The 250,969-nt window shown below is 53.0% G+C and overlaps 4 protein-coding genes across 19 annotated transcripts; 2 read left to right on the plus strand and 2 right to left on the minus strand.

Moving 5' to 3' along the window:
* Positions 1 to 8,868: 8,868 nt before the first annotated feature.
* On the minus strand, positions 8,869 to 29,353 carry PLIN3 (perilipin 3). 7 transcript variants are annotated; one of them, XM_006067129.4, is made up of 8 exons: positions 29,250 to 29,353; positions 26,053 to 26,134; positions 21,400 to 21,598; positions 21,158 to 21,240; positions 19,718 to 20,015; positions 14,946 to 15,145; positions 13,561 to 13,686; positions 8,869 to 9,676 (listed from the first exon to the last, which is right to left on the minus strand). In XM_006067129.4, exons 2-8 carry the CDS (start codon positions 26,116 to 26,118, stop codon positions 9,335 to 9,337), a joined length of 1,314 nt encoding a protein of 437 aa, XP_006067191.3. In that variant the 5' UTR covers positions 26,119 to 26,134; positions 29,250 to 29,353; the 3' UTR covers positions 8,869 to 9,334. The 7 variants fall into 7 exon arrangements, with proteins under 7 accessions (XP_006067191.3, XP_006067188.3, XP_006067190.3 ...); XM_006067126.4 differs by having other exon boundaries at positions 8,869 to 9,679; positions 29,250 to 29,343; XM_006067128.4 differs by lacking the exon at positions 29,250 to 29,353 and adding an exon at positions 28,512 to 28,670 and having other exon boundaries at positions 8,869 to 9,679.
* A 16,536-nt stretch (positions 29,354 to 45,889) lies between these two features.
* Positions 45,890 to 64,468, minus strand: ARRDC5 (arrestin domain containing 5). The gene is made up of 4 exons (XM_006067134.4): positions 64,335 to 64,468; positions 59,418 to 59,892; positions 57,619 to 57,827; positions 45,890 to 46,931 (listed from the first exon to the last, which is right to left on the minus strand). The coding sequence occupies exons 2-4, from the start codon at positions 59,743 to 59,745 to the stop codon at positions 46,395 to 46,397; spliced, it is 1,074 nt and encodes a 357-aa protein (XP_006067196.1). The 5' UTR covers positions 59,746 to 59,892; positions 64,335 to 64,468; the 3' UTR covers positions 45,890 to 46,394.
* UHRF1 (ubiquitin like with PHD and ring finger domains 1) lies at positions 62,982 to 96,808 on the plus strand. Of its 2 annotated transcripts, none has more exons than XM_044947971.2 (17): positions 62,982 to 63,132; positions 64,444 to 64,610; positions 73,102 to 73,374; positions 73,665 to 73,819; positions 76,689 to 76,904; positions 82,940 to 83,040; positions 83,380 to 83,566; positions 84,147 to 84,270; positions 84,363 to 84,470; positions 84,742 to 84,846; positions 85,686 to 85,792; positions 87,321 to 87,483; positions 87,573 to 87,710; positions 90,470 to 90,608; positions 90,695 to 90,840; positions 92,653 to 92,751; positions 95,247 to 96,808. In XM_044947971.2, the coding sequence occupies exons 2-17, from the start codon at positions 64,458 to 64,460 to the stop codon at positions 95,391 to 95,393; spliced, it is 2,361 nt and encodes a 786-aa protein (XP_044803906.1). In that variant the 5' UTR covers positions 62,982 to 63,132; positions 64,444 to 64,457; the 3' UTR covers positions 95,394 to 96,808. The 2 variants fall into 2 exon arrangements, with proteins under 2 accessions (XP_044803906.1, XP_044803905.1); XM_044947970.2 differs by lacking the exon at positions 62,982 to 63,132 and adding an exon at positions 63,626 to 63,784.
* A 7,362-nt stretch (positions 96,809 to 104,170) lies between these two features.
* KDM4B (lysine demethylase 4B) lies at positions 104,171 to 226,268 on the plus strand. 9 transcript variants are annotated; one of them, XM_044947972.2, is made up of 24 exons: positions 104,171 to 104,301; positions 138,187 to 138,291; positions 145,855 to 146,020; positions 149,193 to 149,368; positions 150,170 to 150,284; positions 154,049 to 154,242; positions 173,500 to 173,549; positions 177,280 to 177,383; positions 181,604 to 181,741; positions 199,573 to 199,769; positions 205,902 to 206,003; positions 206,366 to 206,565; positions 212,369 to 212,796; positions 213,046 to 213,166; positions 213,726 to 213,904; positions 215,991 to 216,213; positions 217,735 to 217,811; positions 218,077 to 218,132; positions 218,314 to 218,422; positions 222,011 to 222,196; positions 222,272 to 222,436; positions 222,725 to 222,844; positions 223,306 to 223,398; positions 224,382 to 226,268. In XM_044947972.2, exons 3-24 carry the CDS (start codon positions 145,880 to 145,882, stop codon positions 224,556 to 224,558), a joined length of 3,351 nt encoding a protein of 1,116 aa, XP_044803907.2. In that variant the 5' UTR covers positions 104,171 to 104,301; positions 138,187 to 138,291; positions 145,855 to 145,879; the 3' UTR covers positions 224,559 to 226,268. The 9 variants fall into 9 exon arrangements, 7 of the variants coding, with proteins under 7 accessions (XP_044803907.2, XP_044803908.2, XP_044803909.1 ...); XM_044947973.2 differs by lacking the exon at positions 205,902 to 206,003; XR_006553497.1 differs by lacking the exons at positions 177,280 to 177,383; positions 205,902 to 206,003; positions 213,046 to 213,166; ... (8 more) ...; positions 223,306 to 223,398; positions 224,382 to 226,268 and having other exon boundaries at positions 212,369 to 212,506.
* The last annotated feature ends 24,701 nt before the right edge of the window (positions 226,269 to 250,969 follow it).

Here is a 250,969-nt window from a genome sequence, read left to right on the forward strand (position 1 = left end):
AGCCTGTAACCAAAAACAAACAAACAAAAAAAGTAATAAAAAATACATATAAAATTAAATTCACAGGGGTCCTAACCTTTTGGAAGGTCCTAGACCCAGGGCTTACATATCTATCTGGCACAATTAAACCACAGTGCTCAGAGCCAATCGTGCTCAGAGGGACCCATGAAAATGTTTTAATTTCTTTTCAAATCAGAAAGGAAAAAAATGTATAATCTAGCTTAAATTACATGTGTCTTTAAACCAACACAGTTGTAAAATGTAATTTTTTTTTTTTTAATGGAGGAAGGTGCCTACAAAAGCCATAAATAATACCTTCTACTGGGCCCCTTTGTCACCTGGAATCTCTTACCAAAATACCATTTGTTATAAAAAACAAACTTCTGGTTACCCAAAGGAAAAGGAGTGTGGGTGGGGTTAATCAGGAATTTAGGATTAATAGGTTCATGAGTGCTAAGTTGCTTCAGTTGTGTCCGATTGTGTGACCCTATGGACTGCAGCCTGCCAACTATAGCCCACCAGGCTCTTCTGTCCATGGGATTCTCCAGGCAGAAATACTGGAGTGGGTTGCCTTGTCTTCCTCGAGGGGATCTTCCCAACCAGCTAATATGGTTCTACTGTAGAGCACAGGGAATTGTGTTCAATATCGTGTAATAACCTATAATGGAAGAGAATCTGAAAAATATATGTATGTTTTTCAATTTGCTATACACCTGAAGCTAACACAACATTGTAAATCAACTATACTTCAATTTGAGTCCCTTGGACTGCAAGGAGATCAAACCAAGTCAATCCTAAAGGAAATCAACTCTGAATACTCATTGGAAGGACTGATGCTAAAGCTGAAGCTCCAATACTTTGGCCACCTGATGCGAAGAGTCGACTCATTGGGAAAGACCCTGATGCTGGGAAAGACTGAGGGCAGGAAAAGGGGGCAGCAGAGGATGAAATGGTTAGATAATATCACCAACTCAATGGACATGAGTTTGAGCAAATTCCAGGAGATAGTGAAGGACAGGGAACCCTGGTGTGCCGCAATCCATGGGGTCTCAAAGAGTTAGACACAACTTAGCTACTGAGCAACAACACTTCGATTTTAAAAGTACCATTTGTTAGATTCATCAAACCCAATACAGGAGGTTACAACAAAGTCCATTATGTTGAAATATATATATTTTTAACTTTCTATTTTATATGGAGTATAGTCGATTAACAATGTTATGCTAGTTTCAGATGGACAGCAAAGGGACTCAGCCATGTATATGGAATATACTTATTAAAATACTTTTTAAAAAATACAGCTTAGTGATTCATCCTTAAATGAATGGATAAACGAAATGGAGTCTACCCACACAATGAGGTATTATTCAACCTTAAAAAGGAAGGAAATTCTGACACAGGCTACAACGATGTGAAACCTTAAAGATATTGTGCTCAGTGAGATCAACTAGAGAGGGAAGGACGAATGTTGTGTGATCCCATTCAGGGCCCCTAGGGGGGTCAGGTTCATAGAAACAGAAAGGAGGTGGTACGTGCCACCAGCAGGAAGAGGGGAAGTCGGTGTTTCGTGGGGACAGAGTTTCAGTATGGGAAGATGAGAAAGTCCAGGAGACGGATGGTGGGGATGGTTTCACAACAAAGTGAAGGTACTTAATGTCACTGAGCTTTGCACTTAAAAATGGTTAAAAGGTGATACTTCCCTGGTGGTCCAGTGGCTAAGACTCCTTGCTTCCACCGGAGGGGGTGTGGCTATGATCTCTGGTCTATGAACTAAGATCCCACATGTCACAGATCCCACATGTCACATGGTGCCGCCAAAACAAAAAAACCAAAGGGAAAAGAAAAAAGGCTAAAAGGTAAGTTTCATGTTTATATTTCACCACAATAAAGCATTGCTTTCAAACACTTGCAAGACAATAACTTCAAAAAGATTTCTGAAATAGAGCTATACCCAAGCAAACAGAACTTAGGGTTCCACCTCTGTGTGTATCACCACATTAACAAGACCTCATCCCTCCGGTGATTTCTCAATAGTAACAAGGGTCAACCATATTTTGAGCCACCTGAGGCAATGTGACCTGATATGAAAATGTCTGTGGCTTTCTACTTGAGACAAAGCCACAAGAACTTCATTCATAATTGAGGAAATGATAAATATCAGTTAGAGTCAGTGAAAATAAAGATATGAGGGTTTCCCCCTAATTGGTACATTGGACACCCCGAATTTTATCATTAGATCTCCCAAGCAGTGTATGGATTCCAGGCCAAAGTTCACTGAAAGGTTTTTGGGAGAGAGATGAAATGTAAATTATGTAGATGCTAAGTTCCACTCCGTCGGCCTGCCCGCACCACCACCCACCACAATGCTTCACTTATTCCTAGTCTCCTGAGAGGGAGAAATTTTATTGAACCCATATTCTGTGCTAGGCATGCCTAGGCCCTGGGGACACCTTGGGGTCGGGGTGAGGGAAGAAGTGGTCCATGCCCTTGGGGCCTCCAGAGCTGGACGGGGAGAAGGCATCCAACCCATCTTCCCACACCCGCACACCCACTTTTTGGAGCACCCGTTACGTGGCTGTTCCCACACCAAACACATCTTGGTGGTCATCTGACCCATGTCTTAAAACAACCGTTCCTGGTAGGTTTATTGTTGTTGTTCAGTCACTCAGTCATCTTCAGCTCACTTTGGTCTGGCTTTGCGGTTTATCCAAATTGGCCAGAAGTCAGCAAAGTTTTTCCTGTGAAGGACTAGAGAGTAAAATACTGTCCGTCTTACGGACCATAGTGTCTTTATTACAGCTACCTGATGCTGCCATTCCTTGTAACCCCAAAGCAGTCACAGGTGATACGTCAGTAAATGAGTGTGGCTGTGTGTCAATAAAACTTTATTTACAACTTTATTTAAACCAGGCAGTGGGATGGACAGTGATAGTAGTTTGCTGGCCCTGGACATCGATGGTGTCAATATTTAGCTTTATTCTGGGTGACTATGGGCTTCCCAGGTGGAGCTAGTTGAAAGAACCCACCTACCAAAGTAGGAGAGGCAGGAGACTTGGATTCGATTCCTGGGTCGGGAAGATCCCCTGGAGTAGGAAATGACAACCCACTCTGGTATTCTTGCCTGGAGAATCCACTGGACAGAGGAGCCTGGCAGGTTATGGTCCATAGGGTTGCAAAGAGTCAGACACGACTGAAGCAACTTAGCACACAGGCACTGGTAACTGTCTCCAGCATTTTTCTAAGCCAGTGTATGTAACCCAGACTTTTTTATTTTGACCAAACCATGCAGCTTGGGGAAACCTAGCTCCCTGACCAGGGGTCAAAACCATTCCCCGTCCAGTAGAAGCATGGAGACCTAACCACTGGACCACAAGGGAAGTCCCCAAACCCTGTTCTTTTAAAGTGTGTTGTGGTCTCATTAAGCATTGCTATATCACAGTTTGTTGAGTCCTCTGTCATTGTTCAGGGGCTTCCCAGGTGGCTAAGTGGTAAAGATTCTGCCTGCCAATGCAGGAAATGCGGGTTTCATCCTTGGGTAGGAAAGTTCCCTGGAGAAGGAAATGGCAACCCAGTATCTAGCCCAGTATCCTTGCCTGGAGAATCTCATGGACAGAGGAGCCTGGGGTCTCCAGTCCATGGAGTCACAAAGAGTCAGACATGACTGAGCACAGCAGCTGTTATTGGACAAGCTGGTTGCTGCCAGTGTTCCCCCTCAAACAGGCATGGACACCTTATACGTTAGTGGCTATGAACACAGAGCAGGGGAGGGGGAGGGGGAGTCTGAGTGAGTGCTGGGTTCAAATCCTTATTCTGATACTTACCAGCTATGAGATGGGGCCACGGGCGAGTCCTCTGAGCCATGCCTCAGTTTCCATCCCTTGTAACATAGCCACGGTAACAGCACCTGCTTCATGGGATTGATGAAAGGATCAGGTGATGGGGCTTCCCTGAGGGTCCAGTGGTTCCATGCTTCCACCACAAGGGGGCACAGGTTTGACCTCTGGTCAGGGCCAAAAGAGTTGAGCCATTTCAAATCCTAAAAGATGATGCTGTGAAAGTGCTGCACTCAATATGCCAGCAAATTTGGAAAACTCAGTAGTGGCCACAGGACTGGAAAAGGTCAGTTTTCATTCCAATCCCAAAGAAAGGCAATGCCAAAGAATGCTCAACCTACCGCACAATTGCACTCATCTCACATGCTAGTAAAGTAATGCTCAAAATTCTCCAATGCTTCAACAATACCGTGAAATTCCAGATGTTCAAGCTGGTTTTAGAAAAGGCAGAGGAACCAGAGATCAAATTGCCAGCATCCTCTGGATCATGGAAAAAGCAAGAGAGTTCCAGAAAAACATCTATTTCTGCTTTATTGACTATGCCAAAGCCTTTGACTGTGTGAATCACAATAAACTGTGGAAAATTCTTCAAGAGATAGGGATACCAGACCACCTGACATGCCTCTTGAGAAATCTGTATGCAGGTCAGGAAGCAACAGTTAGAACTGGACATGGAACAACAGACTGGTTCCAAATTGGTAAAGGAGTACGTCAAGGCTGTATATTGTCACCCTGCTTATTTAACTTATATGCAGAGTACATCATGAGAAATGCTGGGCTGGAGGAAGCACAAGCTGGAATCAAGATTGCTGGGAGAAATATCAGTAACCTCAGATATGCAGATGACACCACCCTTACAGCAGAAAGTGAAGAAGAACTAAAGAGCCTCTTGATGAAAGTGAAAGAGGAGAGTGAAAAAGTTGGCTTAAAGCTCAACATTCAGAGAATGAAGATCATGGCATCCGGTCCCATCACTTCATGGCAAATAGATGGGGAAACAGTGGAAACAATGGCTGACTTTATTTTTTGGGCTCCAAAATCACTGCAGATGGTGACTGCAGCCATGAAATTAAAAGATGCTTACTCCTTGGAAGAAAAGCTATGACCAACCTAGATGGCATATTCAAAAGTAGAGACATTACTTTGCCAACAAAGGTCCATCTAGTCAAGGCTATGGTTTTTCCAGTAGTCATGCATGGATGTGAGAGTTGGACTATAAAGAAAGCTGAGCACCAAAGAATTGATGCTTTTGAACTGTGGTGTTGGAGAAGACTCTTGAGAGTCCCTTGGACTGCAAGGAGATCCAACCAGTCGATCCTAAAGGAAATTAACCCTGAATATTCATTGGAAGGACTGATGTGGAAGCTGAAACTCCAATACTTTGGCCACCTGATGCGGAGAGCTGACTCATTTGAAAAGACCCTGATGCTGGGAAAGATTGAAGGCTGGAGGAGAAGGGGACGACAGAGGATGAGATGTTCGTATGGCATCACCAACTCAAAGGACATGAGTCTGGGTAAACTCCGGGAGTTGGTGATGGACAGGGAAGCCTGGCAGTGCTGCAGTCCATGGGGTCGCAAAGAGTCAGACACAACTGAGTGACTGAACTGAACTGAACTGGGGCCAAAAAAAAACAAAAAACAAAAACGACTAGATGACTTCATTGAAAGGGTTTCTAAGAGTTTCTAGGGTAGCTACAAAGAACAGGAACTTCTGGACCTTTTCAGACATGGAGAAGAAACACTCTCACTCTTACTAAACACTGCCAGAGATTTTTTTTTTGTCCAAAAGAGTATCCCTGTTTGTACTCCCCCCGGAAGTGAACAGAAGGGCTTACTTCCCACATCTCTACCACCATGCTACTTTCTCTTTCTTAATTTGTATTGACGTGTAATTCACAAGCACTAAAGTCTATAAACCTTAAAGGGACAGCTCAGTGGGTTTGGGGGCATGTTATATACTCTTTCCGACCCAGAGATCAAATCTGGGTCTTCTACATTTGCAGCCAGATTCTTTACCGTCTGAGCCACCAGGGAAGCTCTTCATATTTCACACACTCCCTGTAACCAACTTCCTTACTGAGCTATATTAGAGGTGATTCCAACCGCTACAAGTTTCCGAGGGCCCCTTCTTTGTCCCTACCCACAGGACAACAGCCCGCCTGGTTTCTCTCATCATAGCTTTAGTTTTGATTTTGAAAGTTCATCCAAAGAAAACCAGTGTGTGGGTGTATTTGCATCTGCCTTCTTTTCCTCAGCACCATGCCTGTGAGTTTCAACCACGTCCTTGTGAATATCAGTAATTCATCCTTGTTCCCATCTTTAGGTACTGGGAGAAACAGTTAAGTCTAAGCAGTAAGATGGAACAGGAAGAAGGCCAGTATGGTGGTCTCAAGCAGGTTGGCAAGCTATTACTGTAAAGGGTTAAATAGTAAGTCTTTTCAGCTTTACAGGATTCAGGAGGTCTCTGTTGTATAATTTTGCTTTAAAAATGTACAGATTCTTAGCTTGTGAGTCATGCCAACAGACAAATTCTTTGGATAGTATTGGCCCTTGGGCTGGTCTGCAGACTTTTACTCTAAATCATTTTACCATACTGCCTGACACACAGCAAGTATTCATTTCTAAGAGTCGACAGGCAAATTTTCCATGGCATCTAATTTTGAATTTACTTTTATGTGTTCCTTTTCTTACTACTACCCCAAAATGTTTAATCTTTTGTTTTTTATTTTTGAAAAATAATTGACGTACAATAGAGCATTAAACTTAGGCGTACAATATAACAGTTTGATGTATGTATATATTGGGCTTCCCTGGTGGCTCAGATGGTAGAGAATCTGCCTGCAATGCCAGAGACCCAGGTTTGATCCCTGGGTTGGGAAGATCCCCTGGAGAAGGAAATGGCAACCGACTCCAGTATTCTTGCCTGGAGAATTCCATGGATAGAGGATCCTGGTGGGCTACAGGTCCTGGGGTCACAAAGAGTTGGACACGACTGAGTGGCTAACACACACACAATATATTAACAATATATCTGTGAAAGGACCACAATATGTCTAGGTAACACCTATCACCTCACATAGTTAAACGTTTTTCTTTTCTTATGATGAGAACTTTAAGACCTACTCTCAGCAACTTTCAAATACACAATGCAATATTGTTTTATTAATGTAACTTTATTTTTGGCTGCACTGGATCTCCTTTGCTGCTCAGGCTTTTCTCTATTCGTGCTGAGCAGGGGCTACCCTCTAGTTGCAGCGCACGGGCTTCTCACTGCAGTAGCTTTTCTTGTTGCAGAGCATGGGCTCTAGGGTGTCTGGACTTCAGGAGGTGCAGCTCAAGGGCTCCAGAGCTCAGGCTCAGTAGTTGTGGCACGTGGACTTAGTTGCTCCCCGGCACAGATCTTCCTGGATCAGGGATCAAACCCATGTCTCCTGCGCTGGCAGGCAGATTCTTTACCACTGAGCCACCAGGGAAGCCCCTGATGTGAATCATTTTTAAGTCTTTATTGAATTTGTTACAACATTGCTTCTGTTTTATGTTTTGGTGTTTTTTTTGGCCACAAGGCATGTGGGATCTTAGCTCCTCAACCAGGGATGGAACCTGCACCTCCTGCATTGCAAGATGAAGGTCTTTAACATGGACCACCAGGGAGGTCCTGACCTTAGGATCTTTAAGTACAGCACTCCACAGAATCTTTGCACAGAACTGCACTGAGCTGGTTATCAATGAAACTGAGGGCTAGAGAGGCAAAAGACCCCACCCAGGGTCACACAGCAGGGACCAAGGAGCTGGCCAGTGGACCCACGTCCCATCACCAAGCTGGAGTCCAGCATGGCCAGGCCAGCACAGGACGCCGAGCCCTTGAGAGTGTGTCGTAAACAGAATGAGCACAGTCTTGCCATCACCAACATGGTTGACGGTAGGCGGACCCGTCCCCACTGTGTGCTCCATCTATAAAGCTCAATACCAAGGACTTCCCTGGCAGTCCAGTAGTCAAGATTTCACACTCCCAATGCAGGGTGCCTGAGTTCGACCCCCGGCAGGGGAACTAACACCCCATATGCCACAGGGCACAACCTAAAAAAATAAATGAAATAAAAAAGCACAAGACCAAAAAGGTTTGTACGTGAAGTGTACGGAATGGCCCCGGCCAAAGTGGGTGGAGAATTTGGTTGCTGTGTTTTCTCTGTAAGCAAATATTAGCACAGCAGTGGGAACATGGCCAGTCCCAGAAATGGATAGAAATTTTGGAAAGCCCAAACTGGCAACCTTGAATTCCTCAAAGCCAGGACAAGTTCCCTGAGTCTGCTGTAATAAATGGCCACAAACACAGCGGCTGGAAACCATACACGTTATCATCTGACAGTTCTAGAGGTCAGAAGTCTGGAGTCTTTTATATATATATAATTTATATGTATATATATGTGTGTGTGTGTGTGTGTTAGTTGCTCAGTCGTGTCTGACTCTTTACGACCCCAGGGACTGTAGTCTGCCAGGTTCCTCTGTCCATGAGATTCTTCAGGCAAGAACACTGGAGTGGGTTGCCATTCCGTTCTCCAGGGGATCTTCCAGACCTAGGGATCAAACCTGTGTCCCCTGCATTGGCAGGTGGATTCTTTACCACCTGAGCCACCAGGGAAGCCTGATAATAACGGTATCATTCTCTAAAAACATACTGATACGTCTCCAGTCAATAACGTTCAGGTGAAAAAAGACATATTAATATGTCTGGTAAGTAACGTGTTAATTGAATCCCATTTGTAAAGTCTCCTTTGCCATGTGAGAAATCAGGTCATCAGCATCTTTCGGGGGTCACACAGTTCCCTGACATGCCTGGGAAGGCCCAGTACAGGAAAAGCAGTGGGCTTTTCCCTTCCTTTGGCTGCCTGGGACGTGACAACGGGGGCAAGACTCTGGCAGGTGAGTGGGGGGGAGATGAAAGACCCCCACTGCCCAAGAAGGCCATACAGAGACTCCAGAGTTGTTCAGCTGCTGAAAAATAAAAAAACCACACACACACATATACACATATATATGAGGCCTGGACTTTGCAGCTAAAATTTATTAAGGCAACACTGAAGCCTCCCGCACCCAGGGCTCGCTGGGCAGGCCTGAGCCCCCTTGAGTGTCAGCTGCCCTTGCCCCACCTCACCCATAAGAGGCTCACCTCCCAGAGGTCCAAGTCCACTAGCTTCAGGCTGATATCCAGGGGCCTCAATGTAGAAAAAGGGTGTGGGATGTAAGAACTATATTGCTGGTTTTTAAGGAAGAAAAAAAATTTGGAACCCTCTAGAAAAAAAATTTTTTTTTCCCTAGAACTCTTATCCTAATGACGGATGTGATGCTCAGGACACACTTCCTCCAAGCATGGAGAGGATGAGGGACAGGTCAGATTTGATAACCTCAGCTTCCTGAGGTGCGTTCCCAGTGAGGGGGCCCCTGTCACTCGCCAGCCCCTTGGAGAAGGCCGGAGCCCTCTGAGCCCTCCTCCAGCTTCTCCTATTTCTTCTTTTCTGGGGCTTTCTCGACGATTCCGGGGGCGAAGGGGCCCACCAGCCACATGATGGGTGTGTTCTGGGCCACATACTCCACCAAGTGGTCCAGGGCCTCTCGGGCCCTGGCCACCTGCTCGCGGCTCTGTGTCAGGACGCTGCTGGAGAGATCCTGGAAGGAGTGGATGCCAGAGAAGGTGGCTTGGAGGTCCTCTACCTGCTGGCGAGCCTGTAGAGCCTGGTCCTTGATGTGGGCGGGCAGACCCTGGAGGCTGGAGCCCAGCGAGGCACAGGTGGTCTGGAGCTGCTGGGTGATGTCACGGAACATGGCGAGCGTCTGAGACTCGACCTGCTGAGAAGGGGCGGGTGGGGGCATGATATCACCCTTTGCTTTGGGGGTAATAGGACTCAAGGGGCTTCCCAGGTGGCTCAGCAGTAAGGATTCCACCTGTCAGTGCAGGAGATGTGGGTTTGATCCCTGGTTCGGGAAGATCCCCTGGGGAAGGAAATGGCAACCCACTACAGTATTCTTGCCTGAGAAAATCCCATGGACAGAGGAGCCTGGAAGGCTACAGTCCACAGGGTGACAAAGAGTCAGACACGACTTTTGACACGATTGAACCACAACAACAGGACCTAAAGACCAGGAAAGAGGAAATGGGGGTATTCCACCCAGCTTGGGGAAAGCCTATCCCCAGGGCATGGAGGCTCAGAATACCAGCGCTTCGAGTTTCAAACCGTGCCAGATAATTGCCGGTCAAATTGAAAAACAGGCACAGAGATATTTTCAAAGAAGATACGCAGAACAATATGCACATGAAAAGATGTTCAACCTCATCAGACTTTAGGGAAGTGTGGCTCAAACCCACGATGAGACACACCTCACCCACACTAGGATGATTTGGGTCAAAGACGGACATGGGGGCTTCCCTGGTGGTCCAGTGGTTAAGAATCTGCCTGCCAAAGCAGGGGACACAGGTTCGATCCCTGGTCTGGGAAGGTTCCCACATGCCTCAGGGCAACCAAGCCCATGCACCCCGGAGCCTGTGCTCTGCAGCAAAAGAAGCCACCGCAGAAAGAGCCCTGTGCACCAAGACAAAGAATAGCTCCCACTTGCTGCAACTAGGGAAAGTCCGTGCAACAACAAACACCCAGCACAGCCAAAAGACAAAAAAAAAACTGTTTAAAAAAAAGACATATATGGGACTTCCCTGGTGGTCCAGTGGTTAAGGCTCCATGCTCCCAATGCATGGGGTCCGTGTTCCATTCCTGGTCAGGGAACTAGATCCTGAATGTTGCAACTCAAGATCCTGAGTGCCACAACTAAGGCCTGGAACAGCCAAATAGATTTGAAAAAAAAAAAAGATCGAACAGGCGCTGGTGAGGATGGGAAGAAATTGGAACCCTCATATACTGGAGCGCAGCAGTCACTCTGGGAGACATTCTGACAGTTCCTCAAAATGGTAAACTGTAAGCCTAAGTGAGGACTTGACTCAGCAATTCCACCCCCTAGACTTCCGCCCGAGAGAAAAGAAAATGCATGTCTGTGCCAAGACTGGGTACACAAATGCTCAAAGGGGTGTTATTCACAGCCGCCGAAAGCGGAAACAACCCAAATGCCCATCTGCTGGCAAACGGGGACACAAAATGTTCATTCACACACCGCCACGTTCTTGCGCCATATAAAGGGGTGAAGCCCTGACACTTGCTGCCACGTGGATGGACCTTGAAGCCAGACACAGATGGCCACATGGTGTATGATTCTATTGATATGAAACATCCATAGGGACAAAGTACATTTGCAGTTTCCAGGGCATGGAGGAAGATAGAAATGGGCTCTTATGATACTGGGGAGACAGTCTCCTCTTGGGGTGATGGGAATGCTCTGAATTATTAACACAGGTGATAGTCACACAACCCATGAATATACTACAAACCAATAAATTATACACTTTAAATGGGTCAGTTGTACAGTATGCGAATTATATCTCAAAACTTCTTTAATTCTGGTCTCACCGTACAGTATGTGGGATCTTAGTTCCCTGAACCAGGGATTGAACCGGGGCCACCGCAGTGAAAGTCCTGAGTCCTTAACACACTGGACCACCAGGGATTTCCCTCAAAACTCTTTTAAAGTACAAGATACTGAATTTTACACCTCAATACATTTGTTTTTGAAAAAGTGTTGTTGTTTTTTTTTTAAATGAGAAGGTCTGGAAGAACTTTTGAGGCCGAAGCTGTAAGTAGTGGGGGAGACCATGGCTGAGATAAGAGTCCTTGAAAATTCCTGAGTCTGGGGAGGAAATCAAAGCAGGTAGGGACCCTAGACTGCCCTGAGCCTGGTCAGCTGAGGACTCTGGCTTTGAACCTGGCCAGGAGGTGCTGCCAGGATCAATATCTATTTTCCCTTCGGCAGCTGGGGGGTTGGGGAAGATGGTTTTAAGTGGTTAGGGTCTGAATGCGCAACAGTTTTACAGAGATACTCACAATATCTTTAGAAATATCATTTTTTAAACACTATGTGCCTTATGTGTCAATGTGTGTGTGTGTACGTAAAATAACTCTTATACCAGGAAACTCATGATTTTAAGTGAACAATTCAGTGATTTTTTTTTTTTATAGTACATTCACCAGGTAGTGCAACCAGCCCTTCTATCTAATTTCAGAACATTCCATCACCCCAAAAGAAACTCCAAAAAAAAGGGGGGATTCCTTAGCAGTCCAATGGTTAGGACTCTGAGCTCTCACTGCCAGAGGCACAGGTTTGATCCCTGGTCGACAGGTTTGATCCCTGGTCAGGGAACTAAGGTCTCATAAGCCTCCTGGCTTGACCAAAAAATAAAAAAAAAAAACAGAAAGAAAAACAAACTCTCTCCCTACTTACCCCTTTCCCAGCTCCCAACAACCACTCATCCACTCTCTGTGTCAACAGATCGGCCTGTTCTGGACGTTTCCCATCAATGAAGTCCCACCCTGTGTGTCCTTCTGTGTCTGCTTCTCTGAGCATCGTGTTCTCAGGGTCCACCCACATGGTAGTGAGTGTCAGGCTCCCCTCCTTTTCACAGCTGAGTGATGCTCCCGTGTGTGGAAGGACCACATTTTGTGATGCATCATCTGCTGGTGGACATCTGGCTGTTCCACTTTGTGGCTGTTGTGCCTCAAACACTGCTATAAACACGTATGTTCATTTCACCTTAATGACCCTGCAGATGGTCCTGCACCCCATTCACAGATGGGGAAACTGAGGCCCAGCAAGGTTAGGCTGAGAACCTACAGTGCTAGGATATTAAAAGAGTCCCTAACACAGAGAGGCTATGGTTCAGAATAAGGCACGAGGATTGTTTGAGGCAGCAACTCAGTGAAAGCCTGGATGCGTGACACCTGCTGCTGCTGGACCCCAGAGACGGCAGCCCCCCCACCAGGCTCCCCCACCCCTGGGATTCTCCAGGCAAGAACACTGGAGTGGGTTGCCATTGCCTTCTCCAATGCATGAAAGTGAAAGGTGAAAGTGAAGTTGCTCAGTCGTGTCCGACTCTTAGCGACCCCATGGACTGCAGCCCACCAGGCTCCTCCATCCACGGGATTTTCCAGGCAAGAGGACTGGAGTGGGGTGCCATCGCCTTCTCTGTGAGTGACAGCACAGGTGGCAAAGTCAGGGCTCGTTCAGGAGACCAGCACTTGCCACAGACTGGAGGGGCCAGAGCGTGTTAGTGAGGAGCTATCGTGAGGAGCCTGGCGGGTAAATATGAAGGATATCATGGGACACTGGGATGGGGGAGAGGAGTCAGTCACTCGGTCGTGTCTGACTCTGTGACCCTATGGACTGTAGTCGGCCAAGTGCCTCTGTTCATGGGATTTTCCAGGCAAAAACACTGGAGTGGATTGCCATTTCCTCCTCCCGGGGATCTTCCCAACCCAGGGATTGAACCGGTGTCTCCTGCACCTCCTGCATTGGCAGGTAGATTCTTCTATCACTGAATCACCTGGGAAGCCCGAGGAGTCAGGACTCAAGAAAATGGAGCATGGCTTAGAATTCAGCAGGCAGAGACCCATCCCAATCAAGTGCCCTGTGGTTCAGAAGCAATATGCGCACCCAAGAGTAGAAATCCAGGCAGGCATCCTGGAGGAGTTGTCATCAGGTCCTGAAGGCAGTTAATGGGAGGAGAGGCTGGGGAAAGCGTGTGGAGAGGGGAGCCAGGGCCCCAAGCACCCAGTGCCATCCCCAGTGGGTACCTCTGGCTTGGCTGCGTTCTCCTCTGGGCCCTGCAGCCGCTTCTGCTTCCAGCCAAGCCACATCTGGTGTAGTTTCTCCTGACCCTCCACCAGCTTCTGATCGACGCCCTGCTTGATGGTTTCCATCTGGGGCAGAGGGAGATAGATGGTGGCTGCCTCAGGGCTTGAATGAAGCTGGCAGAGCCCCTGAGGATCCACAGGAATGCTGGAAGAGGCAGGAATCCACAGGGAGCCCAGGGGGTTGGAGCCCTGAACCCTAGGACCTTAGGCTGTGACTTCATTTGAAGACAGGTCTTCAAAGAAGTGATTAAGCTAAAATGAGATCATTAGGGTGGACCTAAAAGATGCTTGCTCCTTGGAAGAAAGGCTATGACAAATCTAAAGAGCATATTAAAAAGCAGAGACATCACTTTGCCAACAAAGGTCTATATAGTCAAAGCTATGGTTTTTCCAGTAGTCATGTATAGATGTGAGAGTTGGACTATAAAAAAGGCTGAGTGCTGAAGAACTGATGCCTTCGAAATGTGTTGCAGAAGACTCTTGGAGATCAAACCAGTCAATCTTAAAAGAAATCAACCCTGAATATTCATTGGAAGGACTGATGCTGATGCTGAAGCTCCAATACTTTGGCCACCTGATGTGAAGAGCCAACTCAATGGAAAAGGCCCTGATGCTGGGAAAGGTTGAGGTCACAGAGGATGAGATGGTTGAATGGCATCATCGACTCAATGGACATGAATCTGAGCAAACACCAGGAGATAGTGAAGGACAGGGAAGCCTGGTGTGCTAGGGTCCATGGGGTTACAAAGAGTCAGACATGACTTAGTGACTGAACAACGTTTTTGTATGACTGGTGTCCTTAAATAAAAAGGGGCTGTTGGGTGGACTTCCCTGGTGGTGCAGCGATTAAGACTCTGAGGCTCCACTGCAGCGCGCACAGGTTCAATTGCTGGTCGGGGAGGGAACTAAGCTTCTGCATGACGCACAGCGTGGCCAAAAAGAAAATAAACGAATGAATTGTTTTTAAAAGGGGGATGTTAGGACACAGACACATGGCGGGATGACCAGGTGAGGACACCGGGAGAAAACAGCATCCACTCGCCAAGGAGCGAGGCCTCAGAAAGAACCAACGTGCTGACATCTGGATCTTGAACTCTCAGCCCCTAGAACTGTGAGGCAATGAATGTGTGTTGTTTAAGCTGCCCAGTTCAGAGTACTTGTTACAGCAGCCCCAGCAAACTCAACCAGGACTGCAACCGCATGAGCCGGCCCAAGCAGATATGCAGAATGGGGAGGAGTAAGCCAGCAGACTTGGGGCGGGCTCACTGATGCATATGCTGCTTGCCACTGCCCTCGCCACCGAACCCTCTCACCATGGACCTCACCAGGATAAGCGTCTGTGACAGCTGGTGCAGGGCCTCCTGTGCCCTCTGCCTGGTGTTCTGCAGTTTGCCCAGAGAGTGTTCGTAGGCCCGCTGGCGCAGCCTCTCCGACAGGGAGCCCAGACGCACGAAGTAGCTCTGCTCCTGGCGCTGCTGGGCCACCGAGGCGATGTCGAAGCCCTCAAGGGATGTGGCGAGGCGGGCTGGGGTGGGGAGGCAGGAAAAGTGTGGTGAAGGCAGAGTTTATGCCCTGGTCTGCAAGTATAAAAGGATCTCCCTGCCTTGGCTTTTTCCTCATCTGTGAAATGGGTAGGATGGGGGCCAAATATCCTGGGATTAAGAGGCCTTAGACTGTGAGGGTCTGAAAACTACGATCCTTGGACTGTATCTGTCCTGCCTCCAGTTTTATATGATCCAACCCGTGAATACAATTGTGCATGTTCATTATACGATGTCTACAGCAGCTTTCAAACTATAGTGGCAGAGTATGTGGCCTCTTAGCCTGCAGAGATTAAAATATTGTCTGGGAATTACTGGCTGGTCCAGTGGCTAAGACTCTGCGCCCAATGCAGGGGGCCTGGATTTGATCCCTGGTCAGGGAACTAGATCCAACATGTTTCAACCAAGAGTTTGCATGCCTCAACTAAAGATCTCGTGTGCTGCAACTAAGACCCCGTACAACCAAATAAATAAATATTTTAAAAAATATATTCATTATCTGATCCTTTACAAAAAGAGTTGGCCAATGCTGCCTGTACAGGTCCTAGCATATATTAATAGTGGTCAATCTTTTACAAGGTTCTAGGCACTCTGCATGCTTTCTGTTTTGTCTTTTTTTCCTGGCCATGCTGTGTGGCATTCGGGAATCTTAGTTCCCCGACCAGGAATCAAACCTGTGCCCCCTACACTGGGAGCCCGGATTATTAACTACTGGACCACCAGGCAAGTTCCTCACATGTATTCTTATTAAATCTTAACAGTTCTTAAAAAAAAAAAATCTTAACACTTCTAATAGGGAAGCGCTGTCATCCCATTTTTACAGGTGGGGAAACTGGGGCTCAGAGAGATTAATTGACTTGCCGAAGGTCACACAGCTGGGGCTCTACAAGTCAAGATCTGACGCCAGGCCCCATGTTCTTAACCACGATACTTGACTCTCCATGAGAAGTCTGAGCCACAAGAGAACCATCTTCACAGCAGTTAAGGAAAAGTTAGGACTGTCTAGTCCAGAAAATACTCGTAAAGTTACAAGGAAACAGGAATGGAAATCCATCTGTCTTGATAGTTTGATCCTATCTTATTCTGCTCCCTGTAGACTTTAATATAGTAGCTCTTAAAGTTTGAGTTTTGTAAGTAGCCTTATCTGGATTTGAAATGCCCTATAGCAGGGTCTGCAAATACAGCCCCTGGGCTGAATGCCACCTACTTTCGTCAACAAAATTTTATTGACATGTAGTCATACCCATTCATTTACCTACTGACTACACTTCTGTGCTACAATGGCAGAGTTGCATAGTTGGAACAGAGGCTGTATGGCCCAAAAAGGCCCAAATTATTTACCACCTGGCCTGTCAAGAAAATGTGGTCACCTGAAAAAAAGGTATACTAAAAAAAAAAAAAGGAACCCCCCTGGTGGTCCAGTGGTCCAGACTCCAAGCTCCCTGTGCAGGGAGCCCAGGTTCAATCCGTGGTCAGGGAACTGGATCCCACATACCACAACCGAGAGTTCACCCGCTGCAACTAAAGATCCTGCCTGCCACGACAAAAACTGAAGGTGTGTTCTGCATTCTGCAACTAAGACCCAGAGCAGCCAAATAAAATAAATAAACAAATCATTTTTTAAAAAGTAAATAAAAGTAAAAACTAAATGAGAAAGACAACTAACAAGGACCTACTCTATAGCAAAGGGAACTATACTCAATATCCTGTAATATATTCTTTTCCTCTAATGGAAAAGAATCTAAAAAAGAATATATTCATATACGTATGTAAAATGGAATTACTTTGCTGTATACTTGAAACTACCACAACATTGTAAATTTTTAAACTTCCCAAAAAAGGATTATACAATGTATAAAACAAATAGCTGAACAAAAATACTAGACACCCGGGACATTTAAAAGCAACAAAAACAAAAGTTGGCATCTTGGGAAAAACAAACCTGCCCCATTCTCCTGACCAAAGGCAAGTCTGCAAAGACTAAATCCAAACCAACAACATTCTGAACCCAGGCTACTGGTCACAACTTCTCCATGGCCCTCTGGGAACCTGCAGCTCTGCCCTCGCAAGTGAAAGCAGCTTTGTTATTTAGGCCAAGGTTGTCTGGCAACTGACTCATTGGAAAAGACCAATGAGAAATGACTCATTGGAAAAGACCTGATGTGGGGAAAGACTGAGGGCAGGCGAAGAAGACAACAGAGGATGAGATGGTTGGATGGTATCACCAACTTGATGGACATGAGTTTGAGCAAGCTCTGGGAGTTGGTGACAGACAGGGAAGCCTGGCGTGCTGCAGGCCACGGGGTCACAGAGGGTCAGACATGACTGAGCAACTGACCTGAACTGTCTGGCAGAGTCCAGGCATGTGGGAGCAAGCCGGCAGGGCCCCTGGAGGGGGCAGGTGCCTTTGGCAAAGGGGAGACCCAGGAGATGGGGGGAACAGGGCTGTTTTGGCAGGAGCCCATGAGTAGCGTCCCAGCTATAACATGGCACCTTAACTCACAGACCCCCCCAGCACCTGAAGCCCCTCTCAGCACAATGATTTCATCCTTAGTTGCTGTTGTTTATTCACTAAGTCGTGTCCAACTCCTTGTGATCCCCTGGACTGTAGCCCGCCAGGTTCCTTTGTCCATGGGATTCCCCAGGCCAGATTAGTGGAGCTGGTTGCCATTCCTTCCTCCAAGGGATCTTCCCCACCCATGGATCCAACCCACGTCTCCTGCACTGGCAGGCGAACTCTTTACCACTGAGCCACCAGGGAAGCTGTTCATCCTTAGCAGATGGACACAAAAGAAAGAAAATCAAAGCTGGTCAGATAGATCTGTTCTCTGAAGTGGCTCCCAGGCCTGGCTCACAACCTGCCTCCCTGCAAACTCGGCATCTTCCCCTGCCTTCTGCTGACCAAAATTCACAGCTGCATCTTACTCCGTCTGAGCACTAGGAGGGGCCAGCAGGCACTGAACTTGGTGTACAAGATGGAAGACATCAGCCGGATCCCTTCCTTCAAGAGATGCAGGGAAAAGTTTTGAAAACTCAAAGGCCAAGTGACATGAGATCCTCAACCCAGGAGCTGCAGGGCCTGAGATCATTGGCCCTGCTCCCCCTGGATGGAGCGTGGTGTCTGGGTACACGTGGCCCTCGGGGACCCTTGTTGCCATGGGCACTGGTGTGTGCAATACTGGTACGGCTGGAAGTTCCCATCACAGTGTGCAAAGGATGGCTGTGCCTCGAATGCAGGGCCAAGGCCAACTCCACGAGCCATAGGTATATGAAACCACGAGTAGGACTGGCCGCTTTGTCTCAACTCTTTCACCCCTGGTTTATTCCTGCCACCATCTGGTCCAGCCCCATCACAGCTCACCTAGACCAGGAGGGTCACCTGAACCTGTCTCCTTCGCTTCCCACCCCCGGTGTCTTTCCCATAGTAGCCACCAGAGGGCGCCTGTGAACACTGAGTCAGGCCCCGCCCCCTCTGCTCATAGTCTTCCAGGGTTCCCATCTCCCTAGGGGCAAAAGACCAAGTCCTCCCATGGCTCACAAGGCCCTTCACAATCTGCTCCCGTACCCTTGCTGCCCTTCCCTCTTCCCTCTCTCTCCCAGGCTCACTCTGCTCCAGCCACACATGCTGCCTCCCTGCTCCTCCCACACACATCAGGCACCACCCTGTCCCCTGGTCTCTCTGCTCAGACATCAGCACAGCTTCATATACCTCAGGGCAAGGTCACCTCCTCAGAAACATCTCCTTTAATCTAATTGCTGTACCCTTTAGGTTCCATGAGGACAGAACTTTGTTCACTGACATATCCCTAGAACCTGGAAGCAGGTTTGGCATATAACTGGTGCTCAGGGTTTGAACAAACAGATAGATGCCTGGGTATGGGTGGAATGACAGAGAAGAGTTTCAGTGATTTTATTCGGAGACTTGAGCACCTGCTGGGCACCAGACAAGGGACACAGCTTCTGCTTTGTGAAATTGATGACTAGAGAAAAATCAGAGCCAAGCCGGGGGAGGTTTCAGGACACAATATGAACAAGGAATGGTGTGATTTTAGAGGTCTTATGAGGGGTGTGGGGGGTGTGTGGCATGTGAGCACAAAGCTGGAGGTAGAAGGAAATGAGCCATCTAGATGTCATGCATGGGTTCCTGGTAGAAGAAAAGGCCAGTGCAAAGGTCCCGGTGTGGGAACATGGTCAAGGATGGGCAAGGAGGCCAGTGAGGCTAGAGCAGAATAAATGAGGGCAGGTGGGTAAGTACAAGGGAGCTTCCAGGAGGATTGAGGCTGTTACCCACAGGGAGATGGGAGCCCTGGAGGGCTGCCATGGGAGAGGAGGGGGCCTGACTTGAATGCTCACAGGCGCCCTCTGGAGGCTGCTTCAGGGAGGACAGATACCATGCACCAGGGCAGAGGAACCAAGCTGATTGAGGTGGGCTAAGACAGATGGAGAGATGGGGCAGGGACCAGATGACAGCCTGTGAGGGACAGACTCCAGGTGGCTAGGAGGGACGCATATCAGATGGTCTGGGGAGGGGCCCCAGAGTCAAGGCCTGCACTCACCGAGCTCAGCGTCTGTCATGGGCAGGTGGTTGTCCACCCACTCCTCCGACTTGCCCAGCACTGTGTCCACCCCGCTCAGCACCATCTGGCCCACACGGGAGCCCACAACTGAGTGGACGCCACTGGTCACCATGGACTTGGTCAAGTCTACGCCGCTCTGCACAGCACCCCGGGTGACATCCACTGCCTCGGTGACTCGGGAGGCCACAGTGTCCTTGGCACTGGACACTGTGCTGGACACAGCCTGTCGGGCCCCTGACACCTTGGACGACACAAGCTCCTTGGTGTCTGCCAGGACCTACAAGAAGGGCCAGCGTCAGCATCTCCATTCTCCCTTCGTACCTGGGTGCCCCGACCCCTGCACCCCAACCTCTAGAAGGGGTGGGCTGAAGGGAGGTGCTCCAGCTCCCGGGTGACCCTGAAGGGTGAGAGCAATTAAGATCACATGCTCTGGGGCTGGATGGGCCAATTAGAGTCCTTGGCTTGATATATCCTAGCTGTGTATCCTCAGGCAAATCACTCAACCTCTCTGGGCCTCCACTTCTTCTTCCCATGGTGTTATGGGCTAAAGGGTACTGAAGCCCCCAGGACTTCAGAATGTGACTGTATATAGTGATGAGAACTTTAAGGCAGCAATTAAGGTAAAATGAGGCCATTATAGTGGATCCTAATCCAGTCTGTCTACATGCCTTGGGGCCAGAAAACCAAATCATAAAATAGAAGCAATACTAACAAATTCAATAAAAACTTTAAAGACGGTCCACATCAAAAAATCCAGAGAAAGTAGATTAAATAAAATTTAAAATAATTAAAATTAGTAACTGAGTTCCTCAGTCATACTGGCCACCTTCTAAGGGCCCAACACTCACATCTGGTTGTTGGTTTCCATATTGGATGGTGCAGAGAAAGAACATGTGCAGAGAAAGTTCAGAGACCGGGCAGCCTGGTCCACAGAGAAGGAACGGCATGTGCAAAGGTCCTGAGGCAGCTCTGAGATGGGTGTGTTCACTGTCTCTGCTTTCCCTTGCCTCCCCAAGATGAAAGTTCCATGAAGGCAAGGGCTCTGTATTCATCACCCTGTCCCGTACATGTGGGCACTAATGTGACTGAACTGGAGGACGGAGGCCAGCACAGACTAAATGGAGCAACTGAGGTGGGCATAGAGGGTCAGGAGGCAGTGGAGCCAGATCAGATGGGACCACCAGAAACACTCTGGCTTTTGCTTGGGGCAAGGTGGAAGACCCTAGGGGGCTTTGCGCATACCTGGCTGGTGTTCAGAATGTTCCTCCAGCTGCCCAGTGGGGAGAGGGTGGGAGAATAAATGTGGTCACATTTGTCTGCTATGGGTTAAGCTGAGACCACAGACCCCCTACCCAGGTAGGCCCCCAGTCTTAGTGGAGCATCCTCCCTACCCCGCCCCTCATGGAGGCGGTTAGTCACCTTCTCCGGCGGCTGCTGCAGGATGGGCAGATTCTCCTCCAGTTTGTCCAGCCCTCTGTGGGCGTATTCACTGGCCGAGGTGACTGTGGGGGTGGGGGTGGGGTGAGGGCAATAGACAGCTGATGGTTACTGCGCATGTACATCCCTCAGGGGCTCTGGGAGGGTCCACAGACACTGCCCCGCCTCCCCCACCCGGAAATAGGCCGGAGTGGACGGTCCATGGGCTCCCATGCTTCACTCACGCTGGGGTTCCAGCTTGGACAGGATGGGCTGGGCCCCACTGACCGCAGCAGCCGTGAGGGTCTTCACCCCCTTCTCGGCCGCGTCGCAGACAGTCTTGACGTGGGGGTAGCTCTCCTTGGTGGACGTGTAGGCAGCAGACACCATGTTGCAGGTGGAGCTGATGAGGGGCATGCCAGCCACGCGGTCCACCACGCTGGGCTACGGGCAGGGAGACTCAGGCCGGGGACGTGGCTCGCCTCCCCCTCCCTCTGCACTCACTCGGTTGCACAAGCCAGGCACTCCCTGGTTCCGCCAAGCGCTTCCTCTATCTTGGCCCGGCACCCCACTTGTCTGAACATGACCTTGACACCCACGGTGTGCCAGGCAGTGACAAGACATGAGAACTCCACTGTCCTGGAGCTCAGGTCTAAAACTGACCTCAGTGAACTATGCCCCCCATCCCACCCCCAGGGCCAGCCCACTACCTGCTTTTCCTTTTGCCTGTTTTTTTCCTAACAGCATTATTGAAATCTGGTTCATACGTCATAGAATTTCACCATTTTGAAATGCACGATTCAGAGGGTTTTAGTGTGTTTGCTCGCAGGCTGTGTAACTCTCACTGTCTTAATTTCAGAACTTATTGATCGCTCTCAAAAGAAACTTGTTGTCATTGACTGTCACACCCTTGCCTACCAGCCCCTGGGAACCATAAATCCACTTTCTGTCTCTGTGGATTGCTGCCCGTTCAGGACACCTCACAAAAAAAATGGAATCACACGTGGCCTTTTGTGTCCGGCCTCTTACACTCAGTGTCATTGTCAAGGTTCCTCCATGTAGTAGCGCGTGCTGGTGCTTCACTCCTTTTTTTAAAAATTGTGGTCAAATACACATAAAATTTACCATTTAAATAATTAGGTGCACAGCTCAGTGGCATTAAGTATACGTACATTGTTGTGCAGCCGTTGCCAGCATCTGTCTCCAGATTCTCAGCTTCTTAAACTGAAACTCTGTCCCCTTTAAACACTGACTCCCCTCTCTTAGCCCCTGGCCCCACCGTCCACGTGTCTCTATAGATTTGACTCCTCTAAGGACCTCTTGTGAGTGGGATCAGACAGTATCTGTCCTTCTGTGCCTGGTTTCCCTCACTGAACATACCTTCAAGTTTCGTCCACACTGCACTGCATGTCAGTCCCTCATTGTTTCATGGTATGATAGTCCATGCTACCTGGTTTTTGTAAATAAAGTTTTATTGGCACATGGCTATTCCCGTTCATTTATGTATTGAATATAGCCATTCTTAACCTACAAGAGCAGAACTGAGTAGTCAGGCCTTGTGGGCCTCAGTTTCCTGACCCATAAAATGAGAACTCATTTCTGTCCTAAAGGAGTTGCAAAGGTGACCCATGTGAAGACGCATACAGAAGACTTAAGTCTCATAGGTGCTGCCTGTAGAATCTGTGTAATCGCCAGTCCCAGGAGGTTGGGAGTATTATTCCAACTTTACAGACAGGTAAACTGGGGCAAGAAGAAGCTAAGTAAGCCATCCAAGGCCACAAAATTAGCCAATGGCAAAGCTGGACCTTGGACTCAGGCAGTCCTCCTTCAGCGTTTGCCCAGGAGGTCTCTTCAGAAGTTAATCACAAAGTTACCACAAAATCCGGCAATGCTGCTCCTATGATTCTACCCTAGAGACAGGAAAACACATGTCCACATAAGATTTGTACATGAATATTCTCACCAGCACTATTCACAATGGCCAAGAAATGGAAAAAAATCCCAATGTCCATGAATTCGTGAATGGATAAAGAAAATGTGGTAGAAAGCATGTTTTTAAAAATTCATAGCCTCCAAGGACTTCCCTGGTGGCTCAGTGGTAAAGAATTCACCTGCCAATGCAAGAGGTACAGGTTCCATCCCTGGTCCGGGAAGATCCCACATGCCACAGAGCAACCAAGCCTGTGTACCACAACTGTATCGCCTGTGCTCGAGAGCCCGGGAGCCGAAACTATCGAGCCCTGCGTCCTAAAGCCCGTGCTCCACAACAAGAGAAGCCACGGCGATGAGAAGCCCCCACACTGCAATGAACAGTAGCCCCCGCTCGCCACAGCTAGACAAAAGCCTGCGCGCACGCGCGCACACACACACAGAGCCTTCGAAGGGCTAACAGGCACAAAAGACTCTCCACATCACAAGTCGTTAGGAAAATTCAAGTCAAAACTACAATGAGATACCACCTCATACCCCACACTCACTGTGATGGCTACTATCAAATGAACAGATATTAATAAGCGATGTGGGAATGTGGAGAAATTGAAGCCCTTGTGTGCTATCAGTGGGAAAGCAAAATGATGCTGCCCCTATGGACAACACTATGGTGATCCTCAAAAAACTAAAAATGGAATTGCCATATGACCCAGCAGTTCCACTTCTGGGTATATAGACAAAAGCACTGAAAACAGAATCTCAAAGAGACATCTGTATACCCATGGTCAAAAAAGCTTTATTCACAACAGCTAAAACGTGGAAGCAAGCCAAGTGTCCTGTGGTCTGTGCACTCAGTGGGATAGGATTCGGCCTTAAAAAGGAAATTCTGATGCAACATGGGTGAATCTTGAGGACATTATATTCGGTGAAATAAGCGAGACACAGAAGGACAAATACTATATGGTTCCACTTATGTGGTACCTAACGCAGAAGATTCTACTTCTTTTTCGGCTGTGCCTTGTGGCTTGTGAGATCTCAACTCCGTGACCAGGGATCCAATCCTCACCCTCTACACTGGAAGCACAAAGTCCTGAGACCACCAGGGAAATCCCAGAAGGTTCTACTTTTATAAACATGATTCTACTTATTTTACTTCTACAAGATGTCCACTTGGTAAATCCATCGGCAGGAAGCAGGTTAGTGGTTGTCAGGGGCTGGGGGAGAGGGGAACGGGCATGACCATTAGTGGGTGTGGGGTTTCGATTTGGGGTGAGGAAAGACTTCTGGAATAAGACAGTGATGACGGTTGTACACTGTGAATGTACTTAATGACACTGACCTGCACACTTCAAAACAGGTAAAATAGTATATTTTTATGTTATGTGCATTTTACCATAATTTTTAAAAAGGAATGAGAAAATTAATAAGGACCTACTATACAGCACATAGAATTCTACTCAATATTCTGTAATCACCTATGAAAATAGAATCTAAAAAACAGTAGATATACGTATAACTGACTCACCTTGCTGTATAGCAGAAATGAACATTGTATTAATAAATTATATTATTAATTGTATTAATATAAGTCAACTGATGCTGTTGTTTAGTCGCTAAGTCATGTCTGATTCTTTTGTGATCCCATGGACTGTAGCCCACCAGGCTCCTCTGTTCATAGGATTCTCCAGGCAAGAATACTGGAGTGGGTTGTCATTTCCTTCTTCAGGGGATCTTCCCAAACTAGAGATCGAACCCTCGTCTCTTGCATCCTGCATTGGCAGGAGGGTTCTTTACACAGAGCCACCAGGGAAGTCAAAATACTCCAATAAAAATTCATTTTTAAAAAAGTAAGGGGACAGAGCACCAACAGATGCTACCAATACAACACAGAGGGACCTCAAGCAGATAACGCTTAGTAAGAGAAGTGGGATACAAAAGGGTATTGTAGCGTGTGTCTCCATTTATATGAAATGTCCAAAACAGGCAAATCAGTAGAGACAGAACCTAGATAAGGGGTTCCCAGGAGAAAGAGAAATGAGGAGTGACTGCTGGTGGGTACAGGGTCTCTTTTGGGGTGAATGAAAAATGTCCAGTGTGGTGGTGACGGCTGCATATGGGTAGTTTACTAAAAATCATTGAGTAGTACTCTTCATAAGGGTAAACTTTTTAAAAATGCTTCATCATCTTTTTTTTTTTGGCCTTGTTATGGGGTATGTGGGATCTTAGTTCCCCCACCAGGCATTGAACCTACACCCCCTGCAGTGGGCATGCAGAGTCTTAACCACTGGACTGCCAGGGAAGTCCTCCTAAGGATGAATTTTATGGTATGTGTGTGTGTGCGGTGTGTTAGATGCTTAGTCATGGACTGTAGCCCATCAGGCTCCTCTCTGCATGGAATTCTCCAGGCAAGAACACCGAAGTGGGCTGCCATTTCCTTCTCCAATTATGGTATTTGAATGATACCTTATTTTTAAAATATCATTTAGGTATTTTTAAAAAGCTGTTTATTAAAAGGGGCTTTGGGGAACTCCCTGGCAGTTCAGTGGTTAAGACACCTAGCGTTCACTGCTGAGGGCTCGGGTTTGATCCCTGGTTGGAGAACTAAGATCCCAAGAGTCCTGGCACGGCCAAAAAAAAAAAATGTAGCAGGGGGAATTCTATTTAAACTGGGAAGAAGAAGTGGAAATAGAAACTGACTTTCTTAGAAGGAGGACTCTAAGAGAACCTGCAGAGACAGGAAAGATCTTCCTGGGGAAGCCAGGCAGTTCAAACAGAGCTGCACCCCTGTTCTCCCAAGAGCCCTTGGAACCCCAAGTTCTCCCGCCTTCGCTTGTTAATGGGGTACCTGCTAGGGTCTAGAACTCGACCCACTTGGAAGGGTGTCTCTCGACCCCACTGTGCTGCGAGCAGCCTCCTGCCAAGGCTCGTGTGTGGGAAGGCTCCTCCCACAGATCCCAGGCCTTCCTCACCTGCTGTACCGGTTCCTCTGCCGTCACCTGCGTGCTGGCAGGGGCTTCAGTCTCGTCAGCAGACATTTCTCAGAAGCACGCACTGTGAGCAGAAGGACTAGTCAGGGTACGGCCGGCTCCTCGCTTCCCTCCATGGGCAAGTCCGGGTTCACACCTGCCCTCAGGGCTCCCCCACCCCCCCATTTCCTAGAACTCTGCCTCTAGATCAATTCCATGCACTTGTGAGCCTGTTCAAAATGGTGCTGATTCATGAGGTCAGAAGTCTGCATTTCCAACAAGCTCCCAGCTGCTGCTCAAGCAGCTGGTCTTGGGGCCACAGCTTAAAGGGCGAGGTCTGCGCACAGCCCTCCAAGGGCTCACCTGTATCAGCTGTTTAGTCACTCAGCGGTGTCCGACTCTTTGTGACCCCATGGACTGTTGCCCACCAGGCTCCTCTGTTCGTGGGATTTCCCAGGCAAGAATACTGGAGTGGGTTGCCATTTCCTTCTCCAGGGGATCTTCCCCACCCAGGGATCAAGGCTCTAGCGCTGGCATATGGATTCTTTACTGCTGAGTCACCTGGGAAGCCCCACCTGTATCAATATTATGGTGCAAAACCCCTGGAGTTGGCAAGTTGTGAGTTACTACTGGGTTTCAAGACATCTTCCCTTTGACCCAGAAACCTCACTGCAGGGACAGTCTCATACTGGTACTGCCACGTGGACAGAGACGTGTGTACCTGTGTTGCTAAAAAGAAGGGCAATAAAGATAGATAACAATGGTAGCCCAGGGCAGTGGCTGAAGACTGTAAAACTTACACGTAATTGACACAGCCCATGTCTGGGAAGATGCCGTGGAAAAGGGAATGGCTACCCTCTCTAGTATTCTTGCCTGGGGAATCCATGGACAGAGGAGCCTGGCGGGCTACAGTCCTTGGGGTCGCAAAAGAGTCGGACACTACTGAGCGACTAACACAACAAGATATTGTTAAGAGACCAAAGGTGTGAGTGGGGCTAAAGTTTTTGCTTATAAATCTTTAAAGAGACACAGGAAGAAAGATCGTGTAGCTGGGGCAAGCCTCTAACTTGTAAGCCAAGTAGATAATATTATCTGTTAAAAAAAAAAATTAATGTTAAAAGAAAAAAGCTAGAGAGACCATGCCTGGCCCCAGTGCATGTCCATCACGTCAGTCTCAGGGATGTGGGGAAATCAAAAGAGAGGTTCCCTGGGTGACTCTAACGCACACATGTGCAGGCAAGACAGCAGCCACAGGTGCTCCACTTTCCTGGCCAGGTGGAAAAACTAGAGCCTCGTCAGATTACATTTCAGAAGTCCCAGCCCCACCTATGCTGGGCAAGTGGGCAAGGAGCTGATAACCTCGTAACCGATAACCTCATAACCTGATAACCTCAGTCCTCTTATCTGTAAAATGGGGCTAAACCTTCCTTAAGGCAGGTTCCCCAAGTGCTTCTTTTTTTTTTTTTGGTCATACCACACTGCATGTTCCCTGACCAGGGATCAAACCTGTGCCCCCCTGCAGTGGAAGCTCAGAGTCTTAACCATTGGACCACCAGAGAAGTCCCCCCACAATGAAGGACCCCCAAGGTCATTCTAGAAGCCTCTGGTGAACCCCTGACCTCGAGCCTGAGCATTTTCTTCCAGACATATGTTTGCCATTCCCTAAGTGGAACCCAGGCTTCCCAGAATCTGGGAAGTGGTAAAGACCCTGCCTGCCAAGGCAGGAGACATAAGAGAGGAGGGTTTGAACCCTGGTTTGGGAAGATCCCCTGGAGGAGGAAATGGCAACCCACTCCAGTATTCCTGCCTGGAGAATCCCATGGACAGAGGAGCCTGGCGGGCTACAGTCCATGGGGTCACGAAGAGCTGGACGTGACTGAAGTGACTTAGCGTGCACATGCAGACACACGAGTGGAACCCAGCAAACCAATGTTTTGAGAGCACCAGTTCTGGTGTCCAAACTTGGTTCTAATCCCGGCTCTGCAACTTGCCAGCTGTGGGAGCTTAGGAAGGCAACACCCCTTCTTGGAGCCTCATTTCCCACATCTATGAAATGGGGGTAACCATTCCTAGCACAGAGTCCCTGCGGATTGGAGGAGAGACTGCACGTGCTCACTTAGCTTGGGACCTGGCACGTAGCAGGCGCTCAGTAAACGGATCCATTTCACACCACTCTGTCTGCCACACAGAAACTGGTGAAACCAGCCAGGATTGAGCTTCTGCTTGGTACAAAGGTCCCCCACCCGGGAAGTGGGGCGAGGAGGCGCATCCACCCCTGGTGATCATCACCTGACTCCTGTTCTTCTCCTCCCCTTCCCCTGAGCCTGAGTTCACCTGGACAGCACACAGGTCCTCCTTCCCATCCGTTTTGTCCATCCAATCCCTCCGGAACTGGTTTAACCAAGAACGGCCATTGCAGATATCACACCCCCTCCCCCGTAAGAGGGAGGTCAGCAACCTGCCTGCAGCGGGCCTCAGCTGTGAGAGCAAGAACTGGCTGAGACTGGAGTCACGCAGCCGTCCAACTGCAGCCAGGATATGCTCAGATCCAACTTCCAGAATTCTCCAGAGAAGGAACCCAAGCCTCGGCTCCGGTTTTACAAACGTCCCAAGGACTCAGATAAGGGGTAGGCCTTCCCACCGCCACTTTATGCAATCCACTGGCCACACCCACCCAGGAAAAGCAGGCGGGATTGGCCCCAGACCCTCCCAGGGTCAGCTGGGGTGCCAGAAGGAGCGCAAGGGAGGGGCCAAGTCCCCAGGCGCCAAAACCATTTGGAGAGGAAGGGGCTTTGCTAGGCAGAGGGACTGCTCCCCTGGTGGGGGTTGGGGGGGAATTTCTACGCGGAATGGTCTGCGGCTTGTCTCCAAAGTGCGTCAGCAATGCAGGAGGATGTGGTTTGGGACGGGGGACTTAGCCCCCCGCCCCATGCTGCCACTTCTAGGGTGTTCTTTCGTGCGCCTCCCCCCCGCCAAAGTCCTAGATATTGAGAGAAGAAAGTCTGAAAGTCTAAGCCTGTTCCAGAAGTTGAATTTTTCTGGGGAGGGAAGAGTGCTCAGCCCAGGCTGGAGACCCCCTCCCCAGGCCGCGGAAACGAGCAGAGTCCCCAGGAAGGCCCTCCCTGTCCCTACCTCCCTTAGGGCACCCCAGGACTCAGCGGACCCCACCCCCACCTCAATCGGGGCCCCTCGCCTCTCACCGCGATCAGCGGGACGTCAGGGGCGCAGCTGCCACTACTTCAAAGCCAGCTCCAAAACCGTCCTGGGCCGGACGAAGTCCAGCGTTTATACTTGGGGGCGGGCTCCCGGGAGTGACGGGTCGGAGGACCAATCTGGTTGGGGGCCGCCTGCCGCCAGGCCACGCCCCTCGCCCGGCTTGGGACATTGGAGCCACAAGTTAAGTCCAGGAAAGGCTGGACTAGGGCGCCCTCCCGACTGCGCAGCCAGTTGGCGACACCCGTACGACCCCAGAGCCAGCCCAGGAGCGCTCTCTCCCCGTCTGGGACCCTGGGAACTCGGCGATGGGAGATGATCCTAGGGTCCCCTGTCCTTACCCAATCGAGGCTGTGAGAACTGAGAGATCATTGCGTGAGGCGCCACCACTCCATCCCGACCCCTCCGAACGAGGGTGATGGAGCCGGCCCCAACTAGCATTATGAACAACTTGCCCTGACCTGTATCGTGCCACTCAATCCTCACAACACTGTGTGCCCATCTATCACCTCATTTTACAGCTGAGTACGAAGATCATGGCATCCGGTCCCATGACTTCATGGGAAATAGATGGGGAAACAGTGGAAACAGTGTCAGACTTTATTTTTCTGGGCTCCAAAATCACTGCAGATGGTGACTGCAGCCATGAAATTAAAAGACGCTTACTCCTTGGAAGGAAAGTTATGACCAACCTAGATAGCATATTCAAAAGCAGAGACATTACTTTGCCAACAAAGGTCCCTCTAGTCAAGGCTATGGTTTTTCAGTGGTCATGTATGAATGTGAGAGTTGGACTGTGAAGAAAGCTGAGCGCCGAAGAATTGATGCTTTTGAACTGTAGTGTTGGAGAAGACTCTTGAGAGTCCCTTGGACTGCAAGGAGATCCAACCAGTCCATTCTGAAGGAGATCAGCCCTGGGATTTCTTTGGAAGGAATGATGCTAAAGCTGAAACTCCAGTACTTTGGCCACCTCATGCGAAGAGTTGACTCATTGGAAAAGACTCTGATGCTGGGAGGGATTGGGGGCAGGAGGAGAGGGGGATGACAGAGGATGAGATGGCTGGATGGCATCACTGACTCGATGGATGTGAGTCTAGTGAACTCCGGGAGTTGGTGATGAACAGGGAGGCCTGGCGTGCTGTGATTCATGGGGTCGCAAAGAGTCGGACACGACTGAGCGACTGAACTGAACTGAACTGAAGCCGAGGCTCAGAAAGCAGGAACCAGGGACAGTGCAGGGGCCAACCCTCTCTGACTCCTGGATCAACTCCCTCCTGAAGGTGCATCATTTGGATTCCCCCACCCCACCACCAGTCCCCCACATCCTTTATTTTCTTTGCCTATAAACCAAGTTCTCAAACTCAGATGGCCCCAGGGACCAGGCAGAAGGTAAGTGCTTCTGTTTAAAAAAAAAAAGGGACAGCATGCCTTTTCTCCAGGGAGCAGAATTTTAACCCCGAGGGAGACACTCTAAGGTATTCACAGATCCATGGGGATTCCAGACTTAGACAGTGTCCTTCCTCTTAAAAAATTTGACCAAATGAAAATCAATGGAGCTGTGTGATAGAGTTTTCAGAGATTTGGGGAATGTTCTCGAACTCTATGCCACCAACACCATGTGGCTATTGCACACCAAGAAACTGAGCATACATGTTGAAGTAACTACAAGCAACTTGTCAGATTTCTGAGTCTGAATCCCCAGGATGATTAAATCAGGTATATACAATTATCAAAGAAAAAAACTTCATATTTGTGACATGCTTTCCGCCCCCCTCCCATCCATTCATTTTCCTACTCATTCATTTGACAGTTCTTACTGAGCTGCTGTGCTGGGCGTGGGGAGCCCGGGAGCAAAAGGCAGCTCCCAGCCTTGTAATGCTCACCACCCAGTGGGGAATGGGCCATAAACAAGATAAGTGAGTGCGATGCACAATGGCTCAGGTGGTGGTAAATGCTACCAAGAAAAGCAAAGGACTGGGATTGAGAATGTGGGAGTTGCACTTTTTAATAAGGTAGACAAGGGTGGCCTTTTAGAGTGCCATTTGAGTACAGAAAGGACGGAGGAGAGGAGGGAGCCACAGAGAAATCTGGGGAGATCTCTGATGATAGAAACAGCCCATTGACCACGCCTAGTCAATTGGTGGTGGTTGTTCAGTCACTCAGTCATATCCGAATCTTTGCCACCCCATGGACTGCAGCATGCCAGGCTTCCCTGTCCTTCACTATCTCCCAGAGTTGGCTCAAACTCGTGTCCATTGAGTCAGTGATGCCATCCAACAATCTCATCCTCTGTGGCCCCCTCCTCCTCTTGTCTTCAGTCTTTCCCAGTGTCAGGGTCTTTTCCAATGAGTCAGCTCTTCACATCAGGTGGCCGAAGTATTGGAGTTTCAGCTTCAGCATCAGTCCTTCCAATGAGTACTTGGGGTTGATTTCTTTTAGGATTAACTGGTTTGATCTTCTTACTGTCCAGTGGACTCTCAAGAGTCTTCTCCAGTACCACAGTTCGAAAACATCAATTCTTCAGCGCTCAGCCAGCCTTCTTTACGGTCCAACTCTGACATCTGTAGTGAATACTGGAAAAACCATAGCTTTGACTAGACGAACCTTTGAATTGGAGATGCAGTTAAAACCTGATGGAGGGACTTCCCTGGTAGTCCAGTGGCTACAACTTTGTGCTCCCAAAGCAGGGGGCCTGGGTTTGATCCTTGGTCAGGGAACTAGATCCTACATGCCACAACTAAGACCCAGCACAGCCAAATAAATTAGTTAAATATTTTTAAAAATGATTTGACTGAGGCAAAATGAGGAGAGGGAGAGAGCTAGAGGAGAATGGGTCTGGAATGGGCAGAGCTCAGAGACGTGAAGTGATTTGTCCAAGGTCACACAGCTGGGAAGTCACCAGGATATATGTGTGACTGATAGCCTTCAGCTATCAGTGGCCTTCAGTGCTGGGATGTGGCCAAAATACCTCTGGTCAAGGGGATGTAACTCAATTCTGATTTGGAAAATAAGGTCTCGATGATTTTGTTCCACATCTTCAACCCTGGCATGGGGATCGTCTCCACCTCCAGTCTCTTGTGAGCACAGCCAAGAGCGCACGCGTGGGTGGGGGAATGGAAGGAAAGGTGGCCGCACCATGGGCTCTTAGCACCACTGCCTCTTCCTCCTGGAAGCCTTCCTGCCTGCCTCCCCAGGCTCGTCCAGGCTAAGGTTGCCACATAAAACACAGAATGGCCAATTAAATTTGAATTTCAGGTCAACAAAAATATACCTTTTGGGGGTTTAAGTGTATTCTGTGAAGTACTGAATCTATTTATACTAAAAAATTATTCAGTGTTGGTCTAAAATTCAAATCGAGCAGGGCATCCTATTTATTTTATTGTTTGACTGAACCTGACAACCCAGACCCAAACTCATGTCCATTTCTCTGCTCCAGCCTCGTGGTCCTGAAAACTCTGTCACTTCTCGGCCTTGGGTGGGGGGGGGCTCCCCTGAGGACAGCACCTGTTCCCAGGAGCCCTAGGGTGGCAGGTAAGAAATTGCTGCTGTTTTCTGAGCGATTTTGTTACATTATTCAGTGGCCTGATTTTGACTGTTCCCATTTTCTGGATGAGGAAACTGAAGATTTGAGAGGTGTTGTAATCAGCTCTGGGACACACAGCCACAAATGGATGGCTGCTGGGTTTGTATCTAAGGTCTTTGTTTCTGAGATCACTGCCTGCTTCCTCCTCCTTCTCTTTCTCCTTCTCCTCTTCTCAATTCCCTTCCAGTGGAAGGGTTTTGAAAACTCCCAGGACTTTCCCACTGAACAGGGAAAGGCAGGCCAGAATCATGCCACAAGGTGGCGCTGCTGCTCCCAGATTGGGACCGCGGTCAATCTGCCATCTGACCCTGTCTCCAGCCATCCATTTATCAAGCATCTCCTATGATGCACCAGGCAGGTCAGATCTGATTGTGAGGACCCAGCAACTCACTGGATAGTCACTCGTTCAACAAACAATTATTAAGTGCTTGCTGTGTGCCAGGACTGCCTGGCAGCCGTGGGGACCCAGTCTAGATCTCTGCCTTCATGGTACTTATAGTCCAGTGGGGAGACCCACATGGGGTCAGCAGGGCCCCCATTTAGACCTTGACAGGCCTGAGACCCTTGTTCTGTATCAGATGCCTCCCTTCAGGAAAAATGATCTCTTACAATTTCGTTGGTATTATTTTATTCATTTTTTCTTTTGATTTTAAGAGAAATTAAAATGAAACCATTCTGTGGGTCCCTGAAAGTGCTGTGGGCCCTGGGTCTCCTGTGACTGATGGATTACAAGTTTCCCCTGGTGACCAGATGGATGAAATAGAGTTGGTCAGGGCTGTGATGGGGGTGCTTGGGGATGGTGGGGTCCAGAGAAGGCACTGGACTTAGATGTGGGGAGTGGTCCTGGAAGCCTTCTAGGAGGAGGTGATGTCTAATCTGAGGCTTGAGAGATGGAACAGGGGTCAGGCAGGTGAAGGTACTAGAGAGCTGTTCCAGGCAGAGAGAATAGAGAGGGTGAAGGTGCAGAGTGAAGCTAGAGGGTAGACCATGGCCATGGGCTGGGGAGTGTCAGGGAGGGGAGACGGAGCTAGACAGGTCAGCAACAAGGGCCAGGCTGGCAGAATCCTGAGGGCACTGGGGAGCCACAGAAGTTTCTGGAGCAGGGGCAGCAGGGGCATGCTGGAGCATTTGAAGGATTTCTTAGGTCATCCTGTGGATGGAGGAAACCTGGAAGAGGAAAATGAGCCCATCTGCTTCAGGTAAGTCTTGAAAGGTGGAAGAGGGGGCACAGGAGGATATTCCAGAAACAGTGATGATTATTCATTCCAGACGTATTTATTAAGCGCCTCTTGTGTACCCTCCTCAGGACACAGCTGTGAGCCAGACAGAACCTCCTTGCCCTCATGGAGCTGACATCCTAAAGGGGGAGACAGAGCCCACACAACTCTCAGCACTTAGTGTATTCGAACATGGTAGGAGGTACAGAGAAAAATATAGCAGAAAAGGAGATGGGTAATAAGGTAGACCTGGGAAGCTTTACCATGGAGGTGACAGTTGAGCTGAGACCTGGAGGAAGGCAGGCTTTTGGAGGAACTATGGGCTTTCAGGAGGATGTGTGCTCCAGCTGGTAGTAACAGGTGTGCAAAGGCCCTGGCACAGGACTGTGCCTGGTGTGTTGGAGGAACAGCGAGGAAGCCTCCATGACTGGCGCATAGTGAGCAAGGGGGAGAGACGGAGGAGGAGAGGGCAGGGAGGGGATGGGCAGGTCGTGCAGGACCTTGTGAGCTGAGGGGAGGGCTTGGGCTTTTGCTCTAAGGAAGGTGGGAGCCATGGATGGCTGTGGGCAGAGGAGGGATGGGACCTGACTCAGGTTGGGGCGATGGGCCCTACCTGGGGGCCTGAGAGAACAGGAGACTTTGGGGAAACCACGGCTCCTTTGAGGAGAGAGGGACTGGGAGTTGGTAGTAGGGGTTGGTTGGAGCCCTGCTGGGGAAGGGGCTTCCTGTGTGGAGCAGAGGTTTGGGGCCTTAATTGTGGGAATAGTGGGTGCAACTTTGGATTCAGAGCAGAGGAGGGGCCCTGTTCAGATCTCTGGGGACACAAGGGTAGAAGCTTCGAAATTCAGGGAAGGGCAAATGGATATCTGAGGGGCAGGCAGGAACTCATGGGCCTGTCTGTTGGGGGTGGTGGGAAGTTGGGAGAGACACTTCTGGAGGGTGACAGGCCAAGGTTTAGAAAGTAAGGTGGACATGGATGTGTGGCTGGGAATCCAGCGGTGGGGCATACCGCGGGGTGACCCTGAGGCTGGGACTGGCAGTGGAGAAAGTCTGGGGGGACACTGGTAAGCAGTTTTGCCTGTCCTAGAACTCCTGGCCTATCATTGCAGATTTAGCATATAAACATCTAGGACCCCTGGTTAAATGTGAATTTCAGGTTACACAGTTAATATTTCTTTAGTATAAATATGTCCCAAGGATTGCAAGGGACACACTTACGTTGAGAAATAACTCGTTTACCTGCGGGACCTGTACTTTTTTCTGGTAACCCTACCCGGGCCAGCACAGACCTGCCCACCTTGTCTCCCCCACCCATGGCCAGTGGGTGGACAGCCTGATCGACTGTGGTCTGATGGCGGAAGGCAAGGTTTTGTCTCCACGGTCTGCTCACTGCGGGAAGCTGGGGGTCTTTTAACATGCAGGCCCTGGCCTGTCCCCGCCCCCCCGCCCGGGTGGCGCCAGCTGCCCGCTGCCCCCTGCGAGGCTTGGGGGAGGGGAGATGTTTCCTGGACCAGCCCCTCCCAGGCCAGCGCAGGGTGGGAGGGGGGGTCCACACTGGGCACCCCCAGGCCCAGAATGCAGGGCCAGGGGTCTGGGAAGCAGGAGGACCTCTACGAGGCCTTTGTCCCCTCCAACCTGGTGGCCAATCCAGCTCGGAGCCGGACATCGGAGGCCCCCTGGCCTTTCTGTGAAGTTCTGCAGCTCAGACTTCCTTGTCAGAAAGTACCGGAAGGACAGAGGCCTAGGGGCTGCTAACCAGGAACCAGATCCCTCGGGGCTGCAGCCACCTGCCCCCCACCGCCCCCACACTAAGTGGCCTTGTGTGGGGTGGCCAGGCCTGGAGGCTCTGGCCCGGCCCTGCGAGCGCCAGCTGCCAGGATGTGCCAGTCACGTTGGCGGCGAGAGAACGGGCAGTCCTTGGCTCTCTCGGCTGCCCCTTTGTTCCCCGGTGGAGGTGGGGTGCTGTTGTCCTGGCAACCGGCCCCTTCCCCCTCAAATGGTCCCTTGAGGTGAAGATTGGAGGCACCTTGGGTCCAGGGGTCTGGCCAGAGAGGGTCCCTTGTCACCCAGGGTGGCAGAGAAGTCCCCTCCCCCAAGCCAGTCCTGCCTGCTAGGATTTCTGTGTCTGGACCTTGGGGGAGGCCAGGTCACCCCCTTGGGATTGGAATGCCGGAGGTGGCAGCAGAGAGGGGGGTGGGGGGGACATTTCCAGCGAGACAGGCGCTGTGCCGGCAGCTGCTGGCCACCCCCCACCCCTGCGCCGCCTGTCATATGCCCCTAAGTTGAAGGCTGCAGCTGGTGCCGGGTGGCTTCAGTTCCGGGGGGGATGTTATTTTGGGGATGGGGGCAAAGGAGCATGATAGGTGCCCCCACCCGGGGCAGGAAGTGAGGCGGCCCCAGCTGCTTCTCCGGTTGGCACACCTGGCCCAGTAGGCCCTGGCGGCCACCGCACAGGAAGTGTTCCCAACGCCCGCCTGTGTGGTCCCCTGAATCTGAGGCCCGGCAGGGAGGCGGCCGGGAGGGAGGGTTCAGCCCACCCCCCACCCCAGGTGTGGGCCACAATTTTGCAGAAGACCCTCAGCTGGGGTCGCAATGGTGACGCCACCGCCACCGGAGTGAGCGCCTACTCAGGCCGATACTGTTTATAGATGTTAATCCCGAGACATCTGGAGGGAGAGGTGGTGGATGAATCTGAGTTCTATAGATGGGGAAACTGAGGCTCAGACATGGAAGCAACTCTGGCGAGGTCACACAGCATAGGAACCACAGAGCTGGGAATCTCAGTAGCTTTTAGGATTTTTTTGGCCACATCGCATGGCTTGCAGGCTCTGCTCCCCGACCAGGGAATGAACCCCAGCCATGGCAGGGAAAGTTCAGAATGTTAACCACTAAGCAACCAGGCGACTCCCTAATCTTCATTTTAAAGATGAAACTGAAGCCCAGAGAGCCTGTATTTTGGACTCCTGGGCTCCAGGTACCCGTTTCTCTGGTTCCTTAGCATCCTTTCAAGCTTCGCAGTAAGAAAAGCTGAAGTCCAGAGAGGAGATTAAAGTGGAGACTCGAGCCCGCAGCCCAGTGCAGGCCCCCTTGCTCATTTTCACAAAGAAAGCCTGCAATGGCTGTGTGGACTCAGACCCTCCAGGGTCTCTGTTCCAGCTCAGCCCCTCATTGATGCCCAGGGACTCTGGCTGGGAAAGTCAGCTGCCTCAGCACTGTGCCTCTGTGAACCAGGTCCTTAACTTTAAGCTGAAACAGTAATAATAACTGCCGAGGGCAGCATGCAGAGGGATTAGGGCATCTAATCTTGGCTACAAGCACTTGGGCAAATCACTGCTCCTCTCTGATCCTCAGTTGTCTCAACTGTAAAATGGGTTGAGGATTGTGATCCCTAACTCACAGATGATGGAGAGGATTAAATGAGGTAACAGGGAACCTAGCAGGGTGCCTGGGACATGGGAAGCACCATAGAAGGGTTGAGTACTTTTTACAAATTTTAAACCATGGTAAAATACACACAACATAAAATTCACCATTTAAACCATGTTAAAGGGCACAGCTAAGTGGCATTAAGTATTCACATTGTTGTGCAGCTACCCCCACCATCCGTCTCCAGAACTTTCTCACTTTCCCAAACTGAAACTCTGTGCCCATGAAACCCTGACTCCCCATCCCCCAGCCTCTGACCTCCATCATCCTACTTTCTGTCCCATGGTTCTGACTGCTCTAGGGACCTCCTGTGAGTGGAATCAGACAGTGTTTGTCCATCTGTGTCTGGCTTATTTCGCTGAGCATGATATTCTCAACGATTATCCTTTTTGTAGCAGGTGTCAAAATCTCCTTCCTTTTTAAAGCTGAATTATATTCCCATATCTGGAGAAGGCAATGGCACCCCACTCCAGTACTCTTGCTTGGAAAATCCCATGGATGGAGAAGCCTGGTGGGCTGCAGTCCATGGGGTCTCGAAGAGTCGGACACGACTGAGCGACTTCACTTTCACTTTTCACTTTCATGCATTGGAGAAGGAAATGGCAACCCACTCCAGTGTTCTTGCCTGGAGAATCCCAGGGACGGGGGAGCCTGGTGGGCTGCTGTCTATGGGGTCGCACAGAGTCGGACACGACTGAAGCGACTTAGCAGCAGCAGCAGCAGCATATTCCCATATAGATGGGCCACATTTGTGTGTTTATTCATCCTTTGATGGACACTTGGGTTGCTGAACCAGGATAGTGATAAGGGAAAGGGTAATTATCTAGAAGGATTTTTGAAAGTGGATTCAACAGAATTTGCCAAGGAATTGACTGGGAAATGTGATTTTTTAAAACTATGTCCACACATTTTGGACATTGCTTTAAAAAGGTGAAACCTGGGACTCCCCTGGTGGTCCAGTGCTTAGGACCCATTTCCACTGCAGGGCACATGTGTTTGATCCCTGGTGGGGGAATGAAGATCCTGCATGCCATGTAGAGTGGCCAAAATAAAAAATAGAAAGAATAATAATGCCGCATCAATGTAAAAAAAAAACTAAAAGATGGAGCTTAATTCTCTTCCCTATGACTATGGGCTGAATTTAGTGACTTATTTCTAACAAAATATGGCAGAACTGATTGTGTCTGATACTTACGAGGCTTCTGAAACCAGATCATAGAAGGCACCGTAGCCTTCCCCATCACCACTCTTGTCACTTGCTGCAGGGGAAGCCAGGTGCCATGTTGTGAGGAGGCCCAAGAAGCCCACTTAGCAAGGAACTGACGCCTCCCACCAATAGTCATGGGACCAGTCATAGCCCCAGCTGAGCCTATAATCACAACTACATTTTGCTTTGTCTGTTTGTTTTGTCCACCCGGCATGCTTGATCTTAATTCCCCCACCATGGATCAAACCTGTGCCCCTTGCACTGGAAGTGCAATCATAACCACTGAACCACTGGAGAAGTCCACAACTGCATTTTGAAAAGCTGTCTCTCTGACTGCTGTGTGGCAAATGGACTGTAGAGGGCAGGAGTGAGAGCAGAGCCCCCTGGGAAGTGGCTACTGCATCAGTCCAGGCAACCAAGCGTGGATGGAGATGGAGAGAATTAGATGGACGCATTTAATAGTTATTCAAGAATTGAGACAAACAGGACTTGGGAGAAGAAAATGTCAGTGATGACCCTAAGGTGGGCTCTTCACTGAAATGGAAAGCTGAGGGAGGAGTAGGTGGAGTTGGGGATGGGGGAGGATGACATGGTGAGTTTAGTTGCGGCCACATTGAGTCCCTGTTCCCAAAATATTCAAGGGTCTCCCTAAATGTATGTACTTGTATAATAAGAATAGACTGTATGGATGTGAGAGTACGACCATAAAGAAGGCTGAGTGCTGAAGAATTGATGCTTTTTAACTGTGACGTTGGGGCAGACTCTTGAGAGTCCGTTGGACTGCAAGGAGATCAAACCAGTCAATCCTAAAGGAAATCAACCCTGAATATTCACTGGAAGGACTGATACTGAAGCTCTGATACTTTGGCCACCTTATGCAAAGAGCCAACTCATTAGAAAATACCTTGATGTTGGGACAGATTGAAGGCAGGAGAAGAAAGGGACGACAGAGGATGAGATGGTTGGATGGCATCACCGACTCAACGGACATCAGTTTGAGCAAGCTCCAGGAGATGGTGAAGGACATGGAAGCCTGGCAGTGCTGCAGTCCATGGGGTTGCAAAGAGTTAGACATGACTGAACCAAAACAACAACAAAAAAAGGCTCTTTGTTGGGGGTGATTCAGCCTACCCAGGGACATTTGACAATGTTTGGGGAAATTTCTGTTGTCACAACTGTGGTGGGAGGGGCGCACAGGGGCAGGGGAGTGGGGTACTCCTAGCATCTAGTGGGTAAAAGCTGGAGATGCTGCTTAGCATCCTACAATTCACAGGACTATCACCTATAAAAAGATTTCATTTCAGTTCAGTTCAGTTCAAAGAGTCATGTCTGACTCTTTGCAACCCCATGAACCGCAGGACGCCAGACATCCCTGTCCATCACCAACTCCTGGAGTTTACCCAAACTCATGTCCATCGAGTCGGTGATGCCATCCAACCATCTCATCCTCTGCCATCCCCTTCTCCTCCCGCCTTCAATCTTTTCCAGCATCAGGGTCTTTTCCAATCAGTCAGCTCTTCGCATCAGGTGGCCAAAGTACTGGAGTTTCAGCTTCAACATTAGTCCTTCCAATGAACACCCAGGACTGATCACCTTTAAAGATTTATCTGACCCCAAATTTCAATGGTACCGAATTGGAGAAATTCTTGTGTAAACAAATGGCCAGAATAAGAAAATCCCAACTTCAGCGGAGGTCGGTTATTCAGTAAAGTTTTATTTCATTTTTTTTTTTTAAGTTTTATTTTCTGAATATGCAACAGTCAAGTACAGATCAAGTTTCCTGAGCAGCTCTCTTCCAAATAGCTATCCCCAAACAGCTAGCAAAAGATGAAAGCCTGAACAAGCCACAGGTGGGAAGTTTTTAAAGAATCAGGATGAAAGAGACTTAAGCCACCTCCTCTTATACCCTATTGGCCAGATTAGTCACATGGTCTTGCCTACGTGCAAGGGATGCTGGGAAATGTAGTCCAGCCATGTGCCTAGGCGGAAGAAGGAAACAGATGGAAAAGGAGCCACTTTGTGACACAGTATTATTATTGTCCTCATTATTTTTGTTATTATTCCTCTAGACCTAGCAGCTTCCTGCGGAGAAGACGATGGCACCCCATCCCAGTACTCTTGCCTGGAAAATCCCATGGATGGAGGAGCCTGGTGGGCTGCAGTCCGTGGGGTCGCTAAGAGTCGGACACGACTGAGTGACTTCACTTTCACTTTTCACTTTCATGCATTGGAGAAGGAAATGGCAACCCAGTCCAGTGTTCTCGCCCGGAGAATCCCAGGGACGGGGGAGCCTGGTGGGCTGCCGTCTGTGGGGTCGCACAGAGTCGGACACTACTGAAGGGACGTAGCAGCAGCAGCAGCAACAGCTTCCTGAATGTATTGCTACTCTTGCATTCTTTTTGAACTCTAGTCCATCCACAGGGTCAGTGGAGTGATTTTTTCAAATCTCCTCTCTCAAATCCTGGCTCTCTAGCCCCCTGTAAAAAAAGCGCTCCAATCAATTCTGCCTCAGCCAAAGAATCAAGTCCAATGCCTTTGGCCTAGTGTTCCAAAGTACAAAATGTTGACCAAGCAGTAGGATATGGATGCCTGCAGAAATGAACCCTAAAGGTCATCCATGTTTCAGGACCTGGTAGAGGAGGGTTGAGAGGCACTGGAAGGCTTCCTGGAAGAGGAGAAATGGATGCTATGACTTTGAAGAAAGCAGAAGCCCCAAATCCAAAATCCGAGAAGCTGGAGGAGGATGAGATGGGTGTGGAGTCAGGGAAGTCAAGGGGAGAGGATATATGAGTAAAGAGGAAATGATCAGCTACAAGAAATGCTGGCAAGAGATTAGAGAGATATCCAGGGTGAGAGAGTGAAATAGGATAAGTCTCTCTTTGCTACAGTTCAGGTAGCAAATACAGGAGTCTTTTAAAATAAATTTTATTTATTTATTTTTGGTTGCATTGGGTCTTCATTGCTGCGCACAGGCTTTCTCTAGTTGGGGCAAGAGGGGGCTACCCTCTAGTTGACATTCACTGGCTCCTCATTGTGGTGGCTTCTCCTGTTGCAGAGCACAGGCTCTAGAGCGCAGGCTCAGAAGTTCCGACTCATGGGTTTGGTTGCCCCAAGACACGTAGAATCCTCCCAGACCAGGGATCGAACCCATGTTCCCTACATTGGCAGGTGGATTCTCAACCACTGGACCACGAGGGAAATCCTACAGGAGTCATCGGGATGAGAAAAATTACCATTTTGCAATCACGAGTGTAGTAACTGATTCAAGCTGGGAGCATCCCCGGATATAAAAAACATTGGGTGAAAATTTATAAGAGGTAAGGATTATAATCTAGGATTATCTTTCACATAGAATGCTTGTCAGTTATAAAGGGAAAACGGCACCTTTCATGAGTATCACCAGAAGAAAGTGATCAAGGTTCACATCATCACCCATAAGGGGACGATAGATCGACATTAACGTGCTGCTCCATACCTTCTCTGCAATCTCACTGCTCAAAATGCACAACCTGAATAGTTCTTTTTGCTGTTTCTGTTGCTTTGGCTGTGATGGGTCTTAGTTGCAGCACACGGGATCTTCGTTGCAGAGTACAGGATATTTATCATGGCATGAGGGCTCTTAGTTGACCCATGTGGGATCTAGTTCCCTGACCAGGGATCAAACCTGAACCCCCTGTGTTGGAAGCACAGAGTTTTAGCCACTGGACCACCAAGGAAGTCGCAGAATTTTTCATAGTAGCCCAAAGATGGAAACAGATGCCCACCAATGGATTAATGGAGAAAAAAAAAAAAGTGAAATACATGGGCGATAGAATATTATTCAGCCTTTTTAAAAAAGAGGGCAATGGGGATGAAAGGAATGGGGAATTGATGGTTAATGGGGACAGACAGAGTTTTAGTTTGGGAAGGTGGCAAAACTCTGGATGGTGGGGATGGTTCTGCAATAACATGAATGTGCTTAGTGCCACTGAACTGTACATGTGAAAATGATGAGGGGACTTCCCTGGTGGTCCAGCAGCTAAAACTCCATGCTCCCAATTAAGGGGCCCAGGTTCCATATCTGGTCTGGGAACTAGATCCCACATGCCACAACCAAAAGCTCGAATACTGCAACTGAAGATCCCTCATGCCACAGTGAAGACTCGGCACAACCAAATAAATAAATACATTTTTTAAAAAAAGTAAAATAAAAATGGTGAAGGTTGGTAAAACTACAGGATGAAATGCAAAGTATAGTGACCCAGCACCGTGATGCTACAATTTACTGCAAAACAATCTGGGAAAGAGGAAACGAGCAAATATGGCCCAAATCAACACCTAGAGGCTCGAGGTGCATGATTCGTTGTATCATTCTTCCAAGCCTTTTCCATAGGAATTGGAATTTTTCCAAGTAAAAAGCCTAAGACAGTAAAAGGAGGACCAGGAAGTAAGGTGGCCATTAGTCCAATGACTTGGAGGTCACTGAGACCTGATTGGTGAGCTATTGGAGTTGGAGAAGACCATGGAAGGGAAATAAATCCTAAAACTCATAACTGACATCCAGCCAGCACTTGCTGTGTTCTAGAAATTCTCCTAAAGGGGCGCATGTACTGGCCCTTTTAATCTTCTCCAAACTCTAGGGGTGAACACTATTGTTCCTCCCATTTTACAGATGGGGAAACTGAGGCCGAGAGGAGAAGTCCCTTGTCCCAAATAGAATGAAGTAAGCATAGTGTGGGCTTCCCAGTTGGCACTAGTGGTAAGTAACCTGACTGCCAGTGCAAGAGACATGAGATATGGATTCGATCCTTGGGTTGGGAAGATCCCCTGGAGCAGGGAATGGCAACCGATTCCAGTATTCTTGCCTGGAGAATCCACATGGACAGCAGAGCCTGGTGGGCTACAGTCCATGGGGTCGCAAAGAGTTGGACCCAACTGAAGTGACTTAGCACACAAACATGCAAGGATATACAGTGAGATGGGAAAGGATCTGCGCCCCTGTCCCCCAGTTCACTGGCACCCTCCTCCAGTCTGATGAAACCCCAGCTGTGAAGGGCACTCACCAGCTATCTTATGATCCATCTCTGGCATTCTTAAAACGCTTCGTCCCACCATCCAGAATGAGTGGAGTCCCGAAGACTGTTATTATATATTAACAACCACTTGTTATATATTTAACAACCACTTGGGGATTGGCACAGTGCAGGGGGCCCTGAGGAGGACTCTGCTGTGGTACCCCCACCTTAATTTCCCCCGCACATGGGATGAAGCTGGGCAAAGGCCTTTGCAGTGGTCAGGACCAGATGGAGGAAGAGACTGCAATGGGGGAACCCAGTGGAGGGCAAGAGGCATGACTAGAAGGCTTCCTGGAGGAAGCATTGGCTCTGCAGCTTTGAAGAACACAGTCTTTCTGGACCTAGTTCTGGGGATGTGGGGATGGCCCAGACCTGGCCTTCAGAGCCTCAAGGATGCTCAGGTCAGGGCCAAGGACACGAAGGCAAGCAAGATCATCCCACTCATCCCTAAAATAAGCCTTTTTGAATTTGGGGGAAGCCAGCAGCTGGAGGATGCCACCCCAGACTTGGATCCCTTTATCCAATGCAAAGGGTAGATCACATACCCAAATCAGCAGGGTAGATCAGTAGATCACATCCCCATCCTGACCCAGCAGTGACCGCCCCCCACCAAGGGAGCCAGGAACGCCACTCAAGCTCTTTTGGAGACTGCTTTTACAGTGCCTCAAGGGACTTCCCTAGTAGTCCAGTGGCTAAGACTCCACGCTCCCAATGCAGGGGTTCCGGGTTCAGTCCCTAGTCGGGGAACTAGATCCTACACGCTGTAAATTAAGAGTTCACATGCTGCAACTGGGACCTGGAGCAGCCAAACAAGTAAATTTTTTTTTTAAAGTATATGAAAGTGAGAGCTCTCTCCCATGAAAAAAATTTGCAAAGACAAAATCAGAAAAGAACGAAATCTGTGCATTCTATCTGCACTGCCGCTCCTCAAAAGAGTTAGATCTAAAACAGCATCTCCGAATGAGTTGCCGCAGGCCAGCCATTCAAGTGTCTAAGCCTCCTGTCTGCTGACCGAGGGCCTGAGGCAAGGGTGGGGCAGGTGTGGATATTTCCTAGCCTGTGGGCACTCCGAGAGAAATATTTCAGAGTCCTTAGCCCAGAAGAAGCAGTCTGGCCCATTCCTTCATTCCTGACTGCGCGGGACCTGGCCTGTGCTTTGGGGACCTGACAGAGCAGTGCTTGTGCTCAGTCGCTAAGTCATCTCTGACTCTTTGCGAGCCCATGGACTGCAGCCCGGCAGGCTCCTCTGTCCATGGGATTTCCCAGGCAAGAATACTGGAGTGGGTGACCATTTTCTCCTCCAAGGGCATCTTCCTGACCCAGGGATCAAACCTGACTCTTACGTCTCTGGAGGGTTCTTTACCACTAGTGCCATCAGATGTTTAAAGATTTTCATGGCCTGATTTGTGTGCGGTGTCTTTTAGTGGCTTGGGGAATCCCATCCCAGATGAAATTCAGGATGCTCAGTTAAATTGGCATCTCAGATACACGATGAGTGATTCATGAATGATTTTTAAAAAGCATCAGGAGACCCCAAATATGGTGGGGAATATACTTATGCTAAAACAATTATTCTTCTGAAATCCAAGTTCAATTAACCCAGGTGTCCTGGATTTTTATTCTTGGGAAGAACAGAGTGTGAGGGACCAGGTTAGGAGTCTCGAGACCCAGGTGCAGGTGGCCCACGTGAAGGATGGGAGCCAGGTGGAGGCAGAGGGGAGAGAAATAGGGGGTCCCGGGGGCAGGTTGGAGAAGTGCCTCTGTGGTTTGGTGATGGATGCGATATGGGTGGATGAACCTAGAAGACGTGGGCTTTTACCCTGAGTGATGTGGGGGAGCCCCAGGGGAGCAGCTGCGAGGACAGAAGGGATGTGATATGGGTAAGAGGCACACAGACCCAACCTGCGGACTCAGCAACCATCTGTCCCCAGGCATGGCCCCAGCCCGGGTCTCTGTCCCTCGGCACTGCTGACGTTTCGAGCCGGGTCATACACTATGGGCTTCCGTGGTGGCTCAGATGGTAAAGAATCTGCCTGCAAACCTGGGGAGACCCAGGTTTGATCCCTGGGTTGGGAAGATCCTCTGGAGAAGGGAAAGGCAATCCATTCCAGTATTCTTACCTGGAAGATTCCATGGGCAGAGGAGCCTGGCGGGCTACAGTTCATGGGATTGCAAAGAGTTGGACACGACTGAGTGACTGCACACATCCTTCATGGGGGGCTGTCCTGGGCACTGTGGAGCAGCATCCCTGGCCCCCACCCAATGGATGCCAGGAGCACACGCTGCTCCTTCCTGTCGGGACAACCAATACAACCCGACTTTGCCAATATCCTCTGGAGGGCAGAGTCACTCCCAGTGGGGGATCCCTCATCTAGGTAGTGTAAGAGTAAGCAAGGAGGTGGGCCTGGGGTGCTAACCGGGGCAAGTCCTGGAAGGTTTTGTCAGGCTGGAAGGCTTTGGCCTCTCCTGTCATTTACAGATCTTTCTTGGGATGGGAGAAGCGGATGCCTGCACGGCTGGAGCTTGGTGAGGTTTGGGTCACATGCTGCCCACAGGCAGACTCATCCAAAGGCCATTTGTGCGAGGTGAAGGAAAGATCTACCTTAGAGTCTGATAAAACTTTTAATATTTAGACGTTTGGGCATTTAATTCTGTCGATCTGGGCTCACGGGTAATGCCGCCCTGGTCCGGCAGCCCTCAGTGGTCTGGTTTGAGTCCACGGGGTTGCTGGTGATAATGATGGGCACCTTGGCCTTGACGCTGGTCAGGGTCCAGGGCAGGTGGACGGTGCTGACCAGCTCGTACTGGGTGTTCATGATCTCGCTGTCCTGTGAGCCGCTACCGCTCACGGACAGCACGGGTGGGAGGTGGAAAGTGCTGACGATCTTGGTGGTGTTGAAGGCCGTGATGTGGGTGTTGGCCTCCTGCCTGAGCAGCTCACTGCTATCCACCCTGGAGCGGCGCTCCGCGTTTGGCGTGAAGCCCTCGTAGTGCACGTGGGCATAGAGGGCGAAGATGACCGTCTTAATGCACTTGCTGGTCTGGTTGTTGATTTCAGTGGTGAAAATGACCCTCTCCCCCGGCGTGAAGGTATTCTTTTCCATCTGGATCTGCAGGCAGATGGTGCCCTGGCTGCAGCAGTTGTAAGACACCTTCTTCTCAGCCTCCACGAACAGAGGGTTCTAGAAGTGGGAGCGGGGAGGGATAACTGTGAGGAATTGAGGCCACAAGGTCTGTTTGCTCACTTAACAGTCCACCTGGTCTTGAGTCTTTGGGACTCTCCAAAGCCCTTTGAACCCTCCTTCATTGATGGTGGAAATGTTAACTGGTGCAGCCACTATGGGAAAACAGTATGGAGGTTCCTCAGAAAACTAAAAATAGAATATGAACTAGCAATCCCACTCCTGGGACTATACCGGGACAAAACTCTAATTCAGAAAGATACATGTGCCTCTACGTTCATAGTAATACTGTTTACAACAGCCAAGACATGGAAACAACCTAAATGTCCATGGATGGATGAATGGACAAAGAAGATGTGGAACATATACACAGTGGAATATTACTCAGCCACAAAAAAGGATGAAATAAAGGCCATTTGCAGCGACAAGCATGCAATTAGAGATTACCATACTAGGTAAAGCAAGTCAGAAAGAGGAAGACAAATACCAAGTGATGTCACTTATATGTGGAGTCTAAAATACAGCACAAGTGAACCTATCTACAAAGCAGAAAGAGACTCATAGATTCAGAAAACAGACTGTGGCTGCCAAGCAGGAGGGGGAGGAGTGGATTGGGAGTTTGAGGTTGGTAGATAAAAGCTATTAAATTTAGAGTGGATAAACAACAAGGTCCTAATGAATAGAATGGGCAATATATTCAATATCCTGTGATAAACCATAATGGAAAAGAATATTTAAACAAAGAATGTATGTATGTGTATGGACTTCCCTGGTGGCTCAGTGGTAAAGAATTCCCCTGCCGATGGAGGAGATGGGGTTTTGATCCCTGGGTCAGGAAGGTCCCCTGGAGAAGGAAATGTCAACCCACTCCAGTATCATTGCCAGGGAAACAGTCCATGGGGTAGCAAAGAGATGGACACGACCTAATGACTAAACAACAACAGTATGTGTGTATAACTGAGTCACTTTGCTGTACAGCGGAAATTGGTACACAGTTGTAAATCAACTATACTATACTTCAATTTAGAAAAATAAACTATCAAAGCCCTTTTCCATTCTGAGTGTCAATGTCCTTGTCTGTAACATAAACCTAAGAAATTCATAAGACCTTGGTTTTATCTCTACATCCATAACTCACTTGCTGTGTGACCTTGAACCAGTGCCTTGACTTCTCTGAACCCTAGTTTTCTGGAAGACAGGGAATGTCTTATAGTCAATACCCAAGACCTAGGGCTTACTCAAGTAGTTCAGACTTAAGGAAAAAATATTATGGGCTCTGTATCATGAAAACTGTAGAACTGAAATTATGTAACATGTTTAAATAAAAACTTCAAAATGCTGTCTATATCAACTGGTTAGCTGCTGGATTGCAAATAAATTCATATATACATTATATTTAATGTGTGGCTTGAGTAACATTTTACTCTTTTTTAGGGCTTCCCTGGTGGCTCAGATGGTAAAGAATCCACCTACAAGAGACCCATGTTCAATCCTTGGGTTGGGAAGATCCCATGGAGGAGGAAACGGCAACTCACTCCAGTACTCTTGCCTGGAGAATTCTATGGACAGAGGAGCCTGGTGGGCTACAGTTCATGGGGTCGAAAAGAGTGGAACATGACTGAGCAGATGAACACTTGGGGTAACACTTTACTTTTTATGAGTGGATACTACTTAAAAAGATTTGAGGGAATTCCCTGGCAGTCCAATGGCTAGGACTCAGGACTTTTACTGCCAGGGCCCAGGTTCCATCCCTGGTCAGGGAACTAAGATCTTGCAAGCTTTGCAGTGTAACAAAAATTTTTTTTAATTAAAAATAAGTAAAATTAAAAAGATCTGATGCGATGTGGGGTGTGCTTACAATGAATTACTCTCCAGTTTTGCTGGCTTCCTGTGTCTTCTTCTAGACGAAATGGATACTTTTACAAATATGTGTGTATGCATGTGTGTTTGTGTGTCTGTGTGGCATTTGTTATTCTCATGCAGATGTTTGCATTGTTTAGAAATACATTTATTTGTGGTTGAATTATACAGTAGTGTTTTACATATTTGAATGCTTTGTATAAATTAATCCTCATATGTTTTCCAGCAACTTGCCTTCCTAGCCTAACATTCTGTGTTTTGAAAGGCATTCACGTTGGCGGCTGTCATTCTGATTCATTCATTTTCACAACGGCAATGAAGTATGTTGAAAAATAGCTTATTCACCCATCCCCCCTCCACGATGGACATTTATATTGTTGTTATGTCTTTGATATCATAAAAGAGCTAGAAGGAGCATGGTGAAGACACGTCTTGGGCTTACATACCAGGAAGAGTTGCTCTGTGCTGTGCTTAGTTGCTCACTCGTGTTCGACTCTTGGCAACCCCTTGGACTGCAGCCTGGAAGGCTCCTCTGTCCGTGGGATTCTCCAGGCAGGAATACTGGAGTGGGTCGCCATGCCCTCCTCAAGGGGATCTTCCAAAACCAGGGATCAAACTCAGATCTTCCACATTGCAGGTGGATTCTTTACCGTCTGAGCCACCAGGGAAGCCCAAGAATACTTGAGAAGGTAGCCTATCCCTTCTCCAGGGAATCTCCCTGGCCCAGGAGTTGAGATGATATACAGATGGCCAATAGGCACAGGAAAGAATGCTCAATGCTGCTGATCATCAGAGAAATGCAAATCACAGTCACAGTCAGATAGCACTTCACACCCGTCAGAATGGCCACCATCAAAAAGTCTACAAATAGCAGACATTGATGGGGATGTGGAGAAAAGGAGCCCTTGTACATTGTTGGTGGGAATGTAAATCGGTGCAGCCACTATAGAGAACAGTATGGAGGTTCCTCAAAAAACTAACAACAGAGCTACCAGATGATCCACTCCTGGGTATATATCCAGAGAAAACAAAAACTCCCCTGGTGGTACAACGGTTGAGATTCTATGCTTTCACTGCAGGGGATGTGGGTTCGATCCCTGGCCAGGGAACTACGGTCTCACACAGCGCATGGTGCAGCTGAAAAAAATGTTGATTGGACCCTCTGAATTGATTTTTTGTTATTTCTAGTCTACTTATGCTATGCTATCGTTTTGTTTTATATAAAACAAAAATGTTGTAAGCCATCAAATTAATTTTTTTCTGCTGCATTCTATCCTTTTTTACTTATTTAATACTATTATTTTCCGTCCCACACATTGATTTTATAAAAACAAAGTTTGTTGCAACCCAGCAAATTTTATATTTTCCTACCTCTTCTATTCTGTTCTTTCATTTTAAAAAATAAATGGCAGCCCAACAAATGGATTTTTTCTGATATTTTCTATTCTACTTATTTTATTCTCTGTATTGTTTTCTTTTTTAATTTTTTTTTAATTAGAGGACAACTGCTTTACAATATTGTGATGGTTTTTGCCATACATCAACATGAATCGGCATTAGCTGTACATATGTCCCCCTTCTCTTGAACTCTGGTTCCACCTCCTTCCCCCTCTCACCCCTCTGGGTTGTCACAGAGCCCTGACTTTGGGTTCCCTGCCTCATACATTAAACCTCACAATGGCTATCTATTTTCCATATGGTAATGTATTTTGGAAGAGGGTGTTTGCTATGACCAGTGCGTTCTCTTGGCAAAATCTATTAGCCTTTGCCCTGCGCAAGAGTCGGACACGACTGAGTGACTGAACTGAACTGAACTGAGCTGAATGTATTTTGTGAGTTGCAAACGTTGTTAATATAAAATAGGAAAATAGTATCCTTTAGTACTGTTTTCAGAAAACAACATTTGCAACCTACAAAGTTGATATTTTTTAAAAAACATTTTTTTATTTTGGGCTTGCCTGCATTTTCATTTTGTAGAAATATGCCTTGCAACTTGCTAAATGGATTTCATACCACACTAAAGGATCATGACTGAAGGACCGTGTTCTAGATCCAATACCCTTTGTCTCAGAGACCTCAGGCTGACCCCTGACCTCTTCAGCCTCACCTCCTGCCCTCTGCCTCTGGCCCCTGCCTATCTTCAGACTTCCCATGCTTTTTCTCCTCTTGGAAGGCTAATTGCAGGCCATTTCATTCTAAGCTCCTCCAGTCTTATTCGAAAATTCGTTGCATGCGTTAGGACCCTGCAGGTGTGAAAGGACTGGCTGCCCTAACTCAAGACCAAGCCAGCAGTTCTGTCCTGGTCCTGAAGGAGGTGCCAAGAGACATCAGTGGTGGCCAAGGGGAGACTCCCATGCCAGGCCAAGTGGGGTGGCCCAAGAGCCCAGAATTCCAAGAATGTTAGGTTACAAACTCAACATTGATTTTCCGTACCTGGGAGTTTTTCCCTATCTCCCTCTTTTTTTGGCATATGTGAAACTTTGGGAGGATTCTTTCATTCAAGCAGTATGATTTTATCAACTTGGTGCCAAGTTCAAGGAAAACCCACAGCAGTGAAGACCAGTCCAGTCCCTACTCTGATTGGAAAGATAGATATAAACATGGCACACTTTTTTTTTTAATGGTACATTTTTTAAGTTCTTTTTTTTTTTTTTTAATGTGGACCATTTTTAGAGGTTATTGAATTTGTTACAGTATCTCTTCTGTTTTATGTTTGTTTTTTTTTTTCCTGGCTGCAAGGCATGTGGGATTTTAGCTTCCCGACCAGGGATCGAACCTGCACCCCCTGCTTTGGAAGGCGAAGTCTCAACCGCCAGACCCCCAGGGAAGTCCTTTAACGGTAGGTTTCTGATTAAGATAAGTTATGAGGCTATGGCAAGGGGCTAAGGTAAAGGGAGACTCCCTCAGACTTGGTTAGGAGAGAGATGTCTTGGGGACAAGTGCTGTACTCAACGGGACTGCTTGTTGCAAGACAATGGGTCACGTCTTTCAAAATTCTAAAGGTACACAGGGTGTAGAAAAATTGAAACCCTTGTACATGGCTGGTGGGAATGTAAAATGAAGTGGCCACTGTGGAAAAGAGTCTGATTGCTCCTCAAAAGGTAAGATGTAGAATTACCATCTGCCCCAGCAATTCCACTCCTAGATGGCTACCTGAGAGAAATGAAAATACATCCACGTAAACATGTGGACACCTATGTTAGCAGCAGCATGGTCCCTAACAGCCAAGACATGGAAACAACCCAATGTCCATCAAGTGATGAAGAGATATATAAAAGGTGGTCCATCCATGCCACAGAAAGATGATTCACCCTTAAAAAGGAAGAAAGCACTGACACACACACTACAATGTGGATGAACTTTAAAAAGAAATTAAAAAAAAATTTTTTTTTCAGCTGTACCCCATGGCAGGTGGGACTTTAGTTCCCTGACCAGGGATTGAATCCCTACCCCCTGCATTGGAAGGTGGAATCCTAACCACTGGACCCCCAGGGAAGTCCCTGGATGAACCTTGAAAACACTATGTTCAAATAAGCCAGACACAAAAAGGCCACAGAGTGTCTGATTCCATTTATTAAAACAGGAAGTGTCCAGAACAGACAAATCCCCGGAGACAGAGAATGAATGTAGTGGTGGCTGAGGGAGGGGAAAGGGAGGTTTGAGGGGAACAGGTAAGGGATGCAAGACTTCTTTGGTTGTTGTTCAGTCCCTCAGTTGTGTCTGACTCTTTGCAACGCCATAGACTGCTGCACACCAGGCTTCCCTGTCCTTCACTATCTTCCAGATCTTGCTCAAACTCATGTCCATTGAGTCGGTGATGCCATCCAACCATCTCAGCCTCTATCGACCCCTTCTCCTCCTGCCTTCAATCTTTCCCAGCATCAGGGTCTTTTCCAAAGAGTCAGCTCTTCGCATCAGGTGGCCCAAGTATTGGAGCTTCAGCTTCAACATCAGTCCTTCCAATGAATATTCAGGGTTGGTTTCCTTTAGGATTGACTGGTTTGATCTCCTTGCTGTCCAAGAGACTCTCGAGTCTTCTGCAGCACCACAGTTTGAAAGCATCGGTTCTTCAGCGCTCAGCCTTCTTCTTTATGGCGGGGGAGGGGAGGCATTAAAGTGTTCTAACACGGACAGCGGTGATGGCTATACAATTCTGTGAATGCATGAAAAGCCATGGATTTGGACACTTTAAAGGGAAGAAAAATAAGGTATGTGAATTGTATCAAGATGTTAAAAAAAAAAAGTGGAAGGAGAAAAATTTTGCTTCCCTCCCCCCCTGCCCCCCCCCCCCCCCCCCCCCCCGTGGCCTCCCCTCCCAGGAGGCAGCCAGCAGCCGTCTGTTGCCAGTTTCTCTGGTCTCTGGAAAGAGACAGTTTGTTACACCTGCAAGGAAGTTCTGTGCATTTCTTATTTTTACCACCAACGGTGCAGGTTAGACACGCTGTTCTGAACTTTGCTTTATGTGTCCAGCCCAGTAAGGAGGAGGTGCTGATACCGAGAGCTGCCTCATTCTTTTGTCTCTGGCTGTGTCTTGCTCTCTCTCTCTCTCTGCTCTATCTATAGAGTTGACCTTTGACAGTGAACTGTTACTTTAATTCCCTTTGCAACAAACATTTAAGTGGTTACCAGTTGCTGGCCTCCCAGGCAACGCATGGAAAGGTCCTATCACACAAATGAAATGACACTGGTAGGAGAATTTTCTAGAAGGGAAATGAAATGGCTGGGGCAAAGTGCGTGTTCCTTTTCGTCTGGATAGATATGGCTAAATTGCCTTCTGTGGGGGTTGTGGCAGTTCGTCCGGCCATCATCGAAGCAGGTGACTGAAGATGTAGTTTCCGAGAAGGATCTAAAGGAGGAAGGGGAGGGGTTGGAAGGTCCTATCGCAGGGTTTGGGGCAGCGGGCACACAACATGCAAAGGACCTGGGGCAGGAAGGTGTTGGAGGAACAGCGAGGAGGCCCGCGTGGCTGGAGCAGAGTAAGAGGAGGAGAGAGGGAGGACGGGGAGGGCTGGGAGGGGACGGGGCAGGTCATGCAGGGCCTTGTGAGCCAGGGGGAGGTCATGGGCTCTTACTCCGAGGGAGGTGGGAGCCCTGGAAGACAGAGGAGGGTCATCACCTGATTCCTTTCAGCTGGTCTGAGAAGGACAGACTGTGGGGGTCAGGTCTCTGCCCCTGCTTGGACCAGAGTAGTAGTAGCCTCTGCCCTGGTCCACCAGCTCCTGCCCTCACCCTGCCCTCTCCAATCCAATTAAAACAGTAAGAAATGCAAAAAAAGCAAAATGGCTGTCTGGGAGAGGCCTTACAAATAGCTGTGAAAAGAAGAGAAGCGAAAAGCAAAGGAAAAAAGGAATGATATAAGCATCTGAATGCGGAGTTCCAAAGAATAGCAAGAAGAGATAAGAAAGCCTTCCTCAGCGATCAGTGCAAAGAAATAGAGGAAAACGACAGAATGGGAAAGACTAGAGATCTCTTCAAGAAAATTAGAGACACCAAGGGAACATTTCATGCAAAGATGGGCTCGATAAAGCACAGAAATGGTATGGACCTAACAGAGGGAGAAGATATTAAGAAGAGGTGGCAAGAATACACAGAAGAACTGTACAAAAAAGATCTTCATGACCAAGATAATCACGATGGTGTGATCACTGACCTAGAGCCAGACATCCTGGAATGTGAAGTCAAGTGGGCCTTAGAAAGCATCACTACGAACAAAGCTAGTGGAGGTGATGGAATTCCAGTGGAGCTATTCCAAATCCTGAAAGATGATGCTGTGAAAGTGCTGCACTCAATATGCCAGCAAATTTGGAAAACTCAGCAGTGGCCGCAGGACTGGAAAAGGTCAGTTTCCATTCCAATCCCAAAGAAAGGCAATGCCAAAGAATGCTCAAACTACCCCACAATTGCACTCATCTCACACGCTAGTAAAGTAATGCTCAAAATTCTCAAGCCAGTCTTCAGCAATACGTGAACTGCGAACTTCCAGATGTTCAAGCTGGTTTTAGAAAAGGCAGAGGAACCAGAGATCAAATTGCCAACATCCGCTGGATCATGAAAAAAGCAAGAGAGTTCCAGAAAAACATCTATTTCTGCTTTATTGACTATGCCAAAGCCTTTGACTGTGTGGATCACAATAAGCTGTGGAAAATTCTGAAAGAGATGGGAATACCAGACCACCTGACCTGCCTCTTGAGAAACCTATATGCAGGTCAGGAACCAACAGTTAGAACTGGACATGGAACAACAGGCTGGTTCCAAATAGGAAAAGGAGGACGTCAAGGCTGTATATTGTCACCCTGCTTATTTAACTTATATGCAGAGTACATCATGAGAAACGCTGGGCTGGAAGAAGCACAAGCTGGAATCAAGATTGCTGGAAGGAATATCAATAACCTCAGATATGCAGATGATACCACTCTTATGGCAGAAAGTGAAGAGGAACTAAAAAGCCTCTCAATGAAAGTGAAAGTGGAGAGTGAAAAAGTTGGCTCAAAGCTCAACATTCAGAAAACGAAGATCATGGCATCTGGTCCCATCACTTCATGGCAAATAGATGGGGAAACAGTGTCAGACTTTATTTTTGTGGGCTCCAAAATCACTGTAAATGGTGATTGCAGCCATGAAATTAAAAGACGCTTACTCCTTGGAAGGAAAGTTATGACCAACCTAGATAGCATATTAAAAGCAGAGACATTACTTTGCCAACAAAGGTCCATCATAGTCAAGGCTGTGGTTTTTCCAGTGGTCATGTATGGATGTGAGAGTTGGACTGTGAAGAAGGCTGAGCGCCAAAGAATTGATGCTTTTGAACTGTGGTGTTGGAGAAGACTCTTGAGAGTCCCTTGGACTGCAAGGAGATCCACCCAGTCCATTCTGAAGGAGATCAGCCCTGGGATTTCTTTGGAAGGAATGATGCTAAAGCTGAAACTCCAGTACTTTGGCCACCTCATGCGAAGAGTTGACTCATTGGAAAAGACCCTGATGCTGGGAGGGATTGGGGGCAGGAGGAGAAGGGGACGACAGAGAATGAGATGGCTGGATGGCATCACTGACTCGATGGACATGAGTTTGAGTGAACTCCGGGAGTTGGTGATGGACAGGGAGGCCTGGTGTGCTGCAATTCATGGGGTCACAAAGAGTCGGACACGACTGAGCGACTGAACTGAACTTAGTTGACAAAACACAATATTTTCATAGTCTCAAAATGTATCTGCAATAACTCCCTTTGTTGCTGTAGTAGCGATTTGAGCTCTTCCCACGCACCAGGAGTCCTCTATGTGTACTCATCGTGCTGGGTGCTTCATGACCCTCACGATCAAGGAAAGTGTTGTTTTCATTATACCCATCATACAGATCAGGATAATCGAGGTTCTAGGAGGTGCTGTTAATTGCCCAAGAGCATTTGCTAATGAAGCATCCAGCAGCAGAGACCTCAATCCAGTTCTGGCCCCACACCAGCATTTTGCTTCAATTTCTCTTTTGTGCACCCTGCACTCTAGATTAGCTCTCAAGGGAGGGCCAGAGTCTGGTCAAGGTCACCCAGAAAGCAGGTGGCCAAACTGGCCTTGAGCTCAGATCTGCTCACCTCTGATCCACCCCTCTAAGCATCTATCTGCCCTGGAATCCTCCTCCTCTGAGGTTGGCCAGGGTAGAGATGATTCCCTACTACACAGGTAAGCCTACACCTGGGACTTCTCTGGTGGGCCAGTGGTTAAGAATCTGTGCTTCCAATGCAGGGGGCTGGGGTTCAATCCCTGGTTGGGGAACTAAGATCCCACTAAGATACCTCAAGTTCAGAAAAAAACAAAACATAAAACAGAAACAATATTATAACAAATTCAATAAAGAATTTTTAAATGGTCTACATAAAAAAAAAAATCTTAAAAATAAAAGGACCGATGGGGCATAAATATTTTGAGGCTTCCCTGGACACCAGTGCCGAGCACCACTCCAGGCCCTGAAGCTGCAGGAAGTTCACTGACTGCTCCTCCTGAGACCTAGAGGACAGGCACCCTCTCTGTGTCCAAGTGACAGATGAGGAAATAGCACAGAGAGGCCACATCACTTGCAGAGGGTTACACAGCAGGTAGGTGGGGACACTGGGATTTTAACTTAGACCTTGAGAACTAAAATGCTGGCACTCTCAGCCATCATGCTCTGATGACAAAGGAGCCCCCAGGGAGGTGAAGTGACTTTGGCCAACGGAACTCCACCCTCCTTCACTTCTGCCTCTGCACCTGGCCTCCGGAAGCCATACAGAAAACTCCTCCACTCAGGTGACCGATGCTACCAGACCTTTCCTTCCCTGGTTGGAGGGCACCCCTTGCTGTGCTTCTTGGTGGGGAGAGGGTACCATCTTCATTATCCATTCCCAGAGAGTCACTGAGCACCTGGGACACTCAGTCAGGGGGTCAGAGCGGGGCATCTGCTCACTCTTGACCTACCTATCCTGGGGTCAAGGACATTCAGCGGCCAGGTCGTTCTCTGTGAGGGGCACTGTGGGGTGTTGAGCAGCTTCCCTGGTCCCCACCCCCTCGATGGCACTCATCCCCCTCCCCAGTTGCAATAACCACACATGTCATCAGACATCATTGCTCAGTGTCCCCTGCAGCAACAGAATCACCTTGGTTGAGAGCCACTGGCTTAGTTCCTGCCCTGGTTTCTGATTCCCCTTTCTGCAAAACTCCTGAGTTGGAGGAGTGGCCAACACCTTCCCTTCTTTTTCTGGGTTGGGGCCTTCCCTATCTCTTGGCCGCTCCTGCCCCATCCCCTATTTCTGGGGAACTTTGAGGCCAAGCCCTGCCCCTGCTCCCCCTTGCTCCCCTCTTACCTGCAATGATTTTTCTGTGTGGAAAATCGAGGAAGTGCCTTGAACCATCAAGTATATTTTCTTCTTGGCTAGAATGTGCTCCCGACCCATGCAGGAGGCCTGCACGAAGTAAAAGATGTTGCCGATTTTGCTGGTGAAGGTGGAAGGGAGCCTGGGAGGTAAGTTGAAATGGAAGTCAAAGGTGTGGCTGCCTGCACTTAACCAATTATCTGAAAGCAAAACACACCAATGCCATCAGAAGGTTCTAGAATCTCACCCCCCTTCTCTTTCTTTATTTTTTTGGCAGTTAGCTTTTTCTGGATCTGGCCCCTCTGTCCCTGAGCTAGCTCTTGAGTTTTAGGGACGAAAAAGCCAAGGCTCATAAATATTAGACCTCAGTTGGGCTGGAGATGGAAGCTCTGGGTGGGTGGTGGTCACCCCAAACTACCCACCGGGACTTGCTCACCCCTGCTCTGGGCCTGGGAAACTGGGGGTCTGGCCTGCAGGTTTGATCACACATTTATTCAACAAACACATCTTGGGGCCCGAGGCAGGCAAATGTCCCTGCCCTGGCAGAGGCTGGCCTTCACTACACAGCATACAGCAGATTGACTGAGTGATGATGGTGGACCAGGGAGGGACTCATACCGCCCTCTCATCTCTGTGACCTCCCTGGTTTATTTTTTCCTACATTTCCCCCAAACCCTCTTATGAGGGTGTCTTCCCAGTCTGACGGCAACCCCAGGGATGCCAGGGACCTTTTCTGTTTCCTTTGCTGCTGCATCCCTGGTACCTGGCATGGTTGTTGTGCACAGTAGGTGCTTAATACTTGTTTGTTTGTGGTGTAAATGAATTGAGGCTGATGCTCCTGAGGGGAAACGATGCTTCCCTTGGAAATGGAGAAGGGTGGTACCCGATGCTGTGGGGGTTGAGGAGCTGAAGAACTGTTTTGGTTGAAAGAAGTAACAGCTATTCAGCACTTACTATATAACCCCTGCTATTCTGAGCCTGAGACATGCCATTAAATCATCAAGTCCTCAAGACAATCTCAGGAGGCAGGACTTCTTTCTGTTCCCGTTTTCCAGGTGGGTTAACTGAGATAGAGAGAGGCGGCCTGATTGTTGAGTATTAAGGTCCAGTGGTATCTGGATGGGTTTCCCTGGTGGCTCAGATGGTAAAGAATCTGCCTGTAATGCGGGAGATCTGGTTTCGATCCCTGGGTCAGGAAGATCCCCTGGAGAAGGGAATGGCTACCCACTCCAGTATTCTTGCCTTGGAAATCCCATGGACAGAGGAGCCTAGTGGGCTAAAGTCCATGGGATCACAAAGAGTTGGACAAGACTGAGCAACTAATGCACAAACAATATCTGGGTATCTGCAAGTCAGGGACCCCTTCCATCACTAGATCTGAGCTCCATAGTCTTTTGGTGACCTTCCCCAGCTACCCTATCTAAAATTTTTTTTAAAAAATCTGAAATGAAACTTTGTTCAACCAAGCATTTGCCAAGCGTTCTGATTGACCATGGACTACCTGGAAACACTCATTTTGGAAAGGACCTATAGTTCCCTGGCAGCCCAGGCTCCCTGAAGTCTGTCCAGACTTTAGATCTGAATCTGGCAGAGCTGGGGGCTCATCAGTGCTTCCCTCGAGGATCTCTCCTAATCCTCTCCCTCCTTTCTCTTTTCCTGTGATCACAGGAGCCAGGCCTCTGCCCATTTCTCATATCTCTGGGGGTTTGTTGATTGACTGACAGATGTGTTTATCTTCCAGACCCTCGTTTCCTATTCTAGCTAACGTTGGCAGTCATACCGGTCCTTACCCTCCACTGGGAATGTCTTTGTCTTGTGCACGTAGTCAGCCTTGTTGTTGCAAATAACTTCTCGGCTATAATCGCGGGACGCCCCAGTTTCTTCATTCCACTCCACGTAACCTCTTCCCACGAGCTCCACCTTCACGATGGGGTCCACCAGGGTGCTGTTCAGAGTTAGGACCACCTGTCCTTCGATGATGCAGCCGGCCAGGTAGACTGCATCCTTGGGCAGCACTAATTCGATCGACTTCACCACAGACATGGGGGGTTGGGGTGACGGAGAAACATCCTTTCCCCTCCCCCATGTCACAGAGATCCTCGGCCGCAGTGAGGTCATCTGTCTGTGACATCAGCCAGCCAGGGTTCCGGGAAGGGGTTCCTAGTGGCCAGGATTGGTGGGGGCAAGGTTGTTGGGGGTGGGTGGCAGTTTGGGAATCCCAAATGCCTCACTGGTTGATGAAATGGTAGCTTGACTTCTTTTTTTCTAGGAAATAACAAACAAACAAGAAAACCACAAGATAGCAATATTCCTGGCAGACAGGGAGCACCTGTCATCTTGCCAGATGTCTGGGGCCTGGGTGGGAAGAATTCTCCCAGGCTCTCTGGTGAGACATGCATCATAAGCTTCATTTACAGATGGAGAGGAGATGAGCCCAGGGGTATCTTCTGCCCCATCGAATGGCCCCCAGATGTGGCTTGTGCACCCTCCTCAGGGTTCACACATGGATGCTGGGTCCTATGCAGATAATCATTTTCACTTTTTTTTTTTTTTGGCTACACCATGCAGCTTGTGGGATCTTAGTTACCTGACCAGGGATTGAACCTGTGACCTCAGCAGTGACAGTGTGGAGTCTTAACCACTGGACTGCCAGGAAAGTCCCAATCATTTTCTCTTTAATAGCTCTCTATTTCTATTAATGTGTATTAGAAGGAAGATGATAGCGACAGCTAGGACATGGGATTTGCTGTGTCTTGGAGATGCTCAGAACGCTGTGGGCTCCACGTGATCATGGATACCATCACAAAGCACCATCTCCCTGCACAACTGATGGCTGTCTTTCCTCCTGCTTCTCCACCGCACAAGAAGTCCCTATAGGGTGGGACTTGGTTTGCTGGACCCAGGGCCTGGTGCAGACAAGGGAGGGCAATTAAAGTCTGTTCAATGACTTAATGATTGTCAAGTGCATATCATTTTGCAAAAGGGAAACTGAAGCCATTTGCACCCTCACGGTGCCTGATCTGCACGTGGGCTGGTGCCTAAGTAGGAGGGACAGCAAAACAGAAGAAGTTTTAGGAAGTGTCTGTTCTCCAGGCTCTGGCAGGCCTCATGACTATGTCATATCTTGCTGTATTTGATGTGATGTCTTTTGCGGACATCAACATTTTGCTTTTCCAACTGGTTGGTAAGCTTCTTTTAAAGATGCTTGGCATAGTTTCTTGTTCATGGTTGTTAATTAACCCAAGCAACCCCTCTGACTTTCTTGAAATGAGTAGAGAGATTGGGTGGGGCCCCTCATCACCACTGCTCAAGGTCTTTTCTGCAGGGAAAACCAGACACCTCTTTCTGTGTTGCTTAACTTCAGATATCCAAGGAGGCTGGACTGTGTGCCCTGCACCAAATGTACACAAGGAATATAGGGTCTATTTCCTTTTCAGCCATGCTGAATTTTGACAATAGCAGGCACAAAGAGAGGCTATGCACTTGCCAGGAATGGGCTGGGTTCTGTCAGAGATGTTGTCAGTATGGAAGACCTCATCTGCCACACAAGGTTGGGGAGGCCTGGCTACCTGCTCACATCTGCAACATGGTTGCCACGTAGCTGAAGGCTTAGTTCCGATAAACGCGATCAGTTGTGTTGGTGAAGTCCTGAAGGTGAGGGAAAATTAATAGGAGCATCTCGACTTTGTGATTGGAGTGTATTCCTATGGCTGCTGTAACAAATGTCCACAAATTCCATGCTTTCAAACAAGACAACTGAGTTCTCTTACAGTTCTGGAGGTCCGAAGCGTGAAATGCAGCTAAAGTCAAGGTGTTGAATTCTAGGAAAGAATTTGTCCCTTGTCGTTTCCAGTTTCTAGAGGTTTCCCATATCCTGCGCCTTTTGCTTTCATCATTCCATCCTCTATTTCCATTCTCACTTCTCTGACTTGATCCTCTCGCCACTCTTTTTCATTTACTAGGACCCTCATGATGACACTAGGCCAGCCCAGATAATCTGGGATAATCTCCCCATCTGACAATCTTTAGTTTAATCCCATCTGCCAAGTCCCTTTTGCCACGGAAGATATGATATTCACAGACCCCAGGGATTAAGATGTGGACATCTTTGGGGGCCATTCATCTGTCTACCGCTGGGAGAAATAAAAGCAGAAACACCAGAGCCAAGATAGAAGGAACTCGATGTGTGGCCAGAGAAACCGTGTGAAGACACACATTGGAGCTCATCTGTTTCCAGCTCACAGCCCTCCCACTCTATCCACTGCTCTCCAGAGAAAGACCAAAGTCCTCCTGGTGGCCTGTGAGGTCTTACATGACACCCCTGTGACCTCATCCGCTCCCGCCCGCCCTCCCTTTCACTGCATCTGCCCGGCTCTCTGTCCATCTCTAAGCCTTTTCCGGCCTCTGCATTTGTTCTTTCCGCCTCCATCCCTCTGTCCTCGGTTTCTCATCTCAGATCTCAGCTCAAATGTCATCTGCCCAGAGAGGCCCACCTCTCCACCTCAACCAGAGTGCCTCCTCTCCCCGCCCTCCCACATGGCTGCTGGTCACTCTCCAGCTCTTGTCCTGTCTTCATGGCACGTGTGGTATCTGAAATGATTTGCTTTATTGATTCATTTCTTGCTGGTCTCCCCAGATAAGAATTTAACCTCTCGGAGACCACCAACAGGGTGGGCCTTGCCCACTTTTGGGCCTCCAGCTCTGAACACCCTGTTCAGGCATTTTGTAGGTGCCCAGAATGGGTCACTGTGTGCCCGCCAGGACTGGTCAGAGCAGAGCAGGCAGGGCGGAGGGGGGAGGGCAGCCCTGCCCGCCTGGACAGCCAGGAGAAGGCGGGAAAACGAGGCGGGAAAAACCAGCAAACAAGCCCTGCGGGTGGGTAGGGTGGGGAGCGCTGGAGGGCCGTGGCGCAAGGAAACCGAGCTGGGGCCATAAGGCCCGTCATCGGAGTGCAGGAGGTCTCCTGGGGGGATACCCCCAAATTCTCCTGCATAATTTAGACACTGATTCCGGTCTTCCTGCCCAATTGGTCAGTGAATGCCTGGTAAGAGGGGCTGAAGGAACGGACTTAGGAGGTCAGGGGTGTCTACCCTGGGGGTGATCCTTAGGTCTCATGGAGAGCACCCATGATGAGGGGGCCCAGGTCCCGCCACCGGCCCCGTTGCACGCTGGGCGAGCCCAGCAGAGCGCGCAGGGCTGGGCGGGGCCGTGGCCCGCTGGGCAGAGGTGGGGGGGTGGACAGAGGCGGGGGCGCCCCCCACCCCCTTTCTAGCTTCCCGCCACTGAGGCGGCCAATCACCAGGCAGGCGCCCGCCCCCGGCGCGGCCTCCTGTGGCCCCGCAACTCCCAAACGCCAAGTTTTCGCGGGAAAAAAATCAGAGCAGCTGGCAGCGCAGCGGGCAGTGGTGGCCGTCCGGGCGCTCGGGATCGCACGCACGTCTGCGCAGGGTCCTGGCCACACACGCGGCTCCTCTGCCATCCTCAGAAGGGCCAGCGCGCAAGCAGGCGAGTGGATCGTGAGCGGTCAGGCCGTTTGGGGTGCCAGCCCGGGCCAGGGCGCGGACGGGGGGAGGCTGGCCCGACTCGGCGCACCGGGCGCCTTGACTTTGCAAAACTTTCCGGGACGCTCTGCCAGCACGGGAGTACATTTCCCCCGCGCCAGGGCTACCCTACACGCGGTCTCCGACTTTGCCCCCCACCCTGCCGGCCCTTAGAAGTCGCCCCGGAAGCCCAGGCTCTGGCAGGGGCGAGCGGAACATCCCAGGCGCCCCGCGGGGGTCGCGCCGCCTCGGTGGGGGAGGGCCCGGTGAGCCGCGGGGGAGGATGTCAGGCTCCGCGCCTGCGCGCGGGGCGCCCCGCGATTCAATTGTCGCGCCCGAGCCCGATTTCGCGCGCCCTTAGTTCCCCGGGCGCGTCTGGGCCAATGAGGAGCGAGCGGGGCGGGGCGGCAGACCGCGGTGGAGCCAATCAGTGAGGCGGCTCAAGTGAAGGGGGCGGGACCTGGCGCGCGGGCCCTTTGGCTGTCCCGGCGGTGGGGGTGGGCGTGGGCTTGCTGGCGTGGCCCGCGCGGGCGAGCGAGAGAACAAGAGGGGCTACGGGGCCGTGCGTCTGGGTCCGGGAAACGCAGGCTGGAGCTCCGGGCGGCCGTGGGGCAGAAGTGAGTAGCGCTGCCCGCGCGGGGGTGGCCGGGACGGGGCGGCCGGTTGCCATGGCCACAGCGGGGCCCGCCGCGTCGCGCAAGCGCGCGCGCGCGGGGGTGGGGTGCGGTGGGGGTCCGCGGGCACCCGGAGTCCCGAGCTCCCCGGTCTCGAGTGGGTTCCTTCCCCTTCGGTCCTACTTAGTTGAGTTCCCTGGGACTTCGTAAGTTCCAACCCGAGCGGGACTTTTGGGTTTCCCTCTCGCGTCAGTGTTCATCCAGGGAATGAATGAATGAATGAATGAATGAATGAACAAACTCGGCCCGTTTGACTGTGTGCCCCTTTTCCTCTGAATCCTGGTGTTTTTTTTTCCCCCCTGTGAAAGGCAGGGTTCGTTGACTGAGTGAGTAGCCCAAGGTGCCTTTTACTCCCCCCTAATTTCCCGTCCCTCCTTAATCCTCCACCAGTGCGACTCATTAATGCATTATCTCTTAATTCAGGGCCTGGGGCCTGGGCCAGCTGTGGCACGCTATAGGGAGTAAGGGGCTGGGAGGGCATTCCAAGAGTTACCTGGTGTCCACAGTCTGGACAATAGCAAGGATGACCCGAACATGGCACGGCCATGGTGGTGGTATTGACGGCAGAACTGACCAGGGGTCTCGCTCCCTTATCCTCGCAGCACCAGCAGGCACCATGTGGATCCAGGTTCGCACCATGGATGGGAAGGTGGCCCACACGGTGGACTCCTTGTCCAGGCTGACCAAGGTGGAGGAGCTGAGAAAGAAGATCCAGGAGCTATTCCACGTGGAGCCAGGCCTGCAGAGGCTTTTCTACCGGGGCAAGCAGGTAAACTCGCTCTGCAGGCTGCCCGCCTGCCTGCCCACCACCTTTGTTCTTGCCTTATCCAGGCAGGGCACACACACTCTCTCCCCCCCCTCCCCCCCCCCCGCCCCCACCTCGTCCGGTCTGCTTCTCCACAGAAACCTCCAGTGCCTGAGCGAGGAACAAAGGCTCGACTCCTAGACTGACACTCCAGGCGGGCAGCCGGGCACTCGAATCTGTTGCGTTTGGAGGTCTTTTAAATTCCCAGCCCTCCCCTTTGTGGACGCTCCCTTCAAAATAATTTAGAAAAAAGAGGTTGGAGGTGGCCGTTGCAAGGAAGAGCCTAGAATCAATACTCAGACACCGGGAAGGAAGAGACCAGATTTTTCTTTGAAACACACACCAAAGGTCTACGGTCGGTCAGCACCTTACTATTTTCCGACCCCCATGGGGTTTTCTAGAAATTGGGATCAGCTTATTCAGAGTCAGAGACGGTGCTTGTTAATCAGGAATTTCCGCCACTCCTGGGCCTCCTCTCTGGCGGAGGCGGTGGGGCTGCCCCTGAACGGGGTTTGTGCTTTGCGCGGGCTCAGCTGGCCCTGTTTCCTTTCTTCGAGATTTCCCACCACAGCTCCTGTAGCCCTTGAAAATGCCCCCTACCCATTGGCTTTATCAGCTGCCCACTTTGGAGACGCTTTCTCCAGTGACACCCCTGGGAGTTTTCATTCTTGTTGGTGTCTTCAGAGGGGACAGTAGGCCAGGCTGTATTGGGGTGTCGCTGAGTGGGAGAAGATGGTCCCACGGTAAGTGTCCTTCCTGTCTGCTGGGGCCACCCTGGAAGGCGAGTGGCCTGTAGGGACCTCGGCGACCTCGGTATAGAGACTACCCAGGATTAAAAGTGTTCCTTTGGGCTCTGACTTTGTTGTTGTCAGGTCTTAAACTGGGTGCTGCCGCCATCTGCTGTCTAAATTGAAAAATAGATGCTGTCCGCCTGGCCAGGAGTTTTTTTTTTTTTTTTTTAGGGGCTGGGAGGATCCTGCCTGCCTCCTGGAAATGAGACCTGATGATTAATTTCTTGGGCTCAAGGCGCCCTCTGAGACCTCTCGCCTCCTTCCTGTGGGAGATATGAGGAATTGAATGTCTTAACAATCTGAGTTAACGCGCCCCGCCTGGGGAAGGGAAGCTGGGGAACTCACTCACTGTGGTCACGCGCGCTGTGCGGCTGGAGAAGAGGCAGGGCTGGGAGTGGCGCTCCCCTGGGATGCAGTCTGGGGAGCGGAGCCTCTTTCCTGCCTCCTCCAACAGAGGCTCATTTTGGGGGACGTCCATACTGATTTCAGTTTGCCCCCCAGTCTTTGTGTTCAGCAAAAGGTCCTTCTGAATTTCTGAAGACATCCCATGGGCACGGGCCATACAGTTCGTGGCATCACGCAAAGGCAGATTGGATTGAATCCTTACATTCAAGGCAGTGACTATTTCTGAATGCCTGCTGTGGGCTTGGGCGCCATGCACTTTAATTTTTACATTCAAAAACATGCAGAGAAGTCGAAAGAGCTATGAACGCCTGAACACCTACCCGTGGCTTTTGTCACCGACATCACGCAGCTGTCTCTGCCTTTATCCGTCCACCAGCCCATCTTATTTTGGGAGATGCATTGCAGAGAAAGTTCCAGTTCACGTCACCAGTAGACCCTCCAGCTGGCCAGTCCTTAACTAGAGTACAGTGTGTGTTTGTAGCTCCTGTTTCTTCTGAGAACATTTGCATACAGTGAGAAACACATCCCAAGCAGATGGTTTGGCCTGTTGACAAATGCGTACATTGGTGTAACCAAACCCCTCTCTTCCTGCATGCGCAACATGGCAGCTGATCCACATCAAAGTCTTGGTATTACCTGTGTGAGTTATAAAGGCTGATGATAAGCAGCGTGCCTTTAATCCTTAGGTTTGTCTGTCTGTCTTCTCACAGTGCAGGTTCTGAAGATCTCAGAGGGTTCCTTGTTCCTGAGTAACCTCCTCTAACCGCTGTTCATCCCCTTCCCCATGCTCAACTGGGCCAATGCGTAGTCAGTTCTGTCTTCCGGGTGAGGAAGCCAGGCCTCAGCGTGATGCAATTTCCCCAAGGTTGCGCGACCAGGAAGTGGCCCAGCCTCAGGGAGGTGTGGACAGTGCCAGGCGAGTGGGGCACCAAGGCACCTTGAAGCAAGTCAGGTCTGCAAACAGACCGGGCTAATCACCGTAGGAGGCCGTGCAGCCTCCAGCGGGTGCGAAAGAGCTGTTGTTTTTATAGAACGTTCTAGAGAGTGTTCGAGAGTCCTTCCCTCCCCCCCTTTTTTTAAAGAAACAGGGCATCGCATGCAGTCCCAGGTCTGCGGTAAGGTCACTCGAGCCAATAAAGCAGAACCAAGCAGAGTCTGTCTTCAGGATATGGGAGGGTCCCGTGGCGAGCTAGCTTAGGCTGAATAGGTTGGCGGTTATGTCGTTTGATTGGCGGAAATGCAGGGAGCTGGATGGGGGAAGGGACCCCGGGCGGCTGGCCCAGCCTGGGCAGGGGTGAGAGGCGTCTGGTGCTTCTTTCTTTGTCTTTTTTTTTGGCTGCCCAGAAAAATCACAATAGCTGTCATTCGTGGTGCTGGTAACGGTGCTCAGGCGCAATGCTTGGGCCTAATCGTCGCAAGTGCCCCGCCAGTTTTTCTGGCCGGGAACAGTCTGTGCTTTGCAGTCAGATGGGGCTAATTGTGGGCCCACCACGTGTACTTGGTGGGATTCAGTGAGGTCACGGATGTGCGGTGGGGGCTGAGCTTCCCTCCTGGTTCACATAAAGGGGCGATAAATCATTTAGTGCAGGGCCTCCCCTTGGGCACTGCATGTCAGGGCCTGATCATCCTCCTTGGGGGATTCATCCCCCAGCAGTATGGGGTGTGGAGCAGCATCTTGGTCCCGCTCACTTGATGCCAGGAGCACCCCCTTCCCCGCCCCAGTCATAAGGTCTATAGGGTCCCCAGACATTGCCAAGTGCCCCCTGGAGGCAAAGTTGCTCCCAGCTGAGAAGAGAACAAATTAATTAGTCAGTGATTTACGTAGGAGAGCTGTCCGAAGGATCAGGGGAAATGTCATCCTGGGAGTGGCCTTCCGAGGGTCACTCATGTCGCAGTGCCCCACCAGATGGCCTTGTCCTGCTGGGCCTTCTTTGAAGGTCTGCCCCTTTTCCCAAAGGACAGAGTCATGCTGTAAATTGGACAGCCCCTTGCTGAGACCTGTCCTTCTGGCTGCAGGAGGGAGGGTCCCTTCCTTCCTTCTCCCCCAAACACCCTCCCCACAGCTGGAGACACGCCCTTTAGGTCGGGGGTTAGCAAACTCTGTTAAGGACCCAGTGGAAACCATTTGTGGCTGGGCAGTCTGTCCACTCACCTCTGCCATTGAAAGCCAGGAATAGATCCAGAGCCCAAAGGCGTGGGCATGTCCTGATTTGAGGCCTGGTAGATTAGTGGGAACTGTCCTGCTGGCTGAAGTGTGGCAGTTACATGCAGGCTTCCTCCCGGGGTGGCAGATCTGGGTTGTACTGTGAGACGTGCTGGACTGAGTACCCAGGGCGCCGTGGGTGTTGCAGGTGTCCCTCCAGGGCACGGGTGTCACACTGTTTGGACTCAGCACCGCTTCCACCCCTCAAAGCGAAGGAGGACCCCAGAGAGCATTGTGGACGTGCATCACGTCTATCATTTTTTGCCCTATTAGAATTCGGAAGTGGAGAAAAATTTGTTGTTGTTCAGTTGCTCAGACATGTCCAACCCTGCGACCCCATGAAGCAAGAGAAAACACAGATGTATGTTTCTTTAGGCATTGGAATGGTGGCGTCAGCCCACACCACACAGGCTCCATGCCCCTGCAAGGTCATGGGGCTGGCCGGTGACATCACAGTGTCATGACAGGGTAGGTAGCCTGGGCCTCACAGACCCCCGAAGTGGAAATGCCACTCTAGGGCATGACCTGGGCTGTGGCCAGGGTGGTGGGGTCAGAGGGCAGAGTTCACTTGCCAGGACTGATTGGTGGACAGGCTGGGTCATGCCTGTACACCCACCTCTCCCCCCAGAGCGGGAAGCATGTCACTCTGCCACGGCCTGAATCATACCTTTTCTTCCTTCTCCCATCTCTGTCTGTCCATCTGTCTGTCTGGCCTGAACCCCACATTGCTGGGGAGACCTGGAGTCTTAGACGGGACTGTGGGGGCTGGGAGGGACTACAGCCGCAGGAAGGGTCTTTATAGAGGCTCCTGGCCTCTTCCTGCCGGAGGTCCCTCTTGACCAGAGGTTCACACGCCCTGGTCTGGTTTATGACCTCTCCACCTCTCCCTAATCCAGGAGAACCACCCCTTGCCAGACCCAGGGTCATTTATTTCCTGTGCTCTGAGCAGTACTCACACCTCAAAAGTGTCCCCCCAATGCCCCAGGGGGACAGAAAGTGGGCGGCTCTGAATCTAGGCTTCTGGGAGGAAGCTCCGTGGTCAGATGGTCTCTGTGTTTATTTCATTTACTGCCATGTGCATGCCCAGAATTCCCCAAGTCCAGGAAGCTTCTGGTTTAAAAGAGGGATGTGATCTAAACGCCGCCGGCATCTTGGCCTTTACACCTGAATGTGCCCCAAACCACGTGTCTTGTGTTTTACTAGGGGCAGTTTAAATCCCTGGTGGCTCAGTGGTAAAGAACCCACCTACAATGCAGGAGACCTGGGTTTGATCCCTGGGTCAGGAAGATCCCCTGGAGAAGGAAATAGCAACCCATTCCGCTGTTCTTACCTCGGAAATCCCGTGGACAGAGGAGCCTGGCGGGCTGCAGTCCATGGGGTTGCACACAGTTGGAGACAACTGAGCGACTACGCTACCACCCCAGGCAGCTTAAGGGATTTTCACCTGCAATTCTGGTTGTACAGGATTCTAACTGCATGTTTAATTTTTAACATAAGAATCTGCAACCTCAGATCCAGCTTGCCATTCAGTTTGAATAGCTTTCGTTTTTTGAATTTTCTAAAAAATTATTTTATTCCAGTATAGTTGATTTTCAGTGTCGTTACAACGTTGTGTTGAAATGTCAGTCATTCAGTCCTGTCCAACTCTTTGCGACCCCACGAACTGCAGCCCACCAGACTCCTCTGTCCATGGAATTTTTCCAGGAAAAAATAATCGGAGTGGGTGGCCATTTCCTTCAGGGGATTTTCCTAACCCAGGGATTAAACCTGAGCCTCCTGCATTGCAGGCAGAGTCTTGACCATCTGAGCCACCAGGGATTTAAACTGCATGTGTTAATTTCACCTTTTTTTTTTTTTCCACTTATTGCAGCATGGCATATGGGATCTTAGTTCCTCTACCAGGAACTGAACCCATGCTCTCTGCGTTGGAAGCTTGGTGTCTTAACCACAGGACAGGCAGGGAAGTCCCTTGTATGGCTTTTATCAATGCTGTTAGCCTCCGTTGGAGTTTTAGGATCTTAGAAGAAACCCCGGGCTTGGCATGTCCATATCCTCACTGGGTCCAGCCCCCCTCCCTGCTGTGTGCAACTTGAGGCTAGCAGGGTCGGGGAGGGGGGCATCCGACACACGCCCTTTCGTCATAGCAAGTGGTTGTGCAAGCTCCTTCCTGCCCACTGCGGGGCCCGTCTGGAACCTTCCAGAAGTGGTCCTCTGAAGCTGTCAGACCAGTCTGCATTCCATCCTGGAGGTGGAGCCCCAGGCTAGCATGGCCCAGCGTGCAGCCTCCTCAGTGCCCAGCCCTCCTGATTGCACCTTTGCCTGCTGCACTCTTGCACCAGGAGGGGCGTGTGTGTGTGTGTGTGTCTGTGTGTGTGTCTGTGTGTGTCTGCGTCTGTGTGTGCAGGCCCCTCCCGTCCATCTAGCTTCCTGACCCATCACAGATGGCCCCATCAATATTCCTCCTGCTGCCTTTAGCTACAGCCCTCAGCCAGGTCCTGATCTTCCCCCCTACCCGCTTGTCCTGCGCACCCCCAGCTGCCTTTCTGCTCCCGCTCCCAGCTCTGCCACCCTGGCTCCCCCTGGGCCTCCATCCTGGTGCTCCTGGTAAAACAGAAGTCCGACCACATGCCCCCTACTGGCCCTGAGTCTCCACTGCCTCTCCCCTATCCTGGTTCTTCAGTTTATTAGTTCTCATCCTCTGAAACCACCCTTGCTTCCCCTGATGTGTGTGGAAACGCCTCTACTCTCCTGCATTTAGCTGTCATGCACAGCTGTGTCCTGTGTCTTTGTAGGAATGAGCCGCTGCTTGGCTGCCCTGAGCATGGTAAGCACCAGGCTACCTGTCTCTAGCATAGTGGTTCTTCCTGGGGGCTGTTTGGCCCTGTTGGGGCTCTGGGCAGTGTCTGGAGACATCAGTTGTCACAACTGGGGGGTTCCTGACATCAAGCTGGGGCAGCAGGGATTCTGCTCCACCTCCCCACAAAGAGAATGATCAGGGTCGGGGTGCTTACTGTCCGCAGTGCTGAGGGGAGTCTGCCTAACTGTGCAGGTGCTGGGCACCAGGTGCCTGCCTCTTGTCGTCATCCTTTTTAATGACATTTTAATGACATTCTGCTGGTTTCCTTGTCATAATGGTGCTGGGGACACTTATTTCTCCACCATTTTTTTTTTAAACTGATAAACTTTAGTTTTTAGAGCAGTTTTAGGTTCATAGATTTAAGAGGAAGATACAGAAATTTCTCATATACCCTGTGCCCCCACCCCCCCACCTGTCTCCTGCCAGACAGTGCATTTGGTATAACTGAGAAACCTATGTTGACTTTCTCATTTTGGCCTTGCCATGTGGTTTGGGGACCTTAGTTCACCGACCAGGAATTGAACCTGTGCCCCCTGTAGTGAAAATGCAGAGTCTTAACCAGTGGACTGCCAGGGACATCCCTTCTCTCCTTTTTAGGGATGAGTAACATCCGAGCGTGAGGATGGCCTCAGTGTGGTGTTGGTCTGTCCGTCAGTGTGTGGACCCTGGGCTGTGACATCGCGTGTGTGTCTCTTCTCCCTGCTGTCGCCCCGTGTAGGAGGGCTGGCGCTGTCTCACTCTCTGATCCCCTGTGGCAGCCAGGCAGGGCAAGGCACATCGGAGGCTCTTGCTGGGCTTTGGGTGAGCAGGCAGCATGGGCCTGGCTATGCAGGGTGGGCTTTGGCGGGGGGGCCCCCTGGTGTCCTCTGCAGCAAGTGTGTTCACATGTGCCTTTCTGGGGGAGAGGGGTTCTCAGCCATTCTGTTCTCAGGTTTGTGATGAATAAGGATTAACAACCACTACCTGGAACGTGCCCTCCCCATGACCCCGGGTGCAGTTTGCATATTAATGGCAATCAGCCCTTTGAACCAGCAGCTTCCGGTTAAAAATTGGGAAGGAGGGAAAGTTGACTTTTGCGTGTTCTTCCTTTTCTTTGTTTTTTTAAAAATTTTATTTGTTTTGGCTGTGCTGGGTCTTCATGGCTGCAAGGCCTTTTCTCTAGTTGGGGTGAGCGGGAGCTACTCTCTAGATGCGGCGTTCTGGCTTCTCATTGCTGTGGCTTCTCCAGGAGCAGGGTTCTAGGAACGAGGGCTCAGTACTTGTGGCGCACGGGCTTAGTTGCTCTGAGGCACATGGGATCTTCCCAGACCAGGGACTGAACCCTGCGTTGGCAGATGGATTCTTTACCACTGAGCCACCAGGGAGGTCCTGTCCTTCCTTTCTTGAAGGCGCTGCTTCTGAACCAGGGGACACTGGGTGATGTTGGAGGCCCTCCATGGTTGGCACAACTGGGGTGCTCCCGGCGTCCAGAGGGTGGGGGCAGGGCTGCCGCTCCTGCGGTGTCCATGAGAGCCCCTGCCCACCGCCCCCCAGCCCCAGAGCTGTCAGAGCTCAGCAGAGTCTGCCGCAGGGTGTTCTGGATCCCGAGGGCTGAGGGTCCTTGTTGGGTGTTGGTGGGGTGCCCTGGGGCAGTTGCTCATGGAAAGGTAACGCCCAGCAAAAAGACTTTTGTGCTCTAGGGATGGGCTCCGAAGCCAAACCTCTTCACGTACCTGGTGAGTCACCCGGTGCCAATGGATCATGGGGCCCTGCTGGCTCCTAGCCTCCCCATCAGTGAGTGCCTAGTGTGGGTGGAAATAACAGAAAGGTGTTCTCTCTGGGGGCCATCCCAGGCATTCCCAGCACCCCTCACCTTGTCAAGACAACCAGAAATGTCCCTACAGCATTGTCCCGGGGGCAGGTCACTCTGCCTGAGAGCCAGGGTACAGGCAGTGCTTGTTTATTGTAATAAAAGTTCCAAAGTACATAAAGTATTAAAACCTCCCCCGACACCTGATGTGTGGCCACGGCTCAGCCGGGTTAGGCCACATGCTTCCGGGGACGCCCCCCTGTGGCAGCAGGCGTCCTCATTGGAGAGGGCTTCAGGTGATCTTGTCCCCAGGAGCTGGCAGGCCTTCGCCAGGATGGGTGTGGTCCATCACCCCCCCCCCCCCTCCAGTGAGCTCCCTTGCCTGGTGACCTTGGCCTGCGTCCCTGCAGATGGAGGACGGCCACACGCTGTTTGACTACGACGTCCGCCTGAACGACACCATCCAGCTCCTGGTCCGGCAGAGCCTTGTGCTGCCCGTCCCTGTTCCCAGCAGCAGCGGTGGCAGCAAGGAGAGGGACTCTGAGCTCTCGGACACAGACTCCGGCTGCGGGCTGGCCCAGAGCGAGTCGGACAAGTCCTCCAACAGCGGCGAGGCCGCCAACGAGCCAGAAGGGAAGGCAGACGAGGACGAGTGTGACGAGACGGAGCTGGGCCTCTACAAGGTGGGGCTCATGCATCGCTGTCCCCGTGCAGCCTCCAATCCCCGTGGCTGGACAGCCTCCTGTACCCCCCTGTCCTGCCCTATGTCCTCACAGTCCCTTGGTGGAAACATCAATGCTCAGGGGTTCCTTCTCCGCCCCTAAAGCAGAACCCTGTAACTGGACCTGCGGGTGTCTTCCCAGTGGTCCTTGCAGGGGCCGTCTTAAGTTCTGATCCGCTGCCCTCCTCCCCTTAAGACCATGACCCTTCTCAGATTTCCCCGGGGCCGAATGAGAGCTTCCTTCCCCGGCAGGTCGGCGAGTACGTGGACGCGAGGGACACGAATATGGGCGCGTGGTTTGAGGCCAAGGTCATCAGGGTGACAAGGAAGGCTCCGGCTCACGACCAGCCCAGCAGCTCCAGCTCAAAGCCAGAGGACGACATCATCTATCACGTGAAATACGATGAGTGAGTGTTCTTGGGGTGGGCCTGGGACAGCAGCAGGTGTTTGGACTTGCTTGGGTGGTGATGTCCCCTCCCTCCGTTGTAGGAATTCAGAGTGTTTATGGAGCACTTAGCATGTGGCAAGCCCTGTGATGGGCCCAGGGAGTTCCCGTCTGTGAACACAGAGGGGCTCTGAGTTGGCTTGGCGGCCATGACCACATGCTGCAGGCTGGGCGACTTCAGCATTAGGCATGTACCTTCTCACGGTCCTGGAGGCTGGAAGTCCGAGCTCAGTGTGCTGGCGGGGTCAGCTCCTGGTGAGGGCTCTCCTGGCTTAGACACAGCCATCTTCTCACTGCATCCTCACGTGGTCTTTCCTCTGAGTCTGGGGAGAGAGAGCAAGCTCTGGTGTCTTTTCTAATAAGGACACCAGTCCTATTAGATTAGAGCCCTGTCCTTATGAGCTCATTTAACTCTGATTACAGCCTTGGCTTCCCTGGTGGCTCAGATGGTAAAGAATCTGCCTGCAATGCAGAGACCCGGGTTTGATCCCTGGGTTGGGAAGATCTCCTGGAGAAGGGAATGGCAACCCAGTCCGGTATTCTTGCCTGGAGAATCCTGTGGACAGAGGAGCCTGGTGGGCTACAGTCCATGGGGGTCACAAAGAAATGGACACGACTTAGTGACTAAACAATAACAACCTCTAAGGGCCCTGTCTGCAGATACAGTCACAGTGGATGTTAGGGCTTCAGAATGTGTATGTGGGGGATGCAGTTCATAACAGGGCAAGCCTCCCTGCCTATAGGGAGCTCATGTTGTATGAGGGCACTAGGGCTTCATCTGTTTCCCTGCAGAGTCTCTTACTGCCCACACCAGTTTCTGGCACATTCTAAGCTTAGCTCTAAAAATTACTGGAGTAATGGGAGGAGTGAAAGGCAGTAGGTGCCAGATTCCCATCCTCTTGGTCAGGGTTCACAAGCTTCTACCCTCAAGCCAGACCTGGCCCACATCCTGTTTTTGACGATAAAGCTTTATTGAAACACACCAGTACCCATTGTTTACATCTTATCTGTGACTGCTCTTGTGATAATAGCTGAGTTGAGTGTTCACAGCAGACACCTTGCAGCTCACAAAGCTGTCAGCATTGACTATCTGGTCCTTGGCAACCCTTGCTGTGCATGCTAAGTTGCTTCAGTCATTTCCAGCCCTTTGCAACCCTATGGACTGCAGCTCTCCAGGCTCCTCTGTCCATGGGATTTCCCCAGACAAAAGTACTAGAGTGGGTTGCCATTTCCTTCTCCAGGGGATTTTCTCCACCCAGGGGTCAAACCCATGTCTCTTGCATTGGCAGGCAGGTTCCTTACCACTAGCACCACTTGGACAACCCTTGTTCTTGGCGCTTTATTAGCAAAAATAATGAACACCAGGCTAACCAGCTCATCACAGTAGAGTTGGGATTGTCCCCGCTCTAGGCTGAGGCTAAACTTTGTTACTAATCATATATGCTTTTTTTTTTTTAATTTAATTTATTTTAAAATAACTTTTACTAGAGTATAGTTGCTTTACAATGTTAGGTTTTCAAAAAATTTTTTACTTATGTATCTTTTGTTAATTTTTATTGATGTTTGGTTGCTTTACAATGTTGTGTTACTTAGAATATGCTACCTTTAGCCAATTGTCTTAGGCCTTTTTTGAGGTTACTTGGAATTCCTGTATATCCAGAATAATGACTTCCTGTCTTTTTTTTAATATAATGTCTATCCCTTTACAAAAGTCACCATCAACACACATGTATGAAAAAAAGTCCCCCCCCACCTCCCGCTCATTTCTTTCTGTCTTAGTTTCCTATGGCTGCTCTACAAAGTATTGCTGCTGTTGCTGGAATAGTCTATCCTCTCACGGTCCTGGAGGCCGTAAGCCCCAACCAAGATGATGACAAGGCTGAGACCCTCCTGAAACCTGGAGGGAGAATCCTTTGTGCCTCTTCCAGCGCGACTGGCTGTCCTGGCTCATGGCTGTGTCCCCCCTCCTGCCTCTGCCTCCTCTTCCTGCCTTGCTCTCCTCTGTCTGCCTCTTCATCAGTCACTAGGTTTAGGACCATTCTTCTTTATCAGGACCTGATCTTAACTCCTCCTGTCTGCAGCAATCCTATTTCCAGATTGAGCAGTGTCCCTAAATGAGCAGGGTGCGTGGCATGCTAAGCCACTTCAGTCGTGTCCGACTCGCTACGACCCTGTGGACTGCAGCCCACCAGGCTCCTCTGTCCATGGGATTCTCCAGGCAAGAATCCTTTAGTGGGTTTCCAGTTCCTTCTCCAGGGGATCTTCCTGACGCAGGGACTGAACCGCATCTCTTAAGTCTCCTGCGTTGGCAGGCGGGGGCCTTTACTGCTAGTGCCACCACCTTGGAAACCCCTATTTCCAGATTAGGTGCCAATAAGCACCGCTTGCCAGGCTGCCAGGGGTTAGGATCCCAGCGTAGCTTTTTAGAGCCAGGGTCCTCAAGCCCCTGGCTCTAATGCCTGATGAGCTGAGGTGGAGCTGCTTTAATAAGAGGAGAAATAAAGGGCACAGTAAATGTAATGCACTCGAATCATCCTGAAATCATCCCCAAACCATCTGCGCCTTCCTGGTCCATGAAAAAACTGTCTTCCAGGAAACTAGTCCCTGGTGCTGCAAAGGCTGGGGGCCGCTATGACACACTGGGACGTGTCACTGTGCCTGGGTGTTACTAACACCAACAGACGAGCTCTCGGGGAGGGGCCTTTCTGGACTGCTGTGACGAGCGTAACTCAAACCCGCACACCAGGCGGCCCTCTCCACCTGGCTCCTCTCTCCTGATGGAGTGAGGCCTGCTGGCGCCTGAGGTCTGAGCACAGGGCTCTCCCCTCCAGCTACCCAGAGAACGGAGTGGTCCAGATGACCTCACAGAATGTCCGGGCTCGAGCCCGACACACCATCAAGTGGGAGGACCTGCAGGTGGGCCAGGTGGTCATGGTCAACTACAACCCAGACCTCCCCAAGGACCGCGGCTTCTGGTACGACGCCGAGATCCTGCGGAAACGCGAGACCAGGACGGCGCGGGAGCTGCATGCCAACGTCAGGATTGGGTGAGTCTGCCTGGCCTCCACCTTCTCCCGGGCCTTCTACGCCCCACCTGCGAAACTGTCTCTGGGGCCCTGGCAGAGGTTTCAAGCTTCCTTGTTCTCGTGTGCTTGTCATTTTGAATTTGGCAAACAGGTGAAAAAACGTGGCCAAGTCCGGAAAGTACTGAAGGCCACACTTAATATTCTCCCTTCTCCTGTTCCCTGGTTACCCGGTTCTCCTGTCTGGAGACATGGCTGGTCCCAGCACCTTCTGGGGCCACGTGTGTGTGCACAGACAGGCACAGAACCACACACAGGCCACACACAGACAGGCCAGAACCACACACTCCTATACGGGGTACCCTTCACATCAGGGGTCAACAGGCTGTTGGCCACAGGCCAGAGCTGGCCCCCAGCTCTGCCAGGCAAATAAAGTTTTATTGGCACCGAGCCACGCCCATCTGTTCACTGCTTCACTGTGGCTGCTCTATGTTAGGAGGGCGCCCAGAAGAGAGCTGGGTGGCTGCCCACAAAGCTGAAAATATTTACTGCCAGGCCCTTTGGAGAACATATTTGCTGAACCCTGTCTACCAGGCTTTTCTCTGTGTGTGTAGAAAGCTTAACATCTTTACCATTTTAATATGTCTTTCTTTTTAAAAAAAAAAATATGTTGACTTATTTGGCCTCACTGGGTCTCTGTTGCTGCGTGTGGGCTTTCTCTGGTTGTGGCGAGTGGTGGGGGGTGGGGGGCGTGGCGTTGCGTGGGCTTCCCGTTGCAGTGGCCTCTCTTGCCGTGGAGCACAGGCTCTAGAGTGCGTGCTCCCACGAGTTGTGGCGCACAGACTTCGCTGTCCACAGCATGTGGGATCTGTCCCGACCAGGGATCAAACCCACGTCCCCTACATTGACAGGTAGATTCTTAACCACTGGACCACCAGGGAAGTACTTAGCACCTTAACCATTTTAAAGTGCACAGCTCAGTGGCATTAAGCATATTCATATTGTTGGGGAAACCATCCCCACCCCCACCAACATCCATCTCCAGAACTTTCTCATCTTCCCAAACTGAAACCCTATCTCCTTGAAACACTGAACTCCCCAGCCCCTCCCCTACCACTGGCCCCCACCACCTACTTTCAGTATCTGTGAATCTGACTCCTAGGGACCTCACGTAAGTGGAATCATACACTATGCGTCTTTCTGTGTCTGGCTTTTTTCGCAAGGTCCATACATGTTGCACAATGAACCTTTTTTGGTGGCTGAATAATACTCCACTGTATATGTTGTATACAAGACATGAGTATCCGGGCAAGTGTCTTGAGCACAGGCACAGCGAGCGCAGAGGCCCTGGGGCAGGACCATTCTTGGTGTCTTTCTGGCCCCTTGAGGAGGCCAGTGGGCTAGAGGGGAGAGAGGGAGGAGGAAGCGTTCAGGACATGGCTGGGAGGGGTGCAGAGCTGCTGTGTATTCTGTGTTGCTGGCAGCTCCTGGAGTAAGTGTTAAGTGTCAGTTGCTCAGTTGTGTCCGACCCTGCGACCCCATGGGCCATAAGCCGCCAGGCTCTTCTGTCCATGAAATTGTGCAGGCAGAAATAGTGGAGTGGCTTGCCATTCCCTTGTCCAGGGGATCTTCCCAACCCAGCAATCGAACCCAGGTCTCCTTCATTGCAGGCAAACTCTTTCCTGTCTGAGCCGCCACAGAAGAGCGTCGACGCCGCCTGTGATAGAGTCATCGCTCAGGCAGCCGAGCTGGGGATTGACTGCAGGGGGCAGCGTGGCGGCAGGGACACCAGGGAGGAGGCCGATGGGGGCCAGGTCCAGGCACCAGCCCTGGCGCACTGATGCGATTGTTCAGCAAACAAAACCTGCTTTTTGTTTCCTTGCTTAGAATGTTGTTTTCTTGTTTTCTGTTTCTTTGACTTCTGCTCTCATCTAAAAAAAAAAGTATATAGTTAGTTATGGCTGAGATAGGTGACATATTAGTTCCCTGACCAGGGATTGAACCTCTGCCCCCTGCAGTGGAAGCCTGAAGTCTCAACCCCTCCCAGGGAATTCCCTTTGTCATCTTTATCATTTTCTCCTTTTTCTGAGTTGATTTTGCTCTTCTTTTTCCAGTCTTTTTGAGGTAGCCACTTAGATTATTATAAGTCTAGTGTAAGCATTTTAGTGCTGCGAATTTCCCTCTCAGTGCTGCCTTGCCTGCTTTCCGCATATTTTGCTATGTTGTTTTTCTTTTTATTCAGTTACCTCTGTTTTTACAATTTCCTTTGACACTTCCCCTTTGTCTCCTGGCTTATTGAGAAATATGGAGTTGCATTGTCTTTCTCTTGTTGATTTCCAGTTTGACTTTGTTATGGTCAAGGAACACACATTGTATGATTCTAGTCCTTGTCGAGGTTTGTTTTATGGTTCAGAGTTGGGTCTGTCTTGGTGAATATTGCACAGTTATTAAAAAAAAAGTATATTCTGTTGTTGGGGCAGATGTTCTGTTTATATCAGTTAGACTGTGTCGGCTGATTGTGTTGTTCACGTCTTCTAATTCCTACTGATGTTCAGTCTAGTACGTCTGTTACGTGCTGAGGGGGCTGTCCCAGTGTTCACCTGTAACTGGATTTGTCTTTTTCTCCTGTCAGTTTCAGAATCATGAGGATCTGCTGTTTGATGTGGACATAGTCATGTGTGTTATGTCTTTCTGTTCCTTATGTAATGTCTCTCTTTGTCTCCAGTAATTTCCTTTGCTCTGAAGACTGCTTTATCTGAGATATGTGTATGTGAATTGACACACTAAAAAAAAAAGTAAATGAGTTCCCTGGGGGTCCAGTGGTTAAGACTCTTGTTTCTACTGCAGGGGGCCTGGGTTTGATCCCTGGTTAGGGAACCAGGATCCTACAAACCACACAGAATGGCCATAAGTGAATGAATGAATATGCCTGGTGTATCTTTACCACTATGGTTGAATTTGGAGTTTCTCATAAACAGTATATAGTTGGGTCATTCTCTTTTTTTTAATCCACTTCATCAAGTCTGCATTTTCCTTGGCATGTGTTATGTTTTCTGGCCATTATTTAAATATTTTTTTGTCTGCAACACACAGCATGTGGGATCTTAGTTCCCCAACTAGGGACTGAACTCATGCCCCCTGGAGTGGAAGTTTGGACTCATAACCACTGCACCCCCAGGAAAGTCCACCACTTGGCATACATTATTGAACCTTGAACAACTAGGGGGTTAGAGGCACCAACCTCTGTGCATTTGAGAATCCAAGCATAACTTACAGTCCATCCTCCCATTTCTGCGGTTCCATCGTATTTGTGGTTCCTCATCTGAGGAGTCAACCAGCTGGGGATTGTATGGTACTGTCGCATTTATTATTGGAAAAAATCCACCAATAACCGGATTCATGAAGTTCAAATTCGTGTTGGCCAAGGATCAACAGTGTCTTGCCCATTACACATTTAAGGTGATTATCGGTGTGTTAGGGCTTGTGTGCCTCTCTGTCGTGTCTGACTCCGTGGACTGTAGTCCGCCAGGCTCCTCTGTCCATGGGCTTTCCTAGGCAAGAACACTGCGGTGGGTTGCCATTTCTTTCTCCAGGCATCTTCCCCACCCAGGGATCTCAGTGTGTCCTGCACTGCAGGCGGATTCTTTACCACTGAGTCATCAGGGCTTGAGCCTGCCATTTTGTTGCTTGTTTTCTGTTTGTTTCCCCGTTTTCTTTTTCCTGTGTCTCTTATTCTGTCCTTCCTATGGGTTATGTAAGCATCTTTTAGGATTCTGTCTCGACCTATTGAAGGTCTTTTGGAATGTATTGCTTTGCAGTTTTCTTAGTGGTTTCTCTGGATTCTGTCATATACGCCTGTGACATACCAGTATCTCTTGTACCACTTTGAGGGAAGTGTGGCAATCTCTCGTGCATTTACATTCCTTTACACTCACTGTCTTGAGTGCCAGACGGTGTCTTGGTTTCTGTCATCATGTATGACTTGGAAAACGCATAAAGAACATAATCTACTGTACATACCCATGTTTCTGCCCTTTCTGTTGTCTGTCTGCCTTTTTCCTCCCAGATGCCTTCCTTTGTAATTTTCTATCTACTTGAACTTTCCTCCATTTTTCTATAAAGGAGTATCAGCTAGCAACATTCTTTTAATTTTCCTTCATCTGAGAATGTACCCACCCGGTTAGATTGAAGTAATTCCCAAGCATCGAATCATTGTGTCTGTTAATACTTTTGAATATATTTCTTTAAAATGACTCTTTTACAGAAACAGTTTTAATGCTATTATTACAACAGAAAACTTAATTTCTTAACATCTCTCCAGTCATTGTTTTGTCTGCCAGTTGGCTCACATTTAGAAAAAAATAATTTGTGTGTTTAAGCTCTAAGTAATGTCCACAGATTTCAGTTAAGTTGGTAGATCTGTTTCTTTTAAAAATATTTGTATTTACTTATTTCGTTGGCTGTGCCAGGCCATAGCTGTGGCATGTGAGCTCTTAGTTGCAGCACACGGGATCTTTAGTTGTGGCGTGTGGAATCTAGTTCCCTGCCCGGGGATGGAGTCTTAGCCACTGGACCACAGGGAAATCCGCAGTAGATCTTTCAGTCTCCGTTATCTTAGGGTTCCTGTCCTTTTGTTTTTTCCTCCTTTTCCTTGTTTGTTGGGGAGGCTGGGTTGTTGTCACATAAAATCTGCACAGTCTGGATTCCCCACGAGCATCCTCCTGGTGTCATTTCCTCCGTTCCTCTGTCCCCGCGTTCCCCGTGAACTGGTGGGTAGATCTGGACATGTGCCATCTAGCCTTGCAGTCATGAGTCACATGCTGCCAAGCGCTTGAAATGTGGCCAGGACACACTGAGATATGCTGTGAGTGTAAAATATACCCTGGATTTCAAAAACTTGGTGCTGAAAAAGAGTGTAAACTAGCGGTTGTTAATCATTCCTTAACATTCATTGCACGTTGAAATGGTATTTTGTATACATGGGGTACATTTGTTGTTCAGTTGCTAAGTCACGTCTGTCACCGCAGCATACCAGGCTCCTCTGTCCCTCGCTATCTCCTGGCGTTTGCTCAAACTCATGTCCATTGAGTTAGTGATGCTATCTAACCGTCTCTTCTTCTGCCCTCTTCTCCTTTTGCCTTTAGTCTTTCCCAGCATCAGGGTCTTTCCCATTGAGTCAGGTCTTTGCATCAGGTGTTCAAAGTATTGGCGCTTTAGCTTCAGCATCAGTCCTTCCAGTGAATATTCAGGGTTGATTTCCTTTAGGATTGATTGGTTTGATCTCCTTGCAGTTTAAGGGACTCTCAAGAGTCTTTTCCAGCACAGTTCAAAAGCATAAGTTCTTCAGTGCTCAGCCTTCTTTGTGGTCCATCTCTCACATTTGTACATGACTACTGGAAAAACCATCGCTGTGACTATATGGACCTCTGTCGGCAAAGTGATGTCTCTGCTTTTAAATACTATGTCTTGGTTTGTCATAGCTTTCCTTCCAAGGAGCACATTCAAACTGATGCCATCTACTTTTTACTATTTAAATGTGGTTCTCGGAAAGTGTGAAATTATACACAACTCACATTTGCTTTCCCTGGAAGGTTTTCGACGTAGTGGTGGGGTGATCTGATGGAGGTAGTCAGATGGTCTGATGGAAGCAGTGAGATGATCCCTGCGGTTGTTTTAACCTAGAGGAGTTTTTGTAATTTTTAAAAAATTTTCATATTTTGATCAGAACTTGCTTTATAGTTTTTGCCTATTGAGCCTTGTTTAGTGGGCCTTGCCTCTTAGTGGGCCTCACCTGCCAAAGGTTAAAAATAATTCTCTCAAATGCATCACATACTGAAATTCTGGCTTATTTGTTTTCACCTCATTCCTGATGTGGTAGGACTTGAATTTGCGAGGGTAGTAGCTAGGCGAGTTCATAGGGCCCTGCGAAAACCTCTTCTCCGATATAATTAGAATCAGAGCTGTTCGTGGGCACTGAGAACATGTCCAAGTGCCCGGGTCTTTGGGGTTGTTGGTGGGACCGGCCCGCTGGTTGTCCTAACAGTCCTGTTCTCTTGTAGGGGTGATTCTCTCAACGACTGTCGGATTGTCTTCGTGGACGAAGTTTTCAAGATCGAGCGTCCGGGCGAGGGGAACCCCATGGTGGAAAACCCGATGAGAAGTGAGTTCTGATCCAGCCCCTCTGTGCTGGGTTGAGGGTTGGTGCAGGGGTGGGGGTCATGCCTGAGCTGACACCCCACCCCACCCCACCTCCAGGGAAGAGCAGGCCCTCCTGCAAACACTGTAAAGCCCCTCCGTGCTGTGTGCGTGATGGGGTGTAGGGTGGGCGGGTGGGGCCCTGCCAGAGCTGATCCCATCCCCCGCTTCCCGGGGTGCAGGGAACAGCGGGCCCTCCTGCAAACACTGTAAAGCCCCTCCGTGCTGTGTGCGTGATGGGGTGTAGGGTGGGTGGGTGGGGCCCTGCCTGAGCTGATCCCATCCCCCGCTTCCTGGGATGCAGGGAAGAGCGGACCCTCCTGCAAGCACTGTAAGGACGATGAGCGGAAGCTGTGCCGCATGTGCGCCTGCCACGTGTGCGGGGGCAAGCAGGACCCTGACAAGCAGCTGATGTGCGACGAGTGCGACATGGCCTTCCACATCTACTGCCTGCGCCCACCGCTCAGCAGCGTGCCCCCTGAGGAGGAGTGGTGAGTGCACCCGGGTGGCTGAGGCGACGGAGACGTGGGGTCCTTCCCATGTGGCCCGGCCCTGGCTCACTGCAGGGAGGGAGACACTATGGGCCAGAGGCGGGAGCGGGTGTCTCAGGCCTGGAGTGGGAGAGTTGTGATGTGCAGCTCTGGTGTGAGAGCCTGGGAGTGCTAACAGAGATGGCTGTTGTTTGCCCCTCCCCTGCCCTTCTGGTGGAGACAGGGAACTGAGTCCTCGGCAGTGAGTAGGTGTTGTTGAATCGCCCTTCATGTTGGCCGCATGGGGGCTGGTCTTGGCTTCACCGTGGGGGGCACTGCTGTTCCCAGTGGGAGGGGTCAGCGTCTGCTGCCCACCAAGGGGGCCACTTGCCCCATATGGCCACCGAGCTCTTCCCATGTGGCCACTGAGCTCTTCCGATGTGGCCCATGGGACCAAGGGAATGGATTTCTTATGTTGAGTTCGTGAATTTAAGTTGAAGCCGTTCCCCACCTCCCCACTTCTGTGCAGTCTTGGCTATGCAGGAAGGCAGGGGGCTGGGCATGCGGCCTTGGGCAGGGGGTGACATCCCTATGGTCACAGGTACTGCCCCGACTGCCGGATCGACTCCAGTGAGGTGGTGCAGGCGGGTGAGAAGCTGAAGGAGAGTAAGAAGAAGGCGAAGATGGCATCGGCCACATCGTCCTCGCAGCGGGACTGGGGCAAGGTGAGGGGGCCCTGGGCTCCTGGAGGGCCCCGCTGCCCTCCGCCCTCCCGTGGCCACTCACACTGCTCTCCCCTCTGTTTCGCAATGGACAGGGCATGGCGTGCGTGGGCCGCACCAAGGAGTGCACCATTGTGCCGTCCAATCACTTTGGCCCCATCCCGGGCATCCCTGTGGGCACCATGTGGAGGTTCCGGGTCCAGGTATGTGCGGATGTCAGGGTCTGTGGCTCAGCCAGTGGGCGCTGCCCTTCCAGCAGCCCCTCTGCCACGGAGGCTAGGCTGGGATTCACACCAGATCCTTCCCTGGTGTGGCTTGGCCTCTGGCCTTCAGGGGCTGAGGGTTCTTTTAACAGGACTGATGCGTTTGGATCGAGGGGTCAGACTGTGGCTCTGAAGGCGGGAGTGAGGGCATTTGAGCTTATCTGTACTGTCTGGTCCACGGGGTACCACTTACCTCTCGGTTGATTCACAGGTCAGCGAGTCGGGGGTCCATCGACCTCACGTGGCGGGTATCCACGGCCGGAGCAATCACGGGGCCTACTCCTTGGTCCTGGCTGGAGGGTATGAGGACGATGTGGTGAGTGTGGGGAGCTGGTTTCATTTGTGTGTAACTGTGGCAAATACACGTTAACAGAAAACTTAACCATCGTAACTGTTTTTAAGTGCACCACTCAGTGGGATTAAGCATATTGATGCTGTCCTGTGACTATCACTACCATCCATCCACAGACACTTTTCCATCTTTCGAAACCAAGACTCTGTCTCCACTAAACACTCGAGTCCCCATCCCCTCCCCCAGCTTCAGACCTCTACCATCTGCTTTCTTTGTCTGTGGATCTGCCATATAAGTAGAATCATATATTTATCCTTCTGTGTCTGGCTTATCTCCCTGAGCATCTTGTTCTTAAGAGTTCATCCACACTGTAACAGGTGTCAGTATTTCCTTCCTTTTTTTAAGACTGGGTAATATTCTGATGTGTGGCTGGACCACATTTTGTTTATCCAGTCACTCATCCGTGGATGCCTGGGATGTCTCCACGTTCTAGCCACTATGAATAATGCTGCTATGAACCTGGGTCTGCACAGATCTCTTCATGTCCCTGTTTTCAGTTCTTTTGGGTATAAACTCAGAAATGGGATTGCTAGCCTTTGGTGATTCTGTTTTTAATTTGTGAGGAACGTCCATACCGTTTTCCACAGCGGCCATGCCAGTGTCCATCCTCACCAGCCACACACAGGGTTCAGTCTCTCCACATCCTCACCAGCTCTTGGTGTTATCTGTTTCTTTGGTTGCTGGTTCTGACGTCTTGGTTCTTTGGCAGCTGGCATCCTCATGGGCATGCCTGGCTTCGTTTTGAGGGTGTCTCCCCTTTCCCGTGCATGCAGGGTTTAGCCTGCCCCCTGTGTCGTTTTCAGGACCATGGGAACTCGTTCACGTACACAGGTAGCGGTGGACGAGACCTTTCCGGAAACAAGCGGACTGCGGAACAGTCTTGTGATCAGAAACTTACCAACACCAACAGGTTTGCAGAGCAGAGTGTTACTGTTTCTCAAGCGCACATCTGCCTCATCCTCAGCTGGCTACACAGGGGAGGGGCTGTGTTCTGTTTTGGAGGCATTACATGCAGGAAGTTAGATCCCCATTAAGAGTGTTAAGACAGTCCGGTGTTAAGACACTGCCCTCCCACTGCAGTGCACTCGAGTTTCATCCCTGGTCGGGGAACTAAGATCCCACATGCCACATATCATGGCCAGAAACCAGTGTAGTGGTACATAGGGTCCATCTCTTCCCTGCTCTGTCCAATTGTCAGTCAGGCAGTCACAGTGAAGCAAACTTCCCCACAGAAGGCCAGATAATAGACATATTTGGCTCTGCATGCTGCACAGTCTCTGTGACAGCCACTCAACTCTGCTCTTATAGCACATAAGCAGCCACAGAGCCCACGGAAGAAGGTATGCATGGCTCTGTTCCAATAAAACTTTATTTGTAACACCAGTAGGTGGGCAGGAGTTTCCTGAGCCCCAATTACAGGATGGGATAAAGCATAAACATAGAGCACAAAGGAAAAGATAGAGATCTGATGACCTTTAAATATTATAAATCGCACAAAAGCCATAAGTGTGCAGAAAAGGCAGGTGAGGGTTGTGGGATTGCGCCTAGAAGACTCAGGAGGTACCCACATCCTAAGACAATTCATTGTAAGAGTAAACCCATCAAAAGGGGGGAAAAGTCTGCCATAAACAGGATACCTAATGGTTATACTATTCTATGTAAAGAGCTGTTGCAAATCAATAAGAAAAACTAGCAGAATAAAGCAAAGGATGTGCAAATCATTCCACAATGTAATGAGATCCCCAGTGACCATGAAAATGTATTCATCTTTAGTGAGCAAAGAAATACACGTTGAAGCAATGATGAGTTCCTATTTATTTATCCTGTAAAGCTGCCCAGATTCTCCAGTGTTGAGAAAGGCCAAGGCATAGGCTAGCATTCCATTGTTAGTAGAAATCTAAATTGATATTTCTTGCTTTCCTGAAAACTCTTTGCCTAAATATCTTTGTTTAAGAAAGGAGGGCAGCTGAGCTGACCTCTCACCCCCCTGCTCCCAGGCCTCTGTGCCCTCCGTTGGAACATGCCTGTTGGCCTGGCCCACATTTGTGTTTTTTTTTTTTTTTTTTTCCAATTTGTCTGTGCTGGGTCTTTAGTTGTGGCATGGGAAATGCGTGTTTTATTGTCTGTCTGTTTTTAATTTGAGGCATGTGAACTGTTAGTTACGGCATGTGGGATCTAGTTCCCTGAATAGTTCAGTGAGAGTTCGGAGTCCTAACCACTGGACCACCAAGGAAGTCCCTCAGTTTCCCTTTCCTTACAAGGTCATTGGATTCAGGGCCTACCCTAGTCCTTTCTGACCGCTGCCAAACTTGACTCCATCTGCAAGCACCCTCTTTCAAAAGAAGGTTACGCATTCATGTGATTGGGGGCTTGGGACGCGATCAGCTCCCTCTCTCAGGGGGACACTGTCCAGAGCATGGGCCCGCCTTGCCCCGCAGGGCTCTGGCTCTCAACTGCTTTGCCCCCATCAACGACCTCAAAGGGGCCGAGGCCAAGGACTGGCGGTCGGGGAAGCCAGTCCGCGTGGTGCGGAACGTCAAGGGCCGCAAGCACAGCAAGTATGCGCCCATCGAGGGCAACCGGTACGACGGCATCTATAAGGTGAGCGGGGCCCCTGTGGCTGCACCTGCCTGTCCCCCCCTCCCATGCTAGCATGATCCCCTCTGACCCCTGCCCCACTCCCTCCATAGGTTGTCAGGTACTGGCCCGAGAAGGGCAAGTCCGGCTTCCTGGTGTGGCGCTTCCTCCTACGTCGAGATGACGTGGAGCCAGGACCCTGGACCAAGGAGGGCAAGGACCGAATCAAGAAGCTGGGGCTGACTATGCAGGTGCGTCCAGGCCAGCACTCGAGGCCAGACCAGAGCCAGCCGGGGGCCTGGGCAGGGAGCGTCTGGCCGGCAGGGCCATGCTCTCCAGGGTTTCTCTCATCCTGGATGATTTCCATGTTGTGAACAGCTGGTACCTCCCTGGCTTTCCCCTCCTTGTCCTTCAACCAGAGGATGTTGAGGGGATGGTGGCTCAGGTGTGCACGCAGCTTTGCCTTTTTTTTTTAATAATGTTTTTAAAGATTTATTTATTATCTTTTGCCCGTGCTGGGTCTTCGTTGCTGCACTCAGGCTTTCTCTAGTTGCAGCAAGTGGGGTCTACTCTTCTCTCTGATGCCTGGGCTTCTCACTGCAGTGGCTTCTCTTGTTGTGGAGCATGGGCTTTAGGGTGTTCGGACTTCAGTAGGTGCTGCTCCCAGAGTCTAGAGCACAGGCTTAATAGCTGTCGTGCATGGACTATTGCTCTGCAGCACATGGGATCTTCCTGGACCAGGGATTAAACTAGTGTCCCCTGTGTTGGCACCCGGATTCTTAACCACTGGACCAGCAGGGAAGCCCCAAGGCTTTGCTTTTGTGGTTAGAACTGAGAGCTGGGCTTCCTTATTGGTGCTATGTTAGAGGCGCTTATCCGAAATCAATCTGGAGTCTGATCTCTTCCCTTGGCCAGTCCCCTCCCCCCTCTCTTCTCCTCTTCTCTTCCATCTCTCTCTCTCTCTCTTTATTTTTTTGACTGCACCATGTGGCATGTGGGATCACCCTGCAGTGGAAGCAGAGTCCTAACCACCGGGCCGCCAGGGAAGTCCCCATCTCTCCTTCCTTTCTGTCTGTCACCCCTTCCTAACCCCAAAGCTGACAAACCAGCACAATTGGTCTAAATATATTAATATTAATAGGGAGTGCATGTGTGCTAAGTCACTGTAGTCGTGCCCGACTCTGCGACCCCATGGACTGTGGCCCCCCAGGCTCCTCTGTCCATGGGATTCTCCAGGCAAGAATACCGGAGTGAGTTGCCATGCCCTCCTCCAGGGGATCTTCCAACCCAGAGTCAAACCCAGGTCTCTTATGTCTCCTGTGTTGGCAGGCGGGTTCTTAACCACTAGCACCACCTGGGAAGCCCTAATAGATGGAGAGAAGTCTAAGTGTAAAGATAAGGTGGATCGTTCCCTTGGACCAATTGCTTACCTCTATGGCTGCAGAATCTTCCTTTCCCAAGAGTTTACCCAGTGCCTGGGGAACACTGCCTTTTTGCACTATAATTACGGTGTTTTCTGTTCCTCACGGTGAGCGGCTTTACAGCTGATATGTCGTGGTGGGGCTATTTCAGGAATCTTAATTGCTGTTGAGAGTCTGATAGCGCCTGCCCCCTGGGGGAGCCGCAGAGAGTTGTCTTTTGAAGCAGTGTTTATACCGCAGGGAATTCAGAAGCTGAGGAACTGAGGAGGCAGACAGCCGAGGGTCAGGAACTGTTTAGTGGGAGGAAGATTTTTATTTAGGACTTAAGTCTTCACTGTACATTCACGTTGCTGGAAAAGCTTGAGGGTTTGTTGATGGAACATTGGAGAATTGGACGTGATTGTAGGTGCCTTGCTGCTGCTAAGTCGCTTCAGTTGTGTCCGACTCTGTGCGACCCCATAGACGGCAGCCCACCAGGCTCCCCCGTCCCTGGGATTCTCCAGGCAAGAACACTGGAGTGCGTTGCCATTTCCTTCTCCAGTGCATGAAAGTGAAAAGTGAAAGTGAAGTCACTCAGTTGTGTCCGACTCCTAGCGACCCCATGGACTGCAGCCTACCAGGCTCCTCCGTCCATGGGATTTTCCAGGCAAGAGTACTGGAGTGGGGTGCCATTGCCTTCTCCCATAGGTGCCTTAGAGATGGGGTTTCTAGGAGCTTCCCTGGCGATCCAGAGGTTATGACTCTGAGCTTCCACTGCAAGGGGTGTGGGTTCAATCCTTGGTCAGGGAACGTAGATCCCACATGCCTCTCAGGCCAAACTGAAACAAAAAGGAAGTGGGGTTTTAATAAAGCCTTCTGGGGCTTGGAGGAACGTAAGACCCATCAGAATAGGGTCCTGGAGCTAAGGCCTGGGGCTGGTGGTTAGTAAATGAGATCATCTTGGGGGCCAGCCATGCCCATCATCCCCACGGGGGTTGGGCTGGCTCTTGGCAGCATAAAGCCTGAAATTCTTACTGCCTGGCTGGAAAAAGTTTGCCTACTTCTTCTCTTAGAAATGGAAAACTTAAGACCGTCTTGGGGGGAGTTCCCTGGCAGTCCAGTGGTTAACATTCCGAGCTCTCACTGCCAAGAGCCCTAGTTTAATCCGTGGTCTGGGAACTAAGATCCCACAAGCCTTGGGGTATGTGGCAAAATAAATAAATTAATAAAGGCTATCTTGGGAATCCCCTAGCAATTCAGTGGTTAGGACTCAGGGCTTTCGCTGCTGAGGCCTTGGGTTCAGTCCGTGGTTGGGAAACTTAAGATCCCCCATGCTGTGTGGGTTCACAGCCTAAACAACAGCAGCAGCAACACAAGACTGTCTTTTTTGCTGCCTCTAATGTGCGGGATCTCACTCTGCCCCCTCCCCCGCCACCCCTACCCCGAGGCGCAGGCTGTGTGTCTGTGTTTGCCCCCGTGAGTCTCTGTGCTCAGTCACTGCTCCAGAGTCGGGTCGGTGGAAACCTCTGGGTTGAGGCTGAGTGAGCACGGAGTCTGTCTCTGGGTCCGGACCGGGTAGGGGTGACCGGCCTGTCTTCTCCCACTTGCAGTATCCCGAGGGCTACCTGGAGGCCCTGGCCAGAAAGGAGAAGGAGAACAGCAAGCAGGCAGCCCTGGACAAGGAGGAGGAGGACAGGGAGGAGGGCTTCACATCCCCCAGGAAGGGCAAGCGGAAGAGCAAGTCGGCTGGTGGGTGTCTCTGCGGCCACCCTCGCACCCAGGGGCGGGGGCCCCCCTCCACTCTCCATCCTCAACCCGCCCCCGCTCTGCTCCAGGAGGTGATGGGTCCTCGCGAGGGACGCCCAAGAAGACCAAGGTGGAGCCCTACAGTCTCACCACCCAGCAGAGCAGCCTTATCAAGGAGGACAAGAGCAACATGAAGCTGTGGACTGAGATCCTGAAGTCGCTTAAGGACGGGCCGGTGAGCTCTCCTGCCTGGCCGGGGCCTCTCCTCTTCACTGTCATAAGATGGAGGTGATGTGAAATCAGCCATCTTCACTCTTTCCACTGCTCAGCTCAGTGGCATTGAGCACATTCACATTGTGGTGTGACTATTGCCACCATCATCTCCAGGACTTTCTCATCTCCCTAAAGCGAAACTGTCCCTGTGAAACGCTGACTCCCCATCCTCTCCCCCAGCCCATGGCCCCACCATCTACTTGTCTGTGCATCTGACTCCTCCAGGGACCTCCTGTGAGTGGGATCGGACAGTGTGTGTCCTTCTGGGTCTGGTTTCTCTCTCTGAGCATCACGTTCTCAAGGTCCATCCATGTGGAACCTCCTTCCTTTCTAAGGCTGAGTAGCATTCCACCACATGAATGGAATTTGCTTCCCCATTGTCTCTCATTAGATACTTGGGGTGTTTCCAGCTTTGGCTGCTGTGAACATGGGTGGGCAGGTGACTCTCGGACCCTGCCTTCAGCTCTGTTGGGTATAAACCTAGAAGTGGGATTGCCAGATCCTAGGATCATTCTGTTTTCAAATTTCCCAGAAACCGCCAAACCAGGACTATTTTTTTTTTTTTTTTGGTCCTCCTGCCTTAGTGGGTAGAGTGACATTGATGGGTCACTGCAGGTGAGTATCTTGGCCTTGGCGTCCTCTGTCCTTGCCTGGTGGGGGACCACTTCTCTTTGGCTCATGGTCAGGATCAAACCCAAACCCTCCTGAGCCCTGGGCCCACTGCCTGTTACTTCTGACATCCTCTGCTTCTGGTCTCTTCCTCCCTGTCATCCTGTCTCACAGCCTTCTCTCTCATGGGTTTCTCTGCCCAGAGTACCTTCCCTCACAGCCTTCCTGGCTCAACCTCTCTCTTGTGTGAAATCACTGTGGCTGCCCTAACAAATGAGCCTTTAGGGGTAAAACCCAGGCCTGGGGAAGTCTGGTCCCTCTGGAGGCTCCTGGGGAGTTTCGACTCCTGACTCTTCCAGCTTCTAGAGGCGCTGCATCCCTGGTTCATGGCCCCTCCCTCCATCCTCAAGCCAGCAGCTCAGCACCTCCTGTCTCTCTGCCTCTGACCCCCCCTTTCTTCTTATAAGGACCCTGTCATGACACTGGGCCTCCTGGGAATCCGGGGTCATCCGCATCTCAGGGGCCTTAACTTAATCCCTCTTGCCAAGTCCCCTCTGCTGTGCATGGTGGGTGACAGGTCCTCAGGTCCCAGGATTCAGATGTGAGGTCTCAGGAGGCCTGAGGCTCAGTCCTTCAGGTCTCTCTGTTGGCAGTTCAGCTTCTCCGTGGAGGGCTCTTGGTGCCCCCGCCCTGTCCTTCCGGGGCAGCCCCGCCTTGCTCCCTGCTGTATTTCTGTCTTCACCTGCCTATCCTCGGCCTTCCCCGCTGGGCCCCAGGCTCCAAGAAAGCAGGTGTTTCTCCATTTTGGCCCCTGCTGGACCTGGGTGCCTGAGCGGTGGGCAGGTGGCGCTGTGCTGGACCTGGGTGTCTGAGCGGCGGGCCGGTGGCGCTGCGTGTCGCAGGACTGGGCTCTGCACTGAGACAGGTGCTGCCGGAGTGTGGTCTTGGCCTCGAGCCTACATTCGCTCCGCCCGGCTCCAGACCCCCTGTCTTCTGGTCCTCAGACAGGGTCACAGCGACTCGTGTCCTCCCAGGGCAGGGGCAGGAAGATGAGATTTGGGACCCCAGGGCGAGGGCCGAGCAGGCATCTGGAGAGCTGTCATGCTCCTTCATTCTGGGGAACCGAGCCTTTGCCGGACTCACACACCTGCTCTCCCGCTTTCAGAAGTTTCTGAGCACAGTGGAGGAGACGTTCCAGTGCATTTGCTGCCAGGAGCTGGTGTTCCGCCCGATCACGACCGTGTGCCAGCACAACGTGTGCAAGGTGAGGGGCGGCCGCGGGCGGCGGGAGGCCCCGGAGGGCGCGCTGACCCCTGCCGGCACCCTGGGGCTGCTGGCTTCACTTGGACACCTGCCCCTTGCCCTTCCTGGCCCTCAGGGTCTGTTGCCCGGGCTGCCTGGGTTACAGTTGCTCTCCCCTCCCCCACCAGCCTTCATCACAGGTGCCCTTTGCCCTGCCACCACCCTGCGCCTCCAGCCACGCTGGCCCTCTGCTGGGCCCTCAGCAGGCTGGCGCATGCCTACCTTCGTGGGGGTCACACACTGGTCTTCTCCAGCATCTTCCCGCCTGGGGGTCCAGGGTGGGAGAGGATGGGCTGCTCTCCTGCTCCTGCCGTCTGGTCACACTAAATGATTTAAGTGGGCCTCAGGCAGGGCTAGAGAGGTGTGAGGCACTTATCACCTAGAGGAGCTGGGAGGAAGGCGTTCTGGAGGATGAGGTGGCACTAACCTGCCCCCTGAGAGGGGCCTCGGGGCAGCATCCCGGCACTTGGGAGTAGCCAGGGCCTGTCCCCACAATGAGGGCTGGTGAGTGGGGCTGGAGCCTCCAGCCAGCGGTCAGTTCTAGGAGGGAAGCGGTCTCCAGTCTGAAGCTTTTGAAAGAGAGGTTGGGAGAGGCTGAGATGGGTCCTGGACCAGGGTCTCTCCCCGCTTTGGGGCTGGATCGTTCTCTATCGTGGGGGTGTCCTGGGACCTGAGCAGCATCCCTGGCCCCACCTACTTGGTTCCAAGAGTCCCTGGAGTTGGGAAGCACTGGGATGCATGCACGGCATCTTTGCCACGCCTTCTGGCCAGAGTCAGTCTGTAGGAATTTACAGGCAGGCGGCTCAGAAGGGACTGTCCCTGCCACCTGCTCACTCTAGGTCGCCGAGCTGCGTCCAGGGCATTGGGTCAGTTGTCAGACCAGGGGAGGGACCCTGAGAACGTGGAGCACTCAGCCAGTGCTCACATCCCATGTGGCCTGATGGAGGCTGGGAAAGATACCCGCCGGTGCCCCAGGCCACGTGGGGCCCAAGTTCAGAGGCGTGGCGGAGTGGCATAGAGAGCACATCTTTGGGATCAGCTGCCTGGGTTTGACCTCCAACTCTCTCCTTTCTGGCTGTGGGACTTTAAAAGGCCCCATAGCCAGATCTTTCCCATCTTCTCAAACTGAAACCCTGTCCCCGTTAAACACTGACTCCCAGCCCCTGACCCCACCCTCTACTGATACTTACTGTCTCTGTGGATCTGACTCCTCCAAGGAACTCCTGTGAGTGGCATCAGGCAGTATGTGTCCTTCTGGGTCTGGCTCCTCTCCGGAAGCATCAGGGAACGCGTGTTGTTCCCTGGGTGAGAATCTCCTTCCGTGTGAAGGGTGGGTCACACTGCAGCATGCAGATGGACCACGTTGTGTTGATCCATCATCTGTGAGTGAGCTCTAGGTGTTTCCACCTCTTGGCCACTGTGAAGCTCGAAGCAGTCCAGCACCTGATTTTGAACCTGAGTCAGCACATTGAGCACAAAGTACTATCTCTTGGTCTGCGATCAGCTATAGACTTTATACTGGAAAACAATGCAGGGATTTTTAAATATAGGAAGCAAAAGCCACTGCCCTCCTCCAACGGCAGCAGGTTTTCACCTGCTTGGCATTGCCCCTCACCCAGCTGCCTTGTGCCATCCTTCAGGTGTGCATACCTGTGCAGGTGTCTGTGCCCCTGTGGGCATCATCTATGGCCTGTTCCTCTCATGGGGAGGTCAGCTGTCCAGGGCCCCCCAGGCTTGCAGCTCAGTCTCCACTGACTCTTCCTCCACACACTGCCCCCTGCATTGTTTGGTTGACAGCGGTTCGAACCCAGAAGTCTGGCTCAGAATCCAAACTCCATCCTTCCCCCCCTTTCCTCCTGTCCTCTCACTGACACGTCTTTATTGAGCCTGTGCTCTGTGCTGGGTCCTGTGCTTGGTGTGCGGAACATCAGGGAGATACAACCCCCGATCGTGGGGAGCGTCTGCTCTGTTAACACACAAGCACATCAGTCCATCAGACAGTTCCAGAAGGAGGAAGGTGCTGTTTTGAAAGCAGACAGGGTGTGGTGGTGCAGGACCATCCTGATGTTCCAGGGCACCTTGGGGAAGGGTCCTCTGTGCAGGGGACTCCAGCACCAGTGACGAGAGAGCCGGGGTAGATCCGTCAGGTGGTGTGACCTCCAGGTGCAGGAGCCTGGCAGCTAGGATGACCTGGGAGTCTCTTTTTTTTTTTGGCCACACTGATTGATCAGCTTGTAGGATCTTCGCTCCCTGACCAGAGATCGAACGTGGGCCCTTGGCAGTGAGAGCTCAGAGTCCTGACCACTGGACCGCTGGGAAGTTCCGACCTTGGTGTCTTTGATGAGCCTGGGGCAGCCAGGCTGGTCATGGGCTGCCAGGGGCCTCTGGGTGCCTGGTGGTGCCCCAGGGGACCATGGGTGGCCAGGATCACCTCTCACCCGCCCCATTCTCCCACAGGACTGCCTGGACAGGTCCTTCAAGGCCCAGGTGTTCAGCTGCCCGGCCTGTCGCTATGACCTGGGCCGGAGCTACGCCATGACCGTGAACCAGCCACTGCAGGCCGTCCTCAGCCAGCTCTTCCCCGGCTATGGCAGCGGGCGGTGATCTTCAAGCACTTCTCGCCGAGTATTTTAAAAAAAGAAAAAAAACAAACGTTATCAGAGGGGTCCGTGGCCCCCATTTCGTTTTTAGTGGGCTTAACTTAAACATGTAGTTTTTTCCTCCACTCCCTAAAACTGCCTCGTCTTCCCGTTTTTGTTTTTTTTTGTTTAATCTATGAATTTTTTCAGGAGTTTGTATTATGGCTCAAAGGAAGGAACAAAGTTGGACTTCTCAGTGTTTTTATTTTGGTTTTAAACAAAAAGCCTGCAATTTTATGAGCAAAAAAAAAAAAAAAAAAAACCCAAAACAAAGTTTTTCAAAAAATGGTTTTTCTTCTGAGGATGGGATTAGAAACGAGTTGGTGTGAAGGCTGCTTGAGTTCCCAGAGTTGAGTTCTCAGCCATCCCCGCCACCGACTTGCAAGAAGGCACCGGGCTGCCTAGAACAATCTTTTCAAGGTTGGTGGGTCGGGCCCCCAGAGGTGAAGTTCCATCGCCAAAGACCCAGCGAGGCTGTGGTCCTGGATGTCACCACACCCAGGTGTTGGCCCTGCATCACCAGCAGGAAACTGTTCCAAGGAAAAGCGGAGAAGTCCCACTGGGGCCAGTTGAAATCCTCACCTCCAAGCCATCCCCCACTGGGCTGCCTCCGCGTCCCCACCGCACACAGAGGCCACGGGCCACCGGAGCAGAAACCTGGGGCCACACCGAAGCTACCTCCACCGGACCCTCCCCTCCGTGGGGGCCGACGCTTGGCCCAGCGCCGTCCCAACCTGATGTCACGGAAGCCACGCCCGGGGCCACGTTCAAGTGCCTTTGGTCCCTCCTTCCTTTTCAACCTGGGGCTCTTTCTCAGCACTGAATTATTGACACTGCCAACCGGATTCTCAAACTCGGGTCCTCCAGTGCCTCCCTGGGGACCCCAGGTGAGCAAGTGGGGACGATCAGGGTTTTGTGGATCCTCGAAATTGAATTTTCAATTCACCAATTGGGAATTACAAGAGGGAAACCTTTTAAAATGAATAAACACCTTTTCCAAATGAAATTATTATTTTTTTTGTAGTTACTGTATATGTACCAAGGAAGCTAATAACTTTAGGGTTTGGTTGTGTTTTTTTTTTTTTTTGTCGGGGGAGTTTTGTATTTGGGGAATGATTTGTTAATGTTTCTAACTTTACCAAAGTTTGCAGCTTATACCTCAACAGAACAGGGATATTTTTAAGTCACATAACTGCAGACAAACTGGAGCAATACTGTTTTAAAAGTTTCTCTTTTTTTTCTTCATTATTAGGTGGTTTAATGTATTAGGAATAAACACCGAAATCCTGTGTAGGCTTTTTTTGTTTTTTGTTTTTTACAAAGTTCAATATTCTTTGTCCAGGTTTTAGATTCTCAGAATAAATGCCTTTTACAGATGCATTTGATGGTGTCTTTTGTCTGCAAATTGCCCTGTAGCCTACTAGGCACTTCTGTAACTTGTAACATGTTTTCTCTATCCAGAAAAACCCAGGATGCTAGACAAGTAGCATCATTTCCACTTTGCAGGTGTGAAAACAGGCCCAGAAGATCCAAGTGATGGGCAGTGGTCCAGAGGGGCCGAACTGGGCCTTCCAGCTTGGAACCAGAGGTCATTTAGTGTCACTAAGGGGGATGGCACTGTCCCCATTTACACTTGAAGAAACAGAGGCTGTCATAGGACCCTCACAAGGAAGGAGACTGGCCCTGCCTTAAGTGGGCGTCAGCAGCCAGGACCATCAGCTAGGGAACTGGTTTACCCTGGGGGGCCCTCTGCAGGCCTGGGGGGATGGGTGCACGTAGGGTGTGGCGACAGATGACCTGAAATGCCGTTTCCAGTGGAGTCCAGAGTCCAAGGATGAGGCACATTTTGCAGGTTTTCTCCTGTTTTTGGCTGTGCCTTCATGGCTTGGCTTGCAGGATCTTAGTTCCCCCACCAGGGATTGAATCCATGCCCCCTGCAATAGAAGGACGGAATCTTAACCACTGGACCAGGGAATTCCCCAACCATGAGGCAAGCTTAAGAGTTCCAGGGAAGTTAACAGTGGTGAGTTCTGCAGATGCCAACCTACCACTGATACCTTGTACTGATGGCTCTGTAATGCCGTGGGTGGATGTAAGAAAGAAGAAAGCTCTGCCTCTTCAGGACCTTCAAGTGTGTTCTTGAAAACATCATAAGTCAAAGTAGCGCTAGTGGTGCTCAGCAGTGTCCAACTCTTTGTGACCCCATGGGCTAGAGTCCCCCAGGCTCTTCTGTCCCCGGCCTTCTCCAGGCCCGAATACTGGAATCAGTTGCCATGTCCTCCAGGGGATCTAGTTACAAAAGATCATATATTTTCTCATTCGTAGGAAATGCTAAACAGGGATCTATAGAGACCGAAGGCAGATTCGTGTAGTGATGACAGGATGTGGTGAGGGATGGAGGAGGTGGGGAGCTAAAGGGTGCAGGGTTCTTTTGCAGGTGATAAAAATGTCCTAAATTTGGTGGTGATTGCAATACCTGTGAATGCATTAGAATCCTTTGAATTGTGCGGTATGTGAGTTGTATCTCAAGTCAAAGTGTGAACATGAAATAAAAATAAGAAAGAGGCCCTCCTATGAGGAGCCAAGAAATAATGTCCCCAAGTGGGCTTATGTGTCTGCAGGGGGGCCACACATGGGAACAGGACACACCGAGGTATGTTGTCAAGAGTGTAGAATATTTTTTGTTTCTCAAAAGTTAACAAAGCTGTCATTGTTAGAAGTGAGCAAACCCCATGGGCTTCCCTGGTCGACCAGTGGCTAAGACTTTGTGCTCCCAGTGCAAGGGAGCTAGATCCCATGTGCTGCAACTAAGACCCAATGTAGCCAAATAAATATTTTAAAAAAGCCTAAAAAATGAACAAACCCCAGAAAAGTGTATATGAACTTCTATGCAGAAAATAATTCCAATATTAGGTGTATTGGGTTCCTGGTTGACTTTTGGTAGTTTTAATTTTATAGCAGTTTTATTGAGATATATTGCCCATGCCCTAACATCCACTTAAAGTACACAGTGGGTTTTAGTATATTTGCACAGTTGTGTAATCATCTCTACCTAGTTCCAGAATTTCATTTCCCCCCAAAGATACCCAGTCTCTATTAGCAGTCATTTCCCACCCCTCCCCCAGCCCCTGGCAACCATCAACCCACTTTCTGTCTGCCAATTTGCCTGTTCTTGATATTTCGTGTAATTCATAAGACACAGTTTTTTGTGTCTGGCATCTCACAGCATCGTGTTCTCAAGGCCCATCCACACTGTAGCAAGTGTCAGGGCTTCATTCTTCGTGGCTGAGTAATACTCCAGTTTGAGGTTGGACCACCTTTTAAAATTTATGTGGTTGCTTTTTTCTTTTTATAATGTAAATCTTCCCTTTTCTCCCTCCACTCCATGCTATAAAATTAATAACCCTTGAAAAAGGCTGAGCACCAAAGAATTGATGCCTTTGAGCTGTGGTGTTGGAGAAGACTCTTGAGAGTCCCTTGGAGTGCAGGGAGATCAAACCAGTCAGTCCTAAAGGAAATCAACCCTGATTTTAATAATAATTGGAAGGAATATTAATTGGAAGGACTGATGTTGAAGCTGAAGCTCCAATACTTGGGCCACCTGGTGTGAAGGGCTGACTCATTGGAAAAGACCCTGATGCTGGGAAAGATTGAAGGCGGGAGGAGAAGGGGCCGATGGAGGATGAGATGGCTGCATGGCATCACTGATTCAATGGACATGAGTTTGAGCAAACTCCCGGAGATGGTGAAGGACATGGAAACCTGTTGTGCTGCAGTCCATGGAGTCAGAAAGAGTCAGACATGACTAAGTGACTGAACAACAATAATCCTTTAGAACATTTGTAAATTGAAGATGAAGAAAAAGCCAAAGTATATGATCCTGACCCCAGAGGGTTAATATTTTTAGACTTCATTTGTACGTGTGTGTTGGCATGGCAACATTCAACCTCGGAATACCTGAGGCATAGACAGGTTAAGTGACTTACCCGAACACATGGCAAAGCCAGGGTACATACTTGTTTATAGATGTTTCTCTATGTTTTATATGCAAATTTAAAGAGTAACATTAGGACAGTAGTGTATGTACTTTCTTGTGCCTGTTGATGGGGTAGCCACTTTATCCAGCATCTAAACAACCACATGAGCCGTGTGTGGTCTGGTGTTTGCAGTATTGGCATCAGTTCAGTTCAGTTCAGTCGCTCAATCGTGTCCAACTCTTTGCAACCCCATGAATCGCAGCACGCCAGGCCTCCCTGTCCATCAGCAACTCCCGGAGTTCACTCAAACTCATGTCCATCGAGTCAGTGATGCCATCCAGCCATCTCATCCTCTGTCGTCCCCTTCTCCTCCTGCCCCCAATCCCTCCTAGCATCAGAGTCTTTTCCGATGAGTCAATTCAGTCGCTCCGTCATGTCTGACTCTTTGCGACCCCATGAATCACAGCATGCCAGGCCTCCCTGTCCATCAACAACTCCCAGAGTTCACCCGAACTCATGTGCATCAAGTTGGTGATGCCATCCAGCCATCTCATCCTCTGTTGTTCCCTTCTCCTCCTGCCCCCAATCCCTCCCAGCATCAGGGTCTTTTCCAATGAGTCAACTCTTCAAATGAGGTGGCCAAAGTATTGGAGTTTCAGCTTCAACATCAGTCCTTCCAATGAACACCCACGACTGATCTTCAGAATGGACTGGTTGGATCTCCTTGCAGTCCAAGGGACTCTCAAGAGTCTTCTCCAACACCACAGTTCAAAAGCATCAATTCTTCGGCGCTCAGCTTTCTTCACAGTCCAACTCTCACATCCATACACGACCACTGGAAAAACCATAGCCTTGACTAGACGGACCTTTGTTGGCAAAATAATATCTCTGCTGTTGAATATGCTATCTAGGTTGGTCATAACTTTCCTTCCAAGGAGTAAGTGCCTTTTAATTTCATGGCTGAAATCACCATCTACAGTGATTTTGGAGCCCCAAAAAATAAAGTCTGACGCTGTTTCCCCATCTATTTCCCATGAAGTGATGGGACCAGATGCCATCATCTTAATTTTCTGACTGTTGAGCCTTAAGCCAACTTTTCACTCTCCTCTTTCACTTTCATCAAGAGGCTTTTTAGTTTCTCTTCACTTTCTGCCATAAGGGTGGTGTCATCTGCCTATCTGAGGTTATTGATATTTCTCCCGGCAATCTTGATTCCAGCTTGTGCTTCTTCCAGCCCAGCGTTTCTCATGATGTACTTTGCATAGAAGTTAAATAAGCAGGGTGACAATATACAGCCTTGCTGCTGCTACTACTACTGCTGCTGAGTCGCTTCAGTCGTGTCCGACTCTGTGCGACCCCATAGATGGCAGCCCACCAGGCTCCCCCGTCCCTGGGATTCTCCAGGCAAGAACACTGGAGTGGGTTGCCATTTCCTCCTCCAATGCAGGAAAGTGAAAAGTGAAAGTGAAGTCGCTCAGTCGTGTCCGACTCTTAGCGACCCCATGGACTGCAGCCTACCAGGCTCCTCCGTCCATGGGATTTTCCAGGCAAGAGTACTGGAGTGGGGTGCCATTGCCTTCTCCCCACATACAGGTCAGTGCATAGCAAATCAGTACAAGTTACATACAGCCTTGATGTACTCCTTTTCCTATTTGGAACCAGTTTGTTGTTCCATGTCCAGTTCTAACTGTTGCTTCCTGACCTGCATATAGGTTTCTCAAGAGGCAGGTCAGGTAGTCTGGTAGTCCCATCTCTTTCAGAATTTTCCACAGTTTATTGTGATCCACACAGTCAAAGGCTTTGGCATAGTCAATAAAGCAGAAATAGATGTTTTTCTGGAAATCTCTTGCTTTTTCCATGATCCAGCGGATGTTGGCAATTTGATCTCTGGTTCCTCTGCCTTTTCTAAAACCAGCTTGAACATCTGGAAGTTCACGGTTCACATATTGCTGAAGCCTGGCTTGGAGAATTTTGAGCATTACTTTACTAGCGTGTGAGATGAGTGCAATTGTGCGGTAGTTTGAGCATTCTTTGTCATTGCCTTTCTTTGGAATTGGAATGAAAACACCTTTTCTAGTCCTGTGGCCACTGCTGAGTTTTCCAAATTTGCTGGCATATTGAGTGCAGCACTTTCACAGCGTCATCTTTCAGGATTTGAAATAGCTCAACTGGAATTCCATCACCTCCACTAGCTTTGTTCGTAGTGATGCTTTCTAAGGCCCACTTGACTTCACATTCCAGGATGTCTTACTTAGTCATAAAAAAGAACCAAATCATGCTATTTGTAACAACATGGATGGACACAGAGATTCTCATACTAAGTAAGCCAGACAAAGACAAACATGATATCACTTTCATGTGAAATCTAAAATATGATACAAACGAAGTTATTTACAAAACAGAAATAGACTCAGATTTAGAAAATAAACTTATGGTTACCAAAGGGGAAAGATGGTGGAGGAAGGGATAAATATATATAAAAACTGAATCCCTTTGCTGTACACCAGAAACTAATACTGTATTATAAGTCAACTACACTAGAATTGTTTTTAAAAAAAGGAACTTGAGAAAAAATTTAACTCCCCCTAAGCAAAATTGGAAAGCTGACAACCTATTTAGGTACTCTGATTTAAAAAAAATCAGAGTCTGTGAAATCCAAACACCTGGAATTCACTGTCATATGGGGTAAAAAACTAAGTAGAAAAAAAAAACAAAACACTTCAGGTGGGAGGGGGAGAATCTCTTTAGGATTGCATTTTTGAGGCCCTATTAAGGCTACCAGGTTATATTTCTGTCTTTCCCACGGGTTAGGGAGTTCCTTGGGAGCAGTTACTGTTTCCTGTTTTTTAAGTTAAATTTTAACTGCACAAGGGAATATCTGAATATAGCCCCCACGAGGCCACAAAACACCCTAGAGCACATTAACCTCCTCACCAGCTACCCTTTTTAAACCAACCTGGATCCCTCCTCTCCCGAAGATTTACTTTTCTCAGTTTGGGGATGGCCTTGTTCAGCGTGGGGCTACAGGCAGGTGGCCCTTAGAAACCACACAGCCATGAGTTGCCCTGCGTTCCTTTCCATAAGGTATTGAGTTCTGCACCATCCTGCAGCTGTCCACACGGGTGTGGGCGGGGGGGGGGGGGGGGGTCATTCCTTGAGCGTACTTGTAAATCTACCCCCTTTTTAATGGCTACATAGTTAAATATATTCCAAAATTAGTTATTTATCTAATCTACAGGTGGATGATTAGAGCACAACACTGGAAACACATGAGTACATAACTGCAGCTGCTGCTGCTGCTGCTGCTAAGTCGCTTCAGTCGTGTCCTACTCTGTGCGACCCCATAGATGGCAGCCCACCAGGCTCCCCCGTCCCTGGGATTCTCCAGGCAAGAACACTGGAGTGGGCTGCCATTTCCTTCTCCAGTGCATGAAAGTGAAAAGTGAAGTGAAGTCAGTCGTGTCCGACTCTTAGCGACCCCATGGACTGCAGCCCACCAGGCTCCTCTGTCTATGGGATTTTCCAGGCAAGAGTACTGGAGTGGGGTGCCATTGCCTTCTCCACGTAACTGCAGCAGTATCCTTGAACTAGGCAAGCTCCAAACTCCGCAGCCTTTTCAGAGTCCAGGACCTCCAGAAATAGACCGTAGATGCCCTAGCCACGTTATTAGGAAATGTCCAGTTGTCCGATTGATACTCTGCCAGATGAAAAGGGGCGTGGCCAGCTACTGCCTGGCATGCAATTAATAACCGTCATGGTGATGATGGTACAAACCTTAATTACATGCTCACTTTGCCAAGTCACATCATCAAACGATTTACCTGCCTCCTCTCACCTGACTTAAACTTTCCAGGAGAGGGGCACACGGTGAGGGATTCTATCGCTCTTGTATCTATTTCACAGGGGAAACGAGGCCCAACGACGTTACTTCGCTGGGGGCCGACCATCGTGAGGCTTGTGGGCCCAGCTGAGCTTTGAATTTAAGTCAGGACGCACCAAACTCCTCGCCTCTCTTACGTTTTAGGGATCTCGCAGAAGGTCACCTAGCTTTATCCGAAAGCCTTTGCAAAGTTTTGTAGATTGTGACAGAAATGAACTTGAAATTTTTGGGTGGTAGGGGAGATAGGAGAAATGGAGGCAGAGGCGCTTGCTGTTTGAGTTTTACTTCTCCAGTTCTCAGTGCAAGTTATCTTTGCTACCTCCTGCCTGTGAGAATTGGAAAACGTTGAGCCCAGTTTCCGGCTCTGGGTCTCGAACCCCATCTCCGAAGTCTTCAGGCGCGGTGCTGATGCTGTGCTGAGTCTCACGTACTCAGCTGCAGCCTGATAACCGGGGCGGGATTCGGGCCGTGATTGGCACCCGCTCCTGCCAGTCCGCGCCTGGGGCTGATCCCGTAAGCCAATATTCTCTTGCCCCCTTGCGGTCGTTGGGCGGTCCCCGAGGCGCCCTTGTCAATCCGAGGCCTAGCGCCGTCGGGTTGGTCGCAGCCTCTTAGCTGGCGTGCGCAGCCTGCAATGAGAACCGAGCCGGTCACCGGGCACGTGGGTAGGCGCCGGCGTGTCCCCAGCGGCCGGCCAATGGCGAGGCGAGGCCGGTGGCTGCGCCCGCCCAATCGAGGCGCGCGGGGGGCGGGCCGTGAAGTGTTGATGGGCCCGGTGGAGGGGAGGGGCGGAGCTGTCAGCGACAGCCAATAGGCGCGCGGGCGTGGGCTCGGGGGCCAATGGTAGCCGGGGCGGAGCTGGCGCGCGGCCTTATAAGCCCCGCCCGGGGCGCTCGCGGAGGGCTCGGCCGCCAGCGACCGAGCGGGGCCCGGCCCGAGTGGGGCCTGGGGGTGCGACGCCGAGGGCGGGGGAGCGCGCGCCGCTGCTCCGGACCGGGCCGCGCGCGCCGCCTCAGGTGAGCCCGCGGGGAGGCGGCCGCCGCGTCCGAGCGCGGGCCCCGCCGCCGCCGCCGCCGCCCCCGCGCCGCGCCCGGGGCTGCGGGCGGGCGGGCGGGCGCCCGGGACTCGAGGCCCAGGCCTCGGGCGCGGCCTGCTCGGGCCGCGGCCGCCGCGCTTTGTCCGGGCCCGCGAGGCGGTTGGGGGCGTTAACCGCCCGGCCCTGGGCGCCCGCCCGGCTTCGGGCGGGGGCGGTGCGGCTGGACAATGGCGGGGCCAGGGGCGGGAGGCGGGGGTGCCCTCCCCGGGTCGGAGGCGTGCGGGGGCTGGGCCGGGGCGTCCCTGCCGGCCCCGCACAAAAGATGACAGCGTGGGTGGCCCGGCCCGGCTGGCCCTGCTTGGCGGGGCCCTCCTCTTCCATTATTCACAAGAATCCTAATAATTAAAAAAAAATAATAAAGAGACAGAGATCCCAGGCCCTGGGATCAACCCGCCTGCATTTCCGGCCCTTTGGGAATCGGCGGGGTAAACGGGGCGCTTCCCAGTGGTGTCCCCCGAAATGTCCATCACTGCATCTCACCATACTGCCCGAGTCAATCCGCGGTGCCATCGCGGCTTCCAAACTCGCACCCCATTTCCCTGAGCCTCCCCTAAAATAAGCATGCAGTCTGGATTTCTCATTTAAAAAAATGTATCCACTTGCTATGCACAGAACAGTTTCCAGACGCGTTCCCCCAGGGCCTACCCATCTCTGCCCTGTCGCCATCTCAAAGCCCCCCTTCTCTATAGAGGTAAATCCTGGAGTCGCTCCCACGGGGACCCCCTGGGCTGCCCTTTGCAGCCGCTTGGGAGCTGGGGGACGGATTCCTGCCCAAAGGGACCTGCCCCAGATCTTCCAGGGCCTGGGTCTCCACCCAGTGGGCGCGATGACACCAGGCAGAATGGTGTGCAGGTCCAAGGGGGCTAAGGTGGAAGGTTCTACCAAGAATTTTTTTCCCCCGGGGGCGGGGGAGACGTGGACTGCGCCCTGGCGTGTCCCATCTGTTTGGTCCTGGAGGATCTCTTGTTTTAATAATTCAGGTGCACCTGGGAACTGTTTCCCCAGTTATGAAACTAGTGAGAAGGTTCTGTTAAGTGGAGCCGAACGATCCTGTAAATATGTAGTGTGTGCCCTTTTCCATGTGTTTCTGTCCGCGGCATCGATTCAGAAGCTCCTTCGGGTCCCACTGGGTGCCAGCACTGTCTTAGGGTCGGAGGTTACTCTCCCCAGCCCTCCGCAGCCATTTCTCCAAATGTCCCCAGGCTGGAGGAAAGCCCTAAGAGGGGCTCATTACAAGAGTCCTCTGGGCTTTGCTCGCTGCCTTGCAAGAGCTGATGGCTCCCCTAATTCTGAAATAATAGTTTCCTTATGAGGCATTGGGAGGGTTTGTCAACTCCTGGGTCAGCCTTTCCTCGCCGCCTTTGCAGAAGCAGAGGGCAGCCTCTTTTCCTCCCACAGTTTGCTCTTTGGAACCCCGAAAGGATGGAGTGTAAGAATCTGGAGTCAACTTGCGATGATCTGAGGGGAGGGGTTCTGAAACTCGCCGGCCCTCTTTCCGTGTTTCTGATTGGACGCTTGGCAAACGTTGGCCCTCCTCTCTGGTGCAGTGGGCACCTCCACGGTCAGACTGCCCCGCCCCGGGGGGAGGTCACTGAGGGGAGGTCACTCCGAGGGGAGTGGAGGTGCAGTTAGAGAAATGCTCCCAGGTTTTGCAGCGATACTGTGTCACGCGCTGCGTGTGCGTGTGTGCATGTGTGTGCGTGTGTGTGCGAGCGAGTGTGCGTGTAGCTACTGAGATGATAGGTATACAGGTCTTACTAACAATTGGTTTTCTCACCTTTTCTAATTCTTGCCTCTCTGGGGAGTGGGCTGCTAAAGAGGTGTTAAGAGCTTAAAGGTACGGGCTAATCGGTCATTCCGGACCCCGCCCTCCCTTTGTTGTACTTTTCTGTCTCCTGGCGAGACTAGTCCCTAGTCCCTCTGGGGTGATGTTGGGGGCCCTCCATGCCCCTCTCTTCCAGGCTGGCCTCTCTGCTGTACTTGACCTCGAATTTCCCCACCTCCTATGCATTTTTTTGCCCCTGCCCTCCTGTGCCCCGCCTCTTCCTGGCCCATCAGAACCTCAGCTCCAGGGAACCCGTCTGTTTCTTGGTTCCATCTGACACTCACCTGGCCTGGGCACGTTGTGTTTTGAGCTCTGGGGCAGGTTGCTTGGGTCCCTAACTTCACGGGGTGCTGGGTCTGGCGGGTGAATATACTGAGGTGTGGGCATACTGCCCACCACCGCCCCCGCACCCCCTCACGGGCTCAGGGAGTGGGCATGACAGGCTGAGAGGGGTGAGGGCTGAAATATGGTCGAACGACCATTTCTGGGTGACTCTCTTCTGGGGATCTGGAAGTGTGTGTGGGGTGGTAGGTTCGGAGTTGTGAGACCTTGCACAGGTCACTTGCTCAAGAGTAAAGCTGAGGGGGTGGTCACCCAACCTTCCCAAACCTCCTGGTCAGGGCTGGTGGGTGGGGTGGACAGCAAACTGTGGGCAGACTGCAGGGCTGTGAGGCCCCCCACCCTTGCATCTCCCCCCCCCCACCCCGGGGGCTCCTGGCTGTGCTCCAGAGACCTGCTCCCAGGCTCAGGGGGGCCTTAGCACCAGAGCTTTGACCCAGCAGAGGGCTTGACCCTGGATTCCCTTCTGACTGTGTTCTCTTTGGTGTTCCTGGATTCCTGCCCTGATCTCCATTGCCCAGAGTCTAAAAGAACTGGGTTCAGCGCCCTCGTCTGGGGCAGGTCCCTTCATGACTCTGGGCCTGGCTTTCCTCATCTGTAAAATGGGTATAATAAGAGCCCATACCAGGGATCAAAGGGGATGAGAGTCAGGGAAGGGCTTCACAGGCACCAGGGTGCTCTGTGCTCTGAATCCAGAGCTGGTTTCTTACTGCCCTTATGTCCCTCCCTGACCTGCCCTGCCCACGTTCAGGGCTGGGTTCTCTTGTGGGAGGGGTGCTGTCCCGGACACTGGGGTATTGAGCAGCATCCCTGGCCCCCATCCTGGTGATACCAGGAGTACTCCCTCCCAGTTGTGACAACCACGGATGTCCCCAGACGTGGGCCAGTGCCCTCTAGGGGGCGCAGTTGCCCCCCCCAAGCGACCCCCTCTCACTTAATCTTTAACCTCACAACAGCTTGATATATATAAAATATTTAACCTTGACCATGATCAACCTCAAGTTCTGAGTCCCTTTGTTTCTTCCAAAAAGAAAGGCGCTTCCAAAAGGGAGGCGCTCCTATTTGCAAAGTGTGTCCAGCCCACACTCTGCCGGCTCGCCCCCTGGAGGAGAGGAGCTCGCCTGCAGATGCACCCAGCAGGGGGCCGGCCAGGTGTGAAGTGGGGGTCTCTTGACCCCCACACGGCCCCCACCCAGGCTTCCACCCACTCATGGGATCTGGAAGCGTGTAGGAGGCGGCAGGTTTCGAGCTGCGTGAGCCCTACCTGTCTGTTGGCTTTGGCCGTTTTCTTCAGGTCGGCTCTGAGGTGAGGCACTGATGTCATCTCTCTTCCTGAGGGTGGTGCCCGCGGTTCCGGGACTGTTACTGTGCCAGCTGCAGGTGCTTTCTGCACAATTCACTGGACTACCACACTTACTCACAAAGCTCTGTGCCGCCTCAAGGCCCGAGGGAATCCGGGAATCGACCGTGTGGTTGGAGGAATTGGTTTTGAGTTTACTCCCGGCTTTGATGTGTTCAGGGAGTGTCTCATGGGCTGGACAAGGCGTCCCAACTAGTCCGTCAATTCCTACTCCGGCTTCCTCGAAGGCCTTTTAGAAACTTGAAAAACCATCTTTCTTTGCTCAGGACCCTCCAAGGGCTTCTTGTTGTCCTAGGAAAAAGTTGCAGACCCTCTGAGGGGCGCTCCACTTCACACCCAGCCCCCATGCCTGCTCCTTTCAGTTGAAACCACCTTAACTACCTTCTCTTCCTGCCTCAGGGCCTTTACACTTGCTGTTCCCTCTGCCAGGATGCTGTTCCCTCAGGTCTCTACCCAGCTGGCTCCTGGTCACTCAGGACTCAGAGAGGCCATCCCTGACCCTGCTGCCCAAGTTCACCCTTTTGTCCACCTTTCTCTCCGTGCTGCCTTTCCTTCTTTGTATTCAGCACTACCAGAGATGCACATCAGTCTGTTTACATATTTATTGTCTCTCTCATCCAGTAGGGCCTAAGGTTTTCCTGTAAAGGGTTAGAGAGTAATGATTTTCAGCCTTGCAGGCTGGACAGTCTCCATTCTGACCACTCCTGTCTGCCCTTATAATACAAAGTACAGAAGCCAGTGATTGTGGCTTTGTTCCAATAAAACTTTATTTGTGGTCATGGAAATGTGAATTTCACATACATTTCACATATGATGAACTATCTTTCTTCTGTTGATCCTGCCACCCACCCAACCATTAAAAGCCATTAAAACCATTTGGGGCTTGTGGGCCATACAGAAACAGGAGGTGGGCTGGGTTTGACCCGTGGGCCATAGGTTGGGCGCACCCACAGTAGGATGCGAGGTCCCCACTGTGGGGACAACATCTGTCTTGGTTGCCATGTGTACCCCCAGCATCTTAGACAGTTCCGACCCACAGTGGGTTTTCAGTAAGCATTCATTTGTTGGATGAATAAATTTCCATCTTTCCTACAACAAAGTATAGTTGTACTCTATATGTTAAAAATGGGTCTTGGGTTGTTTTGAGGAAATTTAAAGAGCAGGGAATATAAGAAAATGTTCTGGCCCCATCCACCAAAACAATCTCAAAATTGAGAAGTGTAGATGTAGGGACTTCCCTGGTGGTCCAGTGGTTAGGGCTCCGAGCTTCCACTGCAGGGGGTGCAGTTATGATCCCTGGTCAGGGAACTAAGATCCCACATGCTGCAAGCCACAACCAAAAAAAAAAAAAACCAAAACTGGATGTAAACAAAGGCAAACATTAATATTTCATGGCTGGCCTTGCCGACCTCTCCAGAGTGTCCCCTTTCTTTTGCAGCCCCGCAGCAGAAGATTGGAAAGGCGTGTACTTGGCCTAAGCTGTCTGTTTTGATCCGGCAGAGGCTGAGGGTTTAAAAGAAAGATGTTCTTTTCCCAGTCATTTTGTTTTGTAAACATCAGACCCACCCTCCTGTGGCCTTCCTGGATGGCTCAGTGGTAAAGAATCTGACTGCAGTGCAGGAGATGCAGGAGATGTGGCTTTGATCCCTGGGCTGGGAAAATCCCCTGGAGGAGATCATGGCAACCCACTCCAGTATTTTTGCCTGGAGAATCCCAGGGACAGAGGAGCCTGCTGGGCTACAGTCCACAAGGTTGCAAAGAGTCAGACACAACTGAAGCGACTTAGCACACACATGTGACCCACCCTCTTTACCAACATCATGCCCCTTCAGAAAGGACAGCGTGGTCCTAGGCTGCAGCCACCCAGCTGCCTGCCTGCCTGGGGACGCTTGTGGGTGTGAGAATTGAGCTTTGTGGGGTGAGTAGACGAGGGATGGCTGTGGAGAAGAATTGAATCGGTTGAGTGCCCGTGGCTTTGCTCCCCCTCCACGACTTTTGGGAGTGGAGACAGGCTGACGAGTGATTTCCAAGCCGGGCAGATCATTAGCGGCTTAGATCTGGGTCTGTCCCAGGAGTGTTCTGACTTGTCAAGGAAGCATACCGTTAATTTACGGTCATGGCTTCTCCAGCTGATTGAAACAAACAACCTGGAGAGTGTTGCTCAGAACTTCTTGGCTTCCCAAAGTTGCTTTTTAAATTTTTTTGCTGGTCTATGTCTTTCTCTGCCCCTCCGCCATCTCCCTCTTCCTTCTTACTTCCCACCTCTCTTTTATTTTCCTGTGGCTCCCTTGGCCCCAAGGGCATTGATGAAAAGTTTGCCTTGCTGTCTTTGCCTCAAGGGCGGCCCGTGGTTCTCGCAGTGGTCAAGCAAGATCCCTCTGGGCCTTGTGTGTGTTTGTTTAGTGGACAAAGAGTAAGAATCAGAAAGCAAGGCTCTGAGGGTTGCTGCACCCTTAATGGGTCTCTGGTTGTAGCACGGAGCCAGAGGTAATGTGTTTGGCCCCAGCTGCCAGCACTGGTGATTGGTACTCCAGGTCTCAGACAAGCCTGGAGGGCAATCTGTGAAGAGGCGATCTGGGGGTAGGCAGGCAGGGTTTGTCCCCTGACCCACTTCCTTTCTGTGTTTGCCACTGGGCCCAAGCAAGGGCTGCTCCTGGGCAGGTAGGTGTGGAGGTGGGCCCACTTTCATGGTTTCATGGCTGCTGGCCCTAGTCTCAGGGGAGAGAATGTTGAGAGAAGTGATTTGCAGAGGATGAGCTGGCAGGGGACCTGGAATGGTGCTTTGTGCAGAAGTAAAGCAGGGATCCGGGGGGCCTCCTTTGAGCAGGAGCCAGCCCGAAGCAGCCAGTGGGCTCTTGAGTGGGCTGGAGAGGGGCTGCATGCGCGGCCAGAGCTCAGGACCCTGGCCTGTCTGGGCAACCTGTCTGGTGAGGCGGCAGCCTAGGAGCTGCCCCCAGGGTGTCTGGAAGACCCTAGCTGGGCAGCTGGACTGCGACCTGCTCCTAGCATCTTCAGACCCCTGCTCTTCACCCATCTGTCCTTTACAACCCCCTCCAGCAGAAAAGTCGGCCTCTGCCAGCCGGCTCCCTACCCTGCATGGATCTGATTATCTTGGTCACGAGTCAGGAGAGAGCCTTGCTGGTCTCCAGCTTGCATGTGAGCAAAGACCCTGGAGCTGAAACTCCTGATTCCCTGCTCTGCTCCAGCTCCTTTCCCCAAAGAAGAGGAGGGAGCAGTAAGGAAAGCGAGCTCTGACACCCTCCTGGGAAGGAAGGTCACCCTCCTGGGAAGGAAGGTGTCTCATCTCTTGGCCTCCTGGCTGCTTCACCGGTGGCCTGAGCCCAAGCTGAGCTGGAGACCAAGGGGCAGCGTTGTTCTGGAGAAACGGGCTCCTCTGCACGTCTAGACCCCCAGACCAGGCCCCATGGAAGGAAGGGCAGTCAGAAGGCCGGTGGACAAGCTTTGGGGGGGGGCAGGTGCAAGCAGGTCTAGGCTGACCGGGGTGGGAAGTGGGGCCCTAGTGGCCTCTACAAATATCCAGCCATGCTGTTCTTCAACCTTGAGGTGAAGACACAAAATCTGACCCTGACGCAGCCCTTCACGTGGTCTCAGCCTGGTGGCCGGCAGCTTGGTTTCTCGATCCGACAGACCTGACTTTACAGCAGACCCGCAGCCATCGGGCGTGTGCTGAGCCTGGGTCCATTCACATATTTGCTGTCACCCAGCCGCTGGTCCAGCCCGCGGTCCAGCCCGTGTGCTCATGGCCAGGTGAACTGCATCTCTCTCCTGCCTGTGGGGGTCAGGGCCCGCAGTGGGAGCCTGGAGCCAGGCTCTCGGCAGCATCGGGGACAGCAGGGACTGGGGATGCAGAGTGGCTGAGACAGACGCAAACGGAGCACAGGGCCGGGGTGGCATATGCTGCTAGGGTGGCGGCCAGCGGGCGGCAGAAGAGTTGCCACCTGGGCTGAACCTTGTTGTTATGGGTGAAGGCACCAAGCGGAGGACTTGGAGCGGGCACTCGGGGTTCTGCCCGGGAGACCCGCTGGAGGAAGCCAGGGAAGAAGGGAGCCCTCCAGCCCCTTAGGCGTCTCTGGGGACTCCCCGTGCCAGGCTCCAAGGGTTAGGGGAGGGGGCAGCAGCTCTGCCCTCAGGGAGCATAGAGTCTAGTCAGTGAAGCCAGACCAGAGTTGTTTGAGTCATGTGGGGCCACAGAGGGAGCCATGGACGGCTGCCTGGTGACTGGCTCCGGTGTACTGACCAGACCTTGAGTTTTCTGGGACAGCCACTCTGCAAATGCGCCTGCCCTGCCTTTTTAAAAATATGTTTTTAATTGTGATATTCATCCATGAAATTCATCCTTTTAAAGGGGACAATTCAGTGGTTTTTAGAACATTTACAGAATTGTAAACAGTCACCTTTATCCAATTCCAGAACATTTTCCTCACCCGAAAAGAAAATCCCACACTTGTTAGTTAGATAGTCACTCCCCATGTTCCTCTCCTCCTTGGCAACCAGGAACCCACTCTCTGTGTCTGTGGATCGGCCTGCTCTGCACATTTCCCGTCAGTGGACTCACACCCTGTGTGTCCTTCTGTGTCTGCTTCTCTCACTGAGCATCATGTTCTCAGGATCTGTTAACGTGGGAGCAAGTCTCAGGGCTTCTGTCCTCTCTGTGACACGGTGATGCTCCCATGTGTGGGTGGACACGTTGCGTGTTCACTACCTGGTGTGGGGAGTTGGTAGTTTCTACTTTTTCCTGCCCCTTCTTCTCTGAACCATCTCAGAGTTCCAGAATTTCAGGGCTGGGCATTCAGAATGCTCACCCAGTGCTGTGCCCTCCCACCCCCCTGACCCCCTGTACCATCCTTTCCAGGATTCTGCGCCCCGCTCCCCGCCCCGCATCTCGTGCCTGTATGGCCAGTGAGTTTGCACACAAGCTGCTTCCTGGGCCACTTCCCTTTCCTGGTCTGCTCGCCCTGGCCATGAAGGGTTTATGGGTTGGGTCTTAGAAGGCAGTCCCCTGGGTTGTAAATATCCCCACCGCCCCCACAGAGCCCCGTGAAGTCCACTAGCCTCCGAGCAGAGTCCTGCCCAGGCTCCCTTGCCTCCAGGGAAAGCGCCGTCACCATGCTGGGCGATTCGGAAATGCAGCTGGCCTCTCCAGGGACCGCAAGGGGCCGGACGGGGTGTGGTTTCATAGCCTCACACAGTGCAGCCAGCCAGCTAGCGTCAGTCCTCCCAGTGGTCACAGGGATGTGACATGCGTATGAGACACTTGCTGTCCCCCCCAGCCCCCAGCAGAGGATATCGGAGACCTGGGGGGTCCTGAGTGCCAGGGAGCTAGCTGCCCATGGCACTGGGAGGACCCCGTGGGAGACACGCATGGATGCTGACGGAATGTCACTGGGGGGAACAGCAGACTGTACGGTGCCCCCCGCCAGGCACCGAAACAGGCTTGAACGTGAGAACTGAAACTACAGAACCCTCAGAAGAGGAACAGGTGAAAGTGTAAACAGTGGCTTTTCTGAGGCATCGCTGCCCAGTAAATATGCAGAGCGAGCCCCGTGTGTCCTTTAAAGTTTTCTCGAAGGTGAAAGGAAGCAGGAGAAATTAATTTGAATAATGTATTTTATTGAACCTAGTATACCCCAGTGGAGAAGGCAATGGCACCACACTCCAGTACTCTTGCCTGGAAAATCCCATGGACGGAGGAGCCTGGTAGGCTGCAGTCCATGGGGTCGCTAAGAGTCGGACACGACTGAGCGATTTCACTTTCACTTTTCTCTTTTCATGCACTGGAGAAGGAAATGGCAACCCACTCCAGTATTCTTGCCTGGAGAATCCCAGGGACGGGGGAGCCTGGTGGGCTGCCGTCTATGGGGTCGCACAGAGTCCAACACGACTGAAGCGATTTAGCATAGCATAGCATAGCATATTATACCCCAGAATGTTACCATTCCAACCTGTGATTGTTATAAAAATTGTTAACGAGCTGTTTTCCTCTCCTTTTCTTGTGGTGCTGTCTTCAACATCCTGTGTACATTTCACATCTTGAGTTGGCCCTGGGCAAGCTGAGCGCTGGGGTGGTGGGGATGCTATATATGGGGGTGCCCATCCCCCACCCCATTCCCACCTGCCTTCTCAGTCCATCAGAAGTTCTGGATCTGTTAGCTTCTAGCTGGGGAGACCAGAGAGACCCAGGAGAAAGCAGCAAGGGGTGAGCGCAGCAGCCTGGCCCCTAGGATGTCGGCTGGAGGGCCAGTCCCCATGGGCGGGGTGGCCTGGCCTGGGCCTTGATCCTTCCCATGGACCCTTGTACGCAGCCTCTCCTCTTTAACCTTGTCCCGCCCAGGTCAGAGCGCAAGACACTGCATGTATGGCATGGGTGCTGGTTCTCCTGGGGGCTTTCAACTTGGGGCTCAGGGTGGTTCTGTGAAGAGAACTGTAGGGACTTGGGGTGCTGCTTTGGCTGTGGGAAAGCTGAGACCTGTGTACAAGCAGAGTTCGGCAGTCACATCCCAGAGCTCCAGGCAGTCTTAAGTGGCCTGAGGTCTCAAGGTAGGACGGTCAGTGGGATCGGCCTCTGGAGGCTGGTACCCACGGATCCCACTTCTGCTGGGTGTGTGCCCTTATCGCCAAAGTGGGGGTGACAGTAGAGAGCTCTGCTTCAAGGGTGGATGAGATTTAACTGAGTTAATCCATGGAAATCCTTCAGTGAAGTAGTTCCCGCCCCGGGGGCAGTCCTGCCCCCAGAGGACACTGGGTGATGTCTGGGAACATCTGGGCTTGTCACGACTAGTAGGGACTTCTGGTATCAAGCGGGTGAAGGCCAGGAAGACTGCTCAGCGCCCCCTGGGGCCCAGGGCGACCCCCATGGACAGTGACCGGCCCTGATGCCACTGTCTCTCCAGCCCAGGGAGAGCCTTCAGAGATGACAGTGGCGATCTTCCTCTGGGCCTCTGCCTTTCCCTGACTGTGACTCAAGGCGTTGCAAGAGGAGTTTCTAAAATCACTTTCCATCCTGGAATAGCCCGTGTTTTCACACTGCTGTTCTGTATTCGTGCAGGGAAGAAAGTTCAGGAACAACGGAGATTACTCAAAGGCACCTTGAAAATAAGTTGGTTTCTTCTCTTCCTGGAGCTTCTTTATGTTAAAGGGGTGGGTGAGAGGGTTTGGCTGGCGTGTTCTGAACTGGGAAGCTAGGGTGGTGGTCCTTGGGGCGGCTGGACTGGAGGCAGCCAGTCCAGAGCTCAGAGCCCCTTGGCCTGTCCTGCATGCCTCATCCAGGGTCCTCATCTGGTGACTTGGGGTTTGCTGTGGGCCACCTGGCTGAGGATGGGGTTTCTGGGTGAGTTGTGTCCCCTTGGGCGGGATGGTGGAGTTTGCAGATGGGCTCCGGGTGAGGAGGAGGACTGGGTTAGGCGTCCTTGGTGTGGCCGCCAAGATGGGGACTTGGAGCTGTTGCTTCGGGTTCCAGCACCTGCTCCTGAGGCCTCAGCTTTCCCCGTGTTGGTTAGGTTAGTCTTTAGCCAAGAGAAGGTCTGAGAACTTTGGACTGACCAAGCCAGAGTGACTCTTTTTCTAATAAGCCTGCAAGAGAGATAGTCATTATAAAAATAATTATCTTCCCCATGTAGGCATCAGCAGTTACAGTGCGGCAAAACCAAGTCAGTGAAGGCTGCCTTTGGTCCCTGCTGAGTCCCTGATGTGCGTCCAGGGGGCGGTGTGGCATCGAGGGTCTCTGTGTGCTGCCAGGATCCAGTGGTTGTCTTGGGGGGTGTCAGGACATTCTTGTGACCCTGAGAGGCTCAGGCAGTGGTTGGGGAGGCAGGGACCCCCGTGGGGGACCTGTGATGTCACCCTGGGACCAACAGGCAGGGGTCTTGTCACACAGGCTGGGCTCCTGACTCCACTGTGCTCTGGATCAGTCAAGGGGCAGGGAGTGGGCGTTGCTAAGTGATGGGCCTGCCCCCAACTCGCCACACACGGGAGAGAGCCTGAACCCATGCTCCCCTTCTGCCTGTAGTGCTGGCTGAGAATGTCCCCCAGACCTGTGGTTTCGTCTGAGCCTTACTGGGCTGCCGTGAACTTAGATCGGGGCCATGGAGATGGGCCTGAGTGGAGAGAGTGGCCCAAGAGTGGCCCTCTCTGGAACCTACCAGAACTCTAGTCTGTCTACCCCCGTAGATCTGCATCCAAGGTTTTCTCCCTGGGCACAGCCCCACAGCCCTCCCCTGGGATAAACAGCCCTTGCTAGTGCCCCCTAAATGCTGCTCTGGTGCCCTGGGGTGCTCACCCCTTGTGGCTCTCAGATGAGCTTGGCAGCAGGGGGGCAGTGATGGCCCGAGTGATGGGGCTTGGTAAATAGTCTTCCCTGGAAAGGGGGGCTCTGCTGGGGTCCCCTAGCGCCCCTGTGTACAGAGACCCCTAGCTGTCCAGGCTCTCAGGAGGGCCAGGGGACTTTGGGAGGGGGACCAGCTTCTGCAGGGGTCTCTTGGGCCTTAGCCCCAGGCAGTGCTTGGTTTGGAGTCTAGAGCCCTAGCTCAGAAAGTGACCTGAGCTCCTGAACCTTGTCACTGCCACCAACTTGGGGTCCTGGTGTCCTCACATGCCCTCCTTGTTAGCTGATAGCGAGCTGTAAACGGGGTGTGTGCATTAGTAAGTGCTGGTTTTCACCCCTGGTTGTGGCTTCACCTCCTGGGGGCTGTGGTGGAGCAAACAGCAGGTACCCACAGCCCCCGTGGCCTGGGTTCTGCCGTCAGCCGGCCGGCTCTGCATCAGTCCTGCAGGCCAGGAGCCCAGGAGCCGGCAGGGGGCAGTGGCCCTGTGTGTGATGGGGACCAGGGAGAGGTCTGATCACTAAAGCTGTGGGTGGTGCTTCCTTCATGGTGCACAGGGAAGGCCCCTCCCAGGTAACACTGGGTAGAGATTGAATGACTTGAAGGGGCAGGAAGCTCCTCATTGACGCACAGAACTTGTGCAGAGGTCCTGAGGTGGAAGTGCCGGGGAGGTTGCTGTGGGTGGGAGTGAGTGAGTGCGTGCGTGTGGGGTGTCACGCTCCGCTCCCCTGGGAGGTCGGGCTGTGGTCCGCGTGCCCGGCCCAGGGGCAGCGCTGGCTCCTGGGCCGCATTCGCTCGTCCTGTTGGTTGAGTCAGCCGGCTGTCCCTTTGTTGTTCTCCCTTTTAAAATCTTCTCATTTGGGGGGAATTGAGACCTTGCTGTTGAGCAGATCATTTCCACCTGGAAGCAGGGATTTTGAAATGGAGAAACCTTTGCAGAACCCGGGGCACTCCCTCCCGCCATCTCAAATGCTGTTTTTAACACTGTCGTTCTTCCCAGCAGTGCTTCATGGCGGTCCCGTGTCTCATTATGATCTGTGTTGTGAAAATACTCTGGTAGGTGTTTTGGGGAAGACATCAGATGAGATGGCAGCAGTCCTGATGGTGGGAGTCTCTGAAGGAGATTCGTGAATCCGAATGAGGAAGGGGTCAACATTGTTATGGTTCCCTTTGTTTTATTTTTTACGACTTTTTATTACTAGGAATTTGAACACACAGAAAAGTGCACAGAATCAGATAACCCCGAGACCTCATCACCCAACCCCAGACCATCAACCTGCGTGGCAATCTGCCCTCCTATCCATGATGGATTATCCCCTGTATTTTTTTTTTTTAACTTTTTAAATTTATTTAGACCGTGCCATGCAGATTGTGGGATCTTAGTTCCCCGACTAGGGATGGAAACCATGTCCCCTGCAGTGGAAGCTCAGAATCCTAACCACTGGACCACTAGGGGAGTCCCCAGACATTTTGTTTTTAAAAACTTATGGGGACTTCCCTGGCAGTCCAGTGGTTAAAACTTTGCCTTCTAATGCAGGAGGTGTGGGTTCAATCCGTGGTTGGGGAGCTAAGATCCCATGCGTCTCCTGACCAAAAAACCAAACCATAAACAGAAGCAATATTGTAACAAATTCAATAAAGACTTTAAAAAGGGTCTGCATCAAAAAAGAAAAAAAATAGTTGTAGACTTCCAAGAACTTGCAAAACATAGAACAGGGTGGGTCTCATGTACTTTTCCCCTGGTGGTGACATTTTGCATGACCAGAATCCACTGTCAAAACCCGGGAACTGGCACCGGTACAGAACACTACAGACCTGACTCAGATTTCACTCGTTTTAGCTTGAACTCGTTTTTGTGTGTTTCTGTGTGATACCACCACCCGAGCAGATTTGTGTAACCATCATCACAATCAAAATACAGAGCTGTCAAAAAAAAAAAAAAAAAAAAAAGCTACAGACCTGTCTTATCAACACAGACTGGCTCCCTCTTGCTCCTTCCTTAAAGCATCTCCCCCCCAGTTCCCACCCTCAGCCCTCAGCAACCACGGGTCTGTTCTCCAGGTGTGTAACCTCGTCATTGTGAGAGATTTAGGGAATGGTAGGTAACCTTTTGGGATTGTTTTTTTTTTCACATAAGATCCATCTGAGTTGTTTTGTGTATCCACATTCCATTCCTTTTTTATTGTTCGGTAGCACTCTAATTTGGAGAAGGCAATGGCACCCCACTCCAGTACTCTTGCCTGGAAAATCCCATGGATGGAGGAGCCTGGTGGGCTGCAGTCCATGGGGTCGCTAAGAGTCGGGCACGACTGAGTGACTTCACTTTCACTTTTCACTTTAATGCACTGGAGAAGGAAATGGCAGCCCACTCCAGTGTTCTTGCCTGGAGAATCCCAGGGACGGGGGAGCCTGGTGGGCTGCCATCTATGGGGTCGCACAGAGTTGGACACGACTGACGTGACTTGGCAGTTAGCAGTAGCACTCTAATTATCGAGTATTGTTATTTTAAAAATATTTATTGTTTGTTTACTTGGCTGTGTTGGGTCTTAGCTGCCCTGGTCAGGCAGTTGCTTCATTGCCCCAGCAGGGATCAAATCCACTTCCGCTGCATTGGAAGGTGGATCTTTAACCACTGGACTGCCTGGAATGCCCCTCCAGTATTATTTTACCATCTTTTTTATTTCTGTAAGGTAGGTGGTCGTAGTGACATCCCGTCTGACATTCCTGATCTTAGCAGTTTGAGTCTTCTCTCCTCTTTCTCCTCATCTTTCTACCTAAACGTTTGTCAGTTTTGTTGATCTTTTCAAAGAACCAACTTTCGGTTTAGTTCATTTTCTCAGTTTTCTATTTCTGTTTTGTTAATTTCTGCTCTGATCTTTGTTATTTCCTTCCTTCTGCTTGCTTTAGGTACCGTTTGCTCTTCTCTTTCCAATGCCTTAAGGCAGAAGTTTAGATTATTGATTTGGGAGCTTTCGTCTTTGCTTCAAATAGACAGCTATAAATTTCCCTCCCAGTTCTGCTTTTAGCTGCGCTGTATAAGTTCTGGTTTGCTGTGTCCTTGTTTTCATTCACCTCAAAGTATTTTTAAAACAATATTTATGTATTTGGGTTGCGTCGGGTCTTAGTTGCAGCATGCAGGGTCTACGTTGCATCACGTGGGATCTCCCGTCGCAGCGCACGGACTCTCTAGCTGTGGCGCAGGCTCCATCGTATGTGGGCTCAGTTGCTGCTGCAGGGCAAGCTGCCCATAGACGCTGACTGGTCTGCGGCCCTGACTCTGCCCTGGGATCCACATCTGGGTCAATGTGCCACACCCCCGTGGAGGTGGGTCTTGGGGCTTAAGGAGTGCCCGGTGCAAGGAGTCCCAGGTCAGCCTCGAGGTAAATTTGTGGCAGGCCAGCAAGCTGGTGGGGCTCTGACTTGGTTGTTCACTGTGGCTCTTTCTGTGAGAGTCCAGGTGGGCAGCTTGGCGGGTGGCGGCCAGGATGGCTCTGGGCAGAGAACCAGGGGTAGATAGAGTGGGCGCCTCTGGTCACTGACATCATGGGTGGCCACGAAGTTTTGGATACATTCAGTTAAAGCTTCATAATAGCATCAGAGTTTTGATCAGAATGTTGGGGAGCTCTCATGCTTCTTTTTTTTTTCTTCTGGCTTGGTGTTTTTAAAATTTAATTTTTATTTATTTTAAAAAATATTTATGTAAATGAGTCTTAGATGCCCCCTCGGGATCCTTGTTGCGGTGCTCCAGCTCCTGGCTGTGTGAGTCTTAGATGCCCCCTCGGGATCCTTGTTGCGGTGCTCCAGCTCCTGGCTGTGTTAGTCTTAGATGCACCTCGGGATCCTTGTTGCGGTGCTCCAGCTCTCTGGTTGTGTGAGTCCTAGATGCACCTCGGGATCCTTGTTGCGGTGCTCCAGCTCCTGGCTGTGTTAGTCTTAGATGCACCTCGGGATCCTTGTTGCGGTGCTCCAGCTCCTGGCTGTGTTAGTCTTAGATGCACCTCGGGATCCTTGTTGCGGTGCTCCAGCTCCTGGCTGTGTTAGTCTTAGATGCACCTCGGGATCCTTGTTGCGGTGCTCCAGCTCCTGGCTGTGTTAGTCTTAGATGCACCTCGGGATCCTTGTTGCGGTGCTCCAGCTCCTGGCTGTGTTAGTCTTAGATGCACCTCGGGATCCTTGTTGCGGTGCTCCAGCTCCTGGCTGTGTTAGTCTTAGATGCACCTCGGGATCCTTGTTGCGGTGCTCCAGCTCCTGGCTGTGTTAGTCTTAGATGCACCTCGGGATCCTTGTTGCGGTGCTCCAGCTCCTGGCTGTGTTAGTCTTAGATGCACCTCGGGATCCTTGTTGCGGTGCTCCAGCTCCTGGCTGTGTTAGTCTTAGATGCACCTCGGGATCCTTGTTGCGGTGCTCCAGCTCCTGGCTGTGTTAGTCTTAGATGCACCTCGGGATCCTTGTTGCGGTGCTCCAGCTCCTGGCTGTGTTAGTCTTAGATGCACCTCGGGATCCTTGTTGCGGTGCTCCAGCTCCTGGCTGTGTTAGTCTTAGATGCACCTCGGGATCCTTGTTGCGGTGCTCCAGCTCCTGGCTGTGTTAGTCTTAGATGCACCTCGGGATCCTTGTTGCGGTGCTCCAGCTCTCTGGTTGTGTGAGTCCTAGATGCACCTCGGGATCCTTGTTGCGGTGCTCCAGCTCCTGGCTGTGTTAGTCTTAGATGCACCTCGGGATCCTTGTTGCGGTGCTCCAGCTCCTGGCTGTGTTAGTCTTAGATGCACCTCGGGATCCTTGTTGCGGTGCTCCAGCTCCTGGCTGTGTTGTGTAGGCTCAGTTGTTGCACCCCATGGGCTTGGTTGCCCAGCTGCACGTGGCATCTTAGTTCTGTGACCAGGGATCAAACCCATGTCCTCTGCACTGCAAAGTAGATTCTTAACCATTGGATCATCAGGGAAGTCCCTTGGTATTTTGTTTAATCGCAGATTATTAAGTATTATTTACATGCACACAATCCACCCTTTTAAAGTGTACAGCTGAGTGATTATTAGTATATATAATGTGCTGTATTATATATACATATATATATATTTGCATATACGTACAGGGATGTGTGACAGTCACCACCCTCGAATTCTAGAACGTTTTCATCACTCCAGAAGGAAACTCTGTACCTGTTAAACAGTCCCTCTCCATTCCCCGCTCTTCCTTGGCAAGCATGAACCCACTCTATATCTCTGTGGATCGGCCTCTTCTGGACGTTTCCCATCCGTGTAATCACAGAGCCCCCCACAGATCTACCTGTCTGTGGGCTTGCCTGTGTGGGCGCTCTATATAGAGAGAACCCCACGCTGTGCGGCCTTTGGTGTCCGGCCTCTCTCGAGCCTCGTGTTCTCAGAGACTCGGTGCTGCAGTGAGTGTCAGCGCGCCTCTGCCTTCCTGGCTGCGTAACATTCCACTGTACAAACAGACCGCCTTTCGCTTATCCGCTCACGCGTTGAGCAACATCTGGGCTGTTTCCACTTTATTTGGCTGTGGTGAATAGCGCCTGTGACGCATCGTACATTCATGTGCAAGTTTTTGTGTGGACACAAGTTTGATTTCTCTCGGGTAGACACCTAGGAGTGGAATTGCCAGGTCAGATGGGAACTGTGTTTGAGGCTTTAAGAAACTGCCACATTGTCTTCTTAAGCAGCTGCACCCCGGTCCAGTCCTACCAGCCATAGACGAGGGTTCCAGTGTGGTTTGGTGTTTTGAATCTGAATTAGGTTGGGGACCATGATCATTTTGGTGATGGTTTATTTCCAGATACTCTGCCTCTTTATCCTGAGGTCAGCTCCTGTCCACCCAGATGGACCAGCCAGGGAGCTGCTGGAGGGACAGGACCGTGGGTCCCAGGTACAGCCCTCCAGGCGGCTCTGAATCGTCTTTGTTTTTTTAGAAGCAACACATAAGTGTTGTCAGTAGAGACAGAAGCCTGTGTGAATTACACGTTTCCCCAGGTCCTGCCCCCCAGAGAGACCCGTTCTCGGTGTCGACTGTCTGGCCGTCACTCTGTGTCCGGTAGACGTCTTTCTAGTTCATCAACTCCACGTTCCTGCGTTTTGTGTGAGTGGGTATGATTTTCTTACTGCTTCTTCTCTTTTGTTTTTTTAATAATTTTTTTTTGGTTGCATCTTGAGGTATGTGTGATTTTAGCTCCCTGACCAGGGATTGAGCCTGCGCCGCCTGCATGGGAAGTGCAGAGTCTTAGCCACTGGACCACCAGGGAAGTCCCACTGCTTCTCTTAACTTGCACTGAAATTATTTCTGTTTTTTCTCTCTAACACTGTAGTAAACACCTTGGCTGCCGTCTCCTCAAGGTAGACTTCCATGAGCGTTGTTGCTCAGGCTCCTTTTCTGTTTTGAACAGTGTTTCTCTGTTGTCCCCAGAAAGCTGGTCCACATGGACACTTCTGCAACAGCTGGGGGCTCTCATCATCCTGGTGACAGCCCCAGCTTTTGCAGCCCCAGCTTTTGTCCCTCCTTCTAATCTGTCACTTCCTAGTCAAGCTGTTTTAGAGTTGTCAGTTCATAGCCATCCCCCACGTATTAAATTGGGGTATTTGTTTTTTGACTGGTAACAGGATGTTCAGCCTCAGCCTGTGGATATGTCTAAGCCGGACCCTTCTGTGGGGCTGCCCTGGGCCTGGGGGTCTGAGTAGCGCCCCGACCCCCACCTCCGCCACACCAGGGGCCTCTTCCCATCCCCCACTGTGACAGCCACAGACGTCCCCGGATGCCACCAGTGTCCCCTGGGGGACAGTCGCCTCTGGCTGAGAACCAGTGTTCTCTGACAACCCTTTCTATATTAGGGCTATTAGCGTCTCTTGTGTTATACACTTTTTGTCAGTTTCTCATTTCTTGTCCAACTTTATTTTTGATGTGTTGTTACATTGAATATTTTAAAGTTTATTGCCAAATTTGTCGTTTCCTTTAAAGTGCCTGGTCTTGTGACCAGCCCAGAGAGGTCCTCCATTCCTTAAGATTACCACAACATTGGTCCACTTTTTTTCTCCTCCATTTTTCCAGTTTTAGAAGGATCCAGTCTGGAGGCACCAGGTGGGGCCTGAGCTGCCTATTTTTCCGTGTGGCTCCTGGCTGGGCTGGTCTGTGCGGGCTGGTGAGGCTCCCTGTTGGGGCTGGGATCTCGAGCTGGCTCCCCTGGTGCTGGCTGTGTGATGCCAGCTGCCCCGTGCCTCAGCTTGCTCATCTGTGAAATGGGCAGTGACATCAGTACCTGCTTCCGAGGATCTTGGGGGCTGCTTGGATGTGCCCGGTGCTTAGAGCTGGCCTGCGCCTGGTGACCCCGATCCCCATCTTTGGCCTTTTCATCTGTCCTGGTCATCCCTGACCCTCACACCAGCTCCGAGGGAAGCCCCAGGCAAACTCTAGAAGGACAGCGATGTTCAGGAGGTCAGGGAGCCCATCCAGGGTCCCTGCCCGGGGCTGTGGATGATGGGCAGGGGCCTCTCTGGGCACGGAACGTGTGTACATGTTCATCCTCTGGCCTCACCCCGCGCCTACACAGATGCCCACGAGATTAGAGGCACATTTACAGAGAAATAGGAAGATGATTCTCTTAGTGATTACTGTTTTTAGTGGTTAGTCATGGAGCGTCTAAGACCTACACACACGAATAGAGAATGGGCTGGTGTTTTGAGCGTCTGCCAGGTGTGGCCTTCTGGCCAGGCAGGCTTGCTGGGGCGCCCCCTCCCAGGGCGCTGGCATCCACTGCTCTCTCTGTGTGGCGCCTGTCCCTTGCCCGGGCTCTGGGCCAGGGGGACAGGTGGCCTTCACCCAGGCTGCCTCTGTGACCCCCCGAGCCCAGTGAAGATGTAGGTGGGCCGGTAGGCCGTGTTCTTGTCCACGACGTTCCGAAAGCTGGTGCTGGCAGCCTCCGGGGCTCGCTGGCCTTTCGCCCACGTGCTTCCTTTTATTTTTATCTTTCCAAGCCAAGTGCTTTCTTTCTCTCTCTCTTTCTTTTTCTTGAATAAAATTATTTGGGGATGTGATTTCAGTTTTCCAGAAAAGTCACGAGAATGGCACAAAGAATTCCCAGACGCCTTTCATCCTGTTCTCTAGTTCTCTACGAGTTCGCCTTTTAATTTGTTGGCTATTATTCCTTTTTCTTTTTTGGTCTCTCTCTGTGCATTTTTTCCTGAACTGTTCCAGATACACGCCTCTTTACCTCCAAACATTTCATTGTTGATCTCTTCTGAACAAGGGATGCTCTTAATCACATTATCAAAATCAGAAAGTGAATTCCCAGAGGAGAGTCCAGGTTCACTCACTGCATTTCATCCATCACGTTGCTTTCATTTCTGTTCATCTGGGTCAGTTTCCTTGTCTGCCCTTTAAGCTCATGGCTTGGGTGTTGGGAGGATTCAGGCCTGTTGTCCTGTGGGGCGGTGCTCGGTGTGGGTGTGTCTGGTGGTTCCCACGCGTGTGTCAGGATTGTCCTGGAAGTGGTATGGAGCCCTTGGTGTCTGGAGCCCACTTCCGTTGACGTCAGCCTGGCCCACTACGGTAAGGGCGTGTCTTTCAGATTTCCCCACCCTGAAGTCACAATTTTATCATTTATAATTGATAAGTTTCTTGCGGCAGATCCTTGGGGACCGTGTAAACACTCTGTTGTTCCCCAAACAATCACTGTTTGTTTGGGTAACCATCATTGATTCTTTTTTTTTTTTTTTTTTGATTCTTTTTTTTAAAATTGATTAATTAATTGGGCTGCACTGGGTCTTAGTTGGTTTTAGTTGTGGTATGTGGGATCAGGTTCCCTGATGGGGGATCGAAACTGAGCCCCCTGCATTGGGAGTGCCTAGTCTTAGCCACTGGACCACCAGGGAAGTTGCAGTCATAGTTGATTCTTGAAAAGCAGGGGGTCGTTTCATTTCACCACTTCTTTCCGCACCTGTTCTTCGGCTTTCTCCTGGGAATAGCAGCTGTCTCTTCATCCCTACTTGTTTGTTGGTGTCAGCGAGGCTGTGTGCATCCTCACCTGACTCTGGGTTGTAACCCATGGCTGTGCTTGGTTTTGGTTACTCCAGTGGTCCCAGATCCACCCGTGGGGGTCTCATCACCTTGTGGCTCCTGTGTCCTTCTGGCAGGTGCCCAGAGCCTCTGGGCACGTACTTCCCTGCTTTGGGGCCTCAGCTCTGGGCTTGACTTCTCCAGGGAGCCCTGGTTTTTCTGGTGGGTGGTGCATTTAGAAACCAAGACCTGGGTGTTTAGAGTGCTCACTGCCAAAGGGATGTCTCTGCTTCTGGGCCCTCTCGCCTGGGAAATACATGTGTAAATAAATATACACGTGCATAGTGTATCTGTGTATGTATACCACACAGACACCACATCCATTTCTGCTTTGGCACACACACACTAGTGCCCATGAATTCACGTCAACACCTGCAGTTCCAGCCGTCCGTGCGGACTGCGTGCCAACCTCCCCTTTCCTGTTCTGTAACCCCTGACTCTGTCGCTGAGAACCCTGCATCACCCACAGTAAAAGAAGCCTCTGGAATAAGTCAGTATTTGTTTTATCTTGATCTCAAAGGCATGTAGCTCCAAAGCCATGCTTAAAAGCCACGTGGGCTGGTTCTTCCTTTTCCTCATCCTTGTGGTTGAGTTGTTTACTTGAAATTCGGTTTGGTTTGCTTCTGTTTGTATTTCATTGTAGGATTTCTGTCCAGCCCAATTCTTGTTGATTTCATTCATTCTCTCTTTCACTCAATATGTGGGACATAGCATGGTTCAAGGTCAGAACTGTGCAGAAGGGTGTCTGGCGAGATGTCAGTCCCCTCCTCCCTCCTCAGGAACCATCTCATTAGCTTATGTCTTAGAAGAGCAGACATTTTTTTTTGGCTGTGCAGCATAGCTTACGGGATCTTAGGTTTCTGACCAGGGATTGAACCCACTCCCTCAGCAGTGGAAGCCCAGAGTCCTAACCATTGGACATCCAGGGAAGTCCCATGTATATTTTCTCATTCATGAAAAGTGCCACAGTGGGTTTCCTGGGTCAGAAGATCAGCTCAGGTGTTAGCATCCGCCAGGGTCCCTCCCAGGAGGGCTGATGGGTTTGTTCCTCCGGCAGCACCGAGAGGGGCTGGGCCCTCAGCCTCACCAGCAGGGGGCTCTGTTCTGTTTAGAACAGACCTGCTGTCCTGAGCCGTCAGTACCAGGGTCTCTGTGTAGTTTCAATTGGAATTTCCAAAAATGAGGAGTGAGGTTGCGCATCACCTAATATGTGAAAAGCCAGTTTGATATCTTTTCTGTGAATAGTCTGTTGATGCTTTTCACCCACTTTTCAGCTGGATTTGTGCCCTTTCCCCGCTAATTTTGTAAACTTAGTAATAATATGTCTTAGGGAGCCCTTTGTATCATGTATTACAAACATGTAATCTCAGTTTCCTGGGTGCATTTTGACTTCTTAATGGTGGTTTAATTTTTTTTTGAGATGGTCAAAGTTACGAGCCTTTTGTTTTCTCTTGTGGCTGCACTGAGCAGCATGTGGGGTCTTAGGCCCCCAGCCAGGGATCAAACTCGCGCCCCCTGCATTGGAAGTGCAGGCTTAACCATTGCACTGCCAGGGAGGTACCCGAATCTTTCCTTCTGCTGCCTCTGGGTTTTGAGCTGCCGTTGGAAAGCTTTTTCCTCCGTGTTCCCTGTCAGTGCTTGTGTGGGTCCTCATTCCTCGGGAGTTCCTTGTGGACCTGACTTGACCTTCCTCCCAGTGGTGGACCCCCGTCCCAGCCCCGCTGTTTAAATTCCATCCTTCCCCAGTGCTTTGAGATGCCACCCTGCGTCCCCCGCCACCTGACCTGTGACCTCCACCCCCAGTCCCCGGAGGGGGTCACCCTCTAGAAAGCTGTGTGCACGCACCTCCCTTTGCGGCATGCAGCACACATACTGTGCGCCCCTCAGGACTTGGTGGGTCACTTCCCTGTGTTTCGGGCCCACGAAATCCGGGCCTGGCGCTCGCTCAGAAGTCTGTTTCTTAACACCCCAGTCACCAGGCCCTTGTGCTCCCAGCCCTGCAGGGGCCGGTCCTGCAGAGGAGCCAGGGTGGACAGGGAGGCTGTGTGTCCAGGTCATAAAGGCCTGAGGGCAGCCTGCTGGAAGGGGGTGGGGGTATTTTTTTCAAAAAAGAGATGCTGCCAGACTGCCCTTCGGAGAGGTCCTGGGGGCCTGTCATCGGATCTTCCTTCCTGGTCCTGCTGAGGCTCCTAGGTGACATGGCCCAGGACAGCTGTCGTTTACGAGGGTGTACCTTGCGCCAGGGTTCTCGGATGCCTCTGTCTATGGTCAACACCACGAGCAGGCCATGGTGCCCCACTTGAGAGGCGAGGAATCTGAAGCACAGGGATTAGGAACTTGCTCCCAGTCATGTGATGGGTTGGGACCAGGCCTCTGGGGATCTGTGCTGGTCTCTAGATCCCCACTGTGGTCTCTAGAGAGTACAGAAGGATGTACCGTGGGAAGTGTGATTGTGAAACTGTGTGAAGCTCTGCCACCCAGGAGTGGGCTCCAGAGGCCGCCTCTGGGGTGTAGCTTCTTTTTGTCCTTGGCTCCATTGCTGCAGCATTTAGCATCTTCTCAGGTCCTTGTTGGCTGCTTGTAGATCTCCTTCCAGGAAGTGTCCATTTAAGTCCCTTCAGATCAGATCAGATCAGTTGCTCAGTCGTGTCCGGCTCTTTGCAACCCCATGAATCGCAGCATGCCAGGCCTCCCTGTCCATCACCAACTCCCGGAGTTCACTGAGACTCAGGTCCATCGAGTCAGTGATGCCATCCAGCCATCTCATCCTCTGTCGTCCTCTTATCCTCCTGCCCCCAATCCCTCCCAGCATCAGAGTCTTTTCCAATGAGTCAACTCTTCGCATGAGGTAGCCAAAGTACTGGAGTTTCAGCTTTAGCATCAGTCCTTCCAAAGAAATCCCAGGGCTGATCTCCTTCAGAATGGACTGGTTGGATCTCCTTGCAGTCCAAGGGACTCTCAAGAGTCTTCTCCAACACTACAGTTCAAAAGCATCAATTCTTCGGCGCTCAGCCTTCTTCACAGTCCAACTCTCACATCCATATATGACCACAGGAAAAACCACAGCCTTGACTAGACGAACCTTTGTTGGCAAAGTAATGTCTCTGCTTTTGAATATGCTATCTAGGTTGGTCATAACTTTCCTTCCAAGGAGTAAGCGTCTTTTAATTTCATGGCTACAGTCACCATCTGCAGTGATTTTGGAGCCCAGAAAAATAAAGTCTGACACTGTTTCCACTGTTTACCCATCTATTTCCCATGAAGTGATGGGACCGGATGCCATGATCTTCATTTTCTGAAAGTTGAGCTTTAAGCCAACTTTTTCACTCTCCACTTTCACTTTCATCAAGAGGCTTTTGAGTTCCTCTTCACTTTCTGCCATAAGGGTGGTGTCATCTGCATATCTGAGGTTATTGATATTTCTCCCGGCAATCTTGATTCCAGCTTGTGTTTCTTCCAGTCCAGCATCCCTTACCCACTTGTGAATCAGAATTTGTCTTTGTTGTTGTTGAACTGTAAGAGTGCTTTATATATTCTGGATGCAAGTTCCTTTTGAGATCTGAGGTTTGCAGATATCTTCACCTCTCCTGTGGGTGGTCTTCACCTTCTTGATTATGTCCTTTGAAGCACTGAGTCAGTTTGTTAATTTTTCTTTAGTCACTTGTGCTTTTGCTGTTATATCTAGATACCATTGTCTCATCCCAGGTCACAAAGATGAATTCATGTGTTTTCTTCTCAGAGTTTTCACTAACATTTAAACCCGTGAGTTAATTTTGAGTTAGTTTATGTCTGTGGTGTGAGGTAGGGGTCCAGCTTCATTCTTTGGCACGTGGACATCCAGTCGTCCCAGCACCATCGTGGAAAAGACTGCTCTTCACCCCTTGGCCACTCTTGGCAACCTCATTGAAAACCAGCTAACTTGACATGCTTATTTTTGGACTGTCCACTCTTGTCCACTGAGTTCTCTGTCCATCCTGAGGCCGGGACCACATTGTCTTAATCACTGTGCCTTTGTCACCCCAGGTTATTTTATTTTATCATTAATTCATTTGGCTGCCCAGGGTCTTAGTTGCGGCAGGCGGGATCTTTGGTCTGTGTTGTGGCATGCAGGATCTTTAGTTGCAACATGTGGAATCCAGTTCCCTGACCAGGGATTGAACCCCAGCCCCTTGCTTTGGGAATGTGGAGTCTTAGCTCAATGGACCACCAGGGAAGTCCCCCAAACTATTTTATATCTAGTCTCGGGGTGGACGTTAAAGAGAAACAATACAGTTCTTATGCCTCCAAGTGATGAGATGAGAGCCTCCCTAGTGGGGATCCAGACAACCCGGGGGACCCACCTCCTCTCTGAGCCATCACCACTTCCGCAGGGGCATTTTGTTGTCCATAAGGACACAGAGGATCTGGTGAGATATCTGTACACGAGAGTCTCTTTTCCCAGGACGTGAGGGCTGATGAAAACACTAGCTTTTCAGGTCTGTCAAACAGGAAGCACTGGGAACTCATGTTCAGCAGGTTGGGTCTTTAATCGGCCCTGAAACCGGACTGCAGGCTGCTGTCAGCTGGCTTCTGCTTTTCTTAGAGGTTTGGATCTTTTGACATCCAGGCTCTCCTCTTCCAACTAAGTCCTGCTGTGCAGTGAGCTTCAGAGGAAGGAGATAGAGGTGGTTGTGTTTTTAAAGTTTTTTTGTGGGTGTGCTTTTGATACTTTATTTTGAAATAATTTGAGAGGCATTGAAATGTTACAAAGACAGTAAAGAGAGTTCCCTGTGTTCCTTTCAGCCACCCTCCCTGGATGTTAACATCTGACATAACTGCAGAAGGATGACCGGAAGAAGTGATAATAATAACTTCAGATTTGATTAGGATCCCAGTGCTTGACTCTCTCAGCCCCATTTCTGCTCAGGACCCCAGCCGGGACCGCACAGTGAAGGTGTCAGCCTCCTTAGACTCCTCAGAGCCTAGGCTGTTTCTCAGTCTGCTTGTTTGTCATGACCTTGACACTTGGGTTTTGTAGCATCCTTCACCTTGGCTTGGTTTCTCACGGTTACACAAAACTTGTGCGTTTGCTGGAGGCTGCCCTGGGGTGATGTGCTGATTGTCTCCTTGCCTGTGGGGTCAACCTTCACCCCTCAGATAAGGTGGCCCTGGCCAGGATTCTCTGATGCGAAGTTTCAGGTTTTCCCGCTGGGACCTCGAGACAGCGCACCTATTTCTTATTAAATATTTGCATGTCGATTTCAGTGTCCACCGTGGATTTTCCTGGCAGCAGTGGTCACTGTGTGGATCTCACGGTGCATTGCGTTTATGTTGCCTGCATTCCTTCTGCAGTTATGAACTAGAACACTTCTGTTTTCCTTTGATATTTATTGACTTGGCTGTGCCAGGTCTTAGTTGCAGCCCTGAGGTTTCCGATTGTCCTTGTGGCATGCGGGATCTTTAGTTGCAGCATGGGGGATCTAGTTCGCTGACCAGGGAGGAAACCCAGCCCACCTGCACTGGGAGCCTGGAGTCTTAGCCGCTGGACCACCAGGGAAATTCCTATGAACTAGAATTCTTCTGTAGAAGACAGCTGTCCCTTCTTCCCCTTTGCATTGCGTTTTGAATTTCATACCTAAGGATGGGCATGTGTTTATAGTATCCCTTGGGTTACAGTCCAGGATGCTAGCTGTTCATCTTGCCCTCACTTTTGTTGCTGGGGGCCCCCATCTTTTAGGAGCGTTTGCACCCTCCCGGCCCCCACAAGGGGCTCCAGCTCACCTTGTATTTTCCCTGCCCCCGCCCCGCACTTGAGTGTTTCTCCAGGGAGCCCTGGTTCCTGCTGTAGGGGAGCGTGTTTAAAAGCTGACATCTAGGTGCTGGTATGTTCAGTGCTGTAGGTGGCATGGCTTCCCGGGCCCTTGGGTCCACACAGCCTGGAACTGTGAGTGTGAATCCCTGCACAGGGGACAACTGTGCTTATTTCTGTATCTTTCTGTGTATGTTTTTCAAAAGCCCTTGAGTTCATGCTGCTTTGATGATGGAGGCTCTGGGTGGTCTCCTTGCCCCGTGATGGGCACACAGAGCCCCTGCAGGCCAGGCTGAGTGACAGGAAGCTCCAGACCCCTTTTGAGAGCTTCTTAGGGCTCATGGCCGAGGGCGGACCAGGCCAAATCGGGCCCTGAGCCCTCCTGGGTCAGGTAACACACAGGCGCATGCTTCCTGCCTTTCTGGGCAACAGACGCTGATCAGTTTGCCGTCTCTCAGGCCCTGGGCCCAGCTCCAAGGTCATGTGGGTGGTGTGGGTGGCTCCACCTGAGGCCCAGCCCTGGGTGCCCAGAGCTGGTATAGGACCAGGGGCCCAGGTACCCCTGTGGGGTCTCCAGAGATGCCAGCAGTCGGTGGCAGTTCCGGTGCCCCAGCATGTAGGAACAGATGGCTCGTCCCTTGTTCTGCCGCTTCTTCCCCGCCCCACCTGCCTGCCCAGTGCGGAGGGCGGAGGAGGAGGTGAAGGAGGAGCCATCAGCATCTGGGGCTTTGGCAGGTGCCTCCAACAGCGACATCATCTGATCGCCACATGACGCTTTTTAAAGGAGAAATGGTCAGACTGTGCCTCTTCGAGGTGGTGTCTTCTGAGGCCTGGGGTCACCGCCTAACCTGTCACCTTGCTGCCTACCCCTGCCTACTGGACACCCCCGTCTACGCGGAGTTCTGTCTTCAGCACAGGCTTTCCGGCCCTGCCAGCTTGTACAGCCGGAGACACCAGGGCTTTCTGTTCTGTTTTCCTTAAAAAAATTACTTAGACTTTAATTTTTAAACAGTTATAGATTTAAAGAGAAAATTGAGGCTGGTAGGGCGAGTTCCCTATACCCTTGACCCTGACACCCAGTCTCCAGTTTCTCCGTATTACATGAGTGCGTTTGTTGCAATCCATGAACCTTATGGAGACTTTCTTTTTTTTTTATTTAACTTTACAGTATTGTATTGGTTTTGCCATACATCAACATGAATCCACCACGGGTGTACACGTGTTCCCCATCCTGAGCCCCTCTCCTACCTCCCTCCCTGTACCATCCCTCTGGGTCATCCCAGTGCACCAGCCCCAAGCATCCTGTATCCTGCATCGAACCTGGACTGGCGATTCGTTTCTTATATGATATACATGTTTCAATGCCATTCTCCCAAATCATCCCACCTTCTCCCTCTCCCACAGAGTCCAAAAGACTGTTCTATACATCTGTGTCTCTTTTGCTGTCTTGCATACAAGGTTATCGTTACCATCTTTCTAAATTCCATATATGTGTGTTAGTATACTGTATTGGTGTTTTTCTTTCTGGCTTCACTCTGTATAACAGGCTCCAGTTTCATCTACCTCATTAGAACTGATTCAAATGTATTCTTTTTAATGGCTGAGTAATATTCCATTGTGTATATGTACCACAGCTTTCTTATCCATTCGTCTGCTGATGGACATCTAGGTTGCTTCCATGTCCTGGCTATTATAAACAGTGTTGTGATGAACACTGGGGTACACGTGTCTCTTTCAGTTCTGGTTTCCTCGGTGTGTATGCCCAGTAGTGGGATTGCTAGGTCATAAGGCAGTTCTATTTCCAGTTTTTTAAGGAATCTCCACACTGTTCTCCATAGTGGCTGTACTAGTTTGCATTTCCACCAACAGTGTAAGAGGGTTCTCTTTTCTCCATACCCTCTCCAGCATTTATTGCTTGTAGACTTTTGGATCACAGCCATTCTGACTGGCGTGAAATGGTACCTCATTGTGGTTTTGATTTGCATTTCTCTGATAATGAGTGATGTTGAGTATCTTTTCATGTGTTTGTTAGCCATCTGTATGTCTTCTTTGGAGAAATGTCTATTTAGTTCTTTGGCCCATTTTGTGATTGGGTCGTTTATTTTTCTTGAATTGAGCTGCAGGAGTTGCTTGTATATTTTTGAGATTAGTTGTTTGTCAGTTGCTTCATTTGCTATTATTTTCTCCCATTCTGAAGGGTGTCTTTTCACCTTGCTTATAGTTTCCTTTGTTGTGCATAAGCTTTTAATTTTAATTAGGTCCCATTTGTTTATTTTTGCTTTTATTTCCAATATTCTGGGAGGTGGGTCATAGAGGATTCTGCTGTGATTTATGTCGGAGAGTGTTTTGCCTATGTTCTCCTCTAGGAGTTTTAAAGTTTCTGGTCTTAGGTTTAGATCTTTAATCCATTTTGAGTTTATTTTTGTGTATGGTGTTAGAAAGTGTTCTAGTTTCATTCTTTTACAAGTGGTTGACCAGTTTTCCCAGCACCGTTTGTTAAAGAGATTGTCTTTTCTCCATTGTATATTCTTGCCTCCTTTGTCAAAGATAAGGTGTCCATAGGTGCATGGATTTATCTCTGGGCTTTCTATTTTGTTCCATTGATCTATATTTCTGTCTTTGTGCCAGTACCATACTGTCTTGATGACTGTGGCTTTGTAGTAGAGCCTGAAGTCAGGCAGGTTGATTCCTCCATATCCATTCTTCTTTCTCAAGATTGCTTTGGCTATTCGAGGTTTTTTGTATTTCCATACAAATTGTGAAATTATTTGTTCTAGCTCTGTGAAAAATACCTTTGGTAGCTTGATAGGGTTGCATTGAATCTATAAATCGCTTTGGGTAGTATACTCATTTTCACTATATTGATTCTTCCGATCCATGAACATGGTATATTTCTCCATCTATTAGTGTCCTCTTTGATTTCTTTCACCAGTGTTTTGTAGTTTTCTATATATAGGTCTTTAGTTTCTTTAGGTAGATATATTCCTAAGTATTATATTCTTTTCATTGCAATGGTGAATGGAATTGTTCCTTAATTTCTCCTTCTATTTTCTCATTATTAGTGTATAGGAATGCAAGGGATTTCTGTGTGTTGATTTTATATCCTGTAACTTTACTATTTTCATTGATTAGCTCTAGTAATTTTCTGGTGGAGTCTTTAGGGTTTTCTATGTAGAGGATCATGTCTTCTGCAAACAGTGAGAGTTTTACTTCTTCTTTTCCAATTTGGATTCCTTTTATTTCTTTTTCTGCTCTGATTGCTGTGGCCAAAACTTCCAAAACTAAGTTGAATAGTAATGGTGAAAGTGGGCACCCTTGTCTTGTGCCTGACTTTAGGGGAAATACTTTCAATTTTTCACCATTGAGGATAATGTTTGCTGTGGGTTTGTCATATATAGCTTTTATTATGTTGAGGTATGTTCCTTCTATTCCTGCTTTCTGGGGAGTTTTTATCATAAATGGGTGTTGAATTTTGTCAAAGGCTTTCTCTGCATCTATTGATATAATCATATGGCTTTTATTTTTCAATTTGTTAATGTGGTGTATTACATTGATTGATTAGTGGATATTAAAGAATCCTTGCATCCCTGGGATAAAGCCCACTTGGTCATGGTGTATGATCTTTTTAATGTGTTGTTGGATTCTGATTGCTAGAATTTTGTTAAGGATTTTTGCATCTATGTTCATCAGTGATATTGGCCTGTAGTTTTCTTTTTTTGTGGCATCTTTGTCAGGTTTTGGTATTAGGGTGATGGTGGCCTCATAGAATGAGTTTGGAAGTTTACCTTCCTCTGCAGTTTTCTGGAAGAGTTTAAGTAGGATAGGTGTTAGCTCTTCTGTAAATTTTTGGTAGAATTCAGCTGTGAAGCCGTCTGGACCTGGGCTTTTGTTTGCTGGAAGATTTCTGATTACAGTTTCAATTTCCGTGCTTGTGATGGGTCTGTTAAGATTTTCTATTTCTTCCTGGTTCAGTTTTGGAAAGTTGTACTTTTCTAAGAATTTTTCCATTTCTTCCATGTTGTCCATTTTATTGCCATATAATTGCTGATAGTAGCCTCTTATGATCCTTTGTATTTCTGTGTTGTCTGTTGTGATCTCTCCATTTTCATTTCTAATTTTATTGATTTGATTTTTCTCCCTTTGTTTCTTGATGAGTCTGGCTAATGGTTTGTCAATTTTATTTATCCTTTCAAAGAACCAGCTTTTGGCTTTGTTGATTTTTGCTATGGTCTCTTTTGTTTCTTTTGCATTTATTTCTGTCCTAATTTTTAAGATTTCTTTCCTTCTACTAAGCCTGGGGTTCTTCATTTCTTCCTTTTCTAGTTGCTTTAGTGTAGAGTTAGGTTATTTATTTGACTTTTTTCTTGTTTCTTGAGGTATGCCTGTATTATGGAGACTTTCTTGTTGACTAGGGTCCTGCTTCATCCAGCTTGCCTCATGTCTCCCTGGTGTCCTCTTCTGTCCCAGGACCCTGATCAGGACCCCTGTGATGTTGAGATGTCCCATCTCCTCAGGCTCCTCTGGGCTCTGGTAGTCCTCAGACTTTCCTTGTTGTTGATGCCCTGGACAGCTTTGAGGAGGACTGGGGTCAGAGATTTTGTTTAACTTTCCTCCTTGGGAGTTTGGTGTTTTTCTCATGGAGACACTGGGGCGCTGGGTGTGGGGAGAGGACACGCGCGGGGCCTTCTCATCTTTCATCTTGGGGTGCCTGCCATCAGCATGACTCTTCCCTGCTGGTGTTGACCTGGGTTCCCGGGCTGAGGTCATGCCTGTCAGGTGTCTCCACTGTAGAGTCATGCCACCCCCTTCTCATGCTGTCCCCTTTAGAAGGAGGTCACTGTGCCCAGCTGACACTTAAGCCCCCTCTGATCCCTTAGTCCTGGTTCCCCTTTGCCAGGTTGGCTGTGGCCGGGAAGGAGTCCAAGCCCCTGGTGGTGATAGGCTGGCCACGGTGTCCTCAACCCTTATGGGAGCAGGAGAGGTGGGTGAGCCTAGCCCTGCATGGACAGAGGTCCAGGTGGACAGAGGCCTTGCCTTGCCTGTGGCCTGAGAACTGAGCTTTGACCTCAGCCTCAGAGCTTGCAGCCTCCTCTCCTGGGGTCAATGCTGTCATCCCCCAGAGCATGAGGGCAGGAGGCCCCATGGTCTTGGTGACCTTGCAGCCATGGGCAGCAATAGACTGGGGTCTGTCCAGCCGAGGACCACAGGCTCAGGCGGTCTCTGCCTAACCGCCAACGTGCTGCCGGGTCGTCATCGTCCTCCAGGGAGAGAGTGTGCCAAGAGGCAGTGACAAGTGACCGGGGAGACACATGGTCCATTAGACATGTGTGAAGGGGGCGTACCTGTGGGCACTGGGAGTCAAAGGGCCCCTTCCTCCATCGTCAGGGGGATGCGTGTGGAAGCCTCCGGCTCAGTTTCTCTTTGCTGCTGTAACAAACGACCACAGACACAGTGGCTTAACACAACGTGAGTCTGTCATCTCACTTCCCTGGAGGCCAGAAGTCTGACCCGGGTCTCACTGGGTTGGGACCAAGGCCTAGGGAGGGCTGTGTTCCTCATGGAGGCCCCAGGGGTGAATCTGTTCCTCTCCATTTCCAGCTTCTAGAGGCGCCGCATCCTTGGCTGGTGGGCCCTCGTCTTCAGAGCGCATCGCTCTGACCTCTGCTGACTCTGACCCTCTCACCTCCCTCTCCGAAGGACCTTTGGGTGACACTGGGCCCCCTGATAATCCAGGAGCATCTGCCATGTCAAGATGCTTAATCCTGCCTGCGGTCTGTTGCCGCCGAAGAGAGCATAGTCACAGCTCCCGGGGACCAGGATGAGAATGTGCCGGGGGCCATTGTTCTGCCAGGCACAGCCGCGTGGGGGCAGAGAGGGGGATGCCAGAGTAATCGAATCCCCAGACACCAGCTCTTGTTGCTGGCGGGGCAGGTGGCAGCCGGGCAAGTGGGAGAGGCCAGGGAGCCCTTGGGATCTCACGTTGCCATGGGTGGCTTAGCAGGTTTCAGAGGATGCGGCAAGCACCCGAGGCTGGTAATTCCACAGCTTGGTGTGGCCTTTCAGCCCTGGAGGTGGGACCTGTTAGAAGGCAGTTAAATCAGTACTTCCTTGGTAGGCCAGTGGTTAAGACTCCATACTTCCAGTGCAGGGGGCACAGGTTCAAAGCCTGGTGAGGGAACTAAGATTCTACATGCCATGTGGCTCAGCCAAAAAAAAAAAAAAAAAATGTACAGAGGACCATGAAATCAATTTAGTGGGTTGTGCCCAGTAATTTTAGTAACCCAATTAAAATAAGAAAACGTCAATAGGCATTGTCTATTGAAATGGTGTTTGTGGGACTCATGCTATTTAAAGCTACCACTGAGTTGGTGGAAGTACAGGGGACCTAGTTGCATGCAGCCAGGACCCCAGGCCCGTAGGACCTAGCTGCCCAGCCCAGAAGGTCAGCCCCCAGCGACCAGTCCAGCCTTGGGCAACATGTGCGATGGCACTGGCAGGAAGGATCTGGCAGACCCCAAGCCCGGGTGTCTGGAAAACGGGGGTGGGGAGGCCAGACTGTTGGGGCCCTGGCGCCACGCACCACGTTTGGAGTCTTGTCCTGTGTCCATTCAGCCAGTGTCCCTGAGCTCGGCTGTGAGTGCTGTGGTTGGGACCCTGTGCCCTGCGAGGGTCTCAGCTGCACAACGGCTGCCCCTGGGGGTGTAGATGGCAGTCACCGTGTGGCAGTTCCCGTCCGACTGTCCTCCTTCAGGGGCACCTTCCCTGCCTGCGGGGTTCCCGAGGAGGCAGGACTTCGTGTACATCTCCCAGGAGTGCCTGTACCCTAAGGCTTCCAGAAGCTTCTTGGGTCTGATGCGATTGTTCATGGAGGCCCTCACTTCCTCAGCTGATATTTAGGAGCTGAGTGTAGACTGGGCCGTTTTCGGGAGGCTTCGGGGGAAAGGTGCTCATGGTTGTGGATTTTCATGTCCCTGGAAATGTCTGAACAGAGGCAGGCATGCCTGAGCTACACGCAGCTGCGAGGTGCATAATTTGGAGTTGAGATCCAGCAGCCATCAGTTTTGTTCACCGTGCTTTTATTCTGTGCGTTTTAGAAACCATCGCCGTTGCTGAAACCCAGCAGAAACCCTAAGAGAAGCCACTTACTGGCCTGTTGGTCTCTGCGGCCTCGCTCCCCCCGACCGACAAGGAACCGTGAAGTAAGTGGTGTGCGGTTCCGTCCCCAGGGCTGCTGGTGGAGAAGGCGGCCCTGTTTGGTTCTGAGTTCCTGGGTGTCCAGGGACCTGATGCCTCAAGAGGAGCCCAGAGCCCTCAGGGTGGTTCTGCTGGGTGGGTCTGTTCTCCTATGGGCTCCATGTCTGCACGTTGGCCCCTCACTTCTAAAAGCCCTGAGAAGCCTCGTGCGTTTCAGGGGACACCACCAGGCTTGCTCAGGACAAGCAGCCCTGTCTGTGTCGTGTCCCTGGGCGGGATGCCATATCTGGCTTCACCGAGGGGCATATTCACCCCACCGCAGTCATGGGGAGGGGAGGGTCTCTAAAAATGAAGAATTATTTTTTGAATGCTTTGCAAAGAATCCTGCAGCCCAGCTGCTTCTGAGTTTCAGCTCCAGGTTTTCCACCTTCTCCTGGACTTTTCTAATTAACCAGGGACAGAGGGTTCACAGAGGGTGGCCTCTGAAGGTGGCCTGAGGGGATCACTGGTGACAGGAGAGGGTGCAGCCTGAGTGTCTCGTGGTCAGCACCCACGGGTTGCGGAGGATTCAGGGTGGGACAAGTGGCCCCATGCTCCAAGCCACAGTGAAGAAGGCTCGTGTTCACTGTTTACCTGATCCAGAGGCTCCTACCAAGGCCTCGTGGCTGATGAGGGCCCAGCATGGACTAGAGCGTGGTTGTGTGTGTTCTACCATGATTTAGGAACCCAGGAGTTGGGCCGTGGAGCTCAGGTTCCCCTCTCCCTGGGGTGGCGTGCAGGTTTTGCTCCTTAAAGGGTAGCTGTCAGGCCTCTGAGTCCAGGGTGTGGCCTGAGGACCCCTTGGCCCACCGTCTGTTCTTGTAAATAAAGTTTTATTGGTGCATAGCTGCAACTGTTCATTGATGTCTCCCTTCTCACAGTGGTGGGATTGAGTGGTGCCCAAGGGGCTCTGTGGGCAGCCTCATGTTGGGCACATCCTCTTGAGAGGGTCGTGACAAGGAGAGCTTTTTTTTCAAAGTTCAAACAGATACTGAAGATCAGCAGCAGAAGGTGGTCTTAGCCCAAGTTTTTCAGTGGAGAAATGAGCTAAATGTTTCTTGTTTGCGCCTGTCGTTTTGAGCAAAGGCCCCGACCCTAGGGTACACATGACTGTTGATTCGCCTGCCGCCTGCAGCTTGAGGGGAGGTACTTAAGTGGAAAGACTGGGTGTTGAACCAGGACACCCTTATTGCCCGAGTTGCCTGAGGTTGTGACCACGACCACGCCGTCCATGGGGCTTATTGAGGTTTCTTATTGAGGACCAGTGCTGCTGGCCCTGCAGCATCTTCCGAGTGTGTGGGCCTGATCCTGGCTGTTCTGGGTGGTACATGCTTGCTCTGGGATCAGCCAAGGGGCTCTGGGAATGTGGAGGATGGGCTGAGCCTGGGGATAGAGCTCCAGGGCAGGACCTCTGCCTGTGGTGTCACACAGCCCAGCTTACAGTTCACACCTCCTGAGTCCTCCGCACAGCTCAGCCGAGGGGCAGGGGCACTGATGAGGCGACAGCCTTGTACCCAGCCTGCGCGGCACCAACGTGAAGATGCAGGCCAAGGTCACCTGGGGGGACGAGCGGCTGGAAGCAGCTCCCAAGGCTTTCTGGGGCCACAGGCTGTGCCCGTGAGTCAGCTCTGCGGCCGGAGAGAGACTCCAGGCTCTGTGCCTGGGGTGCTCTGTGTCTGCGTGGTGGGAGGACGGAAGGGGTTGGGGGGGCAGCATTGCAGACCACTGGGTACTGCTTGGTCCTCTTCCTGGTTTTCTGGAAACTTCTGTCTGAGCGAGTGGGCAGAGGTGTTTGTCCTTCCAGGCCGCCCCTCACAGCTGCAGTCCCAGGTGGCGGGGGCGTGGTGGCTGTTACTTATTTCTTTCTGTGATGGATTTTTTTTAATACTCTTTTTTAAAAATTTATTTTTGGCCCTGCTGGGTCTTGGTTGCTGAGCACGTGGTTTTCTCTAGTTGCGGCGAGTGGGGGTACTCTTTGATGCGGAGTGTGGGCTTCACGTTGCAGAGCACAGTGTGGGCGCGTGGACTTCAGTAGTGTGTCTCATGGGGCTTAGTTGTCCAGAGGCATGCGGAATCTTCCGGGACCAGGGATCCAACCCATGTTGCCTGCATCACGAGGCAGATTCTTAACCCCTGACCTACCAGGGAAGCCCTATGTGCTAGATTTTTCTTGTGGTGTTTGAGGGAGATGGAATAGTGCCCCCCAAGATGCTCAGGCCCTGATCATGGGACCTGTGAAGATGTTCCCTGACATAGCAAGAGGGTCTCAGCGGCTGGGGCGATGTTACAGATCAGGAGATGGGTGCTCAGGCTGGCTTATCTGAGCTGTCTGACATCATCACAGGAGTCCTTCTGAGAAGGAGATGGGTTCAGAGAAGGAGACCTGGTGATGGAGGCAGAGGTCAGAGAAAAGAGTCTGAGAGACGGGAGATGCCGCACTGCTGGCTGTGAGGATGGAGGGAGGGGCCCGAGCCAGGCAGGTGGTGCCTCTAGCGGCTGGGAAAGTCAGGAACCCCCCAGAAGGCACACAGCTCACGAGAGATCCGCACAGGACTCCTGGCCCTCACAACTCGGAGGGCAGTTTGTGCCGTTGGAGTCCTAGGTTTGTGGAGCTTGTTTGGTAGCTGGCAGGAATGTGCACAGAGCTGTGGGCCTTGTGCGTTTCAGTCTTGGCGTCATTCAGATAAGCGTCAGGTTGGACCCCACCTGGCGCTCGGGCCCCGACCCCACCCTGTGCCCACACAAGCCCCGTCAGGCCGAGGTCCCCCACCTTCCTGCCTCTGGGCTCTGCTCGCCTTGTCCATCTCACCCCTGGAGCAGGTTCAGTCCAGTTTCATGGGGCGGACTCAGGTTGAGGCCATGTCCTCACATCCTCTGAGGGGCCCCTGGTGCCTGTGCTCCACCATCTTAGTGCTGCTGCTCCTGCTGCGTGGAGACGGCACCCTGAGCCCCCGATCCAGCTGCACATGCCAGGGGCAAAGGTTTCTCTGACTTGGGCTGGGGATGTGGAAGGGCAGCAGGTAGTGGCCCCGAGTGCCCCCTGGACTTCAGGCTCTGTGTGATCAGGGAGTACGCCTGGTGTGCAGGGAACCCAGGTGGTAGACAGTGCTCCGTGCAGAGAAGGATGAAGTGGGGAACTGTATGCAGGTTTGAGGGACATGTGACAGAGTGCCAGGTCCACGTGGTAGGCTGGAGAGGGGGTCGGGACAGGGCTGGGAGCATCATGCTCTGCCTCCGTGGTGGGTTTCGTCTTGACTCTTGTTGGAGGGGCAGCCGTTCCTCCTGGGCCCAAGCCTGCTCAGGAGCCCCTGGTTGTCATCCCCTGTTGGGAACTGGGCTTTGGTGGCAGGAGCTGAGCCAAGATGGGGGCAGGCCCAGGGCTGGCCAGGAGTCCCAGGGAGGCTGGGGCTTTACCTGGCAGCAGGCGGAGCAGGTAGAGGGAGGGGCCGGGGGAGAAATCTGGGGAAGAGGCACCTCTGGGGTGGGGGCATATTGTACTCAGAGAGCCCTGGAATCCTTTTCAAAGACGGTGCACTCCTCAAGGTTTAGCTGTGTTGTGAGGTTACGTTTTCTCCAGAGGACCTACCTTCCCACACACTGAGTACTGTATTGTCAAACCCCAGAGTTGCAGGTTCCCAACGTCCAGTTCCTGGACAACATCTGTCATTAGCCTCAGAAACCCTTAGTCCAGGGCCCACTGGGTGAGAAAGATGAGACTGTCTCCTGGGGAGGCGGCGTCCCTGCCAGTCATCTCTTGTCTGAATCCTGGGTCTCAGATGGACAGATTGTGCCTGGCTGTAGGAGGCCCACCCCTTGGAGTGTTTCTTACCCACCCTCTCCTGTCCCGGGCTCCTGGGGGTGCCTACCCCAGGCAAGGGTCCAGATCCAAAGAGCCTTCTGCTCCTGGGAGGGGCTGGAAAGAGCCCTACCTGGTCACCCTGGTGCAGCACAAGTGGGGTGGCAGCCTTCATGGGGGGCAGCCAGAGTACCCCCACGGCCCAGCCCACGAGTCCCCAAGTTTGAAGGCCACTGAGGGGAGGTACCAGCGCAGGAGGGCCCCTCTGGGCTGGACTCACTGGGACCTAGAGAGTGGGGATCACCTGTCAGCCTGACTCAGTGCCCCCTCTTGTCAGATGTGTCTTGGTGAGGAGGAGCTGCCCAGGACGGCCGGGAAATGCCTGTCCCGTGTGGTCCTGCTCTTCCGTCCCAGGTGGTGGGGTGCAGGGGGCCTGGGGGGCCTCAGGAAGGCTGAGTCATGTAGGGTCTCCTGAGCACATGACTTTAAAAAGAGATAATCACTTCATTGAGAGGTGATTCACAGAGCAGTTTATCCATTTAGCTTGTGTAAAACTCCCCAGTTGTGGCCTGTGTGGATGCTCTGCCCGTAGCCTCAGGATGAGGAGTGGGGAGAGAGGGGCACAGTCTTTCCTGCTCGGGGCTTTGAGAGCTGGGGTGGGAGTGGGCGGGGGACCCACCAAGTGTCTCTGGAGTTCACACCTCCTGTAGACACCTCCTCCATGGCCGACCCAGGGGATGTCCTCCGTCTTTCATGGGGTGAAGGGCTCAGGTTTGGGGGAGCCCTCCTGTGGGCTGAAGAGATGAGGGCTCTAGTCGCCCATCCTGCCAGGCTCCAGAGGTTTTATTTATCTTTGCAAGTGCAGAACTTTCTTCTTTTCTTCTCCTCCACCCCAACCTCTGTTTCTTTTTTGGTGGGAGTAGCAGCTTTGTTCGGAGAAGGCAATGGCACCCCACTCCAGTACTCTTGCCTGGAAAATCCCATGGATGGAAGAGCCTGGTGGGCTGCAGTCCATGGGGTCGTGAAGAGTCGGACACGACTGAGCGACTTCACTTTCACTTTTCACTTTCATGCACTGGAGAAGGAAATGGCAACCCACTCCAGTGTTCTTGCCTGGAGAATCCCAGGGACAGGGGAGCCTGGTGGGCTGCCATCTATGGGGTCGCACAGAGTCGGACACGACTGAAGCGACTTAGCAGCAGCAGCAGCAGCAGCTTTATTGAGATTGACTCCACCCGCCAGCCAGTTCCTCCATTTAAAACATAATTCGGACGTGTGTGTTCAGAGTCGTGCAGCCATCGCCACAGTTGACTGGGGAACATTTCCATCGCTCCCTGAAGAAACCCGACCTTAGCCTCCAGGGTCCTTCTGGGTCTGCTCCGTTCCGCTGTGGCAAGTGTCAGGGCTTCCTTTTCTTCCATGGCTGAGCGACACTCCCGACGTGCCACTGAGTGGAGGGGCTTGGTTTGCGTACCTTCATTTGCTGATGGACACTCGAGGTGCTTCCACCTTTTGGCTGCTGTGAATCGTGCTTCTGTGGACATCTGTGTATAGGTTTTTATGTGGACAGATGTTTCTCTTGGGTGTATACTTAGTAGTGGGATTGCTGACTTGTGTGGTCAGTGCCACATTCATCTTTTGGGGGAACTGCCGGGCTGTTTTCCCCAGCGGCAGCGCCAGCTGGGAGTCAGGGTTCCTGTTTCTCCGCCTCCTCGCCTGCGCTTGTCATTATCTGCTTTTTCGCTCTGGCTGTTGTGGGCAAGGTGTATCTCACTGTGGTTTCCATTTGCTTTCCCTGGTGGCTGACCGCCTCGAGCATCTTTTCATGTGCTTATTGGCCATCTGTGTCTCTTTGGGAAAATGTCTGTTCGAGTCCCTGGCCCACTGTTTAATTGTGCTGTTTGTCTGTTCATGACTGAGTTGTTAGAGCCCCACTTGTCTTGGCACGGCATGGTCTGGTCAAGAGTGTGTCCGTCTTTCTGGACTGTCCTGTGAGTTCCCTCATGGGGGGTCCTCGGTCCCCCCGTGTTCCCAGAAGGTTGGCCCAGGGCTGGATTTCAGTCGGATTCCTTGTGTTATCTTTTTAAGTATGCATGTGTTTGATTTTCATTTGCCCTTCTTCAAAGAAACGTGCCAGGGGTTATGGAGTTTTGGGATTATAAACCGTTTAGATTTTTTTTTTCATATTTACTTACTGAGAGCTTCGTTGCAAAGGGCATGAATAAGAGGAAAAACCTCACACCCGCCTCCCTTCTGAGCTGAACCTGCATGGTGGTGGCGGGTGGAGAAGCGGGGGCTCTTGCTGGGTGCAGCTGTAGGAAGCTCCACCTGCTCGCATCCCCGCCCCTCAATGGGAAAGCGGAGGGCGCTCGGGTGGGCAGGACCCTGGGGCCACCCCACTCTGCACAGGACAGGCTGGTCTTGCGGGGAGACAGGTGTCCTGCTTGGGCTCATCTCCCACCAACAATGTGGGGCGGGGGTGGGGGGCAGTCCCTGAGGAAGGGTGGGCTCCCCGCTTGGTGATGCAGTGGTGACCCTGCGTGTGCCAGGACCCCCAGAGTCTGTACCAGTCCTGCCAGCTGTGAGTGTGACCTTCACAGCAGGGCCTTGCCTGCCACCCCTGCCCCTGCCCCGTGCGCCCAAGTGTGGCGTGGGGTGGCCCAGGGCAGGGCCTGGTTCCAAGGAGCTGCCGGGCTCGGCGGCTGTTCCTGGGCTTGTGCTGCCCTCTAGTGCCCACTGTGGGGAGTGTATGTGGAGAGCTGGTGGCTGTGACTTGGTGAATGGATACCGCCCCCCACTTCCCAGACAGGCAGGAGTCCTGCCCTTCTCACCACCCCCCGCCCCCACTCACTTTGTTGGGGTGTGGACTTGGTGAGTTTTCCTCCGAGTTCTGGGTGTGCGTGCGCTGGGGTTCTGACCTTGTCCACATCCTGGAGCAAGTCTGGTTTTCTCGTTTGGAGAATTTAATCTGCCAACAGGGACCCTTCCCCATTGTGTTTCCCTCAAGTGTCTCCCTGACTAGGATGGTCCACAGCCTCCCTGCTGGTCCCTGTGACTCTCAAAACAGGAGGGGCCTCTGTAGCCTGCAGCCTTGTCACCTGGAAGAGGTCCCCCCCTCCACTGACTCTCCCCCTCTGTGCCACGTGGTCCAGGCTTGGCTGTAGCCCGGGGTGATGGGGCTCTGCTCTCCTGGTTTTGGGTCCTGCCTTGTGCAGCCCGTGGGTCACTCACGTGGGTCGCTGGGGCCTGGGTTCACTGACAGCAGCCGGTCCAGTGCTGGAGGGACCCAGGCGCTGCTCGCCTGCCTGCCTGCCTGCCCATGGTGGCCCTGCCCGAGGAGGGCTTCCTGTTCAGGAAACACACACACACACATATGACCTTACTCCCTTTTCCAGTCTGCCCCATGCCGCTGCCCCTGGATTCCAGCTCCACGATCAATGTCAGTGAATCTGGACGTGACCCTGATATGAAAAGATTTTTATTTCCAAGGCCTCTTGTTTGAAATGGGGGCTCAGGCCTCTAGCATCTCAGGGGCTCTTAGGACAAGGCCAGCTCTGTCTGTAACTAATTGAAGTCATTTGGTCTTTTGTGCTGGAGATGAAGCAGCCCTGGCTCCCCTGGGCCCCATTCAGCTGCACAGCCTCTGTCCTTGGGTGGGATGCTTTGGGCCCTCGGTGGGGGGGCAGGGGGCCGGCTGGTGGTGGTGGTGCTGACCTCCTCTGTCTCCTCACAGGTGTGGTCATCCCTCCACCGCAGCCATGGGGTCTGAGGACCATGGGGCCCAGAACCCAAGCTGTAAGATCATGACGTTCCGCCCAACCATGGAGGAATTCAAGGACTTCAACAAATATGTGGCCTACATCGAGTCCCAGGGGGCCCACCGGGCGGGCCTGGCCAAGGTGAGTGACCCCCGGCCCTGTAGCCACTTTCCATGGCTGCTGCCCTTTACACCCCCGGGACTTGGGGCCCATGAGGCATCCATTAATCCGCTCCTTGAGCCCCTTATTTATTAAGGACACCTGTACGTTCTTTCCCCAAGCCCAGCACTGTTTTGGGCACCGGGATCCCCGAGGGCGTGGACGCAGGGTGGGACTCAGCGCATCATGATGGAACGGGCAGCCACCTCACCTCCCTGGGGCTTCGCGGAGTTGATACTGAAGAGGGCTGACTTTCTGCCTTCATATTCCTCCTTAGACACATTTTTTTGGGAGACTGTCATGTACATGGGCAAGTTCAAACATTGTGATGGGGTCCAAGGAGAGCGAGTGCCCCCCGACTCCAGCCCGCCCGCCTGGAGCAGCAGGGCACCAGTTCCTGCGTCTTCCCATGCCTTTCCCACACGGATGTGAGCATGCGCGCGCACCATAGATGGCTGCCCGTACCCTTCTGTGCAGGGGACAGGTCTCGGAGAGCCCCTTCGTGTGCTCGTGAGCCTGTGTATACCTGTGTATACATGGTTCTGCCCAGCACATAATCTGGGAGATTAATCTGGGAGCCTGTTTGGGGTTATTTGAGTTGCTTCCCATATGCCTGTCATTGCATCTCACATGCAGTCCTCTGTTAGTGATGTTGGGGGTCGCCCAGCCTTTTCTGCAAAGGCCAGATAGGAAGTATTTTCAGATTCTTGGGCCGGACTGTCTGTTACCACCTCTCAGCTCCGCAGCTGTGGTTGATTCGCATCCCCACAGGCCTGGCTATGTGCCTGTAAAACCTGATGTATAGACATCAAAGTGAAGGTTTCATAGAATTTTCACCCATTTTGAAATAAGTCTTCTTTGTCATTTTCCCTTAACCATTTAAAAATGAAAAAAAAGAACACGGTGTCAGCTTGCTGGCTGGACAGAAGCAGGTGGTGGGTGGTCCTGGGCCGCAGGCCCTGGGGTCTGTCCCCCAGGCGGGGTCTGCCGTGAGGGGCAGGTGCGCTGGCCTCCCCCGTCCTCGGGTGGCTTTGGTGGCCGTGTCATACCCATGCTTTTCGTCTCAGCTGCATGGAGAGCAAGAGGAGCGCCGTGGGCCTGTGGGGCCTCCTCCCCCGATCTCTCTTCCTTGCACACCCCCCTCCCCCCCAATCCCGTTGCACAGACTCAGCAGAACATTCTCATCAAGGGCCCTGGCTCTGGTAGCCCCCTGCCTGATTCTTGTAGGTTCAGAGCCTCTGTTTGGGGCTGAGAGATTGGCTGGTGGCAGTTGTCGGGCCCCTTTCCCCCAGGTGCCCCGTCTGTCTGGGGTGGAGGGGGACTCCTGAGGCCCGGGGCCTCCCTTTATCTGGCATGTCTTCTGTCCCTGACCTCGTTCCGCGTCTGCTGGGATGCGGCGCCAGTTCTGTTTTTGGATCCCAGTCGTGCTTTCTGCCAGGAATCTTGTTAACATCATGGAATGTTCTGCCGGCAGCACCTGGCGCTCCCCCCAGCCTCTCCTCTCTGTCCTCTGCTGTCACCTCCGGCTCCCACTTCTGGGTGTTTCCAGTATTTTCTGTTGCGGGGCCACTCGGGGTGCAGCCTTGTGTGCTGGGACCGAGTATCCGCACAGACCTCGCCAGCCTATATCCTCTGGGCTCTGCATCTCTGCTCTAAGCTCTTCGAGCCACTGGACCCACTTTTTGCCAGCTTACTTGAATCGATGGGAAACCACTCAGCCTGGATATTTTTGCGCGTCAGATGTTTTCAGGCACATTTTCTCTCTGCCCTTTGTTGGAAGGTTCCTTTCCACTCGTCTCAAGTGGTGTTTTCTGCGCTGTGTTTGCTATGGGCGGGCAGGCCTCTCTGGAAGGGCAGGGTAGGGGCAGGCGTGGCCGCTGGGAGAACTCCCCCGCTGTCACTGAGAGACACTGTGAGGAGAGTCACGCCGACGCACACGCTTGCACACGTACCCGCCCTGCCCCCACCTTCAGGGACAGTGCCGGCGCCTCTGCAGGGACAGACGGGTCCAGGGAGGCGCCCCGCCACATCCCTCTTCTCAACTACCCCCCATACTGCGTATCACTTCTTCCCCGCGCAGCCCTCAGCCCTGCCAGCCTCCTTGGAGAAGGGGCCGGGTGCCTTGCTGACCTGAGCGAGCTCTGCAGACGCCAGGTCCCCTCCACTCTAGTCCCCCCGGCCGTGACTGCCCTTCTGGGGTCGGGGTGTGTGTGTGGTGTTGGGGTTTCCTTTACCATCAAAGCTACGTTTGATGACCACCCCCCACCCCCCAACACCAGCAAAAGCTCTGCCGGGCTCAGGGCAGCTGGGTGGGGGTGGGGTGAGCACTCACTGTGAGTGGGGCCCTGGAGCTCTAGGGGGTGGGGGACTCTGGGTATGTGTGGGACTTTCGGGGTGACCAGCCACATTCCTCAGCTGTTCTTGTGCTCTGGGCCACTGCCCAGCTGGGGTCCTTTCCTCAGGCTGCTGGGGAAGGGCCGAGGGGGAAGGAGTCAGGAGGGGGCGTGGCCTGGGGTCCCAGGGCTGGGGTTAAGGGTGGTTGGGGTCCTGGGTGCATCCCTGCCCGGCTCCTCTGAGCACCAGGCCTGCCACCTTCAGGCCGGCTTGGGTTCCGCTGGGTCCCAGGAGCAGAGGCTGGCCCCTGCCTTGCGTTTCACAGGGTCCCCTCCATGTGCACCCCAGCTGCCCACTGTCCCCGGCTTGGCCCATTTGTCCCGTGTCCCTGTCCCTGGGCTGCGTGATCTCTTCCCAGGAGGTGTCCCTGAAGTGGGGCTCCTGGAATGGGTGTGCACTGCAGCATCCGCATCTCTGCTCTGGGGCCTCATCCACGCGGAGTCCTGAGCTGGGCACGCGGTGGCCAGAGGGTATGATAGTGGAGCCCCCGGATGCAGCGAGTGCATGCTGTGCCAGGCAGCACCCACAGTCCACCCTGCCCACGGCTGCTCACTCTGTGATCACACAGATCCTAGGCAGCTGCGCACAGTCCCCCCACCACCCAAGCTGGTGATGCCCAGGTTGGCCTGGCCCTGGGGCTCCCAGGAGCTCGGTGATGTGGAGGGAGGGTGTCCAGTGCCTTGGTCTCTCTCCATCTAGCACCTGGTCCCGAGCAGCTGAGCCCAGGGAGGGGCCGCTGACCACTCTCCTGGTCTTACAGATCATCCCCCCAAAGGAGTGGAAGCCGCGGCAGACATATGACGACATCGATGACGTGGTCATCCCAGCGCCCATCCAGCAGGTGGTGACGGGCCAGTCGGGCCTCTTCACACAGTACAACATCCAGAAGAAGGCCATGACGGTCGGCGAGTACCGGCGCCTGGCCAACAGCGAGAAGTACGCGGGCTGGGGCAGACGCAGTGTCCACAGAGCCTGCCTGTGTGCCCCGGGTGGGCCTCAGCACCCAAGGCTCTCAGCCCCCGGGTTCTTGGGGGGCGAAATCCAGACCCTCATCTGACCCAGGGCCATGCATGAACGCTGTGTTGCCCTCAACACTGACTGCAGAAGGCCAGCCTTTCAGGGCCCGCCATGTCCCCCGGCCCTGGAGTGCCTCCCTGCCCCTCCTGGGATGTCTCAGCTCTGCGGCACTTCCTCAGAGGGAGGCTCCCCGGCAGGGTCTCTCCGAGCTCCTGGTTCAGCAGGGCCCACATGGGCACACACTCCAGGAGCTCGTGGGCGCTCTCCCTTTCTGTGGAGCTCCCAGCCTCCCTGGCTTGCTGAAACCATTGGTGTGTTGCTGGCAGTGTGTTTACTTCTTTGCTTTCAAACAAGTGTCCTGTGAGGCAGGCATCGTCTGCCCCCACCCCATGGTGCCCGGCCTGTCATTGGTACCGTCTGTATCTTTAAGGGGTAGGCAGACAAGAACCGTCAGAGACCAGGTCCCTCCTCCAGCTCCCATGCCCCTGGCCTGTGGTCTGATGGGGGGGTCCTGGGCCCCGAGAGCTGGTGAGACGGGGCCGCTGGACACTGTTCCAGGCTGGACCGCCCGCCCATCCACCCACCTCCCCTAACGGTCGTCACACCTTGTCCTCATGCTCCGGGGCCGTGCCCGCAGCAGGGTGGCCTGCGCTTGAGCAGAGCTCCTCCCCTGGTCCACCCAGCAGGCGCCCTGAGCCCCCACACCCGGTCTGTCCCCAGGTACTGCACGCCCCGGCACCAGGACTTTGATGACCTGGAGCGCAAGTACTGGAAGAACCTGACGTTCGTGTCACCCATCTACGGGGCCGACATCAGTGGCTCCTTGTACGATGACGTAAGTCCCGAGGCCACCCGGCATCTGGGTGGACAGTGAGGGCGAAGGGGCGAGTGGGCTCCCCCCAGAGGGTCAGGGCAGGGATGATGCAGGACGCTCCTCTGGGCTTCTGTTGGGGCGCTACTTACAGGTGGGTGCCGAGCTGAGGACGAGAGAGGGCAGCTGGAGGTCTGTAGACTCTTTCCTGCCAAGTCAGAGTGCAGCCCTGCCCGGGCGCCATGCTCGGCTGCTGACCTCAGCCTGACCACAGGCAGTTTTAAAAAGACAGCGGCCGGCATTCCATCCCGTGTCCCCGTTGCTGTTCAGTCTCTCAGTTGTGTCTAACTCTGGCAACCCAGCAGCCTGCAGCCTGCCAGGGCTCCCAGTCTTGACCTTCTCCCAGGGCCTCTGTCAGTTCTCATTTGAGTGCTTTTCTGCTCGAGTTTCTATCACCGCGTCTTCCTTGAGACCTGGGAGCTGAGTTCCCAGCCAGCCGAGCCGCCCCTGGCTGCGTCCCATCCTGCCCCTGTGCTGCCTTCGGGCCTGTGCTTCCCGAGGCCTGTCCAAGGGCCGCTCCCCTGACTGAGGCTTGATGCCAAGGCCTCGGGCAGGGCTGGTGGCCAGCAGAGTGGGACCATGTTTTGGGGGGATGGTTTGTAAATATTTGTGGGACCTCGAATATTAGGGGGGATGGTTTATAGATATTGATGGGACCTCGGATAACCCTGGGATGGACCTAATGGGGTTCATTTCAGGGCTCCGAAGCCTGACTGGCTCCTAGGTGTTCTGCACTGGTAGGATCCAGGCCTCTCCACTCCCCCTGTGCCCCCTGCATGCCCCACACTCTGTCGCTCTGAAGGTTGTCTGCTGAGAACACACTACTCAGCCCTGCTCCCCCGAGGGCGGCTGTGGGCGCCACCTGGTCTCGGGTTGGGAGGTAAGGGTGGGAATAAAGCCCCTCCTGAGAGAAGGGTCAGGACCCTCGGGGCGCTCAGGGCAGGAGCCTGTTAGAACCAGCGGCTTGTGTTTCCCAAGAAGCATGGGAAACATGTGACCTTGCTCGGTCCCGAGCTGAGTCCCTGCTGGTGTTTCGGCGTCACAGAGCGCGTCTGACCTGCGGCGGCTTTCCCCTCTTCTAGCGGGTTTGCCCTGTGGTGCAGGGCGCCAAGGGCATTCGTTTGTTGCCTGGGAGGTGCGGGTCAGACTTCAAGTGACTCACCCACGTCCCCTAGGACCCAGGGAGACACCCTCATCCTGGGTCCAGTACCGAGTTTGCCCCCCACCCCTGCTTCCTCCTTCCTGGGCCTTGGTTTCCCCATCAGTAAAGTGGGGCACAGTGAGTGCAAGGAGCCCTTCACTGGGGGTACCCCAGACCCTGAGCTCGTCCTCTTGGCCTTGACCCCAGAGTCAGATGAGCCACAGGCCCAGCCCTCTTCTGGACGAGCACGCAGCCCCTGGGAACAGGGCAGTGCCTACTTGGGGGACACGGTCAGAGATGCCCTGTCACATGCACTGCTGCCCGGGCCCATGACTGCCCCTGCGCCACATCCCTGCCCCACATCCCTGCCCCCCGCATATCCCTGCCCTGTGTGCCTCCCGTGCACCTGCCCCGTCTCCTGGCCGCACCTCTGAACACCGGGATCCGTCACCTGGTTGATGTCGAGTTTTGCAGTTACACCAGTGTGTTTTTGTACCACCAGCCAGCTCGCCCTTGGGCCACTGCAGAGGTTCCAGTGTCAGATTGATGGGGGGCTAGTGGGGCTGTGTGCCTTGCACTTCCTGGGGCTCCTTGGGGTCCATTCACTGCTCCCCCTGCTTCTCTGCTTACCTCAAGGGCCTCCAGACCCAGGGAGAGGGGCTTCAGCTCCAGGCCCCCATTTCCCACATCAGGCCGCTGAGGCCCTGAGCTGCCCTCCCTAGAGGCCAGAATCAGGGCTGGGCTCCCCCACCTCTCTCTGGTTTCATCATGTTCACGCCTCCTCCTGGGAGCAGCTCTGGCAGAGCACCGCAGTGGGCGTCCCCAGGGCCGCATCTGGTCTCTAAACACAAAGAGGGCGATTTCCCCGGGCAGGACGGAGCCTCTGTTCTGTAACTAGCACCCTTTCCCTTCGATGCTTAGTCCTTACAGGAGCTTCCCTAGCTCTGAGTGGGGACGTCGCGGCTCCATGGCCAGGAACCTTGCTGCGTCCCGCTCCATGTCCAGTCCCAAGCCGGTGTTAAAATCCAGCTGGCTGGCTGGCGGCCCCAGCTGCCTGTGCTCTGCGCCTCCAGCCGGCTGCCATCCTGCCTTGGCCACAGTGTGGGCCTCCATGTAAGGGTGGGGGTGGTCAGTGTTCGCCTCCCTGCCCCGCCCCAACAGCCCTGCCCCAGCTGGCCGCTCTGCTGCTCAGTTTATGGATCGTGACTTCTTGGAGGGGAATTTGACCCCAGCAGCCTGATGGGGCAGAAGAACGGAAGTTCATGTGCTTGAGTACAGGGTGGGTGTGGAGTTGTACGCCTGTTGGTCAAATGACCTGTCATTTTCCACATAGAGTTTTGAAAAGTTAGTGCCAGTTGGGTTGCTTTGCTTATTTGTTGAGTATTTGAGTCATTTTTTTTAAAACATTATTCAGATATAATTCACATACCATACAAACCACCCGTTTAAAACATGTTTGATGCTGTTTAGTTGCTCAGTTGTGTCCGACTCTTTGCAATCCCATGGACTCTATAGGCCGCCAGGCTCCTCTGTCCATGGGATTTTCTAGGCAAGAATACTGGAGTGGGTTGCTCTTTCCTTCTCCGGGGGATGTTCCTGACCCAGGGATCAAACCTGCATCTCATACATTGGCAGGCAGATTCTTTGCCACTGAGCCACCTGGAAAGCCCTATTTAAAGTGTATAATTCAGTGTTTTTTGGAGTTACATTGTGGATGTGTAGGCCCGACGGCAGGGTGAATGCATAGTGCTTTTGGGAGGTGCCCCCTAACCTCAGGCAGCTTCTACTGGAAGTGACCCCGGGCTTCTCATGCTTATGGTGGGGGTCTGATCTGGGCCCTCCCCTGCATCCTGGGCTCCAGCCACAGCTCACCTTGTAGAGACCTACCACCAGCCCTGTGAAGTCAGGGCCTGGAACGTGGATGTGGCGTGAGGCAGGGTTGGATCTGGGGTGTGAAGGAACACCGCCGTGTGCTCAGCATCTCCCTGAGGCTTCCCCAGGGACTGAGAGTCAATGGAAGCATGTTTGACAAGTTCTCATGACAAGACAGGGCTTGTTTGCTTGTGGCATTAGGAATAGATGAACCTGGTTGGCGGGGATCCTCCCGCGTTTGCCTGGCTCTGAGCACCATCCCGCCTCCGTGGTGGGAAGGTGCAGGAAGGCCTGTCTGGCTCATGACTGCGAGGTCCCATTAGATGTGTCCTTCCTCCCTGTGTGTCAGTGAGCTCAAGGCATGTGAATTATTCCTCACTGGCCATGGCCTCTGCAGCGTGGCCTTCACTGCCCACGATTCCCACACAACCACGCACAGCTCAGTGCAGGATTGGGGGCAGCTGCGTCTGACCATCTGGCCCAGGGCGGGGGCTGTGCGCGGCCCAGGGTGGGTTTTGGACACCAGCCTGGGCGAGGCTGTGAGGTGGGCGGGTGTGGGGCGGTTGCTGCCTCTCGGTCCGTGTGTGGGGGTCACGCTGCTGTGGGGGGCTCAGAGGGCATGACGTAGGTGTGTCACTGCTGGCGTCTGGGGGCGAGGTCAGGGGAGCTGGGTACCCAGGGTGGCCCGTGGGCTGACCGTGTGCTCGCCCTGCAGGACGTGGCCCAGTGGAACATCGGGAACCTGCGGACCATCCTGGACATGGTGGAGCGTGAGTGCGGCACCATCATCGAGGGCGTTAACACCCCCTACCTGTACTTCGGCATGTGGAAGACCACCTTCGCCTGGCACACGGAGGACATGGATCTGTACAGCATCAACTACCTGCACTTCGGGGAGCCCAAGTCCTGGTGAGGGCAGGCAGGGAGACGCGAGGGGCTCCCCAGGTTGGGGGGATATGGCTGCCATGCTGGATAGTGCTCTGCCAGCCCAGCCCCCACTAGACGAGGCCATGCAAGCCCCCCAGAAACAAGCTTCAGATCCGCAGAGCTTGTGGTTTCACCCGGAGAGCCTCACACTGAACGTGCCCGCGGCCAGGCTTCCGATAGTGCCTCGTGGGGTTGTGTGGGGCTGTTGTCTTGGGGCTCGTGGGACCGCGATTTCAGCCTCCCTGTACCTCCCTCTTGGCCTCCAGGTTGGAGTGGGGTTAGTATTGCCCCTCCTGATTTCTGGGGGGTGGGATCCACCTTCCGTTTGCAGTATGGGGGGAGCATGCAGGCCCCTGAAAGGCACTCTGTGAGTGCCGGGCCCCACAGGCTGGGCCGGATGTCCAGCGCAGTGGTCTGGTAGCTCCGAGCTGAGTGCTCCCCTGACGGCTTCTGCTGGTAGGATGGCGAGCGGCTGTCAGTGCTCCCTGCATCTCCCGCAGAGACTCCTGAGCTGGGGCCGCTGTATCTCTCTGCCTCTCCCCAGCTGTTAGGAGGTTGGTTCTGTTGTCACAGTAGTTGTTGCAGCTCAGAAGGGGACGGGAGCTGGGGAGCAGAGGGAGACACTCAGGAGCTCAGCTGGAGAGCTGTGCTCGCCTTTGTTTGGGGGGCAGCAGGGACCCAGGTGGGCCCTGGCCCAGGTGCCCTGCCTTATCCCAGCAGAGAGCTGAGCCCTGGGAGGAAGGTTACCCTCCACCCCTAAGTCATGGGGACATCCTGGGCCATTTGCTGAGGGGTGGGGAACAGGCCCTCTGGGCAGAGGGCCCAGAAGCCAGGCCCCCCTGTTGGCCGCTGGCTTGTGACCACCCCTCCTTGCCTCTGCCGTGGACAGGGCGAAGCCCCCGTGCCCCCCCAGTCTGGCCATGGTTCCCGCTTAGTTGGGCAGGGGAAGCTGGGGCGTGTGGTTTCCCAGGGCTGCTATGACAAAGGATCACAGGTCTGGTGGCTTTACCTCCCCGCACATTCGTTCTCTGAGAGTCCTGGAGCCAGGAGGCTGACCTGGACATCATGGGGCTTAATCCAGGCGTGGGCAGGGCTGGTCCCTCCAGAGGCTCCAGGGAGCACCAGCTCCTGCCTTTTGCAGCCTCTAGAGGCACCACAGCCCTGGCTTACGGCCCCTCCCTGGGTCCTCACAGCCATAAGCTCAGCACCTCCCGTCTGGCTCTGCCTCTGGCCCTCCCCCTCCCTCTCACAAGGGCCCTGTGATGACACTGGGGCCCTAGGAATGCAGGTCGCCCCCATCTTAGGGGCCTCTACTTAACGCCTCCTGCACAGTCCCCTCTGCCGTGAGAGGTGACACGTCGTCAGATCACAGGACCGGGCCACGGCCGTCTTTGGGGCCATTTTTCTGTTGGCCGCGGGCTCTCTGGTCTGGCAGCTGTGCAGCATCGTGGGATGCCAGGCTCTTGTTACCGTCCACAGGCTTCCTGTCTTCAACCTGTGTCTCTTCTTGTGTGCCTCTCTGTGGCTTCCCATGAGCCCATGATGATCGAAACCTCCAGGCACTGGGGCTATTTGTCTTTGAGAGAGATTTGGAGAGAAATTGGTGGGGTTGGTGATGGTGGCCTGAGTCTTGTGCCCATGGTGTGGTCCTCTGCACAGAGCAGAGGGGCTTCCTGGTCTGGGTGCTGCCCAGAGCTGCCCCCAAGGCTCCCCAACAGCACAGCTCCCTGCACAGCAGCACTGGGCTGGGACTGCCTGGTGGGAGGGCCCTTGTTCTGCCCAGGCCCACGTTTTGGGGTGAGGGGGGCTCTGGCACCATTTCCCACAGGGAGTGTGCTCCCCATGGGCCTGGTGGGCACAGTGTGGACAGACACCCAGGCTGGGGCTGCATGTGTGCATGTGAGCGTGTGTCTGTGTATATGTGAATACATTTGTATGTGAGTATTTGTGTGGGTATTTGTGTTTGTGTGTATACAAACGAGTGTGTTAGTGTATATGACTATATGTATGTGAGGGTGAACGTATACACGTGGGTGTGTGCATATGAGTGTATGTGTGTATATGCTTGTCAGGTATCTATATACGTAGTGTAAGCGTGTGTGAGTGTATGTGTATCAGGTACCTGTGTATGTGTGTGTATTGTGTGTGTATATTGTGTGTGTGCTGCTGGGCCCAGCTCCCTGGCCTGGTCAGTGGAGGGAAGAACAGCCACCAGGGTCTCTTGAGTGGCTGTGTCCAGTCCTTTAAATTAAATGAAATTAAAAGATACTTGCTCCTTGGAAGAAAAGTTACGACCAACCTAGACAGCTTATTAAAAAGCAGAGACATTACCTTGCCAACAAACGTCCGTCTAGTCAAAGCTATGGTTTTTCCAGTAGTCATGTATGGATGTGAGAGTTGGACTGTGAAGAAAGCTGAGTGCCGAAGAATCGATGCTTTTGAACTGTGGTGTTGGAGAAGACTCTTGAGGGTCCCTTGGACTACAAGGAAATCTAACCAGTCCATCCTAAAGGAAATCAGTCCAGAATATTCATTGAAAGGACTGATGCTGAAGCTGAAGCTCCAATACTTTGACCACTTAATGCAAAGAAATGACTCATTGGAAAAGACCCTGATTCTGGAAAGGATTGAAGGCAGGAGAAGGGGACGACAGAGAGTGAGATGGTTGGATGGCATCACCGACTCAATGGACATGAGTTTGAGTAAACTCTGGGAGTTGGCGATGGACAGGGAGGCCTGACGTGCTGTAGTCCATGTGGTCGCAAAGAGTCGGACACGACTGAGTGACTGAACTGAACTGAACTGTCCAGTCCTGCCCTGACGCTGCTCCCCAATGACCACTAGATGGCGCTCTCACCCTTTCCCTCCTGGCCATGGCTCCAGGCACAGTGGTGGAAATCTCCCACGTTCTTTCTCTAGACTCCTTGCCTGGTAGGGGCAGCAATCTGTCGCCCCCACGGCCCCCTGGGAACAATGGCAGGAGGAGAGTCTGCCTCCTGGCAGTGGGACCGCTCAGCTCTGCTCAGCCTGGGTTTGGTTGGGGTCTCTCACCAGAGGGGTCCTAAGGGGAGAAAACCCACCTCTTCCTTATAAAAAAGAAAAGAAAGATGAAAAAGCAAGCCGCGGCTGCTAGGTCCTGGCGTGTGCTCTGAATGGGAGCTGGAGCTTTCAGGCGCAGGGTGACCCCTGGAGACTGGGGCCCTGGTGTGTTCTCTGGGACATGCGGCTGGGGAAGAGCAGGGAGGGCCCCCTGCAAGAGGAGCGAGCAGGCCCACTGGGGTCCAGGGCGGTTGGAAAGCAGTGGGACTGGATTCGAGGGAGGTCCCTGAGAGAGGGGACGCTGGGGACACGAGGGCCAGCAGCCGTGGGTGACGGGCAGGGTGGTGTCTGGCTCTGCACACTCCCTGGCCCCCAGGACGGCCCCCAGCACCTTGCCCCCTGTGCTGCACCCCTGGTTTGCTTGGGGTGGCCCTGCTGTCCCCGCCGCCACCTGCCCCCTCCAGCCCGATTCCTGAGTGCTAAGAAGCAGCCAGAGGGGTGTGCTGAACAAAGCGCTGGTTTCCTGAAGGAAGAACATTCTGGAAGGGACCTGAATCTTGGCTTCTGGTTCAGAGGGGGTGGGAGTGCACGTGGAGTCCCTCACGCTGCCAGTGTGGCCAGTTCAGCTGGACAGGGTGGGGACCCCAGATGCTGGCATGGCACCCCATGCTCGTCCTTCAGTGATCACGTGCAGGCCGTGTGTGATGCAGGTGTCAGTCTTTCCCTGCTAAACATGGACCCCATGGAGTCAGGGCCTTTGGTCCCTGCTGCGTCCCCATCTCCAGCAGCCTTGCATGGGAGAGGGAGGGCTCTGACTACCAGGAGAGCTGGGAGCACCACGGGCATGGAGGTTCATGGCGTGTGGAGGCCACATTCCCTCCTGGGCCGACACAGACATCACCCTGGGGGCAGGGGGGCAGGGGCTCCCGAGGTGTCCTCGTCCCTGGGCTGGGGATTCAGGAGCCACCCAGGATCCTGGGAGGGCGGTGCCTTGCTCCCGACCCTTCCCCTGGGCCCTGAGTGTTCCCCAGTGGATCGTGCGCCCACATCTGTCTCCCTGATCACACCACTGCTCTTGTGTCTGCAGGAGCTTAATTGCAACTATTTCAGTGTTACGGTGGCAGCACTCTCTTATAAGTGTTGACTTACTCAGGTTGCATGTCTTCCTGAGCCTTTCTGAGCCTGTTGTTACTTTGGCAGTGTGACTTGAGTGTGAGCATGATGCGAACAGCCTGGTGTCGATCAAGTCGTGCAATTTACTCTGCGAGGCCGGCACGTGCCGCACTCAGGCAGCGAGGCTAAGAATACCTGCAGATCTGAGGTTCCAGATCCCTTTAGAGACAGGATTTAAAATAGACCTGGCCTCCCCGCAGCCTGGACGTCGGGCAGTGAGGCCAGGAGGTCGTGGGTGGCGGGAGGTGGGCGTTGCAGTTCTATGTGATTTGGGGACCCCTCCTGTTGGGCTGGGCCTGGGTGCAGGTGGTGCTGGGTCAGCGTCCAGGGTCCATGCGTCTGCCTGGGCTCCCTGGGCAGCACACCGCCAGAAACCATAGATGAGTGTGTGACACACCTGCCTATGCTTGCTGCCTGGACATAGGGCTACATATCCACACGTAGGGGTGGGGGGACCGGTCGGGACCAACTGTGTTCCCTGTGGGGATTGTCCTGGCCATGACTTTGGACTCTGCGGTTGGTTTTCCTCGGCTTCCCCAGCTGCTTGTGTTTGCTGGGGCATCAGGCTCACCCGAGTCAGGGCACGGAGGAGAGGCTCTCATGTTGTGCTCAGTCCTGGGGTGTGACAGGCAGATTGCCGCAGGCAGTCGGTGGAAGGGGGTGCAGGTGGGAGAGCCTGGGAGTGGAGAGCCTGGCCCTCTCCCTGACCTTTAAGGAGCCTGAGCGCTGCTCTAGGCGCGGTGAGAATTTCTCCTTTTGACTCCTTGGCACCTGCAGTTTTTCTTTGGCATCTTTGCTCAGGGGAGTTCTGTAGGAGAGGGATCAGACAGGCTTTCTTTTGCTGCTGGGAAATGTAACGCCAAGCAGGCAATCAGCTGAGTCTGCACTTGATACTCTGGAGGTGTGTGTGTGTGTGTGTGTGAGAGTGTGCATGTGTGCGCATGCTTGGGCATGAGTGTGCTTGTGTGTGCACAGGCACATTTGAAGGTGTGTTCCCTGCCTTGGGGCCCAGGGAGGAGGCCAACTGATGTTCCCTGCCCTCTGGCTGCAGCTTGGGGAAAAGGCTGTAAGTTGGGCTCAAGTCTGTTGCTATTTGGGGGCGGGGACTGCTGGGCTGCTCCCCTCCCCTTTGATGGGCGCCCTGCTGGCCCCTGGGGACCCCCCTGCAGGCCCAGCCCAGGCAGCAGGGGTCCAGTGCCCAGCTGCGCCTCCTGTTCCAGGGGACCAGCTCCTCCGCCCTGCCCGCCCCGCCCCCCAACTCCCCCACCCGTCCCCTGCCTCCCTCCCTGGCCACAGGCTGCAGGCTCCCACTCCGCCTGCAGGTGGCGCTGCTGGACCACAGTGCCGGCCCCTGTGAGGGCCTTGGCTTTGTTGTCCCGGGTGGCAGAACTGGGAATTCTGATGCTGGATGGAGCCAAGCAAAGAGACCCCAAGCGGCCCCCTGAAGGCACAGGATGCTGGCACAGGGCTGGGAGAAGCAGTTTAACAGGAGCCCAGGAGAGCTGAGCCCCTGGGGCTTATGGGAAGCGCAGCTGTTACTCCCCTTCACTCCTGGACCTCTCCTCCTCCCCGCATAAAGCCCTAGGCCCCTTCTTGTCCGGACCACGCTGTCTTCCCTGATGCCACCAACCCCACCTTTCTGCTTGTCAGGATTGTGTCAGAACTCTAAAACCAAAAGCTGGCCTTGGCATTCGAAAATTAACTCCTGAAGTTGGAGAGACCTTCCAGTCTCAAACCAGGGCATTGAGTATCATCAGGCTGCGAGGGTAGGATGGCATCACTACTTATGCTGGAGGGTGAGACAGCACGCAGCTTCAGAGGGTTTGTATGGCGTGGCTCAGCATGGTTTGAATCACAGATCAGCCCGGTTATCGGACTGCTTCTTGCCAGCCTCGCTCGCACTGGCCCCGTGGAAGCCTGGTGCTGCCCCTGCAGAGCTGGACAGCTGTGTCAGTTGACAACCCATGCTGCGGGTGGCTTGGGCTGGATTGGGCACCCAGGGGATCCCAGGGCACCCCAGGGGGCCTGTGCCCTCTCACCGCCTGCTTGGCAGTGGGATCCAGTCCGGAGGCTGCTTCCTGGAGTTTCACAGTTCTGGGGGGACAGGCACAGTTGGTGTTTGTTCAGGGGATGCAAAGTGGTTTTCACATCACGCTAGGCAGAGTTAGGTCAGCCTTCTGCGGAGGAAAATCTCACCATATGCTCTACTCCGGAGCCAGTGAGGCTGAGAGGGGTGATCCGCTGAAGTTCCCGATGATCTGATGCCTCGTGGTGAGCCTAGGCAGCCAGGCGGCACTCCAGCCCAATTGGCTTCTTGGTGAGCAGGGGTGGGAGGGCTCGTGACGCAGGGTGCCCTGCACAGGTGGTTCACAATGCACTGAGAGACTGTTTTCCTTGTTCTTTGCGTGTTTGCCACAAGCTTGTCTGTTTACCCACTGTCTTGGTGGCATACTCCCTCCCTCGCTCTTTTTAAATGAGTTTGTATTTTAGAACTGTTTTAGATTTGCAGAAAAACTGAGAAGCTAGCGCAGAGTCCTGTGCACCCACCACCCAGCTCCTTCTTAGTTTACACGAGGCTGGAACATTTGTTGCAGTTAATGAACCTTATGGAGATACTCTTGTTGACTGGAGTCCTGCTTCATTCAGCTTGCCTCGTGTCTCCCTGGTGTCCTCTTCTGTCCCAGGACCCCCGTGACATTCAGATGTTCTGTCTCCTCAGGACCCTCTGGGCTGTGATAGTCCTCAGACTTTCCTTGCTCTTTTTTATTTTTTAGAAATTTATTTTATTGAAGTATGTACAGCAAAGGGATTTAGTTATATATTTATATATATATGTACACACACACACACGCTTTCCATGTTCTTTTCCATTGTGGTTTACTGTAAGGTATTGAGTATAGCTCCGTGTGCTCTACGGTGGGGCCTTGTTGTCTGTCCATCCTATACATAATACTTTGCATCTGCTCATCCCAAACTCCCACTCTACCCTTCTCCCCTTGGCAACCGTAAGTCTGTTCTCTGTGAGTCTGTTTATTTTTCATAGATAATTTCATTTGTGTCGTATTTTAGATTCTATTTAAGTGCTATCATATGGTATTTGTCCTTCTGTTTGATTTACTTCATGTAGTACGATCCTCTGTAGGTCCATCCATGTTGCCGCAAATGGCGTTATTTCATTCTTTTTACTGGCTGAGTAATATCCCGTTGTATATATAAACCACATCTTCTTTATCCATTCATCTGTGGATGGACAGTTAGGGGGTTTCCGTGTCCTAGCTATTGTAAATAGTGCTTCAATGAACACTGGGGTACATGGATCATTTCGAATTATAGTTTTCTTTGGATATATGCCCAGGAGTGGGGTTGCTGGGTCATGTGGTAACTCATTTGTAGTTTTTTGGGGGGAACCCTTATGCTGTTCTTCACAGTGGCTGCACCAGCTTACATTCCCACCAACAGTGGGGAAGGATTCCCAGACTTTCCTTGTTGTTGATGCCCTTATGATTTTGAGGAGGACTGGGGTCAGAGATTTTATAGAACTTCTCTCCATGGGGGTTTGTTCGGTGTTCCTCTCACCGTGGCACTGGGGCGCTGGATGTGGGGGGAGGACACAGGTGAGGGGCCATCTCATCCATCACCTTGGGGTGCCTGTCGTCAGCATGACTCTTCCCTGCTGGTGTTGACCTGGGTCCCCCGGCTGAGGTCATGCTGGTCAGGTGTCTCCATTGTAGAGTCATGCCACCCCCTTCCCATACTGTCTCCCTTTGGAATATACGTTTTTTTTTTTTCTTCAATACCTCAAATTTCAGAAAAGAAAAGAGAATAGTGAACAGAACAGCCTAGTGTCCGATACCCAGATTGGACAGTTGTGGCCGATCGGGCGTCTTTCATCTCTGTCTTCCTCCCCGCTCCCTCCCGCTGGGTGGTCTCCATTCCCTGCTGCTCCATAGCTGATCCTGCAGATGGACATCTCACGGCACCCAGGAGCGGGCCTGCCGGGGCCTCAGTTCAGGGCCTGAGGCAGAGTCGAGTGGTGGCGGGCCAGGCCCCTACCTGGGGCTCTGGAGAAGGTCCCCTTGGCACTGGGGGTCCTCTCACACTTGGACCCTCTGGCTTAGGGTGGGCCCAGCGCCTTTCCAGGGCTCACCTGATTAGGTCAGGGCCACCCAGGGTCACCTCCCTATTTTAGGCTCTGCTGATTTGGGGCCTCAGTTGTAATAGCCAAGCCCCCCTCCAGCGGCACTGAGAAGGGTGTTGGAATGACCGAGCCCAGGGGCCTCGAGAACGGTGCCTGTCATGGTGCATTCTCTTCTCGGTGGATGTTTTTATCATGAGATGTAACACAGAACAGAAAACCACATGAAATGTACTTGTCCAAGGAAAGATAATTGCATGCAGTTTATCAGATGGCTCCCCCGTCCACCTTTGTGTAAGCCCCCGGGAAGGACGATGTTGGAAAATGAACTCCCTCATTCCCTGTCCTGGGCCCCCTTCCTTTGTGGCCCCATCCCCACCCCCAGAACTGAGATCATCCTCCCGATTCTGGTGGTCTTGTCACTGCTTCTCTGGGCTGTTTTCCACGTGTGTCTGAGTCCCTGGGGGACACGGCTGCGTGCCGACTGGGTTTGAAACCCCAAATCATGGACTGATTGGTCTCTTGCGTCTCTGCTCTGCATCTGTGAGGATGTGTCCTGCCACGTGTGGTGACACCATCCATCTTCACGGCTGCAGCGTTTTCTGTCGTGTGGCCGTGCCTCCATCTGCGTGTCTGTCCCCTTGTGGGTGGACATTTGGGATGTTTCCAGTTTGGGGCCTGGCCACACTTTGTGCTACTTTTTACCTGCTGCTCGTGAAGAAGTCAGTCACTGTACGTGACGACGTGACACGACAAGAAATAGCGATAGCAGTAGCCGCGTTGTCTTGCCCGCAGCTCCTTCACAGACAGGACTGGATTGGTGAGACTGTAGCTGGGGAGTGGTGGGGCTGGGGCCGGGTCCAGGCTGTGGGGTGAGCCCACATTCCTAACCACTGCTCTGCCCTGCCCCTTGAAGCATCATCCTACAAACCAGGCAGGTGCTCCCATGGGGACAGCGTGTGTCCCAGTTGGCAGAGGTGGCTCAAACTCCAAGGTGTGGGAGAGAGCGGATCCTTTTCTTATAGTCCCCCAGACATCTCTGAATCAGGCCTGCTGAGCTGAAATCAAAGCCTGCGGATCCTTGTGAGAGATGGGGGAGCTACGGGGCTCTGGGACCCAGGCCAGCAGAGGCTCTGCCACCTTAAACACGTGGCTTCTGAGGTCACCCTGGGCAGACATTCCTGTGGGGCAGAGGGAGGCGTGTTCCTGAACTGTGATGGGCGGGCCAGGGAGTCAGTACCTGGCTTCTGCCCACGTCTCCTCGGCCAGTGCTGGGTCATGGGGCCACACCTTCCAGCACTGGAGCCTGGGAGCCATGGTCTGACCGTGTGTTGGGAGTGCAGGGAGGGAAAAGGGCAGGTGAGCCATAGCTTTGCCGCCTGTGGATGCTGGACGAAGGCGGTTTTGAGGTTATAGAGGAGCTGGGTCAGCTCAGGCCCTGACGAGGTGCTCACTCTGGGCTGAGCATGAACCACACCAGGGCAGATGCCATCTGTCAGGGCAGGAGCTTGTGTGTGTAGTCCCGCTGTCCCCCATGCCCACCCCCAAAAGGGCCTAGGGGGCCAGGCAGGAGGCAGGCAGCAGCTGGGACCACTGAGATGGATGGAGGCAGGAAGGCTGCTGGGCTGAGGCTTGTGGGAGGAGAGGCCACTGGGAAGCCCATGGAAGGGCCCTGATGGAAGGCGGGCAGGCAGACCAGAGGCAGGGAGATGGGAGGGCCCTGAGTAGGGAGTTACCCCACAGTTCCAGAAAGAGCCCTCTGGCCAGGGGGACGCTAGCTGTGGAAGGGAGGGATGCGAGCCTGGGCGTGGGGGTTGGCCTGGCAGGTCAGGGTAGCCCTTGCTGCCTGGGCAGGCGTGCCTCTGTGGGCACAGCCATCTCCTGTCTGTCTGTCACTCATGGCCGCAGGCGTGGCTGGCCTGTCGCACGGCCCGCTGGCTTGGTCTGGCAGGAGCAGATGGTCCTTCATTTTGGAGTCTTTTTGTTCAGAGTGGGCGCTTTGGGGTTGGAACGGCCAAGGCTGTGCTGGCTCAGGCTGCTTGAGTGATCTCTGCGCTTTTGCTTTAGGGTAGCAGGGGCCAACCCGGCCGCCCAGAACTCCAGGCTGGGGCACCAGGCTAGTCGCCGTAAGATACCGTTGGGTCTAGAGAAGTGTCGTCGCTGGGCATCTGACCATCCTGAGATGCCCCCACCAGTAGTGTTTGGATTAGGGGTTGATTCAAACCCAGGAGTCGCTCACCCTCCCACCCATCCTGTAGATCCGGCTCTGTGTGCTGGGTCTCGTTTCCATGGCAAACTTCTCTGCTGTTGGCCGCTTTCAGCTCCCCGGAAGGGAGATCCCTGCGAATCTGAGCTGAGGGCGTCTGCGTTAGCTTCGCTTCAGAACCTGGCTGAGGACGAGTTTCCCCTCACGTGGGCACAGCAGCAGGAGATGGAAGCCGGGCTGCGCAACCGGCAAGCTCACGTGGCCGGCGCGAGACGAGCTGAAGGTGCTCTCTCTGCGACTCCTCTCAGTGTGTGTGCTCTCCCGACCCTAACTCTCCCGAAGCACCAAGGTCCCCACATGTGAATAGGCCCGGAGCCGCTCCGCTTTAAGGCCGCCCTGGCTCTCGCAGCCCGAGGACAGACCTGGACCCCTGGGCACCCTCTCCAGCTCCCCCAGCTCCCTGCACACCCTGGCCTGGCCTGTGATGTCCAAGTCCTGCCCTGTGGATGCTCCTGCGCTCTGTGGACCTCCCTCTGTTCTTTCCTGTTCACACCTTCCTGGGTGTTTCTGCAGAAATAAATCGAGGGAGGGGTGTCCCCCACTGGAGTGGAGGCCATGGGCCCTGGCACGTTGGGAGGCTGCCTCCTGGTTTTATGATCAGCAGTTGAGGCCAGTTCGAGGGGGAGATGGCGATGGCTTTTCGGGTGGCATCGGGTGCTCACTGGCACTGTGTCCCCACGCACTGACCCCCATCACTGGCAGCACGAGCCCTCTCCCCACTCTGACCCGAGGCTGTGCTGATCGGCTCGCCTTTAAAACCTCACCTGAGAAGGGCCCCCACAGCTTCAAAAGCAAAGTCGAAACCCAGTTCACATGTGACTCGGCATTTTTTGGTTGTGTTGTATAACAAAAATAATTCAAGGACCTGAAATAGACCGGGGCTGGAGATCAGATGCCTCCAATTCAGTGTTTAGTTGCCTTTAACACTTGCCTTGTAAAGCCTGCTCCTTAATAAAAGTGGTGACTGGCTCTTGTGAACCGGGCCCTGGGGCTGGGGGTCATTGAGGTGCTGAGCCACCCCCAGGTTCCTTGGCCCCTCACAGGGCGAGTGTGCAGGCCAGGGCACCGTCCACCTGCGCCCTGAGAGGCCTAGGCGGCCCGCCTGCAGAGCGTCCCCCCTGGCTGGCATCCCCACCTGAGACTCCCCATTTTCTCTGAGCAGATGCTCCCAGGACTCTGTTTATCTTGTGCCCATCTCAATAAAAATGTCATTATTTGAAATCACTGACACTGCTGGTGTGAGATACCAAATTCCATCATCTATTGTCCCGTAAAACGATCCATTAAAGATAAAACCGCCCGCAGCTCAATAAGGTTCTATCCTGGGGACAATCCTCCTAGGTCCTTGGCTGATCCTATCTCCCCAGCAAGTGTCTGTATCTGTCACATAAAGGGCCCCGGTTCCGGGACAGATGACGGGGGCGGCCTCCTCCTGCAGGCTGCACCTCGGAGCCGAGATGGGAGCTCCTGATAGAAGCAGGGCCGCCATCCTTTCCTTTCGCTGTCAGGCAGTTTCAGTCACTCTCAGGGAGCCATGCTGCCCGGCCTAGCGACTCTGCACAGTGGTGCTCCAGTAGGGGAGGTGGGGGTCCCCCCCAAGGGACCCCTCCCCACCCTCCCCCCCAACCCCCACCCCCCCCCCCACCCCGGGCTGGAGCCTGACCTGGGGGCGCACTTCCCTTGCTCTCCTGAGTGTTTAGAAAGGGCTCAGTCCCCGTTCCCCATGCCAGCGGGAGCTCTCCTCACCTGCCCAGGCAGATGGGGTTGGTGGCAACTCTTCTGCCCGCCCCCCCCAGGAAGGCAGGGGACCCCAGGCATCTTGGTAGTCCCAGGGCTGTCCGTCTGCCCAGCCTTCGGACCCACTCCCTCATGTTTGAAGGGCGAGCGAGCCTGTCGGCTTTTTCTAACATCTTTCATTTCTCTTGCCTGGTGCAGGGTGATCGTTTGTCCCCCTTTAACCCTGCTGTCAGTGTGACTGCTAGTAACGCGTCTTTCACGTTTGAACCATAACGATGCGGCCGCCCCGCTCGTGCCTGACAGGCTAGCCCGGCTTGTGTGCGTTCTGGAGTCACTGTTGTTAGGATCACATCCAGTATTACCTCCTTTACTGAAGGACAAGGTTGGGGGCATGGAGGCGTTTTGTGGTACAGGCTCGCCTTGTTTTATTGTGCTTCGTAGATGCTTCGATTTTTTTTACAGATTGAAGGTTTGTGGCAACCGTGTGTTGTCCAGTGATGGTTAGCACTTTAAGAGAGCATTTTAAAATTAAGGTATGTGCAGTATTTGTTTTAGATATAATGCTTTTATTGCACCCTTAATAGACTACGGTAAGGGTACGGTTTAAATGTACCTTTTCTTACGCACTGGGAAGCCAAAACCTCACGTGGCTCACTTCATCGCGGTGGCCTGGAACTAAGCCCGCCGATCTCTGAGCTCTGCCTGCGCGCGTGTTGCCCTGGCCTGCTCCGGGCGGGCACACCGTGTGGCTCGTTGCCGGCCTCGCTGAGAGCTTGCCAGTCTCCTGCACCAGACTGGGGATTCTGTGAGGGGCTGGGACCTGCCCAGGTTTTTGTTTGCCCTTGTTTGTGGCCAAGAATTCCTGCTTCTGGACCCCAGACAAGGGAGAGGGTTTACCTTAGTGGTTTTTATAGTCTTCTGGGAAAGTACAGACGAAGCCTGGCTATCTATGTACTGATTTTTTTTTTTTAAATTCTGCACCCTCACTTAACTGTTTAGTTCTTTTTAAAAAATGTTTTATTTTATTAAAAAAATTTTTTTTTTCTTTACTTTTTGGCTGTGCTGGGTCTTTTTACTGCAAGGAGGCTTTCTCTAGTTGCGGCGGGCAGGGGCTACTCTTCATTGAGGTACACAGGCTTCTCATTGCAGCAGCTTCTCTTGTTGTGGAGCACAGACTCTAGGGCTCTCAGGCTCAGTAGTGTGGCTTCAGGGCTTAGTTGCTCCACGCCATGTGGGGTCTTCCCAGAGCAGGGATCGAACCTGTGTCCCCTGCATTAACAGGCGGATTCTTCACCACTGACCCACCAGGGAAGTCCCTGGACTATTCAGCTCTTAATTTCCCAGCTCGTTCTCTTAGTTTCCCCAGGTGGAAGGTTATATTACTTTATGTGAGAAGTTTGTCTCGTCCCTGTTTACCATTATTCCCCTTATATCTTTTTGCTGGCTTCTCACCTGGCCAGCGTCTCCATTGCAGTACTGTGGACCGCTTTGCCCCGACTTTCTGGGGTGCCTCTCCTGCCTCACCCCAGTGAAGTGTGACCGTGGGAAGGTCCCTTCTAGTTCTAGATAGCTAAGAATTTTTTGTACTGGATGGTTTGGAGTTTTATATAAATGAAAGTCATCTGAAGTGCAGGGATGGGTTGGTAGAGCAAGTCTCTGTGAGTCATCTCCCTGGGGCTCGTCTCTGTGATAATCACATTCGGGGTAACTGTTTCTCTGGCCCTTAGGCTCTGCACTGCAGAGGAGTGGAGCGTGGCTGCTCTGGCCGGGCTCATCTCTAACCAGCATGGAGATGGTGCCTGGGGAGCTGGGAGTGTGAGGGGAAGTCTGCTCTGTGACCAGGTTCTTCTGCTTGGCCCACCCAGACCACGGGGCAGTGAGCTGAGACTGTCCAACTGACGTGTGGCTGGAGAGGGCATGGGCCACGATGGGCTTTGTGCTTGAGGGTCACAGTAAACAGCTCTTCTGTCTGGCCAGCGCGTGGGGCTCTGGGGCCACTGGTGTTGGGAGCTGCCGGGATTTCCCAGGGCGTGTGCGGGCGGCTTGCTCGTGCCTTGAGCAAGCGTGGTCTCAGCACTTCCCTGGACTCTGCCTTCTTGTTTCTGTTCCCGTAATTACAGCCTGTTAGACGGTGAGGGGCCTGTCTGCCCCGGCCTTGTGCAAACACTGTGAAATTAACTTCCTCGCCCTCCGACTCGCGTTGGGCTGAACTGACATTTCCAAAGGGCTCCTGGCTGGACCCCTGCTCTTGGCTCACGTTCCTCAGGAGAGGAAGAGGGAAGCCGAGCCTCATGCTGGGGGAGCTGTCAGGCCAGTGATGGAAGAAATCCCGAGCCCTGTTGCCACCAGCGAAGTCACATGCATCTCCGGGAACAGATACCGTCTGTGTCACGGTGCTTCCACCCTGGCTCCAAGCAGGACGGTCCTGTAGGCCCGGGCAGAGGCCGGGGGCCTCGGGAATGGGCAACAGGGTGTGAGAGGCAGGCCCCCTCTAGCCTCGTTACCCTGGCAGCTGGCAGGAGCCTGTGGGAATTACCTCGTTACCATGGCAACACGCCCTGCTCGCAGGGAACTCGATCCTCTCTGCCGGGCCCTGCAGTCCAGGGTGGGCGGCCAGCTGAGCCAGTGGGCCCTGTGGGGGTACACTGTCTCCCACTGAAATGGGTGTTTCTTGTCCTGGGGATTTGTCCCAGGACTTCAGGTTTTCCTGCTGGTCTGAGAGGCAGTACCCACCTGGCACTGTCCGTCCATGGCCCGGAAGAGGAGGGGCAGAGGCCAGCCCCCTACTTGCCTCGTCTTCTGAGGTCTCATGTGGCCGTCCCAGGGCAGTGGCACACGACTCCCTGGACCTGTGGGAATTACCTGGACACACAGGTGCTGTGGTGCACACCTGCCAGTGTAGCCGTCCCTCCAGGGAGGTGGTCCCAGGTGCCCACTCCCGGCCCAGAGGGCACCAGGTGCTGGGAGTCCACACCCAGAGAGGCCCGGGTACCCTTGAAGCCCGAAGCCACTTGTTCCGTCGGCAGAAGTGATGACCCCCGAGCAGGTCCCTACTCTCCACGACGGCCCGTGTTCCTCTTCCTGACACACTCATTTAATTTTTAACTCACAAGGCATTTGCTTATTTATTTTCATTGTTCTTGATAATAATTCTAAGCCATTAGAGGGGAAAATTATATTCAAAAATGCTGTTTCACACTTTATTTGTTTGATGATTTAGAGCGATAGAAAATAGCACATTTGCTGGCTTTTATAGTCTGATAATTATTCACATCCATCAAGCCATTCCAGGGGAATAAACAAAACACCAAGACAACGACACTATTAACAGCATGCTCTGCTGCGGACGGGAAGAGCCTCCGGCCCGCGGTCTCGGCGGGAATGCAGGCGCCCATCCCCGGCCCGAGGTGAGAGCTGCCCGCAGAGGGCGTTTCCTTTTGATTGCCCTGTGTTCCTGGGCTCAAGAGCCGCCCTCCTGCTGGACTGAGGCCTCCGTCCACCAGCACCCAGGAGCCCCAGCTTCCTTACTGGACTCCGGCTTGGTTTCAGCAGGGCCCGTGGGATGCCCACCTCTGTCGTCCCGTCTCAGTGTGTCCCTGGCCCCCTGTAAGCACGCATGTCAGGATGTGGGTCTCGGACATGATTGCTGGCAACCATGGCCCCAGGCCTCCCTCTCACCCTATGCCAGGTGTGCGGTTTCTGCATTGCCTTTTGGGGGGTGGCTGTGACTGGGGGCGAGGGGCGTGTATCCACTCCTCCAGGCCTCAGTTGCAAAAGAAGAACCTGGAGGAGAGGCTGGCAGATGCCCGCCTTGTGGTGCAGCCTGCCTGTCTCTCCCCACACCAGGGGGCCGCTTCCTTCTGGATTATGACATCTGGGCCATGATACCATTGTTCCCAGAAACATCTGTCCTCATCAGCCGGTCACTTGAACAGTGAAACTGCTGGACGGGGCTTGTCTCTTCACTGTCACGTGGCTCTGCACACATCTTGTGTCCCCGCCTGGGAGCCAGCTCCAGAGAGACCTGGCTTGGTCTTTCCCATCACCTCCATGACTGTATAGCAGATCGAAAAACATTTTATTGTCTCACTGAAGCCCTTGATACTTACAGATGACTGCCTTTTTGAAAAAGGCATCTGGCAAACAGTGCTCAAATTCATCTCTCTCGGCCTTCTCAGCGATTCCACAACATTAAACCTGGAGTTATGGAGCCTGTCCGGGCTTGCTGCAGCCTCGTGGGGTCCCATGCCTGTGGTTGCCAGGGCCACTGAGCCAAGAGCACCGGATTTTCCACAACTTTCTGGTTGAGTGTTGGCCAGAGTACTTTGTGTAAGAACCATCACCACCAGAGGGAAAGGGTGGAGGAAGAGGGGTGCATAGGAAGGGCTGGGAAAACACGTGGGAAGGTCCAGAGGGACCTGCCTGGCCGGCCTCAGGACTGAGGCTCCCTGTGCTGTGGGTGGAGGAACCTGTGTGACCGCCTCCGCGGGTGGCCTGTCCCTCTGCAGCCTCCCCCACGGAGCTCCCCTGTTTCTGACTCTGTCCCTCAAACCCCCAGTCTGTTTTCCCTCCCAGTGGTCCCCAGATTCTGGGAGTGGCACTGCCCGATCCTGTCTGGCATGTCCAGGCTCTTCTGCCGTCACTGGGCTGTCTGGGACTGGACCCTACCCCCGAGAGGAGCGAGGGGTTACTGGACCAGGGAGATGGCTATAGTGCAGCAAGACATGCAGAAAACTAGCCTTGCTGGAGAGGGCGCCCATGCTGGCAGAGAGCAGGATGGGGGAACGAGGGGGGAGCGGGGGTGGGTTGGGGCAGGGCTGCCTGCCAGCTGGGAGACCTCACACCAGCCCAATCGTGAGGTGGATGTGGTCCCGGCAGACAGTTTGTCCATCAAAATAGGCAAGCATCCTTTGCCACCCAAGTGACCAGGGCTGCCACGTCCAGGGAGCAGCTGCCTGGGATCACAGGCGGGCAGAGCAGATTGATTTTGGCCTTGATGTTTGACCTTGTGTTGGGGACAGAGTTCCTGGGGAGCAGGACAGACTGCCCCCATATTGGTGACCAATAAAGCTGACTCTGTTTTATGGCCCTGGAACCTGCTCTCTAATAGCCAGACAGATGCTTGCCACCTTGAGGGTGAGTAAGCAGCCTGGCTCAACCCAAGGAGCCCCTCCTCTGCCTTCTTACTTTATTTTTCTCCTCCCAGACCCGAGCCCGACCCGGTGGTGTGATGCTGGGTGGGGCTGTGATGATATAACATAACCCGGGCCCTGGCTGAAGACCCCATGAGGTTCTGCCATGAAAGCCCCTCGGTTTGGGGACTTTTCTCCAGTGGTGAATGTCTGCTCTGCCAGGGAGGCCAGTCCTGTGGCCCACTCACCTGGGCCTCCATTGCACTGGCCTTGCTCGGGGGCCCCAGAGGGGAGGGCTGTGGCTGGGTGGGGGCTTGGTGGGTACCTACAATGCCACAGCCAGTAGAATTCGGGGAGCCTTCACAGCTGCACCGATGAAGCCTCAAACACCCTCCCTGTCTCCTTTGTATGGATGGTCCACGCTCAGCGCTTATGTAGTCAGGACTAGCACCCTGCCCTCCCCTGAAGATGGAGGTTTTCATCCTGCAGGGTCCCTGGAGGCAGGAGAGGGTAGCTCTGGGGCCCCTCAGCGCCCCGAGGGGGTTGCCCAGGGGTTGCCCAGTGGTTGCCACGTGGCAGGCACCACATGCTCTTGGCTGTCAGAGTCCAGACATCCCCATGGCCCCTGGCTTACGTCCATGAGTCCCTTCTCCTCTCTCCAGGGGCTGCCCTTCTGAACACTCGGCCCGCGTCCTGCAGTCTGTACTTTCTGATAACAGAGGAGCCACATGCCAACATATTCAACTTTTAACATCCACCAGATTCAATTAATCTTATCTTTACAACTCCCAATTACAGGCGGTAATTAAGTGAAAGCAGCATTGTAGACCCGCGATATTGCATTAATCATCACAGCCTTGGAGCCGTAAATTAGTTCCTTCCCGGCCCTGGGCATCTTCCCAGAAGGGATGGAATGTTTCATTCTGCTATTTGTGGGGGATGACGTTAATCCCACCAAGGTGCCTTGGATTGGGATTAACTTTAATCATCTTTATGTAAGCGATAAAAGGCCGTTTAAGAAAAGAGTCACCTCCTCTTTGTCCAGATGATGGGAAATTCTCTGACAATAGCAGAATTAAAGGTGCCATGGCCGCTGCCTCCAGGGCCCCGAGCATGCTCGGAAATTAATTGTTTTTATCCTGTTGGATAAATGAGGCAGCACAGCATTCACCTATCTCCTCCCCTCGCCCCCTTTTATTTTATCAAAAGCAGTGATAAACCTCTCCATTGGGGTGGGTTCAGCTGGCTGCCGTGTCTGCGCGGTCTTCAGTGTTCCCTGTGGTTCCCCCAGTTGGCTTCCTGCTCCGGGGGTGGGGGTGGGGCAGGGGGATGCACCCTCATAGGGTCTTGTTCTAGAGTTCCAGGTGTTGCTGGGCTTATTCAGGAGCACAGTCCCCCTCCCCCTCTGCACTGTGGCCTTGGGCAGGTCACTCTCTGTGGGGGAGGGGCATGGAGCAGTATCCCTGCCCCCACCCCCTCGCTGCCAGGACCCCCCCCCCCCCCCCACCGAGTGGTGACAAGTGGAAATGTCTCAGATGTGGCCTGGCGTTCCCTGGGGGGAGGATCGCTGGCTTGAGAGCCACTGTCTGGAGTTTCTCACAACAGGTCTGGAGGCAGATGGTCTGGTGACTGTAGTCGGACCCTTTACCACCCTCCCTCCTCCTCTGGACAAAGGACACACCCCACATTTGTTTGAAAATGGAGGTATCCACCTGGCCACACGCTCTCAACTCTGACGTGCCTGCCTTCTCTCGTAGGTATGCCATTCCCCCGGAGCATGGCAAGCGCCTGGAGCGGCTGGCCATCGGTAGGTGCCCGGGGCCCCTGGGGCTGGGTGGGCAGCGGGCTGGCAGCCCCACCCTCCCCAGCTTCCCACTGTTGCCTGGGTGTCGGTGTCCCGCGCCGCGTCCACTTCCTTCCCTCTGGGTCAGGCCATGGTCCCCCTCTGTGGGTCTGTCACTTGAGGCATGCTGCACGAGTGTTGGCGCTTCACACTCTCGTTTTCCAGACTCTGGGCATGGGGTTTGGGATGTGACCCCAGGCTTTGCAGGCTGGAGGCAGCCAGTGTTCTCGCCCCCCACCCCTCAGCTCCTGGGGCTCCATCCCACCCTCCTCTGTCTTCGTGGAGCCTTTGCTCAGTCTTGAGCATGAGAAGGTCAGTTCGGAGGCCCTCACAGTGCTGCACGGCCGAGTGGGGGCCGTGGGGCCGTCTGCTGTCCATGCAGGATTGGATCACCCAGGCTTCCTCAGCAACATCCCGCTATCTGCATTGAGGCCCTAGCTGGGGCCTCTTGGGCTGACCGGATTTATCAGAGAGGGTCCTGGGCTGTGTCTGGACAGGGGGCCACTGACCACTTGGGTATAGGAAGGCCCTCAGGGCATGGAATCCTTCGAGACAAGCAGACACCCCGGCTGGGAGCTCCTGAGGCCTCTGTGTGCCCCAGCGGAGGGCCAGGCCATGGCCCTGAGTCACTCTCATCATGGCCCTGCCCTGTCCCCACGGAGGCTCTTGTGTCATGAGGGTGGATGGCTGTTCAGTGCTGGACAGACAGTAACAACGACTGGCCCATCCATCAGCCCTTGCTGCACAGCCAAGAGTGGCCCCTCCGGCACAGGTTGTATCCAGGTGGGGGTGAGGGTCTGCCTCTCAGACAGCGCCGGGCCTCTGGCCACCCTGACCTCTGTGGCAGCAGCAGGCAGCCGGTACCCTCAAGGCCGTGGAACCTTCCAAAGCCATGGCGTGGTGTTGGCGAGGCTCCCTGATGGTCCGCCGCCGGCCTCCGAGCCATTCCCACTCTGGGGAGCATGTTTCTCCTGGTGGAAACTCCAGGACAGGCAGTCCTGGCAAAGGCCAATTGCACTTACTTCCTAAGATCTAAAGGGAAAGCCAAATTCGATTTTTTCCCCATTATCTGACTTTTTAAAATGCCAATTAAAAATGTCTTTTCCTGTTGTATTAGCTTCTGGTTGATGTAACAAATTACCACAAGCTCCCAGGGGGCACTAGTGGTAAAGAACCCGCCTGCCAGTGCAGGACACGTAAGAGACCCGGGTCCCATCTGGGTGGGAAAGGGAAGATCCCCTGGAGAAGAAATGGCAACCCACTCCAGTATTCTTGCCTGGAGAATCCAATGGTCAGAGGAGCCTGGTGGGCTGCAGCCCTTGGTATCACAAAGAGTCGGACACAACTTAGCACGCACGCATCACAAACTCAGTGACTTAAAACAACACAGATCCTCTCAATTTTGCTGTGAACCTTAAACTACACTTTAAAAAAAAGTCCTAATTAAACCCCCACAGGTCTTTGTTCTCACACAAATCTTGCTTGTGGAGGTCAGACAGCGAGCCTCTTGGGGTTGAGGTCCGGACATCAGCAGGCTGGCTCCTTCCTGAGGCCCCCTTGGTGGGGTGGGGTGGGGTGGAGCAGAACCCAATTCCGGCCTCTCTGACTTCTGCAGGTGCCCTGTCCTGGACTGGGGGCCATGCCGCTCTCATCCTGTCTCCCTGGTCCATGGCTTCCGCTGCTATGGTCCGGCCTCCCTTGCCCCCGTCTTAGAAGGACCTTCAGGATGCCACAGCCCCCCTCATCCAGGGGTCCAGGCCCATCTTACCTCAGGGGCCTGCACTTGATCCCATCTTCAGAGCCCTTTTCTCCAAGGAGGGTACCTTACACGGGCTGCAGGGATCGGGGCGTTGACGTCTTGGGGGAGCCACAGTTCAGCTCCCTACCTGCAGAGCCAGGAGCATCAGCGCAGGTGCTCTCTCTCTGGGGTCCCTGGGCCTTGTCTTCAGCATCTCTGCTCTTGCTGTTCGGTGGGGGGCCAAGGGTGTTTGCAGCTAGCCACGCCCGGTTGTTCTCCCTGAATGTGCCTTCTCTACTAGAAGAGTGTGGGGTGATCTGAGCTCCAAATAGAGAAGCAGGAGGCAGCTGGAACTGCTGCCAGGGCCTTTCTGACACCCGGACCTGTATGCTGGCTCGCTGCCTGGGCATCTGTGGAGGGCTTGGTTTGGTGGCCGGGGCTGGGAGAGGATGGGTGGGTGGGCAAGCAGGAAGGCGGCCCTTGTGAAGTCAGGCCGTACCTGGAATTCAGGGACGGGGCCGACAGCTCCAGAGGAGGGGTGGGGGACCTCATGGTTCCTCTAGAGTCCCTCGCTTGGCTGCTCTCCCCTCCTCAGAGGAAGGGCGGAGGAGACTCCAGGGCTGGTGACTCACTGCCCTCCCTGGGCGTCCCTTCCAAACTTTTTGGGGGCGTGCCTCCCAGGCTGCTTTGTTGAGATGGGTGGAAGGGGGTTGTAATTAATATGGAAAATGAATAGCTGCGTTCTGAATGGGCTCGCTGGGAGGGTTGTGCAGCCCACAGGGAGAGCGTTAATGTGTTGGCGCATTATTGGTGCTAATCACTTAAAATGTGCGCCTTTATTAGAGCTTTAATGAGAGCCACTTAAACTGTGCATTAAAAAGAGGAACTGCAGAGAGGGCGGCGGGCCGGGCGGCAGGCAGCCGTAACTCTAATGGAAATGCTTTTAGTGCAGAGCAGAGTGTGGGATTCGGTCGTCCTGGCTCTTTCCAGAACGTCCACACTGGGTCCTTGCCATCAGGAGCCTCCTCCAGCCTCGGCGTGTGGGTGGGGCCATGTGTGCACACAGACACATGCACACATGCACACACGCACGTGCACACGTGCCCATCGAGGATGTGTGCTGGCTGGTCTCACTGGAAGGGCCCCGGGGCCACCCGGGCCTGGGGGTCAGCCCTCATGCTGCTGCCTTGGGGACGTGTCCCATACCTCGAGGAGCCGTGTGGCCCTCCTGTGCCCACTCTGTGCGGTTTGGGGTGAGAAGCTCAGCCACCGTGGGCAGAACCTGAGGTTGGCTTTTCCTTAACCATGAGACTGGCTTGTTAGTGACTTGAGTTTCAGCCAACATGTGATGTGGGAACAGTGCTGAGCTGTGCTGATGAAGCCTGGTGTCTGGGTCTAGGTGTCTGGGCCTCCCGTGGACTCATGGATCATCTTTTAAATTAGCTGCATGGCGTGCTCTGGGGCAGAAAGCAGAGGGGCTGTGAGCACAGATAGAGGCGCAGGCCTGGGTCGCCCACTCTGCCCCCATGCCTGTGGGTCTGGGCCACAGGTGGGTGGGTCATGGGACCACGTGGGTAGAGAGCCCTTGCCCACTCAGGCAGCCTCCCTCTTTGTTGTGGACTTGGTCAGTGAGTGGGGGGGTCTCACACTCCACTCACTCCTCACCCCACAACTCATCAGGCTCTAGAGAGCAGCTCCGCCGTCCTGTCTCTCGGCTGCTCTCTCATATGGCCGAGTGACCGTGTGGAGGCCCCAGTGGGTTTTGCCTGAGGGGGGGCAGTCTGTGGGCAGCCATACCCCAACCGCACACCTTGTCTGTAGTCACGAATGTGGTGCCATGCGTGGGTACACTCCACCTGGCGGGCCCCTGTGTGTTTCGTTCCTGCGGGGCTACAGGAGGACAGGGCTGCCTGGCCACCCCGCCCTGTCCGGCTGACACTGTCTCGTCTGCTCCAGGCTTCTTCCCCGGAAGCTCCCAGGGCTGCGATGCCTTCCTTCGGCACAAGATGACTCTCATCTCGCCCATTATCCTCAAGAAGTATGGGATCCCGTTCAGCCGGGTATGTAGGGGTGGGTATGTAGTCTGCTGATGGTCAGGCTTCTGGGCCCGGGCCCTGCTGACCATGAGTGCCCCAGGAAACTGGTGTCTTCATGCTGGAGAAGGTTCTAGAAGGACTGCAGGCTGGGTTCGGGCCACACTGCTGGGCCGTCAGCTCCTCCACAGTGGCGGTGAGGGTGGAGGTGGGTATCAGGAGGGGCTTCCCTCCCAGTCCCTCCCAAGCCAGACCTGAATATCTGTTGGTCCTAGGGTCAGACTGGGGAGTGGATGGCGGGGGCAGCTCCTGACGACCCTGCAGGAAGTGCTGAGGAGCTGGGCCCTGCTTTGTGGGAGCCCCCTGCCCACCCCTCCCCATGCCCAGGGCAGATGGCCTCACTCCAGAGGGAGTGAGTACCTGTTTAGAAATGAAGCGTCTGACTCGCCCGCAGCATGAAAGCTGCGATCTCATGCAGTTTCCTGTAAGGTGTCCACATGGGGCTGTGAGGGGTGAGGCCGCACTGGGGGCGAAGTTGGCAGGGACCCCACCACCTGGGGGCGTGGGGTGGGCAACAGGGACTGAGTTCTGGGGCTGGGCGCCTCTGTCCTGGGAGTGGGCCCAGCCGTTGTCACTCCAGGCCAGCCCCTCCCCACAGACAGGCTTCCTGGTTACAAGGGTCCAGGCGAGTGGCCCATGCCTGGAACTTTCTGGAAGGCATGTGGGCCATGGCCCCGAGGACAGAGGCAGCCCAGCTCCTGCAGGTCTCCCCAGAGAGTGATCTGTCAGGCGCAGAGCGAGCTCTGCGAGCAGACTTCATGCCTGCCTCTGGCCCCGGGTGTCAGCAAGTCGAAAACTGGTTCTGATGTTTCAGGCACGCAGCCGCAGCATCACCACGCAGATGGGCGTGTGGCCTTCCTGCCAGGGCCACCCCCACCACTCATGCTCTTCAGGTAGCAGCTGTCCCTGTTCTTCTCTCTGCCCCCTCTGTCTTCTGGTTGGAACGTTGTTCGTTACCAGGAACCTTGCAGACAGATCACAGCATTGCTCACAGGACTGAGAGGTCCTTGTTTCCCATCGCTTTGTCAGGAAGATCCTCCACAGCCCTGCGTCCTGGAGAGGGATGCTGGTTGTGGGAGTCAGCTGGTGGGTGCTGTCCATCCGCCCAGGTCGGTGCCAGCGTGGTCCTGCAGCTCATTTGTGAAATATCTAAGCACGACCCACAGGCAGGGGCCTCCTGCTGGTGACCCTGCTGGTGACCCAGGAGAGGCAGGGCTCAGCGGCCATACCGGCTCCCACAGGGGGCAGGACAGAGCTTCACCCTGAGGCTGTGGGACCCAGGCCCTTGTCTGGCAGCAGAGAGCCCTCCATGGGCTGCAGGCCTGGGGAGCAGGCTCCAGGCCCCGCAGAGTCAGGGATGGATGGACGCCTCTCTCAGGGCTCCACGTGTAGCCCCTCATCTGAATTCTTGGTAAAAGAGTCACTCCACACTCCAGTTATAAATCTTCGTAATGGTATTTACTTCTGGAAGAAAAAGCAGATCAATAGCGGAGCTTTTTAATAATTAAAAGTGTGTGTTTCTGTGATCTGCCACGGACTTCCTCATTCATTCTTCGAGAGCTCGGGGGGCAGCCGAGCTCTGGGCTTCCTCTGTGACCGGCATGCGGGGCCCGAGCTCCCTCCCCTCCCGACTGCTCCGCCTCAAGGCCGATCCATCATCCCCGACGCCTTCTAATTTATTGTCGGGCTAACGTTGATGGTGGCGACATGGAGGACAGCCTCCGTGGGCCTGAGGTGGAGCCACCGAGATGTAGATTTTCTGACGGGAGCATAATCTTCTTGTCATTCCAAATGAGCACACCTTCCCTTCTGGGACTTGATTTATGGGAGGGGTCGGGTTGGGGGCTCCAGCTTGGTTACAGGAACCCCGCTGCCTCCCCGAGGTTCGAGCAGACCATCCTTGCTCAGAGGCATCGGAGGAAGAGTGAGACAGCACTCTCTAGGATCAGCTCGAGTAGGATGAGAAAATTAGTAACTGGGTTTAACGGGCCATCCCCAAACCCGAGTTTATTTACCGTCTCATGAGCTCCTGAGTCCTGCGACTGAAGCCGACCCAGGGGGCCCTGCCTGAGGACCGAGGATGCTGGCCACTGGTCCTGGGGACATTGCCCATCCCCACCTCCCCCTTCTCCTACCGTTGCTTCATCCCTGCACACAGCTGTCACTTGGACTGGAATTTAAAAATATAACTTAATCCACAGTGACTTCCCTTGATTGGTGCAATTCATTATTTGAAAAGAAAAATATCAGCGTGTTCCTAAGGACTGGCTTTCCTCCAGGCTACATCAGTTTTGATTGATTTTTGACTCTGTGCTTGGTTTCTGGACGTCTCACCCCCCCCCCCCACCTCCCACCGCTCCCCTTCCCCTGCCGAGGTTTGACTCCTCGTCAGTTCCTTAGATAAATCCAGCGATTTCTACTCATCTCTCTGGGGTTATTAGCAGGACGCAGAACCACAGTCAGTGACAAAGCAGTGAACGGCCTCCAAGTCGGGCAGGAGAATTGAACAGACACACTTGGCAAAAGGAGGCACACGCCTGCAACGGCAGGTCCAGACACACCAGGACCAGATGTGGTGGGTGGCACCTGCCAACCTGGGGGCAGGGCTGGAGCCTTGAACTCCCCACCCGGGCCACGATCTCACCGTCACCGCCACGTTGGTGCAAGATGGGCAGCTGCCATGGAAAGCTGCCGGGCAGTTTCCTGGGGCCCCCGGTTCCCCCTCCGTGTCTGTTTACTCTGGAGAAACACCAGCACCATCTGGAGAAGTGGTTCCACTGGCCCCGCCGCTCTGCTCGCTGCATCCCGACCAGGGAACAGCCGCAGGCCTGTCAGCAGGAGGCCAGATGAGCAAGTAGGACACGTCCTCGTGACAGGAGGCCCTGTAGGAACAAAAAGGAGACAGCGGAGTACCCACTGGGACGGATAAACCCTGAGGATGTGCCAAGCAGAAGAGGCCAGACCCAGAGTACAGACGGTGTGGTCAGTGCCTGTGAAACCCTAGAGATACCTGGAGGATGGGATAGGCCGGCGTTTGGGGCCACAGTCCCTGGAACTCCAGACAAGCTGATCTATGCTCCCAGCTCAATCCAGGAAATGATGGCCCTCCCAACTCCAGAGGTCACTCCTGCACACACCTCCGTTCCAACAGCCCTACCTGTGTCGCAGGACACCACGAGCGGGCATGCTGGCTACTGTTAACTTCTCATCCCTTTCACAACAGTCTGCTGTTGGGACGACTGCTGATGGCTGTGGGCGGTCAGTGGGGAGGGCCCTGGGGAGGAGGCTGCAGCCCCCACCTCCTCCTCCAAGTCTCAGGGCGGCAGTACTGGGCGCCTTTGTGTGGTGTCATCATCACCCTTCCCTCATGCCCAGCTCTTGGGTTTGGCGTCTTTGATGCAGAGGCCGGACCAGAGTCTGGCTGTCCAGACCATTTTGAATATGCCTAGAAACATCAGCTCCTCCTGTGGGGTTCTGACCTTGACACGTGTCCTCCCAGCCCACCGATACATCACTTCAGTTGCTCTGTTCTCACTTGGAAGGACCCATGTCTTAGGATCTAGTGGATAGGCTCCCTGCTCACAGTGGTGGGGTGACTCAGGCCAGGATCTGGGGCTGTTTCATGGGTGAGCCTACTTCCTCACATGAGGACTGGATGCCGTGCTGCAGGCTCACGCGTGTCCTGAGCTCCCAGGGCTCTGAGCTTCCCCAGAGCTGACCGGCCCACCTTGCCAGCCCTATTGCCGTGTGGGAACATCTCACAGTGGACAGGAGGTGTGATAGCCACCTGCCTCCAAAGCAGAAGCCGCCCCCCATCCCAAACAGAAAGCACCTAGAATCCTAGTGCTGCAACTCACCTGTCTGAGAGTCCAGACTGTCCCCTTGGGCCCGGTGGGGCCTCTGTGAGCGGTGGGGCTGGTAGCAGCCACCCCAGCTGCTCACCTCACCTGCTCTACCAGCTCCATGAGAACCAGGCTGCAGCCTGTAGAACCTTGGCCTCTCACGTGGCCAACTCCGTTGGCTCCTGAAGCCAGGTCCCCACACCTGGTGGGACGTCCTGGAGCCCACATCCCCCTGCTGGGCCCCTCAGTGGCTCCTGGTGGCTTTGCTGCCAGCCTGTGATGCCCCGTGTCGGGCGTTTCTTCTGGCCGGGCCTCATCCCTCACCTGTCGCCCCTTCCTCCCCAGATCACACAGGAGGCAGGGGAGTTCATGATCACGTTCCCCTACGGCTACCATGCTGGCTTCAACCACGGATTCAACTGCGCCGAGTCCACCAATTTTGCCACACTGCGGTGGATCGATTACGGCAAGGTGGCCACCCAGGTGAGTGCACGCTGGCTCCCCACCTGCTCCCCCAGCCCAGGGCCTAGGTGACAGCCACTTATATTCAGGCTGGGGCTCAGGCTCTCCATCACGGTCTGTTCCTGGATCCTCAGCAAATGTGTCCTCAGCTCATTCCTCACTTGGAGGGAAGAGGGCATGGGCAGGTCAGGTGGTGTGCAGCAGCCGGGGCCTGGCCAGGCCTGGCTCAGGGCTCCCTCTGTCCTGGCAGGCCCAGGTATGCCCCCATCATCTGGGGGCCAGGGAAGGTTTGTTCTGTGTTAGTTGACTCTTGAGGGGCCTCTTGGTCAGGTGTGGGGTTTGCTCCGGCCCCAGAGCCTGTCTTTACCAGTCTGCAGTGTGTGTGTGTGTGCGCGCACGTGTGTGTGAGTGCATGTGCAAGAGAGAGCAGAGCCCTGGCAGGGTAGGCCCCGTGCTCGAGCCCAAGGGTTTCCTGCTGCCTCGTCGTCCTCAGTGGTCACTCAGAGCCCAGGAGCCTCATTTGTCTTCCACAGTACTTTGCCGACCTGCCCCCAGAGAGACGATAATCAGCCTGCAGACCTGACGCTTGACCCAAGTGCTTGTTCTCAGCTTCTTTTTCCCCTGCATGCACCCATCTGTGGTTCTGATGGGCAGCTCAGTGGGGCTCGGGGCCCCACAGTGGCGTGTCCAGGGAGCAGCTGGATAGTGGGCAGGTCCCTGGGAAGGGGAGGCCGCTAGGAGGGCTGTTGGGCATGCAGCAGGCCCAGCCCTTCCTTGGCAGCTGGGACCAGTGACCTTCCTCCCAGGACTGGCACCACGACCACCCTGAGGAAGCCAGTGAGCTCTACCCATCCGGCTGGGCTCTGGCCGAGCAGCCCTGGCTCTCAGGCTTCAGCTGCTTTAACCTTTTCTTTCCAGCGCAGAAAGGGGCCCAGCCGTGCACACATCTCACTCTGGTGCTGAGCACAAGGAACAGGAGAGGCCCCTCCTGCGTGGGCCTGTTCAGTGAAATCGGGGTGCCTCCTCCCAGCCTCCTCAGCAGAGCCCTGGGGGTCTTCCATGGAATCACTCAGCTGTTCAGAGTCAGGGCCTAGGATTAGGGAGCATGGTGGGTTTCTCCCAGACGCGGAAGTGGGGGCGGTGAACCCTAAGCCCAGATCGTGGTTTGGTCAGCCCACCCCTGACCCCAGATCTTGGCAGAAGAGGGTCTAGGCTGTGACGATTGGGCATCATGGCCTGGAGATACGGCCCCATGGAGAGGGAAGTTGGCATCCAGGTGCAGCATGTGGCAAAGAGCAGGAAGGCCCAGACTGAGGGTTCTCAGGGTGTTCACAGACTGGAGCTTGGGAGTAGACAGGGTTAAATGAGATCCATTCTGAAAGGGAACATCTGTTTCATTTCATGTTTGAATGGGGTGAAAGATTGTATGTGCTTAGTCGCTCAGTAGTGCCCAGCTCTGCAACCTCCTGTGTCCATGGGATTCTCCAGGCAAGCAACCTGGAGTGGGTTGCCATTTTCTCTTCCAGGGGATCTTCCCAACCCAGGGTCAAACCTGCGTCTCCTGTGTCTCCTGCATTGCAGGTGGATTCTTTACCCACTGAGCTACTGGGGAAGAGGGTGAAAGACTAAGAAAATTAAGCTCTGGGGGTGGCCTTGTGGCACATCTCGGCTACACAGCGCGGTCTAGACGGGTTGGCGGGCTAGATGTTTTGGCTCATCTCTGATTTTCTAATGATCTCTCTCTCTAACTTTGCTGTGTCAGTGCAGTTGAGAAAAGGAAACAGGCTTTGCAGCCAGGAAGACTGGAGAAGCGCCCCAGGATGTGAAGCATTGGGCTTTTAGACTTAATTCAGAAAATCGTGGTGAGAGTGTCTTTGGCAGAGAGTCCAACTTGGCTAAAAGAGGAGAAATGGGGACGTCAGGATTGTCCGCTTAGATCCAGAGGAATAATTACACCTCCCGGGGCGTGTTCACATTGTCGCCGAGCGTTCCACGTGTACAGGGCCGCCTGGCCGCAGCGGGCGCTGGATTGAGTTGTCAGCCTAGCGGGGGCTTGTCCTGGAGGCACTGCTGGAGCCAACCCTGCTGCGGAGCCAGTGGGGACCGCCCGGATATTAAAAGCAATTTTGGGTTCAGCCATGTGTTCACAAACAAGTGACATCTGGGAGGTGCAGCCTGAGATGGGGCTCCACGCTTACACTGCCGGGCGGCGTAGCGTGAAATTAGTGAACCAGTGTGGTGCTCTGAGCCGGCCCAGGGTTCCAGGGGCCTGGCAGCTGGGGTAGGGCCTCTGCAGGAGTGGCCACTGGTCCTGGGGTGCCCACCCGTGGCCACCTGATGTCAGCTCCTGGGCTGTTTGGTGGTGACCCTCCGAGCTCTGCTGCCCTGTAACTAGTCCAGGCTGGAGAGGCTGCCTGGGCGCTTGGCCTCACAGATGACAAGCTGAGGCATCAGGGGCAGGGGACTGTTCAGGTTCCGTGGTGCTAAGGCTATGGATTTAAGGGAGCGGGTGGGTGGGGTAGAGGGGCAGCCAGAGCCCCCTTCCCACTGAGTTGGGCCCTCTCCCTGCAGCCTGAGTGCCTGCCCCCCTAATCTGTGTCCCCTTATAGCACATTCCTCAGACACAGCCCAGGGGGAGAACGTCCACTTCCCAGGTTCTAGAGACCTTTTTACTTGCTGATTCATTAGCTTCTCAGGCTCCCGGTGAACCCCCTGCTCCCCCCATCGACCCATTTCTGTCATTCTCTCTGTTGACACATGAAATGCTAAATGCCCAGGCTCGCCAGCCTCTGTGAACTTCAGGTGTGCCTGTTCTTTCTTCCAGATCAGCGTCAGCAAACGGGGCCCACAGACAAAACCTGGCTGGTTGACTATTTTTGGTACTGTCTGCAAACAGAGCTATGCTTAGATGTTGTTGTTCTTCTTGCCACGTCACGTGGCATGCAGGATCTTAGTTTCCCAAACCAGGGGTTGAACCTGCGCCCCCTGCAGTGGAAGCTTAAGAGTCTCAACCACTGAACTGCCAGGGGAGTGCCGAGTGTTAGGTTTTTAAAGAGGTGGGGAAAAAGAAAATCGAAAGAAGTTATATCTGACACATGGCAACTAGATGAAACTCACATTTCACATTGATAAAGTTTTTTAAATTAATTTATGTATTTGGCTGTGTTAGGTCTTAGTTGCAGGATGTTTCCCTGATTAGGGATTGAACCCAGGCCCCCTGCCTTGGGAGCTCGGAGTCTCAACCACTGGACCACCAGGGAAGTCCCGATAATACAGTCTTATTGGCACAGGCACACCCGCTCATTGGCATGCTGTGCAGGGGCTGCTTGCATTCGGGTGTGGAGCTGAGAAGTCATAACAGGACCATCTCACCTGCAAAGTGGAAAATATTTGCTGTTGGCTCTTGTCAGGAGTTTGCAGTCCCTGGTCTAAAGAATCAATTTTGTGGACACCCTGGCTCCAGGCAGTCAGGGCTGAAGGGTCCCCCTCACTCTTTCCTCCACAGCCCCCAGGGTCTGTGGCATCAGAGGGCTGTTCCCTCCAGCATGTTGGCCTCCAGCTGCTGCCTCATTGATTTTAACCAAGGAAAATTTATACCCATGACTGGGGGATTGGGTGGACTATGGAATATTATGCGGCCACAAAATTAGGTTCACTGTTTACTGACATGGAAAAATGGGCACGGCATTTTGGGTGGAGAAACTAGGTTTTGGATCATGAATAGGTAATCCCATCATCCCATCATGTGTGTGTGTTGGGGCGAGGAAACTTACCAAATGTTGATTAATGTTAGCTCCATGGGGTAGAATTTGAGGACTCAGCAGGGCCTGAGATCAGAGCCAGCAGCGGCCAGTCCTGCCTCAGGTCACGTGCTGCTGCCTTGGTTTTGAGCTATCCCTTTCCCTTGACCTCCTCCCCAAGCTCTGCAACCCCCCTCCTGCAGCTCTGTCTCTCTCTCCAGCTTTCCTGATGGATCTTGCCTGCATCAAGCTCTGATTCTGGGCCTCATGACCAGGCCTGGCTGCCCCCTTCAGGCAGGTGTCCAGGGCTTGCCTGGGGCTGCAGGGGCCACCTCCACAGGCCTGTGCTCCGTTTTCAAGAACAGAATTCCCCAGGCAGGCGTTGTAGTGGGATTACCAACCGGGAAGATGAGAGGGCTGCTCCGTCTTCACTGCAGAAAATGAAGTGTGCACACATCAGCCTTTTAGGTCTGAGCTCGAATTAGTCCTACAAGGCTGCACGCCACATTGGATTAGCTGCGCGGTCTCGTTGCTCCCGCGGTGGGTAGCACTGGGTGAAGCCTGACAAGGGCCTCCTGCCTCCACCGAGGGCGCCCCAACAAGGCGCAGGAGTTGACTTCAGATTAAACAGAGCAAGAGAGATTTAGAACCCAGCTTGAACGCTGGGAGCCCCGCACGCTTAGCTGGTTTTCCGCCCATTGTCTGGGCCGCCGCCTGGCAGCGCTCAGCCTCCAGGCAAGTCTGCTCCCCGGCAAGGTGTCTGCTGAGAGTGGAGGGCGGGAAGACCTGGCCCCCACATCCCCCCACTTCTGGATCTGGGTTGGGGGGCCTCCCCTGAAAGCCCCCACCTGGGCTACCTCAAACTTCACTGCTGTGAAATGTGAACCAAATTGTCCCCATTGCTCCAAGGATGCCTGCCTTCTGTTTGGTGACACTGTGCCTGCTCTGGGTGATTAACCCACAAGGGGAGGAGACAGAACAGGGGGAGGTGGGGGCGGGCAGAGGAGGGCCTAGGACAGAGCCACGTCTGTCCCACCCAGACGGACAGATGCTTCTCTGGCCCACCCACATCCGAGGTGCTGGCCTGGGCACCACTGCGCCTCCCTGCCTCCCTGATTTATGGAGCTGTGGTGGCCAGTGCTCAGGGTTTGTGGTCAATTGCCGTATAAAATATGCTTCCCTCCCCCTGAGCCTCCCCCGGGCTTCCTGTCACTCTGTCCCCGCAGCAGCTTGAAGCCCGTCCCCTGCCATATCCCTCCCTGGGAACTCAGGAGGCACACAGCATTGCGGGGAGGAATGGAGCGGAGAGCACGGCCCCGCTCTGCCTCCCTGCCCGCTGTGGCTTTAACGCTGACCATCTAGGACAGGTGCGACCTGATGTGGAAGGAGGGGTCTCAGGCAGAGTCTCCCTGTGTCACTGTGACCTTGGGTGGGGGGGAGCTCCCTCCTCCCCCTGGTTGTGACCTGATGTCCCCTGGGCAGGGGTGAGAGCCTGGTCTGGAGAGAGGGTTGGGGGCAGTTGTCCCGCCATCTTTTCCATTGTCACCACCCTGCCCCCACAGACCACTTGGACACTTTTGTCCTCTGCCCATCGTGAGGTTCTGACTCCGTGGGTACACCCCATGTCTTTTCAGAGGGAAGCCTTTCTGCCCCTGAGAAGGAGTCTTCTCCCCTGGGGACTGTGTACCCCCATGAGGACATTCCCAAGGATGGGTCTGGGGAGCAGCCTTGGAGGCAGAGAGAGACACCCCCACCAGCTCATATGCAGGCAGGACTTCCACCAGCCCAGGGTTCAGAGCCCACCTGTCACCCCTGCCCCACTCTCTGCTACTGTGTCTGGGGGGTTGGTGGGGGACATACATGCCCCAAGGCCCTCCGAGGCAGCTTTGCAGCTGAGAAGCCTTCTGTTTGTCTTCTGGGGAAGTCGTTGCAAAGAATCACAAACGCATTGTAGCTGCAGCCCCTCCCCCAGGGAGCACGCCAGTCTGTTGCGTCCCCTCTGCTCCCCTGGCTTGTGTTCATTCTGGGGGCCACCCCCCACCCCGCCTTAAGCCCAGAGCCCCTCTCCCTGACTCCTGTCTGCAGCCCCCCACCTCCCGCCCAGCCGCCTGGGGTTGTCGCCTGGGTTACAGGCAGCTGTGTTCAGGCTCCCCACTCAGAGGGTGGCCCTAGAGACACACACTGAGTGCTCTTGCGCTGGCCTCTCTGGGGGCTGCCCGCTCCTCACCATGCCACTTCAGCCGCTGTTCCCTTGGTGGGTTGCCAGCGCTGGGTGGTCCCCACCAGCAAGCACACGACCACATGGCTCTGGCCCGGATGCTGGCCGCTGCAGGCTTGCTCACCCCACTGGGCCTGCTGCCCCTCGTCCTCATGGTTTGGCTGCGTTTTCCCATGAGAACTGGGAGCTTGTGATTCAGATCCACGGACCAGAGTTTCTGCCCCTCAGCACTGTGAATTGCAGGACTGCACCATCTGTGGGCCATCCCTCCCCTGTCCCCACCCACTCAGCGCCAGGAGCCCCCCAGTGTGACAACCACAGGCATCCCGGTATCGCCCAGTGTCCCCTAGGGCGATTGGATCCCCTGTGTGAGAGCCATGGGCCAGCAGGGCTCCTCAGGGGGGCATCTTTGCCCTGCCAAGGTATCCACCTCGTATTGCCCAGAGATGCTGCTGGAGGGTCTGCTCTGGGAGAAATGGCCACATCTGGCCCAGGAAAAGCATAGAGGCCTTTCTTAGGTCAGGCTGTGGTCTGGATCAGGGGACTTCATGGGCACACCAGCACCCGGACCTTTCTACTGTCCTGCTGTGGACAGACTTTGGTTCTTGGCCATGATCAACACTGCGACTTGGGTTGGCCTGGTTTCTACAGAGGGTAGGTGGGCTGGCTCCCCTTGGAACCTGGAGAACACAGGGAGAGAAGTCCACCGGGTGTCCTGGTCACCAGAGGGGCTGTGGGTGAAGGGCTGGGATAATGGAAGAGCTGAGGAGCTAGTGGGGTCCTCAGCCAGAATACCATTGGGAAGCATGGCCCAGAGTGCCTAGTTTATCAGCATCTGGGTAGAGAGGGAGGAAGGAAAGCGATGACAAACCTGGACAGCATATTAAAAAGCAGAGACATTGCTTTGCCCACAAAGGTATGTCTAGTCAAAGCTGTGGTTTTTCCAGTAGTCGTGTATAGATGTGAGAATTGGACCATAGTAAAAAATGAGCACCAAAGAATTGATGCTTTTGAACTGTGGTGCTGGAGAAGGCTCTTGAGTGTCCCTTGGACTGCAAGGAGATCAAACCAGTCCATCCTAAAGGAAATCAGTCTTGAATATTCATTGGAAGGACTGATGTTGAAGCTGAAGCTCCAATGCTTTGGCTCTGGCCACCTGATATGAAGAGCTGACTCACTAGGAAAGATCCTGATGCCGGGAAAGACTGAAGGCAGGAGAAGGGAATGACAGAGGATGAGATGGTTGTATGGCATCACTGACTCCACGGACATGAGTTTGAGCAACCTCTGGGAGTTGGTGATGGACAGGGAAGCCTGGCGTGCTGCAGTCCATGGGGTTGCCAAGAGTCGGACACGACTGAGTGACTGAACTGAACTGAGAAGGGGAGAGGGGTGGGGACCCTCACAGGAGGACCAGCTGCCAGCTGCCAGGCTGCAGCCACAGTGCTACACGGATGAGGCTTTTCTGTGTGGAGGAGGAAAGAGAGTGACCTTGTGGTGGGGGTAGCATCCTGGGGGTCAAAGTTTCGACCTATGACCTTGCCCAGCCCCCAGGAAGCAGCCTCCCCAGCAGGAGCCCTGCACCTAATGGTTTTGTTTATGAAGCGCTTCTGAGGGCTTCCAGCGGATTTCCTAATGAACTGGTTTGTTATCCCTTCTCCTGCTGCAGCGTGCGGGTGATTACATCAGAAACGGGGGCCAGGCTGCGAGCTGGCCTGGCAGATGCCGGCTCCTCAACGGGGAATCTTCCACGTCCCTGGGTGTTTAACGCTTTGTGGGCTGACGTGCCCCCTGCCCCCACCCCGGGATTGTTCCCTCGGAAGCATGTGTGTTGCTCCCCTGTCTGCATCTGCTCAGCAGCAGTCACCCTGCAAATCCTGGGAGACAGGAAAAAGCTGCACAGAGGGGGGACATGGATGGGGAACAGGACGCCTGGGATGCTCAGACTCCAGGGGACCACAACAGGCACGATGTGGGGGACAGGCAGCATCAGCCAGCAGGGGCTTCTGGAGGAGGGAACGTTCAAGATCCTGGCCCTGTCACACCTGCATCTCAGACTTCTGGCCTCCAGGGCTGGGCGGGGACAACATCCTGTGGCTTTCAGGCCCTCTCCCCTGTTAATGGCACTCTGTGACATGAATACACCAGAGTCTTGAACGCTTCCATCCACCAAAGGAGCAGGGATGTGACCCAAGTCCTCCGAGGATGCTGCCAACCCTGCTCAGACTGGAGCAGGGCTTCTCCAACAAGGGGTGGAGGGCCGGTCACCCCCAGCAGAGATGCTGCAGGGTGTGTGCATTCCTAGGGATCAGGTGCCAGTGGGACCCCAGTTGCCTAGTTCCTGGCCCCTGGTGGAGGGGGCGGGTCAGGTGGCCCACAGGAGCTTCCTGTAGGGAGTACAGTGACTCTTCACAGAGTGCCCCCGGGGTCCTTCCCGCCCGCATCCTACAGCACAGGGGGCTCTTACCCTCAGTGCGGAGCTCTGGCTTCCTGCCCCTGCTACAGCCCCAGACCCCGTCCTCTGCCTCCACGAGTTGGGGCATTTGTGTACCTGGAGTCGGGGGTGACTGTGAGTATTAGTGGCTGCCCAGGTTCTTCTCCCTTTGCGATGCCTTCTGCAGCTCAGAGGCCGAGGGAACCCTGAACTGAGGGCAGACACCCTGAGGTGGGGAGGGCCGTAGGGATGTGAGGGGGGGTTTCTATTAGAATAGGAGCTTTGAATACTGTGGACTTAACATGTGGAGTAAAGAAAGTAGAACGGAAAGGAAAAAGCAGGTCACATCCATCAGGAGGCAAGGAGATGGTTGCCGTTAGCAAAGAGTCTGCCGAGTGAGGGAAGTTAATAGTCACCATGGCCAGGGCTGTGTTAACTCAGTGCCTGTGGGTTCTGAACCACGTGGCAGGAGACTGGAAATGGCCTGATGCCCACGTGCGGATGGGCCGTCCATCCAGGCACCGAAACACTGCACCCCGAGAGGAATGAGGGGCTGGTCGCGGTGCTCCATTCCAGGGGGAGGCACGTGGGAACGGTGGTGGGCGGGTCTTCTCCGGGAGGACAGGATGCCTCTGTCTTGTGTGGGGATGCAGGGGATGTGCCTGGAAGGAGGAAGTGGGAACTTTGGGGTTGGGAATGGAGTGGGGTCGGGGAGCGGAGCAGGGCTGAGTGTCTGCTGCCCTCTGTTCCTCAGACTCTGCACCCTGCGAGGGGCTGGCTGTTCCCCCAGTCCATCCTGAGCTGCATCTCTGTGCAGCTCTGGGCTCCCCGTGTGGGGGCAGGGCCGGGGAGGGGCGCATTGGTGAACACCTGCCAGGAGATGGGAGCCCTCAGTGGCCTCTGGTGAGGATCCGCCTGAATCCTGGGCCCCTACATTCTTTAGATCTCAGGCCTCAGGGCCCAAATGGTTTGGTCCAATGCGTGGCTTCACGGTTGGTTTTTGTGTGTTTGTTCCCCAGAGGCCCCCAGCTTGAGATGAATACAGAACCCCTGGCAGTGCCTTCCGGGGGTCTTGTCTGAAGTCCTGACCAGGGAGATCCACAGATGGGGGGCGCCTCAGGGTCACCGGGAACAGGCTGGAGTCAGGGAGCGTCTCACGTGAGGGCGGGGTCAGCGGAAACCCCTCTCCTGGCTGTGGGGCTTGACATGAGGGAAGAGTTTCCTTTTGTGCTGAGGTGTTAAAGGAAGGTCTGGCTTTCAGTAGGTTTTTCATTTGATCTTTCATTACACTTTCCCAAAGCACGTCGTTTTATATGATTTCAGTTTTGCTGGGGATTATTACAGTTTGTAAAGCGTAATTCCTTAGGCATTGAGAATGCAGTAGCAGGCTGGGGAACCAGACAGAGAGCAGCCAGGATGCCTTTCACGGTACAGATGAATGGGAGGAAGGGGGCCTGGAGGGGAGAGGTCCAGAGGAAGAGGAGGGAGTGTTGGAGGGGTCTTGTTTTAGGATCAGGATGCCCCAGTACTGGGAGCTTTGCTTAGTGATCCCATTTCCAACCCTGATGGCATGAGCCCAAGGAGAGGATCTGCAGCCTCATGCCATCACGGTTGGAAATGAGATCACTAAGCAAAGCTCCCAGTACTGGGGCATCCTGACCCTAAAACAAGATCCTTGTCTCCAAGGCAAGCCAGCGCCACCCTCCCAGGGAAGGTGCAGGCCGCATATCTGAGCTTGTGGGATGTTGCTTTCTGATGCCTTCTTTACATTTAGCACAATGCCTGCTGAGGGGACCCCGGATTCAGTGGGACCCACTCCAGCACTGTCAGTGGCTGGGCATGTCCTGGGAAGCCCTGGGGAAGGGTAGGATGCCAGGGTGCTGGAAGGAACCCTTACTCCCTTTCTCTGTGGACACCCTGCTCTGACCTTACATTGGAAGTAGGCATCCTCCGGGGACTTCGGAGAAAGGAGCAGAGCAGTAATGTTTTCTGAGACTTTCTGCCTCTGGAAATAGAGAACAAACAAAAAGGGCAGAAAAACAGCACAGTGGAAAGGCTGACCCTGGGGTCTGAGGCACTTTTCCCAGGAGTTGCTGCTGAGGACAGGGCTGATGGTTTGGCTGGGTGTGGAGTCTCTGTGGGCGATGGTTTCCTCCAGAACTTGGAGGCCTGACTCACGCGTGGTTTTTGTTCTCTACCGTGGCAGAAGGCCAGCTGCTCTTCCAGTCCCCTGTCCTGGGTGGGTGGCAGGTGTTTCTCCGTTCTAGAAACCTTTTGAATCCTCTTTGTGTTCTGAAGTTTCTTTATTACGTCCGTGGTGTGAGTTTTTTAGTACACCATGCAGCCCCAGGCACACATGTCTTACGAGTGCCTTAGCTGTGGTTTCAGGAGAGCAGGAAATGGCTCATTTAGACCCCAACTATCTGGCCATGGTACTGGCCTCCTCCTGCCCTGCAGCCATGGGTGTGGGATGGCTCGAGGGAGAGCTTCATGGGCCTGGAAGGGTCAGCAGGTGGAGTTGGACCTTGTCAAGGATCAAGGCCAGAGATGATTGAGGGTGGACGGAGGAATGGAATGGGGGCCCCCACTCCCCTCTCTCCACTGAGGCCTGGCTTTACTTGGGCCCTGCAGCTCAGAGACTAAGAGCTTCCTTCCCCAGAGGAACCAGGAGTCCCCAGGAGGCACCACTGCTCCATGCCCTCCATGTGGGGCACTCCTCCTTCTCTGCCTGGACAGCTCATGCCAAGCGCTGCTGGACCCCAGGGGCCATCCTCTCTGATCCACACAACAATTCTCATTTCTGTTTTTTCAAGCTATGGAGAGAAAAAAAAGTCTATTTGTGCTGCTTGGCTTCCTGCTCTGATCGCCAGAGGCAGACCTCTGGTCTGCCTGTTTGCCCATTGTCCTCAAACTCGGCTGTAGGCCCTGCGGGACCCAGGCACTCATGTCACTGCTCTGATGCGGCAGTCTTCTGACGTGGGTGACAACCCCCCTGCCCCAGCTGGGCACTTGGAGCAGGCCCAGGGCCCCTAAACTCCACGGTTGTAACTCTCACCATTTGTCATTTGGAAGTGACAGGTGTGTGTCTTGTTGAGCCTCTGGCAGGTGCTGTCAAGACTCGGCCTTCTGTACAAGGCTGTGATGGGGTCGAGCTGTTGGGTAGGGGGTTCACGTAGGCGGGTGCTTCCATGGCAGGAGGCGCCCTGTTGGGGGCACCCTGTGTGGGAACAGCCCAGGCCCCAGCGGCTGGGGTGCTGCCCTGTGTGGAAACCTTGATGCCCCTGAATCCTCCCTGCCCCCTTCCTTCCCAGCCCCTCTTTCCCCTCCCCTCCCCCATTCACCCCCTTCTCTTTCTGAATCCCTTCCTTCTGCAGAACTGAAGCAGGCTGGCTACATGTACACTGGGGTCCTTGGGGACCCTGGCGAGTCCCTGGGGCTCAGTAACTGGGGGGAGGGGGAGGAGGCAGGAGGAGCCCCTCTACCCCCCGCCAGGGCCTTGAAAAGGCAGAGAGTGCCCAGAACTGGAGGGGCCGGACTGGAAGAGCACACAGCGGGCTCCTGGTCCTGGCAGCCAAGGGGGTAGCTCAGCTGGACCTCGGGGGGTGTGGCCCATCTTGGCCCTGAGTTCCTGCCCACCTCCGCTGGTATTTAGGGAAGTTTCTCCCCATCTCCCTGGAAGTGCTACAGGGCCAGACCTGTCACTGGGCTGCGGGGCACAGCCATTTAGCTTGAGTAGTAAGGAGGGCGTGACGGTTCCAATGTGGGAGCTGAAAGTGGGAAACCATTTTGCTCTGGGACTTGACGGCTTCAATTGCCAAATCTAATTTAGATCAGAGCCTGTCTTTTTAAACATCCAAACCTCGGGAAACTGAAGTGTTGGAATGTGCTTGTCAGACTTCTGAAGCTCCAGGAAGGTTCCTATCCGTCCTGCTCTGAGATGAGAGGGAGCCAAGCCTGGACCTGGGGCCTCGTCCTAGATGCATCTCTGAGGCGTGACTAGAACGTGACTGCTGGTGGGTGCAGCGTGTTAGGGTGGATTCAGTAAGAAAAGGGACCGCACCTGCACACCTACCAGCCTGAGAAAGGGAATAAAACTCACCCCTAAGACTGGCCCTTTTGTGTCTTCTGCCAGAGGCCCCGGCGAGGTGACTGAGGGACTGACCCCTTCATTCTTTAGGTGTCATTCAGGGGCCTTGATTCCTGTGTTCCTCCACTTGTGAGCATTGGCGTTGTTAAGTCAGAAAACCTCGGGCTGGCCTGGCAGAATGTGTGAGATCTGTGGCTTGAGGTTAGGAGCTAGCACCTCTGTAAGAAGCAGACTTGGTGCCCCCAGACTACATGGGGCTGGTCCCTTTGTCCAGCCTCCTGGTCCCCTTTGAGGGGGGTCCAGGCCCAGCTAGGGGGTGTGCGCCACTGGCCCAGGCCCACCAAGGTCCCAATGAGCTCTAGGGGTAGGGGTGTGTTCTCCCAAGAGCAGCTGGCTTGGGTTGCTGGTATGAGGGCAGGTGCAGCCTGGAAGAGGTGATTCCAGGGCTGGGCTTCCACGTGCCAGGTTCTAGGTGCTTCCTAGCACCTGTGAGCACCAGATCCTGGCAGCAGGTGGTGGGGAGTGTGCAGCTCACTCTCCTTAGTGAACACCGGGCCCATAGTAGGTTTCCACATAGACACCTGTCTTTCATTAGCTCAGGCTGCTGGATCGCAGTACTGATAACTGGGCAGCTGAACTGCAGATATTTATCCTTCACATTTCCTGAGGCTGGGAGCCTGAGACCAGAGTGCCACTGGGGTTGGCTTCCTGGTAGGGACTCCAGTCCTGGTACGTGGACTGCCAGCTTCCTGCCATGTCCTCACCCTGGGGGTGGCAGGGGCTGGAGTCCTGTTTGTCTAGCCTGTTCTTCTTATAAGGACACTGGTTCTAATAGAGTTAGGGCCCCAGCCTCTTGACCTCATTTAACCTTCTTCACCTCCTAATTCCTTCTCTGTATGTATAGACACATTGAGGGGGTCAAGGCTTCAGGATACCTTGTAAAAGGGATTCTGTGACTTAAATCAAGGTTTTTCAAACTTTCTGTAAAGGATAATATAGTGAATATTTGTGGATTTGGGGGCCTTCCAGTCTCTGTGTGACTGCTTGGCTCTGTGGTATCAGCATTAATGGGACTGTAGCCGGGGCCATGTGCCAATAAAACTTTATTTACAAAAAACATGTGGACAGCCAGATTCCATTATCTGCCTGGCTCTCAACCAACTTAAATGATGTACCTGCTCAATAAAGAGATTTGGAAAGAAAAAAAGCCACAAAATCATTTAATCCCCATTCTCCCATCAAAAGAACTGTGGTTGGGGTTTGACAAATGCCCTTGGCTTTCTCTGAAGGTTTTTGGTTGTAACTGGGACTGTACTGTAATTGTGATTGTGTGTGCTGTATTCTTATGACAGCAGACGCCTCCTGAGACCATTTCTGTAGTTGAACTAGTCACCAGCCCCCGCAGGGCTGTCTGCCGGCTCCACACCTGTCTGGTCGGTCCACAGGTGTAGAGTGGTGTGATTAGAGTTGTCCTGAGGTGTGTGCACGTGGTGTGTGTGTGCACACACAGTGTGTTTGTGTGATGCCGCGGACAGTCTTTGGATTTCACGCCCTTGGGTGTGGGCCTTGGGAGGGGAGGCCTCCTCTCCGGCCGGTCAGAGCTGCGCCCTCACCCTCGCTGTTGCCAGCCTTCCGCTCTGCAGGTCGCCGCTGTCTGCTGCCAGGGCAGGTGGGGGGTCATCCTGTCCCTCCTCCTCTGGTGGGGGGTGTGGGGGCGGAGGCCTTGTGTCTCCTCTCTGCTGTCACTTTAAACAGCTCTGTTCCTTCTGCGTCCCGCTGGTTAATTAACTTGGCCAGTCAAGGGCTCTCTGCGCTGCGCTTTTGTGGGGCTGTCGGACCCCCTTGATGAGAGGCTGCGTCTGAGCCTGTTTTGTTCTGAGTGTTGGGGCACTGCCTCCCTCTGCTTGCAACATGGGGGGAGGCCACAGTTCCGGGCTTAGAATTTTGGGGTGGGGCCCAGTCAATGGGGGCCCAGAGCCCCCAGTGGACAGGCCCACCCTGGAGGCAGTCAGGGACCCACAGCCAATGCAGCCTGTCTCACATCCTGGCCATGGGACCCAGGCCCAGTGCAGCGTGTGTCCACCCCGGTCCCTGCCTCTTCCTTTGCTCCTGCTGTCTGCAGATGGCCCCTTGCCCCAAGTGCTGCCTGGTGCAGGATGCTCCAAAACGGGAGCCCCGCCCTGCAGCTCTGGTGGCCGAGTCTTTAAGGTACAGAGGCCCCTGGGGCACGCTCAGGCTACAGGGGGCCAGCAGTCCTCCTCCCCTTCCAGCCCGTCTCTCCATCAGAACTAATAGCTGGCAGGCACCCGGGGAGAATGCTCTCCGGCTGGTCCCAGCTGACAGGGCTGCTGAGCACAGGCACTGGAGGGACAGCAGAAGACGCAGTCAGTTTTAGTGGCTCTGGCAAGGCCTCAGGATTGGCTGGGAGCCAGATGGGCTGCCCTGAGGGTCATGGCCCGAGCCCTCTTTCAAGGCCAGCCCTGCAGCTCATGGCCCCATCCTTATTCACAGGCCCAAATGAAACAGCGCTGCAGGCAGTTCCACTGTGCAGGGGTCATAAATCAGGAGACGGCAAGGGTAGGGGCTGTGGAGGTGAGGGGGTGCTCTGGTGCGCTCAGCCCTGCACGTTCTTTTCGCTGGTCTTAGCAGATTCCTCTGCCAAACTGTGAGCTAAAACAAGGCGATGGGTCTATGGTGTCTGCACCCTGGGCTCAGCTGCTCTGCCCACGGAGGTGACTGTTGCCCTGTCCTAAACCAGAGGTGTCCCTTCTGTCCCCCAGGACCCGTGGGGCTTTGCCCTCGTCCCTCCCACTGCTTCCTCCCCAGTGCCCATGCTCCTCGCACCTCCATGCCCACCAGCGACCAGCCCCGCCCTGCCCCACCAAGGACCACACGGAGACGTGAGGGCTGCTGCTCCCAGCGCTGACCCTGGCTGGGCTATAGGCCATGGTGACACGCCCCAGGTCTGTTCCATCCGCTCCAGGGCACACAGGGGTGCTTTTATTAATCACTTAAGGAAAAGCAATTGCATGGCCACTCGATAAAAATCCCTAAAGCTGCTGTTGGTGGCCACGCCGGCCAGGCCGCAGCCGGCCAGGATCCTGGAACCCAGGTGCCATCTGGACCCCTGCCACTCCGCAGCCAGATTGTTCTGCCAGCCTCTCTCGCTTGTGCAATTTTTCATTAAATGAATTGAGTTTGCTGGAAATCGCTTGGTCGTAAGTATTCCCTCCCACTTGGTGTGGTTGGCTTATTGCTGTCCCCATGCTGAGCTCTCAGATCTGGCCTGGGAGCGGGCAGGGTTGGGGAGTAGGGGCTGCAAGAAATACCGCGTTTGCCCCCCACCTCCCTGCCCAGCATCCTCAGACTTCCAGGTTGTAAATATCTCACTGTTTCTGAGCCAGCTGAGGGAGGTTGGGAAGGACTTGTCAGGGTAGGTACATAATTGCTGCATTCAATTAAGTCTTTTCCTTCTGCTCCCTTCATTTCCATTGAGAAAGTGGCGGTGACGGAGGTGGTTGTACATAGAGATGGTTGTACACGGAGGCAAGACGCGCATTTAACATGGAAACGCATTCATAACATCCTTTGAAATTGTACGGGGTGAAAAAATAAGTGCATATTCAATTATAAATGCATTCATACGTATGCGCATCCATACACACACTTGAATTTACCTGCGGGGGCGTGTGCACACACACTCAACCTGGGAAATAAAAATCCTGAGACATTTTTAAACCGTGGTTTTGGGAGTAAGCATATCCTATGCCTGTTTCTCTGACAGGCGGGCATTGGAGCAGAGCTGCAGAGGCGGTAGTGCGGGTGTCCCCCAGGGGCAGCTGCCCTGCGACCTCCTGTTGCAACTCTTGGGACAGGTGTGGCCCCCTAAGGAGGCGAGGACCATGCCCCTTCAGAGGAAGGCAAGCACAGCCCCCCAGGTCAAGCCCACCCTGAGGAAGCACCTCTCCCCGAAGCTGGCCTTTCCTCTCCAGCAGTGGTTCCCAACCTTTTTGGCACCGGGGACCAGTTTCGTGGAAGATGAAATTTTTCCATGGACCTGAGAATGAGGGATGGTTTCTGTTTTGCCTCCTGGTCACCTCCTGCTGGGCAGCCCGGTTAATAACAAGCTGTGGACCAGTATTGGGTTGGGGATCCCCGCCCTGGAGTCTGCATCTGGAGCCGGGAAACCATGGCCTGTGCCACATCCAGCCCTCTGCCTTTTTTGGCAATAGTTTTATTGGCACTCGCCTACCCCCATGCGTTTATAAGTTGGTCTTGCTGCTTCCCAAGTGACGACAGAGCTGAGAGGTTGTCGCAGAGCTCAGTAACCCATGGAGCTGGAAGCTTCCAGTCTTTGGTCCTTCCCACTCTCTGTGGGCAGGTCACCAGCCCTGCCCTAAACAGCGGTCCCCTCTGTCCCTCCTACTATCTTGCCCATGGCCTCGGCCCACAGGTAAGCGGGAGGCCAGGGCTGCCTGGCTTCCTTCTCTTGACTGAAGGTGCTCTGTCCTGAGCCCAGCTTCTGCAGTCTTTGCCGGGCTTCTCCAGCCCCCAGCTCCCTGGGACGACCACGGTGGCTCCTGCTTGAGTCCTGGTTCCGGGGCGCTTCTGACAGTGCGATACAAGGGAGAGGCTCCCAGAACACGTGGTGTGTGTGTGTTGGGGTGTTGAGAGTCTACACAGCAGAGGAGGGGGCGGAAGGACCCCATCTCAGCCCATCCCCCTCAGGCTTGTTTGCCCCTCGCTTACCATGCCCGGGCACAAGGGGCTCCCCTGGCCAGGCTGGCATTGCGGCGAGCTCTGCTCGCCTGAGGTCCAGTGCCAAGCCTCCCAGACTCTCAGCCTCCTCCCCTGAAGCTGGCGGTGGGGACTCTGGGCTGTGTGAGCACCTTCTCCACATCACCTTCACTTCTTTGTCTGCCCCATGGAGATGGACAGCTTTCCCCTCTTCCTAACCTTTGTAATCACCGCTGTTATAAAACATTGCACGGGCGTTTTACCTGGTCGGGGGCGCGTGTGTCTGACTGGGGGCAGGTTTTAGTTTGAAGTGACTTCAGGCGGCCGAAGCTCAAACCACGTGGCTTCTGGGCTCCTGAGTGGGTCTGAGCACCGCAGTGAACCGTGTGCAGATGGGGTGTGACTCCGGGGGGTGGGCCAGGGGTGCCCAGTGGGGATGCAGCAGCGTCCCCTCCCCCTCCTCACCGGATGAGAAGACGCCCTTTCCTGTCTCGTGAGAGAGCTTGGGAGGACAGGGTGGGCTCGGTGTGCGGCGGGTGGTGTGGGCTCGCGGCTCGGACAGGGTGGGCTTGGCGTGCCGCGGGTGGTGTGGGCTCGCAGCTCGTGGGCTCAGCCCTCTCTCCTGCCCCCACGCAGTGCACGTGCCGGAAGGACATGGTCAAGATCTCCATGGACGTCTTCGTGCGCATCCTGCAGCCGGAGCGCTACGAGCTGTGGAAGCAGGGCAAAGACCTGACTGTGCTGGACCACACGCGGCCCACGGCCCTGAGCAGCCCCGAGCTGAGTACCTGGAGCGCCTCCCGGGCCTCGCTCAAGGCCAAGCTCCTGCGCAGGTGAGCTGCCCGCCGCTGCGGCCGCTGCTCCTCCAGGCCGGCGGTCCCCCATTCTCCCTCTTCTCATCTCTCCTCCCCCTCCACCGCCCACCGCTTCCCTCCTCCGCCATTTCTCCTGCTTCGGAAGCAAAGTGTATTCTCAGGCTGACTTCTTCCTCCAACTCTTAGGGCATCGCCGCCCGCTCTGTCTATGTTGTCGGGGTCTCAGGTTCCTTCTCACTCCTTGTCTGCCTTCTCAGGGCCCCACACACTGTCTGTCTCAGGCTTTTGGTTCACTGTCCTGGGTGTGAGAGCCTCATTTCTGCACTGGAGCTGTGGGACCCTTCTTGCCTCTTGAGCGAGGACAGGAGCTGTGGGGCCTGAGGTCTCCCCCCACCCAGATGGGAGCCTCACTCCTGCCCAGCGTGTCTGTGGCTGCTTGTTCTGCTGCCTCGGGTAATGTGTTCCTTGCATCCTGGTTCCAGACAGTGGTTATGGGGGTTCTGGGGGTGGTCACACAGACCTGTCGCCTGGATGCTCTCCGCCCCCAATTCCACCTCAGAGGCCTCCTCCCAGCCCTCCTTCCACCCAGTATGCGTGTTCCTGCCCAGCTCCTGCCTGGTGTCAGGTGGGGAAGGAGAGGGCACAGTGGCCACCCCCTCCTGGCATCTGTGCTTGGCATCTGGCCGGGGGGTTGTGGGTGGCAGGGCAAGACAGCATCGTGCAGCCTTGGAAGTGTCCATCTCCATCGTGTTCTGTCTCTGGGAATATTGCGGCTCTCGGGGCCTGAGCTGCCCATGGACAGAGTTGAAACAGATTCCTTTTTGGTGCCCAAGGAACGGTCAGCGGGTCCTCACCGGGCTTGGGGCATGGCTAGCAGGTGGGGCAGCCCAGAGCATCACATGAGTCTGTGTCTGGGCTTCGAGGCCCAGCGGGCTCTCCTGTGACCTCTCAGCTCGATGGAGGTCACCCTGGGTTGTAGACGGTCTGTTAACAGTGAGCGCGGTGTGTCTCAATACCACTTTATTTATGGACACTGGAGTGGGAATTTCATACCATTGCCACATGCTACAGAATGGTATTATCCTTTAACTTTTGAACCACTGAAAAACATGAACACCATTCCCAGTTTACGGGCGACACCAAAACAGACAGTGAGCAGATCGGGCCTCCGCGAGGCTTCCGTCTGTGGCCCTCGGTCACTGCTGGCAGATCTTGTCCCCACTGGCCTCGGATGGTGCCTCCCCAGAGCCTGGTTCCTGAGGGGTGGGGGGGCTCGGCCACGTCATTCCTTGGGCAGTGCCTCCCCGGCGGCGCCCCCACACTCTGCCGACACTGGGAGAAACCGTCCTGGCTGAGTGGTCACACCGCCCAGCGCCTTCTCCCCCAGGGGCTGGCCTCCTTCCCGCGTGCTGTCACGGCCTCTCTGAGACGCTGCCTCCGCTCTCCCCACTGCTCCTGGCAGCCCGGGGGAGGGAGGCGCTCTGCTGATGGCTTCTGTTGTCTCTGTCTTTGATTTCCCGCTCTCCTGTGTGTTCCTCCCCGAGAGCTCTGCCTCAGGGTGGCTCCTCCTCTCTCCCAAGAGCGGGAAGTGAGCCTGCTGACTGTCCAGCTGCCGGCTCCCAACCCAATCCAGCGTTGCAGGCTGGTTGGCTGGTGGTGGCTCAGGCTAACTGGTCAGTGGAGCGACTCAGGGCTCACTCCAGGGAGAAAAGGGATGAGGGGCTGTGAGAGCAGCCTGCCCAGAGGATGAGGACAAGGCCTCGGGCCAGACCATGCTGGAACCTTCTGTGTACAGAGGAGGAGCCCCGCGGCCCCGCTACCCCACCCCCGCCAATGTGTCCCACAGCACAGGGCTCCTTCCCACCTTCTCTCTCGGTGTGCCAGCCTGGGACTGAATGACCAATTAGGTCGTGTTCCCAAGGATACATTTAGTATGTAAGATAAGTCCCAGTCCCCCACTTGTCGGGGGGCATTCTGTGAAGAGGCTGACAGAGGAAGGGCTCAGGTGTGGAGCCCCAAGCCCCAGCTGGGTGCTGAGGCCCCCCGCTAGCAGCAGAGGCCCTTGTGAGCTTCCCTGCTGGCCGCGTGGCCGCCCTGCCCTCACCCAGCTGTGCCTGGCCTCCAGGGCCACTGGCTCCCTGATCCTCCCTTGTTGGAGAGCTGGTTGGGGGGGCGGGGGGCACCACCAGAATATCCTTGTCTCGGGCCAGATTGGGGGGAACAGAACAGATTGGGGGAGAGAGACGACAGAAGAGATCAGAAGAGAGCCTCTCCTCCACTCGGGCTGTCAGGAGTAGCAGGGAACGCTGAGACAACGATCTCAGATTGGGATAAACCTGGGTCTATCCCTAGACCAGGGTCTCCCTCCAGGCCTGCTGACATCCTCTGAGGGGACCGTCCAGGCTCTGGCGGGGGTGGAGCAGCATCCTTGGCTCCACCCACTCGGTGCCAGGAGCGCCCCCCGAAGTGTGACAACCACACACGCCCCCATTGGGGCGGGCTCCTCACCTGCCCCGCACGTCCCTGTGTACCCTCGCCGCTTCCTCTGGGTCACCGCAGTGGCTCCTTGGTCCTGGCTCAGACGGCTCACCCAGCCGCCCCACCCCCGAGGGCCCAGCCTTCCCTCCCCCTCTCCCAGTACCACACAGATGTCACTACAGAGCAGTCTGGTATTGGCCCCTTTGGGAGAAAACCACGCTCTCTGTGGATTTACTTCTAATTCCTAAATCTTGTCTAGTGAGCCGACCCCACCCTGTGACAAACAGGACCCATGACCTGTGACCTTGTCCTTGCTGGTGCTCTGCCCAGCTGGTGTCTTGGCCGCACTCCCCCGCCCCCACTCCTGCCTGAGCAGCCCTTCTCCATATGTAGACAGTCTTTTCCTCCCGGCTCCTGATTATTTCCAACGAGCACTGCGTCACCCACATGTTGCCGCAGGTGTGTGTTCCGCCTGCCCCTCATGTGCACCCTGCACAGAGCATCTGAGCAGCCAGGCTCAGTTGAGGGGGGCGTGCTCGTCTCTGAGTACATGGTCCTTGTCCCTCCCCAGCCTCTGCTGCTGCCTCTGGTGGGACCTCCAGCTGCCTCCATAGGAGGCAAGAGCCCGCCAGCCTCACTTATCCAGCCCTGCAGCTCCCACCCACCTCCTCTCTACCTACCATCCTCACTCACCATGGAAATGAGGAGTTAGAGAGGACATCCCTGTCCCCTCTGCTGCCCCCAGACCCGTGAGGGGCTGGCCTGGTCTCCCCTCCTCCCTGCGCCTGATGCCCTGGCCAGACTGGACACCATTGCACCTCCAGCTTGCTCCCACCGGCCACCCTGACCCTGCCGTGCTCCTGAGCCCTCCCCCACCTCCTGGCCTCTCAGAAGCCCATGACCATGGGCTGCCCCCTAAACCTCTGAGGAAACTCACTGCAAAAGGGTCTCAGACAAAAAGCAGGACCTCACAGAAGAGGCTGACAGTGAGCAGAAGAAAACTTACTTCTTCTCTGAGAGAGTGGGTGGCTTGACATTTATGGAAGAACCTGCTGTGTAAAAAAAAGACTTTTAGAAGAGGTGGCCCTTGGGCATTTAAGAGAGAAAAGAGATATAAGAGGTGGATTGGGAGACACTTCACAACATGGGTTAAACAGAAGACACTCAAGCCTGTGGAACAAATAAACAGGTCAACAGAAAGAACACGGGGCCCAAACGGAATCGAACTTGGCGATTGTGATGCTGCAAGCTAATAGACAAAGGACAAGGGCCTCAAAGGTCAGGAGAGCAGTCATTTCAGCCCAGAAGCATGGACCCGGCCAAATTACCAACCACGTGTGGGAAGGGAGCAAGTCCCAGGTTTCCCCTCCTACCTGAGAAAGCTGCTGGAGGATGTGCTCCAGCTAAACAAGGGCATCAACTGCAAGAGACACGCGATTGAGGAAACTGGATCCAATCCAGGAGAGTCCAAGGCAGCCGCAGATAAGGGGATGGTTCCGGATTGTCATTTAGAAGCAAATGACCCCTGCCCAGGAGGCCACACCGAGAACTGGGAGATAGCTAAGAACACTAAGCATCAGGGATAGGAGGCCAGTTACTGACTCCAGGACGAGAAAGCAAAGAATGCAGCACAAGCAGATCAGTTGTTCATGGACGAACTATGTTTATGGGATCAGAAAGACATACTATGGAGGTGGCCCCAGGGCTCCTGTTGCAGCCAGTGATCAGGGTGTGTGAGGTGACGTACCTCCTCCAGCTGTCAGAAAGTTAGCCCCAGATCCCCCCAGTGTTGTTCCCAGCTTCTGTTCTCACGAAACAGATTCTTGTTTGCATGCAGCGTTCGCTTTGCTGTCCCCTTTGCCAGAGGGCACGGCCCTTTGCCTCCAGCTCTGTGCCTGGTTTCACTTACCATGGGGAGTCCAGGCCCAGGAGCTGCTGGGGGGTTGGTGCTGGGGACAGAGCTCTGAGCCCAGTGGTGTGTTTTCTGATTTTATATATTTATGTATTTGTGGCTGTGCTGGGTCTTCATTGCTACTCAGGCTTTCTCTAGTTACGACAATCAGGGGCTACTCTCCAGTTGCGATACGTGGGCTTCTCATTGTGGTTGCTTCTCTTGTGGAGCATGGGCTTTAGGGCACATGGGCTTCAGTGGTTGGGGTGCACAGGCTTAGTTGCCTCGTGGCTTGTGAGATCTCCCCGGATCAGGGATTGAACCTGTGTCTCTTGCATTGGCAGGCAAATTCTTTACCGCTGAGCCACTGGGGAAGCCCCTCAGTAATGGGTTGGGGGCTGAGGAGAGTCTGGGCTCTCTAGGGACCCTGAAAGTGGGCAGGGCAGGGTCAGAAGTGGCCTCTGGGGCTGGTTCCAGGTGGGGGGAGGGGACGTGCTGCAGGACACAGAGGCCAGGTGAGTTGGCAGGAGGAGGACACCCTTCTGGGTGTGGTGGCCAGCGTAGGGGTTCACTTGGGCACCTGGCCCTGCAGCATCCCCAGATCCTGAGAGAAGCCTCCAGGTGACTGCGGGTGAAAAGCCCGCAGCTTCTCGCCTGTCTCTGAGTCAGGGCTTTACCCAGTGTGGAGAGTATCCCCCGGTGGGCCTGAGTCTCTTGGGCTCCCTCTCACCCTGCCCTGCTTGCCTGTCCTCCCGCACCCCTCCACATCGCCGTGCACCCCTGCACGCCATGCTGTGTGTGATGCCATGCTCTGTCCATGACACACCCTCCCTGGAATGCTCCCCACTCCCACGTGTGGTCATCGGGATGGTCCATGCTGCCAACATCAAGTAGGGCGTGTTGCACGCTGGGCCATGCCTGGGCTCAGGGCATAGAGCAGCTGCCAGCCAGGGGTAGGGGCCTGCGGGTCAGGCAGCCAGAAGCAAAGGACCAGCAGTGGTCAGTGGTTAGCATCAGGGGACAGTTAGAAGTAGGCATCCCGGGAGCCAGTGTCAAGGGCTAGGGCCACCACAGACGCCCCAGGAGGAGGTGGGGTCCTGGCATCTGGAGCCCTTGGGGCCCTGCCCACCCCACCCACCCAGCCCCAGTCAGATGGTTCCTCAGTGAGCGCTTGGTCCTTGTTAGTACGTAGACTCTCCTGGAAGGCCTTGGTGTCTGAGCCCACCAGGGCACCTGGAGCGTCACCTCCCGGGCTGGAAGGCCTAGCCTGCAGCCTGGGCTGGTCTATTGTCCCTGCCTCAGGCAGCGCCTCTCCCCACCCCACCTCTGCCCCAAATCCTGGGCCAGTCACACACCTCCTGTGGTCTCTAAGCTGCTCTGTCCCCTCCCTGGAAGGTTCTGGGAACTGGCAGGGACATCCCCCTAGCCCCGAGCCTGGCAGAGGTGCCCTGGCCACTAACCTGCAGCCTGCCCCCCCTTATCGCTTTCCTTTCTTTTTAACCCTGATTCCCCCTGGTTTTCACTAAGAAGCTGCAGCTCAGCCTTATCTGGGACGCTCACTTGGGGCCCGAGGACTTCCCTCAGTCCCTGGAGGCAGGGGCAGGGGTTGGGGGCCGGGTGCAGCTTAGACGAAGGGTCGCGGGGTCACTGCAGGCTCTGGGCGCAGAGCTCCTGCGGGTGGAGAAGACGCAGGGAAAGCCCGGGCGGGGCCAGGCCCTGCAGTGAGCCATCTGGGGTTAACACGAGCCCTAGAGAAAAACCCCCTGACGTTTACATTCTAGACAAATTAGTCTGAAGGAAAACAGACACTGGAAAAAGACTGAGGAGGAGAGAAAACCCAGTCTAGAGAGGAAGAGAGAGCAGACCAGGAGGCCGGGGCTCTCGTAAGTGTACCGTTTGTCCGTCACGCAGGCATTTTCCACCAGCCGCTATTTCCACCCGGGTTCACACTCCTGTCTCCCCCGCGCCCTCCGCACAGAGGCTCTTAGAGCCATCCATACCTGCATCCCATCGCCAGCTGCCATCGCACCCGCTTGATACTGCCCACCCTCGCCATTATCCTCCCCTCCCCCAGGCCTCTCTCCCTCCACCGCCCCTGCCCCCAGGAGCCAACCCCACCCAGGGGCCTGCTTCCCCTGCCCTCCTGGGGGGCGCTTGTCTGGGGTCTCTCTCTGGGCAGAGCGCACAGCCCAGGGCTTCTCACTTGCATCATTTCACCTCCCCTCTGATGCGTCTCCCTCTCCAGGTCTCACCGGAAACGGAGCCAGCCCAAGAAGCCCAAGCCCGACGACCCCAGGTCTCCTGGAGAGGGGGCAGCCGGGGCAGCCCTCCTGGAGGAGGCAGGAGGCAGCACGAAAGAGGAGGCAGCACCTGAGGCTGACCCAGAGGAGGAGGAAGAGGAAGCCCAGCTGCTGCCACAGGGCCGGGAGGCCGAGGGCTCAGAAGGTCAGTCCGGCTTGGCTGCCTGCGCTGGCCGGGCCAGAGGGCCCACGCTTTAACACTCCAGCTTGTGTGCCTCATGGGCAGGAACGGTGCTTTCTAAAAATGCACATTCTTGGAGGTGGGGGCGCTCCAGAAAGTCCCTCCCCTCCCAGAAACCGAAGAGAGGCTGTCCTAGCCCGTCTGGCGGCTGGGACAGCATCCACAGGCCAGCAGCTCAGAGTCATAGGCTTTACTTGCTGGTGCTGGAAGCTGGAGTTCAGGGTGCTGGTGTGGCCCTGTTCTGGGGAGGGCCTGCCTCCTGGTGTGCACGTGACCCTCTGTCGCTAAGGTCACTGATGCTTCGCCAGGGTCCCACCCTCATGACTCAGTCACCTCCCAGCCCTGTGACGCTGAGGCATAGAGTTCAGCGTGAACTTGGGGAGATAGACATTGAGTCCATAACAGGTGCTGTCTGGTCAGTCAGGGAAGAGGACAGCCTGCTGTTAGCTGGACATGCCTGTGGTGGGGCTGCCTGCCTCCCTGCTGGTGTTGGACAGAAAAGTGTATCTGGGCGCCATGGTAGGGTATCTCAGAACTGTGCCCTTTACACGCCTGGGGGCTGTTAGCCACGGAGTGTTGCTCCTTCAGTGTGTGAACATCCACCACATCCACATTTTATGTGCTCCTTTTCTTTTCCACAGCTGGCTTCATTTTCCTCATTTTCAGATTCAGCTGCTCACATGTTTGCACGTAGCAGCTGCCCCCCAGGTGTGAAGGAGGGGCTGGGTGAGGCTAGGGGCTGGTGGCAGATTTCCAGGCAGCCCTGCCTCAGGCCCCCTTCACAGGCTGTAGGTTGCTGGAGGATTCCACTCAGGCTCTCCGGCTTGTCCTCAGGACTGTGTCTTGTTGCTTATGAGTCCAGAATGGTCTCTGCCCAGCTTGGGGTCAGGCTTTCTTTGGGGTCCTGAGGCTGGTGTCACAGATGATATGGTGTTCGAGGTGACTGTCCACGAGGCTCTGTGTGTGGCAGGCATGAACCCCGGATGTTTCCACTGGCTGGAAGAGGGCGTGTCCCTGTGAGGGGCCTCCTGAGTTGGAGACAGGGGAGATGAGAAAGTTTCCTGGGGAATCATACACTGGTGCATGTCCCCAGATAGCCTGGCGTGCTGCTCACCCGGTGGGCATCATGAAACAGCCCAACTCCACCCAGGAGAGTCTGGACAGCCTGGGGAGGCAGGCAGCCCAGGAGGAGGGAAGCACATGTTGGCACCATCTGGGCGCAGGCGAGATCACCCCATAGAAATAGACCCAGAGCCGCATCACACTTGTTTACAGAACACGTGGTTTTCACAAAGATCCCACTTGTGATAAAAGCAACCAGAGAGTGATGCAGCCTGGAGCAAATCTTCCCAGAAATAAGACCTTATGGGGAAAACCAGAGATGTTTTTGAAAGACAAGGAGGAACCAAACACAAATGGGGCTGCGTGTGTTAGGAGGACGCCTGGTGGTAAAGGTGGATCCCCAGCTCAAGGATCAAGGATGTTGATTTCACTGCAGCCAGAGGGATGGAGGCCCGAGGAAAAGTCAGGCGAGGTCAGGGCTGCAAGACCAGAGGCAGGAGCTGTCCCAGGCTGCAGTGAAGACCACCACTCCTCCCCAGGGCCACCGATCTTCACATGTAGCCTCGTATGTAATATTGCACCCATATCCCAGTTACTTAAAGTTCTGAAAACAGGCCAGGCAGACAGTGGATGTTTAAGGAGCATCCGAGTCTGCTCGGCCTCCCTGATCCAGGCCCTGAGTCGGCTTCAGGAACCACGCCGCAGTGTCTCCTGTCTAGAGGCAGGAAGTCCAAGGTCAGGGTGGCTGTGGGGCTGCTCCTGCTGAGGACGTGGGGGGAGGTCTGTTCTGGCCTCGCTCCTTGGCTCGTAGACAGCCAGCTTCACACTCACACAGCGAGCCCATCTCTGTCTTGCCCTTTCACAAGGACACTGGTCACGCAGGCAGAGGGCCCATCCCGATGATGACCTCATCTTAGTAACTCACCCCATCGACTCTTAAGGGACACCCCCTCCCCGCCCCAATCACCACCTGCTGGACGCAGTCCCTTGCAGCAACACTGCCCCAGCCTCAATGTCTCGGGATCCCAAGAGCTGGCCTCATGCCCATGCTCAGCAAGGCTTCTTCCATGGTGAGACTCCGGTTCCTCTCTGGTTTTCCCTGTTCTAAGCAGATTGCCACCTAAACAGTGGGGGATGTGGTGGGTGGGCTCTGTGTCCTTTGAGAGTGAAACATGCTGCAGAGAGGACCATGCAGGATGCGTGCCCGCCTCCATGGCTTCTGTGCTCCCTCTGTTCTACTTCCAGGGCCCCAGCCCAGAGCCCTAGGGCTTCTCCAAAGGGCTGCAGGGCCTACGTTCCTTGGTGAGCTCCGTGTTTTGTGGCTATGGACCCAAGAAGAGTGGGGATGTTCCCAGGGAGGCGACCCTGCTCCCCGACTCATCACCCCGTCCCTGTTCCAACCCAGAGCCTGTTCCCCAAACAGAAGGAGCTGGAGTTTTGGGGCATCTTCTGCAACATGGGCCCCTTGAGAGAGGAAGGGGTCCCTTCAGGGTATGGCAGGAGGCTCCCACAGCCAGGAACCGCACTCTGGTCAGTGGCTGTCGCTTGAGCCCTTGGTAGAAGATCGCTCTGAACGCATCAGATAAATAAGTGCTCGCAGCTGGGGGTGTCAGCAAACATGTCCAGGAATGAGTGGAAGACTTTAAAGTGGTTTCTAGATTTGCTTTCATGCCAGCTTAATGTCTCTCAAAGCTATGAGTGTAAGGACCGCCTTGGGCATGAAGATAGTCTTTGTTCTATGTTTGCATCAGGACAGCATGTGCCACTCACACCCAGGAGGCTGCCTGACAGAGGAGGCAGGGGGTGGGCAGGATGGAGGAGCCTGGACACCACAAGGCAAGAGGAGCCAGGCTGGCTGATGTGTCGCTGGGCCTGGGGACGGGGGCTGCTTCCCCTCTTGGCTGCCCCGGGCCCCCACCCTGCTCCATCAGCTTCCCCTGCCCCCAGCCTGGCCCTGGGCCAAGCCCTGAACAGAAGGCAGAAAGGCAGCCCGTGTCCACCTGGCCTGCTGGGTCCATGGGGTCTCCCTCCTTTTGCCTGGCTGTCTGGCCAGTTCTGGCTAGGCATGGCCGCTGTCCCTTCTCGCAGCTCTGGAGCTGGGGGTGGCAGGAGCTGCACCGGGACTCCAGGAGGCCTGGTTCCAGAGCTCATAGTCCTGCCTGTCCCCCACAGTGCTGTCCTGTCTCCCAGGCAGAATCCTGCCCGAGGGCCGGGGAGGGGCCTGCAGCCATCCTGGGTCACTTCCCTTCCCCCACGCCTCTGCCGGCAGAGGGGGTCCCTGCCATTCTGTTCCCACAACACCCGGGGGCGTGAGAGAGACTGTGTGCTATCCCAGCTCTGTCAGGCAGGCCAGCTGAGGGGCTTTCCACACACGGCTCCCCTTGGGCTGCGGTGGTCCCCATGGCATAAGGACGGAGCCCTCCCCCCTGCAGTGTCCCTCTTGGCCTTGGGTTGTCCCCTCACAGGGTCCTCTGGGTGTGCCCCCTCCTCAGACTAACATCCGTGTGCCTGTGCTGTCTGAGAGACGGAGGGAACAGTGGTTTCCTCAGAAAACAAAGCCATTCACCCGACAGCCCGTGCTGCATGTCTGGGCAGCCCCAGGGCCATTTCTGTAAGTCAGAAGATCTCAGCCGTGGCTGCCTCCTGGGGCCGGCCGCTGTCACCAAGCTCTCTGAGTAGTGCTCCCCCCGTCTCACCCTCCCCGTCTCCGGGGACAGGGGGCTGACCTTCCGTTGCCAGGACCTTCCAAGTGCAGCATCTGTCAGGGAGGAGCAGGTTGTCTGCCCTTTCCTCAGCCAGATCACGATTTCTGGGATGCTGGTGGTTGGGGTCCCTCTGGGTAGGCGAAGGCATGAGGGATCCTGCTGCTGTCCTTGCCCTTGGAAGGTTCAGGGCCAGAGGGCGTGGGGGCTGGCGAGCACTCCCTCCTCTGAGCATCTCTTGAAAAGCGTGGCTGCTTGCCCAGGACCTGCGGGCTGGCCCGCCATCACTGTGGGGCCGTGGTGAGCAGTGGATGGAGGGGCCATCATCACTGTGGGCCAGGCTGGCTCTGAGCTCACCCGGTGGGGGCCACTGGTGGGAGTTGGCTCCCTCCCAGTGCTCAGGCCAGGGGTCTGCCTGGAGGAAGGGAGAGAGGATTCTTGTTTGACCCCTTCCCGGGTCGGGATAGTCAAGGACTAAACGATGGCCTTGCCCTCGGAAACATCATCCCACGTGTGCCATTGTGTTTGGCTGAGGGACGTGGGTAACATTTGGACAGGTTTTCATAGCATGAGGTAACGTGAATGCTGGGTGGCCGACCTGACCCTGTCACACACCCCGTTGTCACGGGTTTAGCAGGGAGAAGGACCAGTGCGTCCCCTCGAGCAGCCCTTACTTTCCCAGCCTGGTTTGCGGGGGCCCAGATGGTGACACGTCGGCACTGACGGCTCACGGGTACCAGCAGCAGGATGACCAACTTGTCTTCTGGGCATCAACCACTGTCACACATGTGATGTCGCGAGAATGGGGACGCAGGCCAGGCAGGGAGGGCCTGAACTCGGTGCCCATTCTCCAGGCGGGCAGGCGGAGCCCAGGGGCTGTGCTGGGCTGCTGGTCCTCGTGGGCGGGGGTCCCTGAGGCTGTGCAGGCCTTGTGGAGACCCCCACCTGCACATGTCCCCAGTGGCCGTGTGATGATATGACCACGGACTTGGTGCCTGGAAGCAACTCTCTTTTTGTCTGACGCTCCTAAGGGTCAGGAGTCCCACACAGATCCCACTGAGTTGAGATCCGGGCATGGGCAGGGCTAGTCCCTCCGGAGGCTCCAGGGAACACCGGCTCCTGCCTTTTCCAGCTTCTAGAGACACCGCCTCCCTGGCTCACAGCCTCTCCCCACCTTCACAGCCAGCAGCCCAGCATTTCCTTGAGCCCAGAGGGATCCTCTGCTTTTGAGGACCCCTGTTAGCAGTGGGGTCCACCTCGGGATCCTTGGCTCACCCTGTCTGTAGAGTCCCCGCTGCCAGTGTCTGGTTCCACGTCCTCAGGTCCTAGGGCTACGGCGTGAACGGCCTTGGGGGCTGTGACTCCTCCGGCCACACCACTCAGTTCCGTTTATTTCAGGAGCTGCATGCCCACTGTGGCCCTGAGTTAAAATGCTGCTGAAGACACTGCCCACCTCCCTCCCCACTCTACCACCTCTCAGGAAGCCCTCCCAGTGCTGGCCCCCAGAGGCCAAAGGGTGTTCCGGGCCCTGAGGACACTTCTGTCCCCCACACATGGAACCACTTATTGTTTAAGGTTTTGCTTTTAAAAAATTCTTCAAGCTGTGTGTGTTAGCCACAGAAAGAGGGAAAACCCAGATATATGAAAAGAAAACGTATCCTGCTTCTGCCCCCTCCCCTTTGGAAGGACCTTTAGAGTGGGTCTCTCCCCAGCTACTTGCCAACAGCTCGACTCGGTGCCCCGTGTGAGGACACCGCTCGGTGCTCTTCCAGAGGGTTCCCTGGGCCCGGGGCAGAACTCCACGGCCAGGGTGCCGCTGCTTCCAGCTAGGCTGCCTGGCAGGGAACCTGGTTGCAGGTGGGACTGCCCAAAGCCCAGGTTCCTTGGGCAGGGTTGGGGAGGGTGGCCTGTCTTGGGCAAGGGGGCTGGAAGGGGACTCCTGGCCACTGACCCTGGAGTGCCCCAGTCCCTGCCTCTGACTCGTCTCTCTTCTGTCCCTGCAGAGGACGGGAGGGGCAAGCTGCAGCTGGCCAAGGCCAAGAGTGACCGGAAGAAGAAGAGCTACGGCTCCCCACACCCCCACCACCCGCTGCTGCCACCGCCCCCGTCCGCTCAGTTCACCGAGGAGGCGCCCTTGCTGGAGATCCCAGGACCCGCCCCCGGCCTTGAGGCTGCTGAGAAGAGCCCCCTGCCACCACCCCTCAATGTGGTGCCCCCCAAGGCCCCCGGCGAGGAGCCAGAGGCAAAGCCACGCCCTGTCATCCCCATGCTGTACGTGGTACCTCGGCCCGGCCCTACCGGCAACAAGGGCCGCGTGTCCTGCCAGCAGGCCTCGGAGCACTTTGCCCAGAAAGGCCCCACCTGGAAGGAGCAGGCCACCCCCATGGAGCTGACGGGGCCCGAGGAGGAGAGCAGAGCTAGTGAGGGGCAGGTAAAGGAGCAGTGGGTACTGGTCGGGCGGTCCCCCACCCCTGTGTGCTGACCATGGCCTTGCTTGTCCCAAATGGGCCCTGTGGCTCCCATCCCGGAGGCCAGTGACACAGATGTGGTTTAGCAACCACCACGGATCTGGACTGCACTTTCCTGGGGTCTCCTGCCCCTGACTGGGGACTCTGGGGTCCTTTGGAACTGGGCTCTGGCCCCAGAGCTGGTCCCTCAGAGGCCTCCTGTGCTGTTTTAGAATCCGTCCACCTTTTCCAAGTTGAAAATGGAGATCAAGAAGAGCCGGCGCCACCCTCTGGGCAGACCGCCCACCCGGTCCCCGCTGTCCGTGGTCAAGCAGGAGGCCTCGAGTGACGAGGGTGAGTGAGTGAGGGGGTCCCTGGCTCTGCTGGGTCCCTGCCCCGCCTTCCTCTGCCGCCTGCCCATCCAGCCTGCTCATTCCTACCCCAGCACCCCTGCGCAGCATCAGACCCTCTCCTCAAATGCCTCAGGGCTGAAGTGTCCGCTGCCTATTCTACAGCTCCCAGGCCCCATAAATGAGCACCTTGCTTTGGGCGGATCCCTGGGGACCACCAACACAGACCAGGGTGGATGGCGCCCCAGTGTCCTCAGGGAACTCAGGAATGGGCCGTGGGGGCTCAGGGACAGCTGGCCAGGAACCACGGCCAGCAGAGGCCCGCCCAGTGACAGATGGCAGGTTGGGCGGGATGGATGTCTATTGTGGCCTCCATCTTACAGGACGTGGGGGTGATGGTGTCCCCACTCGACTTCCAGGGGTCTCTGTCCCCCTGCTACGGCCTGACCACCCTGTGTCCTGTCCCGAGATGGGATCGGCCCTGAGACGGGGACCCATCCCCGAGCACACTGGGCGGTGGGGTCCTCAGTGCTGACGCCCCTCCCCACTCCCCTTTACTCCAGAATCCTTCCCTTTCTCCGGGGACGAGGACGTGGGTGACCCTGAGGCCTTGAGGTCATTGCTGGCCCTGCAGTGGAAGAACAAAGCGTCCAACTTCCAGGCCGAGAGGAAGTTCAACGCGGCAGCTGCTCTGACAGAGCCCTACTGCGCCATCTGCACTCTTTTCTACCCGTACAGTCAGGTGAGCAGGCACCGTGGGACCCCAGGTCCACACCAAGCCGGGCGTGTCTGCCTGCTCCTGTGGGCGCTCTGCCGGAAGCCAGCCCTTGCACCCTGAAGAGAGGGTGTCGGGGACCAAGAACCCATTGCTTTTGGGGCCACAGTGGGCTCAGGGGAGAGCCTGGCTGGCGGGGCATGAAGCTAAGGCCCCAGTGAGGGCTACGGGGAGAGAGCCTGGGGTCTGAGTTTCACTGGAAGGTAACTTACTCATAGGTATCACAGAGGATACAAGTGCAGGAAGCGCTGTTCTCTGAGACGCCTTCAGCCTGACCCCGGGGCCCAGGAGTGGGGCCACGGAAGGGCCTGCGTGGTGAACAGGGGTCTGGAAGCCTGACCAGCATGGGGCTGGTGACAGTGGGCTGGGGCCAGGCAACGACTCCCCATGTGGCCTGGCCCACACACAGCCCCCACTCCGTCCTGAGTTCCCAAGTTGTGAACCTGGCCTCTCCCTGTGTTCTGCCCTGAGCCGTCTGCGGCCAGGTTTCCTTCTTCACCTGTTTCCGGCCCTGGCCCTGACCGCTGCCTGCCTCCTGCCCTTCCTGTTAGCGTCTCACCACAACCACGCACGGCCCGGATGGAAACGCCCAGTCCTTGGCCTCTCCTCGTGCCCCACAGCCATTATCTCCTGTGACATCTGCCGCCACCCCCTCATAGTATGCCCTGTGCTGTCCCCCAGCATCTCTCACGTACCCACCCAGCTCCCTGCCTGACCAGGTGGATTTCTGTACATTCTTTGGTTCCATCCCACTTGCCACCTCTTCCAGGAAGCCTTCCTGGATCTGCTGTCCCTGGCTGACTCAGGCCCACCTCTGCTTTTGCTCCTGCCCTCTGTTTATCAGTCCTGGAGGACAGAATCAGATCTCACTTGCTTTGTGATCCCCAGCTCCTAGCCTAGTGCCAGATGTTTTCCATGCATTAGCTGGGCTGACCGAGGTCTGTGCACCATGCTGGGGTGGCATGCCTGTCTCCAGAGCCCTGCTGCTCTGAGTGGCCGGGACCTGCCATCCCTAAGCGATTCAACAGCTGGTAGTGGAAACAAGTAAGATGTACCATCTGGACATCTGCGCCAGGTGTGACCTCCTCGGTGCTGCTGGCGTCAGCGCTGGGAACGTCTGCTTCAGAGGCGCAACTCCTTCATTCCAGTGGCTAGGTGAAGCATCATGACTGAACTTAATCATGCCCATGGTGCTGGTGGGCCTCCACGGCTACAGCCCTCAGCATCAGGGCCAGGCTCTGCCTGTCCCGCGTCATGGGAAGAGCTATGGCGGGACATTGTACCTGTTTGGAAACTAGCCAGTCCCCTCATCCAAGGTGGACCCCCCCCATACACGCATATACAGTACATCAGACCAGTGGTCCTGGTGACCGCTTTCCTTCTGCTCGAGCTGGGCAGCGTCCTCCCCTCACTCTGGGGGTACCAAGGAGGCTCATCTGGGAGCCCCGCCATCCTGTGACAGGCCCAGTGCTGGATTTTTCATCACAGACTCTTCATCTGACTTGATCTGGGGGGCTTGGGGGACTGGGGTACAGCTGTCATGGCATGCAAGTCGTAAGTGTAGATACACAGGTAACATGGCATCAGGTGATGGTCAGGACCACAAGGCCAACAGTGGGCAAAGGCTTGGGGGCTGCTGGTCACATGAGCGAGAGATGAGCACCCCAGGCAGTGGGAACTGCATGTGCAAAGGCCCTGGGGCAGGACCCAGCCTGGCATTTGGGGTGTTGGGGAGGGACAGCAAGGAGGCCCTTGTGGCTGGAGCAGAGCAAGCCCAGGGCAGTGGGGGCAAACTGGTCGAGGACTGTGGGGCGGCGTCTGTGCTGGGTCAGGATGTAACTCTTAAGTGGGAGAGCTTGCGGGTGGGTGGGACACCATCTGACTGTCTAGAGGAGGATCTCTCAGGGGGCTTCTGAAGCAGGGCTGGGATCTGGGAGGGTGTCAGGGAGAACTTGTGGTGAGGCAGCCACAGGTGTCCCAGTAGGGTGAGCTGGGGCTGGAGGTCCCGCCTGCTCTAGGCTGGGCTGTCTGCTGAAGGCGTCCGTTCCTGCAGTCCCTGCAGACTGAGAAGGAGGCTCCCCAGGCTGCCCTCGGGGAGGGCTCCTCGGCCATCCCACCTTCCAGAAGCGGCCAGAAGACGCGGCCGCTGATCCCTGAGATGTGTTTCACGGCCAGCGGGGAGAACACGGAGCCGCTCCCCGCCAACTCCTACATTGGCGACGACGGGACCAGCCCGCTGATCGCCTGCGCCAAGTGCTGCCTGCAGGTCCATGCCAGTGAGTGCTGGGCCAACACCTGGGGGGCTGCAGGTGGGCAGAGTGTCTGCGGGGCAGGGCCGCCCCTCCCTCTGGCTGCTGCTTCCGGCATATAGCAGGACCTGGTGTCATGGCATTGGGGTCTCCATCCTTGTGGGGCAGACGTCCTGCTGCCCCCCAGTCAAGGTAGGCCTGCCTGACACTTCCTTCTGGAAGGTTCCGCTGTGGCCTGCCCTCCCCTCCCAGGGCTTGGGGGGGGCAGCAGATCGGGTCCCCATCAGGGTCTGTGACGCTTTTAAATGCCATGCCTTGGGGCTGAGGCTGGAATTGATGGTAAAGCTGAGATTCTGCAGAGGTCCAGGAGTCTGATTTATCTCTGCTGTCGGTGATCCCCCCCCACCACCACCTCTCCCCCAGATCCTGAAAGCCTAACCTACCAGGGATAGGAAGATGGATGTCTGTTCCCTTCTTGGGTGGAAGGGGGTGGCGAACATCAGATTGTGGTCCAGGATGGGGAGAAAGCTTCCTGGAGATGCTTAATTTCGGTGTGGCCTGTGGAGGAAGCTGGCCATACATCTCTGTCTGGCGCCCGCCCCTGCCAAGGCCTGCCCGGAGCTGGCTTTGTCTCCTGGCTGGGGTCTGGCTCTGAGACACACTCCCTGGGTGTTGGGGGAGAGCGGGTGGCAGCAGTTGGAGCCCACCACCCTGCTTCCCTCGAGGGGCCCCGCCCAGGTACATCAGTAGAGAGAAGGCTTAGGAGTCAGAAGGCTCAGGACAGGCATCTCCTTTGGGACCCAGCCGTGGGCAGAGGGGGAGCCCGCACTTTCTCCAGGAGCCAGGACCACACCCCGGGGTCCAACCTCGGCTGAGGGCCCAGAGGACAGAGCGGGGGCCTCTCAGGTACCTTGCTGGCCCTCAGGGCCTCGGTGAGGACACAGAGCCCTCTTCCTGCTGTCCTGCTCTCTCCTGGAGTTTCCTTTGGGACCCCCCTGGTACTGCTTGATGGCCCCCTCAGACTTCAGAGCCCGTTTGGTGGGCAACAAGCCCCAGCTGCTTGAGGGTCCCTGCAGTATTGCTGGGTGGCAGCGCCGATGAGGCAGGGCCCTGGGGCATGGCCCTCCACCCCTCCTGCATTCCCCCTCCCCATCTGTGAACCCAGCCACAACCCACAGCCAACTCCCTGGGTAATTCCAGAGCCTCTCACTATGCTTTCAGAATCAATGGTTCTAACTGTCCAAGGCCCACTTATGCAACGTCTGGGTCCCCTTGCTGCACTCTCAGCTCCTCCCAGACTGGGGTAGGGGGCGAGGGCCAGGCTGAGCCTCCAGACTTGGAGGAGCTCTGGCGGCAGAGGGTGGGGGGGAGCCTGCTGTCCTTCCCCATCCCTTTCCAGACTCTTGGGCTCTGTGTTCAGTGGTCCAGATTGAGGCCGAGCAGGTGGTGAGCGCAGTTCCTGCATCCGGAACCCCCTTCCCTCCCCCCACCGGCCTTTGATAGCCTGCCCGCAGCCATGGTGACAGACGTGCTTGCCCTGTCTTGTAGGTTGCTACGGCATCCGCCCGGAGCTGGTCAACGAGGGCTGGACGTGTTCCCGGTGCACGGCCCACGCCTGGACTGCGGTAACTCGCCCCTGCAGCTGGGGTGGTGCTCTGAAAGCCGGCGCGGCCCGTGGGGGAGCCGGGCCTGGGCCCCGGGCTCGCCCGATCCCGCGGGGAGACCTTGGGCTGGCTGCCTCACCTCCTTGGGTCTCGGGTGGAGCCCATCGCTTCGGTGGCCGCTAGTGTGAAATGTAAGGACCGCTGGCGGGGGCCGGAGCAGATTCCGGAGCAGCAGGCGGGCGGTCCCGCCCTGCACACCCCTCAACGAGTTGTCTGGTCCCCGCAGGAGTGCTGCCTGTGCAACCTCCGGGGAGGCGCCCTGCAGATGACAACCGACCGGAGGTGGGTGGAAGGGCCCCTTCTAGGGGACGGGGGTACCTGAGGGGCGACTCGGGGCAGGGGCAGGACCAGCAGGAGCAGATGAGGTCCTTACGGCTTGGGAGGCCCATGCCCACAGCTTTGAGATGACCCCAGAGGGGACAAGGCGCGCCTGTGACCCCGACCCCTTCCGCTCCTCCCCCAGGTGGGTCCACGTGATCTGCGCCATCGCCGTGCCGGAAGTGCGGTTCCTGAACATGATGGAGCGTCACCCCGTGGACATTAGCGGCATTCCCGAGCAGCGGTGGAAGCTGGTAGGGGCCCTTGAGTGCTGCCCCGGGGGCGTGGGGTAGCTGCTTCGGAGCCAGGAGGTAGTTTCAGTGTGGCCGGCAAGTTACTCTTTGAGTAGGCAGGGGGTGCCTCTCTGTGGCTCCATTTCCTGGTTTTTTACACAGAAAAGCCACCGGCGCTCTGCCCAGTTCTTTCTTGCTTAACTTGCAATCGGCGGCCAAATAGAATTTTAAGAACATAATAGCCAAGAAGATCTTCATCAGACCTAACTGAAAACTCACACACGATAAATAGCAGCTGCCAGTTTCCCCTCCCTCAGCCCCGGAAACCGCCTGTCCTCCCTGCTTCTGTAAGTTTGTTTTCGCTTCCTCCTGGACATGGAGATTTGCAGCAGGTGACTCGCTTATTTCACGGAGCATAACGTCCTCAGTGTGCGTCTGTGTTGCTGCAGATGGCAGGATTCCCTTCTTTTTCATGGCTGAGTAGCATTCCATTGTGTTTCTACACTGCATCGTCTTCGTTTTCTCTCCGCGGATGCTTGGGTTGTTGCCAGGTCGTGCCTGTTGTAACTGGTGCTGCCGTGAACATGGGGGTGCAGATATCTTTTCAAGATAGTGATTTTCTTTCCTTCAGCAAAAGACCCATGAGTGGAATTGCCAGAGCATATGGTAGTTCTGTTTTTAACTTTTTGAGGAACCACCATACTGTGTTCCGTAGCAGCTCCACCAATGTGGGTTCTGACCAACAGTGTGCGAGGGTTTGCTTTTCTCTCTGTCCTCGCCAATACTTGCTATCTCCTGTCTTCTTGATGGTGGCCGTTCTAAAGGTGGTTTTGATTTGCACTTCCCAGATAATTACTGATGTTGACATCTGCTTACATACCTGTTGACCTCCTATATGTTTTCTTAGAGAAATGTCTAGGCAAGTCCTTTGCCCATTTTTAAACTGGGCTTTTTTGCCTTTTTTGCTCCTCAGCTGTGGGAGCAGTGTCTCTGGCTCCTCTAAGGATACAGCCATCCTTGGGCAGGAGTGGTCTTGCAAGTTTCACTCTTCCGGCTCTTTCTGATAATGGCTCACCACCCTCCCCGGATCTGGGGGAGCCTTCAGGGCAGTGGGCCGTAGTCAGTAAGCAAACACTGGCTTTCATTCTCAGCTCTGCTACCAGCCAGCTGTGTGACTCCAGACAGATTGCTTGACCTCTCTGTGCTCAGTCTTCTTCTCCATAAAATGGGGCTGCTAACAATCCCCTGCATGGGGAGCATGAGCTGGGCCACAGCGGGAAGTGATGATCATGCCGTCTGAGCACCAGCTCCTGCTCCCAGGTCATCACCACCTATGAGTCTGCAGGGTGGCCTTGTGGGGGACATGTGGGGAGTGGGATGTGTCTTACGGGCCCCAGGAGATGGGTCATTGGCCGGGGTACGGACAGCATCCTGGCTGTTCTTGCCTGGTTTTCCCAGCTGCCTGGGACGGGGCCTGGGTACAGAGGCTCTTCCAGGCCTCCAGCAGGCAGGAGGCAGAAAAACAGGGCTGCAATTGGGGAGCCTGGTGAGGAGGCCCAAGTGAAGGCTCAGAGGCACCACCCTGGAGCCTCTAGGTGTGGGGCCTCCAGGCAGGGCAGAGTGGGTGGCTAGTGGGAGCCATGTGGGAGGGGAAGGGGCATGGTCAGTTAACGTGGGGCTCAGGCCAGTGCCAGCCCCGCCTGGTCAGGATGGGTGTTAGGAAGAGGCCGCAGCGGCAGTGATTCCTCCAGGAACGCAGGCGGCAGAGACCTCATTATTCAGGTGGAGTGATGGCGCAGTGTGCGGCGCCGGATAGATCCTGCCTCCCAGACGCTTTATGGATCATCTGACATTTCCAGCTTGCAGCCTCTTCATTACCGGCACTTGTAACGATGAATTAAAAATCCTTTTACACGAAGCTCGCTTGTACTGCCTAATGGAGCCTCACAAGGAAGCTGGCAGTTAACTCCTGCTTGCCAGGCCGCCCGCCTGCCTTCCCAGGGCCACATGCTAGCCGCAGGCTTGGGGACAGTCATACCTGGTCATCCGCCCATCCTTCTGTCCCCAGGATTCTCTGGGCGCTGGTCCTGGTGAGTGGTGGCTGCCCCAGCCAGCTGGTAGCCTGAGCCTGCTGCTCACCCCCTCACCAGCCTGGATCAGCTTAGGGGGCAGTAGAAGTGAGGCTGTCAGGGCAGGTGCTCACACCAGCTCTGCCCTTCTCCTCAGCTCTGCCTTGAGGTGTCACATCTTGATGGGAAGGAAAGTGGATGCGTTTGCCAAGATTGGCAGGAATGCAAGGGGCGGCGGGGAATGGCTTGAGGGGGAAAGGCCTGAGACGTAAGACTGCCTTGCGGCCTCCATGGCTGATGGCACAGCAGCTGTGGCCCTCAGCCTTCTCCCACGGTCCCTCCTGTACCATCCCCCGACCCCCCATCTCCTGCCCCCACCTCACAGCCTCCAATGAGGGAGATCCGGACACAGGACTCACCCTTAAGGCAGCCTGAGTTCATCGCTTAGCAGATGGCCCCATGGGGGCCTGGCCTGCTTTCCTCATGCCGTGGAAACTCAGAGCAACGAGCTGCCCCCTCTGACCACACTGTCAGGTCTCTCTCGGGCCTTGGCTGTGGGGTTTCTGCCTTCTGGTGCGGAGCCCAGTTCTCAAGGGCCATGTCATGTGTCTCCCTCCCCTCACACAGGCCAGCGGGAGAATCAGGGATCGACAGTTTAATAATGAGATCTCATTGCCATTGATCGGCACAGGGCTGCACTCCTGCAGCGCCCTTGCTGTGGGGCTTCTCTGGCTTTTGAACGTGGTTTACGGAGCGATAAAGGCCGGCTTATTAAATGCCCAGAGTCATCGGCAGGTGGCTGTTGAGTGGCGGCAGGGTGTGGGCACGGGCACAGTGTCGATGGCTTGGGAGCTGATGCCCAGCAGGGCAGGTCGCCCAGGCGGGTGTTCCCACAGTGTGGGCCCCCTGCCCCTCCTTATGAAGGGTTACACTGCAGCATCTTTCATTCAAAATTAAGATAAAATCTCCTATTATGTTTTTTTTTTTTTTTTTAATCCCCATTTCAGTGGCTTTAACTACATTCACAGATTTAGGTAACCATCATCTCTAGCTAGTTCCAGAACATTCCATCACCGCAGAAAGAACGCCCCCCCCCCCCCATTGGGTGACTGCCAACCCCACCCCAGCCCCTGAAAACCCCTAACCCTGCTGCCTATCTCTGTGGCTCGACCTATTCTGGACGTTTCCCATCAGTGGAATCACACCGTCTTTCTGTGTCTGCTTCTCTCACTGAGTGTGCTGTTTTCAGGGTCCCTCTACATGGTAGCAAGGTGCCTGTTCAGGCAGCTGTGTGGAGGGGCTGGTGGAAAAGAGGTCTAGAGGTGCTCCTGGGGACCAGCTGCAGGCTGGGTTGGTGGGCCTGGGGTGGTCAAGACTCTCCCAGGATGACCCTCCATGGGGCCAGGCCCCTGCGCACCACCTTCAGGTTTCAGAGTCACTCCCAGGAGACAGACCTAGGGGCCCAGTAGGGCAGGGACTCCCAGCACCAGGGGGCAGAGGTGCCAGCCAGAGCCCTGTTCCCACTGCCGTGTCCCCACAGAAATGTGTGTACTGCCGGAAACGGATGAAGAAAGTGTCGGGCGCCTGCGTCCAGTGCTCCTGCGAGCACTGCTCCACCTCCTTCCACGTGACCTGCGCCCACGCCGCCGGCGTCCTCATGGAGCCAGACGACTGGCCCTACGTCGTCTCCATCACCTGCTTCAAGCACAAGTCGGGGGGCCACAATGTGAGTGCCCGTCTGCCGCAGTCTGTTCCCCGGCCCCTCTGTCCTGCTGTGTTCTGACATCCCCTCCATCTGCAGGTCCAGGTCATGAGGGCCGTGTCCTTGGGCCAGGTGGTCATCACCAAGAACCGCAACGGGCTTTACTACCGGTGCCGCGTCATCGGCACCACCACGCAGACCTTCTATGAAGTGAACTTTGATGACGGATCCTACAGCGACAACCTGTATCCAGAGAGCATCACTGTGAGCGGCGAGGGACGGGGCAGGCACTGCCCTTAGGATGCTGGGAGGTGGCCGATTCCTCACAGGCGTCTCCTGCTGGAGAGCTCTGCCTGCAGGAGGGTGGGCCACAGGGCAGGGTGGCAGCAGGCCCCAGGCACCCGCCCATAGCTCGCCCTAACAGTTTAAGCTGAGAGCACCGCCTTCCTCTGGCTGGGACGTTTCTACCGAATGGGGCCTTTCTTAGCCCAGGCCAGCGTGGTGGCCGAGGCCAAGGGCGCCCCTCACTCCATCCCATCCTTCCCTCCACAGAGTAGAGACTGTGCCCGGTTGGGCCCACCACCCGAGGGCGAGTTCGTGGAGCTCCGGTGGACTGACGGCAACCTCTACAGGGCCAAATTCATTTCCTCTGTGACCAGTCACATCTACCAGGTGAGGGGGTCCTGTTTGCCAGGTATGGTGGGGCCCGGGGTGGGGCCCTCAGCAGGATCCTTTGGGGACTGTGGAGCTAGCCTCTGAGGTCATTGCAGGCGGGAAGGCCTTCTGACTGCCCCATATTTTCCCCTTTTGAGATGTCTTTTCGATTGTGTGTGTGTATGGTAGAACATACTTAACGAAATTTACTGCTTTCACCATTTTTTAAATGTACAATTCAGTGCCCCTGATTTTTTAAAAGAATCAAGTTGATTGTGAGTTTTTTCTCATGATCATGGAAGAAAAGTTATTGACGTGTGAAATCTTAGAAGAAAAATCAGCCCCTATCCCAGTGACAAAGACAATGTTGGGTGACCCTGTGTTGTTTTCCCAGCAGTCGCCCTGCAAGCCGACTGTGAGTGGGTGGGCGCGGGGCTGGACCGGGTGGGCCACAAGCTGAACTGCATCCCCCTTGGCAGGTGGAGTTTGAGGATGGGTCCCAGCTGACGGTGAAGCGTGGTGACATCTTCACCCTGGATGAGGAGCTCCCCAAGAGGGTCCGGTCCCGGCTGGTAAGTGGCCAGGAGTTGGGGCGGGGGTGGAGGCACAGCTGCCTTGGGGAGCGACCCGTCCAGGCGGCCTTGGAGTCCCGCCTTGGCCTTTGCTGGTTTTGAGGCAGGAGGGGCAGTGGGAGAGTTGGCCCAGCCAGTAAGGAGGAGACAGCAGCACCTGAGCATGGATCGCAGCTGCACGATGGCGATGCAAAAACGAACGAGAGAAGCTGGCCTTTTCTCACAACTTTTCGCTATCTTCTTTCTTTTGGGTTTAACCCAGAGGCAAACTTTTGAGGATCAGGGGCTGTGGCTGTGGGTGGGAGAGCCGAGTTAGAGCTGGTGGGGGTCCCAGATGCAAGGTTCCCTGGGGGACGGACAGGAGCTGCCAGGCAGACCAACGGCCTGTGTGCAACCCAGCCTTGCCTCCCACGTTCTGTGGACGGCAGGGCTTCCACCCTGCTAGGGGGCCAGTGGCTGGGAGGCTAGGCCCCTCCTCTGCCTGCAGTGGGGGGGGTCACTCACAGGACAGCATGGGGGTTCAGGCAGAGGCAGGAGGGGCTATCCCCAGCAGCCAAGGGCCAGTGGCCTCCAGCAGGGCAGGCATTTGTTCCAGCCAGGCCCCCAAGCACAGCCTGTATTTCAATCCATTCTGGCTGCTATACCACACTGGACAACTTAAACAATCTCATAGGATTCTGGAAGCTGGAAGTCCAAGATCAAGGCACCAGCAAGTTCAGGGTCTGGTGAGGGCAGACCCTGGTTTACAGATAGCTGCCTTCTGTGTCCTCACGTGGTGGAGAGAGAGAGGGCGCTCTCAGAGGTCCCTTTATAAGGGCACTGATCCTGTGCTCAAGGGCCACTCTCTCATGACCTCTTCACCTCTGACCCCCTCATGCTGTGCTGGGGCGGGGCTTCAGCATAGGACTGGACCTTGGGTGACACAGATCTCCGCCCACAGTGCCCTTTCCGCACTAACCCCCACGCCATCTGCTCCCCTGTAGTCGGTCAGCACAGGGGCCCCACAGGAGAGCGTCTTCTCCGGAGAGGAGGTGAAGGCCGCCAAGCGCCCTCGGGTGGGCACCCCTCGCGCCGCAGAGGACTCAGGGCGGAACCCGGACTACCCGGCCTTCGTGGAGAGCCTGCTGCAGGCGCAGTGCTGGCCCGGAGCCCCCTACTAGGACCGCCGCTCGCCCGTGAGCCCTCGGCCCAGCAAGGCAGGCGCGGCGGGCCCTGGCGTTTGCTTGCTGTGAATCCCTGTCCTCGCCTCCCAGCCCAAGAGGCTACCTCGGCGACAGGAGCGAGCAGGACGCCGTACGCGCCCCCGGACTCAGGGAGCAGGGCCACGCGGGCTCTGGGGGGCTGGCGGGGGTGCGCGCACCACCCCCTTGACCCAGATTCGTAAACCACGTAAGCTCTTCTTCTCGTAAAAGGTGCTACTGCATTGCCTGCCTCCTGAGCAGCCGTGGAGATTGTGACTTCTGTACATACATCACCTTTGTGAGGTTCTTTCTATAAATACTATTGTTTAAAAAAAAATGCAAGAAAAAAAAAGGAAAGAAAAGGAAAAATCACACCCCAAAGTTGTTTTCTAGATTTGTGGCTTTAAAAACAAAACGAAATGAAACAAAACGTCCTTTTTTCTCAGAACCCGGTGAGCTGCCCAAGATAAAAGCAGCTCAGCTTTTTGTTTGTCGTGTTTTCTGGTCTCGCTCGCTGTGAGCGGTGGGGATGCTCTGTAGCAGCGGTGAGGCCTGGGGGCACTGGGAGGTGAGGGCAGGATGCCTGGGCACCCTGACGGCGGTGCCAGGTCACTCACTCTCTCCCAGTCATGCGATCGAGAAGGTCTGGGCAGTGGGCACCACGCGGCCAGCACCCAGCGGGAGGAGGCTGGCAGCTCCTCTGGTGGCCCTCCCCCTTCTCTGCGTGGCCTTTTGCAAAATAAACGCGCTCTCTTCTGGTGGCTCCATCTTCTGCTTCTTCCCCTGGGAAGAACCATCTCCCAGCTGAGGCCGCAGGTGGGCGGCCCTCAGGGGTCTGGCTGCGGCTCACACATGTGCAGAGGGTCTTCCCCAACCCCGAGGGCCTGGTACATCCTGTACGATCTCTGTGACACGTGGATTTGTGTGTCTGGGAGAGAGAGCTCTCGAGAGGGAATCACGGCTTTCAGCTTGGAGGAAATCTGCCCCGGAAGGCTTATGGGCTGAATTTCCAGGCAGAAAAACATGTTGGTCATTCCAGGCTAGGGGAGGAATGGTGCCCCCACCACATCTCAGCCACCCCGTGGTCCCTGCAGAGGGGGTGAAAGCGTCATTTGCTTGTATAAAGATTTTTTAAGTTTAAAAAAGAGGTTCTAACAGTTGCCAGGCCAGAGAGAACCAAGTAAGGAAAGTGGAGAGAAGCTCCCTTGGTGGGGGGAAGGGCAGGTGCCCTAGAGGGGCGGGCGGGGCGGCGGGAGGTGCCGGGGAGTCAGCGGAATGTGGGGGTTCCCTCTGCATGCAGCAGGCCCCTGCCCCGGGGCGCTGTCCCTGTGTTCATATGTAGTTTGAAAATGCTATTTATATTGTAAAGAGAATAAAAAGAAGCAGGCAGACGCCCCTGTGGCTCCGGGTCGGGCAGGTGGGCCACCCCTGTGGCCAGTCCCTCTGGGTTCCACTCCATCCATGGTGGGTTCCTGGACCACTTGTGCAGACAGGCAGTGGCGCAGCAAAGGGGGAGCGTGCTTTCCCCATGAAGGTGTATCTGTGTCTATGTGTGAAAGCAAGAAATAAAAACCCCCACCCACCCTGATTTTTTTTCCACCTGAGATTAAGGATGCGCTGTATTTTTGCCTAATTCCCCTGCCTCTAGGTTCATAATGAATTAAAGGCTCGTGAGCACTGCGAATTACAGCTCCAGGTGGTTGCAGCGTCTTCTTTTGTCTTCTTTTCTGAGTGGGTGCCCGGGAGGCGGGCAGCGGTCTCCAGGCTGGGGTGGGCTCTGGGTGCCCCCTCCAGGAGGGAACAGGCATGGTTCTTCCCCAAAGGGCGGCACATGGCCCCACAGCCCCTGCTTTCTGCCTCCAGGATGCAGGAAATTTCCTTACAGAGCTAGGCATCAGAAGCTTGTGTCCACACAGACGTCTGGCCCCGAGGCTTTCGAGTCTCCCTGGGGCGAGGCCCTCTCTCCCCTGCCCTCCCAGCCCCTGCCCAGTTCTTGTGACACCTGAGCCAGGGATCGTATTTTGTGGCGGGCAGCCATTGGGCATATGTGAGACGGCAGGGTCCTCGTGGGGTGAGGCTGTCCCCCCCCCAATATTCATGAATGTGTTACTCATTCAGCCGGTACCCAGGATACAGCAGTAGGTGGGACAGCAGGGGGAGAAATAGACGGTATATAAAACGGGATGTCAGTTGTGATGTAAACAGGAGGAGGTCCTGAGGGAGATGAGAGGGTGAGGCATGGGGACATCTTGGGGCACAGTCAGTGCAAAGGCTCTGGGGCAGCACCGTGCCTGGATTTCGTCTCCTGTACAGCTTGTGGGATCTTAGTTCCCCAACCAGGGATCAAACCCGTGACCCCTGGCAGTGGAAGCACCAAGTCTTAACCACTGGACCACCAGGGAAGTAGCCATGCCTAGTGTTTTGGAGGAACAGCTGAGTGGGACCATGTGACTACAGCAGAGCAAGGGGGAGAAGGGAGGGGGAGAGAGGGAGGAGACGAGGGCAGGGAGGCGATGGGACAGGTCATGCAGGGCACTGTGGGCTGCAGTAAGACTGGGGCCTTTACCCCAGGGAAGTGGGAGCCTGAGAGGGCTGTGGGCAGAGGAGAGGCGGGGCCTGACTCCGCCTCTGCTCACTGGTGCCCTCTGACCCCTGAGAGGAGGACAGACCATGGGGCGGGGTGGGAGCCTGGGGACCAGGGCAGAATGGAAACACAGAGCATCCCAAAAGATGGCTTTTGAGGTGAGCTGGGCTATCACGGCTGGACATGGGGCCGACGGCTGAGAGAAGGCATTTAGGAGACATCAGCAGATGGGCCTGGGGGCTGTGGACAGGCCGCCCCTCAGGGCCTCAGTTTTTCTTCTGCAGAATGGGCATCCTTAAGGGTGCTGTGTCCTGAGCAAATTTCCTCCAATGATGTATCCACCCAGCCACTGCCACCCTCAGCCTGCTTCTCCGACCCCTTTGCAGAGATGCTGCCTCCGGCACCCGCAACAAAGCCCCCAGGACTCCAGTTTCCCCATCTGCTACAGGGGACTCTGCAACACTGACCAGGTGAGTCAGCATCCTCTGACCCTCCCCGGGGCCTGGCGGATGTCCGTCCTCAGTGGTGAGGAGGGGGCCACAGACAGCAGCAGCGTGAATGGCTGACCCAGGTGGTCTCAGCACGGTTGCAGATGGATCTCTGTTCTCCATGCTCTCTGAAACATCATAAAATGGGGAGGTAATTTGGGACAGGCCATCGTGGACTGAGGCCAGGGCCAAGATACCAGCCTGACTCCACGACTGAGCAGCTGCATGGAACCTACAGCATCTGTGGCATCCCGGCACTGGGCCCAACGCTGGAGTCTGAGAAATAAATTTATCAGGTGCAAATATCAACTGCCCTGTGCCAGGACCTGGGAGGTGTCTGAGGAAGAGGAGGGCAAGGTCACTGCTTCTCTGGAGTTTATAGAGTTCAGGAAAGCAGGCAAGTGATGAAAGCATAAGGCATCATAAACACAACTTTGACATATGCCCTGAAAGACAATAAAGGGAGCAGAGATGGAAGGTAAGCCATGGTCACAGAGACCTGTCAGGATCCTAAATAGGTGATATTTAGATCTGACCCCTCAAGGGAGATCAGTCAGATTGAGGCGAGGGATGTGGTACATGGTATGGAATACCCCAGCCTCTTCGGTCAAGATCCCTGCAACCTGCAGCCCTCAAGTCAAATCCGGCTCTCCTGCAAATAAAGTTTGGTTGGCACATAGGCACACCCATTCACTGAGTACCATCTATGGCGGCCTTTGCTCTACAAGGGAGGGCTGAGCGGTAGTAGCAGAGACCGCCTGGTGCCCCAAGAGCTAGACATACACTATCTGGCCCTTTACAGAAAAAGTTGTGCTCATTTTAGACATAGAGCAAGTGAGAAATGGCAGCCTCTATACACTTGATCTGTGCCTGTGACAGAATCATTTTTCCGTGGGGCATCCCTCAATGCCCAGACCCGCCTTACCTCCCAGAGGCCCCTGATTAGGCTCACTGTCTATAGCATCCACCCCAGACCACCCCTGCAAAGAGCTTGGTGGAAAGAGAAGGACTTTGGCTTGGGCCCCTCCATCCATTTGTCGTTCATCCACCAGGGGCTCCGCCCTCCACATCTGGAGCATGCCTGCTCATCCTGCTGATTGCTGAAGGGAAGCCCAAACACGCCCCACGTCCAGCCCATTGGGCTGCCCCATCTCCCCAAGCTGCTCCCTTTGGCCAGTGCAGAGAGTGACAGTGGGTCTGGGCCTCTGTTGGCCTCTGTGGTCCACAAGCCCTGGCTCTAAGCCCCACTGTCACGATTCACAGCTTTTGTGAAAGTGAAAGTCGTGCCCAACTCTGCAGCCCCAGGGACTATACAGTCCATGGAATTCTCCAGGATGGAATACTGGAGTGGGTAGCCATTCCCTTCTCCAGGGGATCTTCCCAACCCAGTGATCGAACCCAGGTCTCCTGCGTTGCAGGCTGATTCATTACCAGCTGAGCTACCAGGAAAGCCCAAGAATACTGGAGTGGGTAGCCTCTCTCTTCTCCAGCAGATCTTCCTGACCCAGGAATCGAACCAGAGTCTCCTGCATTGCAGGCAGATTCTTTACCAGCTGAGCTACCAGGGAAGCCACAGCTTTTATGCTGGTGCTGAAATCTTGGTGTGCCTGCTCCTCCCTCTCCCCAGCACCAACTGTCCCGCCTCCTCGACTGGCCACCCATCCAGGCTGCCCCGCTCCACACCCCAGAGAGACAGCTCAGGGACATAGAACCACAGTCCCGAGATCACCACAGGGAGAAATATTCCCCAAGACAGACCCTAAAAGGCCCAGAGGCCAGGCTCAGAGAGCCCTGCAGCTCTCAGCCGGGCTGGGGGACCATTGCCAGGGAGTGTTATTTATGGATTAGATTTCCAGAGCACTTTTGCTCCCTTAATGGAGAAAATAAGAATTACTTGCTGCCATAGGCAGCGCAAGGGGTGACACCCGGCAGCCGGCGGAGGCAAGGCCAGGAGGGATGAGTGTCTGGGTGCCTGGCGTCTCTCTGGTGCAGCATCCATCCTGCTGGGCGATGGACAGATGGCTCTTTTCCCAGCAGCTTCCTGGGGGAGGGGGCAGGGGTCCTTCCAGGCCAGGCCAGCCTCCCTCCCTGCTCTTCCAGGTGACCTCCACTGGCCCCAGGACACTTACTGCCCTGTTGCCCCCATATTAGTTTCAAATCGCCATTAACCGGTGGCTTAGAACACCAGACATTCATTCCTTGCCTATCCTGGAGGCCGGAAGCTTGAGACCGAGGTGTCACAAGGCTGTACTCTCTCCAGGGGAGAATGCTTCCTGTCTCTTCCAGCTTCTGGTGGCCCCAGGTGTCGCTCCACCCTCTGCCTCTGTCTTCACACGCCATCTGTGTGACTGTGTCTTCCCTCTGTCTCCAGTGCCCCTCAGCCTCTCTCTGGTACAGGGACACCAGTGACTGGATTTAGGGCCACCTGGATCATCCAGGACCTGCTTGTCATCCCAAAATCCTTGACTTAGTCACAGCTGCAGAGACCCTTTTCCCAAACAGGGTCACAATCACAAGTTAGGGGAAGTAGGGCATGATTGTGTTTTGGGGGGAGCCCCCAGGCAAGCCACTCCAGGTTCCTCCCCTCACCGCAGCCGCAGTGACCCCCTACATGATTGTGAACCCCATGAGCATAAAGACACAGTCTTTGTCCCATCGGCAACCCCCACGCTCAGCCTAGATCCTGACAGGCAGATGGGTCCTAAAGAGCTTAAGGAGGTTGGTGACCTACAAGGGCTGGTGGGATGGGGTATAAAATAATTAGAGGAGAGGGGAACACAGTAGCTGGAGTAAAGAGGGGATGACCCACTCTGAGTATACTTTCTGAAATAGCTCTGACTCTTACAGTCTTTATTTCACATGCCCCAAACAATAACTAGTTAAAATCATCCAGAATGTGGTGGGAACCCCAAAATGGAAAGCAGTAACACATGAACCCAACTGCGTTGTAGATGAAAAGGAGGGAGAGAGAAAGGAGCTGATCGAAGTAACTTTCAAAATGGTATCTTGAGTGGCTACTGTTAGGCTAGAAACAAAAATACCTATACACCAATTCTGTTCTCCAGTAGAAACCCTGGTTTTCCCAAGTAGGCCGAGCTGTAGCTCCCTTATAGTGAAAGTCACTCAGTTGTATCTGACTCTGCAATCCCATGGACTATACAGTCCATGGAACTTTCCAGGCCAGAATACGGGAGTGGGTAGCTGTTCCCTCCTCTAGGGGATCTTCCCAACCCAAAGATCAAACCCAGGTCTCCCACATTGCAGGTGGGTTCTTTACCAGCCGAGCCACCAGGGAAACCCAAGAATACTGGAGTGGGCAGCCTATCCCTTCTCAGCCTTTCTTCCCAACCCAGGAATTGAACGAGGGTCTCCTGCATTGCAGGCGATTCTTTACCAGCTGAGCTACCAGGGAAGACCTATGTGAATCCTGGAGCTGGACAAATAAGTCAATAAATTGTAGATTATGAGAGCTGTGTTCCTCTCAGTCAGAGAAAGAAATTATAAATAAGTCAAGAAGGCGGGAAGGTAGAACAAACCATGTGCTGGGCTGGAACCAGAAGTCCCAGTATTAATTCATGGTCCTTGATACATGGAGAAAGATTAGATAGATAGATATAGTAACATAGTACAGGTAGACATGGAAGTAAATATAGATGTCTGTATGCATGGATAGTCTGATTCTCTTGCAGCAATGAGCATCCCTGGCACCTGCAATTTGGTTTCTAAGTACCATTCTCCAATAAAAGGAGCAAGAACTTCTTGGAGAAATCATTAACTTTATGCTGCATGGAGCAGGGGAAAAACAAGGTAAATCTGGAGCATCTTGTGTTGCCAGAAAGTAAGGAGATATATGTGTGTGTGAATATGTATTTGTATACACAAACAGCCCAAACCAAAGTCACTCCCAATAACCAACACTAGAAGAATTTGAATAATAAAAGTGATAGTATTAGGTTATAATGTAATAGAGTGAAATATCCAAACTGCTATAAATAATTGACTTAATCCATAAATGGACTGAGGGAGAAGGGATTCATCTTCCTTACAGATGAATCCTGATTCATTAATGTAGGGGTGAAAGTTTGCATTCGAACTGTCTGCATTCAGTCACTCTGAATGTGAACTCCGGCAGGGGGCCACTGCTTCTGGTTCCATTTCAGGAGCTTAGGGCACACAGGGGAAGAAAACAGGCCAAAAAAACAAAACATTTCTGTCCATGGTAGCTCACAGTCTCTCAAGGGAGGCAGACAGGATGAATAACCAAACTATGGAACAGATTAGAAGGCTGTAGATGGAAAAAAAAGGGGGGGAGAGATGAGGGCAGAGAGTTGATACTGTTTTATTATATAGGATGTTCAGTCTCATCGAGAAGGTGCCGTTTGAGCAAAGACCTGAAGGAAGTTAGGGAACAAATCAGGTGTACACTTAGAAAAGAGCTCCTGGTGGCTCCTTGTGTCTGAAGCAGAGTGAGCAAGGAGGAGAGAGGGTGGAAGGGAGGGCAGGGAGGGGATGGGGCAGATCCTGTAGGACCTTGTGGGCCAGGGGGAGGACTCGGGCTTTTACCCCGAGGAGGTGGGAGCCTAGAGGGCTGTGGGCAGAGGAGGACCGGGGCCTGACTCACGTGTTCACGGGCACACCCTGATGGCTGTGGTGGGGAGGACAGGCAGTATGTGACCCGGACAGGAGCCTGGAACCCCAGGGAAGGCAACCGAGCTTGTCCAGATGGGTGATGTTGGGGGCTGGACCAGGTGGAATCAATGACCATTCTCTGGGTTGAGCAGTGTAGAGGTCCCTGCAGACCCTGAAAGGGGACAGTTAGAGCAGGGGCATGAATGCCGGGTTAGAGAAGGTCCACATTTTTACACAGAATTGCCCTGTTCTCTGGTAAAAAGTAATATTCCTTAGTACAGATAGACTGTAATTTGTTTAATCAATTTATGGACCTGGAGGGTATTTCCAGTTTTTCCCAGCTATAAGCCATGCTGCAGCAGGGCAGTTTTCCTGGTACTCATGTGTGCATGTTCCTCTAGAATAAATTCCTAAGGATGGGTGTGGGGTGGGGAGGATTGCTGGGTGGACGCTTCTGTCATTTTACTTGTAATTCCCGCAGCCAGGTGACCCCCAAACTCCTTGTGCGCCCTGAGGTATGATGGGAGAGTTGCCTCTTCCCCAGAACTTCTAGGGTAAATGCTCCCACCTAACCTGTGATCCCCACCTACTGGATTAGTGAAAAGCTGCAACTGATGATGACCTTAACATTTATTTCTCTTATAAAGAGTCAGGTTGAGCATTCTTTCCAATGATTAAAAGCTTTTTGTCAGGACAGTCTTGAAACAAAGTATTTAAAATTCCCCTATGACCATTTCCTGCCAGCAATAGGGCTGATTTGATGTTTCATGTTTCGCCATGCTGTATCCGTCCAGTTCCAGGTCGCTGGCAGAGCTGTGGATTGGTGCCACACCTAGGCTTATGTGTGTGCATACTGAGTCACTTCAGTCGTGTCTGACTCTGCAACCTACGACTGTAGCCCGTCAGGCTCCTCTGTCCATGGGATTCTCCAGGCAAGAATACTGGAGCGGGTTGCCATTTCCTCTTCCAGGGCATCTTTCAGACCCAGGGATCTAACCTAGTGGTGGGCGGGTTCTTCTGGGAAGCCCTGCACCTAGGCTTACCCTTCTCTTATTTGATTCTGTGAAATTAGAAACAGCAAGCTCATAAATAACTGTAGAGCAAGTGGCTGGCGGCGGGACATCAGCTCAAACTAGGACTGGGAAAATGCAGGCATCTCTCGCCAAAAACCCCTGACCATCACTGTGGGCTGGAAAACTGGTCCTTGCCACTTGGGGAAGGACCACACATTCCACACCCCAACTCTGATTGTGTTAATGCTGCAAAGAATCCCACATTTGTGTCTGCTGAAGCATTTGGATATAGTTTTAAAATATACCCCCATGATGAATCATCCATCTTGTTCTCCAGCAGGAAAAGAATAATCACCGAAGGCTCAGACCTCTGGTAATGGAGCCATATGTGCAAAAGCTCCATGTTCTTAAGAAACCCCAATTTGTCCTCAGAGTTAGGAATTCTGGAGAAGTTTTTTATTTCCTCATGAAAGGGACAGTCAAGGCTGGTGCTGTTTTTTCCCCATTCCTCTTATCTCTTCCTGACATACAGGATGTGGACATGATGGCCGGAGCCATGGCAGCCATTTTACTATCACAGGAGAGAAGCTGAGATCTCTTTTACATCATTCATTCATTTATTGGGTAGGTAGTTTTTGCTTATTTCCAGGATGTAAATACTCTTACCATGGCTGATTTCAAACCATCAGCATGATGTCACTAAATGCAGAATTGGAAAAAGAAGCACAGTAGCCCACCATTATATAATGTTTCCACCAAACAGATATTAATACAATAAATATTGTAAAATACCTCAAGAGTATAGATAATAGAAAAATGTTAGTAAACATAAGTAGCAAGTGATAAGCTTTGAATATTTATTGCTTTGGTTTTAATATAATTTCATTGGAAGTTTATATAATTTTATTTTTCTTAATGGCTGTGTTTAACAACCAGTTCACAACAATAACTGCATTATTTTGCTCAGGTCTGGGAGTGGGATAAAAACATTTGGTAGAAGCCAGTGTATTTTGTTTGAAAAGTATATCCTCACGTTCTGTGATTTTTTTTTTGCAGCTCAGATTGCTGGGGCCCCCACGTCATCTTTCAAAAGTATTTCCTAATCATTAGCTCCCCAGGAACAGGGCTCAAGTGACCACAGAGCTGATAAATACCAATCGATCGCTGTACTTTCCATTCACACTCCTTCCAGTGGTCGTGAGAATTCCTCACGCTCACAACTTGACTAGTCCCGGAACATACGGATTCTTTGTTTCCTATTTGGGCTGATCTGTAGCTCCCACTCATGCTTCCAGCATATTTCTAGGTATTTACCTTGTATTAGCATGGCTTTTACACTTTAATGAATCACTTCCAGGCCACTGATCCAATTTTTATAAAACTTTCTGTGAAAGTATAGCACACAAACAGAAAAGTATATTTCCCCCATAAAATGAGGATTGTATGGTTGTGCCTGTTTGAACTGCATTTCTCAATTAGCCTTACACTGTGGACATTTTCATATCATTAAATATACTTGGTCTACATTTTAACACCCATCTAACATTTTTTGACTGAACTGTAATTTACAGTCCATAAATATATCTTGAGTCATGCGGTTGTAAGTTTGGCAAATGCATCCTCATGAAAAACCACCAAGCAAAACGTGATATGGAGCATCTCCTTCCCTCCACAGTATTTCTTCGTCTCCCTCCAAACTCCAAACCATTATTCTGTTTTCCATTCCTCTAGATTAGTGTAAACTGTTCTAGAACTTTCTGCAGATGGATCCTGAGGAATGTACCATCTGTATTAGGGTTCCTTCCCTCAGCACGATGCACTCGAGACTCACCCTTCTTGGGTGTTGCCGCACAGAGTCCCTTTTCCACAGCTGTAGAGTACTCCACGGCGTGGCTGGACCACAGTTTGTGGCTCCCCAGTAAATGGACATTTGTGATTGCAGGTGGAACCAGGTGAATTCATTCGTGGCCTCAGCCACTTGTGGGCATTTCATGAGGCTTTCAATCTCAGCTTTTCACTGCTTCTTCCTGAATCTTCTCCAGCTGGGGTTTCCAGCATGGAGCTCTTCCAACGAAGGTTGCAATGATTCGCTTGTATCTGATTCTAGAGTGAATGAGGGACAATGCACGGGTGGGTCAGGGCTGTCATGGCCACCAGGTTGAGTGATGGGTGAGTGGGAGGTGGCCTCAGGGAGGAGCTTGGCCTTTGTCCACTTTGCTCGGAGAGAACTGGGGTCTCTGGGAGGATTCTGAGTGGGGAATCGGCCCAGAGCAGGAGTCAGGAGACCCTGTGAATCCCCTAAAAAGGGCACAAGGAGAGAACTAGGTGGAGCCAATGGACCAGCCCTGTATCCCCTGGAGAAGGGCTGAGCACAGCCCTCGAACCCCTGCCTCTGCTGGATTCAATGCATTGACACCAGGGCCATGGCCATCTGATCATAGAATCTGTTCAGAACAGCTGCCTGGTGACAAGTATAATAAAGTGTATTAATGAGGCCATTATTACTCCCTAATTAAAAGCTAATAAGGAAGAGTTAATTGCCTTTAAAAGATGAAGCAAGACCAGGCTGGGATTTATCTCTGTTTGCTTTTGCTTGCCTGGATAGGCTGATATTTGGGAACTAATTAATTGAATCAAATCTTACAGAAAAGTAATAATCTCCTCATGCCATTTGGGCTGTTGAATTTAAAGGTGTTTGCTGCATGCCTGGGTGTTGCCATTGTAAGATCCTGGGTCCTCTGTTCCTTGCAAAGGGCGTGGTTGGCGAGGTGACGGGGGTGGGGGGAGCGGGTGGTTGGGGAGCCATTTGACCTCTTAATTCTGGTTCCTGCTTTGCTGCCCAGGGCCAAATCTGGTCCACAGTCAAATCTCAGGTCTATTTCCATGAGGTGCATGCTCAGTTGCTTTAGTTGTGTCTGACTCTTTGCGACCCTTTGGACTGTAGACCACCAGGCTCCTCAGTCCATGGGATTCTCCAGGCAAGAATTCTGGAGTGGGCTGCCATTTTCCTCCTGCAGGGGATCTTCCTGTCCCAGGGATTGAACCCAAGTTCAATCCTGCATTGCAGGGGGATTCTTTATCTGCTGAACCACCGGGAAAGCCCATTTCAATAATAATAATTGTTATTGTTACCTTTTTCTTTTGAAATAGCTGAAGACACAAGAAGTTTTACCAAAAAGTAACACAGAGAAGTCCCCCATCCCCTTCACCCAAGCTCCCCCTATAATCCTGTTTTACACAGTCATTCTACCTTATCCAAACCAAATTGGCATCATACAGTTAACTCAGGCACAAGCCTTATTCTGATTTCACTGTCTTCCTTTTAGAGTTTATGTGGGGATATGTCACATATCAGCAAGTTCATTCATTTAAACTGTACAGTTCAGTGGCTTTTATTGTATTTACAAGGTTGAGCAACCGTTGCTCTAATTCCAGAACATTCTCATCACCCCAGAAAGAAACATATTCCCCCCCAAAAAAAAGAAACCCTATCCCCATAAGCAGTCACTGCCACCCTCTCCGCAGCCCCTGACAACCAGGAATCTATGTCTGCGGATCGGCCTGTTCTGCACGTTCCCGTCAGTGGAATCACACCCTGAGTGTCCTCTGTGTCTGCTTCTCTCACTGAGCACCGTGTCCTCAGGGTCTGTCCACGTGGTAGCGAGTGTCAGGGCTTCTCTCGTTTTTCTGGACAAGTTTGTACATGGATGTATGTTTTCAATTCTCTTGGTCTGTATTCACTTTTTTAAAAATTTTATTTATTTTTTTATTTTTGGTTGTGCTGGGTTGTTGTTGTTGTACAGGCTTTTCTCTAGTTGCAGTGAACAGGGACTACTCGCTAGTTGAGGCGCACAGGCTTCTCATTGCGGCGGCTTCTCCTATTGATGAACAGGGGCTCTGCGGTGCTCTGGCTTCAGTAATTGTGGCTCCTGGGCTCTAGAGTACAGGCTCAGTAGCTGTGGTGCACGGGCTTAGTTGCTCTGCAGCACGTGGAATATTCCCGGGTCAGGGATCGAACCTGTGTCTCCTGCATTGGCAGGTGGATTCTTTACCACTGAGCCACCAGGGAAGCTCTGTATTCATTTTTTCTTAAATTTTTTTGGCCACACCACACGGCATGTGGGACCTTCGTTCCCCAGCCAGGGATCAAACCCTTGCCGCCTGCATTGAAAGCCCAGAGTCTTAACCACTGGACCACCAGGGAAGTCCTGTATTCATTTTTAATGTAGGTTTTTTTTTTTTTCTTAAATATTGACTGATTGATTTGGCTGTGTTGGGTCGGGTCTTGTGACACTTGGGCTCTCTAGTTGGGCATGTGGGCTTAGTTGCTCCATGGCATGTGGGATCTTCCCAGACAAGGGATTGAACTAGTGTCTCCTGCATTCTAAGGCCAGTTCTTAACCACTGGACCACCACGGAAGTCCTGTGGGTTTGTTTGTTTGTTTTAATTGCACACATCAAATGCAAATCTGCCACTGAAAACTAGAAATAAAGCTTAATCTTTCTCCACCTCCTTCCTCTTTGCTCAGCCCAGACCCCTCCTCTCTGGAGTAAGACCCCACTGCATCTGTGGACACCTCCAGCATACCATTCTCTGTGTGTTGACATATGTCCACGTGTCTCCAGGGAGGTACATTCACTATCTAGCGACTGTTTTCACAAAGATGAAATCTCACCTCTAATGAAGTTTGGCTGTGTTCCTTGTTTGTTTTTCTAGAAAATCCGCATGAAATTACCTGCATTTATTTTTCCCTTTTGCTCTTACAAATCAAGTTAGAACTTAACTACAAAATGATGCTCCAACCTTAAGAGTACAGCTTGACAGTTTTGCATAGAGACATGCTACCCAAAAAAGTAGAATGCATGCATAGGCGCTCAGTCGTGTCCAACTCTTTGTGACCCCATGGACTGTAGCCCTCCAGGCTCCTCTGTCCATGGGATTCTCCAGGCAAGAATACTGGAGCGTGTTGCCATTTCCTTCTCCAGGGGATCTTCCCCACCCAGGGACCAAACCCACATCTCTTGCATCTCCTGCATTGGCAGGCGGGTTCTTTACCAGCTGAGCCACTGGGGGAGCCCCCAAAATAGAATGGGGGTTAGCAAACCCTGACCCACAGGCCAGGTCCGACCCCCTGCCTATTTTTGTATGGCTTATGGGCTAAGAATGTTTTTATATTTTTAAGTGAATTTTTAAAAGCCAAGAGTACTAACTTCCCTGGTGGTCCAGTGGTTAAGGCTTCAGCTTCCAATGCATAGGGTATGAGTTCAGTCTGTGGTCAGGGATCTCACATTTTTTGCGATCAAAACATAAAAAACAGAAGCAATATTGCAACAAATTCAATAAAAACTTGAGAATTGGTCCATATAAAAAAAAAATCTTTAAAAACCAAAAGAAGACTAATATCTCACCATACATAACAATTGTATAAAATTCCCATTTCTGTACCATGAATAAAGTTTTATTGGGACACAGCCATGCCCATTCATTTGCATATTGCCTGGGGCTGACTTAGACATTTCTGAGAAGTCGTCCCTCTGGTGCGTCAAGCCTCATGTATTTATTTTCTGGATTTAAAAAAAAAAAAATATTTGCTGACCCCTGCCCTATAAATGCCTGATGGGCAGGCCTCCTTCATGCTCTGAGCTCAGAGAGGTCAAGAGCTGAGCCCAGGATCACACAGCTAATGTTCTCTTCCTTGGCTCACGTTTGATAATAGGCAACAGATATGTAACCGTGTCCCCCTGTGTCCTTCCTGTGCTGGTTGGAACTGGAACCCCAGATGGGGGCAGACTGAGCTAGAACCAGACATCTGTAGTCCTTTGGGGTCAGAGCTTGGGGAGGCCAGAGCAGGCTGGAGTGGGGACCCCAGAAGGCTGCTTGGGGAGTCACTGAAGGAGCCAGGCTTTGGAGGACAGGAGTTCTTTGGGGAGAAGGGAGGAAAGATGAGAGACCCCACCATGTCAGGTGGGGTGAGGCGATCAGAGCTTGAAGCAACCAGAGATGCAAGTGTATCTCAAACCCCTTGTCCAGAGGATTCACCACAACCAAGAGCGACAGAGATCCATCTAAATCACAAAGCTGGCAGTGCGCCTCCATCACTCCAGAATCTTCCATGGCTCCCCATTGCTCCCAGGATAAAGTCCGAACTATCATGACTGTGGCTTACGAGGGCCTTCAGAATCTGGTCCCTCCTGACCTTCCCACTACCCCTGCCCCGACTCTCTTTTCAGTGTTTCCATTTAAAATCGTTATTGACAGATAAGGACTTACAGTTGACATTCTGTTCTTTGTTTTCCAGTTCTTTAAAAAAAAATTTTTTTTAATCTTTTGGCCATGATGCACGGTATGTGGGATCTTAGTTCCTAATATCTGATCGAACCCATGCTCCCTGCCTTGACATGTGGATTCTCATCCCCCAGATCCCCAGGGAAGCCCTCTACCTCTTTATTTAGGTCTCACTTTGATCCCTGCTGCCTTTTTGTGTGTTTTGATGCCTTGGTATGAATGTGCTTTGATTTCTGTATCTGGGTCTTTTGCAGTCTTACTACAGGTTTTTTCCCTTTTCATTACCACAAGGCTTACATAAAACATCTTCAAATTGTAGCACCTGTTTTTAAACTGCTAATAACTGAAACTGGATAGCATTCCTAAGTTACACTTTTACTTCTCCTCTCATTCACCTTTCAAGTTACAGCTTAAATATTTTTATATTGTGTATCCAATAACAGATTATTATAGTTGTGATTTTTTTTCACTACCTTTGCTTTTTAACTTTTAAATTCAAGTGGTATGTGAATTACACACAGCTTCACTGTATCACAGACTCTCTGACCATATATAAACCATTCCCAGTGAGTCTCATGCTACCTTCTTATGTTTTAATAATGTTAACTAGAGTCCTTTTGCTGCCTGTTAAAGAACTCCTTGTAACATTTCTTGTAAGGCAGGTGGCCTGGTAATAACTCCCTCAGCTGTTGTGCATTTGGGGCAGTCTGTCTCTCCATTTCTGAGACAGCTTTGCCAGATATAGAATTCTTGGTTGACAATTTCTTTTTCTTCCAATATTTTGAATCTATGATCCTATTCTCTCCTGACTTGAAAAGGTTTTGTTGAAATATCCACTTATAGTGTTATAGGGGTTCCTTTTTAAGTATGTGCAGGGGCTACTGGCTTTGTTCTGCAGACCATCAACTCCTCCTGCCAGACCCTGGCCTCCAGCCTTGCTGAGCCACACAGTCCCACAGCTGTTACCACTCAGGCTTTCTGATCCACTGGGCCCCAGAGCTCCTCTCGAAAGTGGGTGGGACTGTGAATTAGCCTCCCAGCTTGAGCAGGAGGGGGCCAGACTCAGTTCCAGGGCCCCCGCAGGGCTCCTCTTTTTGAGGGTCTCCTTCAGGCAGATCTGCACCCTTCCGAGTTCCCTGGTCATATTGTCAGTATCCTGGCTCTGCAGATGAGTAAAGCTGCTGGCTGAGATGACAATTCCTAGGATGCTGAAGGTAGGAACTCAGTCTGACGGGATCCCAGGGCTGGTTATTGCAAAGGCCTCTCCACTCTGCCATCTTGGTCCTATTCCTAGTGGTCAAGCTCCTGAGATCTTCCTGCACCTCCCATAGGCTGAGACCAAAGTGGGGGTTCCCAGGAATGGACCCACAACCCTGGGGAATCTAAGTGTCCACCCTGGGCTCTCTTTCCCTGCTGGGGGAACCAGAGGTTCGGAGGGAGCCACCTCGGTGAGGGGCCATGTGGTCAGTACGTCAACCCTCCCGTGCAGCCTGCCTTGGTCTTTGTGGCACAAGGGCAGCTTGGCCTTAAGCGTACATTCTAGGATGTTCTCTGCGGTGCCTTGTCCATAAATAGTTTTTTGTTTTTGTTCCTGTGATGGTGGAGTGAAGTTAGGAGTGAGATGTGGTCACCCATCTGGTTGGCAACACCTCCCTGCGCCTTTGCTTTTATACTCCAGGCAAGACTCGCAGGCCCCAGACTCACCTCCTCTGGACCTTTGAACTTGCTGTTCCCTCTGCCTGGGATGCTGGGCCTCTCTCTTTGTCATGGCAGTCCAAGCGTAGGTTGGAAAAGAAATTTCCAGGCACAGAGCATTTCAGAAGGGAGAGAGTTTATTAAGAGCAAGGAGCAGAAATAATGAGGGCACTGCCAGTGTGGTGGGTCCGGGAGAGCTGATGCTTTCTGTGGGTTAATAGCCAATTTTTTATAGCCTCAAGACAGAAACTTCCTGCTGGAAGGGTGGCATTAGGTAATGGGTTAGGGCACTAGAGGGTGAGTAGCCAGCTGAGCGTTTTTGCCTAATTTGGGGTCAGGAAGCCTGCTGGTGATGATCAGGGGCTTTGGGCAACGGTCACACAGGGGCTCAGTCAATTCTGGAGATGACCTTGTCTCTGACTTCTGTGGCTTTGGGGCAGGACTCCACAGTCTTGACCTATCTCCTCTCTCCTGTTTATCCTTTGACTCTCAATTGGAGGTCACCTCCTCCGGGAAGCCCTCCCTGCCCCCATGATTTTGCCAGATTGTGTGAACCTTTCTCTCTGTGAGCTCTGGTTGCCAGGGACAGCTGTGTTCACTGCTTAGATCTCAATCTGTGGGTATGTTGATGGACTATGTGGGGGTAGTCTGAAATCCTTAGAGGAAGTTGAACCTGCAGCCCAGGATGGAAGCCAGAAAAGGCTTGGCAGGACAGGAGAACAGCTATCAGCTGGAAGGACCAGCCTGAGCAAAGGCCTGGAGGTAGGACTTGCCAGAATGGACTTTGCAGGGAGTTGTCCCGCCCCCCACCCCATGCATCTGGGCCCAGAACAGCACCGCCATCATACTATGCACACGCTTCGTGGCCGCTTGCTGTCGCCCAGAGCGCAGTAAAAAACAATCAGCAGGTGATGTAGATTGTGCTTCTGCTCACCCTGTGGTTGGTAATGCTGATTGCTCCCATACAGCTTCGGCCAGGGTCATGGGCAATGCAGGCAGGTGTGCTGTCCTTGGTCACTCAGTCGTGTCTGACTCTTTGCTACCCCAAGGACTGTAGCCTGTCAGTTTCCTCTGTCCCTGGGGATTCTCCAGGCTGGAACACTGGAGTGGGTTACCATGTCCTCCTCCAGGGGATCTTCCCAACCCAGGGATCAACCCAGGTCTCCCACATTGCCGGTAGATTCTTTACCGTCTGAGCCACCAGGGAAGCCTAAGAATACTGGAGTGGGTAGCCTATCCCTTCTTCAGGGGATCTTCCCAACCCAGGAATCCAACTGGGGTCTCCTGCATTGCAGGTGGATTCTTTACCAGCTGAACCACAAGGGAAGCTTAAAACCTATCTAGAAATGCTCATTTGGAGAAAGATGTTTTTATACAGTTTGGGGGCAAATGAAGCCATCCAACAGAACTGTGCCATAAACACCACCAACAGGTGCAGACTTCCAGGCTAGCATCCTTCCCAAGTCCACAGTTTCCACTCCCCTCTGTCTGGTCCAGGACGCCAGCCACACTCTGTGCTACATGATCACTGCTGGGTACATCTTCCATTCGCTGTTGGTATGAGGGAAGGAGGCCTGGATTTGTCTGTAGCCCATCCCAGAATAGGGGCACTGGGGTCATGGGCACCGAGCCTGGCTGCACGGTGTACCCCACAAAGAGGGGATGCAGGCACTGCCCCTAATGGAGCACAAGCTGAATGGCCTGCTGGCAGTTAAGCATGGAGAAGATCGTGGGCATGTTCACATACACGTTCATGGTGCCCTTGGGCAAGCAACAATTGATCTGCGACCTTGTTGGGGGTGCCCAGGCCTCCAAGTTGGTGCTAGAGCTTGGGTGCTAAATATCTCAGACTCTTGCGCACCCCACTTTTGGGCAGGTGGTATAGTGCTTCTGTAGAAGTCCCAGAGCTAGCTCACTCTTTGTGCTGGGGTTTCCCAGGGAGTCATGTGATTTCAGCTTGCATCTTTGCTGCTGGGAAGATTGGTCATTTATAAGACCACAGACCTCAGTCCATTCTTTTTTATTTTAACTTTTTATTCTGTGGGCTTTCTCTAGTGGCTCAGTGGTTGAGAATCTGTGCTTCCCCTGCAAGGGCCACAGGTTTCATCTCTGGTCGGGGAAGTAAGATTACATATGCCTCACAATAAGTGCAGCCAAAACAAACAAAAAACTGTAAAAAAAAGAAAAAACCCAACTTTTTATTTTGGAATGATTTCTAGATCTATAGAAAATTGCCAAGATAGCACAGAGAGAATATATGTATATGACTGTATGTATCTTACATGTGAAAGTGAAGTGTTAGTCATTCAGTCGTCTCCGAATATATGTGACCCCATGGACGGTAGTCCATCAGGCTTCTCTGTCCATGGAATTCTCCAGGTAAGAATACTGGAATGGGTTGCCATTTCCTTCTCCAGGGGATCTTCCCGACCCAGGGATTGAACCCAAGTCTCCCACATTGCAGGAACACACTTTACCAGCTGAGCCACCAGGGAAGCCTGTATCTTACATAACCCACCTCAATAACCCACCATTAGTATAATATCCAAAGCAGGAAACTGACATGGATACACTGTATCTCATTCTATGCGATTGTATCACACAGGTGTGTTGACTCTTGTAACCACCCTCTTGATGCATATCTGTTCCGTCACCCCCACAAAGATCTCTCCTGCATCTCTGTATGTTGTAGAAAGGAAATGGTACAGTACAGTTGTGCTTTGAGATGGCTTTTTTCTTTTGAAGGAATGCCTTTGAGATTCACCTAATGGTTGAGTGCTGGGTGGTCTGTTCCTTTTCGTGACTGAGTGGTATTCCCTGGTGTGGATGGGCCCTGGTGTACTCATCACAGGACATCAAGGTTGTTGCCAGGTTTTTGTCTGTTACGAATAAAGCGGCGACAAACACTCATGTCCAGGTTTTTGCAACGACATAAGTTTTCATTTCTCTGGGATACATGCCCAGGAGTACAATTGCTGGATCTTATGGTAAGTGTTTAGTGTTTTAAGAAACTGCCAAGCTGTGTCCCAGGGGGACTGTACCATTTTACATTCTCACCAGCACAGCGTGTGATCCAGTTTCTCCATACTCAGAGCAGCTCTGATCTCCATTCAGGCTTGTCCTGAAAACCCCACATCCCAGGTTTTATTTTTAGGAGAGGAGAGTTTCCTGGGCCCCGGGGACAGCCCTTGGAAGTGGGGGGGTGTGGGTTGTAAGCTTGTGATTCTATTTCAGGGAGAATTCTGCCATAGACTAAATGTTTGTGTGTCTCCCAGAATCCCAATTTTAAAGCTCTAAGACTCAGAGTGATGGTGTTTGGAGATGGAGCCTTTTGGAAGTAATTGGGTTTGGTATAGATTATGAGGGTGGCACCTTGTGATGGGATTAGTGCCTTTATAAGGGGTTCCCAAGTGGTGCTAGTGGTAAAGAACCCACCTGCCAATGCAGGAGGTGTAAGAGATGAGGGTTCAATCCCTGGGTTGGGAAGAAGGAAATGGCAACCCACTCCAGTATTCTTGCCTGAAGAATCCCATGGACAGCGGGCAGGCTACAGTCCATAGGGTCGCACAGCTGCTGCTGCTGCTGCTAAGTCGAGTCAGTCGTGTCTGACTCTGTGCAACCCCATAGACGGCAGCCCACCAGGCTCCCCTGTCCCTGGCATTCTCCAGGCAAGAACACTGGAGTGGGTTGCCATTTCCTTCTCCAATACACGAAAGTGAAAAGTGAGAGTGAAGTCACTCAGTCGTGTCCGACTCTTAATGACCCCATGGACTGCAGCCTACCAGGCTCCTCTGTCCATGGGATTTTCTAGGCAAGAGTACTAGAGTGGGGTGCCGTTGCCTTCTCCAAGGGTTGCACAGTCAGACACAATTGAAGCGACTAAGCATGCATGCATGCAAAGGGATGAACGGACCAGACACTCTCTCTCTCTCTCTCTCTCCGGGCCATATGACACAGCAAGAAAGCAACCATCTGCAAGCCAGGGAGAGGGCTCTTGCTAGAATCCAACCATGCTGGCACCCTGATCTCGGACTTCCAGCCTCCCAAAGTGTAAGGAATACATTCTTGTTGTTTAAGCCACCCAGTTGATGGTATTTTGTTATGGCAGCTCAAGCCGACTAGGACAAGTTGGAAAGCTCCCAGCCCCTGGAGCTCTGGGGCTTCCTAAGCTTATAGGATCCAAGATGCTACCAACCGTCAGACAGAACATCCACACAAGGCAGATGCCAGAATTTGAAGCATAGAGTCAGAGGCATTCACTGAGGACTTTATCTGTAAAAGCAAAATATGCAATTGGTTTTATCCTGTGGTCCATAAAGTTTAGTCTTGCCACTATATGCGGATCCTCAAATTAAAAAAAAGAAACCATCAGGTGTTGGGGACAATTTGAGCATACTTTTTCTTCCAACAAATTGCACCCTGGAATGACACACACCTCTCTATGCCTCTTAGATTTTATCGTGCAAATAATCATGGGGGCTTTATGCACGGGCACCCCTCCCTGCTGAGGTTCCTTGACTTTTGCCAAGCGCCTTAACCCACCGGCCCTTAACCCATTGCTAATCAGCTCCGGGAGTTGGTGGTGGACAGGGAGGCCTTGCGTGCTGCAATTCATGGGGTCGCAAAGAGTCGGACACGACTGAGCGACTGAACTGAACTGAACTGAATCAGCTCTGTCTTTTTTGCTTTTTAACCTTTTTTTTAAAAAAAACAAGAAGTTACAAAAAATAGTACATAGAGTGCTAAGTACGCTTCCCCCAGTGCTGACATTTTTGGCCGCTTGGTGTGCAGGATCTTTGTTCCCCAACCAGGGATGGAACCCGTGTCCCTCCCCCTCTCACTGGAAGTGTGGACTCTTAACCACTGGACCTCCAGGGAAGTCCCCAGTGCTGACATTTTTCTTTATGACTGTAGGGCAGTATCAAAGCCAGGAAATCGACATTGGGCTCGTACTGTTAATTAGAGGACAGTATTCAGATGGCATTATTTTTTAACCTGCATGTGTGTGTGTATTTGTTTCTATGTAGTTTTGTTCCGTGTGTGCCCACCAGCACTCTCAGGATCCAGGACTTCACTCTTCCACCTTCACAAAGCAGTTCTCTCGTGCTATTTGTCTTTTGTTTAATTTTATTGAAGTATAGTTGATTTACAATGTTGCGTTAATTTCTGCTGTACAGCAAAATTACTCCGTTATACATATATATACACTATTTTTCATAGTTTTTTCCATTTTTGTTTACCCCAGGATATTGAATATAGTTCTCTGTGCTACACGGTAGAACCTTGTTGTATATCCGTTCTGTGTACAATTGTTTACATCTGCCAACTCCAACCTCCTGCTCTATCCCTCCCCCTCCCTCTTGGCAACCTCACGTCTAATTCTCTATGTCTGTGAGTTAGTTTCTCTTTCATAGATAAGTTCGTTTGTGCCATATTTTAGATTCCATATATACGTGATATTATATCATATTTTTCTTTCTCTTTCTGACTTACTTATTATGACAGTCTCTGGGTTCATCCATGTTGCTGCAAAAGACATCATTTCCTTCTTGTTTATGCTGAGTAGTATTCCATGATATATTTGTGCCCCGTCTTCTCTATCCATTCATCAGTTGATGGACACAGGTTGTTTCCATGTCTTGGCTGCTGTGAATAGCATTGCTATGAACTTAGGGGTGCATGGATCTTTTCAAATTATAGTTTTGTCTGGGTATATGTCCAGGAGTGGGGTCACTGGATCAGACTCTCATGCTATTTCTTAATCTTAACCCCTGCCCCAGGAAACCACTGATCCATTCTCCATCTCCTTAGTCTTGTCATTCTGAGAATGTTGTACAGATGAAATCAGATAGCACATAACCTTCTGAAATCTACTGTCTTAATTCTGCATGGCTGCCCCTGAGGTCTGTGCAGGTTGCTATGTGGATCAATCAGTTTTTCCTTTTTGTGACTGAGTAATATTCCAGGTACTGGTTGGCCAACGTTTGTTCAGCCCACTCATTCACTGAAGGACGTTTGGTCTCCAGTATTTTGCTCTTATGAATGGAGCTGTTATGAATATTTGTGTACACTTTTTTGCATGAACATATGTTTTCATTTCTCTGGGATAAACGCCCAGGAATGCCTTCGTTGAGTTCTATGGCAGTTACATGTTTGGTCTTTAAAGAAACTGCCAATCTGTGATCCACAGTGACTCTACCATTTTTTCTCCCCACTGGCAACATGCGAGAGATCCAGGTTTTTGCACAGCCTTCTCCAACATCTGGTATCTTCACCATTTTTTGCTTTTAGCTCTTCTTATAGGTATGATAGTATCTCATTGTGGTTTTACTTTGCCTTTCCCTAATGGCTAGTGATGCCAAACATCTTTTCATGTGCTTTTTTTTTTGGCATCAGATTATTCTCTTTCAAAAAAAAAAAATGAGGCTTTCCACACAGCAAAGAGTACATATCTTCAGGGTATATCTTAATGAATTTTTACAATGGTGTAGAATATTGTAACTGCCACCCAGATCAAGATAAAAATCATGGCCAGAACAGATCACAGAAGGTTCCCCCACGTTCCCTCTCTCAGCTATTTCTCCCTCCTGGCAGCATCCAGTGATCTGATCTGGGTGACAGTGGTATGCAGAATAAAGCCCCCCAAAGATACCCACATCCTAGTCCCCAAATCTGTAAGAATGTTAGGTTACATGGCAAAGGGTTACCTGAAGTTTGCAGGTGAAATGAAGTTGGCTAGTCAGCCGACTTTAAAATGGAGATGCTCATGGAGTTACAGGTCAGCTCAAGGTAATCAAGGTTCTGAAGAGTGGAAAAGAAAGAGGGGGGGAGAGAAGATTTTTTAAGGGTTAGTTTTTATAAAGATTTATTTGTATTTTCTGGTTGTGGCGGATCTTCTTCACTGGGAGTGGGCTCTCTTGAGTTGCAGTATGCAGCTTTCTCTTTGAAGTGTCTTTTCTTGTTGCACAGCATGAGCTCTAGAGGGTGGGCTCAGTAGTTGTGCACATGGGCTTTGTTGCTGCAAAACATGTGGGATCTTCCCAGACCAGGGATCAAACCCATATCCCCTGCATTGGCAGGCATTCTTAACCATTTAACCACCAAGGAAGTCTTATATATTGGTTCTTGTGTGAACATATGTTTTCATTTCTCTTGGGTAAATACCTAGGGTTAGCATGTATGTGTCCTAACTAAGCAAATCAACTTTGTAAATATCCACCGAGCCATTTTCCAAAGTGGTTTTACCACATCTTGCATCCCCACCAGTGATGTCTGAGTATTTCAACTGCCCCATTAGCCTCACCAGTGCTTGACACTGTCAGGCTTTTAAAATTTTAGACACTCCAGAGCCACAGTGTCCAACGCAGTAGCTGTTACCCACGTGTGATTGTTTATTTGATTACCTTTTTTTTGTTGTGTTTTTTGGCATGTGGGATCTCAGATCTCTGACCAGGGATTGAAACTGTGCCCCTTGCAACAGAAGCACAATGTTAATAATCGCTGATCTGCCAGGGACATCTCTGTTTATTTACTTTTAATTGAAATATGGTTGAGTTACAAGATTATATTGGTTTCAGGTGTCCAACATAGTAATTTTATATCTTCATAGAGTATATTCTGTTGTTGTTCAGTCGCTAAGTCATGTCTAAATTCTTTGCGACCTCACAGAAGGCAGCATGCCAGGCTCCTCTGTCCTCCACTACCTCCCAGAGTTTGCTCAAATTCATGTCCACTGGATCAGTGATGCTATGTAAACATCATCCTCTGCCGCCCCTTTTTCCTTTTGTCTTCAGTCTTTCCCAGCATCAGGGTCTTTTCCAGTGAGTTGTCTCTTTGCATCAGGTGGCCAATGTGTTGGAGCTTCAGCATCAGTCCTTCCAATGAATATTCAGGGTTCATTTCCTTTAGGATTGACTGGTTTGATCTTGTAGTACAAAGGACTCTTAAGAGTCTTCTCTGGCACCACAATTCGAAAGCATCGATTTTTCGGTGCTCAGCCTTCTATATTGTCCAACTCTCACATCTGAACATGACTACTGGAAAAACCATAGCTTTGAGTATATGGACCTTGGTCAGCCAAGTGATTCGATGCAAAGTTTTTATTAAACTACTGACTTTATTTCCTGTGCTCACGTGACTATTTAAATTCAAATTAATTTAAATGAAACAAAATGGAAAATCCAGCTCTTTGTTTATGCTGGTCACATTTCATGTGTTCAGTAGCCACATGTAGCTAGAAGCTACTGTATTGAACAGGACAGATAGAGACCATTTCCATCACCATAGAAACTTCTAATAAATACTGCTTTTTCTAGTGAGTATGTGGAGGTATCTCATTGGCTTTAATTTGTTTTAATTGAAGTATAGTTGATTGACAGTATTATTAGTTTCTGGTGTAGAACAAAATGATTCAGTTATATATATTATATATATTTACTCTTTCAGTATGTATATATTCATAATATATACATATATTTTACCATATATATCTTTTCCATTATAAGTTATTACAGGATTTTTAATATAGTTCCTTGTTCTACACAGTAAGTCCTTGTTGCTGATCTATTTTATATACAATAGTGTGTGTCTGTTAATCCCAAACTTCTAATTTATCTCTTCATGCACCTCTTTCCCCTTTGTTAAACAGAAGTTTTCCGTGTCTGTGAGTCTATTCCTGTTTTATAAATGTTTGTTTCATTCTTTTGGATTCCGCATATAGGTGCTATCATATATTTGTCTTTCTCTGTCTGACTTAGTATAAAAATCTCTAGGTCCATCCATGTTGCTGCAAATGACATTATTTTATTCTGTATTATGGCTAATACTCCACTGTATGTATATACCACATATTCTTACTGCATTCCTCTGTTGATAAACATTTAGGCTATTTCTGTATCTTGGCTATTATAAATAGTGCTGCTGTGAACATTGGGGTACATGTATCTTTTCAAATTCGTTTTCACTTTCTCAGAATATATGCCCAGGAGTGGGACTGCTGGGTCACATGGTAAATCAGAGTTTAGTTTATTCAGGAACCTCCATAAGGTTTTCTGCAGTGGCTATAACAGTTTACATTCTCACCAAAAGCATTGATGGTAAATCCCCACACCCTCTCCAGCATTTGTTTGTAGACTTCTTGATGATGGACATTCTGACTTGTGTGAGGTAGTACATCATTATAGTTTTGATTTGCATTTCTCTAATAATAAGTGATGTTGAGCACCTTTTTATGTGCCTGTTGGCCATCTGGATGTCATCTTCAGAGAAATGTCTATTTAGGTTCATTCTTCAGTTGGTTTTTCTTTTTTTATATTGAGCTGTATGAACTGTTGTGTGTTTTGGAAATTAAGCCCTTGTCAGTTGCATCGTTTGCCAATGTTTCTTTTTTTTTTTCCATTCTGAGGGTTGTCTTTTCCTTTTGTTTATATAGCTTTAATTTTTATTTCTCAGTATTGTTTTGTAAACCCCTCTTTTTTGTTAAGCATCTGGTGTTATTTTTAAATAATTTTTATTTGTTTGTGCTGGGTCTTAGTTGTGGCATGTGAACTCTTAGTTGTAGTATGTAGGATCTAGTTCCCCTACCAGGAATTGAACCCTGGACCCCTGCATTACAGCATGGAGTTTCAGCCACTGGACTGCCAGGGAAGTCCCCCTCCAGTGCTGGATTCAAAAACCCTGGATGACAGCCTTTTCCA

This window comes from Bubalus bubalis, chromosome 9 (genome assembly GCF_019923935.1).
Source record: "Bubalus bubalis isolate 160015118507 breed Murrah chromosome 9, NDDB_SH_1, whole genome shotgun sequence".
Classification (NCBI taxonomy): Eukaryota; Metazoa; Chordata; class Mammalia; order Artiodactyla; family Bovidae; genus Bubalus; species Bubalus bubalis.

Coding starts and splice junctions, on each gene's coding strand:
- PLIN3 (XM_006067126.4), bottom strand. CDS start 26,118: ATGTCTGCTGACGAGACTGAAGCCCCTGCCAGCACGCAGGTGACGGCA. Junction 13,687..14,945: donor TGTCACAGACGCTTATCCTG/GTGAGGTCCATG, acceptor CCTCTGCCCCAG/ATGGAAACCATCAAGCAGGG. Junction 9,680..13,560: donor AGAACGCAGCCAAGCCAGAG/GTACCCACTGGG, acceptor GCCCCTTCTCAG/CAGGTCGAGTCTCAGACGCT.
- ARRDC5 (XM_006067134.4), bottom strand. CDS start 59,745: ATGACCTCACTGCGGCCGAGGATCTCTGTGACATGGGGGAGGGGAAAG. Junction 57,828..59,417: donor AAAGACATTCCCAGTGGAGG/GTAAGGACCGGT, acceptor TTTTGCTTTCAG/ATAATTGGTTAAGTGCAGGC. Junction 46,932..57,618: donor ACACAGAAAAATCATTGCAG/GTAAGAGGGGAG, acceptor TCCCACTTCTAG/AACCCTCTGTTCGTGGAGGC.
- UHRF1 (XM_044947971.2), top strand. CDS start 64,458: ATGTGGATCCAGGTTCGCACCATGGATGGGAAGGTGGCCCACACGGTG. Junction 76,905..82,939: donor CATGCCAACGTCAGGATTGG/GTGAGTCTGCCT, acceptor GTTCTCTTGTAG/GGGTGATTCTCTCAACGACT. Junction 84,471..84,741: donor TGTGGAGGTTCCGGGTCCAG/GTATGTGCGGAT, acceptor GTTGATTCACAG/GTCAGCGAGTCGGGGGTCCA.
- KDM4B (XM_044947972.2), top strand. CDS start 145,880: ATGGGGTCTGAGGACCATGGGGCCCAGAACCCAAGCTGTAAGATCATG. Junction 222,197..222,271: donor ACAAGTCGGGGGGCCACAAT/GTGAGTGCCCGT, acceptor CTCCATCTGCAG/GTCCAGGTCATGAGGGCCGT. Junction 222,437..222,724: donor TGTATCCAGAGAGCATCACT/GTGAGCGGCGAG, acceptor TTCCCTCCACAG/AGTAGAGACTGTGCCCGGTT.